The sequence below is a fragment of the Pyrgilauda ruficollis genome, unplaced genomic scaffold (genome assembly GCF_017590135.1).
Source record: "Pyrgilauda ruficollis isolate IOZ18807 unplaced genomic scaffold, ASM1759013v1 scaffold198, whole genome shotgun sequence".
Lineage (NCBI taxonomy): Eukaryota > Metazoa > Chordata > Aves > Passeriformes > Passeridae > Pyrgilauda > Pyrgilauda ruficollis.
This window is the reverse complement of record NW_024518984.1, coordinates 221,921-510,278: the sequence shown is the minus strand read 5'-3', so window position 1 is coordinate 510,278 and position 288,358 is coordinate 221,921. Positions and strand designations below refer to the sequence as shown.

At 34.7% G+C, this 288,358-nt stretch overlaps 1 protein-coding gene across 2 annotated transcripts; it reads left to right on the top strand.

The window, feature by feature from the left end:
- The first annotated feature begins 51,023 nt into the window (after positions 1-51,023).
- KLHL1 (kelch like family member 1) lies at positions 51,024-227,563 on the top strand. 2 transcript variants are annotated; one of them, XM_041466097.1, is made up of 11 exons: positions 51,024-51,511; positions 106,878-107,060; positions 115,326-115,462; positions 130,576-130,772; positions 166,316-166,528; positions 183,925-184,111; positions 196,269-196,493; positions 208,864-209,026; positions 221,974-222,186; positions 226,335-226,506; positions 227,464-227,563. In XM_041466097.1, the coding sequence occupies exons 1-11, from the start codon at positions 51,024-51,026 to the stop codon at positions 227,521-227,523; spliced, it is 2,238 nt and encodes a 745-aa protein (XP_041322031.1). In that variant the 3' UTR covers positions 227,524-227,563. The 2 variants fall into 2 exon arrangements, with proteins under 2 accessions (XP_041322031.1, XP_041322032.1); XM_041466098.1 differs by lacking the exon at positions 106,878-107,060.
- Positions 227,564-288,358: the final 60,795 nt, after the last annotated feature.

Here is a 288,358-nt window from a genome sequence, read left to right as displayed (position 1 = left end):
GTGTGTGTCTCATACTTTCTAGTTAAAGTTGGCTGGAACTGAATCGGTATTTACAGTTGCTTATATACAATATTCTTATTTTGACAAGTTTTCTTTAGACAATGTTTAAGCAGCAATAGCAAATAGGAAGTACAGATTGCAGCAGGGAAAGACACTCTTCTGGTTTCTCAAGTTTCCTGTAGTTAAATACATGCCAAAAGGCTGCTCACAGTACTACTGCTGTCTTATAGGAATACTGATATAATCCTACCTTTGATAAGATTACTAACAGGTTACTTTTCCACAAGGCAGAAAACTTTTCTTTTAGTAATATGTTTTTAATAAGTTGGAAACATGAACTTGTGCACCAGATATGTGGAACGTACTCCTACTTCTTAATAAGTTTTACAACCTAATTTAGAAAATAGTCAATGTAACTTAAAAATAAGAATTCTAGTCATCTTCATTCTATTGATGTAATTTTTTTCTACCATGCTGTTATTTTTTTATATTAAACTCATTTTTACCAATAGAAATATATTTCCACAACACCTATGGAAAATACCTATGTTTACTCAATATTGCAGTGTGAGTACATTGTTTATGCCAACATGGTCCCAAACATATCTGACAGCTAGACAACAGAGGTTAGCAACAGTGAATGGGAATAACTTCTGAAGATTTTCAGTAGACTTCCCAGGAAGGGCTTGCTTTCTGCCACTGCAAATTTTCCCAGAGATATTGTCTGGTAAACAGTTGCATCAAAAGAGTATTTTTGCACAAACCTTGGGGCAAATTCTGTCTCAGATTTAGTAGTGAATGCAAAGAGGGTAAAAGTGCTGCTTCAAACCCCTCTGTGCACTTTCCGTACCAAGAGGGGGGTGACACCAGAAATAAGTTTTTGATCTCTCTTCAGAACACAAGGCACATCATCACCTCATTAATCTTTTTCTGGGACTCATAGCATCTAATGACTGAGAAGCTCTCTTGCTTGCTAAAGTGTGTTCAGCAAAAAAACCTTGTCGCATCAACAAATTTGAACACAACTACAATGGAGTCAATTCCAGTGCTGGCAGGGCAATACTCTACCCCAGTAGTAGCATGTCATTGACTGTGTAAAAATATTTGTGTACAAAGTACACAACAGAGAAAAATATAATTGGGAAGAACTGCACACTGTTCTAGAAAAAGCCTCCTGGAACAGTCTTAAAGACATCATTTGCTGGTATAAGTTTTACTAGTTGGGTTTTTTTCAAATTGTGTATAAGATAAAATATTATTACACCTCTATGTTTTCTTAATATAATTGTACAAATTGTCTTTTTAAATATATGTGGTATAGCACACTATGAAAGTAATTAGCTATAAATAGAAATTAAAATATTTATAACTATTTAGAATAAAGTAAGCCTAAGGTGATATAAGAAGAAGAAAACAGCAGTTTTCTTCTTCTGGTGAAAAAAAAAATGAGGAAATTGTAGAGTATAGACATTTTATTTTACTTCCTGAAAAAATGAGTAGGTTTGCCAGGGCCAGTGGTTTTCATTAGGAAGGAAGAGATTCCCTTTGGAAAAAAAAAAAAACCCTTGAAGTTTACTTTAATGTTGTGACACTTAGTTTCACCAATCATGAACAGAAATTCTCATCACTTGATATGGATATCGCTAATACATTTAGACTCAATGTTCTTAAAGGTCTTTTCCAAACAAAGTGATTCCATAATTCTCTTAAGTTGCACATCCTGCTCTATTGAGATATGTCACCAGACTACGCTAAGACAAATTTTTGGAACTGCTAATTAAAATTCTACAACCACAGAGAAGCTGAGAAGGAAAGATAGATCACTACAGTTACCTTGTGGCATGCCAATACTTATTTTGATCACAATGTTTTTAGTTTTTAAATCCATGACATCACAAGCATTAATTAAATATCTTTCATGCAGGAAGGAAGATATTGTTCTTCTCATTATACTGATGGGTAAGCTGAAATACAAAGCAGTTAATTCAAAGTGAAAAAACAATAAAATCAATAGCAAAACTCACCAGTTTTGTTTACTACCCTAAATCCTTATTATCCCAAAATACAATAACAGTGTAAAAACCTCTTGGCTACTTAATCTTTTCTTATACCTACATGGTAGGGTAAGGGATAGATGATCCCAAACAATGTTAATCAACAACAAAGCATTCTTGACATCATGTTCAGGTTTTTCATAGAAAACTCTTCACCTGATAAAGTTATTCCATTGCAATAGTTTGGGAAGTATCTTGAAAGACTGGGTGTTTGGTTTTAAACCATCTTGATGATTCAGGAATTCAGTAGCAATGAGAAAGTTTAAAATAAGATAGTGCTATGCTCTGATCTACATATATGACAGACATATTTCTACAACACAGAAGGTTGACCTAACACTTTACTACATGTGGGTGAAGTGGCATCCTGTTCCCCATAGGTTTTTCTGTTTATTTTTAACTGCTTTCCTACCAGACTAATGAGCTGAACTAGCTCAAAATGGAATCAGATAAGTGACAGAGCTTTAATTTTTTTTTTAATATTCTAAATGTTATGCATTCTTTTTGGCCATTTTAGTGAATAGATTTTCTGATATGTTCTTTCAAGAGGTTTTTCTGTTTATTTTTAACTGCTTTCCTACCAGACTAATGAGCTGAACTAGCTCAAAATGGAATCAGATAAGTGACAGAGCTTTCAAACAAACAAACAAAAAAAAAAAAAAAAAAAAAAAAAAAAACAAAACAAAAAAAAAAAAAGATGCAAAATGATGATTTGTAAGTGCATTTGAAAATATAAGTTTCTTGTACTTTTCATGGATACATGGCATTCTCTAGAATGATATTGCTCCAATGTAATTCTTTTTTAATATTCTAAATGTTATGCATTCTTTTTGGCCATTTTAGTGAATAGATTTTCTGATATGTTCTTTCAAGCTGAAATTTGTTCTAGTACATATAAGCACACTGGTAGGTAAAAGTAGACTATAAAAGATAACATTCAGGACGTATTTCCCTTGACTTTCCATTAAAGCAAGTGAAGAAAGCAGACGGGAGGGAGATCTTCAGATAACATGCTATGTGAATTGAAAAGAACCTGTCCTTATTTGAAGCAACTGAGAAACTCACACAATGAAATACAGTTCAGACACATGAAAGGGTCACATATTATGTCAAATCTATACTTTTAATATTTGAATAAAACAAGATTTCTTTAAGTACAATCATGTAGGCCTTGGACTCCAAATAACTTTCACTGTATGCACTAAAACATTTCCAGCCTGAGTACTGTTATTAAAATGCCGAGAATTTCTTAAAGAAACTCATTTGCTATTTTCCTTATTACATTATATAGCTTAGGACATAAACACTTGCATTCCCTGTTAAAGGAGAAAATTGGAAAAGCTAGCACCATGCTGCAGCACAGAGTTTAAATTAAACAATATATATGGATCGTGTGCCTCAGAGACCTCTATTACTTCTTCAGTGGGGTCAAACAAGTACAGACACTGTTGATAGTTAGAGTAACAAGAAACCAAATGCATTTCCAGCAAGTAAGGCAATAAAAGCATCTTTTATTAGCTATCTACAAATAATGTAAATTCCTATATATGACCCAGCAGACAGGGATATGCCAAGACCATAGAGTCATAGAATAATTCAAGCTAGAAGGGCCCTCTGCAGGTCACCTTGTCCATTTGCCTGCTCAAAGAAGGCATGGCTAGAACAGATAGCTCAGAATCCCATCAAGAGTTAGTTAAACATCTCCAAGGAAGGAGAGTCTGTAATCTCTGAGGATCCCTTTACCAGTGCCTGACCACCTTGACCCCCCAGCCTCAAAATCAAGCTTTTCAAAGCCTCTGAGTGACCATGGCCTTTCTGTGTTACAGTGATGGTTTAAAAGTTATCTTACACACAGTGGTCTCTACAAAACCAGAGAAGTCTCCAGTGATGCAGTGAGTGGAGGTGGCTTAATCCTGCATCACCTGTCTCTGCAGTGCTCCAATGCTGCTGCAGCACTTGGAGGCTCCAGGGAACTGCTATAGTTTAGGTTAAAGAGAGACTACTCCTGGGGAAGGCAAGTGCAGAACCACCGTTGTCCACACATTGATTGCTTTTGCTAAAAAAATTTAGAATATAAAAATGAAGCCAGATATTTGTAGTGGAGATTTTAAAAAAGAAACTCCACTTTGCAACCTTCTTTATAGCACAAAAAAAAAAAACCTAAGTTTTGGAACTAGCTTAATTTTTACATTTATGCAGTGCCTTAATGCCAAAATACAAACACAGGCTTTATAAATACAATATGTAAAATATAAATATCTAATTATGTTGAATATTTGTATGGTACTTCTCATTCTCTAGATTTTCTCTTTTGCCTTTATACATATAAAGAAGTAAAACTTTATTAAAATGAACCAAAGTCCAATCACTTCTGCTAAGGATGTGAGTTCATGGGCACTCATTTCCATGTGGGCATCATGAAAATCTCAATAGTTATCATAGCCCTTTCTCTTCTGGTATACATTTCACCAGAAACATACAGACACTGATCATGCAAGGACTGAGGGCCTTGGAAAGGCTTCAAGAGACTTCACTCCCTTGTGCCTACAGCAAACTTGTTGCATCAAAAAGAGCTTTTCACCAGCTGATAACAGCCAATCTTTGTATGGCTTCACATAGCAGCCTTTTTCCTCTTGGGCCTGGGCTGACAAGAAAGTTCACTGATTCTGATAACTCAGCTCCTAGCACAAGGATTTGAACGTGGTTCTCTTTCCTGCTTACTCCTGAGGCTGAATGATGTATCATTCCAATCCCAAGCCCTCCTCTTCACAAGAGAGCCTGGTGTACAAGCTACAATGCTGAGAGAAAGGAGCATCACCTTCTGCAGTGGAAGGTGCCATCTCCTGGTGACCACCTGCCAGGTATATGCAGAACTTCCTACCTCATCTGCAAATCTCTATTTCATCTCTGCAGAGAGAGAAAAAAAAAAAAAAAAAAAAAGAAAAAAATTTAAAAAAAAAAAAAAAAAAAAAAAAAAAAAGATGCAAAATGATGATTTGTAAGTGCATTTGAAAACATAAGTTTCTTGTACTTTTCATGGATACATGGCATTCTCTAGAATGATATTGCTCCAATGTAATTTTTTTTTTAATATTCTAAATGTTATGCATTCTTTTTGGCCATTTTAGTGAAATTTGTAAGTGCATTTGAAAACATAAGTTTTTTGTACTTTTCATAAATACATGGCATTCTCTAGAATGATATTGCTCCAATGTAATTTTTTTTTTAATATTCTAAATGTTATGCATTCTTTTTGGCCATTTTAGTGAATAGATTTTCTGATATGTTCTTTCAAGCTGAAATTTGTTCTAGTACATATAAGTACACTGGTAGGTAAAAGTAGACTATAAAAGATAACATTCAGGACGTATTTCCCTTGACTTTCCATTAAAGCAAGGGAAGAAAGCAGACGGGAGGGAGATCTTCAGATAACATGCTATGTGAATTGAAAAGAACCTGTCCTTATTTGAAGCAACTGAGAAACTCACACAATGAAATACAGTTCAGACACATGAAAGGGTCACATATTATGTCAAATCTATACTTTTAATATTTGAATAAAACAAGATTTCTTTAAGTACAATCATGTACTTATATACTTAAATAAAGGTAAATTTGCAGAAGCAATGGAACTGGGTCTGTTTTATAAACACAATGTTTTCTAATTAAACTAAGGATTCAGGAAGGCAACCTTGAAATGAAAAGGAATTGGGAACATACAAATACCAAGACTGGCAGTTCATTAGCTTTAACAGTCTCTTTACGATAAGATTTATTTTTAACTTCTGCTTGTAGTGGGTCTGAAGCCATTAGGAATGCTGCAATAAAAAAATAAAATAAAAAAAAAAACCAAAAAACAAAAAAACCCACAAAAAAACCCCAAAAAACCAAAAACAAAAAAAAAAAAAACCAAAACCCAAAACAACTTTCTCAAAAAGCTTTGAGAAACCAGAGAAAATATGATTTATAGGGGTTAAGTAGTCCTTTAAAAGTTGTTTCTGGGAAAATAGATAAAAATACCTCTAATGACTGTGGAGTATATTACAAAACTGCAATGAAGCATGTAAGGGGCAAGAGCCTGTACTAAAAATACTGCGCTGGGTTCATCTGTTGAAAGCATTCCAGAATGGTCTAAACGATGATTCATATGTTATGGGAGAAAAAAAAAAATAAGAAAACTCTAGGTAAAAATATTTTGAACATAGATATGTCCATTCCAATATGGTATAAAGTCTTTAATTTTGTTACTAATACTATTTAATATCTTATTAAATGTTTTACAATAGAGAGTGAGAGTATCCACACTAACCATACAATTTTGATGGATCTCTTTTACTTTATACAGCAGCAGATATGGTTTAACACTCCTTCACAATTTAGTCTCCCAAACTGAATGCATGTGGCAGATTTAACTTAACTGCTCAGTCCACCAGAATCTTTAATTATCTTTAAAAATGCTTTGCCATATCTCGTTATCTGGACATGTCTCCCTATCTCCACTTTGAGCTCCTTGATCTTTCATCTGCAGAATGAGATCCAATTTAGCCTAGCAAGGATATAGCCTTTCAAAACCACATATTTTATATTCTGTGTTCTTACAAATATATTTATACTGCAGGGAACAGTTTGGAAGATCTTAGTCTTTTTGTTTCTCAGATATGTTGCTGTGTAAAATAGTTCTTATTTTAATTTTTTCCTGCTAAAATATAGGATCTGTGCTTAAATTATTGTGATGCTAACTCATTATCATGTATTCTGTAGTCTTACAGAGTATGCAGCAAACTTTTCTCTTCTTCCAAGGATATTTTAGTATTTTTATCAGAAATGTTGAAGGTCTGAATTTAGTTGCAAAGGCCACTGATTCACAGATTGTAAAATTGTTAAGTCTAGTAACAGTAGGAAAAGTGTGTTGTTGCTGTGTGTGTAAATGTCATGTCAGCTGCTGTTGGGATAAAAAGCATGAACATAACCAAAGATATCTGCATGGGTATAAAAGAAAATAATAAGAAGACATTTGTTGTGATTTCTGCACTAGAGAACAAGAATAAGTATGAAGTGCTAATTTCGTTGGCTAAAACAGTATCATTCTTGGGCCGGTTCTCTTCAACATCTTTTTAACAACCCAGGCACAGGACTTGAAAGAATATTAACTAAGTTTGCCAAAGACACTAAATTGGGAGGAGCTGTCAACTAACTCCCTTGGGGGCAGAGAGGCCCTGCAGAGAGGTCTTGACAAATAAGAGAGCTGGGCAACCACCAACCACATAGAGTTGAACAAGGACAAGTGCTGGATTCAGCACCTGGGACAGGGCAATCCTTGTGCGTATGGACTAGGGAGCAAGAGGCTGGAGAGAAGCAGTGCCCTGGCAGCCAGGAGGGCCAACCCTGTCCTGGGGGGCATCAGGCACAGCATCACCAGCCAGGCAAGGGAGGGGATTGTCCTGCTCTGCTCTGCTCTGCTCTGCTCTGCTCTGCTCTGCTCTGCTCTGCTCTGCTCTGGGGCAGCCTCACCTCGAGTTCTGGGGGCAGTTTCACGTGCCATAACAAAAAAAGACATTAAGGTCTTTGAAAGTATTCAAATGAGGTCTACAAGGAAAGGACTCAAGGAAATGGCTTGCAGCTGAGTCAGGGGAGGTTTAGGTCAGATATCAAGAAAAAGTTTTTTATCCAGAGGGTGGCTGGGCACTGCAAGACTCTCTCCAGGTTGTGGTCACAGCATCATGCCTGTCTGAGTTCAGGAAGCTTTTGGACATTGCTCTCAGGCATATGGTGTGATTCTCAAGGATGGTCCCATGCAGGGCTGGGAGTTGGACTTGATGATCCTGATGGGCCCCATCCAATTCAGCTGATTCTATGACTCTATTGTTCTGTTCTGGCCACTCGAGGCATATTGCTTGGTCTCAGCAGATTTTGATCTTCTAATGTTGGTAAGAATTTGTCACTAGTGATATTCTGTAGCATGTACTGGGTAATGATATTTATCACATAAGACAAAGTGCCTTTTCTCAACAGAAATTTGAACACACATCCTATAATCCTAAAAAAATCTTCTCCTTGAAACAACACTGTCTTTCCAGTATTCTTTCCAGATCTTAAGGAGACAGAAGGCAAAAGAAGGGGACATATTACAATGAAGCATTGTCAATTTTCCGGTTCTTTAACAGTATATTTGTACTTCCACTGTTCTTTTCTACAAAATCATGGTTTTGTATAGCATGAAATTTTCTAGCAAGACACATTTTTTGCAACTGAGCCCATCAGTCTTTGTGAAAATATATTTTATAAAAGCACAGAACATATGAATAGGCAGTGACAAGTGAGGGAAAAAAAAGAGAAGCAGTTCTGTGATACTAAGGTGAGAAAAGAAGGAGGAGGAGGTGCTGCAGTTGACAGAGCAGAGAATGCCCTGCAGCCCCTGGAGAAGCAGGTTGTCTCCCTGCAGTCCCTGGAGAACCGTGGAGGAACACATACCTACACTGCAGCCCATGGAGGGCTCCATGCCACAGCAGGTGGATGTGCCTTGAAGGTAGCTGCAGCTTGTGAAGGCAGGACTGGAAAGCCATCATTGACTTCTTCTTTAGTGGAAGAGTATGTGCAAATATCAAACAGCTGCTAACTCTAATTATTCTCTTTCCAGATATTGTCATAAGTAAGTAAGAAGACAATATAAGAATTAGAAGTCTAAATACTTTAGCTTGAGGCTCCCATTCTCTCTGTTCCCCATTTAAAATTTGGTTTTATATGAAATAAAATTCAATATAAAGTTCTTACAGCTTGATGTTCAGGCTTTATAGAAAATAGGGAATGAAAATAACTCTTGTCACTGTAATTATTTTTATAGAACTAAAAAAATAGAATTACTGTTTTCGAAGGACTTATGGAAATCAGTTGTAGGGGTGGTGAGACTGAAGAGTATAATTAATCTGAAAAGAGAATATCATTGAGGTACCTCAGTTGTGTACAAATTTTTTTACTAGGAACTCTAGACCTTTAAACAGGCTTAGGATACAATAGTTATCTCTGAGAGTAGTTTAGTATATATAGTACATTCATCTTTGAATAGCTCTATCTGTTTTGTAGTTATGACTTACATTTTAAATTTTATTTGAAAAGAAATATTTGTGATTCAGATAATTTACAATTCTGAAGCATTTCAGTTGTTGACAGTTTTTGCTGACTCCTGAGGGCAGGGAAATAGTCTTTGTACCAATACTGAAATAAATTAGCTGGAAAAAATATTTGTTCTCATTATTTTCTGTCCATTCTAACAAGCACAGCAGCAAAACCACTGCTATGAGTCTGAGTTGCCCTGCCACTCATGGATGACAAACTTGTAGTGGCTAGTATTTTATTTGCACACCTTTCTGATGCTGGTTGTTAACTGTTGTGCAGAAGGACCTGTAACCTATTTTCACAGGAGTACACTCCTGAATTGCTTCACTTGTCTCTGAAACAGAGAACTAAGCTGGCACTCAGTTTCTGAGATCTTGCTGTGCTAGCCCCAAAACTAATTTCCTTAAAATACGTTTTACTTTAAACCAAAGCACTTCATTACTTTATGATGTAATCCATTGTTCTTAATGTTCAGGGCATTGTTTTATAACCAAAATAATATATTCTAGTAAGCAAGTATAACATCTGTCTTAAGTAGTATACATCACTTGGCTTTGTTTCATGGATCATAACATCTGCAGGGAATGTCATTTGCAAGAAATATATGGGGTGGGGTACCTGATCACAGGTTTAGGAGTCTTTCTTAAATTATTTTGCACTTAAATTTAGCTCTTATAATTTCAAGTGTGTCTTTATTAAAGCAATCAACTATTTATTACCTGACCCACAATGAAGAACAATAAACAGTGGCTGACCATCACACAAAAATTCTAATAAGAATAATGGTCTGAGACCCCAGTGTAGCACAGGGCGTCTGTAATCAAGCCAGAGTCCTCCAGACATCTTCTCAGCCTGGAGAAGAGCAGACTCTGGGTATCTGGTACAGATACTGGTACTCTCCAGTACCTGATGACAGCCTTCTAGAAGGAGGGAGATAAGTCACACAAGGGCATGTGGTGATATGAAAAGTGTCAGTGGCTTTAAAACCTGAAGAGTATATATTTTGTTTGGATACCGGGAATAAATTCCTTGCCAGGAGGGTTGTGAGACACTGGAACTTGTTGTGGGTGACCCATTTCTGGAAGTCTTCAAGGCCAGGTTGAATGGGTCTTTGAGCTTAGTGTGGTCTAGTGGAAGGTGTCCCTGCCAATGAAATGGGGGGTGGATTTAGGTGAATTTTAAGGTCCCTTCCAACCCAAACAATTCTATTTTTCTATGATAATATTCATACTGTGCAGTAGCAGTAAGCAGTTTAAGATAGAAATAACAGACAGTATTGATTCTGAGAAACCACCATCCAATGAGTTTTACTGTTTTGGTCTCACATATATGTTCAATTTAGCATTATTATTTCTAGTAACAGTCTTGGCACTTAAATATCATACATACAAGAGTTTTATAATTTTTAAGATTTCTGTCATGTGGGAATTTCTTTTTCTTTCTCTTTCTTTCTTTCTTTCTTTCTTCCTTTCTTTCTTTCTTTCTTTCTTCCTTTCTTTCTTTCTTTCTTTCTTCCTTTCTTTCTTTCTTTCTTTCTTCCTTTCTTTCTTTCTTTCTTTCTTCCTTTCTTTCTTTCTTTCTTTCTTCCTTTCTTTCTTTCTTTCTTTCTTCCTTTCTTTCTTTCTTTCTTTCTTTCCTTCCTTCCTTCCTTCCTTCTTCTCAACTTTGATGTTAATTTGCAAACTGTGAAGTAGTTACAGTAAATTACTCTTCCCTAAATATCGTTTTGAAACATAAAAATGGATAAATAACAAAATCGTGTGAAGACAGAGCATTTAAAAGTGATTTTAAAGTGAGAATTAGAGTTACATATTGAAAATTCAAAATTACAAAATTGAAATCAGTACAGGCAAGAGCTCATTTTAGCGTTAATTTAAGTAGTGACTACGAGCACATATACTTAAATAACCTTCTCCAGATTTTTCTATTTCTTCTTTTCTTTTAGAATAGGAAGAACTTATGCTACAGACTGCAGAGGCACTAAGTAGTGACTAAAGGAACTTGCCTATCAATTGTTTAAAGGTAGGTGGTTTTCCCACCATCCTTCTTCCCTTCTCCTTTGGAAAATCTAAAATGTTTTCATCAGAAACAGTAAAGCTGTCTATCAGAATATCCAATACATCCTATGAATCATGTAGAATAAATATTGTTCTCAATAATATCCTTATTTTGCCCTTTTAAAACTTGACTTTTGGTGGGAAAATTTAGTAATTTAATCTTGGATATTTAGACTCAGTGAAAATTAAATTCTCCACTTTCCAAAAGTAAAGTGTTAGGAACTGATGGTTAGGATTGCTTCTTCAGCAATGTTTTAAAAGTTATTGCTAAAATATAATAGTGAAATTTGGAGTGTAGGAAAAGTCTACTAAGCAAATTAAACAAATTAAAAGAAACTAACCTGATTTGTACAATAAGGTACAGAGACATATACATATATATATATATATATATATATACGCATAAATAAATATGAGCATTTTATTCTGTAACAAAATAATCTTGCACAATTTAAGTTTCTTAAAGCCGTAGAAATAAATACAAATAATATTTTTAATTACAACTCATACAACAGCAGAAAGTGCTGTTACTTACTTAGAACAGAAAATCATATTAGAAACAATATTCAGGCCAAGATATTTTCAGAACAATATGGTTTCAAATAGACTTGGATATTTTCTATTCCTTAAATTGCCAAGAACTACCTTTGCATTGTGGAAGATAAGTGAAAAAATGGCAGCTGAATAAAATTTTTCATTTGGTAGTTTGTTTGTGAGTTTGAGTTTTAAGGTTTTGGGTTTTTTTGTTTGTGGTTTTGGGTTTTTTTTTTCCTTTGTTTTATTTTGTTTCTAACACAAGATATATTTATTACTTATAATGTTAATTAACTTTATCAGGACATATATAGGTTTTGATTTGGAAAGTATATAAAATTTACAACAGTTTTTTATAGAAGTTAGTGTCTAGAATGCAACATGAAACAACTTTTCAGATGTGACCAAGTAATTGTACACCGTTGTTTCTAGATACTTGGGACTAACTATATATTTGCAGCAGAATTATTTACATTGCTTGGTGAATGTGGCACTTTTTTCCAAAATATTTTGACTTTTCTGAAGAATACTGGAAACCAAAATCTGTGACAATCAGTATCAGATCATTACAAATTAATTCACCAGGAGAAAAGACTAGATGGTAGATGAGAAGATGCATTTTTTTCAAGTCTAGATGCTAATAGTAGTGTAACTGCCCTTCATGCAAGATGGTAGAAATAAACATGTTGATCTTAAAAGTCTAATGAGAAGCTCTATTTGATAAATTATGAGTGTGTTCTGGGATTTTGGAAATAATACAAAATTGTCTTTGATCAACGGTGGGAGAAATAGTGGAGAAGTATAACAGGAAGACTCTTTTGTTTAGTGGGTTTGTCTTCTATAGACAGGACCATAAATGCTTTATAATATTGTACAAATGACAGAGCAGCCAAATGAACTATTTCTGGAAATTTTTCCCAATGTTCCAAAAAAGAGAAGCTTATGCAAATATTAGAAAAAAAATCCAAAAAATATTAAATTATAGATTGTAAAGGCTATTAAAAATGAAAAAATTGCTGATGGGAAGCTAATAGGTGGCTAAACGTGTTCACAGGGTACATGTCTCTGATGAAATACTCTACCTACAAGCCATTAATTTTTTATATCATAATCTTATCCTCTTTCATATTTTAAATGTGAATGAAAAACATAATTATAGACTCTATATGTATATCTCAGATTCATCTTACATATAAAGCAAATTTTTTTCACTGGTTTTCTTTAAATTCTGCTGACTGCATTGTGCATTTATTTGCATGATTTTTTTGCTTATTTCTGCTGTCAATACTGGGCAATTCATTCCATCTACAAAGAGTATGATTTCTCTCACCTAAGCAAATGTATTTAATCTTTAGGATACCTTTATATTAATTGGCAGAAAAGTAATTGATTTATTCCACCTAACATTGATTCTTTTGGTAAAGGTCACCTTGAGAAAACTTTTTTTCTGCTAGGATTCAACTCAAGGATTGGAATAATTGAGAAGACTGGTAGGCACTGGAGCATGGAGAGCCCTTCAGCCTCTGTGGATATATACTACAGAATAAAATTATCAACTCTCTAAACTTTATTGACTGCACTGAGCAGAATTCTGACTAGAATCTCTTTCACACATAGATACCCCTTTTCAAGACACATGGTAAGATGAATCTCACCTCCTGTTCTGTGCAGGTATTTGTATTTCTATTGACTGTTTAGGATACCTAGATGAATTTCAGATGTCTAAAGTTAGGTGAGACAAAGCCCACTCTCAATGTCTAGAAATCTCTCCCTATAAACTGCAAAACACACGATGATGGATTTCTGTAAAATTTGCCAAACAATGACTACAGCATTAACTGTGTGCAAAATACCTGCACACAGATATTTTCAAGATGTTCACAAGGCATTCTTCACATAGGAAGATTTTAAGACACATCTTTTGTCTCTACAGTGAATAAAACTGACAAAATACATTAGTTTTTTGAATTTTACTCTTCCTGTTACAATTATTTCACTTCACATGTCTTAATTAAAAATCATCCGATTCAGAGAAAGATTGCTAAAGCCAGATAGGTAAGAAAATCAGAAATTGGTTATTCAGAGTGTGAGTAGGAAGATAGGGAAAGATTTAAAAGAGTAAGGAAACTAAACAGAAGCAGTGACAATGAGAGACATCCTGCAAGTTTCCTGCAGAGATTATGTATTATTTAATCAGTGACAAAATTATGAGAACCTGCACATTTGATGTCTCTCCACGGGAGCACAATAGCCATTGTGAATGCTCATAATTGCCAAAGTAACATGGCAAAGAGAAGGAAGTACACAGAATAATAGAACTGAGTAATAAGACTTTTTCAATAATTGAAATTCAGGTGGTAAATTATTCAAATAACCATTTTTATACTGTAAAACAGCAGATATAGACTGTCTGGTAAACTGCATATATGTATCACCTGTACTCAGAAAATGATTCTCAGAAAACTACAGGTTCTAGTTTTGATCAAAAGTTTCTGAATGTCACATAAGAAAGTATAAAAATGCAAATCAGAACATTTGGGTAAAGTACCAGGATGCAGAGATCAAGAAATTTGTCAAGGCTGAAAAAGCACAGCTGAATCCTTACAGGCTCAGCCTATGCTAACAAATCATTAGGAATCAGAGTTTTGTCTATTACTGAGGGCAACTCTGTGGAAAAATCTGCATTCATACTATTAAACTATTAAATTCCTTTATGCTGCAGGACATCATGAATACATCCACAGTGCCTTTTGGGGTCATCCACAGTCCTAAGAAATGTTTTAGGAGACTGTGAATGGCACAAGATTTTCAGTGACCATTCCAGCAGACTAACACAATATGAAATAGTGTCCAGGAGCATTTCCAGGAGCTTTATTTAATAATATAGATGGGACCAAAAGCTCCACTATTGATTTTACTTTTCAGCTCTTTACTTGAAGCTTAGGCAGCTTGCACAACTGTGCATCCAATAAACCTCTCTAGCTGGACATTCCATGATTTCTCAGTCTGATGCCCTTGAATATTAAGTGTGTATATCTTGCTCTCATTAATAACTTTCCTTCTGGCATGCTGCTTCTCTGTACACTCGGGTATACTAATTGGAAACCACTTCCTATCTGTTACACTGGTTCATAATCCCAGGCTTACTCGTGAGGTGTGAAGACTAAGGTATGGCTCAAGAAGGCGTCATTAGAAATGCCTGGTAGTCCACTATATGATTTTCATTTGAAGTTGCTTAGCAACCTTCCTCTGGTATCAGTCCCTGTGTACAGATTGGCAAAAGGCTCTACAAAGGAAAAACAGATAATCAAAGAATGGGAGAGAAAGAAAAATCAGCACATAAAGGGATCCATTTATTATTTTTGTGAATTTTTCATGCCTTTTCATTTGTTCACTGATTATTAATAGAAGAGCAAAGATGCCACTGAGGTCTGGGCATCTCTGCAGTTTATGATGCCAGGAATGAATGAAGTTAAAAAAAAAATAAGAGAGAGAGAGAGAGAGAGAGAAAAGTATTTGTGACATGACAGTTGTAGACTGAAGGATCTAAATGCAAAAATCCATCCACTCTTCCCTCAAACTTCCTGGTGAGCTATTTAGTTATTACTTCATGCTTTTTAGAAAGGAAATTTTTGAGAGATAATAATGGGCTCATTTTAAATGCTGTCCAGTTGTTATTTTTTTCTCACTGGTACAAGTTCCATAAATGAAGAGCTGTGGAGCTCTGGAAAATGGAATTGCTCTACAACACAGACTCAGGTATTTACCATAGGCTGGAAATTAAAGACACCTTTCACTTTTTAAAATTTGAATTATTATATCAAAGGCTGAATTTGTGGAAAATCTTGCATGGATTTCCTTCAAGCATATGTAACTGGATAGAGATACTGTATTGTGCCATAGAATATTATCAAAATAATCTCCTTATGCTGATGTATACTTAAACATCTGGAGTCTAACAACAGAACCAATAAAAGTAACTTACCCAAGACAGTGTAAAATCAGCTGCTTCCAAATAAATATGTAATGTTGTACTTCTCTTTGACTGCCTTTTGATAAAGGCTATGTGGAGTTCCCCTATGCATTCAATGAGTCTTAATGCTTTGAAGTACAGTTTTTTACAAGCATGGGAATGGATCCTTGAATGAACAGTTATAAAGCACAGAGAGCTCCCATCCAGCTTCAAACACTTCCCTCTCAGTTGGTGAGTCCCACAGTTCTTATCTCAGATATCCTTTCAGTGTACTCACTAATAGTGTAAGGAAATTTAATTTGAAACTTTCTCCTTTTTTATATTGTACAAGATAGAATTTGGCAACTAAAGGCAGTGATCAGAATAAGACACAATACTCTTCAACTGTCAGACTCCAAAAATTTAGACTAATGGTGCAGAAAGGTTTATAAGCAGGAGGATATATCTACAGAAATATTAAATCTCTCCTAAAACCTTTTTTTTTTTTTTTATTATTCCTTAGGTATTCTACATGTTGGAGGGATATAGACTCAATTACTAATAGCTACTGAAAGAAAAGGAATAAATTGGAATTTATGTCAGTGACAGTTTGGTTTCTTAGCTGTGTTTCTGAGCTCAGACTTCTCTGTCTATTTAAATAAACCTATAACTTGTGTTACTATATATTTTGACTGGTTTTGCTGCAAGAGAAAGTGAACTCACGTAAACTCAGGCTGATAATGAAAGACTCATGGTGTTGACCACCTGAAGCAAACATTTCCTGCTTAGGCTAGATGAATAAGTGCTGGTTTCTTGTGGCTTGTAGGCAGGCATCCACAATGCTGTGCATCTGGGACCTTGGTCCTTATCACTGATTATCCATGGAACTTGAGCAGTTTACCTGGTCAGATGTATGCTGACACCACTATAGGAAAGATCAGGCATTGCTGTCAGGTCTGTGAAGAGATTGTGTCCTTGTAGAAATCTGTCAGTACTGAATTCTTCCAATATGTGCTCTCAGTGAAGGCATCTATTGCATGCAGTACTTCTGACTCCCATCTTCTTATCCTGTATACAATGTGATGACAGTGAAGAAAGAAAGTGAACTCACGTAAACTTGGGCTGATAATGAAAGACTCATGGTGTTGACCACCTGAAGCAAACATTTCCTGCTTAGGCTAGATGAATAAGTGCTGGTTTCTTGTGGCTTGTAGGCAGGCATCCACAATGCTGTGCATCTGGGACCTTGGTCCTTATCACTGATTATCCATGGAACTTGAGCAGTTTACCTGGTCAGATGTATGCTGACACCACTATAGGAAAGATCAGGCATTGCTGTCAGGTCTGTGAAGAGATTGTGTCCTTGTAGAAATCTGTCAGTACTGAATTCTTCCAATATGTGCTCTCAGTGAAGGCATCTATTGCATGCAGTACTTCTGACTCCCATCTTCTTATCCTGTATACAATGTGATGACAGTGAAGAAAGAGGAAACTGTGTCTGTTTATCTTCCCAGGCCCACTCAGAACATCCTTGATCTGTTTTCCTTTGACAATCCCATCTATTCTTAGTTAGCCCCTCTCCTCCAGTCAGAGTCTTATATCATAGGTCTTCTTCCACCTTACAGGACAAAGCATGAAAACACTACCATCCTGCATGCTACTCAGTGACAGAGCAATTTTTAGCTGCCAGCATCTGTGGACTCTTATAGCAAGAAGTTAAGCATGTAAATCATCAACCACACTGTACATATAACAACTGCAATATTTATTGGCTGAACATATGTGATGTCTGAATGACCCAGCTAATTGGTTTTGGCTGTGACAGATGGGAACCGTGGTGTCCAGGTGTGCTGGGTTTTGCAAACTTTCTGCTTCTGTAAGACTAGAAGCTGTGACTTTTCTCTCAGAATTGTCTTAGAGAGAAACAGATTTTTGTCCATGAAAATTGAATCTTCTACTTTCTAGATAGTTAATCTGGGGTTAGGGATAAGATGTCTTGCTAGCAGAAAAGAAAAAATAAACCTCCAATGTTTGTGGTTTTTGAAAAGCTGGGTACTAGTGGATTTGAAGAAGCAGCAACACTGAGCAGAAATATGAAGGAAATTAGTAGGAGGAGAAGGTTTTAGTGCAATGCCCTGCAGCACTTTTCCTTCATGTTCCTTCATGACCCCTGTCAACTTGATCAAGCCGAGTCACCTGAACCACTCTAGCTGAAGGCTGTCTACCCATAACACCTTCCATTCTGTAAATAGGGAAGAGGGAAGTAGGATGTCTGCCTTTAGGCAGCTATCTCATGATTAAATGCAATTTTGAAAAAGCACTAGCCTATTTTTAGGCAACTGGATCACCTCCCAACAGAAACTAATGTGGAAGTAGGAGTGGTCATTGTGAGCCAAAGGATCACCTTGCAGTCTCTCCCAAATCTCCTACAACGAATATGAGAAGAGTACTTTACAGGATCACAAAAATATTGTTGATGTACTATGGAACCTTGGAGGAAAAGAATCCTGGGGAAAAAATAACAGGGAAAAGAATCATTATGAGTTTAACAATTGGCAACTGAGAGGAACTATGAAGTCTCTGAGTCCTACTTAGATATTGCATGTAAGAAATGTTAGAAGGTGGTGTCAATTAATGCATTATAGATGCAGTACAGCCATCACATCTCTTATTATCACATTTTCATTTGCTGCATCTGGCTAGAGTCTGGAACACTGACATTTAAAACTAATCTTTTGGGAGAAGTGCTTCGTAGTCTAAAATTAAAATTGTGCGTATGTTTCAGGAGTTCAGTTGAGAAGCAAGATATTGTCTAGCATCTAAATATGTAATTAAACAAAGACTCCTTAATTATACTATGCTCATTAACTCATACCTATAATAAATGCCCATCTTTAAATATTTATATGATTGAATTCATGTTGCTGAATAATGTACTTTGAATGATTTCTGCTTAAAATAAAATCATTATTGTGCATATTGCCATTGTAGATCTGGAGAGGTGGTAATAACTCAATGGATTGCAGGGCTTAGGGGTCTTTTTTAAAGATGGGCAACTACAAATTATATTAGTGTAATTTTATGTCAAGATTTACATTAATGAGGATGACTGAGAATGCCCTGCAATAGGGAACCAGGAGATTTATTTGAGGGGACTGTTCTCAATAGAATGTTACTTCAGCTTTTGGTCAAAGCAAGCCTTGTCATTGCAGACCTGCAAGCCTCAAGGCAGGTAGGTGTTCCTCCTGTCTTGTTTTTCAGTATATCCAATCTTGCTTTCAGCTACATTAAGGAGATATATTCAGTTATATATATGATATATTCAGATTATAGCAGTTAAGCTGTTATCATTCTGCTATTCTCATGACCACAGCATCAGCAGAAGACTTCATTTGCTAGTTTCTCTCTTGTTTGTGAAAGGTGTAAAATATAATATGCAAGTTAGACTCAAATTTGTTCTTCACCTATAATTGCTGTATAACAGGGTATGAGTTCTGAGCTTTTGTGCACACCCAATGCACTTAAGTCATTAGTTCTTGGTGTGGTCCAGAAATTCCCTGTGAAGCTATCTGCATAGCTGAGATAATGGACTGACCAGAGAGAAGTTCATTACCGAAATCTTAGTCATCTTCCCAAAAAGCCATTGACTAATTTGCAGAGGACCTCTCCAGGTCAGAATTTCAAACTGTCCCTAAGATTTGCCCAGGTGAAATATGCTGTCTGTACCAGTGTGTACATGCAAAATATTGACTAACACCTTGGGTGAAAAACCTGACCTTTTCAGAAACTCCAAATGGTTCCTGCGCAGAAGTGACCAACCTTTTAAGAGTAAATAAGACCCCTGTAAACGTTACTGTTGTGTAGCACAGATACAGAAATGGTCATGTGAAAATCTCTTGTGTGCAATGAGGATAAGCAGGAGATGTTTCACATGTGATTAAAGGATTGGATTGTACACATCCTGGTCATGTGGTCATTTAGGTCAGGGAGCAGCAAAGAGCAGGGCTGCTCCCTGAGCTGAGCTGGAGCCCTGGGTGACCCTGGCAGAGGCTGTGGGCAGTCATGGCCAGAGCCAGTCCCATAGCACCTGATCTAGGCAAGCAGAGCAGGAGTGGAGGCATTGCTGGAGAATGCAGGTGAGGCTGCTGGGTCAACTAATGCACAGTGACTGACCATCTTGTTTGAAATTCCCCATGTTACTCAATGCAAGGATCTCAATATTCGGTCTGGTTTATTTATTTTTTCTTTTTTCACTTTCTTCCTTTTTCTTTTGTTTCTTTCTTTCCCCCCCTCTTTTTTTCCCCTTTTTCTTCTTACTCCTTTTCTGTGCAATACTTAAGCACTGCTGAAAAAGTGTTCTCATTTTATTTCTCTGACACCATTATTTTTTATATTTGTATTTACTGATTATGTTTTATAGTGAACATTCAATTGTTTTTCCTGGTTTTTACCATTCTTTCTGAGAATGAGGGACTTACTCTTCTTAGCTTTCTATTTTATTTTTTACTTGACAATTTTCCTCTCTCATATGATTTAAAAAATGAAATCATTTTTAATTAAGCTCTGTAAAGTATTAAGTATGCAAATAAAGTATCTCATGGATGTATGACACATGAGATACAGTTATTTCAACTTTTGAAACATAAATTATTGGTAATATAATTAATGATATCCATAATTCATATTAATTAATACACAGAGATGAGCTTGTTACAGTCAATATTTTACAGTAAGACTCCAATAATAAATATAAATATAAATATAAATTATCTAGGGTTACTAGTGTGTTGTATTATTAAGCCTGTTATAAAGTTGTGCAAATAAAGCCCACATAGAATTAGAAAACTGAATAGTAATCATGTAGCACAGCCAAATTTCCTCCCAAACTTTTCCAGCAAAGTTGTATGCAGGCATCAAATACTAGAATGTATATTGCCATCCTAGTCTATTGATTAATTTTTTTAATCTCCTTTAATTTATTCCATGGAGTAAGAATAGAATTGAACTTCTGAAATAATAACTTGAACTAACAGAAACTCTGTGTTTGTTATGATGTAACCCTACCCTTCATGAGAAATTTCATATTTTTATCTCTCTAATTAGCAGACTTGTTTCACCATTGAGATAAAAAATACAAAGAAAATACAAAGCTAAACTTAATTTTTTCTGTTTTGAGTTGCTTTGGTGTGTTTTTGGTTTTTTCATTGTGCTTTAGATTTTTTGAGTTATTGATTTCCACTATATCTTGGTCTTTTCTTTCTGAAAAAAATCCATAAAACTTTTATCAGCAATAAATTTTTACTTTCAGTTGTCTTAAGGTATCTAAGTGCAGGTCTGTACTTAGAATCATAGAATTCTTTAGGCGAAAAAGCTCTTTAAGATCAAAGTCTGACCACTTACCGTACTGCCAAGTCCACCACTAAATCATGTCCCTAAGCACCACAGCTACACATCTTTTACATACCACCAGGACTGGTGACTCAACCAATTCCCTGGGCATCCAGTTTCAATGCTTGACAATATGTTTGGTGAAGAAATATTTTCTTATATTCAATTTGAATTTCTCCCAATCCAACTTGAGGTAATTTAATCTTGTTACCTTTTGTTATTTGGGAGAAAAGACAGATACCCACCTCACCAGATTCTCCTTTTAGATAGCTGTAGAGGGCAACAAGGTGTCCCCTGTTTTTCCTCTTCTCCAAGTGAAACAACTGAAATTCTTTTAGATGTTCCTCACCTCGCTCCAGCGAGAAGGACAACTTCACCAGCTCTGCTGTCCTTCTCCAGATGTGCTTTGGCACCTCAATGCCTTTCTTGTAGTGAGAGGTTCTCACAGACAGAGTGATAAACTTCACTCATAAGAGCAAAGCTGCAATATACTTTATTAATACAAAACAGTGAGTTGAACAAGTTTAAAAGTAAATGAGACAGAAGTTTAACAAGATTTGATGAAAAGTACACTTGATTAATACATAGGGTCAGATAAAACTACCAGCAAGACCCTTTAATTAAGTAAAGAAGTTTTGAAGAAACCTTTTGTTTTTTAAATTCCTTCTCAGAGAGTGATCTAGATATGGCTGGATTCAGTCCTAGTCCTTAACTTGTTCAATGGCTTATGTCTAAAGGATTAGATGTGCAAAATCATTCCTTTATGAAACTCAGCTAAGATTTCAATGTTTAGTGTGCTATTAATCTCTTACCAAGGATCTGTTGTGTCAAGGAATCTCTCAGCCTCACAGAGCAACTTTGAGAGCCATCCCTACTAAAAGTTAGATCCTGGTGTGCAGCCCATTGTTGTGCAGGAAAGCTCAGTGGGTCCTGAGCTGCCCACTACTTATAGAGTAATTTTTGATGTATAGTGATACCTGCCTACCAACAAGAGGTCTGGGTCACTGTGTCCATGGTAGACATGCCTACCATGTTGCCATTGTCACTTGTCCAAAGTGACCAGGTTGGTCAGGTTGCCATTCATAATGCCATGATGCCTTAGTGTGATCAACTGGCTGTCCTGTATGTGCCATATGAAGGCACTCAAGATGACCTTTTTACACTAAGTGCCAATATAAAATAGGCCATTTTTTGTCTCACCAAATCTGCTATCTGAAAGTTCAAATTTAGATGTTAACTTTATTCATAATCATTCCGTGCCCATTTGTTCTTGCATCAACATTTATCCCCTAACTTTAATAACCCTTATTTTTATGCTCTACTTTTTAGTACCAACTTTTCCAGCTTCATTTTTTCAATTTTAAGTGCTGTAACTGCTACTCCTTAGCATAACTTTTATAGTCTCCTGTCAAGTCATGTGTCTCTGGGCACAAGTATATATCAGGAAGAAGACTGGCTTGAAAGCAACCCTGCATAAAGGGATCTGGGGGGCCAATTAACAGCAGGCTCATCAGGAGCCAGCAGTGTGCCCTGCCAGCCAAGATGACAAAATGCATCCTGGGGTGCATCATGCAAAGCATAGCCAGTCAGCCAAAAGAGGCGATTATCCATCATCCTGTATTCAGCATTGCTGCGGCTTCATTCTGGGGTGCTCTGTGCAGTTCTGGGCCACACAGAGTTAAGGTAGTCCAATGCATCCAGAGGAGCTGGAAGGAATTTCTTCTGAGGAGCAGCTGAGGACTTTGTTTGTATAGTTCAGAGAAAAGGAGGAGGCTGAGGGGTGACCTCATTGCTCTGTACGGCTTTGTGAGGAGAGGGAGAGAGAGGTGCTGGGCTGTTCTCCTTGGTATTTAGTGATAGGAAGCATTTCTTTACCAAGAAGTGGTCAAACACTGGGACAGGCTTCCTAGAGAGGTGGTTGATGCCCCAAGCGTGTCAGCATTTAAGAAGCACTTGAACGATGCCCTTAATAACTTTTGGTCAGTAGTAGTAGTCAGGGAGTTGGGCTGGGATGACTGTTGAAGAGACCTTTCAACTGAAATAAGATATTCTGTTCTATTCTCCTTTCTAAACCTTTGTGTAATAATTGTGATCTACTGGGAGTAGCAGGGTATTTTTTACACTTTCCCTTCATTTTTACCATATCTGTATTAATTTGGCAGAGTACAGTCATGGTCAGGGAAGTAATATTCTACTGATTAGCTTTCAGTTAATCTAGTAGAAACTCACTCTGTAAGTTCCTATACACATGACCCCACTAAATTTTGTCCCATTTATATTCCTGTATTCTGGAAGTCCATCTCATTATTTCCTCACATAATATTCAGGTCTTGTTATGTATTAATGATGTCTCCAAAGAAAGAGCTCAAAAAAGACAGAAGCATTGACTGATATTTTTTCTATTTTATTAATATGAAACAATAGAGAAATAATAAATGTTAGTAAATATAAAACTAAAAGTCTAACATTATTAGAAATAGTATTTTCCCTAAATGTAACTTTATTCTCTTTTCAATTCCTGCACTGTGTCTCCCAGTGTTACATCTATTACACAGCACTTCTAAGAAGCATATGGCTTCCACTCATTTCTTTCACTATTCTGCCTGAGGATACAGAACTATGACCCTAAGTCACTTCCTCCACTAATTTTACAATTATGAGCTACAGAGCATGAGTTAAAAAGTCACATTTGAACTAATCTCTGTTCTTATTCATGCAGACTTGGAAGTTTACGCGGGATAGATTCAGTGTAATCCTTCTTAATGGATTTGATAAATACAAGATGAAGCAGAGAGTCCCTTGAAGAAAAACCCTGCTAGTATAAACAGACTACAGGGTGTTTAAAGAACACAGTATCCTGACTGCTGCCTTGACATCCATTCCAGTAACCTTTTTATGGGGTAAAGCAGCAGCCCATGATAGTGTCTGATACGGAATAGCTGAGAGCTGGCAAATAACGTGTTTTGCAGGCAGACTCTTTTAATACATAACTGATAAAGAAGAAACATCCTTCTCTACTGTTATTCAGCCTGGGGCCTGTGTTAAAAAATTATTTCAGAAAAGTCAAGATACTAAATGCTTACTAAATGTTTACCAAGATACCAAATGGATGAGTGGGAATCCATTTGTTGCTATTCATCACTTTTCTAATTTTCAAAAGCATTTTATGAGCGTTGGTAGTCACATCCTTAGCACTTGCTGAAATAAACTTAAAATGTCAAGAATGCTCTAGAATTGGAGTTCTTACTGGAGTAAAATGACCCTTATGAAGGTATTAATTTTATTTTTGCAAATCTTATAGAACACTTCACCAAATACTCATAAGAACTTAAAATTAATATGAATTCTCTTTAACAAAATATTTTTGTGAAATATTGATAAATTTTTTGTACTGTTTTTGAGTAAAGCTGGCAAATGCATTTACATTATTTCAAATATTAATGCATAAAACAAAAGATGCGGTTCTTCTATAATACATGATTAATTTTTTAAAATAAAAATAAATAATGTAGTTATCATGGGTTTATGTATAATTACATTTTTAAATATCAAAATAATGATCTATTTTCTAGGAAAATACTTTAGATAGGGTATGTTGGTTTTCCATCTTATTCTGTTACCACTGAAGTAAAATGAAAGTTCTGTAAAACATTATGTGGCATAAAAGAACTCACAAAATCAAGTACTTCATTTACACAGGACACTAGTAAATTAAAGAAGACATATAACTTTTTTTTTTCCTGGGTTACACTGGCATGCCTTTAGCTATGGACTAGTGTCAAAAGAAATATTAATCAACTTCCCTGTAATAACTCATATTAAAATACTGCAGTTGGACAGGATATGTTAATTATTTTGCCTTTTGTTATTCTAAGAGTAATTTTGAATGCCATTTTGAGATGTATTTTAAATATCTGTATTGAAGTGAAAGAAATTTGCAATTTGTTGATATGATTTATTAGATTTTTTTCTTTGCATTCTACTTTCCAGTCAGATTTCTAAATCTGAAGGGACAGAATTACACACTAAGAATAGGGCTGCTCAAAAAAATCCCTTTCAAATAATGACCAAATTATTGAATCTACACATCTATGTGTTTTGTTTTGGTTTGGGCTGTGTTTTTTCTTCCTTTCGGGAGTTACATGACAGCGATGGAGGTGCTGATACCTACATGCTATCTGGTAATAAAAAGCCATAGTGTCAACAGAGCTATGGAATCTAATCTCCTGAACTTCATTGTTTGAGATGACATTGCCAGATAAAAAGTATTCTCATCTCAGACACATGTGCACTTCTAAAAGTTACATAACGTTGCTGTCTCAAGGGGCAGACCGGGAGGAAGGTCAGATGGGTCAAAGCAGCAGTCACAGTTGTGTGGCGCGTGACCAGGGAGCTGGGCTGTGGGCTCCTGTGGCTGTCACCTTCGTGCCTTTCTCTGCAGTCCTATCAATCCTGTGTTGGGCCCTCTCCTCGAATCTCACCCCAGGAATCTCTCTTTCACCAATATCTGTGTTTCTGCCTGTCTCCACCAGCACCCTGCACAGCCTCCACACATCTCTCTGCAAGCACCCAGTTATGGTTGTGTTCGAGGGTGCCAGGATGAGGGAAGAGACAAGAATCTTGACCCCATGTTTCAGAATGCTGATTTATTATATTATGATATATATTATATTAAAAATGCTATGCTAAAACTATACTAAAAAGAATAGAGAGAAAAGATCCATCAGAAGGCTAGAAAGGACAAATAACAAAAGCTGGTGACTCTCGGAGAGTCCAAGCCAGCTGACTGTGTTTGGCCATTAATTAGAAACAACCAACATGCACCAATCACAGATGCACCTGTTGCATTCCACAGCAGCAGATAGTTATTGTTTACATTTCTTCCCTGAGGCTCCTCAGTTTCTCAGGAGAAAAATCCTGCCAAAAGGATTTTTCAAAAAATATCATAGCTACACCCAGTCCCACCTGTCTTTCTCCACAAGAGTCTGTCCCCATGTTCTCCCCAGCTGCCTCTCCGTAGCACGTTGCCTCATCTACCTCTTCACATACATTTCCCAAAGTGTTCCACCCCAGGGTGTCTCCTGTGTCTCCCTCTTTCCTAAATAAAGGTGAGCCAGAGCACACGGGGCTCCCCTGCCTGGCTGCAGTTTGGGGTGCAATGGGATATTTACAACAGCATCAGCTGAACTCTCAGGATCTCCTCCCTTCAAAGCACCTGGCAGCTCCCAGCTACCCAAACCTGCCACTTAATGTCAGATCTTACTCTCTTTTTTCCTTCCATCCTCACTTCTTTCAGAGCTCAGTCTCACACTTTGCTTCTAAGATTTAAGACTTTCTTAGTGGATGATGATTTTCATTGTTTCTACTCTATGTGAAATATTGACCTTTTCCTTGTAGAAGGCAGGTTTACAGTTTTTATTCACTTGTAAACTAGTTACTTCCTGATCTGAAAAGGACTGTAGTTTTTTTTTCTCTTTTTCTTCCAAACACATAACTTTCCTTAGAGCAAGCAATTTTCACCTTTTCAGTCAGTCTAAAAAGGTGCTTTAGAGCAAAGTATTAGCAGCCAGAGCTAAAGTCAGGACAGAAGGTTCTATACTGTTAAGGTTACTAGTATCACTATTTTGCAAATCTTTGAGAGAGATGTTTCGGCTGTTTTTCAAGGATAAGATGGAGCTGGACAAACACAGTGCTAAATGACATTTTTTAACTTTCCAAACATATTTGATGGTTTTTGTACAGATATATCTTATAAGTAAGACATTAAAAAAAGGAAAAGGGAAAAATTATGAGGATTTTATTGGAGCAAACTACTAAATAGATTCTTTATGTAAGGTTTCTGTTTTAGTATACATAATCACCTTTCTTATGCATTTCTTGCTTATAATTTTGTGAACATCAAACTTAAAGAAAATGAAAATAAAGCAAGCAGGATGTGAAATTCTCAAAAGTGCCCTTTCTTGCTCTTAATGGTTGGTTTTGTTTTATCATGATACCTGTCTTTCTTTATTTTTTGATGTTTGGCTTAGGGAAGCTGTAAATGGCTGACAGGTTCTTTTTATATTTATTTAGATTCCAGCTGGGACTTTATGTATTAATTATCTTGAGGCCATGATAGTGAAAAAAACCATGAAATATAAAATGCTTTCTTAGCATAGGAGGCCACCTTCTACAGAGATTATGTATAAAGTCAATTAAACAGTCAACAAATATTCTGCACCTGACAAAAATTTCAAGAAACCCTTACTGTCAGATGCAGCTTCATATGCATTGTATAAAGATGTCTATCTATTAAAGAAAAATTGAAGTGTTCTGTGTGAAGCAGTTTTACAGTGCTTTTCTCTCTCAGTGCTTCCTGTCTTTCTGACTTACCTCTTTCCTGGAGAGTCTTAAGACACATGAGCACATGGACTTTTCTTCATCTTTGTGCAAAACCCTTATTATTTATATCTTGAGGATTTAAACTATGAGTTGAAGATGTTAATTTTACATTTCCAGAAGCTCACCAGCCTTAAAGAAAAGAGATTTGACAAATCCTCCCTACAGAATGACTGTGACATTCTAGTTCTGGGGTTTTACTCTAAGTGAAAAAGGCAGGAAGACATCTAATTTTTAATTAGTTCTCCCCATTTGGGAGATCATCTGATTTTACTGGCAGAATTAGCAAGTGAAATCACTCAAGAGCTGCCATGTAAATGTCCCCTACCCCTGGGGACTCGGTATATTAAATGAGTACAGTGTTAACCTGGAAACATTATTATTGATTTTAAATGAGAGCAGCTCTTAAATTTGGCCAAAAACATTAAGTTGAAATAATTATTTTGATTCTGTTTTTGATCACTGACAATGAAAACTAGACATGTATATCCATTTTATGCAGAAAAGAGGAAAATGTCTGTCCCCCTCCTGCATTTTGTTAACTATAATAGATAAATGAAATTAATTCCAGACAAATTTCAGTGTTTTCTTACACAATGTTTTAACCATTTCACAAAGAACAACTTGAAGGACATATCAGAGAATAAAAAAGGCCTTAAATCTTTTCCTCCTTGATATTTATTTTTTAACTTTTTTTGCTACCTTATACATGGCATGAAATTTTGCTGAAAGAATTTAGAAAAAATATTCTGAGGTTTTGTTAATTGGTTTATTTTTCAAGCACCATTTAATTATTCAAATTAAACTGTATTTCTATGGCAAATTTTCAACACTCGATTTAATTACAAATGAAGACCATTTCTGGAGTATCAGTATGGAAGCTCATTTACTGCAAAATTTACAATGCTTATGTAAATTCTAAATGACTGCACCCTGGAGCCATACAGACAGCTGTCACATATTTAAAGCTCAGACCTCCAAAAGTTCTTGAATAAGGACCCCAGCTTTACTAGCCTGAATAGTCCTACAGAACTGTCATTCTTATCACTCATCCTTTTACTACTTGAGAACAAACAATGCCTAGAGATGAGCAGAGATTTGAGTAACTATGCTTCTCAGTCACTATTTCATAAATTTTACTGCTAATGCAAAAGGCTTCCTTAAAAAGAATCAAGCATTTCTAGATAAATATTAAGACTGAAAACAAGTTAATGTAAAAATTCACCACTAATGATACAGTCTTTTAATATTTTATATGTATATACATATATATATACTCACGTATGCATATGGATTCATACATAATCATAGGCTCATAGGACCCCTTAGGTTAGAAATTGCCTTTAAGATCATTGAGTCCAGTAAATTGTAGCAAGCATATCTGATAGAATCACAAAAGAAACTACACTCAAGCATAACACAATACTGCAGCTTTCCTAATTCTCTTCTATCTTTTACTCCAAAGATGACACTCCTTAAATAAGGATACATTCTTACACTTTAAAACATAAATTACTGTAAAAAGACAGGCAAAAAGAGGTCTTAACTTCACAAAACCACTCTAAGTCAATGGGGAATACAGCTTCTAAAATCAGATAAGTGGTATGCAAATCTAGCACAATAATGCAGAGGACTAATTTTAAATGTAAGTACTCTAAAAGGATAAATAAAAGCCGTGGCAAAAAAAATGTATGTATTACATTTATTATCATAAATGAAAATACAGGAAGTACAACAACTCTTCATGAAACTTTGCAGTCTTTAGAATTACAGAGAACTAGATACTTGCACCAAGGAGAAGTTTATCCAGTTTTTGACAGCCTCAGAGATACATTCCTTCCTTAGTCACTAATTATTTTTAGAAATCATGTATAAGAGGAATGAGGTTGAAATAATGACTATTAAATACAAAGAAAAGAAAATAATTTTTATTTAATGCAAATTTTAAGATGACATTTTTCAAAAAACAGATTCAGCTAGAAACTGAATCATTTCTTAGACAGCTTTATTGCATATAGTCCTACAAAATTTAGGGAAGTGTTCCAAGATTTATTGTAATAGATTTTGGTCTTACATACAACTAATACATTATTAACACCATTAATATTAATAAAGGAAAAAAAAAAAAAGAGGCAATTCTATCAAGAAAATATGTTGGTATTTTCAGTAATATCTGCATCTGCTCTCAATGATTAAAATCAATTGTCATTATATACAACACTATACCTACAAATGGAAATTTGTTTTTAAGAACTATCAAGGAGGATACGAGAACTCATTAAGAGTTGGAAGACTTTTCTTAAACAGAAGCAGAGTACTTGAAAATGCTTATAAATCAACATAACTACGTACAGCCTGCAAAAATATATTAGTAAAAGAGAAAGGGATTCAATTCTATAGTGCTCTTGATCTTGCAGTCATTTCCAGCTGTAGAATACTGATGTAAATCATCACCATTTTAATATTTCTAAGGTAAGTATGTATGTATGTATACTCAAAACCAAACTCACTGGAATCTGTGAATTTAAATTTCTGGAACTTTCTATTATTTTTTTCTATTGTTGGAAAACTGAGTAAAAAAGCAGCTCCTTTATCAAATTTTCAGATAATTCTGACTTGCAAATAAGGTCCAAAATGTCAATATTTAGATGGCTCATAATAAATGTATACTTTCTGCATATTTCACTGAAAACATAGTCCCTTTTACTGCTTTTGTCAGAGATTAAAAAAGAAACCACTTTGGCAACTAGTTTGCCAATAAGCTTCACTGAATAATATTCAGTATATAATGTTGGAATATATAAAGAAGTGATTTATTTATATAAAGAACCATTTATTTATATATATATGTCCTGAGAATATTAATTCCAGTAATGAGAGAATCTGCCTGATTTATAGGCCAGTCAATATGCTTGTTTACAGAATAAAGGAATCATTAGAAGTAATGACTTTCTCTTAATTTTCTCATAATTTCAAACTTTTCTTGTCTTTTTCTGTTATGATTTCTCTTTTCTACCTGTCAAATCCATATTTTTGGTTTGGGCAAAGCCAAATTTATAAATCCTAAATTAAGACTGCAAAGCATCCCATTGTGTCATGCCTGTAATCAGTTTTCAGGGGAAGCATTTGTTTCAGGTTGCATCTATCAGTTACTTATGTAGTTACTACTTTAGAAAGGTCTCCAGAAAACAGCTATTTTCCAGCCTGGATACACGGATCGATGCATCAGCTTGTAATAGTCAAATCTGTATGCCAGCATGACTTCTAGGACAGTACACTATAGCTAATTTCCACAGCAGATTTTGGGAAGCATAACTGAAGTGTGTTCTCTGTCAGAAGATGTGAATGGATGAGAAGATAACAAGAGACTCATCTCTGCCACTGCAATGCAGAGAAAATATATCTACGTAATTAAAATTATCTAACTATAATCTAATGTGGATGTTTGTTTATCAGGATTAATTGTAACACACAAATGCTATTTATGGTTACAACTACACAATTAAGGACAACATAGTATAAAATTCAAATAACATACGGCATTTGCAGAACCAGCAGTGCCACCAGAAAAAACATACCAGTTGTCATATTTTATTAATCTTATGATAAATTATTGCTGCATTGTAATAAAATGAGCAAGACAGTCAGCCAACATCATTATCAGAGCTCCTGTTTTCTTTGAATCTCTTGTAACTTAGCAATCCAATTTATGAATATTACATTGTTTTATTGAATGTGAATTACTGTGGGGATAGTGGGCTTGAGTTATTCTCCAGTAATATTGTTCCAATATAGTGATGATTTATGCTAGGTATTAATTTTGTCATGTTTCATATTGCATCTATTTATGTGTAGTTCTTGGCAAGAATAACTAGCCCAATATTCCTTAGGTAATGAGCTATTAAGTTCAACAAGTGAACTTACAGTGCCCTTTGAAATATAGCATTCACATTTAGCTCTCATTCATGTCAGAGGTTAATAATTTCACAATTTAATAACTTCCATCTATCAAATATAATCAATATTATTTTGTTTCATATGTTTTAATGAATGTAAAGTTATCTTGGTAGCTATCATTTATCAGTAGAATTCAAAATTTAAAATAAATATTCTTTTCAGTATCCAATACATTTTTAAGAATTAAAATACCACTGAAAAGGAAATGCATTGTGGAAAGATAGCCCTAATTATTTTCATTACAGAAGCTGGAGATATAATCCAACAGCAGATAAAGAATCTTAAATTCATTTTGTGTTGCAGTGCTGACCACTCTTTGGATAAATAATCATTAAAATAATGTAGAATCTTATATTACTGATTCTTCTCAGCAACAACAAAATTCAAGAACCTTAAATCTGTCAGGGTCATGTACACACCTTGTAAGCACTCATCTTGCATATAGGGGCACCAGATAAAAGACATTTTGTCCCAGAATATCTTCAGTATTACTATGCAGACACAGCTAAATAAACTATCAACCTATTTTGATTTCAGAACTCAACAACAGGTCAAGTAGACAGTCCAATTACTTCACTGAGAAAAAAATCATTTGGTTCAAATAGAAAACTAACAGTTGCAAGAACAATTTCTAGTAAATTCTTGGAGATCTGGATGTAAAAAAAGAGATTAATTACAGGTGAAATACTGAGCATATTACAACCAAGAAGAAATTAAGTAGAATTTTAAACTTTGAGGACTGTTCTACATGTTTTCCTTGTTCTCAGGTAATAGAAAAATATCGGCCACAATTCAATTCTCTCCATTCAAAAGTTACAATGTCTAATCTGCTTATTAAATGGCAAGTAATTTCAAATTACATAATGGTGTGTACCTAAATCTATTTAATTGACATAAGGTGTCAGCTCTTACAGCAGAATCCTTTCTGGATAGGGTTCTGTAAAGGATTTATCTGAAATCAAAAGGATTGTGGGAGAAGCTATGGCACATGCATAAATAAACGAGAACAAAACAGGTCACATAAAAAAATCCCATGAATTTTTAGCAAAACCACATCATATTTTGTCTAAAACTGCATTAATATCTGGATTGCAAAGTAAACCTGTCTAATTAAATACATTTTCACGTGCATGCAGAGAACTACACCTTTATAACTCTTATACCAAACAAATTAAGATGCTGTGAAGGACAGAATTAATTTATATGTGGATAGATAAGATCATTCAGTAGATTATGTATGCTTGCCTCTTTTTATCAAGACAAAGAAGTATTTAAAATCTCTCTTTTCAAATTGCATATTTATTCCACAACATCTATTGACTGGAGGACAGGGCATATGACAAACAAACAAACCCAAACAAAACCAAACCCACCAGCAAAAAGTATGTTTAAAACTGAATCTACATCTACTATATCCAAATAAACTTCTGTTGAAAGGGAAACAAAACTCTTCTTGATGTGCTCTGTGTCTTCAGAAGAAGGACTGTTAATCACATATGGAGCATACAGCCCCCCTGGGGACAGGTATTGTCTGAAGGGTAATGGCACTGAACAGATACTTCTCACTACTGGCTAACTATTGGCTCTTCATTAAGCACTCCAGTCAGTCTCAAATATGTAAATTTGTTTAGGAAGCTAATAGTCCACCAAAATTGATTGGGATTTCAGTCTACAATGAACATATCTGCAAATAGACTTAAAAATGAGGAACCAAAATAATATGCTGCAGTGTCTAAATTCCTTTCCAAATTTAAATTGATTTCACACAACACACTGTTTGTTTCTTTCTATTAATGGAGTATGCTAATCATACTGGAAACATGTTTGTTATAGCAATACTTTGTAAATAATATTTTTTACTGTTTCCAAATTAGCAATTCATAAACAAAGTATATTGAGAGTAATTACATGAAACAGTTTTAGAACTACAAGAGAAGAGAATTTGCTTTTAACATAATTGAACTAGTTTTTGTCATGAAATTGGATTGATATATTTTGGAGTACGCAGCTATAATTGCTTCTGCAAAAGTAAGCAAACAAACAGAAATCAAACCAAATAATCAAGCAAAAATCATTCCTTATCTGCCCAAGTGGTCTGGTGAAAGTGAGAGGAGATGCCTAACAAATGTGACTTATCTAGATGGGAGCAAGAAAAGGGATTTGAGCTCTTAGAAAACTCAGAAAGCAGTCTTGAGTTTTCTGGTCTATACAGCTCTGGATAAATTATATTTGAGGATCATAATGGGAGATGTTTGTATGACAGAAAAATGTATTATTTTTATTATATCTTGTGTTATTAATTCAAATTTCTATACAAGCAGAGTGTATTTGGACAGCTCAAACAAGAATTGAAAAAAAAAACCCAAACCATAATTCTGTGCTTTTTTTTTATGATTCTGAGTTATCTCATATGCCAGGCTAACATATTGCAAACCACCATTCTCATTTTTCAATGAAAATGAAATCCTGAAAAATACGTCCAAAACTTTCTGCATAGATTTTTAAATGTAAATGAAACCATACAAATTACATTCAAATAGAAAGAAGAAAGAGTCTATAGATCTTTATCAGTGAACTCATGCCCAACTCTAACAGAAGACATATGTTTTATGACAGGTTTCTTCTGTCATGTCTTCTGACACAGTTTCTCCCAGTTCCTTCCACCATATTGCCAAAATACTATTGCCAAAAAGAGCATGAAGATCAAAAAGCCTTTAGAACAACAGAAGGAACACAGCAATTGCCAAATTAAGTGCAGGAGAAGGGTTTATTTTCTTATTTTTTTATTTTGTTTTGGTTTTAATTTCCCTTCTTAACCATTTTTATCTCATCATTTATATGGCCATTTCTGTAGCATCACTTTTCAGTCATAGAGGACTTTTAATTCTCAATCTCACTTGGCCAAAACTATTCCATACATGATGCACTGCAGGGCACATTACCAAGTTAGACTTTTGTCCACACAGGTAGCTTTCTATCAAGGAGGAATAATATGACATGGAAGTCTAATGAGGTTAGTCTGTGCTTCAATCATTTCTGTTGGACACTTAACTTCATTGAATTTGAGTTTTTTGACCAGTTATTCTTTCTAGCATCTACATAAATCCAAATAAACAGTTTATTAAATTACAAGTAAGAAAGTACTGACAAGAGAATGTAGTGGCTGTGGTGCCATCCAACTTTGAAGCACATCTGAGACTCAGACATCATATTTCTGTTTGTCCATATAGTACACTTGGTTAAAAGCTACCACAGCATTTAAGAATTTCTGCAAACACAATGCACAGGCAAATCAGAGACTTCTACAGGGTTTAAATACACCATAGCAAAAAATACCTAAAACAGTATGTGAAAAAATTCCTAACAAATAGGCACTAGTAAATGAAATATGTCAAATATAAAAAAAAAATAGTGTCAGTAGAGGATGTGTCTTTAGGTGCCTCACGCAGCTGTAATTTGAAGGAGGGAAGGAAGAGGACAGAGGGACTGTGTTATATCTGTCATGTCACTTTGAATGGCATAGCAACTGACGGCGCCAAATCTTAACATTGACTGTAACACAAAGCACAGATTTAACTTTCAAAACCACGTGATATCTTAGCACAATAGATTTTTAGTGTGTGCAGTCTGGAACTCATTTGCAACTTGCATGACCTTACGCTTACTCTATCCTATGTTCTTACCAATTTCTGTCTTCTGGCCACAGAATTATCATTTTAAAACTGCCTTAGAACCTAAACTACATTTGAAAAAGGATCTGAAGACAGTACAGGGGAACTAGAGATTATAAACTTTGCATTTTCTGTTAGCAGTGAACCCAAAACCACTTTAATTGCTAGAAATACTCAGAGAAGGGTCAAGTTCCAGACAATATGTGTACAGAAAACCAGATTCACTGATGGTCTATTTCCACACTAGGAAAATATATAAATATCTTGTGGAGTTTAATGTACAAAATCGTAATAACTAATAGGTATGTTTCAGCTAAATTTTCTTCCATAAATAAGTAATAAAACGCAATACATATCTAAAATACAGATAATAATTTTAAGTTTTCGAACTAAAACTCCAGCAATTGGTGATAATTTTCTTTATAGCTAAAATGAAGAGCAGTAAAGGAATAATCAATACCTCTGAAAGCAGAATTGACTTTGAGTGCATTTTTTAATTAACTTCTTAAATCACAGTTTGCTTCTAACAACATTTTAACATAATGAAATATCATATTGTGTTTGCAGTGTTCACAAATGTAGACTATTTTTTTAATTAGCTAAAATCTTTCATTCTCATACTTGGTGACAAATCTTGACACAGAAAACATAAATACAATGGACTGCAAAATTATCAGCCACAGCTTTATAACTTTTTTTTCCGTGTTGAAACTTTGTAGGGATCATTTGCACTAAAAGTCTAGAAGCGAATTTTATTTTTCCTAATAAGAGATGTTAAAGTATGTTTTTACAGTATGGATAATTTCAGTGAGAAAATGATGTCAAAGTTGATAAAAAAAACAAGCAACAAGTAAAACATTATGTAAAATGATGATGTATAAATATGATAATAACATAGAAGTAACATTTTATGGAAGGCTTGAATGTTTGAGAAAAAGAATCAAAGCCAGATGGTTCTAATAGTTACCTGACATCTCTTAATGCCAAATACTTTTAGTGGTGTTACTGGAAAAGTTAACTGGCGACAGGTATGTTAGGAAGAGTGGCACAAAAGTGATGGACATTTATCTCTATCTGTGCCATGAAAATTTGTATTTCTATCATTGGAATTTTAGACCCCTTAGTTGCCTGTGTTAATAGTATAGTAAGAAATCTGTACCTAAGTGTCCATAGACATGAAGATTTGCCTTAAACAGCGGTGAACTTACATAAAGGGTGGAATCTTGTTAGGGCTGCAAGCCCATGACTATGCTGCTGGCTCTAACCATGCCCTGAGATAAAGTTAACTGAGCTGGACAAGGCACAGCATAGGAAATGGCTGGATGTGACAGATAACAGTATGAGAAGCTGAAATAAATTACAGAGAGTACCATGAGGCATGGCATGGGGTGCAGAGGTGGTTAAGGCAGAATTACCCAAGAAATGGCCAAACTTCACAGCTAATTGGAGGGACAACTTGGGACCTTCAGGATGGCAGTTTCTCACTGGCAAGCAGTGACAAGGTAACCACGTCAGCAATGACCTACACTGAGTCTGAGGCAACACAAGGAATGGGCACAGAAATAAACAACTGGGATAAGGATGCAGCAAAACAGGGATCAATAGGGAAGAAGTAACTGAGGCCAATTAGGAGGAGATTGGGGCACAGAAAAGGAGGTGGCAAAAAGAGTCAAGATAAAGGAAAAGAAGTAATACAGTATGTTAATGTTGAAATTTGTGCTGCCTGGGTGTACCTTCTGGGCAGTCCTTCACTTGATCATCGCAGCCTAAACCAGGACTGAAAACAAAACCTATTCCTCTGAGCACAACACTGGAGTCAGCCCTGCAGGAAAGACACCTTAGAGGAGCACACCTGGAAAACCAAACCAACAGTGTCTCCATGTGAGTTTTTGTCCTGACAGCATCCAAATCTGTCCATCACTTCTAACAAGAAGAAAATTTTTACACAAATATTTCCACACAGAACCTGCAATTCATATTTTGGATCTTTCAGATGCAGATATAATTTGAAATAAGAATACTGGATCCACTGGAAATATGATATCAACATTTAATTATCTGGAGAGGTCAAAGCAATACTTTTCTTAATTTTAATTTTTTTTTACTTGCTGGTATTCATAGTTTAGGATTCATCCAAGCACAATTAACAAGTTGTGCTTTCGATAGTACCAGAATGCTTCTTTTTTGACTTACAAGAAGATGGAGATGGGAAAAAATCAAAAGGTAGACAACAGAGACTGTGCACACATATGGCATAGATTAAACTGCTAGGAAAACTTTGCCTGAGACCTGAAACACTTGGTTTCCTGTACCTGTGGAAGAACTTGAATTAGTATCTTGAATTTGTTATGATTAATGGCACCTACTCACCTTACTATTTGACAATGCATGCACACACATATACAACATTGTTGGACTGCAACTCTCTTAAATGGTGTCAGCAAAAAAGCTATAAAACTTAGGTACATGAAACACACACTAGAGAGAAGAAACAAAATTCTTTTCAGAAGTATTTGTTAAATTCCTTATTCAGTTTGCTTTTTTTTTTTTTTTCATGGAGCCTTTATGATCAAAAGGATGACTTTAATTATTTACTGCCTACTTTTAACAAAATACAGAATAAACTACAAAAAAATATAATTTACTGAGCTGAGAATCAAGTGCTACATGTTACAGAATCCATTGCTTCAAGAAGACTAAATATGCATTACCTTTATTATGAAGTAAATTTCAACAGAACCTAACCTTCTACTCATCCATCTCTAAATCTTATACTTTCTTTGCAAAATTATTTTTTCATAATTTTTTATTAAACTAAAATATTTTTACTTCATTTATATTAGATTTATGGCTCTTGCTCCACAAAAGGAGCAACACATGATGAACTCCGAGCAGGAAAAACATGAACTTTCAGAAGGAAGCAGCAGAAGTCTATGGCAGTAATGATAATTTCTTTTCTTGATTACAAACAATTAAATATGGATCTAAAGAAATGAAAGCTCTCATCTCACCTTCTATCGATTAATCCTTCCTTTGTAACATTATGAATTCCAATAAGGATTTTGTTTTATAGCACTTCAGTGTATTCAATAAAAAAGCAAGCTTATCAAACCATGAAGTATTTAAAATTTCATACAGTACAGGCCAGATTAAAAAAGGGTTACTAGGTGACCAAATTAGGGGATGCTATTTAATTATTTTAAGAGATGAAGAAGGAAGAGTTTATATGCAGGCAGATTTAAAAAAGCAAGCCCAGTATTATCTGGAATGGTTTCAGTTTTAACTATGCAGGCAAAGCCCTCACTTATCTGTCCATTATTGGTTTCTTTTTCCAAGTTAGCATGAGTCACATTCATTAAAATTGTCATACTTCAGCAACTCTGACATTCAGAGACAGTTTTCAAATGTGTCTTTGAAACAGTCCCTTCTGTTGTTAAGATGCCATGGAAGTTACAGCCTCAACAGCACTTTACACTCAACTGATGGAGACATGGATAAGCATAGGAATGTGGCAGTGACTTTGGAACTCAGAAGCAGGCAATGCTTCACAAATTAATTCTTCTCCTTGCAGAAGTACCTTGTGAAACACTCCAGCTTATATTTCTGGAAAAAAAAAATGAATTTATGTGGAAAAAACCAGAAATCAATCAAAAAAGACATGGGCTTAAATGCAAACAATGACTTTTCATTTCTTTCAGCATATTCCATCAAATTTTGTGCTTTGCATTTGTATTCTTAAATAAATATCCTAGACAGTTTATGACCCAATTTAAAAAATATGCTGCACCGTTAAGTCTACTGCAATTTGGTCAAAAACTTATGGTGGGATTTTCAGCTCTGAAACTCTTTCATGAAGATGCCTAACTCATATCCATCTAGATCTACCTCAAATCCTGGAGACAACACTTTCAGTTAAATCCTTTTCTTAGCTGTTATTTTATATTTTTATTGTCTCTAGGTTTCCTGATCATCAGGATTCTTCATATTTTCAACCATTTGATATCTTTATATATACTGTAGATGTAACTAAGATGGTAATTTAACCTTAAAACTTACTGGATCTATACACCTAATACAGCGGCAGTACTAAGGCTTACAAAATTTCTTTTCTGTCTCTTCAGTGCTTTGCTTATCAATTGTACTGAGATGGAAAACATGAGGCAAATGCAACATAGTATTACTTCCCATACAGTTTAAGTTAATAAAAATTGATGCTATATTGGGATATTTTCCAAGAATTATTTACTGTCAAATGTTAATGAATACTAATTTAAATTTAATCAGGACAGGATTTCACATAAATTTCCAATTAAAAGGAATGTGTTCTTCTATTGCCAAGAGATAAGTGGTGTTCAACAAAGTTTAAAATAGATCTAAAATTCAATTTTTATTTTGATACACACTTTACTAAATACTTATCAAGAGGTATGAAAGCTAGTTTATTTGAGAATGGCATATAATCCACTTAACAAAGAGATTTAATTAATAATTAAATGTTAGTTGCTTTGTGAATCAGGTATCAGTGAGCAGCTATTATTAAAGGTACAAAGGCAAATATTCACTAATATAAAAAAGCATATTTAACATTGAGAAATTTATTTCAATTTTTTTTTGAAGATGAGTTATTCCTCAAAAAATAAATAAAGTATACCAGTATAAAAATCTGAAGACAAATTTCAGATAACTATTGAACCTGAAATCCACATGGAACCATAGAATGGTTTTGGTTGGAATGGATGCTGATCTTTTCCCCTCTGCCATGGGTGGGGAACACTTCATTACAGCAGGTTGCTCAGAGTTCCATCTACATTTCCAAGAATAGAGCATTCACAACATCTCTGGCCAATCTGCTGTAGTGCTTTGCCACCCTTACAGAAAAAAAAAAAATTAATATCTAATTAAACCTTCCTAATTTCAGTTTGAGCCCATTCCCTCCCTGTCTTGTCACTCCATGCTCTTGCAAAAAGTGTCTCTCCATCTTTCTTGTAGGCTCATTTCTGGTACTGGAAGACCACAATTAGGTCACCCCGAATTCTTCTATTTTCCAGGCTGAACAAACTCTCAGCCCTTCCTTGTATGAGAATGCTCAATCCCTCTAATCATCTTGGCTCTTCTCTTGCATCCAGAGGTGGCTCTCTGGATTCGCTCTGATGGGTCAAAGTCTTTCTGTACTGGGGACTGCGGAGCAGGATGCAGCACTCCAGGTGGGGTCTCACTAGAGAGGAGTAGAAGGCTCTTGACTTGCTTTTGATGCAGCTCAGGGAATCTATAGCTTTCTGATCTAAGTGTATATTGCTGGTTCATTTCTCATCTACAACCACCACCACCCCCAGGTCCTTCTCAGCAGGGCTGCTCTCCATCAGTTCACCCCAGCCCTCTCTGATACTGGGGATTCACCTGACCCAGCTGCAGCAGCTTGCACTTGATCTTGAACCTTATGACATTTCCATAGGCCCGCTTGTCAAGCTTGTCCTGGTTCCTCTGGATGGCATTCCCTCCTTCAGCACCCCTCAGCTTAGCATCATCTGCAAATTTGCTGAGGGTGAACCTGATCTCACTGTCCACGTCAGTGATGAAAGTATTAAACAACACTGGTTCCAGTAGGGATTCTTGAGGGACACCACTCAGCTCTGATGTCCACAGGGACTCCGAGTCATTGACCATTTCTGTTTGGATGCAACTTTACAACTGACTCCTCATTCATCTAACAGTCCACTAAACAAATCCATCTCTCTCCAATTTAGACAAGTGAATGATTTTCACTTCTGTTTGTCTGCAATGCTTTACTGATGAATTACTTCTGGCTCCTTTTTGCAAATCTGTCACTAGTCATCTTCAAAACTAATTTGTCATTAAAATGGCTACGTTTCAGCAGCCTTTCTCCATTTGGTCACTGGGCTACTTATAACTTCCCTGTCTTCAGTAAGTTCACAGTAGCCAAGATAGCCATGGCAAGGGAGGGAATACATACTGTCAGTTTATCAGAAGCAAAAAGATAAGCAAGAAAGAGCTGAGTCATTATTATAGGGGCACCAAATATTGATGCTGGGAAGGATGAAGTGTCTACACTTTTGCTTTTGTCTGCTTTCATTAAGGAAATGGGGATTCATTAGGGATTAATGGACATCACACTAAGACAAAATAAGGAAAAAAAGTTACTTAGATACAGGTCAGATGAAATTTCGTCAAGTTGGTGAACTTTTCTGCAGGAGATTTAGAAAATTGGCTAACGAAAGAGAAGAAATGATCTTCCAAAATATTAGAAAAGAGCAAAACCAATATATTTTTTTTAAAGGAAGGAAAATTTCCCTGGCAAAGTGTGTCCCATTGAGGAAGAATATGTTAGCATAAAAATATGGAATATCAAAAGGTGTTTACTGTCAACATGTACATTATGCCCTAACAAATTCATTCAGCCAGATACCTCATCTCATTAGTATGTTTGAAATATTAGGGTATTTCAGACAGTGCCTTGTGCTATTTTCTTAAATGGCCTAGAAAATTACAGTAAAGAAAAGTCTGCCGCAAGGTAAGAATATAAATGGCTGGAAAAATGTACTTGGCTGCTATTCATTGCATGCAGTAGTACAAGAAAAAAGGCCATGCATGTTTATGTTATATGTATTTGTCTTTCCTTAACAACTATTTAATACATTTATCATTTTATAACAGAAAATAGAGTACATTATTCAATTTGCAGACTTCAGACTGGACTGGGCTTTGGAGACCATACTAAAACTCAAAGAGACTTGAGAAACTGAAGTTGTTTGTCTTCCAAAACAACTGCAAACTGAATGTTTGCTGACAATACTGCATTTTTTGCTTAAAATAATAGGAAAGATAGCCATTGCTCTCACTTAAAAACTACATCCTGATAGTCAAACTGAACATATGAATATTTGAGCAAATAAGAAAATTGCCCAAAAGTTTACCATAATGATTCTATTAATTGGTATTTTCTTCAGTCCCCTTCTTTAGATTACCAGAAATAATAAGCCTTCTCATTTTAGGTAGTAGTGCTTTGTACTGCCCATATAACTTCTACTGGACTAGTAACACATGTTCCGATGATCGCAGCATCCTAATTAGTGACTTTTGTTAATTATGCCTTCTTATTTGTTATATGCTGTAGCAATCAAACTGTCAAGCTCAGGTTAGAACAAAAAACCAAAAAATATTTCAGTCCTTATTTACACACTTGCAGCTACAAGCAAAGTTGTGTCTGGATTTTACATTTAAATTTAATTTATATGTAATCTTATGGAACTGCTAAAACCTACTGGAATAAAATGAAAAAAAAATATTGACTTTGCATTAAAAGCATATTTTTAAAAACCAGAAAAATATCTGTCAGTTATAATTCACTCAAACTTGAGGAGAAATTTGAGGGGAGAAGGGGAGAAAAGAAGGAGAGTCAGAGAGAGATGAAGTAGAAAGACATCATCACCACACAGATTTTTGTGGCATCCTGCTGGTCCTTCTTCACCCCGGTCTTCTGTGGTGGGGTCATTCTTCTGTACAAAAACATTTCTCTACAAGTGCAAGTCCCAGGTATCCACAGGGCAGAGATGCCATTCCCACAACCTGGGTTGGCATGTGTATCCCTCCCCACAGTTTGCGACCATATGATTTTTTTTTTTTTGTCTGGATAAGTCTTATCTCAAGTTCCTATAGTCTGCACACTCTGGTGTGCTGCTTGCAAGTCTTCACCTTTGTTAGACGTGGAATTAAGGCCTTCCTGTTTTGCCACTTGCGCTTATCTCAAGTTCCTGATATGGTGGCTTATCTTACGGGAACGTTCCTCTTTAACAGTATTTTGAGAAATGCAACTGCATTCTTTAAGTTCTCACAACATTTTACCTCTAAAAAAATCTGTGAGCAAGGGATTAAATATGTGGCATAGTTTGTCAGGTAAAATCAGAGAAAATGCAGTAGGAAAACAATTCTGCAAACAGAAATAATTATAATTATGCGAAACTTCAGATATATACTAATGTAAAAAAAATTTTAGAGTGTCCATAACCATAGAATCAAGTCTTTATGTTTTTGTACTATGAACCTAAAGCCAGGAAATTTCAAGCAATTTTTCATCTTAAATTGTAATGTTAACAGTTATTACTCTAAGTGTCATGACATTTGGATGGAAAACTATCAAGTTGTTCAAACAATTACAATACTCTAATCTGAACCAAATAGCATTTTCTTCCAAGGGAAAAAGCCCCAACAGTATACACTTTGGGACACTCAGTTCAAATGAAAGTGTGAATAGGCAGATTAAAAAAAAAACATTCTCAAATATTTGATTTTTTAATTTGGTCAGACACTGAATGTAAACAATCAAAAGATCATTTGTACACATAATCATAGACAAAGCCCCATCTTTCCTTTTCAAAAGGAAGGACAGGAGAAGTGACAAGGGCTTATTTTATTGCCTTATATTCAGTGCTGAAGAATTCTTTTGAAGAAATTCTATATTTCTGAAAAAAAACCCCTGTAACTTCTTGCTTACTCCTTTTTAATGCATTATTTGATTGTGATAGGAGATGTGAAAGAATGAAATGCATTGTAAATAAAGATTTCCTTGTCATTAAAGTTACTTTAAAATTAAAATGGCAGTCAGAGATCCCCCAAGAGCATAAATACATGTGCATTTTCTTGTAAGGATTCCTAGAAAGAGCATGAAGTCAGAAGTTGTCCAGACATCCACCATTCCTTGAAAACAACAGAAAAAATCTCTAACTAAGCAATATAAAACTCTAAACTGCTCTTACTCGTGTGACAACAAGGCACTTGATACGAGCAACAAATATCTTGACTTCAACTAGAAAGTTTAATATCATGGAGAAAAAGCCAGTAGCTGCCTAATCTGGAAATATACAATTTTTCAGAGTCTGGGAATCTGTCTACTGAGACTAGAAAATACAGGAAGCATAAGATGCTAAAAGTTTGATGCAAAATAGTAAGTCAAGTGAAGGAATATACCTCTGTGAGGGGTCTTACATACTATGAGAGATGGGGAAAAGAGGGAAATGCTTCTCCTGTTAGTGTGTGTATGTTGTATTTTCCTATAAAACAACAAAGAAAATCATAAGTCAGACTTATTAAAAAACCTCCAAAGTTTCATTTAAAACAAGCTGTTCACAGAGGATCCTTACAAAATATATCATAAAAGGTTTTCAATGGCAAAATTACCCTAAAATAATTTTTTTTTAACTTCAAAAGAACCTGTGAGCTGAAATATAAGCATTGTAAGGTCCTGTGTAGAACAGTAAACAAAATGTCCCTGAGCCTGTTCTCTGTTCCGTTTAGCCACTGGACCCAGGCCAAATGGCATGGCACCATTTACCTCCATATGGCTAAATGCTCTTTTCCTCCAAAATGCTGGCTGTATTCAAAATGCCCACTGAGTATGTTCCCTGAATTATGCTAGCTTCTGAATGAGGTTGAAAGATGCTAGTTTGTACAACCAAAAACCATTTTAAGGCTGTGATGCCTTATCAGTATTGACCATCTTATGCCAGTTACATTGGCTCTATTTAATTTAATTAAGTCCAATATAATTTACTACTACATGTGTAGTTGCAAAATTTTAGCAGTTTCCTTTTTATAGAGACTATTCTGCAAACCATCAGTGTCTCTATTACTGTGATTTGCCAACATATATTTGAAAGTTTTCAACTCAGATTAAAAATAAACATTGAATAAAAGATCAGCAGGAAACTGCATATTTTTTTAACAGAACGTGAAAGCAAACCGATTCTAAGAAGATTCTGAATCATAGAAAAATGACAGCAACTATTATTGAAGAAAAAACACCCTATTTTCTTTGCATCACCACAGATTGATGTCATTCATAAAAACACCACTAGAAGTGTTAGTTTTAGATCAAAACAAAACAACATAGCGATTTTTGTAAGATATTCTAGCACTTAAAATATATAGTAATAGTGTCTACGTGAATCACCAAGTGGTATGGATGACTGGCCTCCAAATGCCTAAGCATATCAGGTGGAGTACGGCAAAGGAGCAGAAAGGTGTGAGCTCTGCCTAACCTGTAGTAGATGGAGTTCAGCTGTTTCTCTTGGCCATAACTTAGGAGAGAAGGCATGGCATTTTCTTCAAATAAGGGTGATTTATAGGCAACTTGGGAACTGTGGGTAAAAACTATGTATTTCACATGAGAACTGACAACTGTTACACCCAGAGGACTTGTGGGAAATGATTTAGGAATTTAAGAAGCTTAATATTCTTTAACTTCCCTACTTTTTGAAAATAATTAGTCATAACTTCATTTTCTCCAGCCTTAGTTTACTTGTGAATCTTTACCCACAACAAATCCTGCAGCACTTAAGTGAAATTCTCTGACCATTTAAAAACTGCTTTAGGGTGTTTTTATACAACTGCTTGTGATCCTGGTGAAATGGATTAAGAAATTGCTGTCCCTCAAGCTTATATAAGATAAGCAACTGTTCTCCTCGGCTCCTGCAATGCTGAATAAAATGTTCAAGTCACCACTAGGGGTAATTCATATATCATTTTTTAATCTGGCATTACTAAGGAGACACTCATCAACAACTGTGGAGAAGAAATATTTTAAAAACCTGAAATAAATGCAGTTGGTCATGTCACCACACTTTCAGAAACCTAGCCTGTGCTGTGCTAGCTCACTTTTAATTTTGAGAAATCACACCATTGAACTGTTTAACTTATTGAAGGCAAAATAATTCTCAAAAGTTCAATCTCAGTTGAAAACTCACTACAAAAAACTCCATACATAAGTACTGACAAGTGAATCAGCTCTGGTTTGCTTTTTGTCTGGTTTTGTTATTCCTTTATGCCGTTAGAAAACAATCATAGTAAATAAGTGTAGGCATATCTACAGTATTTTAAATATGATTTTGCATACTATTATGGGAGGAAAATCACCTCAACAACTTGGCTCAGAGGAATACCACAGCATTATGTGTATACATTATAAACAATATAAGAGTTTAATTTCTCCCAACTACCATCTATTCCCAAGGTTTCTCAGTTTACTTACCAAAATAGATTCAGAATATATCTACATATCATAAAACTTGTTCAAAGGCTTTGTACACACCAAAAGTTTAAATAATAATTCTAAAGCATTACTTATTTGCTTGAATCACTTAGCATACTGACATTTTCTGCACTGAGTTTTGATCTCTCAATGAATCTCCCAACCCATCAATTTCTTTCTGCACTTTCTTTAGCTTGAGTATTCTATAGTTCTGTTTCACAGCATCATTTTAACACTCTCTAGCTTTGGAATGTATAATTAGCCACCCACAAAATAAGCATCTTTATAGCTGAAGTGCATGTTCATTCATGAGTTTGAGAGCTCCCACATTAAAGTGAGAACTGTTGTAAAACTATTCATTCTAGTATCATCCTTACCCAAGGCACAGTTTTCTCTTCCTCTTTTTTTTTTTTTTTTTTTTTTTTTTTTTTTTTTTTTTTCTGTGCTTATTCTCATCAAAATATAGTGTCTTCTGGATTAACTTATTGACAGCATAAAATTCAGTAACAAAATTACGCCTTATCCTTATAGTTTGTCGAGAGGAATATCCCTTCTCTTACTGGTAACTTTCCCAGTACACATAAGCTCATCACTCTTAGACTCACTTGCTGTATCTTTTGACTTTATGGAATGCAGAGACTCACATAGACTAAGACTACTCTTAACCCTAAGGGGTTTCTTTGCATGATGTTTCCTCTGTTGCTTGTTTTATCAATCAATAACCAACTAAAACTCAACTTCAGTCCTAATCCGCCAGTTCTCCCTGGGGTACAACATGCAAATAGCTCCACATAAATCATCTGCCTAAAAATAAACAGTACTCCAAACCTTTGCAATGGAAAGAAGGAAAAAAGAGGGTTTAATAAAATCTTACTCATTTGGATACCTACTTCAAGCTTTTTTTCTTTGCAAGTGCTTTTGACTACTTGAAAGATTTATTAGAAGGATATATATCCCTAGGCCATTTTTCCTATAAAACATTAGCATGAGACTTCCTTAGGGACATGACTATGTGAATTTATTTCATTTGAAGAGCATTAGAAAGGCAAAAACACAAAGAGAAAGTGTCAGGAATCTGACTCATAACAGGAACATAAAGATTAACCACTTTCATCTGTTTGCCTGACTAATAGATAAAGAAAAAGCCTTTAATACTTTCAAGCAAAGTCTGTAAAGTTATTCAAGATTTGAGTGGCAATGAATAATCCAGGGAAACTACATCGGGGGTGGAAGTTGAGAAATGCTGCTTAATAAACAAAAATACAATGTGATACACAAGTGTGCAACCAATAGACAGGAAAGTTTACCTGTGATCATTATTATTTTGGCTATACTTCATGGAACACATAAGACACCGATGGAAGGCTGCAAGACATCAAAATGTTTCCTTTTGACAACCTAAAAACACAAGTGCAATTTCATAGTTCTAATCATATGTCTATGTCAATCCCAAATCAGTAGACTAAGACATATTTGACTAGTAAGCTAATTATTTTAGTGTAATTCCTATGAGTAAGGTCCCCAGAACTCGAGTAGGAGAACTAATTTTTCTTCTTCTGGATGGAGAAGCAACCCTTGACAAATTACAGAGTTAAGTTAATATTTTTATGTACCAGAAGTTTCAACTGTAACTCAAAAGCATTTTGTTTTTCTTTCATGTGATAATCCAGAATATGTTCTTTGCCTCCCCAGCATATGTCAAAAAGCATTCACTGGGAAATATGAAGATAAGATTCTGTGAAAACCTAACAAAACCAACCTGTTTAATTCTTCTACTTCATGCTCAGGAAACCAATTTATTAATTAACTATAAATACTGACAATGACTGCTTCTTCAATATAGCTTTCTTGGGGGGGTAGCTCTTCTTTACTGTATATTGACAAAATAATTGTGATCGTGATATGAACTAAGATAATCAAGACAGTTTTCCAGATTTCATTTTATAATACTTAAGTGTTCACACATCTTCATGCAGGAAAAAAAGCTGGCATGCATGCCAAATTAATGCATCTCTTACTGCAAAAAATTATTTATGTACTAAAATATGAAAGGATCAAGTAATGTTAAGTATTCAGTGCTTATACATGATATATTGAAGAACCGAGATTTTAGTTATTAAAAAAAATCCAAGATTTTATTTCAGTTATGGAGATAACTGAAATAAAAACATATGAATAACAAATAACCTAAAGTATTTTCTACCTTTTTTTCTTATAATTGCTTGATAGCTTGTACTGCATGGACAGGTGATAAAAAACTCAAAATCACTTCCTTGGGTTGCACTATAATATATATATTCATTGAGTGACCTCTGAAGTATGTTTAGAAAATATACTTTTTTTGAATGTACTTTCTTTTTTTTTTATCTATTTAGGTGAAGTAAAGATAGAATATCTAACTTATCAATGGTTCACATCAAATTAGCCATTTAAATATTAATGCAGATTTAAAAATTACTAAGATTTATAACATGGCAAGAAATAATGCAGTCCTCCTCAAATCAGAGTATCTGAATAGGCCTAATCAGTTAAGAGGTATTAAACACAGAAGAGATCGCATTCTGTCTATCTATATATTAATTGATTAAATCTATTTTATATGAAGATACCCCCATCTTTTAGAGCATGTAACTAGACACTAAGTAGCCAGTATTCACTATAGATGATTTCATGTATTTCATCATAACACATGCATTTCTACACTCTCAGAAATTACTGAAGTTTCATCTGTCCTATTCTAGATGAAGATTTCTAGGCATTTCTTCCTGCGGCTCTCCTAAGCAGTACATACTTAGAACAGTTCCTGGATAAAAGTGAATTGTGTCTTCTGTTTGATTTAGAATGGTTTTTGTCTCTTTTATCAGTGAATACTGAGAAAAAAGTTGAGGCACCAGGGAGTTTTCAGTCCAACTGTTGTGGTATAAATCAATATTTAAAATGCACAGTGGCAATTTTTCTTCCTTTGAAAGTAGGACTTGGTGCCCTGAATTCTTGTACTGTTAAATCCAAGACTTTATCAGTGTTAAACACAAACCCTAATATTGTTTTTTATCCAGAAGCACTACTCCACTGACAAATTCAACAAAACAGTAATATACTTCAGTCATGAAGTAAATATAACAGTAATAAAATTTTTAATTCATGTTTGACTTTATGTGCTTCCCTGGAGGAATTTTCAAGCTATAATACTTTATGAATGAGGAGTTAAAACATTCTAGCTTGAGGGAAATAAGTCCTTCAACCTTATTTATTGGTTTCACAGAGTTAGAACAACAAACTTTTAAGAGCTCATGGGTGCATGGGTAAAGCTGGCCAATGCAAAAATTCCTCGTTGAAAATACAATCTGTTTCATCATTTTCCTGGGGATAAATCTTCTTCTAAAACATTACTTAGTAAGGCACAGGTGAATTGCAGGTATTCTGCGTATCATCTTATTGCCACCAACTTCTCATGCGTGGGGTTTACGAGCCAGGTGACGATATGCAATTTCGCTGCCATATCCCTCTCCTACATTTCACCGTAAAGCTTTTAATTCTGTAATTATGCCCCCGATGCAGTGTACGCTGTGACACCCCTCCCAAGTGGGCAGATGTTCCTAAGCAGATCTCTTATGTTGTGAAAGGAACCTCCCTTGGGTTTAGCACTGTCAGGCTGCATTAAGAGCAGGTATGAAAGGTAAGAAGCAGATGTGTTGTGCTATTTCTGTTTGACACTGTACCTCCAGCCAATGTTTTCTACTGGTACAGCAACACTGAGCCAACAGGCTAATGAATGGAGCCTGCAGAATACATTGTTAACCTGCAACCTCATCCAGTCTGCATGCAGACTATTAAGTCAGTACTCCTATTATTCACATTTTTGTGTTTACTGCTGCTGATACATTTGTTGTTGTACTTTATTTTGCTTCCAGTAATATACAGCTGTCTCAGAACCAAAATACCAAGGTGAGTAGACCTGCACTGGAGAGAGAAGAGGAGGAGGCTGTGAGGGCAGTGAGTGACCTGCCGACTTACTTGCACGACGAAGCTTGAAGCATCTTTTTTTCCCCTCTGTCTCTTCACACTGACGGCCCCAGAGCACATCTGCGTCACATGCAAGGGAGGGGGCGGCTTGGTGAGAGGCGCCGAGATAGACAAAAAATTGTATACTGAGGACCTTGACAGCCTCACGGGCGGGATTTTTTTTCCCCCTCCTACGTACAGTGCATATAAAGGAGCCCCGATTTCTTTCTGTGCCAGCTCTCAGGCTTTGCCATCCCAGATAACGGCAGGCATGGGACTCCCCAGAGAAACGGGATGGGAAGGCGGGAGGTGGAGAGAGGCTTCCAGGTGACTTTTTCCTCTCTGCCTGCACTCGGTCACGGAGCTCTAAGAGACTGAGGAGGTGCCACCTGCCCCCCGCTGTGGCTGCTGCCGCCGCCGCTCCTCTCCGGGCTGTACCTCGCTCCCCCGTTAATCAGATTAGCGCGTCGTAGCAGCCTCCCTCGCAAGTGTCCGTCTCCCCTGAGAGATGTATCTCAATTCTGCCTCTCTCTCCTCCCCTTTCCACTGATCACCGTGCAGTTCTCGTCAGCTCTGGGCATCTCTCCCTCTCTCTTTCTCCCTTTCCTGCTGGGTGTCTCTACCTCCTCTTGGCTCTGTGCATCGCTCCATCCATCCTCCCTCTCTCTCCGCACTGGTGTGTGCGCGCATCTCTCTCCGCCCGGCGGCTGCCACCCCTCGCCCTACAAGCCCAGCGCTGCCCGGAGGAGCCGCCGCCGCCGCTGCCGGAGCGGGGCCGCCCCGCGCTGCCGCCGCCGCCGCCGCCACCGCCCGGCCCTGCCTGGCCGCCGCGAGTCCCGCCTCAGCCCGCGCCCGTCCCCCGCCCGCCGCGGCACCATGTCCGGCTCCGGCAGGAAAGACTTCGACGTGAAGCACATCCTGCGCCTCCGCTGGAAACTGTTCAGCCACCCCTCGCCGGCGGGCGGCCCGGCGGGGGGAGGCTGCCTGCCGCCCGACAGCAGCTTCGAGCACTGGGGACCGAGCCAGAGCCGCCTGCTGAAGAGCCAGGAGAGAGGCAACGGCGTCTTCTGGAAGAAATCCGCCTCCTCCGCCTCCTCCTCGGCGGCCACCACGGCCAGCCCGCCCAACGGGACGCTGCTGCCCGCCAGCGGCCGGCCGGCCACGGGGCACGGCCCGGGACCGCCGCCGCCCCGCACCGTCTTCTACGTGGAGTCCCTGGAGGAGGTGGAGGAGGAGGCGGTGCCCGGCGGGATGGAGGTGGCCCGCGAGCCCGAGAAGCCCCTGGCGCCGGCGGAGCGGGAGGAGGCGCCGGGGGGCTGCGCCGATGGAGGCAGCCGGGCAACAGGTGACGGAGGCGGGCACAGGTAGGAGAGCGCGGCCGCTCCGGCGCCACCTGCGCGGCGGGCACGGCCGGGTCCGGGGAGTCACCGCGGGGCTTTGCAGCCCCGGGGGGCAGTGGCGGGGCGGGGGCTCAGCCGGGCCGGTGTGCTGGCGTTGTTGCTGGAGGGTGAGTGTCTGGGCGCGGGACCGTTCCTACAGTTTGAACTGGCAGGTTTTGGAGGCGCTGGGAAGGGCGGCTGGAGAGCTGCCGAGAGTCCCGGGAGAGGCCAGCCTCATGGTTAAGGTGCCGTGGACCAGGGATGCTGCCCTTGGCCTGCCCCCGGCCTTGCCCCTGCTCCTGGACTGCGGCTGCCCCTGACCTGTCCCTATCCCTCTCCTGTCCCTGTCCGCCCCTGGGCTGCCCCTGCCCGTGGGGCTAGCCCAAGAACAGGTTCCTCTCAAAGCCGGCGCTCCGCGCTGGGGATCGTCGCTACCCAACTTTCCCAGAAGTTTATTAAAACGCTAGCAGGAGGTGGTGTTGTTCTGGGTACTGGGATGACAGGTGAAAGCTCGAAAGTAAAAGCGTCCACTTTCCTGAAATTCGGTGTTATAGCCTACCTCAGAGAAAAATAAGACTCTTATAAGAGTTTTATGAGTCATCAACCGAGTGACAAATGAGAAGATGTAAGAACAAGAAATACACATCCAGATTCTTGTGTTTCATACATATGCGTTAAATTGAATTGCTTTTCATTCCCATTCCCTGCCCTCCTCATGTCCAGCTGAAACAGAAACTAAAATAATTTGAAGAAGGAAATGTAGCTAACAGAGATCTTTCAGAAAAACTCTGATACAGATAGTACTAGGGGTAAAATGCCTCATTACTTTAACTCTGCTTGCTCCTGCCTCCCCACAGTTAAGATGACTTCATTTTCATTTCCCTTGTCTTTTTTTTTTTTTTTTGTCCTATGAAGAGAAATGTACTGTTCTGTTTCTAAACATGAAAAGAAATAAAAGAAATTGTTTGGTTTGTTAGTTTTTTTCATATTGAAAGTTAAACATATAGTATTAAATATTTTATGACATGAAGGAACAGCACTGTGCATATGTTTGAATTAGTGCAGCTGTAGATAAACATATGGATGTGTAACTTTGATTATGTTATGCCTTTTCAGAGAGCCCTAAAGCATATATTCTCTCCTTGAATCTCTTATTGTTTTGCCAGTTAGCATAGTTGATTTCATAGGAGCTACATAATTTAAACACGTGGAATAGCTGCTAAGTGAGTTAGGGTACATTTGTAAAGCGAAAGCAATACTGAAGTGTTTATGAACACTGGAAGTTGTTCTGAGCAACAAGAGGGTGTCCTAGGATTCAATTCAAATTGTTATCAGATACACTACAAAGACAGGTAATACACCAACCCTAAAATTATATCTTCAAGGTTTTTGAAGAGGGAATGGGAAGGATAAAAACCATTACAAATATAGTTTCATTCTATGGACTTTTCATTAAGGTGTGTCACTGATCTGAAATTCTGTAGAGATCTGCATACTAACAGAAACTTACTGAGTGGCACCACTTGATTTGTACAAAGGAGTTGACTTGATAGAATGTATGTGACATTATGTGATTCTGTGACATTATGTATCTGGTTACTGCTCTTACTGCTCTTGATTTTCATAATCCATTTATTTCATGCTCTTCATTCATTGTTATTGAAACAGCACATCTACTCATCAGTAGCTCATAATCCTGTTGAAGAAATATGCTCAAATCTGTTCAGATTTAAAATAACTGCTTCAGGAGATGTGATTTCATTATTAGTGAAAATGCCAGCTTTTGAAGTGTGAAAATGTTTAAGATAGTTTTAGAGTCTAAGACTTGACTTTCTGTTTCTTATCAAAGAACCTCTAATTTACCTCTATGAACTTTGTATGTTATGTCAAGAGGTGGTCAAGTGCTGCAAAACGACAATTCTGTGCTTGAAAGTTCTATGATCCAACAATCTTCTGATGCCCTGGAAAGTTATGTTTCCCTTATTCTGTAGACATAAGTTTTTTATAAATGTTTCTTTCTGCTATTGACATATATGTAGAAGTGAAAATTGCTTTTTGTTTTTTATTTTTAGTGCCTACTTTGTATCATTGTATCTCCAAAAGAGTGATGGTTGGATTCTTGTTTGGGGTTTTTGTTTGTTTGTTTCTTTTTATTAATTTTTTCCCAGTTGGCCTTCTCAGCTTGGTATGTGAATTTTGTACTGGTATCCTTTTTCAGCTCAACCAGATTTGTTTTTCACTGGAGTTTTAGTTACTGTTTCTACATCTAAGCTAAACACAAAGCTGGAGGATCTTAAATTCTTGGGTTTAATGTTCTTTAGATATTGTGGGATTTATTTATTGAGAGATTATGGTTGTGTAATAATAAATACATTCTACTTCACTAATTTGGGTCTTTTGCATGTTTCTGAAGAACATCCTCTCATGTCAATTGCACAGTTTTTCTGTGCAAAAGTAAGGTATAAATGTGGATAGTCCTACTGTCATTAAGGAGACTGAAGGATTAGATAGGGCATGTTATAAAGTACTTACCTAATTGTTCTACTTTCCGTATTGTATCTGTAAAAAAAAAAAAAGGTTTACAGTTAACAATTAGTGTTAGAACATGGTCTGATTGCTTGAAATTGCTTGGAAACATGCATATCAAGTTGGTTTAGAGCTGGCATGACAAAATTGTCAGTAGATGCAGTGAGTATTTAAAGATTCTTTTTTTTGATCTTCATTTTCTAATACAAAACTGTTAGGAAAAAAAAAAATCTATAATACAAATTTATAATTAAGATTTACAAATCAGTCTCAAAAGGCTTGGAAAATGCCAGTGCAAAGATTTGTGATACATCTGTCAGAGCCTCGAAATTTATAATGGAGAATTTACATGCTCACGATGGCTCTTTTCAGATGGCTTGTTAATCAACCCCCAACATGAATGGGGTTCACTTAATAGGCAAAGAGTTAGTATTTTAACCCCTCCTTCCTGAGTGGGTGGTAGCATGTTTTGCTTGCCTCACACTGTTCAAATCCTATGAAGATGTAATTCCTCATGAGCCCTTGGCACTGTTCACCACTACACTCAGTATGTTCCTCACAAACTAGTAACAGGTTTATTTTTACAACAGCCCTATTTTACAGTGGAGGGGCAAGCCAGAAAGAGAGATAAAAGAAAAAAAAAAAGATTTATTTCAGTGCATATAGCACTTTTCTCCCACTACTTTCTCTGTTCTCAGTTGCACCCATAAATGATGAGCCCATCTGCAAACCAGTCCCAGACTCCTCTGGTTGTGTGTGAGAGGAGTGGAGAACACAGGATTCAATTAACATTTGCTTTAAGAGATGGTTCCAAGAAGAATATGCCAGATATGCCTAACCCATGTAAAGCAAGCACTGACAATGCAGAAGTCTTTCATAAAACATACAAGAATTTGAAAATATGAAATTTCTGAAAGAAGATGGCAAATCTTCCCACCATTAGATGCTTTCTAATAGTGTACCATAAAGAAAGAAACAAAAGGACTGAATACTGTGCCTTCCTCACACAACAGAGTTTCATGCCCGAATGTTGAGTTACTAGAAAAGTAATGAGGAATGCATTTTACTGTGTTTCTGTTGAGTTTTGTCAATGGGAAGTAAAAAAATTCAGTAATTATGGGAATCCAAAAGGTTAATAAGTGAGAGAATGATTTTCTAATTCAAACATCAACTGAGAAATTTAGTTTGCAAGTCTCTGTGGTCAAAACTGTTTATTTAAATTAAATCACTGTGATCAGTGTAGAATCAGAAACATAAAAATGTGCATGGTTAAACTATATGATCAAAGCTTTTGTATAAGCATTTCTTTTGTATTTTTCTGCTCTGAGCCCACAAATCCTGCATTTTGATGCTTTTGCCCATTAGTCTCCACTTCCAAGTCTTCCTTTTCTCCTAGCAACCGACAACCTTGTGGTTTGCATGCTGCTGTAGAATGTTATGAATTTGAAACCTATCAAGATGAGCAACATTCTCAATGCAGCTTTCTAATTTAATGAGAAAATATTTTGTCCATTTTAGAAAATGTGGATAAAACTGTCATAAAAATTTGCTACTTGACTACTTCATGTACTACTGTAAGTTTATCTAGTCTTTGGGGAGGATTCTGGTCCCTGGTTTCTAAGTAAATGGAGCTCCCTGTTTACAGCTTTCATCTTGGCACCTGAACTTACAAGAGGAGAAGAATCAAGATGCCTTTCTCTGTCTTAGTCTACCCTGTGAGCTCTCATAACTTCAAGTATTTTAACAGCTGATCATGTGGCCTTTCTCAGGTGCTATCCATATTTGAACCATAGCTTCCTTCTCCTGTGATAACCAGATTCTAAAATTTGATCCTAAAGAACTCAAATTAATAGCTGCTTATGTTTTTATATTACCTCATGTCGACTGCTTTGTTATGAAGGTAATTTAATGCTTGGGGTGGAATATAGACCACACAATTTTGCATTTCTAGGTTATGGAATCAGAAGAGGATAATCAATTTGTTTTTGTCATGAGGCAGTATTTCAACTTTATTATGAAACTTCTAAAAATGGTTATATAACTTGTAGGCTTTTATATTTATGCCTTTAACTTCACAACAAAAGAATCAGGGTTCCTACACAGCACAGGCCACAGACCTTTCTCCTCCAAAGCTCTTATTCATTCTCAGAGGATCTATGCTCCGTGCATGGGATGCAGAAACATCAGGTGATAAAAATAGTGCAAGATCACATAGAATTAGATAAGTTATAAAGAGAATCTAGGTCTAGAATTTCGTAACTTTAAAAACTGTCTTTGGTACTTGTAGAACAGCATTTCTAAAGCTTGGGTGTTTGTTTTGGTTTGGTTTTTAAAAGATAAAAGAAGAACACATAAGTCACTTCATGTACTGTCACTTCTTTTGTCCGTCACTTGAATGCAGAACTGAAACTTGAGGATTCACTGTGTATCCCATTGCCACTTGAAGTGATAGAATAACTGACATCAAAAGAAATTTCTTAATTTTTACATTGGTAATTACAATGATGATTGTGTACTTTCTCTGCAGAAAGATTGAGGATTTCAACAGCAGAAGATATTGCAAGTCTTTAGAGTCTTCTGCTGCATTTGGAATTCTAGTGACAAGCAGATTCATATATCTTTTTTCTTGGTGCTCCGGAACTTACTGTCTTTTGTTACATCTGCTTTTTTTTTTTTTTTTTTTTTTTTTTTTTTTTTTTTTTTTTTCTGCTTTCCATGGTCTCAAAGGATTCCCAACTACCTTTTTCAAATCTGAGGTTCCTTACCTAGAAATCATTACTTGGTTTTACCAACTTCTCTTACCATCTGCCTCACTGATTTACTTACCAGGTTACTTTCTGTCCAGTCTTGCCTGTACCTTGTCCTGGATGCTTCCAAAAATAAAGTCAGATTTCCTCTAGTTCATTAACATCTTCCTGGACCTCTCATTCTTTTCTTTCTCCCTAACTATCTTGTATTCTTTGAATATAAGCATCATTTGAACCTTCCCTTATCTCCTTAGTCATTTTTCAAGAAAATCCTAATAGAATTCCCATTCCTATGTTTTTACCTCAGCTTCCTGTTTTACTTTGTTCTCTGATTTTTTTATCACCAGCTGCCAAGCTGATGGTAGTATTTGCTGTGTTTAATGGGTCAGCAAGACACTTCAGTTTGAGTAACTCATTCAGTCCATGATGGGGATTTATCTTATCTCATCTCATCTCATCTCATCTCATCTCATCTCATCTTTATCTTAGATGCACGTTTTTGAATAAAGTGAATTGTCTTTCAGATGTCCCTATTTCTCTTCACTGAGTGTAACAATAGTCTGAAGTGGCTTATTCAGGTTCAAATGTTTGATTTAAATGTTTAATGTTCAATTAAATTTGGTAAAAAGAACACCATTTGAAGTCTGCATTGCAAATTCAAACTGTTCTAAAAAGATAGAATAAATGGATACAATTAATTGAACCAATTGTATTTTCACAGTGTTAGTAAAAAGCATATCACTCACCTCAATAAAAGTGTGGATGCTGCTAGAAAACATGAGCCCATTAAACACACTAGGAAGCAATGGAGTTGGCTATTTTTTTGGTTGTTGTTATCCATGTACTTTCAACATTGACAAAACCAACCATTCTTTTTTCTCTCTGGACTAAGTTGCACTGTTTTGCAGGAATATTTAAAAAAAACACAACTTTAAGATCTGGCAGTGAAAATATCAGTTGCACAGGGAGTGACTGAATCAGTGAAATACCTCTAAAACTATGGACCTCTTAAGGGTAACATCAAAGAACATTACAAAAGGGAAATGCTTTCTAACCTTTTCATAGTCAAAGTAAAAGAAAGAACAGAGTATAGCCATCTTGAAAATCCAATTGATGGTGAATCATTATAGATAAGTCTGCAGAAATACTGTTGGCTTGAATACAATTTTTTTTCCCTTGATAAAACCATTTCTGGAATAAAAGTAGTAGGGACAGATATAAGTCTATATATGCTTGAATAAATACTATCATCTGCATTTCTCTCTTAATAGAAACATAATATTGACATATATTAAAAGTGCATATATGTATGTAATTTATATAGTTCTTAATAAATAAATTAGAATTTATTCCTATATGATTTTTTTTGAACAGTGAAGTTCATTTAAATATTCTACATGGAAAAAAGTTAGAGCATATTGTTGGAATCTGTTAAATTCATAAGAATGCTGCTGATACATATAGATAAACATACTCTTAACGCATAATCATTGCTTTCTAGCAGCTACTTCTTATCCTTGTGACACATTTTTTTATACCCTGTTGGAAGCAGTTTAAGAATTTGCTCTTTTTATATCTCAAGCTTGCATTTTTTAGGTGAAAATTGCTCCTTAAATGTTATGCTCTGAGGTTTTGGCAGAATTTCTTAGCATACAAATTTCCTGGTGTTGTTAGAACAATTTTTTAGAATATAGAATAGATAATCTAAAGTAAACTATTTACACTAGGGAAAGAACTAGATGTTATTAAAAGTTTCAGAAAGGGAATTTATCGTGTAAAAAGTTGAGAACTGCTGCAACTTGTTCAGGAAGACAAGTAACTGTGTAATCATCCCTAATAATACTAAAAAAAAAAAAAAAAAAACCCAAATCCTCAAACCTCAACTTTACCAAAAATTTAATTTCATCAGTATCTAAAATTTCTGACTTTTATTTCAAAAAGTCGTAACTTACCAATAATTTAAGATGAGCATAGGTCCAAAATACTAAAATATTTGTACTTTTTAGTAAGAGTTTAAGTAAAGGTTATATTTTGGTTTAGATGGTTTTCCATTAGTAATTTAAATATTTTATTTCTAAATCTTTGAATATATTACTTTTAACTGTATGTACTGTATATACTGTATATACAATTATTATACTGCATTTACAGTTATTTAACTGTATATAGAGTATATACAGTATATATACTGTATATACTACTTATACCAGGTTGAAACATTATCATCATTTGCACTGTAAAAAAGTCTTTTGAGTGAAAACATTTTTTTGCAAATTAAAAGAAAGTAACTTTCTCCAAAATTCATGTTAAAATCTAGCTAGAAGTTTCAATACATGCTCCAAGTTTATGTCATATTGTTCTTTCCATATCTTCTATTTCCAGCTGAAGTCTTGAATATTTGTACTGGCTATGCTGAGCATTACTGTTAGTTTTAGGCCAGTATTACAGTTCTGTAGTCCTAATGATATATATTCAAGGCATCAGAGGTGATTGTCATGAGTAGCCTGGTTTTCCAAACCACATTTGTAATCATATCTCCTATTTCTTCACTCTTCAGTCTTTTATTGCATATCTCCCTGCCACATTTTGGCTGTCACACAGACCTTTCCTACCAATTAGGGTCCTGAATCCATTCCTTCACTTAGGCACATCTTATCTCATTTTCCATTTTCACTACTTTATGTGGAATTTCATCTGTTCTACTTGACTCATGAAAAATATTGACTTTAATTAATGAGATAAAATGGAAGATAAATGATGGTTATTTAATTCTCAGAAACGAGCCAACAAAAAAACACGGAGAGAATTAAGACTTCAATGGTTCAAGACTTAAGAGACTTAAGTTCAAGACTTAAGGTTCAGTGTGGTGTGTATTCCAAAGTTTGGACTTCAGTTTATTATATTAAAATGGAAAGTTAGAAATAAAACATGTAAGATTATGTAAAATTGAAAATAAGAGGTTTTACATTTTAGTGTTTGCCATTATCTCAAAATGTATTTGAGAGATTGAAATGTCTTGTTCAAAACTTAAAAATTATTTCTTGAACCGAATCCAACAATCCTTATCACATGGGATTAACTTTATGAATTTAATAAGGCAATGATTTTCTTATTCTTTAATAAGTAGCTGGGTGCAATTCATGGAACATATCATCTGCAGCTAGTTTTTTTTTAACTGTATCAGTCAAGTTTTCTGTTTGACTGTGTTTCATCAACATTAAAATATTCAACCTTTTGTAACATTTGTATTTTCCTGTCATCTGTTTTCATCCTTTCTCCCACTCTTACCATATGGAAAAAACAGCACTGTTTTGACCTTGGTGTCTTTTTGCTGCTATGTAGATTTGCTTTGTGCAAAACTCATGAAGGAAAACAAAACCAAATCAAATAAAAAATCACAAAAGATCCATGACTCTGAATGGGTATAATCACCTGCAGCATCTTTGCCAAATGTCGTCCTAGGACGGAATCCTATTTTGCCTCCTAATTCTTTCTAGAGATTTTTCAGTGGTTTAAGTGATCCATACCTAAAAATAGTGTTAAATTATGTAAGGAGAAAAAAGTACAGGATGCATACCTCATGACAAATTCTGTTGTGCTATGTGATTTTGTTTGAAACTACAGTTTCTGAGATTATATTATATTCTAGCAATAAATAAATAGAGTAGAAATATAAATAAATAGAACATATTCCCTGGGAATAGGTTCTTTCGGATTGTAGAAGTTGTTTTACCTTCAGCAAGCATGGAGAAAACATTATAAAAACCACTGCAACTGTATTTGCAGGAATATATGGCACTTCAGATACTCAACCTTTAGTTCTTGGATGGACTTCTGATTGCCTAGAGAGAATTCTAATGAAAGATATAACTTCTTTTCATGTTCTAGACAAGTCAGGTGCATCACCTGTCCAAGCTTTCAGGCCGATCTGGTTCACCTTTTTTTTTTTTTTTTTCATATTTCTTGTTATTACTCTATTTATAAATTGGAATATGTAATATTAGTGTACCTCCATCCACTACTAATTTCCACATGCATTGCTATATTTTTATTCATGCAGTCAAATGAAAATAGTTTATGAATGTCCAAAAGATTAAATTTATAAAATTATTTCTGTTATAGAGTTTTGTAATGCTAATCATCATGTTGAATGCAAACCTTCTGTGTGTAATGTCTGGTGGGTCTATTTATGCTCTATTTATTTATTGAATTATTTTCTGTCAGTTGTTTCATCAAATTTTTCCTATTAACTTATCCATAAAGATAACCACTTCTTATATCAATTATCAGAAGTTCAGAACAAAAAACTCCCCTTCAAAGCAGCAATAGTAAGAGTAACTGCAAAGTAAATGAGACATCAAATGAGGGAAGGAAAGAGGAGAAAAAGGGAAGAGAGAAAGTAAACAATATAAAATAAACAACTCCATATTTTCAGTTAGTAGGAACAGTTTTTTAAACTATTTTTAGTCTTCTAATGATTAACATAAGGACTTCAAAATTCTGTCACATCTCAGAAGTTGTTTTTTTAATAGCAAAAGCTTCAGTTAATAATTGTTTGTTAATCAACAATGCCTTCACGAACATATTTGATGATAATTAATCCTCCTGAGTTAAGTTTTTTGTGTATCTTGACTCTGGTATTTTAATTTAGGAGATTAATGACTTTTGTTTGAAAAATAATAGTCTTTGAGAGGATAGAAATTTAGATAAAAGTGAATGCTTCTGTACACTGTTCATTGGAGATGTAAATAGAATTTATAAAATTGCTATAAAAGGGATTGAAGAGGAAAGCCTTGGCATGCAAAATTAGGAACAGTAGTTGTATCTGTAGGAATTCAGATGTTTCTTTTGCACCCAGTACTTTCATTCTAGTCAATAAGGACTAAATAATGAAGTAAAGCATATGCTTTTTAAAAATAAAAATGAAAATATTCTTAAATTATTCACCCGTATGTTATAGGAGAGAATTAAAATACATGGAATAATCTCAAAAGGACTAAAAGACCTCTGAAAAAATGAATATGGAATAGTGCAACTTGCTATCCTGTCACAAAAATAATCAGCAGTGATGTGAAGTAGGATCAAATGTCTAGATAGCATTCTGCAGAAGTGTTGCACTTAGTACAAAGCAAGTAAAATATGAATGATGTATTCCATACTGCCGCTAAAATTTAATCATAAGCTTAGATGAACAGACACATAGCCTGTGAGAAAAGGAATTTCTTTCCTCTGATCTGTTTGGGTAGAGCCTTAGCTCTACTGTATTGTACAGAACAATCAAGAAATGCATGGATTGTTTGAAGAAATTCCAGGTAAAAAAAAGTTATTATCATTTTAGAAAACATGTTGTACCAAGAAAATATTATCACAGGAAAGAAATGTTACTGTATTTTTTAAATACCAAACAGGTTTACTGTTGGTAGTGTGTACTCTTTAATATCTTGGATTATAAGATTATAATAAACGGGACAAACTTCTGTCAATCATGACATGTTTAGACATGACAATCTTTTTGCCTTGAAGAAAGAAGCACATTCAATAATTTCCCACAAACTGTCAGTAAGTATCTTTCTTTGAAAAGGTTGCCTGCAGATACTGACACAGATAAAAAAAAATCTAACCTTTTGTATGAGGACTCAAAGTTTTTTATCATTCACTTTTTACAACAGTCATTGAATATATCTTTTAGAATTTAAGTACATCCTCTCTTTAAGTTTTATGACTTCATCTGACTTGCTGTTCTGCTGGAGTACTGTGGTGTGCCAGATCTCATGACTATACATAACCAAAATCAGTACCCTTCATTTAGACATTTAGCATAATGCACAGACTAATATCTTAAAAATCTTAGTGTTTAAAGAAATTCCACTTATTGAAAGTAAATGCCAGTACTATTATTTGTAAGGGGTTTGTTTTGTTTATTTGTTTTCTGGGGTTTTTGGTTTGTTGTTTTTTAAGAACACTGAAGCAAAAATAAATTAATTGCATGGACAAATTTATAAACTGAAACTAGCCTTTTTGAGTCTGAGACCTTAAAGGCAATATCCTAAATCTCCATTAAGTAAATGTTACAGTAAAATAAATTTATCCACAGTACTCATAAAAAAGAAGCTTAAGTACATAATGAAAACTTGTGTATTTAGTTCATCAAACTATAACTCTTTTAATTATGTGAAATTTAGTGTGTTCCTTTTTGTGCACAAGCTTTGTTGTTATCCCCCCTAACTATCCCACTCTATGTCATATTTCTCATTACATTATCTTAAAAATATTACGGAAAATCTAATGAGGTTAATTGCTTCCAGACAGTGAATTAGATACAAAATAAAAACTTAAAGCAATTTTGTATGGTAATGGCTAGTGCCATCTCTCTCACCACCATGAAAGTTGAAAGGTTGATTTTTCTTCAGGTGGCACTGTTTTCATGACAGGCTTCAAACATTGCTAAAACTGAGAGTTGAAATAAAATCTTCTTATGTGTAAGACTCTTCATCCTCTCATCGTAAAAGAGTCTACATCATTAAATGTGTAATGCATAAAATGAAACATGGTTGTCTAATCAGGGAGATTTCTGACTGAAGTGTCCCATTTCCTTTGTAATGGTGAGTGGAAATGTAGCAAAAAAGAGGCAGTGAGTAATTAGGAAAGGAAAAATTGTGAGCTATCTTACGAACTCTAATGTAAGAGGCTTACTTCAGAGGGAGAAGTTAATTGGAAGGTTTCTTTCTAAATTTTTGTCATTAAGAAATGATACAGATGTTTCTTAAATCTTTGGTCTGCTGTTGCAATCAATTCCTTTGTGCATGACAAAAAAAACAGTTTGAAAAGATCAGTGAAAAAAAGAAGATACAAAAGCCTAAAAAAATTTTGAGATTAATAAATCTCAAACTAAATTTGGAAACTATCATTTTTTTCTTTTTTTTTTTTTTTCCCCCTGCAATCTAAGTGTTCTTTTACAACAGAGATGTGTCTAGGCATATGTTATTTTGCAAGGTGAAGTCAAATAACATCTCTTTTCAGGGGATTGTTTTTCTCTCTTGGCTTTTTGTGTAGTCTAAACAGAGCCACCCATGACTATTGTACTGTAAGAAAAGCTCAATATACTGCAGGATCTTTACTTAGCTTGACTTTTTATGTTAGCATATGAAAACAGAAGTTGAAAAAAACCAACCCAATCCAACAGATGGTTTGTGCATTCTGCTACAAGCAGATGATAGATTCTCTCTCTAGTGTATGCATTGTCTGCTAAAAGTTTTCAAGGAAGTATGATTATGGCCTAAATTGCTCAGAAAAATGTCAGTGTCTTATTTTTTAAATTTATGTTAAATGGTGAGGAGTCTGCATATTTCAACATATGTACAGTTGTATGCTTCTGTCATATACAGAATATAGATATTTGGTATCTAGATATAGTCGGACAAACCAGAAAAATGCTAATTTCTGAAAGTATTGCTGCGTGTCTTTGCAAATGTCATGTTTTGACTGTCTGTTGCAAACTTTGCTGTCAGGGCCACAACACTGTAATGAAACTTGTCTCTCTGTATGTTTGAGTATATTGAAATAACATGTAGATGGGTCTCACTTTCCTCACTGATTTGTATTGATTTTTTAATATATATTTTTCATTATTTAGTCCAAAAATTTGTGGAGAATACACAGGTAGTAATATTGGCTTTTTTTATCTTTTGAGAAAAAATCCACTACACTGGAGGAGAGTGTGATGGAACACAGAAAAATACAATTCCCTTTTGTGTGCAGGTGAAATTTAATTGATCTAAAACTCCTTACCATTACCATAAAAGGCAATCTTTCTGTTAGAAAACAAAATCTAGCATCATATCAGAGTAAGCAGCAGTTGTAATTACTCTCTTTCCACTTTTGCAAAGGTTTTTCTCTTCAGGAACAGAGCTTTGTCTAAAAATGTCTAAAAATACACCAAACACAAACTTTATGTCATGTAAAATAGACAATTTTAAGAATATCAAAATTCTGATATCAAAAATCTGATATAATTTAAAGATAAATTATCTATCAAAACCAGATATTGGTTTTATATATGACTATTCATGTAAATATGTTACATGCCTTGTCTTTGCTCTGTAGTATTTCAGAAAATCTTGTAGGTTTATGTGGTTTTTTTGCCATAACCTTTGTTTTCCAATCCCTGATTTCCTTTAACTCATGCTAATTCATATAAGAATGTCTGATGAGTCCACATAGCAAATGATTACACTAAATTAGTCCATGTAGCAAATTTCTTCAGGCTTGTTTGAAAATTAATGGAAACCGAAATGTGTTGAAAGTTAGAAAAAATAATCCTTGCGTGTAAAGTTTGATCATTCTATTCTAATTTAATTCGACTGAATGGAAGCGTCAGTTGAAAAAGATCTGATCCTTCTTTTCTGTACACAAAGCAGGGATTAACATGAATTTTCCATGAAAACATTTTTGTGATAAAATACTGTTTTATAAAAAATAGGGGGAAGGTATTGTTCCACTGCTACCATTTATTGATTAAAATTAATAATGAAGATTTTCAGAATTACTGAAACTTCCTATATGGCATATGGAAAAAACCCAGTCTCATTAAAAAAAAAAAAAAAAAAAAAAAAAAAAAAAGTTTTTTTCACAGATCATAATTAGATAGTTAAAAAGCCTAAAGAGTATGACAAGAACTGATACTAAATTATTCAAATTATATATTTGATTGAGCTGAAGAGGACTTTTTATTGTGTAATTTTTGCATTCTGGTTCATGAAATCATCAAGGTTCTGATTGCATTGTTAGAATTATGGAAAATTATTTGTCTCAAAATCTCATCAGATGGTTCAAGAGATGATTTCAAATTTAATGGAAGAAGAAGGAAAATATATTTTATTATTAATTCTCAGATCACAGACCATGTTTTTGGGAGTTTTGCCACCACATGAGTGGTTTCAAATTGAATACATTTTCTGAGCACATAAGTTCTTCCCTGTGAACAGTTCTCTGCCTTAAGTAAACTTCTGGGTTTTAGAGTCTCCTATGTTTATGTAGACTTGCTATATGATTGAGAACAGATAAAGATTTCAATAACAATAATAAGTTTTAGATGGATGAACTTCACAGTATTCCATGCCTTTTGAAGAAAATATGCTAAATAGTCTAATATGCTAAATTAGTCTTATATTAAAGTTTATCATGTACTATATTTCAGTCTGATTTTCCATTACTGCTGATAGCTACTCAGTAAGATGTAGTGTCAAAAGGAAATGAGCCATAGCGATTTTATAGATAGGAAATAATATATTTGCTAAAAGCAAATAATAGGGGCAAAAAAAAGTAGTATTATTCTTCTGCTAAACCTTTTGTCACACGCTATGTATTGTCCCTGCTTTATGACCTTTTCAAATGGCATTTCATTTTAAATCTCCACATTGCATTAGAAGCTAATTTCTGAGATGAAAGCAACATCACTTAGGTTTTATAATTAGAAAATTTAGGACAAATGGCACACAAACCAAAGGAACTAGATTTTTAGTAAACCTCCTCTGACTTCCATAACTTTTCTTACTGTTACTATTGTGTATTGGATTACTAGGTCAAAAAAAAATTTAACAACTTTTCCGAAATGTCTTTGCTAAAACTGCAGGCAGTAAGCTTTGGTAAACCTCTTTCAGCCTTGTTTTTCAGGTGATACATTAGTTTCTTCGATTTAATTTTACTCATCTAATAGAAAGACACCTAGTTCCATAATCATCTAGTCAATATAATGTACTTTGTATTTGAATATAGCTTGTCTTAAAAAAGATGTGCATATACTGCGTGTGATGAGTCCTCTGTGTGATGAGAGGGAGGCAGGATCACAGTTCTTGAGTGAGGTCATTATTGAGGTAGAGTATTTAAATGCATTTTAGCTATGTATATTTAGATTACACATTTTGGTGTATCTGTCTGTATTCTATGGTAAGTGGAGAAAAATACATACTTTAAGCCACGGTTCAGCTGATATACATCAGATGTCTACAGTAGTATGGACTGGACTGTGCTTAAAAGTGCTTAGATTTCTGTACTACCCATTCTAAGTTTCCAAAAGATTGTCCATGAATAGAATAATGAAGTATAAACTGGGGCAAGGCAGAATCTGAATTTTACTCTTCTAATGAGCTTAAATTTCTGGGAAGGCAGCCCAAGCCTGATCATCTTCACCGAAAATGATAAAAAGAATGAATTAAAAGAGAATAAATACTCATTTAAAGGTAAAAATGAATAGTTTTTAGCTGCTCTCTTTCATATAGAGATGGAGTTACTTCAAATTACATCTAATATTCTATAAAAGAAGACATTAGGATAAAATAGTAGTAACTTAGTAACTCAGCAGGTTCTAAAAGAGATGCAAAACAAAAATTGCACAGTGCTGCTAAAGAAAATTATATAAACTACTTTATAATGAAAATTTTACAAATTAGAAAAACAAATGCAAAATAAAAATTTCAGAAGTTACTCTTGGAATTGAAAGTGTTAATTTCAGTCCAAGGCACATATTTTTAACATTACTGAACCACCTGCTGAAGCATCTATTTGAATTATTTTCAAATTTGCTTAAGAGCTGCATATAAGAATTTCATATAGAGATACTGTTGAGAGATACTGGATGAACATTTCTGAATTCAAACAGAATTTATTCAGATTGAGGCTCAACTTTCCCAAGCCCCTTAGCTATTGACGGAGCTACTGGTATCGGCTAAATTATTTTTGATGCCTGGTGACTAGTAGTTCCTGATCAAATTTTGAGATTAGCCAAGACAAACTCATTGAAAGTTTTGAAAGAAAGTTTCTAACAATTTCATTTTATTGGATCTCAATGGTTATATTCCTTCTTCTTTTTTTCTGTTAGGAATTGACCAAAAATAAATACCCCATGAGAAAGGAATATCAGAAAAGCATATCCATAAAGCAGCAATGCAATAAAATCTGTATTTTTTACTTTCTGGTAGATACACTTGCTGTCTTTTAAACAGAAATTATCACAAGCTCAACTCTTGTCTTAATATTTCATAACCTTAAACCTTATAAAACTTTAACTCTGATATAAAATTTTAATAGATAGCAGAAGATGCTGAATAAGAATGTTTTGAAAGGGGTTCTTTAGCACAAAGAAAAAAGTACTGAAGTAATTGTGAATATTTCATGTTGTCAGAACTAGCTTCAATGTCAACCTTCATTTTTTTGAGAAAAAAATTCCACCAAAACGTTAGTTATAACCTTTGGAAAAGGTTACTTTAGTCATACCAAGCAGGGAAGCATATGAAATGTTTGCAAGCCTTTGTGTTTTTTTATGTGTGTGTTTCTGATGTCAATTAAAAATATCATCACTTAGGCAATAGTGCACTTTGAAATAAACATTGGCAAAAGATTTATCCTTCAGAAAGTATATTAAAGGAAAACAAATAAGGGGGAAATGATTCGCATGTATTTCAGATTGAAGTCTGCAAGCCCCATTTTATTGTGGGAGTTAGATAGTAACATTTGAATTTTCAGTTCTGACTGACTATACCGTTTTGCTGGGCTTCATTGGTTCCTCTAAACTTATAAACAGAAGTAATGAATGACAACAACAGAATTTAAGGAAGTCCACCTAAAGAATCATACCCGAGATCAAGAGTATTTGATCACAGCTGGATGGGGTAGTCCATTTATGCCAAGTTCTTACGGCCACAAGTAGGTTGCTTAAAGCTATATGTGGTGGCACTATATTAATAAATTATTGGCTAACTAATATGATTGATGGGTATCCAGTGTTTTTGTGTTTCCTATCTTCAACTCAGATATAGCTTCAAGGACTGAAATTGGGGACATTTTGTTTTGAGCTGTCATTTCTTTGCTTCCTGTCCATGCCCCAGTTGCTCTGTAGTTTACAGCACTGTCAAATATGGGTCACCTTATCACTGACTATACAAGTTGTGACAAGCATTAATGTGAAGGAGAGTTTTATTCAGAATAAAGGAAACAGCTTCTCAAATAATCTTTTCTTCTTCTTTTCTCTCCCCCTTTTTTTCTCTTTTCTTCTCATTCCTCAGCATTGAGCTGTATTGCTGTCATAGCCCTGTAAAAATAATACTTTGTAAACTGCAAACATAATAAAATTGCTGGTCATGACAAATGACTCAAGTCAGTCTTTCCTATTAAGTCCATGTAATGGCTGCAGTATGTACTGTGCTGTACTGAGGAATTGGAGTAAAGCCTCTGCAGGAACTAACCTACCAATTTTTAACCAGAAGTAAATCAGACAACAATGAATTGTTTTCTTCTTTAAGAGTATTCATAAAGTCTCCACTGTGCATTTTCTGTGGAGGCAAAAGTTTCCCAGATTTCTGGAACTTTGTGCAGCTTCTGTGTACTAGTTTTGCTTTTATCAGGTTTTGTTTCTAACTTCATTGCATGCAAATTTCCATGGGGACTTTGAGAAAGTTTGGTTCAGTAAAATGATTTAAAATTGACCCTTCATTTTACGTCTGGAAAGTGTGGACTTTAGAGACATTACCAATAACTGACAAGCATAAGACGCTGACCAAGGTGCCTGTGCCCTATCATCTTAAATGTATGGTATCTGATTCAAGTCGTGGTTATAAGAAATATTCCTTTTAAATAATATGACGGTGGTGGTACATTATGCATTCTAGATTACATATAGACACATGGACAACTAGATGAATTTTCCATTCCCACAGAATAAAGATAGTGAAAATCTCTCAAAATGAAACTGTGCATTTATTTCAAAGTATTAAGAAAAGAATGGTCTTTATTATGAGAATGCTAAAACAGGAGTAAAATTAAGTTACTGTCATATTACCTTTTTGAGAAGTTAAAGACAAAAACTCACTGCCAGATCAAAGATTCCAACATCTGACTTAGTAAGTGGCTGATAAGCATATATTAACACAAGGAAAGAGGATCAAATGGTATTCTATATTTATTAAGAAAATAAAATTATCGACAATGAATCCAGAGTTATTGTCTAAGTGGTAATAGCCAGTTTTTAGCCAGTCCAGAGTTATTGTCTAAGTGGTAATAGCCAGTTTTTAGCCAGTCATTTAGAGCCTCTTGTTTCCAATATGTGGTGATTGTTCCCCAGTCTCCTTGATTCTGCAGTTATCAACACTGAATTTAATCTACTTTTGTTGTTGTTCAAATTTATTACTCAGTCATTTAGAAGCATGAGATCTTTCTTATGCCTCTATGATCAGGTTAGATTTGATTATCTTTAATGATTTAAATAAAATATTTGGTATACTCATTTTTTCTGGGTAAACAATTAACAACAAACCCAGCACACAGATTGTTCAGGGATGTTTCTGTGGAGATCTCTTCAGTATGATAAATGACCATTCATTTCAATTCTTCTCAATTCCAATCTTTTAGCTGATAATTAATTCATTAAAGATCTCCTTCTTTCTTTAAAACAAGATAGGTTCTTTCAAGGGTGCTGAGGGGAGGACTTAACCAAAGTTTTATTGAAAAAAAAGAATATATTGTTCATATCATAGTCATATAATTGCTGATCCCTTTACATACTAAAACTTGTAAGCTCAGGGTTTCTTCCTTGTAACCCAGTTTGAAACTGTAACTTAGGTATTCATGTGCATATGAATCATGATTCTTATTTTATTTTTATACAAATTTCTTTGTAATAGAGCTAAGACAATGACTAGATGTTTTCTTACAGTTGATGTCCCACTAATAGGTTCTGCCCATTATTCTGATACCAAAGGTGGTTTAAGAAATGGCTTAAACCACAGCAGATTGCTGTGTATTTCACAGAAGATTTGTGGATAAATAGTGAATTGTACAGACAATTTATTCTTTTCTATTTAAAAAATCCTTTTCTTTAGCAATTTAATTTTGGGACTGCTTGTCAAATTTTGTTTCCAGTAAAAAGAAGACATCTGGTCAGAGAACCTACATGTGTCGCTCTGTGACTGAACTCTATTGTAAATAGCAAATTAGAAAAGATACATGAAAAAAAAAAAAAACTGAATGAAGCATAGGGCTTTTCATATTTTTAAAACCTTGAAAATTGCATCTTTTTATGCAGCTTCCTTGCAGGTATGATTCACTCTTTCAGTGTGTGATGCTGCAATATTTCTGCTATCCATTTCTTGTTCTTTGCTAGAACTATCATCTTCATTTCAAGAGAGTCTCAAAAAAACAAAAAAAAAGTAACAGGCATCTAAGAATATGAAACTAAAAGATTGTTCAATTTTAGAGCTGTCATTCTGTCAAGCTTTTTGAAAAATGTATCAAAAATATGAGTTCATTATAACAGAAAAATAGAATGGGAAGGAATAATTTATTTCCTCTTTTTTTTCCTTTCATTTCTATCATTTTTCAATATACAAGGCAAAGTTAGACATATGATAAAGACTTAATTTTTAGTAATAGTTAATCCAAAGATTAATTTTTGTAGAAATGCATAATTATGAAATTAATTATATTTAATGTGTGTTATCAGATGTTTAGTAATGATGTTTAAAGCTCAGCAAAGAGCCTTCTGGCTTTGTTAGTACAAGGAGATAATGTGACATCTCACACATAGATCATTTGATGCTCAGTGAAGCTCATTTGAGCTACTTAAGTTTCACCATTTATTTGGGAAAAGGATTAGCTTCCTCATTACATTTCTCATATATAACAAAGCGTCTAAGGGAAGGAAGACAGAAGGAAAACAGGAGTAATTTAAATGTTTTTTAAATGTCCTCAGCATTTGGTTATTCTCCGCATGAAAGGTCTACTGAAGTATACTGTCGCCTAAGACAAAAGTCAAAGTTCCGAAGATAGTCCAAGCCCAGGACATACATCAGAACATCAGCATGCCTCTTCCTGACTAGGTTGGATGTCTGAACTCTCTGGGTTCTGGGATTTTTGGTTGGTTGGTTTTTATTTATTTAACTTCTAAGTTACTCTGCAGAAAGTAATCTGCTTTAATGCTGGAATTCTGATAAATACTACTATATAATCACATTACCTCTTGAGTATTCTGGAAGCTTCTGATAGTATAGAAAAATAGTATGAGAAAGACTTTCTCCACTTTGAAGAAATCAGTTCAAGTAGTTTGATTATTAAACTTTCCATGTTGATGTTTGTGCAGTACTGTAACTGATAAATAAAGAACTTGAAATATGATGGTGAATTATGCTGCTACTGAATTCTGTGCCCAAAATTTTTCTGTGAAAATTTTAGGCAAATAGAAGTCAAAAATAATTCTTCAATAAAATGCAGACACCTACATTGTAATTTTATTTCCTTTTTAAGGAAAGTTTGAGCATATCTCTGAATCACTTGTGAAAGATTGTCTGTATTCTTTAAAGGGTTTTTAAAAAATTATTTGTGCTGACTAAAGGATTATAAAGGTCTTCATAAACTTAAGAGGCTAGATTAAAAGCATAATTAGGGAGTTACGTAATCACACTTCACTTCCTGCTCACTTTTAAATGCACCTACTAGGAAAATTCAAAGTTACAGCAGACAGCTAACAGGAAGCACGGACAAATCTCTTTAACATAAATATTTTTTTGGGTTAGTCATATACAGATATGTGTGCATATATATACACGCATACATATGTGTCTATATGATCAAAATATACCTCTTTGTTTAGTGGCAACTCTGTATGGGAAATAGGCTTGGATGTTGTTAACAGTAACCATTCACTTCTGCACATTAATGATCATTCCTCCCCCACCACAGAGGGCTGAAAGACTGGGGAAGAGGAGATTCAATAACCCCATCCTGTCCTGTAGAGAATACCAGGAAGTTTCATCATATCCGTGATGCATTACGAAAAAAACAAATCAGTTTTGGTAAAAAAAAATATTTTCTAATAATTTACAGTACTATTGTACTATGCAGTACAATAGTACTGTAAATTATTTCTATAATTGATAAAAAGACTATGACATTCAATGCAAAAATTCCCATAAACCTCATAGAGTTTTGAATGAAGAATTCATCTCTAGAAAGCATTACTTACTTCAAAATTGAGCATGTGTTGTTATTTCAAAATAAATTCAATGTGCTAAAATTTTATTTTAAGAATAAGACATATATATATACAGAATATTAGAAAATATGGGGTTATTTGTTGTTATGCAGTACTTGATATCAATATGTTTTACTGAATATATTAAAATCCTTTAAAATATTTATATAATTATGAATTTATGACCTTTTTAATAATTGTGATTTAAATTAAATAGTAAAATATTTGGAAATAATGCCAATTGTTTTGACTCTCAGAAAGATACTATTTTATTAATTTATGCCAGCCCTGCAATGCTATTAAAAGAACCATCTTGACTTCAATCTAAGAAACATTATGTTACCTCTATGATAGTTCAAGTTTTAAAATTTTTCTTAATTATGTTATTGATTCTGTATTAACTGGATAAATTTAAATAAGAATGTATTTGCTTTCCTTAATGAGATCTTTCATGAACAGTATCTTCATTACACTTGCTCTTCAATACATAGGAAAAAACTAGCACTGAAGAATCTGTGATACGTTCTAAGATTCTTACAAAACAGAGATAGTGTTTTCATTCTCAAAAATTTTATTTGCAACTTTTGACTACTGAACCAAACAGAATTGAAAAAGCCAAGCTAATTCCTTCATAGAAGCTTTACACAACAGTAGAATTAAAAAGGGGAACAAATAATTGGGAGTTTAACTTTTTAAATAGCTACTAATGTTCAGAATGCTCTGTAAACAAAAGCAGAATAAGGAGTCACCAGAAAGGTCTCATAAATATATGAGTTGGAGCCCTTATTCTATAAAGTAGGTACAGCTGTTTAAAGTTATCCGTATTGTCAATAAGTAAGGTAAAATGTGTGTGTATTCAAGGACCAAAAGCATTGTCGATTTTCTTTATACTACTAAATAGGGAAGTGAGAGCAAAAGATGTTTCCCTCCTATGTATCTCCCCACTGTGTTCACAAAAGAGCACATAATGGCCCTTAGCCTTGTCTAAGCCTGGCTTTAGGCATCTAGTTGAGGAATAAAAGTTAGGAGTACAAGAACTTGCCATAATGGGACTAGAAAAAAGAAAAGTATTTCCAGGTAATCTAGCACATTTTCAGTCCATTACAGCAGCTAACTCAGCGTGATAAGTGGAACCTCTCCCCATTATCACCTTCAGCTTTGTGACTCCTTCAAAGGGAGGCAAGAGAAGAATTAGGGAACATATGGTAGTGCTGTAAAAGGTATGGAATCTGTCTTTATGGAGGTCAGGGGAGACTGAGAAGGTGCCCCCAGCAGACACCTCCTAGTCTATTCACTCTAAGCAATTGCTCTCAGGTCAGTATTAGGCCATGAAATGTGGTTTCCTACTTGAAGGGAATGTGCAGTAGTGGCATACTTCCATTGAGTCCAATATTTTTCCAGAAAATTAGATTTGCTGTGGTATTAAATTTGTTGTATTCTTCTCTTGCTGTCTTTCCTATGTTCTACCTTCACATGAGCCTGTGACATGAACATTAAAGGAAGATGCAAGTAGAATTCAATATCAGGCTGATGAAGTGACATTTAGAAAGAGCTTTGTTTTTATTACAGACAAAAAACCAAATAGGTATAGATTTTTACATTCTAATTTAAGACCATAAATCTCCTGCCCTTTAATGAGACTGTTACTGTCACTGATTGTTGCAATTTCAAATACCATTTTGAAAAATGTTTTTAGAAACTCAGAAACAATCATGTATTTTTCTACTAATTAAACTGAACAAATTTGGTGTGTCAGCCACATTTAATTGAGAGTGTTCTGCATGCGTGTGGGTTCAATACTGCAAAGCTGTCATCCATTAAGTTGCTTTTTCTTAGCATATTACCAGGATAAACTGAGTCAGTGTGCCTAACACAAACAGGAATATAAATATAAAAGAAAATTGATGGCCTCGTGCACAAGCATAAGTAAAGCATTCCAAGGAACAACACTCTAAAAAGGCACTCTTTGGAGATGTACTGAAATGTTGCAATGGTTATTGTTTAACAATAGACTGGCAAAAAAAAGTATTTCTAACTTGAACAGCAGGCCTGCGAACACTTAAATGTTACTGAGTTAATAAATCTACAGTAAATCTAAGCTGCCACATATTGGAAATCCTTGAATTAGGGCTGTCCATTAATGTCTTAAAATTTTCTATGCATAGATTGAAGTGAATGAACTCTCCCTTCCCTTTTCCTGTTTTCTTTGCCTTAAGGATTGTTGATCAGTCTGTCAATCAACAAGTATTGCAGATATCCCCTCAGAATAAAATTTGTAGCTATGCTTGTTACCCTTAAGCATTAAGCTAGAATTGCACACAGTTGTACTCAGGCAGCTAAATGTCAACATGTCAGTCAGGCATTGATCCATCTAAGTCTCTTCAAACATCTCTGCTAAGACACTTCTGAAATAGCATTGCTAAGATTTCATTGAAGAGAATAAAGCACTTCAATTTTTTATCATTATTCTTTTCTTTCATGTGATTTTTTAGAGCAAGAGAGTGTACTTTGTGATTCTGATACAGAGAATATACTTTAGAAATACTCATTTGTTTATCACTCCCATGAAGTGATGCATGGGAAATCATAATATTGTCATGTGCTTGTTATACAAGACAGCTGATGGTTTGTGTGCCACCGTCTCCCAGCTATATACAAATAACTGCTGAGGATGACAGTTGTGGTACTCCCACTTAGCAGCTTTGGTGGGACCCTCTCAGCTTCAACAGAATGTCTTAAAGAACATTCATGACGTGTGAGCAATTAGGAGAATATTTGTCCTTTGGCTACCCTATCTGGCTTTTTGAGCCCTAAGCAGTGTCCATACTTAATGAAATCAGGAATTCCTTTTTGCAGACTTTACACAAATCCAGAGCTCAGAGCTTATATTTCATTATTTATAATTCCTGTTGCATAGCTGGATGCAGGTACTCATCAACAGAAATGCTGTTGGGTTTTTCTAATTTTATTAAATCTATTACTAAGAATGAGCAGTAGCAATGTAACTATTATACTCAAGAAATATTAAAAAATATATGTTTTGGTTTGCATTTAATGGTCAAAACAATGCCTGCTCCAGTTCCTTCTTTGTGCAAATTTAAATCTTTTTACTGTCTTTTCAGGAACAGTAAAATTTTACTTGCAACTTCTGACCACCGAACCAAACAGAATTGGAAAAGCCAGTCATTTTATTTTACTTCAGTTCCTGTGATGCAGACATTTGAATGTGGTCAAGCAATGAAGCACACATTGTTAAAAGAAAAGCCAGATAATGCATTCAGAGACCTCATAATATCCTTGCTGAAGGAAATGTCAGTAAATGTCTAGATGAATACTGCTCTAAGCTCCACTAACAGCTAAGTTCCGTTTCCCCTGTGCAGATATCTAGTGCCATTTTACATGCCTTAAGATATCTGAGATATGTTCCATGGGGTTGACAGCTACTACACTGGATCTAGAGGAGACCATTCTTTATGTGATGCCATCTGAAGACCAGACAAGACATGTGAGAGCATCTTAGATTTCTTCAAGATGCCGAAATATGGGCAGCTGTACTGATGCAGCATAAAGAGTGCCACAGTAACACCTCTGTGCTCAAGGCATAAGGACTTTTGTCAGTAACAAATAATAATATTAAATACACAGGTTTATCTTGTGTTTACTTGGAGAACAAATGTGCTGCAGGAAAGATAATTTCATGATCACACATGTAACATTACACATTTTACTAATTTCTCCACTTTAAAACAACATAACAGGGTGATAATTAACATAACAAAATACTCATTTCTTACTTAATATACACATACAGCATCCTTTTTTTCTAATATTAAAAAAACAAACAAACAGAAGACCCCCAACGTATCAAAGAGGAGATAGACTGTACCGTAATTTGGTTTTGACTATTGTAATTTCTTTTCTGGAAAAAAACCCCCCACAGTATGAGCCATATCATACTGTGATTTATGATGACATAGCTGAACTACAGTATTGAAAAAACAATGTTCTGATAGAGGAATAAAAATTGTCAATTGTGATCATGAAAAGAAAAAACTTCCTGGAAATATTTAAGATTCATATAGCACTTCTGTTTCCATTTATTTTTTAGTAAAAAAAATATATTCTAAAACAGAGAGCAGACACATTATATAATTTTTACTGTGTTTCTTTACATGTTCTAAGTTCTTCACTTAAATTGGTCCCTCCATCCTGAAGTTATTCATGCTATATATTCACTTCAGATGCCTTGAAATTTCAAATTTAGGGAACAATTTTTGAAGATTATTTCACTTTCAAGAGGCACTCTACTACCAAGGTTTGTTTAATGATATAATCATTGACTATGTTGCTTGAAAAAAATACTGTCTCTTCAGGATGTGGAAGCAGAAAAAAAAGATGGATTTATAACAAATCAAGAAGGGATCATTGCATAGGCTTAAGACACATGGAGCACTTACACAGAATTTCACTAAGGTACCTTTATTTTCAATAAATAAATAAATACTTATAAGATTGTGATCAAGAGATAAAACCTATCCTCCTATCACCTGTATTTGAATAAATCATGTCTAACCAATCTCATTGTTAGATTGACTTTCTCAATTAATTAAAACCCAGGAAAGATTTTGGCACTTAAGCTAACTGATAAATGAACTATTGATATATGATGTAGGTGTAATCTGCCTCTGGTAAGTGTTCAACTGCTTAAAAATCAATCACAGTATAGTTATTAAAGACTTCTTGTTATCTAAAAGGACATTTATTACATTTATGTTCAGAATCTGGTTTCATCCATTATTCTAATATCTTGAATAATAAAATAAAAATTAATACAATCTGAAGGTGAAAGACAAAAGAGATTTAAAAAATATTTCAAATATAAAAGTCTGATCTCCCATTGATTTTAAACCATTTGGAAGGAAAAAGGAAAAAAAAAAGGAGAAATCTAGATTCTGAAACACAAGTCTCACACACACAAGCAAATTACCCATGGGTACTGTTTTACTAATCACAGATGTGTACATCCCACAACAAATTCAAGGTAATTTACTATTAACATATTTCTCTTGCAACAGTGATAAGCTATTCCACGTTTCTAGTGTCTGTGGCTAAGAGCTGAAATTTTGGTCAGCTGATATGTACTGTCTTTTGAGAACATGTTTAGCCTGAGATATAAGCACTGAAAGCGATTATTACAGATATCTCTAAATCTCATTCACTAAGCAGTTTTGAGTTTTGAGAATTATCCAGATATCTTTTAGCAATTTTCTAGGTTTGCAGATAGTTAATTTTTTTTTTAATTTTTAATTTTAATATTTAAATCACTTTTATTTTAGCTTTTTGCCCACTATATCAGAATCATTGTCCACTATATCAGAATCATATATCTTCCCAGTACAGTTTATATAATGAGCATTTCTCTTGTCTCTTGCTCGGCCAAATGATGAGCATTTGTACTGTTCAGCAGAACCCTTCTGACTCCTCATGAGAGGAGTGCACTCTCATGTAATTTACAGAGTGCACCAGGAAGACCAGGAACGAGAAGGTGACCTCTGCCACCCATGTTCTGAATTTATCGGGCTATTTACTGTGCAGTTGAACTAATCTGCCTTGTGTTCCTAAGTGACATGTGTGCACAAATGCTGTCTGGATACCAGTGCTGAGAGACACAAAGTCCTCAGCCTTCCCCAGCAAGCTGATGCCAGGTCTCCTAAGCAACCTGCTATGACTTGTTTACTCTTCCCGTGCCTCCCATTAGCCTTCACGACCTGCTGTCCAAGGACACTGTGAGTGGTGTACCTCTGAAGTGGCACCTCCTGGTGCACAGCTAATGTGCTTGTGCATCTCCTGAGTAATCTCAGGTCAATTTAGAATTGTTCTGCTTACTGACAATATCATTGTACAAAGAAATGCACTGCAGCAGTACTGCATGTGAGAAAATAAGGAAACAAGATTGGCAAAACAAATTAGTATCTTTTGAGACCACCATAGCAGTCTCCCGTGGCTGTGTGTCTTTTCTCATCTCTATATCCCAAGTCACACTACATGCCAGTTCAGTAATTTGGTGCTGTGAACATTTTGCAAGAACTTATCCACAGGTGTCAGAGTCACAGCTGTCATTATTTTTATGAGCCATTGTCCCTTCTGATAAGTCAGCATCTGTCCTGCAGGCTCACCTTTCTCTCTGCCTGACTGTCTGCTTCTAAGGATTGCAAGTAGCCACTCTGTTGTCTTCTTCAGTAGCTCTAGGTTTCTACATGCACTTGCCATTTATTGCAGGAAAAGAAGCAATACCTCACCTTACTGAGCAGGAGGACCTCAGGCACTGGAATCAGCTGGAAAGGAAGGAAGTGGTAGAAAAATATGTGGTATCATTATTGTCAAGCTAAGATACTTCCACATCGAAGCTCAAGAAAAGAAGATTAATTCTCCCTCAGAACTTGTGAATCATAAGACTGTCCTCTCTTCCAATTCAGGGTGTAGTTCTGCACATATGCCTGTGTGTATATGTCCATGCAAAGAAAATTTGTGCAGTGCAACTGCAGTGCAGACCATCTTGGCAAAAGTTGCTGTCTACATCTGGATGAGGTCTGCACTGTTATGAATTTTTTATAAAGAAGGAAAAAGGAAATCTGGAATTAGATGGGTTTTGTTTCTGTTCTTTAGGAATTCAGAGCACTCTGACAAAGCTATTTACCACACAGTGAAAAACTTCTGCTGCAATTGTGACAGTAAAAAAATTCCTCTGCTTATCTACTCTCTCATTCCATACAGACAGTGATGATAGGACTTATTTTTCAAGAGTAAACAATTTTTGTACTTACCTTTTCATATTTATTTTTATTTTTCAGCTTTATTAGAGCATTCTTACCTTTTTTTTTTATTTTATGCAGATTTCTGAAATCTTTGCAAGAAGCAATCCTTTAATAAGCATATAGGTTTCTACTGTTTAAGATACAGCTAGATAGCAAAGTAAACAATCAATCTGCAGATCATCTGTTTTCTCAGTTCAGCATATTTTTCCAGGAATCAGCATGATTCCTGCCATAACAGTACTTGATGAACCACTACTTCAAAGCCCTTCTATTTGTTGTTATTTTGGCCACTGGTAAGTAGGCTATTGCAGCTAATGCTTAACTGTGGCCAAATCTATCAGAAGGAAATGACAGTCCATGTAGTTTTATGTAGTCAGCAATGAATTTCACAGAAGTTTAAAGGTCTGTTTTTTTCTGCAAAAAATCAATTGCAGCTAAGCAGTCCTGTATTTTTGCTGTTGCTGTTGTTAGATTTATGCTGAATGATTGCCACAAGTTTAGAATGCACATGCTAACCAGAAACTGTTTCATGTAACATAAATGCAGTTTTGTTTTAAAAGAGATTATAATTTTATAGCTAGCTCATATTAACAAATGTAGATAGTAATAAGTAATTTATGTTACTGCTTGTCCTCATCAAACTCATTACTGCAGAGTCTTTCATCCCTCTCCCTAATAAAAAATATGAAAAATTCTCCCAAAAGGCCATCTTCATATCTATTCCCTTTCCAACCCCCACAACTGAAATTTTCATATAGAAAAGTAATGAGAACAATCTCACAGGACATGAAGTAAACAAGCTCTGGAAAACAAGCTCCAGCTTTCAGTTGCCATTCTATTAAAAGTAGTCATTTCTCATGATCAGAGCATAATTGAAGTGCATGGAGTTCCCTGTGAAAAAGCAGGGGGGAGTAGAATGGGAAGAAAAAACTTTACAGAATATTTTTGTAGAACTTCCTTTTAATTCAAACAGAAAACCAGTGGGTTGCCTTAAAATTTTCACCTTCCTTAACTTCAAGACTGGGTCTTCACAAACGGTTTTGCTGCAAAAGTGTAGCTCATCTTTTTAGGAGAAGGGAGGTCAGGGACTGATGCCTGGGGAAGGGGAGCAGTGAGCAGAGGGTGACCACAACATGGATGCTGATGGGGTACAGCTCCAAGGCATCTGAACACAACAGACAGAGGCCAGGGCCTGTCACTGGGTCTTGTCACTGCTAACCCCAACACAGCAAACAAGGAGCCACAGCCAGGGTGCTTCAGAGGGATCAATCTATAAGGAGACAAAGCCAGAGAAAGACCTGGAGACAAAGCTACAGTATAGAGAGCAATAGAGTTTTACTTTTAAAATTATTCCATTTTCTCTTTCATTATTTTAAATATCAACTACATTCCTGCATGCCTACAAAATCATCAATAACTCAGAAAACTTGAATCGAGCCTCTATGACCACCAGTCTCTGTAGACATTAGAAGGAAGAGTGCTGCCTTCCAGTTTTTATTTCCCCATGGAAACAGTCTTAAGGTGCTTGTGGGTCCTTCAATTTAGATCTAGTTCGAGATCTTAGAAATATGCAGTCAAGACTACGGACGTATAAAAGAGGTTAAATATATCCATGAAAAATTCTGAGCAAGACTAAGAAACAAAGAAAACAATATTTTAAATATTAGGAAGAAATGTACTTTGCTTACATCAAAACCTGGTAGGCAGGGCATACTGAAAATACAGCAATCATATGCCTGATGTGGTGCATTTGTAAGTTTTCTTTCATTGAAATGCTATATGATCTGGTTTTAATTTATGAAATGTTAATATTGAACTATTAAGAGTATATAATAGATAGCAGACATACTAGCAATATGCTTATAAAAAGTGAAACTCTTGATCAAATCCTTGAATTAATCTTTATAAAAAACCCAAACAGAATGTTGTATCATATGTTGTCGATGTCTAAGGAAAAGTTTGTTTCTTCTAGTAGTTCAAAAGGGCAGCTACGTATATTACAGACAAACTAGTCCCATTTTAATCCTAAGAAAATATTAGAGAACTTGATATGTATGCACTATGAATTAAGTAGTTCAAAACAAAAGAGCTTCATGAAAGATAAGTTTTACCAACTCAATTAATTATCTTTCTTCAAAAGAAGAAATGGATACAGTTTTGTAACGCACTAATAATACATTTTGACACCTGTAAAGTTTTATGTTAGTCTTTCATAAGATTCTAATTTAAAAGAAAATAGTTTGGTATGGGAGTTTTTTATAAATGAGGTGTGACTTGGATTGAGTTCATTAATTTTTTCTGCTCTAGACTTTATGCTCTCAACATGCATAAATATATAATTATTTTAAAGATAATATATAAATTCACTGATGAAATCTGCAGATGATTCTGAAATTATAGAATCTTACATAATAATTACAAATTAATATGGTCAGCATCCATGCTAGTAATGGAATAATGCAAAGGGAATATTTTGAATACAAGCTATTTCAAGGTACCAATGTATATCTGCTAAGAATATGAAAATATATTCCTATGATAGGAAATAGCATCCTGGATGATAAAAATAATGCAAAGAGAGGATCAACAAATTTTGAATGCACAAAGAAAAAAAGATTAAGTAAAAAAATTTATGGCAACGATAATGGCATCACAAGAGGTACACATGCTATGCTGGTATACATTTTGAGGAGAGCATGGGTCCAAAAACCAAACAAAACAAAGGAAAAACTTTAGGAAAAAATAAAAAAGGAAGAATGATCTGATAATTTTGCTTTAGAGAAAATTAATAAGCAGGGTAATATTTTCTTGACTGTAAGAGAGGATTTACAAAGAATTTCATCATGGCAAGTATTTGTACACAGGAAAGCATTTCTTGTGTACCCTAGTTTTTGTAAAGCAAAAGCATCACCATGTGATTTCTGACTTTCCGGATTTCAGAACTGGTGCTTGAGTTGTCTTGTAAATCCTGAATCCTTTCTGAGCAAGCAAAATAAGTAGGAATATTACTCATTTGATGCATGTGTGTATTTCTACTGAACTCAATTGAGTTCTCATGTGTTTTTGCAGATGGCTGTGGGGAGTTCAGTACTAAGCTAAACTCCTTTCTGCATCATGTAATGTGTTCCCATCTGTATGGCTTCCTTCATCTTCATGTATGCTGGGGCTCTTGCTGTCTATTGCTCTCAGGCATGTTGGTAAATATGCATTTCAGGACAGCTTACTGTACCTTTGACTTAGTAAAATGTTTCTTCCAGGGATATTAGTAACAGTTTGGACTCTAGAAAACATTCAAGGAGACATAATCAAGGAGGCTGGTCTGAATCAGTTTGGAAACCCCTGAAAAATGTGCACAATAAATAAAGAAGCTGTGGATTAATATATATTTTGAGATAATAGTATTTTTTTCCATTTATTCTTTTCTTTGCATATTGTGGCAACAATTCAGTTGTTTTGGTTTTGTGTTTCTAATGCCAACAGATTCCATGTATGTTGAAAGGAAATAGTATCTATAATCTAATAAAATTTATTAAGTGTGAAAAGAGCACATGTTTTTTTTTTACCCCTCCAACTCACCCTGCCTCATATTTGCCCTGTCACTGTTGAGCTACGGTCTTTTTTAGATGAAACCAGGAATTTCTTATGTAGAATCCCTTAAATAATATAATTACGCTGACTTGTAGAAGTATGGGCTCTGAGTTTTATTAATATAATCCAGTTCTACTTTGTCTCCAGAGAAACAATGGAATGTGGAAAGGGACAGAAGAAAAAATAGAGTACAATTTATACTTATCTCTGATTCTCATTACACCCTAACCGAGAGACCGTTTTTCTAATGAAAAGCATGTGTGTCAAGCCACTGTAAAGAGTTTTACTTCAGTGATTCTAGAAAAATATTTAGCTAGGCTTTTTTTTTTCTTACTTGGTTATCATTAACTTAGTGAAATACAAGATTTAAATGAAAAGAAAGGATGGTTTTGTTGTTGAAACATTGTAATAATGTACAGGAGATTTAGGTTTAGGTTTAGGCTTTACTTCAAGTCTTCTATGTAATTTTGCGGACAAGTCAATCTCAAAGCTTCCACATGAAGATATGATATAAAGATATAATAAAATATAAAGATATATATATAATTATATAAAAGATATTATGTAAAATATGATATATACAATATATGATATAAAGGTATAATAAGATATAAAGATATAATATAAAGATATCCTCATATTTCTTTTTATTAGGCTTGAAGGGTAGTATTCTAATAACATGTGATATTAAGCTCCTTGAAAATAGGGGTTTTTTTGCCAAATATTGCAAAAGATATAATTCTACAACATTGTAAACTCTTTATGTTTTGGTAAGCTGCCCGATAACTTTAAAAAAAGAAGGCAAAAAAGATTACTGTAAAAGGATAGTTGTTTAAGAGTTAGAAGAAATCTGATAGATCATTCTTTTCATATCTGAGGATTTTCTTAGGATACAGCTATGAATGCTGATGTGTAGACACATTTAGGCATTCTTGTCTCTTCTACAACTGATCTGTTAAAAGTTGTTTTAAATACAGGGAGAACCTGAATCTATAGGATCATAGGATCATAGAATTGTGGAATGGTTTGGGATGGAAGGGACCGTAAAGATCCTTTAGTTCCAACCCCCCTGCCATAAGCAGGGACACCTTCCACGTTCTGCGTTGCTCAGAGCCACATTCAACCTGGCCTGGGACATTTCTAGAGGTGAATGGAATGGTAGCATTGTGATTTGTATGCACTATCAGTGAAAATGTTAATGATTCTGATAAAAGACTTAACACTGAGGATATTAAGCAATTGTGCAGCCAAAGGCATCTTCTCACCATAAAGTTATGTTTAAATTACAATTGATAATCTTTTAAATATTTGATTTTTTATTATTCTTTCCAACATGTATTCTTTTCATCATTCTTTCCAACATATAAACAAATCAGCAAACTAAAATCTTCAAATATGACAGAATAAATGTGGTACAAGTGAAGTGTGGTACAAAATGAAGTCTGTGGTTAAATATAACTGAAGGATATATTGGCATAATTTTTAACTGTTGTACCTTGACCTGCTTTTTGGCTGTGTATTACATGCATTTGTGTAATTAATGTTTGCCCAAACAAAACAAAGAAAGAAAAGAAAAAAACTGATGACACATAAACTGCTTCTTTACTCATACTGGAGAAAAAAAAGAGAGCAATAAGAGATCCACCAAAAGGATCTCTCTACTGGAAGGATATTGGCAGTGGGGCAGATTCTTGAGGAATAAAGTAATGTACTTGGATTAAGATCAATGCTTGCAAGTGTAGACTATTTAAAACTCCTGTTTATCATCTAAATTTTTATTTCTTTTGTTGAGGGATTGTCTTTAAAAAAAAGGTATTTTTGGTTCATGGTTTTGGTTTACAAAACTGATTTTTAATCTAAGAAGATGCATTTCAAGCAATGGAGAACACTGCTCAAACCTCATTTTCTCCAAAGAGCAGTGTTTCTTGATCTGAATAAGAGTGCTTCATAAAGGCATAAAATCAGACATGCATAAAGAATATGAAGAGAAGAGATACAGTTATTTTAAGCCATGTCATTCAATATTTATGCCAAAACATAATTGTCTATTTAGAGTATTCCCTTATGTATTAAAACAGAACTTTCAATTAGTTGCATTCTGTCAAGAAATCTTAAGGTTTTGAAATGGTTAATTCTAAGCAGGTAATGTGAAGTGGTTTTAAAGAAAGGGAAAAAATGAGGTGATTCAGTTGAGCTGAAAAGTGAATACTAAAGACATATCTATGGAAGGACAGGTAGCTTTGAAGAAAAATAATTGGAAAAAAGTGATTATGATTAGAAGGATTAAAGTATATTTAAATATGTGCAGTATATTAAATAATAATTGTGTCTTTCTAACATTTGTAAAAGGAGTTGGATTAATTGTTTCTGTCAAAGATGTGTTTGCTATTGACAAGATGGTACAGAACAGCTTAAAGAGCTTTCAGAGATTAATTATGAATGCCAGTTTGACTCCTTCACAATAGATATCTTATGAATATATATAAAATGCATGAGGTAAGGAAAAATCTTTTAAAAACACATTAAAAGCTGGGGGGGAATAACTCAGTCAATTGATGGCTAGGTCATTATTTCTACAAAGCTTAAAAGTAGTGTGGGGAGGCTGGGGAAAGCACACTGTTTCTGGTCCTTAATCTTGAAATTAAGCATCCCAAAATTACATGTTATTGTAATTAATTTTTTTTTTCCTCAGCCAACGTTTAACTTGACATTATATGCATTAAAATCTCAAGATGAATTACAAAGGCAGAGTTGTGAAACTGCACCGTAGTAAGAATTTCATGTTTAAGAAGCAGAATTTGTGGTGACTCAATTTCAAGTGACTATGGTTTGGAAATGTATAGTGAGCAAAGTAGTGTGAAGTGCACTGAAATAGGCTTTTGGCTTTTTGTCCATGTATCAAGTGGGAGAACTATGATTGTGCAACAGTATAATATCATTCCACAGAAGAAGAGATGCTGTTGCATTTTTGTTCAGAGAGATGTAATATCACTTATGCATAATACTGTATTTCAAGATTAAGAACATAGCAAGTTCCTAAATGAAATTCCTTCTATATGATCTTCTCTAGAGCCATAAATAACATGTTTCAGTTACATGATGTAACATAATCATTGTCAGTGGTCTATGTTGTCTGGAGAGGGCTTCCAATAACAGAATAGTGTCTAATCACATGAACAAGAAGCTTTCCTGGGCTGGCACCTACAGAACTCGGGGTTCTGGCCTACATCTCCCACTGTCTGAGGAGATTCCTCTTACCCTGAGCCATTACCGACTGTTACTTTTAACAGGTGGACTGAATGATGTTAAAGGTCTTTTCCAACATAAGTGATTCTATGATTAGTAAGTCCAGAGTGGGTATGTGTCTCCTCATCTCTTTTTTTGTATTTATGCTAGTCTGGAGTCATGAGGGAGTCTCTCTTATGCTCTATGACTGTCTTTTCCAATCCTACAGCATAAGGAAATTCAATCTTGTTTCTTTTGCTGGTATTCCATGCTGGCTCAGTTAGGTGCTCCAACCTCTGGTTAACTTAACTGTTATGAAACAAGCAAGTTTTTCTGTCTTCCACAATTCTACCTGTAATTAGTTATTAGTTTAATTTCTGGAAGTAATAGGCATGCTGTTAGACATCTCATTACATCTATGAGTGTAATGAACTACAATTTAGGCTTAAATCCTTTGGATTTTGTTCACCCTGCAGCAGATTTTACCTGGCATTATTTTATTATCAGCTTAGCCCTCTTTGGTCAATCAAGGATGAACTGATGCAAGGTTACAGTATCTGCTATCTTGGTTCTTAAAATCTGCTAGATCTCTGGTTTTGCAGGTCAATCAGCCAGCACACATTTGCAAAATTTATAGAAGAGGCAGGTCACTGCTGAGGCAGTATTTCCAGAAGCAAAGAGAAAGGGCAAATTTGTGTTTGTTTCAGCCATTGACAGGGCATGGCAACAAACAGCTGTTAAGTTCACTAGGGGTCATTTCCTATAACATGTTTCATCTGTGAATTAGTATCCTTTTTAGGCAGCATAATAGAGCTTGATAGGAAGGCTATATTGGCTCTGGTTTTGTGTCTCTTAGGTTTAAAGGGTTTAAAACTCTAAAGTATAATAATTTGAAGTTAGTAATTTATCATTGAGAGCTGGATTTGAATTAAGGTGCAAAGGTCACTTTAAAACATAATATAAATTTGCTCTTCTGTTTCATTTGGTTCCAAGAGTAGAATAGTTGATGGTTAGGTATGTAAGGATGAGTACTATACCATGATTAATGTGTATGTGTATGTTATCAAAACATTGTTAGGACAATAAGAACCTTTTAATGATAGGCAGGTTTGGGGTTTATTTTTAATTGGGAAGGATAAAGATGGCATTTCAGTTGAGTTATTTTTAACTGCCTTTTTTTTTTCTTTAACAACAGTAGCTTGTATTTCCAATTAAATTTTTATTATAAGAGCTACCAGCATTTAAATGCATATCCATTTCATCTGACAGTAGAAATTTTTGGTGTATAATTGTTTTTTCATGCCAAAACCTTTAAATGGATTAAGTAACTGTATCATCCTTTTAAAATCAAGTAAAATCTTTTTCCAGTGATACAAAGTAAATTCATTTTAAAAGTAAAATTTACTTCATAATAGTTTAAAACTTTGTGTATCCCTGAAGTTGTCCTACTAGATTTGCAGCTGTGACACATAGCAATTTTTCTTGTGTGTTGATACTATAGTTATGCAAAAATCTGTTATCATTCTACCCATTTTAAATTATTTCACAAATCTGGATGTAAAGTACACATGTGCTATTGAGTAAGCACTGACAGTGAAAAGTGCATATTGGACTGTTAAGGAAAACCTTGCTAAGCAGATTAGTGTTACAAGCTCTGAGGAGTTAGGAGTCCTTCCTTTCCCTTTGCTAATAACTAGCATTCTCTTTTCCCCTTTCCTTCTTGGAGAGGCTCTGTGGGGGAGGAATCACAGCGTGCTTGTAACGATATGTGAACATTCAAGTCTATGGCTATTTTTACCTAAATACATTAAGTCTTTTAATATGATTTAAATACTTTGATTTTTAAATGTTATTTTCCATACCTTATTTATATTATTGTTCTTTAAATTGGCTCCTTGGTTTAATGTACTTAAGCTAGTTGCTTGTGGGCTTTGAAGCTAGTTTGTCTGTAGCCCAGAATAATCTGCTGGTATGTTTGAACACACAGGCTTTCAAGAATACACAACATGACAATTGAGACAAATCCTTTTTCTTCCTGTAGAAAATCCTCCAAGAACTTTCAAAATATAATCCATCCCACTGCCAAAATACTAAAACCTGTTGCTTCTCACCTCAAGCAGTGATGGAACAGAAAGAAGAAATCTACTCAATGATCCTAAGTGTCTTTTCCAACCTAATTAATTTTATGACTCTATATTTTAACTATTGCACGGCACAGTTTCTGATATGTTTTGTTCACTAATATTTGTGCAGCTATTGAAATTTATTACATTTGATTGCCTATATTACATTATTTACAGAAAATACAGCATTTTGCTAAGCTACAAACATGATCTGGTTAATTCTGGCATTTATTGCTTCATTTTTTATTGGCCAGGATTTTTTCAAATACCACTTCATGTGTTGATGACACAGTTTCTCCAATACTAAAATGCAGTTAATAATGATGGCATTTTTAAGAACAATGACATTAAATGTGCAGACTTTGTCTAGATAATATTTGAGTTTAATAGAAATATTAGGTTGGTAAGAGTAAATTAGTATGAAGGGTCATATAAAGTCATAATGTGCTATATTACTGTTAATCTTTCAATCTATTTTCATTTTGAATGTAAAAACATTAAAGCAGTTAGTTGCTTGCATATTTATGTCTTTCCTAAATGTATCACCTTGTAAGAAACTAATTTTTTTTTTCATTTTTCAGAATTAGGTGAGCAAAAATCTCTGGTTGAGAATAGTTTGACATAAAATCCAATTGAGATAATGGAGCCATGAGTTCAGTAACTGAACTTGGCTGAACTGATGTACTGTGCATTACTGGTGTCTTCTGGGAACTAATGTCTTAACCATACAATCCTTGAGACCCATAATACCATCTTGAACTGGAATTTAATAGGCAGATGATGCAGCTTTCAATGCAGTCAGGTCACAATGCATCCTTGGTAGTTTATTGGGTTTTTTTTTCCTTTCAAAGCATTGTTAATAATAACTAATTACAGCTATCCAAGCTAGAGGAAGTCAAAAAGCCATGCTCTGTTCTGATAGCTAGGGTCATAATTATTGTGCAAAAAGCATGTGAAATAGATGAACTTCACAGTGAACCACTTGAAACTTCACAGATGATCACTGACCTTGTTGAATTCCTCCTACATGTGTAGCTCACTAATACTGCTAGCAGCACTTGATACAATTATGCTTTCACTCCTTTTAAGTTGCACTGATTATTTTATTTTAGTTTTGTTAAACTAAAAGGTAAATGTGATATGGCAAAACTCTTCATGGGTGAATGTGTCTGTGTGGATGTATGTTTGTTCATATACACATGCATGCACATATGTACATATAAATATGAAAACTCACACATACAAAATGTATTATGCACAAAAATATATAAATATATAAATGCATAATAGATTAAAGTCAAAGGAAAACCCAAAAGAGAAAATGTTCTGGCACATCGGATCCCTGAATGGTCTGTTCCCTCTCTCCATTCAGTAGTTTTTCTGGAGTGTGGAAAATGAAAGGTAAAAGGCTAGGTTTTTACTTTTCTTTTAAGAAAATGTACCCTCCAGTTTCTGTGTCTCAAGATACCACTGAAGGACTGTAAGAAAAGGGTTAATGCTGTATTTGTATGTCTTGTCCTCTACTGCTTGAGGAACCTTATATGGTACTCATGTGAGGAAATCTTGCTTAGCCTGAGGATTACTGCATTTTTACCTGAGGGAGAAGCACTCTTGTGGTCGTTTTTCCACTAATTGCTGTTGACATATTTTTTCCATAACTTTTTAATGTGTCTTACATTAAAACACTTTGAATTGGTAAATAAAGTCAAGGTTTTTTGTGGTGTGAGAGAAAGAATGAGGGGGCTATGCCAGCAAGCAGAGTGGCCTTTGACCATGGTATATCCAGGTGCCAGAAACTGAGGAGTTGGTGTGTCTGAATTTGGTTCCCAGAGACATCCAGAAGCTGCATTGTGCATAACTTCCTTCTCTTGGGTTTTGTTATGCTCTCTTTTATTTTAATTACTATGTTATAATTATTATTATTGCTATTATAATTATTATTGTTATTATTATTAATTTTAATAATTATTTGGAATTATGACTATAATAATTATAAACTGTTCTTATCTCAACGCGCATGTTTTACCTTCTTCAGATCCTCCTCCCCATTCCACTGGGGAGCAGGGTGTGGTGGGGAGTGAGGTCAAGGTGACGCAGCAGTGTGCATTCCAGCATTTAGAATTTCTATTAGAACCAAAGTGTTTTCAGAGATTGCAGTTGTATCCTAAATGTAACAACACAGTATTGGAATTGATAAGCACTTAAATGAAAGCATTTTGGTATTAAGGTATATTTGTGATGTGTGATTTGTAACACAAGAACATGGAATGGATACACCTTTGAGTTCAGTGTTAGTTTAAACATATTTTGCATTTCAGCAACTGTCCAGGAGGTTTTCCACAGAATTAGGAGTTATGTCATGTATAATCAACTTACTAAATAAACTAATGTGTTAAATGATTTTCTAAATATTTTTATAATCTGAGATGCTTGCAAAATTATGTAATAAACTGATTTTTCTTAATTTCTATTATAACTGGGTTTTAAATCATCAGAAAAGATACTGCCAAGGAAGAAAAAAGAATAAATAAAATGCAAACCAATAACCTTTTACTGTCTTTTATTGTAAATAGAATGATATTGTGCATGAAATTTTAAAATTATGTAATTGTGCTAGCCATGCACATATGTCATTTATTAATAAATTTGCATTAAATTAGACCCATAATGATAAAGTCATCATTAATTGCTTAAGGAAGGTGAGCATGCTATTTTGAAAGCAAGAAAAGTGATAAGGAAATGTCATTTCAAGAATTTTTTTACAGAGGCAGCATTTAACTGCAAGCATAATGATTGGAAATTAGGCTTTTTGAGTGTTTAGGTGTTCTGGTGATGTTTTAGGGATAACATTGTTCCATACATGCACAAGTAGAATAATCTTGAATAAGCACAGTTTTGGAAGAAAACTCACAGAGTTGGTTTATTTGTTCTGTTTTGTGGGTTTTTTCCCCCCAGCACTGCATGTACCTTTGAAATAACTTCTGCTGATGCCTTGTCAGCGGTGGTGTTTTAAATCAGAAAGGTCTGTCCAAAAAGAATGACTAGTATTTTACAATCTGTCGCAATTTCATGTTATGATTGAGAGATTTCATATCATTATAGGATGAATGAATCGCTCTTTTTGACAGTGAGAAAAAAAGATCATGTCAAGCACACTGGAAAAGTTTCAATGAAATATGAATCTTGGAAATCTGTGCCTGCCAATAGCATAATACGTCCTTGACAGATGCCCAAATACAAGAACTGAGAAGGCCAAAAATTAGCGGGCTTGCACACATCAATATTTTATATTGAATTCTCCATCACAGCAAGTCTTGGCAGGCATCAAAATCATTAGCAGGTGTATTTCATTAATAAGAGCCAGTCTCATACACAATTTTGCCTAATTTCATTATACATGGTATGCAATGATTGCAATTATCCAACAAACATTTATTAGTAACTGTTATATTATGACCACACAGTCTACAGAGAAGATATATTGGTTTGTTGTTCTGTTTAATAGTAACACTTGTTTTAGTTTCTGGCTATTAAAATGCGATGATAATGAATATTAAGATTGTCAAAATAATTTGGAAATAAAGAAATTGTACTCCACAATAACATGTATAAAAAATACAAGTGTGCTGCTTTAGTCTTTCATTAGTGAGAAGTTAAAGGTCCTCTCTACTAAAAAAAAATACCAAAAAAAGCCCTGTGTCTAATTGGGAATTTACTGATGTGGAGTAAATTTTCTTTGCTTTAAACTGGAACTGTCAGTATCTTTTTTGATAAACCATGAAAAAATGCATAATCAAGCAATTATTGTTAATGTAATTATAGTTAACATTGCTTCCTGTTAAAAGAAAATATTGCATGGTGTAAAGTGGTAGACAATTTATCCTTGCTTCAGAATAAGAAGATTGGCAGAAACCTTTGTGTTTTTTTTTACAGCGCTCCTAATGAAACGTGGGTCATGCTTACAGGGATTGATTTGTCTGCTAAGTTTATGAATGCAAGTTGCTCAGGTACAGGAAGAAAGCTGTCAGCAAAGCTCTCATAGCCTATAAGTCTCTCTGGCCAAGAGACTGAGCTATAATGTTGCCAAGTTGTCACATTCTGCCCTTAAGAATGTGTACGATAGTTTGATATGTTCCACTTATAAAACATTTTCATACAAGTTGGGGTTTTAAGTGACAATTAAATGAAGTGAATTCCACAATTAGGGCTGTTTAACTATACATTTTGTAAACTACTCATCCAAGGCATCAGTTTCAATGGTGAAAAATTGTCATATCTATGATCATTCTTAGAGGTAGGCTAGTAATTACAGCATTAATGCCTTCCCTTTTGTCTTACAGCTGCCAAAAATATGGCAACATTCAGTCATGACTGGAAATGGCTTTTCAGCAAAATAATCTCAAGCAAATAAATAGATATGGCAGCAGATAATGCTTCCTATAGCTAATGAATATTAGCTGTTGAATTGAATAAATAATGAACCTAGCAGGGCAGTGCAGAGGACTAGGCAGTCTGTACAAATCATAGAGCTATTTAAAATGTTTCAGATGCAATCAATTACTTACAATTACTTGGGCGTTTTGGTCTGGTTCTTTAATTTTCTTTTTTAAATTGTATTTAATTTTTTTTAAGTAAGGGCAGGATTTCCTGTTAATTGATTTGTTCCCTCCCCCTCAGACTTCTGATATGGAGGAATACTCTGGTAGCAAGAATTTTGGCACACAGCAACAAACCCTAAGGAGATAAACCCACCATGTCCTTTTTGCTGACATGATATTGCCCTAGAGCTATTCAAATTTGAGGACAGAAGTGAACAGTCCCAATAACCTTACAGACAAAAAGGTTTCTCAGAGATACCCTATGCTAGCATATTCATTTGGGTTCTATGTGAAACATGGTGAGGTCAGACATTAAATAAGACTAGTTTTGTTGCACCAATGTGAATTAATTGTAATAAATTCACTATTATTATTCTAGTATGTCTGTAGCTTGACTGGATTTAAAGTGGTTAAAGAAGAATGTTAGTTGAGCCTCTATATTGTTGTTCTATATATTACTGGATTTGATTTGTTGAAAAAGCAATTTTTTTTTAATCTATATACATTTGTGCAACAACAGCTTTTCACTTTTTGGATATTTTGATTTGTTTTAATTTTTTTAATTTGTTTTGATTTCATTTAATTTAAAATGTTGAAAGTTACTAGAAAGCGCAGGTGAAGACTGTGAATATATATATATATGCACATAATTTCTATTTGAATTTATGCAGTGAAAAAACCCAACATTTTAAGTACGAATCTAAAAGACTGTGGTACCCACTTGGTTACATTCTTCATGATCTTTGGTTGTTTAATCCCAGAGGGATATTGGTAGTAGCTTGCTCAAGTCTGAGGCATAAGAAGCATGCTCTTTGCAGTAGGCAGGACTTTCTATATCTTCTGAGTCGTATGAAGGAACATCACTAAATATCTTCTTAGAGCTTTTTTTGTCTAAGTACTATTACTTTTATCTAAATAGGCTTTAAAATGTCAATTATTACTGAATTTGGGTAATGTCTAGATCCTTTCTAGTATTAAAAAAAAAAGTTTGCATTTATTTATATATTTATTTTAAAGACACTCAGATGTGTCCTATTATGTTTGGATTTCATCCAAAGAATGACAAATCAGTGAAAATCTATCTTTCTTTCAAATCTTGGGTACAGACATAAGCAGTGTTACAGACATTTTTAAAGTAGGTTGATTAGAAGTACTTTCTGTTCTCTGTTTTTATATTAATCTTCTCATTTCTGAATATTAGATTGCTCAAGAAAGACTAATAAGTTATAATATTCAAATGTACTGTTACATTTTGTAATATTTTAATATTTATAACATTATAATAGTTTTATAAGAGTATTATCAATGCAATGTATTTTAATACTTAGTACTGTGATGAAGAGAATATTCATGAGTTATAATTCTAAGATATTTTTGCACAGTTTCAGATACTATTTTTTTAATAAGTTGTATGACTATAGAACTAAAGTCATATTCTACAATTAGTGGTAATTTTTAAGTGTGTTTCCAGAGATATTGGATCTGATGGATATCACATTAATTATGTTGAATGAAAATCCCATAATAAAACCATTTGAGTTATTAAAGAATTATCTCAGAAGTTTCAGAAATTATTCCAAATTTGACTTTGTCACTCATATCTTGATGCTGTTTGATAGCTTTATAAAGGCAGCAGGAGTTCTTAAAGATGTAATATTTTTAATTATTTTCTTAATGAATGGTATGAACTTTAATTTTTGTCTTTTCAAGTATACTTGAGCTAGAATTTTATTTTATCCCAAAGCTAAAGATATAAGTATTAAAAAACCTATCAGTCACAGGTCTTAAGTACTATTTGAATAGTACCATAATTCACAGCTACTCTATTCTACATAGACAAAGTTTGATTCAGATAGTCAGGGAATGGAAGGCTCTGCAAATTAGTCCATGTGCATTGAAATTAGCTTGACATTTGAAAGCACATATTCAGAAAGCGAAAGTGAGTACATGCAAGAAAAAAACAAGTAGTCTTGAGACTTGACTAGGCAGGCACTTTTTGAGATGCAAACAGTCACAGTACAAATTAGCTTGGTTTATAATGAGCCTGTTTAAAATAAATCTTATTTTAGTCACTAATTCCTAATTTTGAAATGGTGTGGGGTTCACTAAAGCTAGTTGGGAGTGAATGCTAAGAATTCTGTAGACCTGAGAAATTAGGGGATTACATATTTTGTAATACAAGTCAGTATTTTTAAAACACTTAAATTCATGAATATTCCATATGGATTAAAGGAAAAACATAGCCAAATAATCATTGCTATCTATCATGCTTTAAAGCTGTCCTGAGACAGATGTGACAGAAGATTCACAACAGATGTGAATGGATTTTATCTCTATGTATATGACCTGCAGTTTGTTTCTCTTGTTCTCTATCTAAGTATAAAGTGGGAAAGAAAAAGAAAGAGAATGGCCTCAGAACAATTGTTGTGATGTAATAGCCTAAGCACAAAATGGGAGCCATACACAGCAATCAGTGTTGTTACAAAATACTCCTGGACACTCCTTTTCACTTACACCAGTGTGGCATTGTATAGAATGTAGGTAGAATTGTAGTTATTCCGAAATCTAGGCATTCCTTTTGTCATCACTGGAGCTCAACTTACAAAGGAGACTGTTGCTGCAATGTTGAGTACTGAAAGATCTAAGGATGAGTACTGTTATGAAAAAAGATTCTTGGGTTCCTTAAATGTTTAATGCAAAAGGCTAAGTGCCACAAAATGGAGATCCATAAAAGCCATCACACTTAGAGTCCTCATAAACTAGCTAATTTAGGGCAGGTGAAAAAAAAAAAGAAAATATATACCTTTCTTTATGTCTTGCTTTTTTCTCATGTGTATGGCTGGAAGTACCTCCATCTGTGTCAGACTAGCAGGCAGGACTGTCTCATATCTGTATCTTTCTAAAAATAGGAGAAAAAAAATGCAAAATTCCTGATCACTTAGGTCTGGCTTCTTTATGCTATTTGCAATTAATTCTGTGGTCAGAGCATAATGATCTGCTCTTGATTCCTTGTCTAGGGAAAGGTCTTACTTTGGGTTTTACAGACCGATCTGTGAAGGAGAAAGTAAAAGTATTTCAGCAACTTCATCCTTCAAGAAAAATTAAGCAAAAGGCAGAGGGGTACAAAGAAATACCTTTGCTTTAATGGAAAAAAAAATCAGAATTCTATGTTTTGTTTTTAAATCAGAATTCTAAGTTTTGTTTTTATGTTTGTGTCACACTTTGGAATTTAAAAAAAAAAATAAACCACAATTAGTAATGTGGAAAAAAATAACACTGGAGGTTTGTTTTTTTTTTCAGTTATGTGAGGTAATCATTAATTATGCCACTGGCTGCTCTATAGCTGTCTGTAACTGTATATAATATTGAGGCTTTGACTTGGAGGTTTCATGCCTACAAGTTTGCAAATTAAGGGCAGTATTTAATGTGGATGTATGTGTACTTACCTTTTTATTTGGTTCAGTCTAGCATATCACTCTTATTGCCTGATTTCGGCCTCTTTAGATTGTAATTTTATAAATACTGTGGTAGACAAAACCAGTATTAATGGTTAGGTGTTTGTGCTACCATGCATGCATATGAAAAATTCATTAGACCTTTTTCATATTGATCATAGGGTGAAGAACACAACTTGGGTTTGTGCTGGGTTAATGAGTGGTAGCTATTATGAAATATGTAGAATTTAATTGTTTGCGATTTAAATTCACAGTGTTGTAGTGATCCTGCAATGTAGAAACTGAAACCATCAAATTCGTCCTAGACAGGATTCACCAAATTGTCAATTTTAATTGCTGTTTTCAGGATTAGCAAAAAAATGTACTGACACTTCAAAACAGCAGGGCAAAATCACCTACAATTTATTTCTATATTTCAGACATATCTTTCTCACTGATTTACTGGTGCTGTGAAATTTGTGAGTCACCAAAAGATATATGACACTTGATGGATCTGTAACAAATAGCAGGAAGAGATTGCATGCTGCTTTCCACTGAATGCTGCAAGCTCTATAAAAGCTTGTCTTGCAACAGGACATGGGCTGAATCATTCACAAAGTTTACTGAAGGGCAGAGTGTGCACGCATGTGTGTTGTGATCTCCCACCTCACCGAGTGCAGTACTTAACTGAACTAGAATTTTAATCTGGGAATTTTAAAGATTCAGCCTCCAGTGGTCTTTGACGTGATTTCCATCATGTGTGATGTCATAATGTGTTTTAAGCTCTGACATGCTACCTATGCTCTGGAATATCAGCACATAATATAGTAGCACAATGAAATTTTATTGAAATGTATCCTAAGCTCAATATTCATAAAATACTTGTTTATCCTTTCTTGAATGTCATTGCCATCACTCACATATATAACTTCTGTTTATATAAAGTCCCTATGTCACAAATTAAATTTTGGAAGAAAATGTCTCCTAATAAAAAAGAGATCTGCATGCTTGTATGTATTTGTGCCCTCTCTGAATGAGTAACTGTGTCAGCTAATTTACTTAGTTTATCCTTATTGATATGGCCTTTCATCATGACTAGATAGTTAACACATGACACAAGCATCTCTCTTAGGCATAATGCAGGCCATCCATTCAGAAAATAGGGCACTGTTGCAGAAGGAACCAAAAGCAACTCTGTTTTAGGTGTTTCACTAGTAAATCCAGCACTGCTCATTTATAATCTGAAGTTGGATTATTCTGAGTAGCATGGAATAGAAGAGAGCTTCTATGTCAATGGCACTGGCACTGATTTTATGAAGTTTTAAAGTGGCAGTTCTTGGAGAATTACACACTACTGATAGCAGATGCTAATGGAATTATAGCCAGAGATGCCTGAAAGATATGGGAGTTTTCCTCCATAGCATAGTAGAAAACTCTCCTGTGCATAGTGTTGGCTTCATCAGTTTCTGAATGTGCAATCTTTAAATGTTTGTAAGTATATGCATAAATGCTGGGTGGTGATACTTAAATGATATAGAATAACTACTTTGTTGAGTTATGTTTGACCACTTAGGTAAACCACAAAGGCTCAGTGCAGTTTGTCATCTGGAATAGGATGTATTAACAACTGGGCATCAAGGAAACTGAGTCTGTACTTTGTGAGAGTGTGAAGCCTGTGTTTTTGCTAGCACTGCTCAGCTGATAGTGCACAGTGGTACACAATACATTTCCATTAATTTATTGAGCTATTAAGAAAGGAAAAGGAATTTTTCTCATTTTCACTGTGGCACCAACTGCTTAGTTTTCTTCCTCTGCTTGTCAGGCATTTAACTGCTCAGGGCAGTAATATTAACCTCCTGTACAAGTCTTTACCCTTTGTCTCAGACTTCCCAGATGATAATTCCCACTGGGAGGACTTCCACTTCTGTAGGGAATTTGAGGTTAGGTTAAATTAAGTTGTGAATTTCTGAGTCCTAATAATTCTTTTCATTTTACTTTCAGTGGGTAGAAATGGGGGATCATAAAATGCTAGAAAATATTTAACCAGAGTGTTAAAAAAGTCTTATGGTGTCAGTCTGTCTTCATGATGGAACTGGTGTATCCCCATTGTATTAACAACTGGGTAATTAAAATATGAATGGACCAAAAATGCATTGTGGCTACTTGATGCCTGTGATGGATGCAGAACACTTTCCTGTTTTATATATTTATTTGCTATATAAGCATAAGAGGCTTGGAAGACAATAAATCAAAGATCAACTTTTGGTTGTTTTTTTTTTGGTTTTTTTTTGTTTTTTTTTTTTTTTTTTGTTTTTTTTTGTTTTTTTTTTTTTTAATGAGAAGCAAACGGTCTCACAAATATAAGGGATTTCATTTTTGCAGTCATGCAGTTTTATTTATTTATTATTTCAACTCAGAGTCAAAATCTTCATTAACTGAATATGGTGAATGAGGGCAATGGTTTTGATGGGATTAGGGAAGAGTGGAGAAAGAATGCCTGTATAAAGGTAGAAACCTTACTTCTAAAAGAAGCTTATTCCTGGTCTAAAGCAAAGTTGTTTCCTTTCAGCAGGAATTTTGTCTACTGCTATGATAGTAAAAGGAAAGAGGGAAGGAAAGCAGAGCAGCTGGGTGGTACTCTGATGAGGCAGGCTCACTTGAGTCATGACCTAGAAATAGAGAAATATTACTGTCAGCAACATAAGAAAAGGTGGTTGGGCTTCTTGATTGTACTCCAATAGCGTATGTATTTAAAAATTGTGGTTTCCTGTGTAGTTTGTTCTGTATTGTGTTTTCAGAAAGAACAATTTGCCTCCTTTCAGGAAGCAACTTGCCTTTTTACTAAACTTGCATTTTACTAAAAGCATGCTCTGGGGAATTTTGCATAGCACGAGCAAACAGTTGCTGAAAACTTTTTCAACTGGAAGGATTATATAAAATGGATATTTTCTCAGTAATGGCACCATTTCTGTCTGGGCTATCTTTCATTTTCCCTCTCAGAATACATAAATTGGAAAGGAAATGTTCCCATTAGTAGTACAGACCTGTAAATTTTCAATAGTGTAGGTTTATATGCACCTAGTATCTGTTTGGAGGACTTTATACTTGTAGGCTCTTTGTTTCCTGTATTCTCCATGATTCAAAAAATAAATTCCTACAGCAAGATCCAATATAATAGAAAATTCTGTCAGCAATGTGAAGGTGTAAAATATATCAGTATGTGTCCCAGTCATTAAAATGTGACTGTGGGTAGCTAAGACAACTCTGTTCAAGTTAATCATCGGTTTTCCAGGAACAGCTGGAACAAACTTCTCCCTCTATTTGGGCATGCAAAGCTGAAAAAGAAGTGGATACAGCATTAGCTGTGTGTGGGAGAGAGCAGTTCAACCAGCATCTTTTTCTGTTGGATAGCAAGATTATTTACAGGCAGAATAGGTTGAAGATATGAGGTGAAGGGCAGAAGGTGTGATTTGTCAAGGAAGTGTGATGGCTGCTAACTTGTGACAGAGGTTTCTAGTGGTACCATTATTACCGTAGCTGTTAGGTGCCTGGCACAACCAGTATGATGAACCTTAAAAAATCAGCTTTTCTTCAACAGCTTTCTCTGGACTTTAGGAAGTGCTTGGAACTTGAAATAGAGTTTATAAAATTATCATCTTTGTGTTGAAATGAGTTTCAGAAAGGGTGAGAATGATTTTAGGTATGAATTTTCTGCTGTGCTACACTACAGTAAATTGTTGTATTTTTTCATGGTGAGAGAAACACTATGAGATCTTAGTTACATTTTAAAGACACTGTAAGAAGCAATGAGTAGATTTGAAAAAGTATTAAAAAAATAAAATATTCCTTTGATTGGTGGATATTGTGCAGAACAGAAGAAAACAGAACAAAATATTCAGTGTCTTAAATCCTATCAGGCAACTATGCTGTCAGTCAGGAAAAAAAAAAACAACCAACCTTTTAGTTTAGTTTTTATTTGTATTAATCACCTTTTAGTCGTGATTTAGAGATTTTGGATTTTCAGGGAAAAAATAAAAAGTGAGAACATGTGAGAGAAACAGCCCTGGAGATGCCAAGGTCAGTGCAGGCGTGGGAGGATGTGCTCCAGGCACTGGAGTTGAGATTCCCCCGAAGCCTGTGGTGCAGTCCATGGAGGTTCATGATGCAGCAGAGATACACCTGCTGCTGATGGAGGACCTCAGGCCAGAGCAGGTGGATGCCTGAAGGAGACTGACTCTGTGGGATGCCTGCTGGAGCAAGGCTCCTGGCAGGACCTGTGGACTCATGGAGAGAGGCACCCACACTGGAGCAGATTTCCTGATGGGACTTGTGACCCTAGGGGTCCTATGCTGAAAGTTCTCAAAGGACTGCACCCTATGGAAGGGACCCACGCTGGATCAGGTCACGAGTGTGACATTATCCCTCTCTACAACTTCCTGAAAGGTGGTTGTAGCCAGGTGGGGGTTGGTCTCTTTCTCCAGGCAGCAACTGGCAGATGGAGAGGACACAAAAAAAAAAGGCAAAAATAAGACATTTTAAAAATAACTGAAATCTAAAAAAAACCCAGTATTTCAGGAGGCTATGGAATTTTATGTGTTGGTTTATCACCACTGGCAATAGAAAGGTCAATGCTTGTAGCTTAGGTTAGGTCATTATCTGATGAAGGATCACAGATAAGAAAAAATCTGACTTAGAGTGTTTTGAACTGATTTTCCCTTTCCCTGGAGACATTTCTCCATGAAATTCACCACCATAAGTCCATCCCACAGGCAGCGGTTCTTCAAGAGTTGCTGCAAGCAGGTCCCTATCCCACAGGCTGCAGTCCTTGTGGCATAGGCTGCTCCAGCGTTGGTCCCCCAGAAGGTCACAAATCCTATGAAGGAAGATCTTCTCCAGCATGGGCTCATCTGTCCACAGGCGTGCAGGTCCCTGGCAATGCCACAGGGTTCCCACAAGTTCACAGCCTCCTCTCAGGCATCCACTTGCTGTGGTGTGGGGCTCCTCCATGGGCAACAGGTGGATCTCTGCATCCCTGTGATCCTCCTTGGGCTGCAGGGGCGCAGCTGCCTCGTCATGGTCTGCACCTCAGGCTGCAGGGGACTCAGCTCCAGAGCCTGGAGCACATTCTCCCCCATCTTCTCCACTGACTGCAGGTGTTACTACTGTTTCTGATTTGCCCAGCCTTGGCCAGCAGCACATCCATCTTAAAGTTGCCTGGAATTGGCTTTGCTGGGCATGGAAGAAATTCTAGCAGCTTCTCACAGAAGCCATCCCTCTACCCCACCCTCACCCACACTAACAAAACCCAGTACAGCTCCCAAACTAGGGAAGTATTTCTTCTCCATAGAAGCAGTTTGGTGTGGTACAGTAGACCCTTCTCATTGTCCACTCCATGCTTCTGAAGAGCTCCTCAAACAATTCGTCCAGGATCACACAATAAACTGATAGCTAATATTTTGTTTCTTGTATCTGGTAATACTCTTAAGATGCACAGAAATACACAATAGGGGATTCAGCTGTACTTTTGCTGGGCACACAGATCTCCTATGACTGTATTTTGCCTTATGGTGTTCAATGAATGAGTTACAAGTATCTTGATTCACAAATTGCCTTTAGAAGGAGACACCATTGTAAAGTATACATCATGGAGGTTTATCTATAGAACGAGTTTATAATATGCACTGGATTTTTTTTTTTTTTTTTTTTTTTGTAGAAAAGGGATCTCTGAGACGGCACCAATACATCTCTGAGTGAATCTGGTAAAATTAAAAAGTCCTATTTGATATTCTGATTATTTTTTTACCTGGCACTTCTGCTTGCTGAAACTCTGGGCAGAGCCTGTAGTTGCAGATATGATTGCTGCTGGCAGCAGAATGAAAAGCATAGCTTTTGTTCACAAACGGAACTTTAGCCTTGCTGTTGCAGTAAGAAATCTTAAAGTCTTTATAAAACCCCCTCTTGCCTTTTTGCAAGTAATCACTAATGAGAGCCAGGCCTTCTGACAGTCCATCTTAGATGGTGCAATTCCACAGGCTATTGATTTTTAAGCATTCAATAAGTAATTTTTAGAGAAAGAATTGTGTGAAGTTTTTTTTTTACTCTTACATATGGAATACTTCTTCTGGTTTTGCAAGTTATAAATAGCAAAGCAATGTTTCTTTCATTGAAGAACTGGATATATTTTGTTTCTTGACTATATATTTTGGATATGTACCCAATAATATACACTAAATTAAACTGAACAGGTTCTGGATGAGTTTGCACAATCAATCCTGCATAAGTGAAAATGGAAAAAAATGTTAAATACAACAGGATTTAATATTCCAGTGTTGATGAAATTATATGACATTTTCTGGTTAAAGAGTTCTTTATTTGGGGTAAGGGCCTTCAGTGGAATGAAGAAAAAAGTATTCAAATAGAGTATTTAAAATACATAAGTACTCAGTAAAGTTTTCTGTTATACACAGCGATATGAATCTGTTGTTTTCTGCACCTCTATGAATATAATTTCCAGAAGGGAAGCATTTATAAATCTAAGTCTTTGTTTATGCAGAGGAATGTGGTATAATTTCAAGTCATGTAAATTCTCTATTTCAAAGTACTTCTTGTTATTATTTTGTTTAGGATATGGTTTAACTACTGGTTTTACTAATTACTTAACAAGAAAGGTATTGGTTGCTAAATCTGTCTGTGAAGTCCCTTTTTCACTGGCATTTTCTCTTTAAATCCTTGACAATATTACTTTAGTTTAAAGGTTTTCATTTCTCTGTTCTTCAAATCAGTGTTTTTTCTTGTAGAAGAGGACCATTTTGGAGTCGGATGGTTTAGATTCTCTATTTTTTTTTTCATTTTTGTTTACATTGTTTTAATATCTGAGATGGCTCAAAGACTGGATTTTTCTCTGCACCTGCAGGCTCTTTAATAATTTATCTTTTAAGAGCAGGATGCTGTTCTTAGCACTAAAAATAGTCTGTACAAATTTGCTAAAGTGTATTTTTTCCTTTTTTGTTTTTTATTTTTTTTAATTATTATGCAATATGCACTCTGCTTTGCCATTTCATAAAAAAAAAAACCTTTTAAGATTATTGGTTATTTGCAATGTTGATAATTTTTGTGAACCTTTTAGCATTCTCATGCTGCAGTCACCCTTCAGTAGCATTGCTATAATCTTGGGAAAGGTTTGATTTCCTTATTTCTGTGCTATTAACTAAGTCATTTAAAGTGTTTTAGGCTGTACAACTCCCAAATGTTTGAAATTTCCACACTGAGTTTAGGCTTTGCACTTACCAGCTGAGGAAGATTATTGAAAAAGTCCACCTGGAGTCTGTCCAGTTCACTGATTACAGGCTTTTGAGGTACACAAACGCTAAAAAGGGTTTTGAAAGACTTAGGAAATTTTCAGTCAAAATTGTGTTTGAGTTGCAGCTGAAAGCAATCACAAAGCCTCTCACTCCATTTGTGGTTTGATTTGCTTGCACCTAAACAAGAGCAATATATGCAAAGAGAAAATGTGATTTTCTTATTGCTATTTGGCTCTGAGTAACTAGGTATGCCTTTCACAAACTGGTAATTGGTAATAAATGGTATTTGCTTTAACTAATTCCGACTTTAACAAGTTGCTATCTGAATTTAAAGCATTGATTATGCACACAGAGCATTTGTAATGAAACAGAGATAGCTCCTGAATAGGAGTAGCAGACTTTTTATCTGGGCTTTCTTAGAAAATAAATAAAAGATTAACTTATTGTCTTCTACCAAGCTTATTGCTTGCTATTTTTCATGATAATATTTAAAATATGCTTTGGTTGTTGGTTGCTTGCTTTTGAGCAGTCATTTATTGACTTGCTAAGTGACAGATACACTGAGTTAGTGGGTAGAAAGTGTTGCTTATAAATGGCTAGCAGGAAACAGCAAAATTTGTGGCAAACACTGCCTAGCAATTCAAGAACAAAATAGACTAAGCTTATTACAGTGCAATCTTACTTCACAGGACCAGCATAAATTCAGTCAGGATAGTTCTCTTTTTCTGACCTGGAAAAGACAGCATTTTGAATAGCCAAAAAAGATTCAGGACTAATATCCTATCTGTTAAAATTTAAGCTGACTTAAACCTACCTTCTGAACTAACAAACAGTATGAACCCATTAAAATCTGCTCATTCCTGTTACTTTCCTTTCTCAGACCTGCTGTTGTCAGTTCTAAATTTCTCAGAGGAGAGGAAGAAACATGTCTGTTTAAACATATCAACCTCATTTATTAGGCATTACTTTATTTCTTGTAAATTACTTGACATTCTAATTCTCCGGCAATAAAACTAAAGAAATCTGTGTATGGCTACAAATGTAAAATGGAAAATAAAAAAAAGAAGAACTGAAATATCTGCCCTCTGCCCATTCTAGTGAGCTTAGCTCTGTCAATAGAGTTTTGTGGGAAAGCATCTGTTGATCAACCGAAGATGTGAAAATAAACTTGGATTTGTGATCAACATGGTTGATCCAGAACAAATAAGCAAATTATGTCACTCACAGAATGCATGTGTTTGTTTTATCCTGGAGGAAATATCTGGCATTAAGTACTTGACAATATAACAATATTACCTGTAACAGAATTAAGCAAATGTTTCTTTCTAAATCACCATTTTTTAACTACTTCTGTTGGGGAATCACATTTAATAACATTTTGCCAGTTCAGTTTCCTATAGACAGTCTCATGCACATTAAAACCTTTGAAGCAAAAAAATAACAATATCAATTAATTTAAACCAACTGATAATTTTTCACTGTCCAACTTAATGTTACAAAAGTGAATTTACTTATTTTAAATGAAGTTTAAGTAAAATGAAGTTACTTAATTTTAAATAATAACTCATTCTGTTAAGACCTGTACATGGCACAGAATAGGTGGTGAGGGGAGTGAGATACAGAAGTACCTGTGTTGGCTACCTGTGAAATTATCTGCATGTCACCTTCAATCATGCAGGATTCCAGCTACATTAAAGGAGTGCTGTGAAGCCTAGTGATTCCTGTGACAGAAAATGGACCAGCCCTTCTTCCTTAAACCTGCTGAGCCCTGGACAGTGTCTGTAGGAGACTATGTGGAATGCTTTTGTACAAAACATAATTCAAAAGAAAATCACTGGACTAGCATGTCTCAAGGATTTGGGGGGTTTTTATTATTTTTATTTTATAACTGCATTTCATTCTGATTTTCAAGAATTATTATGTTTATGTACTTTTCATTGGTTTTTTCCACCACCAGGAGTGTTGACTGCATTTTCTTACACATCTTTTGATGTAATTTTTTGAATGTAATACCTACTGAATTCAAACCTGGAGTAAGGAAACTGTTGTATTATTACTGTAAATAAATAAAAAACAAACAAAAAACAAACAAAAAAAAACACAAAAAAAAAACCCAACAAAACATTTCTTATGTCTTATATGCTCCTTAATATTTATATTCCAATAGAATATATAAAATGAGATTTGTTTGAATTGATTTATAATACTGTTTCATATGCTGGACTATGATATGTTGTCTATTGCTCTTCTATTGATTATGTAAACTCTTTTGTATATATTTATTTAAGAAAAAAATTAGCTTCATTTGTGAAATATTTCATTTTCAGCACTACAAGTTATATATATAATCTTAAGGCTTTCATTTGAATCCATCTCATTACATATTTGTAAAAGAAGAGGGTATCTTCTGTGTTGAGAACTGTTTAAAAATTCTAACATAGTTTCCTGTTTTCCTCAAGGACTAGTGCTTCCTGACACTTTGATTTTCCACTGCAACACTTAACTGAGTAACTTCAAACTAGTAATAGATGGCTATATAATGCAAAACAGAACAAAACATTTTTGTCCTGTTTATTTTTTCCCCTTTTAAATATAGACATAATTATCTTTGCTGGCTAAATTCAGTTTTTATTAATAAGTATTTTGGATAATAAGTAGGTGTGTAATTTTTCATTGTGAAAATAATCAGAATGCATTACAGATTAAGTCAATTAGAGTTTTATTTTTCTTTCCCAAGGGGTGCAAAATGAATGTGATTTTGAGAAAGTAAACTAGAGTATGTGCTTAGAATCAGTGAAAGATAGGATTACTTTCTCCATTTGTCTCCCAATGCAGTAAGGTTTTTCTATCTTGTACTTACAGTGATGAGAACGGGGAAAGGTTGCATTGATTTACATGTATCAGATTCTAGAAGCTGTGATGGAGTCAACACTTGGTCACATCTTACCAACCTGGAGTTTCTCTTGTTCTTTACAGACTGTCAGGAGCCAGCCACCCCTTGCCACCCCACTGTGACATGGATTCGTGTAGCTCCGAGGAATTCTACCAGGCTGTTCACCACGCAGAGCAAACCTTCAGGAAAATGGAGAGCTACTTGAAGCAGCAGCAGCTCTGTGATGTTATCCTGATTGCTGGGGATCGCAAGATACCTGCACACAGGTAGGATGTAGGCATAAGACATAGAAATTAAAAAAGTTAATGTAGTTTTGGGTATGTGTATTTCTTAGAACAGTGTTTCCTGTTGGCCCTTATGATTCTTTCCTCTTTCTTTAAACACAAGTGTAAGTGGCTGGAAAAGGTGGGTTTGAAGGTTGGGGCTTTGAAGGTAAGGGTTTTTTGTACAGATTTTAAAAGTTCAAGTAGCACTCAACTAGAAAACTGATGGTGAGTGTGTCTAACAATTCTCCCTGCTGTGATGTTATTCTTATGTGAAGAGAATGTGAATTTCTGAAATGGGGTGCTGTATAGCTGCACTGAACAGCATAATTTCTAGCTTAAGATCCTGATCCTGTGATAAGTCTGTTGTACAGAGTCTCTCAGACACTTATAGTAGAATACAGAATACTTTCTTCCTATGACCTATGCCATTCAATGACCTAAACATTTCTTATTTACTTTTAATTATTGGGATAAAAATTATAGTACATTTTAATTTCTAAAATTCTGTAAGATTGTCTGATATTAAAGCAGCTGGTATTTATGAAACTATGGTTTCATAAATAATTGGTTTTGGTTTTGGATAAAACCGATTGGTTTTGGACAAAAATTAAACTTATAATAGTTATTCTTCATTGAGATTTTGGTCTCAGAAATAGGTTTTCATTTAATGCATGAAAATAAAAATATGATCCTAGAGTTTAGATTAAAATACAGAGAATAATTCAGAATTTCCAGGTGAGCAAGTATTTTTGCATCTGAACTCTGCATAAGGCTGCCAACCAAGGGTAATCTATTCCCTGCTTGTGTCCTGATTTCTCTAAATTCAGAGCAGGATTATGGCTCCGAAGCAGGAAGTGAGAAAAACAGCCAGTTCATTTCTGAACTCATAAATTAACTTCCTGGTGCAGAGGAGTACTCTAGGGGCATCTTGGCAACTTGGACCTTACAAAGTTCCTTTTGCCCTGAGTGAATATGGACACATATTCACTTCTGTTAAACTAAGAAGCTGGACAGTCTATATTCCAACTCCTATAACAGTAAGTAAAAGAAAAAAAACCCAAAAACTTGCAATATACAAGACTGCAGAGCCAAAGTTATTTTCCAAATGCTAAGAAGTAAAACCAGACAGAATCTTCATTAATATAGTTAAATCATGGGGATTTTAAAATTAGTTTATTTAATTTCCCCTATTATTTTTAATAGAGCTGTTCATGTTTGGATGCATACCTTTTAGTAGTAAATTTAATTTCACATTTGTCATTTCAATTCTACAGTATATATAAATCCTTCCTGAGCTGAAAACATGCCCTAATAAGAAGACTAACCATGAAATAATACCCATAATCCTATTTAAATTTTCTAATAAACCTTTGGACACCTTTACATGTAATTTTCTACTTCTCTGTGGTCTGCAGTCAAAATTCCAAATCTCAAATAACTGCAAAAGTTTTGATAGTGTTTATTCTATGTTTGTTTAGACAGGTGTGTCTGGACAAGCACAGTGAGTTGCTTATTTTACTGTAGTCATTACAATCCTAGAAATTACAGATTCAAATTGCCCTGCTCAAAGCAGGGTCGACTGCAAGGTTAGACCATTAAGGCCATACACAGTTAATTTTTAAATATCATCTCTTGTGGACATTCCTCTCTTGTTGGCCTGTTCCAGTTTTTATCATCATTGTTTGTAGTGATGCAGGATGTGTCATCCAGGCAAATTTGCTCCATGATCTTGGTGAGGCAAATAAGTCTGTAGGTACCTACGTCCTTCTTCTTAGGGATTTACATGGAAATTGACTTTTCCAGTCTTTAGAAACTTCCTGCAATTATCATGATCCATTACAGATAGGAGAGAGTGGCCCTTGAGTAACATTGCAGAGCTTCCTTCAGTGTTACACCTTAAACTTGTCCTCGAAACACACCATAATATATATTTAAAAAAAAAAAAAAAGACTGAGACAAATAAAGCTTTTTTGAGCAGTGCACAAAATCTTTCAAAAGTTTTACATTTGCTTCCAAAGTACTTACAGAAACCCTTCTTTACTATCAAATCCCTTGCTGTCTTCATCTGTACATGATCTTTGGGCCTCTCTAATTCAGTTTTTTTTTTTTTATGTTTCTATATTTCTCCCACATCATTCATCTCTGCTTTCATTTTCCATGTACTCCTGTTGTGCATTTGGGAAGCAAATATTGTTCAGAACTATAGTGGCATGATCAGAGTAAACGAAAATTTTTAATCAAGCAATAATCACATGGGTCAACATAAAATTAAGAATATGGGTTATCCGTCACTGATTTGGTTGTTTTGAGTGAAAGCAATTTACATTAATTGCACTGGTTTTAGATAACTGCGCTAGAAATGCTGTATTCTACAGCTGCTGAAGACACATCAAAAATCCTGGGAAGAAAAGAGCTAAAGTGACTGCAAATGATAGATGGACCTTAATATTTGTGCTGGAGAGTTCATTAAAACTTTCATCTAAGACTGCATAAATATTAGAGCATCTCTAAACTCAGATGGTATTTTAAGACATTTTGAATATTAATGCTGCACAAAACAAGATAGGAACTCTATGCTGAAGGGAAACAAAAAAAAAAAAGAACAAATGTGATATAAGGCTAAAATACACTTGCCCCTATCCAATTAAAACACTCCCATATAACAGAGACTGGATTCAATAACACAGAAAATTCAATAGAATCAGAAAATGCAAAGAAGATGTAGAAGGGGAGTTACATCCTCAGCTTATATTTCTGACTTCCATTGCACTTGTTGAGAAGCCAAGAAATCTACTTTTGTTGTTGTTATAATATAGTCACATATAGTTGAGTGCATAATGAGAAATACAAGTTTTTGTTTACTGTTTTCTCTTAATATAAAAAAAAAAGAAAAGTTTTTTTTTTTTTTCTTTCCAATACTCAAGAAAAGGATCATGGGGAACTCCTACCATGGCAGAAAAGGTAGTACAGAACTATTGGAAAATTACCAATAACATATGAAACAAAGAAATACTTTAGTAAGGTTACCCAAATCTTTTTACTAGTATTTGAATGACAAAAATGAAGATAAATTTAATAAAACTCCTTCAACAAAAGGCAATTAGCATTGTCTGTTTCAGTGCCCTGGGTGGTAACAACTTTTTCAAGCAATTTTGAGTTCTAGTGTAGACAGGCAAAGTTAAAAAAATAGTATTAGTAAAATGAGGAAAAATTAATGGAGAAAGTTTAGCTGGAAGGCAAGATGAAAGAATAAAGATCCAGGCAGAAAAGAAAGGAGAACCAGGCAGAGAAAGAAGGAAAGTCTAGAAGAAGGGAGTGAAAGAAGAAAAGTGGGTAAAAAACACAGAGTAAAAGCAGTACAGCACCCCTATGTTATTCCCAGATATCTGTAAGGTTTGATGAACTTCCCATAAAAAAACATTGCATCTAAAAGAGTTGTTTAACACAACCCATTGTCCGTGAGTTTAAAAACAATTCATTCAAGTAATGTGGTTGGGAAAGAACAACAACAGCAAAAATTCCTGCTATCAGAAGCAGCAAGGCAATTTAGATAAGCTTTTAATATTAACCTTGATTGATGATATTGATATGGGGGTTTGCGTTGCTGGCAAGTTGAATGAGTGTTAGCAGTGCCCTGGCAGCAAAGGGCCAACCATGCCCTGGGAAGGACCAGGCACAACATCACCAATCCATCAAGGAGTGATTGCCTCTCTCTGCTCTGTGCTGGTACAGCCTCACCTTGAGTATTGTGTGCAGTTTTGAGAGCCACAATATAAGGACACCACACTGTTGGAGCATGTCCAGAGGAGGACATCCAAGTTGGTGAAAGGTTTTGAAGGAAAAATGGACAAGGAGAGCAGCTGAGGTCACTGGGCTTGTTCATCCTACAGAAAAGAAGGCTGAGGGATGACCTCATCACAGTCTACAGCTTTCTCAAGGGGAGCAGTAGAGGGGGAGGTGGTGATCTCATCTGTCTGGTGACCAGTGACAGGACCCAAGGAAATGGAATGAAGTCAGGGGAAGTTCAGATTGGATATTAAAAAAAGGTTCTTCAGCAGAAGGGTGGTAAGTCGCTCCAACAGGCTTCCCAGGAAAGTGGTAATAGTTCAAGGAGCATCTGATCATGCACTTAATCACATGGTTTATTTTTGTTTTAGGAGCCATAAGAGTCCTTTTCCAGCTAGAGATATTTTATTACTGTATTAAACCAGAATACTAATGCTATTACTTTATGGACTGGAAAAAGGTGCAGTAACTGAAATGGACTTAGAAGGATGAAAGAACGTATCTTTTACTTTAAAACCATTCTCACTTGTCCTATCACTACATGACCATATAAAGAGTCCCTCATCATCTTTCTCAAAGGCTTCTTCAGGTACTGGAAGGCAGCAATTAAGTCATCCCAAAGTCTTCTCTTTTCTAGGCTGAAAAAGCCAAATACCCTCAATCTTTTCCTATGGGAGAGGTGCTCCATCCCCTAATCATTTTGGTGGCCACCATTTTGGTGACTCACTCTAAGAGGATGATGTCTTTCCTGTGCTGTGAATTATAGCACTATTCATTGAATGTGAGATTTTATTCCTTTCAGAACTCAGAGCTTAAAATTGCAGCTTTTTAAAAAAAATAATACTTATGAATACATATATATGATTCTATAGAGATATATATATATGTATATGCATACTTTCACAATGCCATCTGTCAAAAGGTAAATGAAAATTAAAATTTAGTGTGGAAAAATTCTAAATATTACATTTTTTCCCTAGAATCTTTGTAAATGAAAGCTGTCTGTATGCAGTACTCCAGGTGGGGTCTCACCAAAGCAGAGTAGAGGGGCAGAATCCCCTCCCTCACCCTACTGGTCACCACTGTTTTGATGCAGCCCAGAACATATTTGGCTTTCTGTGCTGTGAGTGCACATTCCAGCCTGTCATCCAGAAGCATCACCAAGACAGTCTCAGCAGGACTGTTCTCTAGCTATTCATCCCTCAACCTGGATTGATACTGGGGGTTGCCCTAACCCAGGTGCAGCACCTTGCACTTGGTCTAGTTAAACGTCATGAGATTCTCATGGACCCAGTTCCTGAGAATATTCAGGTCCTATGTGTATTAGCATAATATTCGTGGAGAAAAAATAGTGTCTTGCCTATGATTTTTTAGTCTAAATAACGTCTGATATTCTACTCAGCTGGCAGTAAAACATTGTAAGAGTTTTCTTAAAGATTTTAAGTGATCAAGATTTGTTTGCTTCTTTTAATTAATAAACTCACTATCAGTGTTGAGGCAATTCTCTATCAAAAGTGTATATGAAAACAGTTGTGAAAGTAGCAAAGAAATATTCTATAATAAACTAAAATAAAATCTGATATCCTTTGAAGAAAGGTCACAACCCTAATCAGTAATATTGGCTACTTATAAAAGAAACCAGAAATTGATCAGTCTGAAATTAGTTGTAGAGAGAAAGAAGTCCTTTAATCTGAAGAAAATCTTTCTGGGTTCACAAACTCATTTTAAGCCATGAGTTACCTGCTATGAGTCTCATGGATGAAAGAGTTTATTATGTATTCTCACTACCAGATCCAAAGTTGAAAAGGTGACATCCTCAGCCACCTGACCTTTCTTGATTAATAAGTCAACATACCTTTAAACCAAGATTTAGGGCTGTTTGGAGTCTTCTGAACTACAAAAAGCAGCAGATCATTACAAATTAATTGATCTCTTTGATTTCTCACTTTTGATCTTCCATCTCAACCCTGGAATACAATAAAGATTTACAAAAGGTGTCACCTTTCAGAGTTAAGTGTAATTAGCAAGTTCCTCTCTCTTCAGTTCAACTTGCAGAGCACTTCCCAAGGTAAAAGTTAGTGTCTTGAAACTTAGTCTTTTGGTTATAGTAAGGTGATGAAATAGCTGATTCAGTATTTCTGTTAACTATTGATTAGTTAACATAAGACACTTAAAAAAATAATCCTGGTTTTTTTTATCACTATGTTCAAAAGCTTGTCTTGCTTCTGTAGGTGAGCTGCTACATCACAGAACCTTTCTGCTCATTTAAGCCATCTTCTTTGATAGGTGGTATGAACCAGTAGGGATAAACCTCTAAGAAAAATGGGTAATGCTGAGGACCTTACATCTGTCTTATTTATTTTTCTTTTTTTTCCCCACTTTACACTGGCTTTTGGATGTTCCTGTAGTCTGAATGCTCCTTTGCAGCTGAAATCCATTAGATAACATCTTTGATTTTCCTCACACAAACTGTGGAAAATAACATATTTTTATACAAGTTTGTGAAAGAGATTTAATCTTTCTGTTATTTATTTTCTGCCCTCCCTCTGTTGTTTTTTGTTTGCTTTATATTTGACCATATATATGCAGTAAGATTATATAATAAGTAACTGCTGAACATAAATAATGTGAATTTAAAATACAAGATATTACTGTTTGAAAATATTTCCACTGGTCATTAACTGGTGTATTAAAATTCCTGTTCATTCATTTGTCCTTTTTTTTTTTTTTTTTTTTTGATGCAGCCAAGGGTTTTGGCTTTGCTTTTGGCAAGTGATCAAATTGAATATCCATAGCTGAATTTAAATGATGGCTAGTAAATCTGAAGCAACAGCTAATGCAAAATGAAATTAAATTAAATCTCCATGAATGAAACGCTCTCAAATGAAAATCTCCATCACATACCTAAATTACATCTCTGCTATCTGTGAGAATTTTGATCTCATAGAAAATCATCATGTTTTTCCTTTCTGTGATTTTTTGGATGCTTTTATTAAAGCATCTATGAAGAATAAAGTCACTTATTTATAAGTGGTCAGAAAAAGTACTAGAAGAAGATGTACAAATATAATAATATATAAATAAGCAAACATAGAAGTAAATGTTCCTCAATGATGAAAAAATACTAAATTAGGAGTTTCTCATGGCAGCACCAAAGTCTATTTCTAAGTTCATCTTTTTGTCATCATCCATTGATGTTTAGTCATTACATAAATATAAATGTGAACTGTTTATGAATTAGGATGTTGACTGCTAAAATTCATCATTGCTGGAGTTGAGCACAACATGAAAAGTGATAAAAGTACTATACCTGTTTAGTCATTTCCCATCTTTAGAGGCAAAGATTATATATATATGTCGTCAATCTCCCCTACTTGCTGGTAAAATATAGCAGCTTAAAGCACTGTAAAATTATGAAGCCAATTCAAGCTGTCATATTTTACTTAGCTATTGGGGTGAGATAAGAGTGCAAAAGCAACCAATTACCATGGTGGCTGATAAGACTTAACGTGTTTATCTTCACTATATTTTTAGTAATAATTTGCCCTGAACAAACTAGCTAAGAATATACAAAAGGTTAATTGTTTTTCTCTTGGTTTCCATGTTCTCCAGTTGTAATTGTAGTGTCTTTTATTAATATGTTTGTATGTCATGTTTTCAAATTAATCCAGAAATGTGGCCATCATTATGAAAGCACATGGTACACTATTTATATCTGTACCACATTTCTATCTCACGATCATCTGTGAATATTGAGTCCTAACAAGATCAAAATTTCACTGTAGATGGTATTTGGAAGAATGCCTTAACTTAAAGCCCCAGTAATTACAGTCATACCTGATACTGCTGTGGTATTGATTTATCTCTATCAGATCCCTAAACAGCAAGCTATGAACATTTTGTAGGTATTTTCAAAATATATTCAAAATATTTCCTTGGACATGTTTATTAACAAAAACATTATATTACACAGTGATTTTATTACCTATTTTTAGTGAGTAGCATGTTAAGCTACCAACAGTTTAGTAGATTATATTTAGTAAAAATATAGATTGTCTAATGTCACATTCTATTATTAAAGTTTATAACAGAGAAGAAGCTTTAGGGGCAAAGAAGAGTACCTCTGGATTATGAAATTCCTGTCATTATTAAGTTGATGATTTGGTACTGAGAGATTATCTTGTTAACAGTTGGGACGTCAGCATGATTGGAAGATTATCACAAAGACTGAGTGATAATTTCCATGTCTATTTTATAGTCATATGCTAAACTAACACTTGATTCATATCAGAGGAGGCAAAATCAAATTAGAATTAAATGTCATTCTGTGTTTTGCTGCCAATGTGCATTAATAATATATTCCTCCTAATAATTTTTAATTATTGTGAAAATAATTTTAAAGAAGTTTATAAATATGTGATATTTCTAATACATATATCCAAGCAAATTACACCAGTTTCTTGCTTTCTTTTTTTGCAGACTTGTCCTCAGTTCTGTCTCTGACTACTTTGCTGCCATGTTTACAAGTGATGTTTGTGAAGCCAAGCAAGAAGAGATCAAAATGGAAGGCATAGACCCCAATGCGCTGTGGGACCTTGTTCAGTTTGCATATACAGGTATCGTGGTGCATACATTATAGACTTCCTATAGAGGCAGATGTGGATATTTTTGTTTGCTACATTCCAGTTAATTGTATTTTTTATTTAAATATTTTTCTTTTTAATCTTAATCATCCAAAATGTTTATTTACAATTTCTAGGGATGAATTCAGATTGTTCTCTCATCTCCAAACTGTTTAATATTTCAGACTTGTCAAGTTCATTGGGACAGTCAAGAAAAGGATATATTTTTCTTGGTCTTCAAATAGTTAAAAAGAATGTCTCATACCCACATGATTCAAATTACATAGGATCACTGAAGAAACAGTTGTGTTTTTTGAAGAATAATCCTATGTTGCTGTCTGAATCAAATCTCAGTTTAAATAATTGCATAAATCTTTAAACATTTGAGAGAATAAAAAATTGAAGTTTAAATAAGAAAATGTTTTAAAAGGTTTTATTATGAGCCTGATGTTTTCACTTTAATTTCCTTTCATATGCTGGTACTCTGTTTTGAAGTGTGAACTTATGAATAACTCGCAATTCACAGTTAATAACTCAAAGCTCTCTTCTGAATAGTTTTTACATTTTAATACATTATAGATTTAGGATTTATCCTTCTTAAGCAACTTGTTACGCACATTGTAACTGGAGTGCATTAATCTGACAGAAAGAATGCTAATGTTACAAAATAAAGTAATTAAAAGAGTGGAACTGCCTATACGATTTACCTCGAATCACATAAGTATAAAATATATACTCTTTTCTATATGTTTCCTGAAAGACTTCCTTATATTGTTTAAATTAACCATATTTTATAATGATGATTCTATCATATATTTGATTTAGATTCAATTTTAAATCGATGCCCCAAACCCTGCAGTTTTAATCTGCTCTAAATACACATATAATAATTTAATCACAAATTCCTGTTTGCTTTGATGTATTTAATCAGGATATGTTCTGGGTTTTTTATGGCATAATAGCTGTACCATCTTAATAGAAAACAGAAGCAGCAAATAAGCATAACTTAAGCTAAAAATACTCTTTTTGAGAATAATGTTTGAGAAATAAATGTTTTAGGAATGTAAGACCATGATTTAGATAGTACTCTACATATTAAAAGGGTAATACCTACTCCCTCCAGCTGTGGCTTTGCCACTCAGGAATGTGCATCATCTGGAGGGTTTCAAGCTAGGGATCCTTAAAATGAAATAGTTCACATAAGAAGGATACAATCTGATTCCTTGGTGAATGAATGGCACAGGAATACCGGGGCAAAATCAAGAATACCTTGGCACAGAACAGCAAAAAGACTGCGGGTAATGTTAAATCATTTTGTAGGAGGAAGGTTAAAGATAGAGGAGGTAAGAGAAGAGACAGTGTTGTTCCCCTGGAAAGAAAACTGTGGAAATACTAAAGTACTGTATTGTACTTTTGTCTCAGTATTCATTAAAATATCACCCGGAAAGATACAAAAGAGTTGTTATTGACAGCAAGAGATAGCATGTAAGTGTAGATTAAGGAAAGAAGGAGATTCAGAAGGATGGGGGGGGTGGGGGTGTGGGGGTGGGAAACCATTTTCAAGATGAATAAAGCTATGTAAGAACTTTATGGTTATCTCTGAGAACTTTGGAGACTGAATGAAGCAATGAAAAAGTAGAAGAAGCAAACTTCTGCTTACCAAAAACGTTTAAAATTTTCAGCTCCTTTATGCTCCTTGATTCTCTATGCCATGTGATGTACTCTGTTCATTATATGAGATGTAAAATTCAAAAGTTTCTTTTTGCTGTAAGGCAAATAAGGGCCAGACTTCACAAATGGATGAAAAGAGAGCTCCACAGCTAGTATAATTTGCATGTTTTCTAATTTGCCTCATATGACTTTGCATCTGTAATATTAATTCATTTACACAGTCACACAGTCCAAACTGCCACAGAAATGGCAACATTATGTACTATTATAACATCACCTGGAAGCATTAGAAACCTAAGCTGATAACCAAGATCTCTAATATCTTTCACTTGAAATGGTAACACACCATTATTCTTTTTTAATAACTCATTTTGGAGACCAAATAAGACTTTAAAATGCCTTAAGTTTACACAAATACTTAAAGACCATAGAAGAGTGATGAGGGTCGGGAAATGTGAGAAAATTTTACATGCTGAAAGATTAAATATATTGGATGCCATAGATCATTATGGGTTTTATTACTCTGTCTTGCATTTCTCTTCCATCAGGTTCTTTATCCTGATTTATTCTTATTTATCCTCATTTATTCTTAGCTTGTGTCCTTATCTCCTGGAGTTCATTTGGGATTATTTCTTTCTCTATTCCTTTTCTGTGCATCACATATCTTAGCAGACACCTAAATTTCCTAGCTACAATTATGCTAATAAATTAAACAATGCTGGGGAAGGTCTGTAGGCACTGGAACACAATTGTCTCTATTGATCCTGGAAGTTTTAGCCAAATCCAAATAGCAGTTTCTCTAACAAATGGTGGGTATACCTTGGATACACAGCTCATCATTAATGTGGCTAACCTTGCACAGAGGGTAAGGGCATTAAAAAGTGCTCTGGGGGATTCAGTGATAACTCACATGATTCAGTGATAACTCACACTAGAAAATAGTCCCAAACTGATTCCGTTTATTGAAATTAAATACAATCTAGGATACTCAGTTTATCACTCCGTTTTCCCTTGACCTTCTAGAGCAAAACCTTAATTTTTTTCCCCATTTTGTTTCCATCATCTCAGCTGATTTATCTAGATTCACAGTTTCTTATCTCCTTTCTTGCACTCTGGTTCCTTTTTTACTACCAGTCTAGCTCATGTCCCTTTTCCCTTTGAGTCAGTTAACTTTCCTTATGCTGCATGGATGTGGATGGACAAGTGGAAATTTAAGAAAATAGCCACTGTTTGGATATCCAAGAGCACAAAGGCCAACAGAAATTCCCTTTCAGACTTTTGATCGCTAATCTGGAGCATACATCTGTCTAGACTTAGGCAGAAATCTGGAGAATCTGGCTGCCAGATTCTAATTACTGATTGCACAATGTGTGAAAAAGTTTTCAGCAACTCATGTCTGTGACCACTTTAGCTCTTTATTGTTTTACCTCAGGAATAGAAAACAATTTTGACAAATGGGCAGTTATTTACTCCTATTTTCTTTTTCCTGTCACTAACTTCTTAACTCAAAGAGCTTAAAAAAAAATCACCTGTAGTTGCTGCTTGTTACAGAGAAGATTTTCCCTGGGGACAGCTGAACAAATCAAAAAAATACAGCTGAACATGGACTTGTTTGCAAAAATGTAGAAGCTAAGAGTATTACAGTGCAAATATGTTCAGATGTGATTTAAAAGGCGGAACAATTTCCACATCTTATTATCTATAATTCAGTCAAGTTTATATACTTTTTTATAATCTAGTGAAATTATAGCATTTTTACCTGTGAATCATACATATTAAGGAGGAGGTTAAGAAGGATAAAATATATGTGTCTATCTAAAGCAATATTATAGGTGAAGATATCATAAACTGATGCCACACCCTCCACAAAAATAATCTAATATGGTTGCAAAATATCAGAATTAAAGTTCATCAAAGGGGAAATTTTGTACAGCAGACACATAAGGAAAAATATTCTGGGGGTGCATCAGGCACAGCATCACCAGCTGAGCATGAGAGGGGATTGTCCTGCTCTGCTCTGCACTGGGGTGGCCTCATCTAGGGTCCTGTGTGTGGTTTTGGGCACCACAATATTAAGAAAGACATTAAATTATTAGAGAGTGTCCAAAGGGGGGCCACAAGATTTGTGAAGGGGCTTGAGTAGCAGCTGAGTTCACTTGGTCTGTTCAGCCCTCAGAAGACTGAGGGAAGACCACATTGCAATCTACAATTTCCTCATGAGAGGAAGAGGAGGGGCAGGCACTGATTTCTTCTCTGTGGTGACCAGCACAGAACCCAAAGGAACGGCCCACAGCTGTCTCAGGGGACATTCAGGCTGCATATTAGAAAAAAAATAATTCTTCACTCAGAGGAGATTGGGCACTGGAAGAGGCTCCCCAGGGAAGTGGCCGCAGCATCGAGAGTGACAGAGTTCAAGAAGCATTTGGACAGTGCTCTCAGGCACATAGTGTGACTCTTGGGGTTGGTCTTGTGTAGGGCTTAGATCAGTGATCCCTGAGGGTCCCTTCCAACTCAGCTTATTCTGTGATTCTGTATGCAAATAGATTTCTAATTGGTGAGGTGGAATTACATGGTGACCAGCAGAGCATTAAGTCTTGTACAGCCTTGATTGGAGCAGCTCCTGAGTGAAGGCACCTGCCAATCTAAGAGTAGTAACTGGAAGACAGAAAATTAGACAACCAAATGTGTTGATTTAAAGATAATAAAGGGTGTTGAAATTTCTGTGAAGATTCAGTGTGAATAATTATGTAATTCTAAAGTTGTGTGATCGATGTACCTGTAAAACAGAATTTCATAAAAGGTGAAAAAATTGACATGTGTTAAAATATGTACTATAAACTCTGTGTTAGGTCAGTCTTGGGGTTGTTTTGGAAGTGTTTGGGGATTTAATATATATATTTAACTTATATTTTTTGTAAACAAATTAATAATGTAGTGACTTCATATTGTTTTATCTGAAATATGCACAAAGTTTTCTAATGATATAGCTACATTATAATGTAATTACAACTTGTATAATTCAAATTATGTAGATGATGTGAATTTATTAGAAAAATACTCCATCAAAATTATATGCTTCTTCTTCTATACATACACTCCCAAGGATAAATCAAAACAGCTTTACCACAGTTTTTTTGTAAAGGGTATATTTGACCAGTAAAAAATATGGGACTTCATTAGTCTACCCACACTTTGCTGCATTTTTTTTTTTGTTTATTCAAACAGACAAAGTATGTTTTGTCTGTGATATAGTAGAACTGTAACTTAATAGGAAACAAAATTTCCTCTTTTGCATATCTGCCCCCTGTGAGCCAACTGAGCAAATCAGAAGCCAACACTTAGGTGCAATGGCTATGCAGAAAGTATGTTTCATTTTTCAAGCAGAAAGATGATTGATAGCAAAAAAATCTATGATTGAGATCTTAGTGCCCTGGGATAGATGGATATGTAATCTTTGATATTTTAAGAATTCAATATAAGCAGTTATATAACAGATGAGTGTTTCTGCACCTTATTTTCTTAGGTAGTGCTTCTTTCTTGATCTTAAAACTTGAGTTTTCATTATTTTCAATTTTGCTTCAATAGTTCAGAGAAGGCTGAAACTACAGATTGATATTCTGTTGTTTTTCTCCTATTGGTGACTGTGGGAGCTCTCCTTTGAAGATACAAAAGAGCTGTGAAGTTACTATAGATTTCCTGTATCAGGAAATCTAATTAGCTTCAGGATATCTAATTAACATACATTCCCGACAGTGATCAGAAGAGTAGGTTGGTGCTTTCATACTGTTAATGAAACTGGAAAAGTAAAATCCATTTAAGCAATAGAAAAGTAAAAATCGTTGATTTATTTATCCATCTCTGAAAAAAAAATAGAGATTTCATACATGGAGGAGGTTCAAGCCCTGCTATATAGCTTTTAATTAAACTTTATTTGGGAGATGCTTTAATTAAAGTACTGTCAAGTGCCTTTGTCAGTGTTATAGCTAATAACACACACAGGGCAGACAGCAGGGATGCAGCAAGTAGGAACGTGCCTTTAAGCACAAGACCCTTTGGTTCTTGCACCACAGAAACTATATTAATTAAATATCTCAAGGAGATTTCTTTCTTGGTTTTCTTGGTTTGGGGACTTCTTTTTTTTTAATTGGTGAAAGTCATTTCTTTACGTGAACAAACATTGAAGACAACTCAGCATACTTTGGCTTGTGCCAATTATTAGTGTCAGAGTGCAGGGGTTATCACAGCCACCGGATTATGCTACAACACGCTGTTTGAATGTGACTGCCATTGTTTGGGGGATGACAGTGTTTGGAGTAAAACTGAGGCCATTTCATTCCCCTTTGCCTCAGTGCTAGAGGGAATTCCCAGACAAGCTTAACTCAATGGATACATCGTAAGGTATTTTATTAAAAGCTTGTGCTCAGGCAAATAATGCCTGGAATTTAGGTAATGGTGGCATTTTTTAGTGTTTCAGGCTACTCCTCTCTAGTATATATTGATTACATTGAGAAGTGGAGCTACCCTGATATTATAAAGATCATTGCCTCTACTTCTCTGACACGTTGAGTTTGTTCAAGAATTGTTTGTTCTGTAGTATCATGTTAGAGATCCCTGTGAAGGTGGACCATGTCTAAGTAGCACTTTTTGAAGGAGACTATTACCTACTGCTGTCTCACTACATTTTCTCTGCCATGTATTTGATGGTTGACTTTGCAGTTGCAGAGAATAGGCCCTTAAATTTCCATTAATTTCAGATGGGAGATCATTTGTTTCAGGAACACTGGGATGAGTGATAAAAGGACAAATTAAGGTAAGTGAATTGATCTGAAAGATTTTGTCAGCTGTTGTGTAATGGAGAGTACAGAAAAATGGTCATATATCATACTAGGTGCTCATAGACCTTGAATAAACTTAACTTCTGGATATGGAGGACCTCCTGTGAACTCTTTTCTAGAAGCAGATACTTGTCATGATACATGTCATACTTTTCAGGAGTAAATAAAGAGAGTGTTGCAAAGAGAGTTATCCAAAGAAGCCTTCTTTATCAGGGCTGCTCCAGGTTAGGAAGTAGGAAGTGGTAGTGATGGCACAATCTGTAGAGCCATAATTCAGATTATCTGTCCATGGATGTTCCACATTGACTACACTTCAAAGTTCATATGTACCTTTTCTCCAGTTACATTTCAAATTGACATTTTGATATATAGTGTTCCTCATAAGATTCTTATTTATGCACCTGCATTAAATTCTCAACTATACTGCCCATGTGTACAATGCAAGAATCTTTCAAAATTCCTCAATGTAACTATAGGATCAGACTGTTATCTTCTGTCCTCTGTGAATGTCAGCCCACTTGCATAAAAATACCTTCCTTCAGCAAATATTTTTCTGATCCTAAAACAAACAGTGGGCTTTCATATAATTCAGGTCTGTAGGAAAGAACTTCAGAGACCCATTTATCGTAAAGAACTTCAGAGATTGACTGCCTCCTTTTTTTTTTTTTTTAAGCCCATCTCTGAGGATCTTGTTTCCATCTGCAGCAGATATTTTCCATTCCTGTCACTGAAACATAAAGTTCTTGCTCTTTCCTGCAGCTCTACACTACGCTCCAATGAATTGTTATTCTTTCTTTTACCCAGGACACTTCATTAAGGAACAGAATTGGCAATTATGTACCAGGAACCAGCTGTTGTCTCATTCTTTTGGCAAAGTATATGAGAATCGCTTAGGAAAGAGCTCTGAATTGGATATCCATAAATTTTGAGTATTCAGAATGATCTAGAATATTATGGAGAGATAGTGGCTGTGTTTCCTTGTACTGTGATGCAATCTGCTATTCTGGAGAAGTCAATAAAAATAAATTCAGGCAGACACAGGGAAGCAATGAGTATGGAGGGGAAGAGCAGATAACTGGGTACACTGCAGGGTGCATTTTTAAAGCTGTCCCTTGCTAGGCTCAAAGCTTTCATTTCCAAAGAGAGATTAGAACAAGTACTAAACATTAATACAGGACATGGCTGGAAAGTGAGTGTTCCTTTGAATGGAGTATCATCCCTCTGCGTTGCCATCTGGGACATGCCAGTCTGTTGCTTAACTGGCATCAGTGAAGTGATTAGACAGGCTGCTGCCTCTTTAATATGCTTCTTTCTGGAGCTCCTACACTGGAGATGTGTACCCATATCCACTCTCTTGAGCTCAGCTGCCTGGCTGTGTATCTCCTGTTCCAAAACAAAAGCAAAAGAATAATGAAAATTGCAATGGTAGTTTGTGAAAGAGGTCTTCACCTTTCAGGTGTTTACTCCTGCTCCTGCACTGTAAAACACCTTCATTGCCTTTATGTTCTGTGCCCATCTGACAGCAGCTGTGATGAAATGTACCCTCAGAACAGGATGTGACTCGAGTACTCGCTTCTCCCACCAGTGCAATCCAGCCCAAAGAAAAGTAGATTTCATTAGGCTGTAGGGTGGACTCATAAGCAAAAATCTTTTCTTGGCAATTGATGCCTCCATTTCTGTAATTTTTTGTTCTCTAAGCATGGATTTGGACTGCTCTGTGCTGTAGCACAAGCTGCCAAATCATTGCCTGAGAAGTTAAGAAGCTTATCTGGCAGAGGTGAGTGCTCCTGCTTCTGAGCTAGCTTCAGGTGTGGAGAATAAAATACTGCTCCTTCAAACCTGAAAGCTGAGCTCCTTTGTCCTTGAGACATTTTTTTCCTTTTTTCTTTAATTTTTTTTTTCCTGCCAGAGGCCAAATCTTGACTGTGTTCAGTCTAATAGAAAGGTTGTATCTCTCCAAGAGGTACTCAATATTTGGAACAAGTCTTGTGGAATGAAACTTCCTTGCCTTCTCAAGCTGAAGTTTGCTTTTGTTTACAAACATAAATTTCTGGAGTGCCTTTTGATGTGTTCAGCATGATGAGCAGAACATACAGTCTGGAAGCAAACATAAGTACTGAAGTCCATTGACTAAAGCAAGAAAAGAGAAACTGAGGCCTTATAGATGAAATGAGATTTTTGAAATAATTCTTGTCTTGTTTTCCCAGCTTATTTTGTGAATGAGTGCAAGATTTGTGTTGTTTGGAATTTAATTAGTAAGTGCTGTTTATATTTATGTATTTTTTGAGGTAACTTTTATCTTGGCTTTTTCTTTCTTTGTTTTAAGCTGTGAGTTTTTATACCTCTATTTTTATACATAATTCCAAATGCACTGCCTGTATATTAGCTGAATTATTGGTGACAAAATTGCTAGCATAATGGTAATCTGTGCAAGTACAAACCAGTAATATTTAGCATATAATCTCAAGAATGATATCCATATTTTAACAATTTTTCTATAACTAATGGAAAAACATATTTTCTATCTCAGAGTGCTAACATATCTTTCTTCACAATTGATTAAAAGTTTTTATTAGGATGAGGCTCACAGCTGAAATGATTTGCTGCTTTTAGTCCAGTTATTTTTATATACATCTTACAGGTGACTAAGTTTAAGTGTATAAAATGAGCTAAAGCATGTGAATGGTATAAGAGAGACATTTTAATGTCTCTCTCTAAAAAGCTGATGTGTATAAGTCAGTGGACAAATTTTCTTTAAAACTTGACTTTCAGTTATACAACAGAGGTGTATTAGTTTGCAGCTTGGAGGTTTGTTTTTTTTTAGAGCAGGAGATGAAAAGGTAACATGTTGTGGATTATTTAGGTTAATATAGTTTTCTGATCTTTAGCCAGACATTTGTGAGAAGTTTCCTGCTCAGGGGGATTTTAATTGTTAATAGCATTTCCTTATCACTCTGCAATGGTGTAATTTTCCATGCTATTTTAAAAAAGGGGACTGGCAGTACTGACAGTCATGTGATTAGGCCTGTTTAGTCCACTTATTTAAAAGATGCCATTACAGTGCAAATAATTTTATAGTATTTTAAAAGACTGAATCCAGTTAATTTATAAGAATTCTGATATTACTGTGATGGCGTTTTTTTCATTTTTTACAAGCTGCATGTTTATGTCTCTGCATATTTATGGAATTATTTTATACATAATAATACTTAAATAAAGGGAGCCTACAAGAGAGGTGGAGTGGGAATATATACAAGAGCACATAGAGACAGAACCAAGGCTTCAAACTGAAGTACGGTAGGTTTCAATTGGATAATAGGAAGAAATTGTTTACTGTGAGGGTGTTGTGGTACTGCAGCAGGTTGCCTGGAGAAGCTGGAGATGCCCCACCCTGGAAGTGTTCAAGGCCAGGCTGGATGGAGGAAACCTGGTCTAGTGGGACGTGTCCCTGCCCATGGCAGGATGGCTGGAAGTAGATGACTGCCAGGTGAATGAGAGATGGAACTTCAAAGGAGGGGTGCAAAAAATCATCCAAGCAAGAAGCCAAAGCCTGAGCAAAAAGAAGCCGAAGTTGGAGTTGAAGTCATTGAAGTCATTTATTAAAGCTGCAGTATTGTTCTCACAGTGCAGTTCTATACTTTTACAGCTCCAGGCAGCCACAGCTTTTAGCAAAAATTTCCCACTAGCTGCAGATAGCCTATTGTTCACATTACTTGGCAGCCTTACAAAACTACGTAATTTCAAAGACCTTGATAGTTACATATACAGTTATTTTCCCAGTTATTTTTCATATCTATGGTCTCTTTTCCCAGGGTCTGTATCCCACCAAAGCCAAAACAACCCATTCCATAAGCTCCACTATGCTCTCTGTTCTGTCCCCTATTTGTTCTCCCATAGATGATCTTTACAGTCCCTTCCAACCCAAATCATTCTGTGATTCTAAATAAACACAACCATAGAATGGCTTCTTCCTCAAGTACAACTGATGAATGTGGTCTGCAGCAAATAATTAATAGAAAATAAAACACAGTTTGATCAGAAGAAACCTCTGCTGAGTGAATATATTGCATCCTGTTTTCTTTTCCAAAAGTATCTTCACCTTTATAATAAGTATGGAAGACAATACAACGTAGAATCTGTCTTTTAAGGCATAGGTCAAACTGGAGACCAAAAGATGTTTTGCTACACAGAAGATAGTTTTTATAGCGTTCTTCATTGACTGGTGCTTGTGGATAGACATAAGAGGTGATTTTACACACTATGTCACTACCAGAAATTGACCATAACAGAGAGAATTGATCATCAGAATTGAACCCAAGGAGTTTTTTATCACCTGAAACCTGATGGCTCTAATGAGTCCAGTGCAGTGTTTGGCAGCAGAGTAACTGAATTCATATCAACAAATATGAATATCAGCAGTTGTCTCAGTAAGTCAAATGAAGAGCTCCTTTTGTAGCTGAAATCAAGAAATAGCCATTCAGGGAGAGATTCATCCCATTCTGCAGTACATGACTGAAACAGAGCAGGTGAAAACTGCTCTAAGGCTTCCTATTTCTCTCCATGAACTGTAAAAGGAGGTCTTGGGTGATTAGGTCAGGTGGTTACCTCAGAGTACCTAAGATTTGGAATGATTAAGATAAGCAGTGGCAAAAAGGTTTATTACAGCGGTGTGAGGCATAGCACCTTTTTAACAAGCTTTTTCAATTCTTCAATTGAATTAGATGCTTTTTCAAGAAACCAGTTTCTTATTGTAGTCAATTAATCTACCATGCATAACATGAATAAATATTATCTTGATACCATTTACTGCCTTTAAAAAAAAAAATTAGACCCCCTAAAACTGATTAGTCTCCAGAAATAATTTCATTCAGCAACATTTCAAAACTGCAACACAACTGATCAAGACACATGAAATAGTAAGATTAAAAAGATAAATACCTGATTTCAAGGAATTAGTTTTAGCCTTTGTTTCTAATTCCTAGACACTTCCCATGATTTCCCTTGGACACACAATACTCTTAAGAATGTTGAGGAATCTTGCTGTGAATGGGTAAGTGTGTAATTACAAAAGAGGAAAAAAAACTACTATGAACATGATGTAAAATGATATTATGCTGTGTTACAAATTTAGGTAAAAATTCATTGCTTATACATAGAGTGAATGATCTGTACCTACTGAGTTGTCCCACCACAGGTCCGATCTGTTGGTCAATACATGTGGGAGGCTGTTCCTGTGACACAAACTGACCTTATTTAACAGCATACAAAGGTGGGCAAAGGTGCAGTGGTTCCCTGCAAACAAAAATAGTTCTAAAGTATAGTCACTAGTGTAGCAGAGAGAATAAAAAAAGAAAAAAAAAAAAACAAAAAAAACCCCAAAAAACAAAGAGAAGAACCCAAAACCAACAATGACAAAAAAACCAAAACCAAAAACCTAAACAAACAAAACCCCAGATACCAACTCCAAGACGTAACTGTCCATGAACTTGGGAAAAGTTTTAGCAACAGAACAAGTATATCAGAAAATGCTTATATTATCTCTGCTTCACATTTGGTAATGAGGTAATAAAATTTATGTAGTCGTTATGAGAATGCATGCTAAAGGCAGGCATTTTAATTTCTGCATAAGCAATGCACATAATTTTTTTTCTCAAATACAGCTATAATTTAGAATAACAATTAGAATTCATTAAAGCTCTTCTGATTGTTTTTTCCCCATATTTTTTCGTCTTAATTAATGTAATACAAAAGGAAATTTTAAGCTCTAGTTAATTTGTTTTTCTCAGACTAAGGCACTTGTGCAAGCTTTTATTGCATAAAACTGTGAGGGGGAGGTGAATTGAAGTAGCAGTAATATTAATGCCCCTTGAATATCCCATCAAACATTTTTAAATAGGTGCTTGGATCTTCTAATTGCCAATGTGAAACTGTCTGAAGATTTCATATTTTGTGTACAGAGCCCCTTAACAGCTTTCTTTTTTTCATACTCTGACCATGATAAACATTTGATATCCCAGAGGAATTTGAATAAAAATGTCATAGCACTCTTCTGAAAAAGGGAATACAGACTTTGTGAACAAATTTATTAAGCTGTCTTGATGTTTAAAAAAGAAGATAATTAAGATTTGGAAGACAGTTGGATTAAAACCTATCTATCATTGAAGCTAAAAGAATGAACAATAAACTCTTTAACTCATACTGAGTGTATTTTTCTAGCTTTTATCATAGATATATTAAGTAGTAAATTAGTATTTCTGAATATAGTTTAAAAAAGTCAAGCTATAATATATTCATATGCCTAGATATGCCAGAAGTGGTTGTATGTTTACTTCCTCTATTAAAATGTAAAGCAGAAATGTGTTCATGCTCTTCTATAAAAGTGTGAAGCATCTTCTTCAAAATGTCCATGTTAGTTACATAAAAAATAGATGATTCATAAAACAGATAATATTTTTTATTGTTTTAAACTTAGTTTCATCCTACTATTTCCCAATTAATACTGTACCAGGACTATGTGGTTTCAACTGATTCCTTTGGGTTCTTCTCCTAAGGGTAGCTACCTTTAGCGATAAAAAGGCCAAACCATGAGAGTGTGACCTTTCCTCATAAAATTAGGATATCAAAAGTATTCTTTCTACACTTACATTGCTTTGCAAATGCTACCTGGAACAGTTTTGTAGGGCCAGAGACTTTTTTGAGCTCATTGTTGAAAAATAAATAGCATATAAGAAAAGGAGATTTAGAATTTTTTTGGTGGTTTTTTTTGTTGTTGTTGTTGTTGTTGTGTTTTTGTTTGTTTGTTTGTTTGTTTTGTTTGGGTTTTTTAATTTTTTTGCTTTGTTTTGTTTTGTTTTTGGTTGTTTTTGTTTCCATTTCTCAGTTCATCCAATTTTCAAAGGTGTTTTGCACATTTTTATTTTTTTTACTTCTGTTACCAGGATGTTCAGTTTTAACCTGAAAACAACTATCTTTTGAATGCTTCCACTTTACACCCTGGAACTGTCTTCCAGAATTGTGTGTTGAGCCAGCCATTACCTGCAGGCATGCAGCAAATGTGGGAGTGTCATTGATGAATACATGGGTCAGCCAAGAATCTGCTTCTGCGTGTGCCTTCTGACCACACTGCATAAAGATAGGGTGTACAGAAATTGTGAGAAAAGGTTAGATAATATAAAGAAAAACTCAAGTGACATCAATAAAAGAATAAAAATAAGGAGAGGAAACCCACTGAAATTAGGCTGTGCGCTTGATGTGATGCTCTGACCTTTGCAAAAGGATGTATTATAACTAAATCTGGTAAAGTATAACTTCACAGTTTCCCTGTTATATTAAAAGCTTCAGATATAGTGAAAGGAGAAAAGTTCAGATGTGCAGTGTTAATGTTACTGTATTTTGGGTTTGGTACTGCAATATAAAGCGTCTTTTCATTTCAATGGCATGCTGTTATGAAATTGAGGATTTTAGAACTCCTTAGTGCCATGCAATAGATTAGGATTTTTAGATTTTTTTTTTATTTTATGTGACAACAAATACAAAGATTGTATGCGGAAAACAGTGAGTTTATCTAGGTGTTGAACTATAATACTTTTAAGAGAAAGATCAATATGCACTTAATCCTCTTAGAGATGGAAATTACTTTTCTGAGCACAACACAATAAAATCAAAAGTATTTCTTGGCAATTTGTATTAAATTTGCACATTTCATTTTCCTATTTGGTTTTTTTTTAGTTCTCCAAAACATCCTTGTAATCTTTAGTTTGAAGATTTTTAAGTTACTAATGTAAGAGATTTATAAGATTCTAATATAAAAATAAATTTTAATATTATGGTTGTGGGGAGCATTATAACAAGAATTACATATTTCAGCATAAAATAAATTCTTTTTAAAGTTTATTTTATTCTATTTTACCTTTTATATATTAAAAAGTGTGTCAGTTGGCAAGGTAAAGATAATGGCTTGTGAAATTACAGAATTAAGTGCCATGTAAGTATTATTTAATGGTTCTTTTCCCCAATATAAATTATTTTAGAGGAACTATGTGTTATGAGAAGCCTGCCAGATGTTACTCAGAGAACATTAATCCTGAAGTCACATTACAAATAAGCAACACAATGTTTGAAGACTGTTAAGCCTTGTATTGAAGATGTATTTATGAGTTTATTCATACTATGTTAGACAGTTATTTCATTATTTTCAAGGAAGTAAATGGCTGTGAGGTTTGCTCTGTGCCACTGAAGATAACACAAGTTTTATCACACATTTCAATGAGAAAAAAAAAAGAAACCCCACAAAAAAAACCCATCCACAGCCTGGTTGATGTCGAGATATTCCAAGTCTTCTCTTCCATTTGATACAGTACAGTCTCTCTTTTTATGCCTGTTATATAGTTGAATTAATAGTATTTTAAAAATAAATATTTCTAATACTGTAATTTCCAGGTCACTGGGGTGTTCAGTCAGGGAGATTAATCTTTCTTTTCTTCGCTTTTTCTGTAGAGTTATTTATATAGAGCTACAATTATTTATAAAAACATCTTTCGATACTGTATATTTTTCAAATACTAATAAGTTTGTGTTTGTTATCAATACTTTTTTTTTTAGGCTGCCTGGAATTAAAAGAAGATACCATTGAAAACCTCCTGGCAGCTGCCTGCCTTCTCCAGCTCCCCCAAGTAGTAGAGGTTTGCTGCCATTTTCTAATGAAGCTTTTGCACCCATCCAACTGTTTGGGAATACGAGCATTTGCTGATGCGCAAGGGTGCACAGAGCTTATGAAGGTGGCTCACAACTACACCATGGTAAGGCAGTTTTGGAATATCTAAATTCGAGTCTTGTGAATCCTATATATCCTCTACAAGTAAAAATACCGTGTTAGGATTTGGATTGAAACTATTCTGCATTATATTTGGTATTTCTATGGAACTTTATTTCATAAGTGGAAACCATTGAAGTGGTGATTTCCTAAGAACTTCAGTGAAGTTATGACAATTGGTCTTCTGTGATGGATACACTGTTTGCTGGGTCAAAACGGTATATAATTTATTTAGATGCATGATCTCATGCAGGTGATAATAGTAAAGTGTATGTAAATCGTTATAATTATCTTTAATCTTTAAACTTTAGTTTAGCTTTAAGAAGCTTTGTAATTGTCATTGTTCTGCATGGGAACACTATGAAGGGAAGTTGTGTTGGGTAGTTAGTTTGGGGTTTTTTGTCAAGAATTTTAGTCATCCTTTTAGTCATCTGTGAAGTAGATTAAGACAGGAAGTTCTAGAAATAAGAAATTTTTATCTGGTAATATTTAATATTTTTCTAGTTTCATCTGACAGAACAGGTATGGAATTAATGTCAAAATTTAACCAGAATTAATGAAGCAGAAATATACTACTTATTCAGAAATTAAATCATATTGATTTTTCATAGTTTGACAAAATTAAAAACATCTGGCTCATGAAATTAATCTTACATAAAGAGTAGATTATATATAATTTATGAGAAATAATGGTCCCTTTAGATCTCTACTGAAATTATTATTGAAGTAATAGAGCACATTTCAATGAATCTCTTTCTCTTGTTCATCATTTTTGTCCATATTTTATTTACTCTTTTCTATAACTAATAACACATTACAATTCACAGGTTTAACTGTGTTTTTTACCACTACAGTTCAGGTAGTTATACCCATGTTACATTTCTGTAGCAAGTTCTGTGATTTCTCTGTATTACACACCCAAGCTAGTCAGGTAAATCTTGGTCTGTCAGTAGAGATAAATAAGCTGTAAGAGCAGAATTCATATGATCTTCTTTTGAATGAAATTGTATTAGGACTGAGCAGATGTGTTTTGAAAAAATCCAACTTTTTATCAATATATTTCTTAGATTTACGTATTACTTTTATATTTTCAGCCTGTTTTGTTGTATGAACATGAGAAAAATAGTGAAAAACATTGATTTCAAAAATTTTTAAAACTGTTTATGATTCTTTAAAAGAACTTATTGAAATATTTTTGGGTGAATGAAATTGCTCATCATAGTACATTTGAAGACTTGTGACTAATACATATCTAATGTATCACAATGTTCACAAAGATCTGTGCCATGTCTCAGATATTTGGTATATAATTTATTATTCTTTTAATGCTGAGATCTAAAATCTGAATTATGTGTAATGGGAAAATCACCAAAAAATGGAAGATCATAAAGGAATTCAGTTGTAATTAATAAGCAAGCTCTGATTTATCTTCAAGGGCATTTGCAAGCATGAACAAGTCATGCTTTCTCTTTGCAAGAAAAACAGATAATCACCATGAAAGGACAATATTGTTTTCTGACCCAGTGAAAATATAACCCTAAAAGATAAGCTTCATAGTGTGTGATATTTTCACAGGCTTTGTGTTACTTCTTTTAGGTGTGAGTAGCTCACATCTATTTGCCTTACGTTTTTGTGTTAATGTGTGTAGAAGACCAGTTGTGAGTGGGGAAGGAGTTCCTTATTGCCTATCTTCAGTACAGCACTTTCAGTCAAAGAGAATTTACATAAGAGAAAAGTGATTAGTTCTTCTACATGGGTACAAAATCAGGAAAAAACTTACACAGTTCAAGGAAGATACCCTGAGTGTGATAGAGGAACACTGGAGACCTGGGAATATGAAGAAAGGGGAGGAATGTGAGAAGCACAGCAAAGAGCAGATGCATAGTCTCTGAGGGGACAGAAAGCATTATTTTTTCCTTCAGACTTCAGGACAGTAGTATGGACTGTGATGAGGGCAAACATAAGGTAGGGAAAGAGGGAGTTTCTTAATAAACTCCTCCAGTCTTGTGCAGAGGACTTGAGGGGAAGCGCTGTCTAAAAAACTGATGGAAAATTCACTGTTTCCTTAAAAAAATAGTACTCTTGCTTTCCAGAGAACTTCAAGGTCCTTTCTTTAAAATTTTTCAAGAGTTCAAATTGGTGTATCTCAAATTCTTGATATGTGAATCTTCTTCCATCGTGTTATTGCAAAAGTTTGTTATGAATAGGAAGTAAAAGCACTCCCTTAACTCTGGAAACTTGTGCAGTTTTTTGCTTGAGATAAAAACCTCAAAGAAACAATAGTTCCATACTGGTGTAGGAATGGGGAGGAAGAAAAAGTTTTTCAAATAATCTTGCAAAAATAGATTTATAGGCATGGCTTATATGATTGTGTAATAATTTTGAGATATGACAAGTTAATTCTAATCTTTGAATAGTTTTCTTCTTAGCTAATTACATAGTTGAAATTAAATATTCATTTATTCATTTGAAAAAAGCAAGTAATAAAACAACAGCTCTCTGCTTGCATTATACCTGGCAAATATTATACAGCTTTTCTCCACCAATTACTTTCAAGTAGAAAGTCACAACTGTCTTCACAATAGCATTCTAATGAAAACCAATATATTTTCAAGAAATATTTTGCTTCATTGAGTCTCCATAAATGTTTTAGTCTTCATTTTTCAAAGAAATCTGCTTGCCTAGTCTCAGACTTGATATAAGTTCTAAATTACACTGTTGTTATATAAGTCACTTTGTGATTTCATGTAACATGTTATGAGGGCAAGATATTTGAGCTCATAAACTTCTTTATAATGAAGAAGAAAAAGCTCCTGAAGAGCAGACCAATTAATTTAAGAATCCTGTTGACAGGAGATATATAATTTCAGGCACGTTTACTCTCACACTGAATAACTTCTATTTCCCTAACCATGAAATCTGTGGAAACAAAGAATACCAATTTTTATTTGCATAGTGCTTGCAGGTATGCCCTATATACTGTAAATAAAATTTGTTAACTATAAAGTTAACATAAAATTTGTTAACTATAAAGTTAAATATACCTTTCCATGAGCAGAGGTATAATATTCCTAGTGTTTACCGGGATATTTAGTCATAAGTGTCAAATATCAGATTATTATTTTGAAATGCAAAATCTAAGCAAGGAAGAGCAAATGTGTTCATTGTACAGGGGAGAATGTGAGGAAATGAAGATAAGAAAAGCAGTGAAGGAAAACCAGATAACATTTGAAAAATCCTAGAAATTACATTTGCCATATAGCAAAATATGAGATTGGTGGAAGAAAAGAGGAAGGTAAATTTTGTAAAATTTAGTGAACTATGAACATGTGAGATTTCTGTGTTTGTGTTCCCTGTACTATTTAGAAATGGAACTTGGATGGCAACATTTTAAATGAAAGCTTTACAAGGAAGAAGTTAATAAGAGAAAAAATGTAAATTGTCATTGGTTTCTTTTTTAGGCACATCAGATTTAATGTAGTTTGTTTTATTTCTGAGGTATGAAGTTGCCCTACCAGTGTTTTATGGTGAGATATTTTATTTTTTTAAATTATTTTTAATGGATCTGCTAATTTAAATGGCAGCACAAATATCCATGTCTCTTGATTTACGACTTCTGTACTTCTTAATTGCAGTCTGGGTTGTTACTAGCTTGTCACTTTCTGAAAGCTTTCAATCTGCAGAACCATATGTCTGATAAGTTTAAATTCCTAGTTTATTGCCAGAGTTAAGTTAGATGATTGTAGAATGAAATGCATGTGTGATATCTTTAAAAAATATATATAAAAGCAGCAAAATGAAACATATTAATAAGCTGAAGCAAATGATTTCTTCAAGCAAGCATTTTTAGTGACAGTTCTTTATTCTAGTTATAAGGGGCTTCATATATAGGGAAGCTAACCTCTAAAGTCTGCAATTTTTCAGCTTGTCATAGTTGTCAGTAATTTCAGTCATTCTATATGGACTTATCTGTCTCTTTAGAAAACAGAGTTAAGTGTAATTTGAAATTGTGATGGCCACCTCGTTGGGATGCAATTATTTTTAGAGTAGAAGATGTTTTCAAATATGCTCTAATTTGAACCATTGTGTGTTTATTGGTGAAGGTTTGTAATAGACCATACTAGATTAATAGACTCTGTGGCTTTAATGTGCCATTAGCCCTTACAACAACTACTTTGGTGATTTGGTAAATATTGAAAGAGGAAAAGTATATCATATTTTTCCTTAAAAAGGTAATTGCAGTTTGGTTTTAAAGCCTGGAAAATTATTTTTAAAAATTATTTTTAAAAATACTCATACTTGGTATGGTTTTGAATACAAATGCTTTCTTTCTCCCAGTAAAGGCCATGGTTCTGCTTGTGTTACAAGGTGAGGGTAATGTTTAGAAATTGAGAGTGTTACCTTCCAAGATATAGTACCAGATTCTTCATCTTATTGTCATGCCATTTTACTTAAACCTGATTGCTTCAAACAGAAAATTGAAATACCTCATAGATATAGCTATTTAATCTCTCAGTGCTTCACCTCTTAGGAACCTTCATTTAAACCTCAGTGATCATTTTGCATCTTGAAACTGCAGTTTGAGAGTTGAAATGATAGAGTTTCTTCCCTGTTTTTATTTCACCATATTTCAAAATGAATTGCTAAACATAAACTTGTAAAATCTTCAAATTACTTTGATGCACTGAGCAGAAGAAAGGCCATAAGTAAAAATTCCTTGACCAGAAGAACATGAATGAATCAAGTGATTGATGTGTCTGTAACCCACTCATAATGTTAGCAATATAAAGGACCCTAACATATGTTACAGTTCCAAGCCTGGGAGATGAAGAATGTTTGCAAGTGCCTTTGAATGAAGTGGTAAGAGGTGTTTAGTTTCTCAGAGATGCAGTTCTGTGCTTTGCACTGCAAGGGTCATTAGTCCCAGCACAACAAAACATTATTCAATCTTAATTACAAGCACGTAAGTATCTCAGTGACATGTGCTGACTCTATATGGGCTCTTTAATTTACTGAGACTTCTGATTGTACTGCAGATGGAGAAGCCATTTCATTTAGTTGAAGTGTATGCCTTATGCAAATTTTTAATGGTCTTTTATGGCGAAGAGCTTCAGTGATCATTTTATTAGTTATGTTTATTATCTAGGTTACAAAATTTCACAACAGGTTAAAACCTGTTGGGCTGGAGTGGGGGAGGAGTGATATGTAAAACCTTTCCTTTCCATTTACAACAGTTTATCCTGAAGCATATTGAAATATTGTAACATTACTCCATATTCAAATTAAGAAATATTATTGATATATTGCTAAAAGGTCACAACAGTCATTAATGAGTTGTGGTTGTACATTCAGACATCAGGGGTTTATTTCCGTGTTAGTTTTAGTAAAGCTTTAACTAAAGTCAGATAACAAGTGAAGCAAGAAAACTCTTTAGTATTGCAATTTAAATATAACAGTACTTTAGTCATGGTAAGGAGTAGTATTCCTCAATTTAGTGTTCCCACTAAATCACTCCAAACCATGCACTGCTCACTCCCTCCCCCTTTTCTCTCCCCCTCCCCCTGCAGCAGGACTGGAGAGGAGAACTGAAGGCACAAAAGGTAAAGATCATAGGTTGAGATAAGAACAATTTACAGGAAACAGCAATGAGATAGGAAAAGGAACAGTAGCAGCAACAATAGTATACAAATGACAAAGTGTACAAGAAGAAGGCAAATGATTCACATGTTCACCATGGGGAAACCCCACAGCAATACTCAACTTCTCCATCTACCACACTAGCTGACCTGGAAGGTCAGCTTTTCCCTAGTCCCTGGAAAATGATATGAGTCCCTGGAAAATGATAACCTCCAGGTCCTTTCTACCCCTCCTCTTGGCTGCTGCAATTTATGACCACTCATCCCCAAGCCTGCAGTGTTGCATGGGGTTGTTGTGACCCAAGTGCAGGACATGCACTTTGCCATGTTGAGCCTCACACCACTGGCCTTGGCCCATCAATCCAGCCTTTCTGATCCCTCTACAGAGCTTTTCTACCCTTCAGCAGATGACACTCCTGCCCAACATTTTGTTTCCTGCAAACTTACTCAGGATGCACTTGATTTCCTCATCCAGATCACCAATAAAGGTATTAAAAAGGCCTGGTCCCAAAAGTGAGAAGCATCATGAAGTTCAGCAAAGGGAAGTGCCAAGTCCTGCAATCTAGGGACAAATAACCCCATGTACTGCTACAGGCTGGGTAGCAACTGTCTAGGAAACAGCTCTGCAGAAAAGTAAATCAAGTTGAGAGTAAACCAGCAATGTACCCGTTCTGCAAGAAGGCCATCAGCATCCTGAGGTGTATCAGTGAGAGTGAGAAAGTTGGAGAAGGTGATCCTTCCCTGTTTGGCACCCATGAGACCAAATACTAAGTGTTGTGTCTCATTTTTTATTCCTCAGTAGGAGAGAGACATGGATATAATGGAGTTAGTCTAGGGGAGATCACCATGCTGATTGGATGCTGGAAGTCTGAGGAAGCTGGGCTTGTTGAACCTGGTCTACTGAGGGAGGCCTTTCTACTCTCTGCTCTGCATGACTGGGGGGATACAGACAAGGGTCCAGGCTGTTGTTGAGGGTGCAGATTAATAGGCAACAGAAATAAATTAGGATATAGATAATCCTAACTGGATATTAAAATTATTGTTTTAGAACATTGGGAGTAATTAAATACTGGGAAAGTAACAATCACTGGAATTCTGGGATCTGTTCTTGAAGGTATTAAAGATATGACTGAAAATGTTGCTAAGTAACATGGTCTAGTTAAGACATGTACTGAGCTGGGACTGTGACTACATGAGGTCACTTTGAAGCAAAACTATTCTGTAAGGCTATTAAATATATTTTCTATATGTTTTTAGTGGTAGATCTGAGCTATGTATCTAGGGATGACATGAAGCAAAAGTTCAGATTTTTTTTTTTTTTTAATTTTACTTCTCAAGCAATGTGCAACAGATGGGTTTCCCGGAGCTAGCATTTAATTGACTTTATTAGCAGTAAGCTACTGGTAGCATGTTAGCAACAAGTTAACAGTAACACACTGATATTTTAAAACGTTCTGCAATTTTCTGTTTCTTATGCTCAGAGTACTAGCTTGGAGTAAAAAGATTAATTATATCTCTATTTAAAATGCCTCCTTGATCTACATAGAATGCTAATTTTAAAGGAAACAGGTCCCTTCACTTGACTAGGTAAATTCTGATTTTTCAAGCTGTTATTCTGATACTCTTTTTAAAGGTTGGTTTTTTATAATATCCTTTCTCTCTCTACCATCCCTTGGACAAGAAGAATTAAGTTGAAAATACTCCAAAGACACAAGAATAATTGAAATAAATAATATTACCAGAGATACAAAAATGAAAAACATTTTGTATTTACAATCCAGTATCAATTATGCCTGACTGATATTTTTTGAGGTTCAGAATTTTCTCTATTTTGCCCCTTTAAAGCCATACTAATGATACACAAAAATGAACAATTGCAGCAGTGCAAACACAAGCAAGAATGACAGAATCCTTGCCACTTTAAATTGAACCACAAAATTTGATCTTTTATTTCTCTTGATAGGATGACTTTCTCAAAATATTTCAGTAGCTTTTTTCTATATAAACTATTATTGCTATTATTATGACTCCTACTCTCCATTTCTTTTTTCTTTTATTTTTTTGAGAAGAAATTGTACTTTATAGATCACCTTTCATACTTTCAGTATTTTTAAGATTCTTGTTTGAAAGCAATAATCAGCACTTAGCGCAGTGTGCTGCTTTCATTTTAAGTTCTCCTTAGTACAGCTGTGACATAGCACGTTACAGTTGCGCTCCATCAAGACACAGTTGGAGAAGAGGAAGGTAAGAGCATTTCAAGAACTAGCATATGGACAGCAAGATAATTAATGGAAAATAGAAAAGACAACTGCTGGTAGAAAAATACTGTGAAGTCTACAGGAAAATAGTTAAGGAAATAGTCTATAGTGCTTTAATCACAATTTGATGGCTTCACAATCACCAGGAACTTCAATTTTGTTGCCGAGATGCCGTATTTAAAAGGTTAGTATGGCAGAATTCTGTATTATTGCTAGAGGGATGGTCTGAAAAGCAGTGTTCTCAGCTAAATAACATTTTTACATTATACACAAGTATCAACTGTTCCTATAGCTTTAATTTGTTTTTCAAGTTTATTGTAGTTCCAGAAAACTGAATATTCAGCAGCAATGTTAATATCCCATTGAACTAATACCTTCTAGGCTTTAGGCATATATTTGCATACTAAGGGTACTCTGGTAGGTCTCTTCTTCTTCATATGATAATTGTCTGTGAGGTCAGCAGATCTACAACTCAATCTCTCAAGTGAAGAATATATCAATTTATAAATCCTGCTTTTTCTGGCTGAACTGTAGGCAGCAATAAACTACTGCTCTTTGAGGTATCTCGGTGCAAGCAGGCTTAACCTAACAAGCATTGGTGAGTACCTAAAATCAGCGTGAATCTGTTTCAATATGTACAGAACTGCAAACATCAAACTGAAAAAGCACTTTAAAGACAGTGAATCTTGGAGCATTTTCATGCCATTCATGGAAAAAAATGAAGGTGAAAAACAAGGTAGCTCAATTTTGTAGCTGTAAATTCAAACCTTTGAGTCTGCATAGGAGTGTAAAATCAAATACCTGGCACTTTTGCATGTCTTTGATAAAGCATGTGTCCCAGTACTAGGGATAAGCATTCTTTCTTTGTTTTCATGAAAGTATTGAAGGGTGGGTAAACAAAAGCCCTACTTAAGTTCTTAGACTGTGTGTGTAGAAAGTTGGTTGATGTCCAAATTCTCTGAAAATGCAGTATGTATTGAATTTCCAGTTCAGGGGTACCAAGAAAGCATGACATAAGGTTTAAGTGCATTTTCTCTCTGCTATTCCCAACACTTTAACATTGAGAAGTGGTTCTTTAGGGTAGAAAGAAGATTCACTGTTGCTTTCTGTGGGCATCTCAGACAACTAAGAATATAATCTAACTGGAATATGTAGCTGGTGGGAGGTGAAAAAGAGTTAACATTGGACAGGGTGATTGAGCTTGTACTAGTATGGGGAACTCTGGTAGGAAAAACAGAAGAAGGAAAGATACAGGAATGAGACATGATTGAAAAGAGAGTCTTAGTCTTTGGACTATGGTTAAAGCAAACAGAACAGTATATGACCAGTAGAAATTTTACTCTGTAGAAACTCCATCACCAAGATTCTTTTCCCTGTTCATTGCTCTGCTTTCTGAGATCATCAGTAGCTTTTATTGTTAAAATGGCTTGAAAATATTCCGTCTGATCTTATCTGACAATAATGTGTTCAGTACAATGCAGGGCAGACATCTAATTTCTCTGTTGACTAAGAAAAAATTTGCAGTCTTACAAAAATAAAGTCAAGGAAATCTCAAGAATAGTATGCTTTTGATACTTCCAGTACTGGTGGAAAAGAAAGATAACACTTCAGAGTAGAGGTTAGCCCTGGTCTTTCCTGAAGCAGTCTGGGAAACTCAGGCTTTACAGTGTTCTTTCAATGTACAGGACAGGAACCCTTCAATACAACAATGACTGATGTTAGAAAATCTTAACACAGAGATACTGAGAAAAAAAATCACCTGCAAGTATTTCTTCCTAGTCTGCAGGAAGGGGAACAAAAGAGTTTATGTTCTCACTTAACACCATTGATATTTAAAGAAAAAAAATCTAATTAATAGACAAGACTTTGGTCTTTCCACTTCATTGGCATGTTGCTCCATCCTGAGACTTTTTATATGCTGTTCCACAAAATATTTCATTTTGTTCACATTCAGAAAACTTATTGTTATTGCAAACTTTCAGAAAATTTTTTCTGAAAATTTTTTCTGTTGTGGAAACATCACAACCTTGCCATAATAAAGACGTGGGTGACTGGACACAATGAGCTGTAGCTGACAGTACAATGACAATACAACTCACTCAACAGAGTATGATAAGCCTTGATACAGACTGTGGGTCAGCAAGCAAGAGAAAAGCAAAACCTGAAGCTGCCAGAAACTTATATCGTATCATCATGAACTGATTTTATTTGTGGCCTGTGTGACACCTCAGTGTCAGTAACAGGGATTGGGACCAGAAGGGAAGGGGAAAGGGCATATTGTTAATGCAGGCATCCAACACTGAGCTGCAGAAATTACTGCATTTCCCCAGGCTTCACTGTGTCAATTCACATTTAGGGCCAGCTTTGGTAACTGGAACTGTATGTGGGCTATATGTGTGGGAGTGTAAAGTTTTTCCTGACACAGCTTACCCGCTGCTTTGGTTCAATTATTAAATAGAACTTTGCAGCATCACACTGTCTGGTGCTCTTTCTCCCTGCCCCCTCCTCCTTGACAGCTGTTCGTGGTGAATTTTCTGCTTGGCACCAAGAAATAACAGATAATCTCATAATGATTAGAAAATATTCTTACCAGAATTTTTTTTTTTTAATGGAAACATATAACTTAAAAACTATTACATTTTTGTAACTCATTTAGACTTAGAGGTTTTAAAGGCATTTTAATACATGATAGCTACAAAATACCCTATCTATATCTATATCTATATCTATATCTATATCTATATCTATATCTAATCTATATCTATATCTATCTATATAATATTTGAAACTGAATATTTATCTACTTTTATCTAAAAATAAAAAAGTGCAATTGAATCTTTATAGAAAAGCTCATCAACCACTTTGGATCTGCTTTTTTTCTTGCAACCTGTTCTGAAAAAGAAACAACAAAACTATACAGCAACAATAAGTTGTGGTTTTTATATGGCCAACATGTAAAATGCAGGAGGCTAGGCCTGGAAATATAGCTGTACATAATGAATTACATAATTTCATTTTTTGCTTCTCCCTGTCTTTCACAATGTCATTCATTTCTTTCAGTTTCCCTGTGTTCTTCTCCTCTCCTTCCTTCCTTCCTTCCTTCCTTCCTTCCTCTCTCTCCCCCTCCTTACACCTTCCCTATGTGCCTTTCCTCTCCTCCCTCTTTCTCTTCCTGCTTTCCTGCCTTCTTGTCCTCTCTGCTTGCTGCTTGCTTTCCTTCCTTCTTTCCTTCCTCCTTCCCTCCTTTTTGATTTCCATACTTTACTCTCTTTCCATCCATGATAGGTTCCACCTCTTGGTCACATAAAGTAGACACACCCTTAATACTTGTCAGTAGTAATTCTGTTCCACACAGAGAATACATAATGAAACCTTTGAAATTAAGCTGGAAAGGCACTAAATATTGAAACATCCAAAAGGATTACTGGAAATGACAATATATGTTAGCTTCACTGTTCAGGTATGCTGTTCATTCATAAGTATATATACATATATGATATAAATATGTAATTCTGTACGTATATAACACATAAACTATACTAATGTACTTATGGTTGTCAGGTTCAATGTAATGCAATTTTAATTATGAAGGCCTTGATGCTGTGTACGCACTTCTCAGCAAAAACATCCCTGTGTTATTAATGTTGCTTTCAGTATAAATGCAAAAATCATAAAAATGTTTCCCAAATTTTCTGAAAATGTAACCAATGATGAAATGGAATGAAAGCAGTAATTATTGTTGCAAATGTTAAAATTTTCTAGGGAATGGGAAGCTTCTATCAATTCAACATTCCCCTAGGTAGAGAAGACTTTTTTCCATTAACAGTTATAGCTGATCCTCACTCCCATGAGGATTTGGAATCTGGAGATTCTTTTTCTTTTTTCATGATCAGGCTTGTCTTACTACTTTGTGATCCCCCTTGTATGTAACCCCACTTTTGTGACATCCAGTGTACTTGCAGCGTAGCAGCGAAGAGCAACTGTTCTATAGGATAAGATGAATGGCTCAAAAATTAAAGGAAAGAAGGGAAGAAAGATGGGAAGAAGAAAAAAACCTCTTTGTTTGAGTGATTCCTTTAAATAACTTCTAATCTTTTGGAATTGCAGTTCCAAAAGCCTGTCTGAAGATGAGTGCTTCTGAATTACTTCAAAAATTAAAACATGCTTCAAAAGAAGATGAATCAGTTACTTCTTAGAAGGAAATAGCCTTACTTGATTTTGAGATCATTATCACATCTAGCATTTTAAAAAGTATTTTGAGTAGTAAAAAATAATGTAATTTAAACAGACATAATTTCATTAGAGTCATTAAAGCTAATGCTTGTTTATACCAGCTGGCAAACAAATATACTTCTAGAATCACCCTATTAAGACGGTTGCAACTTTTTTTAAGGGTATTGCATAATCCTTCATTACTCTCCTTATATTGTTTCTTTGCTTTCAACCCCTGGAATTATTTGTTCAAAATGATGTCACATTAACATGTTAATGTTAGCCTGTTTAGCCAGTGTGTTTTACAGGGTTGAGCATATAATAATATGGTATAATCTGAGTGTCCTCCATAAGGGAAACACAGCTGAGAGCAGGGTGTAGAGAATTGTGTAAATATTTCTTGGGGTGTTTCTGTGGGATGAAAAAGTTGGAAAATCTATCACTTAATAATGATGTTCTTAAAAAAAAAACCAACAAAAAAACTCAAAAGGATATTCTGTACGGCTGAAGTGCCCATAAAAAAAGACTGACAGTTGATTGAAGGTTAAATATAATTACTTCAGTAATTACTCAAAAATATTCAAGCCACTGAAGATTAGACTTAATATCAAGTATCTGTGTTTCATTCTCCCCTAAGCCATTGTTTTAGAACACTAGAATTTTCAATTTCAATTTGAATTCATAGTTACTGAACTCTCCTTACATGTTATAGGCTAGACTGAAAATTTTAGTGCTCAACAGAAATTGTATGTCATGACAGTTGGGTATTTAAATTATTTTTTTCAAAGAGTTCATGTTTGTTTTCAATATTTCTATTTCATTCTTAGAACTCCCCCTGGTGGATTATGTAAAACATAAACAGATAGACTCTAAAGAATCTGTCTCTAGAGGCTAATTTTACAATTTTCAGTACTAAGAATATTTCAGTTACCATTTTATAAATATATGTATTATTTATCTTGACAGTAGCTATACATATTACTTAACTCAATATTAATTCTCAGAGAATCTCTGAGGATTTTTTGCTTGTCTATAATGTGGGTGTCCTCAAGCATAAAAAGGAGAGTTTATTTTTAAAAAAAAACAAACCCAAACAAAACCCAGTTCTAATGAATTGAACAGTCTAACATCTGTCAAAGATAAAATGATTGTCAGGGCATTCATGAGAAATACCAGCCATGGAGAATTGCCTGGGCTGGTTATTTAACACTAACATTATTTTTAATGTGCCCACAAGTGAATTAGTTACATATCCTAGGGAAAAAATGATAAAGGGTCTGAATTTGAAAGTATATCCTAAGTAAGAAGGACCAAGAGAGGATTGCTAGAGCACAGGAAACTGTAAGGGACAAGAAATATCATACTGATATGTAATTACCTATGTACTCAGGTTAAGAGAGAGCAGCTAACTGGAAAAGTCTTTCTTTAATGTGTGAAACTGGATTTTATACAGATAACAACAAGTTGATTATTGTGAATATCTTCCATTCATTCATGGTTCATTCATTAAAGGAAGAAAGTGAAAAGTATTAATAGTAAATGGAGTGGCAGGCAGGTAAATAATAGGAATTAGCACTTTTCAAAGAAATTCTGATAAATTGAAAGTGTAAGAATATTAAAATAGTGAAAAGTGTCTGTTGGAGACCTGTAGAAGTAGACTTTTAAATAAATGCTAAGCTGTAGAAGTGAGAGATTTTGAGAAGTGAGAGAAGAGGGATTGTCATTATGGAAGATTTAAAGATGTAAAAAATGTAGCATGTGAGTATTTGTAATAAAAGTAGGGGCCAGTAATTTCTGCAGATAGTTGCCGGGTTCCTTTACCAAATAATTACTAAGCCAAAGCAAATTCATGATCTCATGACCTCATGGTTTGAGAGCATAATTGAAACATTGGTTCTCAAAGATAAAATTGATTCATGTGATGACTTTACATAAAAATAAGGATAACCAAAAAATCAGTAGCACTTAACAGTCTTGATTAAAAAAGTAAAAAATTATTATAATTAATTAGTCAACTTGACCAAATAGTTATTAAAAACCAAGATAGTGAGGAGATCTAGATCTTTAAAATCAAAGGTATAATATAAAATTGGTATAAAACTACTTAGATTTTGCATTACCAGAAAGAGGGGAAATGCTTGCACATGGGATTCTAACCAAATAAATAATTTCCTCAAACAAAACCCCACAAAAACAACTTAAAAATGAACTAAGAAAATATAAGTAATGAAAAAATAAGAGCAGAAAAAGTAGAAATCACTAAATACCGGCATAGAGTAGAAAGTGCCAAGAGCAGATTTTAACTATTTCTTTTCAAGAAATGCAAGAAAAAAAATGGGATTTTAATTGCTAAATCAAGAAAATAACAATGTAATTACAGTGAGATGGTACGTGTATCTACCACTAATTGTTTAAATGTCATGAAATGTAACAGAAACATGAATTTGCTTATAATAATTACACTAATTTCCCACATGTAGACCAGAGCAGGATGTGCTTCAATAAAAATTGAAGTTCCTGAAAGGAAATTTACCACAATAAAAATGAAGGTAAAATTTGGAGTTCAAAATATATTCTAGTGATATATGTATATATATGTGTCTATGTACATACATATATTTCCACATATCCTTATATAGATATATATATGCAAATATCATATATAAAAATATGTATATATGTATATGTGTGTGTGTGTGTGTATTTATATATGTGGACTAGATAAAGAGCTCCCTTCTGTGTCGGTCTGGTGCTGTGGGGAAAAAAAAAAAATCTAATCTCTGGATGCAGTGGTGGTTTTTGGATTTTTTTTTGTATAATTCTCATATCACCACTTTTAAATAGCGCTTGACATTTGGAGGGTGTGAAGAGGGGAGACACATAGGATTATAGGACAAGAGAAAATGTCTTGTAATAAATATCTTAGAGTGCTCAGGCTGTTTCAGCTTATTAAAAAGAAAAGAAGACAGGGTTCTTGATGACAGTGTATCTCCACAGGGAGAAACTAGTGAGAACTAAAGAGCTCTTTAATCTAGTTGAGAAATCTTAGTAAGAGCCAATTCAGTTTAGATGGATTGGAAATAAAGTACTTTTCCATCAACAAAATTGCTTAAACACTGGAACAAACTGGGATAACTGCAGAGAAAAGCATTGAATTCTCCATCTTTAGGTATTTCCATCTCAAGATTGAATATGTTTGAATAAAATTGAGACAAAGCTGAAATTATTCTTAGTCACAGAGTAGTTGGTGGACTTTATATGCAGAATATATTTGATTAACTAATTTCCTGCCTTTAATTCTAAATATCTGTGTCATGCTAATCTATTTTTTTTTCATTGTTAGAGACTGATATTTCCTGCTAAAAATGTGCAACAGAGGAGCAGGCTGCCATTTTGTTAAGTCATGAATACTGAAAACTGAGTGAAGGGGAATTGTGTGGGACAAAGGCCAAGTTCTCTTTAACTGGTTGCTCAGCAGGGGGAACATTTTAGAAGTTTAGAATGTAATTTAATTTTGCTAAGCAAGGAATCCACAGAGAAGATAGGAAATTCCTGAGCTCAGGAGGAAGTTAAAGTTTAGAAGCAGTGGATTTTTTTTTCAGGGCATTCCAGAATATTCTGAGTTGGAAGGGACCCACAAGAATCATTAAGTCCAACTCTCGTCCCTTTAAAACACCATTCCCAAGAGTCACACCATGTCCCTGGGAGCATTGTCCAAAGGCTCTTGAACTCTGCCAGGCTGGTGCTTCCCTGGGCAGCTGTTCCAGTACCTAATCACCCTCTGGAGGAAGAGCCTTTTCCTGAAATCCAACCTAAACTCCTCCGACACAGCTTCAAACCATTCCCTGCGTCCTGTCATTGGTCACCACAGAGAAGAAACTTCTTGCAAGAGATAAACAGAATTTGTTGCTGCACAGAAATGTATTGTAGTTCAGTCAACAGGAGTAATAGTTGGTTGCAGTGTGCTCACTAAGGGAAAGATGGGAGGAATTTACTTCAGTTCTCCAGTGATTCTGGAGCCTATCTTCATATCTAACTATTCTTCTGAAACCTTCATGGTCAAGTGTCATGAGAGCATGACATGCACATATAACTCATGTACTCTTAAGTTAACTTAAATAGACTAAATATCATACTTAGTTTGAAAAATACTTTAACATATGGAATAAAAAAACCTGAACAGAAATATGTGAATTCATGTAAATTCCCATAGGGATGCTGGCTATCCAGGGAATGATTTATATAAGTGAAATGTCAGTATTTCTGATACTGGAGGTATGAGCTACTTACATGTTGCACATTAGCAAGTATCGAAGTTTAAATTCAGATGATTAGTAGTTTTCATGAGATGCAATACTTCCAACTGCTGCCATTATATCCCAGTGATAATAATGAAGATTTTCCTTTCCATTTAAGAAAGAATAGCAAGATTTGTTTATAGTAAAATATTTCTAGGGAGAATTTATAAAAGACAGTGCATCCAGGTGATTTGCTCTAAGAATACCTAAAGCTTCCTTTTCTTCTTGTGTACTTGGGAATTTATCTTTCCATCTGAAAATATAGAGACAGGTTAAATGTGTACAATATGCAGCATCATTTAAACAGAACTTCAATCCTTTTACAGAATTCAGATGGTAAATTTGGATTATTATTAAACTAGTAGAAACAATGATGATTCTTTTTTTGTGTGTTTTGCTTCTATTAATGTCCTTAAACTCTTGCATCTGGAGCTGAAAAGCACTGTAGAAAATGAGACAACATTAGACCACCAAAATGTCCCAATACTTCTAATATGTTTAAATAAATGACATGGCATTAAAAAATGCATACAGCCCACATCTAATTTTCAGTTTTCCTTGCAAACGTAATTGTCAGTAATGAATAGCCTTATCCCAATTAAAAAAATATTAATTCATCCATGAATTCATACTTACACCAGTGCACACTTATTATTCACCTTTTAAAATTCACACTATAAATGAAAAGCCAGAGTTAGCTTGCATGACTTGGTCATGTTAATCTTGGTTGCCTGGTCTAAGCTTGTTTTCCAGGCCTCTTCTGTCATCAGTGGAGAAATAGAAGGTTCTCCAAAGGATATTTAAATGTCATCTGTTTTCAATCTCAGTAACAATAGCTACTTAAAGATCGAATATTAAACAATTCTTTGTAATGATTATATAAAATGTGGCTTCCACATCCTCATTTATGGAGACGAATGAGAACCACTTGTTCCTTTCAAAGAATAATTCTCTTGCTCATCATCCATTCAACTCCTGCATCCAGATCAGGGATATGTGACCAGTCAGCAGCAAGATGTAGCCTCATTGCTACAACTATTCAAATTTCACTGTTTAGATTATTTTGTAAATTTAGAAATCCTAAACATCAAAGACAGGCTCCTGAATTGTGTTCTAGAAACCAGATACTTAAGAAATTGTCAAAGTATTTAAATTATTTTTGTTGCTTTCAGATTTCAGTGGAAAAGGTCATTCTTTCAAAGAAAGACATTAAATTCTAGTGGTGTGTACAGTTCCACATAAACAAGGATAGTTACTCTGTTTTCATTAGTTGAGTAAGCAGTGATTTCTTATTTGCTATAGTGATTTAATATTTATTCAGTACATTTATTTGTTTTGTTAGGGAACAGGTTGTAATTTCATTCATCCATTCCTTTCATAATAGGAAAACTATCATGGATTGATTTAAGAAAAGTGAGGTATAAACATTGTAATGTATAATGTATATTCTTCATTGATTAAGCTTAGAATAAAAATTATGTTTTTAATTTCCATTTAATTTCCATTATATATCCCTTATATATCTTTATGCAACACACTCTTGTTAATAAGAATAAAAGAAACATAAAATAATTGCACATTTTTCAGATTTGTTTTATTCTAGGCATTGGCTAACATTTGTATTTATTTAGCCTATATCCTTTTTTTCAGTATGAGAAATGTTATATGCTTTATAATTATGCAAACTTTATCTGACAGGTTTCTAGCCTGCTGAGATTAGAGGTGCCTAGGTTGGGAAAGCTTTAAGAAGGAGCCTTACAGGTTTATTTAGCTACTGAATGCAAGAGACAAAACAATGTTTGTTAGTTCATATTAATGTAGATTTAATAGATAAATGTAAACAAGAATTTATTTCCTAGTGTTTCGTAACTTTCTTTCTTATCTTTTCGATTGTGACTATTCTGGGTGGTGCTGCTTTAATGTGATGGCAGTAAAAACATTTTATTTTTACTTTGCCCGGTGTTTAATATTCATTTCTGAATTGACACTAAATGAAATTTTAATTTAATCAGATATGTGGAGTATTCTGTGTAAGATTAAGGGTGGTTATTTGTAAGTAAAGGAATGCTGTTCAATTTTTTTTTTTAATTTAACTAATTATTTATGTTATGAAAACAATCTTGCAGTCTTGTAACAAAGCTTATGTGTCCTCTGAAATATTTTATCATAATTAGAGTCAATAATGAAAAAAGACTCTTAAGTTCTACCAACTTATTCTATGACTACATCTTAATTAAATTATTAATTATAAAAACTACTTTTTGGAAGGTCACAAAATTTCTTTTTATTATTTTTTTTTTATTTTAACTCAGCAATTAGTTAATTAGGCTTGTATATTTTGATAAATTAATCATGAAAATGTCTACGAAACTCATCTTTCTGAACCTTCTCTCATCAGCACATTTCCATCAATGTCTATTATATTTCTTTTTTTTTACATCTGGATTAGAAATCCATAGTCTTCTCTGCTGGCAGTGAGTTACCTAGACAAGGTTGCTCAAGAAATTAATCTGATATGATTTATAAAATAGATCCTACTGAAAAGACATTATATTAAAAATAACAATATTTTTCACCTATTTTCATTATATTATTTTGAGGTCCTGTCAATTCTGAGATGTTATTTTAAGCTTATTATTTAAATGGATCTTTCTAAATGCAAAGTTTGACAGGCATACTGTACCCTTTGGCATAAATACTGCTATTCTTGTGTACTGATAATTAGTAGAATTGCAGAGAATCTTTTCTATTTGTAAAACTAAGCTGCATCTGGGTTTTTCATGTATCACTTCCTATTGCAATTAAGGAGTTGAATTGTGATTTCTGTTTATGCTAATTAAATATTTTTTAAAAAGAAATTATGTAAATTGGCAAAATGTGTTTAAATCTACAGTTTCACAAAACCAATTTTGCCGGTGGCACTGGTAGTTCAGTATAGCCTTCTGCAAAGTCTTAAATAGATCTAGATCTGTCAGATTTTGTTGTTGTTGTTGTAAGAGCAATGTATTGTACTTAACAGTAATATAATTTTTAGAAGGTGAAGTGCTGTACACTACTAACATTAACTAAAGAAACATCCCTCCCTTCAAACCCTTTCAGCAGGGTTATATCTAGCCGGTGTAGCTGCTGTTTGCAGTAGGGTTAAACAAAATACAGTAAAGCCTGAGGATGCTGCTATCACAGCCAGGCAGGAAAGGAAATTGCTTTTCCTCAAAATATAAAGGTTAATGAGAATTAATAGTTTCACTTCTGTTTCATTAAAGACTTTCCTAAAGGTAGTATAGTCTAATTCCCTTCTTCTGTATCCTACACTAAACTAGGTTTTTAAGACTTTAGTTGAAAGTTAAAAGCTGTTTCTCAGACATATATCTTTTTCATTTTCTTAAACTTCCAGTATGTGCCAAGAAGGTGCCGATACTTCATCTCCCCAAATATTTAATTTATACAGAAGGCCTCTTAGTCGCCATGCAGTAATATTATAGTTTGCTGTGGATAAATTCATGCTGAGTCAAAGCTGTTTTCTTTTATTGTATCTCAGATGCCTTATGTTGTTTATTGTTGGCTTTGCTGTTGTTTGGAGGGGTGGGGAAAGTTTGTCCTTTTTTTGCTTTCATGTAGGGTGCTTTGTATTTTCTGGAATGCTCCTAAAGGTTAATTAGTGTTCCTGCTTCACATGTAAAACATACCAGAATATTTTGGATTTATCTTGGTTTATTCTTACTTGAAGTATTTTCCCCTAAGATTTTATTTTAAAATAGTTATTATACTAGTCTTTGGATTGCTCACTGGAGAGCAACACACAGAGTCTACAGACCATCTGAATGACATGCAGATAAAGTCAACATTATCAGTTTTTAACATGTGGACTCTCTACTGAAGTTATTGAAATATTCTCTGCTGATGAAGCTGTGTGCTGCATCTGTATGAAGACCAAGCATATACTCAGTTGCAGTAGCCAGAGGATTGAAAGAAATTATTACTCCCCTCTACTCATGATGCCAAAATGGAATGCATTTTCCAGCTGGTGGCATTTCAATTGATGAGCAAATTGAACCAGCTATGAAGCTGAAATGGGAAGCACACGATATATGAAGAGAGCCTGAGAGGGCATTCATGAAGAAAGCTGAGACATGGTATTTTCAGCACCCTATCAGGGGTTATGGTATAAAATCATTCTTTTCTTGAAGGGGCACAATGAGGGAATATTGGGCACTGGTCCTAAGTTGTAGTTTCCAAGTGAAAAACACGTCTTTAAAGGGAGAGTAGTACTCATTGTAGCCACTTTCTCTGAGAGGCTGTGGAATCTCTGTGCTTGGAAATATTCCAAGCTATACTCAACAAGGCTATGAGCATCCTGTTTCATCAGTCAACCTGATGCATTTAAGTCTGAATTTGCTGTATGCCATTGCTGTGCAAAATCAAGGGAAAATGTAATATTCACACAACACTCAGATGTACTTATTTGTGGCGTTATGCAATTTTCAATTTTCAGCAGAAATTTCATGAGATTAGAGCTATGATTCAGATCAGATTCAAAAGCCTGTAGTGGAATGTCTTATACAAGTGTATGTTTATACATCCATATGTATGTGCATTTGTATATCTATTTATATATTTGGGGCATTGCTGATCAAGTCCCAATTATGAAAACCACCATTTAATCGATAATGCCCATAATTATGGACATGCCACTCATGTAATTGAAATGAAGATAATTTAAAAGAAATGTGGTAATTCTTGTAAATTATTACTAAATAATAGCCTCTAGACAGGTAACATTATAAACTAAGCACATTCAGCAGACAAATTTGTGGCCAGAGCAACAAAAACTGTATCTGTGGCTCAAAAAACCAAAACTATCAGCCTAGGAGTGTAACTGCAATTCCTATTGTGTCCTCTAATGGGCTTACTATGGAGTTAATAATTAGCGTTTCACACAGAAATTATGCTACATATTTAGAAAATAACAACTTGTACATGCAATCTCTTCGCATAAGGGAAAACTGTCAAAACTGTGGAAATCATTGGCTGTTATGAAATGTCTCCTTCTACTTGGAATTGGAGCTGTGACAAGATTGTATCCAAACCCAATCAATTTTCCATCAGTCTTGTGCTTTTCATAAGACTGAACACACTGATTGTTTTGACTCTGAAGACATGAGCCATGTCTGACACACAGAGCAAGAATTAAAAGTATTGCTAAACTTCTCTGCTACTCTTCTGAGGATCTGTATTTTAGAGTCATCCAAACTTTTTCCGTAAACCAGTTTAATTCAGCTGTAAAACCTATACAGAGTTCAGAGTATTATGGTTGTATGATGCTTGGCATAGGTTTAGACAAAATCTGAGCAGTTGTGAAATTCCTGGAGGAATAAATAAACTTTATGTTATTTAGGATTTGATAACAATTTTAGAAATATATTATCTTAAGAATTTATTCAGAAGTATACCTGATAGTTTAGCTATTTGCAGTGCATCTTAGAAATGTATTGCTATGGCTTCCTCATGAAAGTTATCAGAATGTATATCCAGAAAGGATTTTTAAATACTTGCATTTTTCTCATTACAAATTTTATACATATCAGCATAGATTATTGAATACTGTAGAATAAATTCCTGAATTAAAATCCACCCTTTTTTTTAACATTTTGGTAGCTAAATTGCATTTGAATAACATATGTTCTAAACATATGTTCTTATATCTTAAGATTCTTAATCTGTTATATTCATCAGGACATGCTGAGATATGCTGCAACTGCCTTATTTATTGTATACTTGGTAAAAACCTCTTCCTTTCAAGAAGTGAAATCTGGAATATATTTTGGAAATGCATTACATAATTCAGTACCTCTTATTAAAGAGTTTTTTAAGGTACCTGCTGGAGAAAGTGGATATGTATGAAAATACAGATACTTTGATTCATTTTCATTCAGAATGTTGCTGTACAATGAAGCAGAACTGCAGAATAGTATCTACTGCTGTCTGGTTTTATGTTTAACTAAACATAAGAGAGAGGCAAGACCTTCCAGAGTTTATCAACACTTCCAAGTTTTCAGTAAAATTCAGAGTTAGCTGAAAATTTACTTATTTTAAATAAGGTTGTATTTCCTTTGCAGTATCTTTCTTAGTAAGAAGAAAAAAACTTACTGGAGAGGCTTTAAGAGACATTTAAGACACAAGTGACCTTGAAAGAGAGAACAGGATATTATTTCCCTCAAGTCAAGAATAGAGATTTCATCAAATCTATTTCAGCCACAGGTTGAAAAGTAAAACAACAACAAAAAAAGGAATATTTGCCATTTATGGGCATGTGCTTAAATTGTATATTTGGCTGCAAGGGATTCTATGAAGGCAAAACCTAAATAGATTTGAAGAGAACATCCCAAAGATCTTCTAAGCATCCCACACAGGAAATCACTAAAATCACAATTTTTCAGACTCCATGATACATGGAGAAGATAGAATATTCACCATTTAAACTCCTTCTAATAATTTCCAAAAATACATTTGGTCACTGGTCACAAATGTATCTCTTGCTTTAACCTGTGCAGCCCTTTTTATGTACCATGAGCATTTAAACACTGTGTATCACCTAAATACCTGAATTCTGTGCAAGACTTTTATCAGGTATCAATAAGTTTATCTTAATAAATACAATTTTAAATATAATGGATAGCTTCTAAAGCAACAGAAGATCCACTACTAAAAAGTTAACAAATCCTTATGTAATTTCAAATCTTCATTTTAAAGAATGTTTCTCTTCCTATTCTGCTGTGTTAGGTAGCATGATTTCAGTGTAAATATCATGTAATCGTTTCTGTTTATTTCCAGAAAAAAAAAGTATATATATATTTGTGTCGGGTCCTGCACTTGGGTCACAACAATCTCATTCAGCACTACCGTCTTGAGGAAGAGTGGCTGGAAAGCTGCTCAGCAGAAAAGAACCTGGGCCTGCTGGTCAACAGCCAGCTGAACATGATCCAGTGTCTGCCCAGGTGCCAGAGAAGGCCAGTGACATCCTGGCCTGTATCAGTGTGGCCAGCAGGAGCAGGGCAGGGATTGCCCCACTGTACTTGGTGAGGCCCCACTTTAAATGCCATGTTCAGTTTTGGGCCCCTCACTACAAGGAGGACACTGAGGACCTGAGGCATGTCCAGAGAAGGAGCTGGTAAAGGGTCTGGAGCACAAGTCTTATGAGTAGGGTCTGAGAGATCTGGGGTCCCTGGAATAAAGGAGGCTCAGGGATACCTTATCACACTCTACAGCTCACCTGAAAAGAGGCTGCTGTGAGAAAGGGATCAATCTCTTTCCAAAGTAACAAGTGTCAGGACAAGAGGAAGTGGCCTCAAGTTGCATGAGGGGAGGTTTACATCAAGTATTGGGAAAACGTTCTTCACTGAAAGAGTGCTCAAGCATTGAAATAAGCTACCCAGGTAAGTGGTAGAATCATCAGCCCTGAAAGTGTTCAAAAGGTATGTGGATATGGCTCTTGGGGATTTGGTTTAGTGGTGAACACAATGGTGCTGGAATGGATTCAATAATTTTAGAGGACTTTTCCAAGAGGACTCAATAATTTTAGATTCTGTATTTCTATGAACTTGAACACAGGATAATGAAAAAAACTCCTAAAAAATCAACAGCAATCCACAGCTATAAAGTTCTCTTTGCCTCCTTCCCTTTCCAAATAAAGAACTTACACTAAGAAATTAATGCATGTTACAGTTAGTTGACAGCATGAGATTATTTGATGTTAACTCTTGGAAAAAGTGAAACATAATGTCTGTTCCCTCCAAATTCGTAATTTTCAAAGCAGCAATAAAACAAGAATAACTGTCAGTATAATCAATATTATGTGCAGGATGACAGATGTTTTACAGTTTCATTTCAGTCTGAAATTTGTCTTTTGGGATTTACACAGTAGATTAATATATTTTCAGCATTAATTTAATAGTTTTTTAAAGTGTTTTATCAAGCAACCTAATGTGACAAGTTTTCAGCAGCCTTATATCTTGGCAATCACTTAAATACTGTGTTTGTTTTACATTATATACCATTATTTTAATAATGGTATATAATGGTCAGATGTCTTCGTGTGAATCATTCTATTTTGTGAAATATTGTGGAGTACAAACATTTTACTCATCTATCTTAATTGAATTTGTATCATGATACTGATTCTTGAGCGTTATCCTGGATTTAATAATGTGCTTGAAGGTTGTAAGTGCTGTCAGAAAATGATTACCATATGAGTTTCTTCAAATGTACTTATAGTGTGAAAATCTTTGGAAGTCCCCTTTCAGTTGAAAGGTGGTTCTTTCCTAGAATCACATTTGTGTTTTGATGTTGATCTAATTTGAAATATATTCTCTTTTTCCATACTAAAATTCTCAGGAATGCTTCAGTTTATGCTGGATGCTAGTTGAAAAGGTGAATCAGAGTTCAACAATGGAAAAGACAGCATATCAGGGAATTATTCAGACACATAACTGAGGCCTTTCCTGAACTTTTGTCTTTTCCCTGCAATTGGCTTTTTGTTTCCTAGAATGCTCTTGGCTGGTATATACATTTTCAATACGGTGATTTATTATAAATTAATCAGAAATGCTAATATTTTCATATGTCTCTGATATGATATTTTAAATATTTGTTTTTAAATGGTTAAAATGGTTATTTGGTTAAAGTGACTACTGTATAAGAAATACTAGCATAAACTACCATTTGTAAATATTTCACTCCTCAAACAAAATTTTAACTGAAACATTCTCCAGAAACCGTGTACATGACATGACCCAAAACACATAAGATTTGAGATGCATAGTGAAGATAAAAGAAACAGTATTGTTTCAAATCTTTATGGTGTGGAGAGTCATAGAGAAATGCATTTTTTCCTCTATGATCTTGCAATTATCCATGAATGCTTTTTGATTTTAATGGCTGCCTGTTTTAAATTCAAATCTGAAGAACAAAATAAAAAAAAAAAAAAAAAAAAAAAATCACTCCAGTGTTCTGACTAAATTCAAATCTGAAGAACAGAATACAAAAAAAAAAAAAAATTCACTCCAGTGTTCTGAATGATGTTCCAATTACCTTTTAAAATACTATCACAATTACAGTATTTATTAATATTTTATTAAAGTAGAGGCTTTTTTTATGTACATGATCTTGCATATGCCTTCAACCCTTGCTTTGTGCTGTATTCCATCACATAGCAAGGCTAAGTAGGGTCAGAATAGGTCAATGGATGATTATGAGATTACAAGTATATTTTTAGGTGCTACCACAAAGAAGAGTGCTAATGATTAAGTATCTTGTTTTCACTCCTGAACGTTACAACAGTTACAGGACTGTGAATGAATTGTAAAAGCAAGGCCATAACCACTCAGCCCCTTGGAGTTACTAAAGACCCAAGAGATTATTTTGAGGCTTTTAAGTTTTGGTGCTAATGGGCTCATTAATCAGACTGAGAAATTCATAATAAGAACCAGAATGTATGAGTAGAAGACAGACAAGTTCAAATGGGGTGTTAGACATACATTTTAATGTTCAGAATGATTGCTTCTGAAAGCTACTGTGAAAATGGCAAATTATCCATCTCCACATGTCTTTGAGTTGATGCCTTTATAGGAAGAAATCTTCAGTGAATCAGATGTTATTAGGCTCAGCAGAAGGGTAACTGGGTTGAAACAAAAACTGAAAGGATTCTAAGGCAGCTTCCTGCTTTGAGATACTGTTTAACACAAAGCTGAAAGGAATTGCTGATACACTAGAGAGCTGTGCAGCCCTTCAGAAGGACCTGGACAGCTTGGAGAGAGAACTGTGTGAAATTCATCAAGGGCAGAACAGGGTCCTGTGCCTGTACATTAATAACCCTGTGCACCAGTACAGGCTGGGGGCTGACCTGCTGGAAAGCAGCTCTTAGGCCATGAGAAGGACCTGGGGATCCTGATGGACAACAAGCTGTCCATGAGCAGGAAGTGAGCTCTTGTGGCCAAGAAGGCAAACAGAATCCTGGGATGCATGAGGAAGAGCATTGCCAGCAGGTCAAGGGAAGTGATGTTTGCCCTCTACTCAGCCCTGTGGTGAAGCCACACCTGGAGTGCTGTTTCCAGTTCTGGGCTTCTCATTACAAGAGAGACATGGAGCTCCAGGAGCAAGTCCAGCGGAGGGCTCTGAAGATGATGAACATCATTCCTATTATGAGGAAAGGTGGAGGGAGTTGGGCCTGTTCAGCTTTGGGGAAGAGACAGCTGAGAGAGGACCTCATCAATGTATATAAATATGATAAGGGAGAGTCAATTAAATGGTGTCAAACAATAGGACAAGAGGCAATGGACAGAAACTGATTAGCAAAAAGTTCCCCAAATATGAGAAAGAACTTCCTTACTGTGCAGGTGACCACACATTTGAGCAGGTTGTCCAGAGAGCTTGTGGAGTCTCCCTCATTGGAGATATTTAAAAACCATATGGGCACAATCCTGTGCAATGTGCTCTAGGATAACCCTGCTTGAGCAGGAAGGTTGGACTGGGTGACCTTTCCAACCTTCGCTTTTGTAAACTGTATCCTATGTTATTACACTGACTCTAACAGACATGTTCCCATCCTTTCCACTGGAAATCAGAGCTGAATGCTTTAACAGCAGGGAATACTTTTTTTTTTTTTCTGATTTCCAGATTTATTTTAATTTAATTTGATTAAATTAAATTAATTTACAGATTTAATTTACATGAGTTTCCTGTTAGACTTGTTACCCTCTGTTTTCCTTGTTTCCCTCTTCTGTGCCTGTCATCAGTATAAACAAGATAGGGGCTCTATTAGGACATAAATGTGCTCACCTTTACATAAATCAACATTATCATAAATCAACATGTTATCAACCTTATTCTCATACTGAGTGCAAAAAGCAGCACTGCATCAGCTAAGAAAATGAGCTCCATCACAGCCAAAAGCAGTACAGTAGGAAAGAACAAAATGTTGTGCTAGGAGGATGAGAAACTGAGATTGTCATGGTGACTACTTTCCTGTAGTGTTATAATTTAAACCCAGAAAATTGGCATTCTGTTATCTACATGAGAAGGGTTGCATTCCTGCTGTGGAAACAGCACAATTTAAACAGCTGGGGCAGCTCATATTTTCCATACTTGGGAAGTGGTAGGGGTAAATCTTAGACAAGTAACAGCAAAACCAGACAATCACCAGAGTTAGTACCAGTATGTACCCAGACTATACAATACTGCACTATTGTGACAATTTGCACTGTGATTCTGTATTTTTGCTGCTTGCAGCCTTTTAAATCCAAAGTGCCTCTGGATGATTCAGAGTACTGATCTCTTCTGCTATTTACTTGAAATTGTGCTGTGAACCTTTCCAATGACAAATAAATCAATCTGGGCCAATTCAAGTCAGACAACAGAATCACAGAATATGTTAAGTTGAAAGGGGGTCTCAGGGGTCATTTAGTACAACTGCACAGGACAGTCAGCAAGAGTCACACCATGTACCTAAGAGCTTCTTGAACTCTGTCAGGTTTAGTGTTTTCACCACTGTCCTGGGGAGCCTGTTCCACTGCCCAAACACCATCTGGGTGGAGAACCTTTTCCTACTCTCCAACCTAAACGTCCCCTGATGCAGGCTGTTCCTTCGGGTCCTGTCACTGGCGCCACGTCAATGCCAGCCCCTCCTCTTCTGCTCATGGAGAAGTTGTAACTGCAGTGATGTCTCCTCTTAGTCTCCTCCAAGCTGAACAGACCAAGTGACCTCAGCCAGGCCTCATACAGCCTTTCCCTCAATCACCATCCTTATTATCCTCCTCTGGATGCTCTGTAACAGCTTAATATCTTATATTGTGGTGCCCAAAACTGTCCTCAGCACTTGAGGTGAGACCACCCCAGTGCAGTGCAGAGTGGGACAGTCTGCTCCCTTGCCTGGCAAGTGAGGCTGTGTCCAGTGCCCCCCAGGGTTGGCCCTCCTGGCTGCCAGGGCACTGCTGACATTCAACTTGCCATTGACCAAGACCCCCAGGTCCTTTCTATGACACTGCTCTCCATCATCTAATTCCCCGGTCTGTTTGCACATCCAGAGTTATCCCATCCCAGGTACAGGCCCTTTCTCTTGTTGAATTTCATGCAATTGGTGATTGCGCAGTCCTCTGATTGGTCAAGGTCTCTCTGCAAGGCCTTCTCTGCCTTTGAGGGAATCAACAGATCCTCCCAATTTTGTATCCTCTGTGAATTTGCTTAGTGTCCCTTCCAGTCCAGTGTCCAAGTTATTTCTGAAGAAGTAGAAGAGCACAAGGCCTAAGATGGAGCCATGTGAACTCCTACTAGAAACAGATTATCAGTCTGATGTCAAAGATGGCATCTTTTCAAGTTAGCTCCCCTAGGACCTGTTCCATGAAGTTCTCATTCACGCATTTTAGGAACCTTCTTGGCTGGGTTATACCAGCTGTGTGATGCACTCAGTTAATTGTGGCAAGTTGAAGTCTAGGGTAGCTGGCTTGGAAATGTCCCTTAAGTTCTCAAAGGATAATCCATCAGCATCGTCATCCTGGCGAGGAGGTCAGTAATAGACTCCTATGGTGACATCAGAAGTATCTGTTTGCCCCTTGATTCTCCCCTGGAGGCTTTCAACTGTGCTGTTGCCAAGTGTGAGCTTCATGCATTCTAACCCTTCTATTACATACAGTGTCACCCTTCTGTCTCTTCTGCCCTGCCTTTCACTCCTGAAGAGCCTGGAACCATCCAACAGGGCACTCCAGTCACAGTACTCATCCCAACAGGTTTCACTTATGATAGATGTCAAATCCCTGGGACTGGGCCAAAGGTGTCAGTAGACCCATCAGATGTCAATAGACCAAGTGTTGAGTAGATCATCCCATCATCTGGGAGCTGCAACCCCCAGATTTTTCTGCTTGCACCAACCTCAGAGCTATGCATTGACCTGGTGGATCTGCCTCTTGCTATCAGTATTTTTTGGGTCCCCAAGCTGTGCTTCCTCATTCTACTAACTTTATTTTGGAAAGATAAACAAGCAATAGTAAAAACCACCAAAAAAGGGAAAGAATTAAAAAAAAAAAAAAAAGAAAAAGAAAGAAAGCTGAAGTAATTAATTATGAATTGGTTCACAGGCTGCTGAGTTTTGGTTTTCCTAGATACCATGGTAAGAAGAAAATGTTATCCATACATTGATAACTAATGCCAAGAAGTTCCAGGGTTTGTAGGATGCAGGACCTTCCAGGACAGTGTTGGAAGATTTTTTAAGTCAGGGGGAGCAAAATGTGTACATGTCCTCATCCATATAGCAAATTGTGCCTGTTTTGTGTACAGGTTTAAGCTTCTTGAATCTTCTTGGATGTGAAAAAGGCTATATACACAGTGTGAGACAAGATCTTTCCCCAATACAGGAGAAAAATGTTAATCATTCTGACATAGCTTGAAATTTTCAGACAGTTTATCATAATAAACCATCATATCAGCAAATGTCTATGAGCAACTGGTTTTGAGCTATCCTTAGAGTGTGAAATCCCAGAATGCCACATCATATTCGGAATAAATTAGACTATAATATGGCTAATTCTGCAGCCTCATATCCTGAACTCTATTATTTTTTTAATGAAATCATAAGATGCAAGTAAAAAAAATATTTTTTTTTAGATTGTGAAAGTCTAACTTAGTTATCTAGAAGCCTCATACTAAGATTTCAGTATGCTGTATGAGATTGTACCCATAGACACAGTCTCTTCTATCCTTAACCTGCTGTCTCCTCTCCCCAAAAATCAGCACTTGCTTATCTCTCTTCCCCTGGCAAAGTTGAAAGAGGAGGATACACAGATACATAGGATCTCTTTCCACAGTCCTTTGAACGCCCCAGCCTTAATACCCCTTTTGTAATGATGATACCAGGCTGGCATGTGGTGCTGGAAGAAACATAGCTTTTTGGATTGCACAGGTCAGATGGAGCTCACTCTCAGATAAAGTCTGAGATTTTGTTAGAGATTCAGGATCACAGGTTCAGTTTTCCAGATGGAATCTGGGATTTGCCTGGGGAACCAGACCACAAGCGTGTTAATAAATACTGGTCTTTGTCTAATGGGAGTTCATAATGGGCTGAAAAGTCCATTCTCCTTAGGGAAGAAGTTACACAGTATTGTAAAGGGGGTGTAGTCTTATATGATACACAGCTGATACAGGAAATGGAGCATAAAAACAAGAGGTGTGAATTCAGGGTAGCACAGCAGCAATAATTCCATACTGAAATAGCTTGGGAATTGGCTAAAATCAAAATTTTCTTTCATGTCTTATCACTTCAGAAAGTATACTGCCAATATGATTTAATATGAAGGTCAAATGCACTATTTATTCATTTATTTAAACATTCTCATGAAAACTTAAGCTCTACTAAAAGTAGTATGAACTTAAAATATCATAGACATTAGTTATGTACTAAGTGAAAGCCTAGTATATGGATATCTATTTTTTGACATTGTTTTATGTGATTTTCATTTTTTAATTGTTAAGGTCACAGCATCCAAATCACCAAAATATAAAACATTTTAAATAAGACCTCTACATCCAAAACCAAGACATCTGCTAAGCATTTTACTTCCTTGGTTCGGAATAGCTCTCTTAGAACATGACATTCTTTGTCAACATAAGAAATTATTTAATATTTTTCAGGTTCTTCATTATAACTGATACATGCTGATTAGTAAAATCAATGACATAACCATCAATGAAAACTAGCTTTTGCAAGATAATTTGATTCCATGCGGAATAATAATCATTACAAGTTAGGAATTTTTAAAAATCTAATTTAATTGTGTTGGTGACATTATTATAAAGATATATGGTATTAAATTCCATTTGGTAATAGTTTAATTTTATTAGAGACTTTGTGTTCCTCTGATGCACAATCTATTAGATACTTGGACAATTGCTTATCTACCTTTAAACATAGATATGTTTTGTTTACATGGCTCTACTGTTCTAATACTTCATGCTTATTTAATGCTAACCTTGTGTACTGCTGAAAAGGTTTAAAAGTGAAACAGCTCTACCGCTGAAATGCTATAACCCCACAGCAATGGTTACTGCATGGTCATTTTTAGAAAGTGGAAGGGCAATCAAGTGACACAGCTTTGTCCAAGGGAGTTCAGAGACTGTCATACTTTATACTGTAAGTTACATTTTCTGAATTAAAAGAAAAAATCTACTACTCCACTTAATTAAAACATGGAAAGTCTACGTGAATGATGCATGCAGAGCAGATCCAGTGCATCTTATGAGACTTACGAGATGGTGAAGACCGATATGCAAAGCCTCTTAGAGTCAAAAATTACTGGTTGTGGAGACTTATACAACTCTGTCACATAATCTTCAGTATGCTGAAAGGTTCAGTACCCTTGTTCCCATAATAAAGGTTGTGCCCATGAGGACCTAGGCATTCCTGAAAGGACTTCACTAGAACAGGATGAGTGGAAATGGCCTCCACTTGTGTCAAGGGAAAATGCCATTTGATATTAGGAAAAATTTCTTTACTGAAAGGGTGATCATAGTGTGGAATCACCATTCCTGGAAGTATTCAAAAAATATTTAGATTTGGTACCTGACACATGGTTTAGTGGTGAAGATGCCAGTGTTAGATTAATGGTTGAACTGGATGATCGTGTCTTTTCCTGCTGTAATGAATCTGTGATTCTGTAACTGTGTGCCTCAATTCCTACCTTGCATCTTAAACTCAGGAGAATTTAAAATTTATTTAATGTATCCTGAAAAGATGTCACAGATATCTGTTGTATCTTTTTCCTTAAAGTGCAAAAAGAAGACTAGTCACATTAAAAAAAAAAAAGGGAAAAAAGTGGATATTTTTTCCACTATTAACATATGAGAAATTATTTAATTATTTCTGTTATGGTAGAACAGCTAGCCATTGAAATATGCTTTGCTGCTCCAGATGAAATGAACCTCAAGGAGTTAAAACATTATCTGGAAAGATTTAACATTAATTAGTCAGCTCAGGAAGTGCTAATAAGTTGAAGGAGAGTTTTTACCTCTGAAGATCAAAAACCTGGATTTTATATATAAATCAGAATTATATATATTGCATTTATATTCTATACAAGGATATATATGGTATATTTATAATATATATATAACATAATATATAGTTATTACTTTCTGCAATACTCATGCCCAAGTAACATGAAATTTATGTAAACCCACATGTTTAGAAAAAGAGATTTGAGCCTATATGTTTTGTCTGAAAACTTTGTTTGATTCTACAATCAGTACAGAGGCTGGAATAAGTTCTCTTTAAGTATGTATGCAAATGAAAAACAATTTAAGATGACCAAAAAAACCCTTAATCAAATCTAAAATTATTGTTCTGAAGTCAAAACTCCTGCTTGGAATGTTATTCTTAATAAATCAAGTTCTGTGGATTCATGAAACGTGTTGCACCATCACAATGCTACTCTATAGTATTAGGCCTTTGGATTAATATGCTATTGCAAAGTTCGATGTTAGTTCCTATTAAGAGGTAGAATTATTTCTTTTTTTCATAATGGGATTTAATGTCAGTTGAACCAGGCTTAATTAAACTTTGTCTTATAAATCATTTAATTGAGAAGTGCAATGAAATCTTGTGAGTCTTATGACTTTTTAATTAAAATTAATTAAGCCAATTTATGGTTAAGTGCTTCCCTACAAACTAGCTCCCTTACATTTCCAAGCTATTCTAAAATGTTCTAGGCGCACAATTTAAACTTTATCAAGAGATAATGGTTTAAAACCTCATTCCAGAAAAATCTACATTTTTAGGGACCTATTGACATTTATTGTAGCAATTTTCAAAAGAACTGAGTCATGTTTTGATGCAATTATCATTTATGTTAAGGTAGCTTAACAGTATGGTTAATATAGGTCATGACCACATATACATGTTTGATTTTCTGTTGTGTCAGCATCCTATATATGTTGAGTTAAAAAGTAGCACATTGAAACTTAAGTTGTACATATCAAACCATTCATATTTATAATAATAAGCAAAATTTTCAACTTTGTCAAATTTATTCTATCTGCACTTACGCATTTTGTCTGTAATTACATTACACATTTCAAGGAACTTCTGTCTCATGATTTTGTCATGTCTATGTCTGCAGTATTCATCTCTGCTGCCTTATATAAAATAATATGCAGTTAATTTTTAATAAATATATTTAAACAGTACATTTCAAAAAGTATGAATTTGGAGAATTAAAATAAGAGTTTCCTTCTATTGAATAAGTCAGGGAAGGACAGCATGTGACACACAACAGCCAGAGTATAATTCTATTGTTGTAAGTGTTGCACATTATTTTCTTGTATTTGTTATAATGTCTTCTATTTCAGTTTTGATGACCAGTCAGTCTTTCCCCTGGTTCAGACAAAATCAAGCAATTATAGGCAGCCTTGATTGGATTTTCATGTGCTAAAAACTGAATTTAGAGAGTTATCCACTTCTCTCAGTTTTGATATTCTTACATTTAAGTCCTTGACTGATGTGTTGTCATTCTTTCCCACTTCTCCTCTTAAAAATTCTATCCAAAACAGCATAACAAAATTAATTATTATTTTTCATAAATTAGATGTTGCAACTTACCATTCCCAATATTGCTTTTAACATTTTCCGTTTACATTAAAATTTAGTTCCTTTTTTTTCTTTTTACCTCCAGTCTTCAATTACTTCACTTTCTGTCTATAAATCGAGAATATGAAAATACATTTACAATTCCTCCACAGAGATAAAACACCCTAAAAGAAATAGTTGGAGAAAAATATCTGTAGAATTGTGATTCTACAGTGTCCTGTTGATGTAGAGTAGGTAGTTCAGGGAGTGCTTAATTCAGTCCTTAGTTTTCAGACATGTAAATGCAACATTTTTTTTGAGGTTGTTTGTTGGTTTTTTGATTTTTTTTTTGTTTTGTTTTGTTTTTGTTTGTTTGTTTGTTTTGTCTTGTTTATATGTTTTATTAGTTTATAGGGTTTTTTAATGGTTTTTCAGTTATTCCTATTTTTATTTGTCCTGGTTCTGTCCAGGACAAGGTTAATTTTTTTTGCAGTAGCCAGGAGTGGGGTATAACTAGGACACAGAGGTTAGTCTGTAAAACCTTATGGCATTGCTGGGAGTGGGGGAGAAAGGTCTCTTCCAAGGGGAATGCCTTCTTTCTGGTCAAGTAAATACAACACAGGGATCCACCTGGTGTTGTGTCTTGGGGATGGGGGGAGTGTGTGTGAGAGCTGTGGTTCTGTGTGAATAATTTTCCTTTCTTGTCTCTGTCATTAGTGTAGTTGCTGTCACTCTTTGTTTCCTTGCCTCATTGCTGTTTCTTGTAAATTGTTCCTATATCAGCCAGTGAGCTTTACCTTTTGAGCCTCCAATTTTCCTCTCCAGCCCACTGCAGAGTGGAAGCGTGAGGGGAAAAGCAGGAAAGCAAGAGAGTGTCAGTAGTTTGGAGAGTCTCAGAGGGGGCACTGAACTGGGGATTATTGTTCCTAAACCGCAACAGTACAATAGTTTTCAATACTGTGAGATCTTAATTGCTGTAAACTATTTGCATGACAGCTGGATATTAAAAATCTGTTCTGAACAATGTAAAAAAAAAATCCTTAATTAATGATGTTGATTGTCCCCTCAGCCTTGTCATATATGTGGATGGAAATCTAGATATTTGTAATATAACTATATGACTGACAAGTTATTTCAGGAATAGTGAAAGAAAGACAGTGAAAATATCCAGGAAAATGTATTATGAGCATGTAAAGACTTACAATATATTTAATGTGCTCAATTACAACTGAGTTTATAAAAATTTCAAACAATAGCCTTTATTAATACTGACAATTTTTAATTATGATGTTATCATATAATCCTCATATTGTTTTCAAAATATATTTATACGTGAACTGCAACTATAGCTGTTGAACTCTAATAATTTGTGTTTTGTTTTTCTCATGAGCTGCAAGGATATGGCAGAGCATACCCATATCTGGGTATGACAGATACTGACTAATTCTATGCCTTATTAGCTTTAACATGCTTTTTAATTTTCTTGCAGTATTACTGAATCTGAAATACTTTTTTCTTCTCAGGAGAATATAATGGAAGTTATAAGAAATCAAGAATTTTTACTTCTACCTGCCGAAGAACTCCATAAACTTCTTGCCAGTGATGATGTGAATGTTCCTGATGAAGAGACCATTTTCCATGCCTTAATGATGTGGGTGAAATATGATATGCAGAGGCGATGCAATGACCTAAGTATGCTGCTTGCTTATATCAGATTACCACTCCTTCCACCTCAGGTATTTTTAAAATTATGTAATCATCAGCATCATAACAACAAGAACATCATTGTTATTGTGTCCTTGTGAAAACTCTCTCAGTTTATAAACTGCAACTTCTGAATACTCTGTGTGTTTAAAAACGAACCTGTTGAGCATCAGAAAAAATTAGTGGTATCCTTTTACCCAGGATGATCTCAATAAACTTGAGGATTGGACTAACATATTCACAAGAAGGGCAGAATTCTGAAACTGAAAAGGAGTAACTGCACATTTCATAACATGCTAAGAAAAAACAGGCAGAATAATAAATATTCTCAGAAAAAACAATAGAATGTAAACAGAACAAACAAACCAACAACAAAAAACCCCCAAACACATGGGATTTATACAGATACCAGGCTGAGGATGAGTCAACAGTGTGAATTAAGAAAACTGTATTGTTTTACAACACAAAAAATTCTCTCACCAGGAAATATGAAGTTATTATTCCCATAATGCCTGGTGCTGCTAAGACTGCACCTACAAAATTGTTTCCAGTTTTGTAATCCATTATTTGAAAGGCATAGGCACAAATTGGAGAGGATTCAGGGGTGGGCTACCAAGATGGTATGTCTAGAAAGGAGAGGCAAAAGTGGACTTGTTCAAACTAGTGAAAAGAAGGCTAAGCAATGACCTAGTAGCAACTTAAGACCTGAAGATAAGATCATGGAACCACATTCCTAGGAACACCACAAAATGTAAGAAGAAACAAACACTCTTAATTTGTGGCATGGACAGTGCAGGTTGGACATTGGCTTGGGGAGGAATTACTTGGAATGCAATGAACAAATGCAGCCGTTTTTTTTAAAGGTCAAGTGTGCTTCTTCATTGCAAGTTTTCCTGAATTAGCCAGACCAGGTCACTAAATCCAGTGTTGGCAGAAGCCCTGATTTGAGTGAGCAGACCTAGTTGACCACTGGTGGTCATTTGGATCTCTCTCCTATGAATGTTTCTATCAATCTGTGATTCAGGCAGCTAAGTAGCAATTCTTTTCCATAATTCCATACACTCAATCATTCTCCTTTCAGTTAGTGTAATGGGCCTGGCTGGAGCGGAGTGAACTGTCTTCATGACTGCTGATAATGTGCTGTGCTTTGCACTATTGATAAAACAGAAGGTGAGAGTAACCCTTCCTGTTAATAGATCCTTTGGGGCAGATCAGAGTGAAACAAGGCTGAATGACTGATGTTTTTAAAAACATACACATGTAGGCTTTATTGGTGAACAATCTGGTTGCACAGAAAAACAGGTATATAACTAGTTACAAAAAGAATAAAAATAACACTTAAGAAAATATTTAAGGAAGAGAAGGAAGGCATAAGATTTAGAAAGACCTTACCACCCATAGGCCTCAAGACAAGACTTGTTTGGGGCAATTTTGATGTCTGTGGAAGTGATGGTCACTATCTTGGTCGAAGTGACAGTTTCAGACTCCATCACCAGGTGATGGAGGAAATCCCAGTGAAATCCACAGTGCAGGAAAGCTATTTGGTTTATATCCATTCAGGTAGGAAAGCCCAGGTATCTCCTTTGGAGTGGGGAATTTCAACTGGATGATGTAATGTGGATCATGGGAGCTTCTGGAGTCTTTGACACCTTCTAAGATACAGCTGCTTATTTCATCAATGAATTTGAGTCCCTTGAGACCCATTATGGCCCATCAGCAGAGACTGATATTTTCAGGCTATGTGTGAATGCCCCAGTACTTCCCTGAAGGGCAGTTATCACAGCTGAGTCACTTGAGTAAGGACAAAGACAGAGTAGTGTGCCTCTCAGGATTTCCCTCTGACCTCAGCTGGTTCAACACCAGCTGTAGCCTGAGGTGTCAGGTGTGCTCTCCCACTGCACCTGGGTGGCTACTTTGCACATCAGCAGCTTGTCCCTGATTGTTTGAGCCATCAGCATTCCAATGGCTCTTCCAGTGTCACTTCTGGGGTGCCCCCTTTATCTCATTTCAAGTTCTCCTCACAGTCCAAATTCTGGTTAATAGGCTTATTTAGGGAGACATGGATTTTGATGGTTGCAGATGAAAAGCTGGATCTTTGCAGTTTTCTACAGTGGGCAAAAGTCCTCTGATGATTTTAGCAGTGTTTAAGCCATTACCCATTTCAGTCTTTACATGTTTTGGCTGTTGCTGAGCTGCATTTATGTAGCAAGGAGGTAGATGACTAGGGCACTGGGTGCATGAAAAGAAAAAGGTTTAAAAACTTTTTTAAAGGTTTTTAAAAAAGCTTTTTTTAAAAAAGGTTTTTAAAGCTTTTAAAAAAAATTTAGGAAGAAATGTTTTATAGTGATATACAGGCAATTCTCCTGAACTTTCTGTTCTATTTAATCTGAAAATTAAGTCTTATACACTGGTGCTGGTCTGTAATTGAGAACTGCATCATAAATATGTCAACAATAATGCTAAAAAAGCAAGGTCTTTTTCAAATTAGAATTAAGATATAACAGAATTTCAGCAAAAAATTATTGAGAACTGAAAGTGAAATTTTACTTTTTATTACCAAAAGGGTACTTTTTTCCTGCTGTGGTTTGTACTTAAATATGTATCAACTAAAACCCTCTGTCATTTTCATTGCACTGAAAATTAACTGAAGATTTCTCTGGAAAGAAGCCAGGTCAAAATTAGCAGCTCATCATTGGACCTTTGAAAAAAAAAAAAAAAAGTAAAAAATCTACATTCCTTACTTTTAAATTAACTTAAAAAGAAGAAGTAAAACACTACAGAAGTTATTGACAGACTGGAAAGATTGTACTGAGATCCACTTAAAATTAAGGTTTAATTTTATAGTCTGAGTTTCCATGATACCTCATTTCACTCTCAAGGTGCAGTAATTATATTGGCAATGTAGTCAGACTTAAGTAGTACAATATTAAACTATGTAATTCATAATCCAGTAAATAAATTTAGGAGAAGGCAAGCCAATATTAACTTGTTAAAAGGAAACTATCATGAAGCTGAAAATTAAATAATAGAACCTGCAATGTTGCCACAGAAACTTTTTTGCTTCTTTGATTTTCCTGAAACCATCTTCTAAACTAAAACGGTTCATATTTCTTCATTCAAGTCAAAAAAGAAAGACTGGTGGCTTGGCCAACATAAGAATTTATTTCACGTTATAATAGGTAATAATATAGGTAATAGGTAATATTATAATAAGAATACTTAATAATATAATGAAAACACTTTTTAATAGTGTTTCTATTGAAAACATACAAAAAACATCATTTATGCTCATTTTTGTTCTTAAGGGATTTGAAGAGAGTGAAAATGTGGTGGCATCCTTAAACCTTGTTAATGCTGAAGTTTTTTAGATCATTTATTTGAATTGTTAATTTACAAGCTTATCAAACATTTTCCCTGTGACTTTTGATAGCATTCTTTACAGAGAGTAAGTTAACAAAGAAGTTAAGAAACAAGTAAAAACTGTATTTAAGAGGACCTTTTTTCAGTTATTCAAAAAGTATAAGAAGCTACTTTTGTGGCTGAATGGTGCCACTGTTGTCCTCAATTTTCAATTTTTGAAGGCAGTTTAAATAAAACCGTTTTAATTAAAAAAAAAAACCCAAGAAAATTAGTACATGTAAAACAATACAGAAACACTACAGATAATTTATATACAGGGGTGTGTACATGTGTGTCTGTGTTTGTATTTTTTTACGTGATGTGATAAACATATACGTAATCACAATCAAAAGAAAGAATGCCTAAGGTTGAAACGGACTTCTCAATAACCTGTGGTCCAACACTTCTGCTCAAGCAGAGATAACCTAGAGCCATTTATACAGGACTCTGTGTAAACAGTTTTAAATAATTCCAAGGATTCTGCCAGTGCTTAGTTCCCTAACAGTATTAAAGCGTTTCCTGATGTTCAGAGGAAACCTCCTGTGTTTCAGTTTGTGCCCATTGACTCTAGTGCTCTGGGCACCACTGAAAATAGCCTGGATCTCTCCTTTATGCACCTTCTCTTCAGGTATTTATGAACATTAGTAAGATTTCCCAAAGGCTAAGGCTCCTCTTTTCTGGGATAAGCTGATCCACCTCTCTCCACCTTCCCTTATAGGGGAGGTGCTCCGGTCCCTTCATCATCTTTGTGAGCCTTCATTGTATTCCCTACAGTATGCTCATGTCTCTCTTGTACTGAGGAGTCTAGAATTGGACACAGCTCTCCTGGTTTGACCTCTCCAGTGCTGACTCTAGGAGAAGAACCACTCTCCTTGACTTACTGACAATACTTTGTGTAATGCAGCTCCAGGTATCACCTGCCTTCTGAGGCGAGGGCACAGTGCTGGCTCCTGTTCTACCAAGTTGCTTTCCAGCTGGGTGCCCCACAGCATCTATTAGTGCATGACTGTACATTACACATACACATATGCGTGGACATACAAATATACATAGGAATTTATTTCATTCCTTTATAGTAGAATGTAGTTAGGAACCCTTTTCTTAGAAGTGGGAACCTACAGTTGTGGAAAGATGTATCCAATAAAGTACAATTAGAATAGTTGAAGGTGTTCTTACCTAGTTCCCTGATGACATGTGATATAGTGATTGCCATTCCCACCCCTCAGGGAGCAAAACAGTTCATCTGAATCCTCACTAATTGTGTATAGACAAAAGTCTAACCTTGTCTGCAGCTGAAGCTGAAACATTAACTGGCCATGAAGGCAAATGGCACAGAAGAGATTATATCTACGTCACTGAATTCTCCTTTTCTTTCTCTCCACCTTTCCCAAAAGACAATAATTTATTCTATGTTTGTATCTCCTGTTCCCTGATTCAAGCTGTACTGTGAAACATTCCATGCAATGCAGCAGCATAGTTGAGCCTCTGCCTGTTTTGATTACTAATGATGTAATCACGTTTACTAAGATGAAAAGTCAGTATACAGTGTAATGTATCTGTTAATGTTGACACTACAGCATGAGCCAAGAATGTGTGCACTTCTGTTGGGCAAAACATCATTTTTATGGTGTGAGAAGTTGATAATGATACCTGGGCTGCTGAAGAAATTTGCAAGCAAGAGAAGTTAACACGATACTGAGTACCTAGAATAGAAAGACAGTAAAGATGAGGATGTTTAGTGTTTTTAAGTGAAGATGTGCATGATGAAAACAGCACAAATATTTCCTTATAGAAATGCTTAAGTTAAAACTAATTTGTATTCCACTGGTGTGCTGGGTTTATAAAGGCTGTTATTTGCATTTGCCTATAACAGTAGATCACTGGTTTAACGAGGAAAGTTAAAAAAATAGCATAAAGCAGAGATATTACTGTCTTTTCCTCTATAACACTTTTAATAATACCACTTTCAGAGGCTTGCAAATCACATCAGTAGGATAATGCATAGTCTTTGACTATTAAATACATTGTGGCTCAGATCCAGTGAGTCTGTTATAGGCATCTAAATTAGATTTCTTGCCCAGGAGCAGAAACAATTCAGTCCTTATAAAATGAAGTACTTAAATACTGTGTAAGCCACTGGACAGGAAGTGAACAGATCCACATGGGTTCTCTTATTTCTACAGAGATGCTGTAGGTAAACTGTAGGAAATACTGAGCCTCGAAATCCCCTTAGAATTCATACATTACATCTGACTACATGATCTTAAAAATGTTTATGAATTTTCATGTAATAATTGAGTAGAAACCCTTGAAATCTTATCTTAGATAACTGACATGATTATGTAAACCTGTAAATTCCTTCCACAACTCACCTAACATTTGACAAAGTATTTCTTTGTGCTACTAAAAAACCCCAATTAACCAGGCAGTTGTCAGACAGGTTCATTAAGTTTTGACCTTTTCAACATATATTGAGCTAGAGGAAACAACTGAAGGTTCCTTTGCTTCGCAAAAATGAAGGGTATCTTTCTATGTCAGTCAATCTTTAAATTTGTCTTTGAGAGCAGTGTGATTGATAATATGAAATGAGAAGCTTCCTCAGTTCTCTAACTGTCTGCAGTGTCACTAAATAAGTGCAGCTGATAAGAACTCACACCTGAATAGAGTTCTGGGCTTTTAAGGTTGGCTCCTATCTACTGGTCTGGGGTAAATATTAAGGGTGAGTGTAAGTTCTGTCAGCCTCCGCAATATTTTGCGAATTCCTTCAATTATTTCTAAATAATTGCATACCAGGAGATTATAACTTGAATCTGAAAGGTATGATTCAGGTATGATAAGTCTGAAGGTATGATTCAGTTTCTTGTTCACTTATCTGTGCAGGCTTCTCCACATCATCTAGATTCCTAACCTCTCGGTATAGGCAATGAAGATCTGGTGCAATTCCCAATACACAGGAGCAAACCTGTGTGCTGATTTGAGAAGTTCCATGGATTATCATGTTGCCTGGGTCCAAGCAATTTTTCTAGAAACATTCCCTTCTAAATCCAGTACTATATTTACTGGCTCTGTGTGGATTCTTAGACATCCTGTGGCACCTCAAATGGTGCTAAATGCTTGGTTTTGTGCAAGTAGCTTAAACCAAGTAAACCAAGCAGTATTTTTAAAGAAATGTTTATGTTACTTTCAAGAAAAGATAAATTAATTACTTTAAAAATTAATAACTTCCCAGTCCAGAAAAAATAAATTTCTGGCAAGCTTCTAGGATGATTTCCATATTCCTCTCTTAAGTTATCAATGCAATAAAAATTTGGGCTTGAAATTTCAGTTGCCTATGTGACAATTAGTTGAGTATAGCCAGTAGAAACAAAATAAGCTGTTATTTCTTTATTTTTCTTATATAGATAATACAGTAAAGCTAGCTTTTTAACTTTTTTATAGCAGCTTCTCTGGCAGCAGATGTAGCTTGTCAGCTGATACTTTACCTGAGCAAAGATATGATGCTTCAATGTAGTGTGCATGATGCAGTCCAAAGGAGTTTTTTTTGCCTTTCAGGTAGTTCTAAAATTGTCCGAAAGTCCTGTCAATATGGCTGGGATTTTTTTGTGTAGATAAATGACATGTGAACATTTGTAAATAGTGAAAATGATAACTGCTTAACACAGTTATGTGTGACCTTCATTTCCAAATACATTTTATTATCAGTAAAGTTTAGTAAATACTGGTAAATATCAGTAAAGTTTCAGCTGTCACAAGGTGCTGTTCAAATAAAAGCATGTGACAACATAATTCTATAATACTATTTCTTTATCCAACACACAGGCAACTTACCTGACTTTTTATTCAGTTTCTCATGATATACTGACCACATGGTTCACTAATAAATATTTTGGGGTAAATTTATTTAATGGAAGACTGGATTTCCACTAATTAAATCACATTTTCACATGGTCATAAAATACAAACTTGGCCACTTAAATTTATTCTGTGTTGTGAAATATTTAGAACAGTTTTATAAAGTATGTTTCATACATATCCCCACTAGAATGTATAGACTGTGTCCATATAAAAACACATATTTTTGAATAAAACAGATTATATTAACTAAATAATCAATTTTTAGAAGCTCTGGTCGTATAAATAAGAGGATATCTTTCCTTGTCCTTTGAAGTATCAAATGTAAATGACTTACATTCATAGTACAGTTAGATTCACATAAGCTGATGTCTTCTGTTTTGAGAAGATACGTTTTGCCTGTTGCTTATGTTTTTTACAAGATCATATGATTTGTAGTCATTTTTTGGCAAGTTTATATCTTTTTCTCGCTTACTGACTGTCAGATTGACAATCATATTGTTGTGCGTTACCCCTGGCTGGATGCCACTCTGCCCTCCCCTCCAAAACTGGACAGGGGAGAGGAAGGACTATGCAAGACTCATGAATTGAGAGAAGTTTTGCTGCTAGCTGTTGATGTTCCATAAACCATGCCTCCAGAGGTCATGCAAATATAACTTATTGAACATAATTAGGACAAAGATCGCTGCTTTCAGCAATTGTTAACAACAGGTAGTTTTAGAAGCAAAAACCATTATTGCTGTTGATGTCATTGGAATTTGTCACTCTTAAGTAAAAAAGGAAGGAAAAAGGGAGGGCTAAGAAATGGCTTGGGCTTAGCCTCCGTAATGTTAAGTCCCTGTTTTTTGTAGTGTAGTGCTCTTTTCTGCTTTCTTCCTTGTCCTTTAGATTGATTTAACATAATAGACAAGCACAAAATAAGACAAGTTTTCTTTTCTAGCTTTTTTTAGTTGAGTCATCAACATTTCAGAGATTGTGAATGTCTTAAAAGAATTCTTCCTAAATTCTTAAATAATTCTTCCTATTCAACATTTGTAACATTTAAACATTAAATATACTGTCTGGAAAAGGTGCCTAAATACAGTCCCCCTTCTGTGATGTTTTCTTATCTGTCTTTTTTGCCTACTTCTAAGACTGAAGATCATATTTGAATCAGGAAGACATTATTTATGGAGAAAAATGCTTCTTTTATGTTTCATTTCTTTGTACTTATTCTCATATTAGAATTTTATAAAAATTACATCAATTCTGGCAGACTATAGCTTACTGCAGTTAAGAGGTAACTACAGTAAAAAAATAAAAAGCCAGTAATTTTCAAATATGTGCTGTTAGTTGTTATTGACTGAATAATGTTTGTATTCCATTTGTTAGCATCTGTTGTGCTTTTACCTAATCTCCTATTTATCACTTTTAGAAGAAAAAAAAATAAAGAATTCAATTCAGAAGAACGTCAAATAAAGACATCTGTCTTCAAACAAAAGGAGACCAGTCAACATTTTAAAAGGTCAAAGGTCAACCTTTTTGTTGCTTCTAGTGTTGGAGTATTTTTTATATTTTCTCTTATTTTAAATATGATTGGGGTTTTATTAAGTTTTGTTTCACTTTCTTTTGAATGCAGTTTGACCTTTTGACTGCAATTTGACATTTTCTTATTTCTTATGTAGTATTTTAATACTATGGCAAAATATACATAGCTCCTGGAATTATGAATTCAATTTTTTCACAATGAGTAGAGAAGAAAATGTGAAAGGTAGTCTACAAGACATTAATCTTACCTAACTTTATCTAGAAACTTAATATTTACTTTAAGAAGCAATTTATCTTGAAATAAATATACTTTTCTTCATTTTCTGGAGAATAAGCATACCATGGTGAAGTAAAATGTAGATCTGGGCATCAGCAGAATTGTGTAATAAGCTTGCGTCTTAGATTTTGGCCTTCTTATTTCAACCTCTCTGTAAAATACATATATTGATAAAATTGTCATGAAAAGTTGTTACTGGAGGAAGAAGCTGGGGTGGGAGGGTTTATAACAATTTCTCTTTTCCTAAACTGAATAAAATTTGAATCCATAATACATCTGGTTGATAAATTAATTGGTCAAATTAGTACCAGTTTCAAAGAGAGACCTGTTTGTATAAGGAGTTCAACAAAAGTCAATACGTGTGTCAAAAAAGTGTGCATATTTATAAATTAAAATTTTAACAGTGTCATAAAAGATAACATGGGTTTACTTATAGAAAATAATACTGAAGAATATAATAAATGAGTTTGTTAAATCATGAGCTTTGGAGAAGAGTTAATGTTGTGAAAGTGATTTCAATACCACAGTTTAATTACTTGCCACAGATGCTACCAATGAATGTTCCAATTCCATTATGTAGTTTATTTGAGAGGAAGGGGGGGAAAAATGAGTTTCTTTATTTCTGTATCAAATGTATAGCCTCTGGGAATGTGTCTGTACATGGTTGACTGTTTCTCTAGTAAATTTTTTAGGGTAATCTAATGGTAAGTTAAGGAAAACAAACTTCAACTATGCTATATTCATATTTTTGGTTTGGATTTTGTACCCTGATGTGGGGGAGGAATAGAGAGAACTTGGCTGTAACTGAAGGGTAGAAAGCCAGTTTAAAATTTCTTCTGAATATGAAATAATATTTAATGTGTTGGGAAAAAGGAATTACAAATCAAATGAATATGGAACACATTTCCTGTGACTGTGGTCATCGAAAATGCAAGCTTAGCAGATGTTAGAATTTGGATTTCAAACAGAAAACACAATTCGATTTTTTTCCCAAAATTCCAGTCAGAGACTAATCCTTACTGCTGCTATATGACGGATCTCTCTGCAGTATATTAGCACCTGCATGCATACAGAGATCAGACTTGCAGTCAGACTAATGAAAGTCTGTCGTGTCTAAGCAGTAAATCCTGATGTAGATTATTTGTAGTATAAATTATTAGCCACATTTTTCTAGGAAGAACTGGTCTTTCTTAAAGATCCTTAGTCTGCTGCATCTTATTGCTGAGGAGAAAATAATCTTTGTCTGAGAATACAGAAATCGAAGGGATTTAGTATAGTCTTTCTTCCTGAGCTTGTTGAGCAGCTGGCTTGACTAACACATCATGAATAATTTAGTCCATAAGCAACACAAATATTGAATTTCATATACTGAATATTTGTTGTACTAAAGAAAAAAGCCTGGAAATCTCTGCGCTAAAAAAAACTTTACTGAAATCATTAATTAAACATGAATAAGAAGAACTTAAAAGAGATCCAGAATGTTCAATGAGCTGAAAAAAGATGGTAGAAAACAAAATGAGATGTGCTAAATTTGAGGTATAATTAATTGCAGATATTTTCCATTATTCTATTTCTAAGATAAAATATTGGAATGATTGTTTTAAAAGCTAGCAAAACCTCAAATAATAAATTAGAAATAAACTTTTTTTAAAAGAAATTCAATATAAGGCTTCTGATTACGAGTCAAGTGAGTAAAGCAGATGGTTATCTTGGATTTAGCTCAATACATTCAATTCCTAGCAAAACCCAAAGGTCGTTTAATAATATTGCAAAGGTTCATATGGATCAAATGAATTTAGTAATGGAGTTGAAACTTCAGGTGCATACAGGATCAGTTTAAGGCCTTGTGTTCTCTATGTTTAGAAGTCCCCAAAAAAGTTTACAACTTCTGAAGTTTTTTCATTGTTTAAAACTTAAATGGGAGCCTGAGGGAATGTTTAAGTGTTTTCATTTTCTTTATATAAAATCTATTTGCAAATCAGGATCTGTATAATAAATGACATTATTGATAATACCTCAGAATGCAAAAATTGGCAGAAAATTCTATGACTGCAGTGCATTTTATTTCAAGATACAGTAATTTAAAAGAAAGAGTTAAGTGATATATATCTTTGCAGTAAATTCACAATTATACAATTCTTGATGTTGTACCTTCTGTTATGGAAAGCTAAGGGGTTGTTTTGTGTAAAAAAACTGTCCAAATTTTTTAATTAATCCATAATTTTTTATTTTTTAATAATGACTATTCAAAATGTTAGTTTTAATTTTAAAACTTTTTTTTTTTGTTCTTTGAGTATAATTCTTAAACATGATAATAATGTTAATGTTTAATAAATAGTCCCAAATATTTTCTCACATAAACAGTGCAAACGTGCTGCTCTTCTTACTCCTGTTCTCTTAGGATTTTTTCATGGATACTTAATTTAGTATGTGTAAAAATAAGATTTGCTGTATATTTTTCCTTTTTGAAAGTATTGCTGATGACTGAAATATCTTGCTGATTTTACTTTCCTTTACCTTTTTTTTTTTTTTTTTTACTTTATTTTTTTTTACTAGTTAATAATCTTACTACTGGACATCACTTAAATTTCTAATGTAAGCATGTAAATTAATACCTTGCATTGTCAAGACAGCCATAATGATCTCATATTAAAATCTGTTCTTTTCAAGAATAAATGTTAAGCAGAATATTTAGTTAATATTGAAATAGCAAAAATTAAAGTGATATTGAAAGAAGCAAACCATACTTTAATTCTGTTCCCCAGTACCTGTGATTAATTTTCATAACCTTATCCCCGCCAAGACCAGCAAATTGGTAAGAAAATACTCTGTAAATTTTCAACTGAAATTTTCAACTGAATTTACTTAGTTCACTATTATGCCTACCCCATAAGTTGAATGGTTTTAATGAAGAAGTTTAAATACACTAAACAATAATCTTTATACCAAGAGAAGTGCTATCCAACAGATGTAGCTCAGAGTTTATTCCTTTTGTAAAAAAAGAAGTAGCATTTCTTGAGGGACTTTTTTTTTCTTTCATATTTTCTGTGAAACATAAATAGCCTGACTGATTTTTCTTAAAATGGGTATATTTATATAAAGCTTTAATCAGAATAGCAATTAATTAAGTGGAAATTTGCAGCTGCAATAATGTTACAGGCATTTCCTTCAACTATCTTATAGTCAGAAAATATAAAATATCAAGAAATTTATTCCTTTCACCACATTAATCAATAGAAATGCTTGTATTCATATGGTAATATTTTGATGTAGAAATCATGACCTCTACCAGCTTTAGACAGATAAAAATTCTTCAAATTGGAGCTTTGTCCATAGAAACCCAGCATTTCCTAACGTCTGGAGCAGCTTGAGCATGGTAAGAATTTGAAAGTATACTGACAACTGTTTTTGTAGAAAGTTTCAAAGCAGTATTTTTATTCTTTCCAGAAACTCATATAAACCCTTTATTTGCTTTTCATTTTAATCTGTACAAAGAACAATCATGACCTTACAATTCAGAAGTCTATTCTTTCCTAGCAGCAGCATTACTGTGATCATCAATAACCAGCTGTAACAAATCTGTACATGGAAGAAGACTCATAAAAGGACAATGATGGCTAATCAAACTTCTCTCTTGAAAAACATTCAAAATGCAAACTTTAGGTCATTAATTCTTCAGATTTTTTGTTCATATGGTAATGAGATTCTCTGACTCAAGGTTGTCAAGTGACTTGGGATATATTTTGGATCAAGGAAGAGACTTGTGGACTTTTTAAAAATGAAATGTGCCATGAAAATCCACATTTCATTTATTCACAATGCATTTAAAGGACTTTTAACTTTTTGTTCTTCTGTTATAATTATTAATACTATTAAGATAATTCTAATCCTCTGTTCTGTGTGACATTGGCAAGTAAGTTTCTAAGGGCAAAGAACTCTTTAGGGCTTTTCAGAGGGAGAATGCATCTAGATACTGGGATAGTTTTTAGAGAACTGGAAGCAAACCTCATAATGCATAATTTGGAATGATGCTGTCCCAATTTTGGAAACATCTATCTCTTAGATTACAGATTAAAACTTTTGCATGTGCTTAGTATTTAATTTTGACACTCAGGGAGTACTTTCTCACTTTGTTCACTTTTATAGGTCTGATATATGTCCTGGAGGAAATACCCATGGTTTTTTTTTCATTTTAGTGGTAGGAATCAAATGGTGTTTCATCATCTCCCCTTTTGGACAATTACTGTGTCTGAGGCACGTATCAAGGTGGAAACTGAGGTTACTTCATCCTGACTGAGTGAATATTGCCACACCTTGCACTTTTCACAAGATAGAAAGCTCTATCTAAATAACCAGAGCGTGTTCTCTGCATCTTCAGAACTAAAAGGTGACTATGGAATCTTTGGTGAGGCAGCTCTTTGCTTCTTCCATTGCCTTGTAGTCTCTCCCAAGAGTAGAGTAAAGGAAAAAAAGTAGTCTTTTTCTTTCCAGGTAGGTGGAAACTGTTTCCCTAATAGTGGCTGAATTTCATCCTAGATGACACAGGGTAGAAAGGGACCAGTTCCATCTCTCAGATGATCGTTTATGTAGAATACGTGTGACTTTGCTTAAGGTCATTCAAATCAAGTATTCAGATGCCCACAATCGTAGCCACAAATCACTGGGGTAACAGGGAGGCTGGGAGAGATCTGCCAGGAAGCAACAAATGCAGAGCTGCTCATCAAGGAAGGAAGGAAGGAGGGCACTGAGGGTAAGAGCAAGGCAGGCAGCAATCCGTGCGGTCCTGTGGTGCCCCCATGGTCGGTCACTGAACCAGTACCCAACTACTCCTTTTTTCTCATTAGACTTGACTTTCCTTTTGGCAGTACTTGAGTGCTTTATGCTCCAGATCTCAAACTGAATGTGCTTCACTGGGTTGAAACATGCCCGCTCTCTGCGGCATGGGGTGGAAGTCATTTGGAAGTGCATCTAAGAAAGGACATTTTGGGGCTTTTAACTGGGAATAATGAGAAACATGATGGCACAAAGTGACAAAAAATTCTCAGGATATTGCTAGTCTGATAAGTTCTAGTAATGGTAAAGTTAACTATGCTGGCACTGATATTGTAGTCATTTGAGAAGATACAGCTCTGTGAATTTCCACATTACAAAGCCCAGCAATATTCAGTTAGTATTAGATACAATTGTCTCTTAATGAATTATGTGATAGACAGGGAAGAGCAAGCTGAACATAATATGGTTTCCAGGGAAACATCCTTATTAACTGAATTTCCTGATCAAGTGCATCCTGATTTAATAAAAATATATTGATTGTTGTGACATAAGACATAATCAGGAAAGATAAATATGGAGTAGAAAAACTTTGAAGCAGATTACTGAAATTTAGACAACATGAAACAGCTTTATATAACTTCTGATTTCTAAATAGTAGCTTAATTTTTTTGTTTGTTTTTTTTTTTGTTTTTTTGTTTTTTTTTTTTTTTGTTATTCACAACTTCTAGCCTTTAGGAGATACAGAAATAGAGTGTTTTTCACAAGTTAGCCTATGTTCTAAAAAATTTGATAGGAGGAATGATTAATTTTTTTTAAGGGATATGAACAAACGTTTCTGTCCACTTTTAAATTTTTATTTGCATCTTTTCTGGGTTTTTTCTGTTTTTTATTCATTTTTAAGGTGAATTTCTAACTTGAAAGAAAAAGAGATTCAGCTTTTATTTGTGGTTGGTGAATTAAGTCTCAGAATTTTGGGACAAAATGGTGTTCACAGATTATTTCTTCTTTATTTGAAACACCTGGAAACTCAGTTGAAAGATTTCAAAGATAAATATTTGCTTTAAGAGCCTAAGCATTTCTGGGTAAAGGAGTAATGGTCTAAAAAGAGATCACCGATATTATTGTTGGACTTTGATCCTTACTGATATAATAAGCTTGCCATAAAAACCTTTGTCATCAATTTCATTAATTCCATTAAGCATTAGAAAGTCTATGTAACTTAATATTACCTCAAATTTGTGCAGAGAAAACTGGTAATTTGATTTCTTAGCTCTCTTGTGCCTGTATTCTATTTAGTTAATGTTGACAGAGTACTCTGTTTGGTTCTGTAGTCCTAAATGTGTGTTAAATCATTTTGTAATCATCCTGCCTAAGATCTGGACATGATTTGTCTTCAGATGTTTGATTTTCTACTCTACTGAACAGTGTGCTGAGCACTGTAAAGGAAAAAAAAAATCACAAAAAAGAATATATGAAAAATCTTAAGGTTATGAGATAAAAAATAATCTAGTATTATGAAATAGGCCTATCACCCCTGTTTATAAGCATACATTCAATATTCATGTTTAGTAATATTAATTGAATAATGACCAGAACAGGCAGACACAAATACACAGAAACCTTTATCATAGAATCATATAGAGTGGTTTGGGTTGTCAGGACCCTTGAAGATCATCTCGTTCCAGCCTCCCTACCAAGGGCAGGTACACCTTCCATTAGATCAGGTGGTTCAAAGCCCTATTCAGCCTGGCCTTGAACACCTCTGCGGGGACCCTAAGAGGCATCCCCTGAGTTAGGGAGACACAAACCACTCCCTCCCAGCTCCTGCATTTTTACACCTCCAGGGGTGTGGCATCCACAATTTCTCTGGTCAACTTGTTCCAGTGCCTCATCACCCTCAGAGCAAAAAAAATTTCTTCTTATATCTAATTTAAACCTACTCTCTTAATGTGAAACCATTCCCCCTAATTGTATCACTGCATGCTTCATAAATATTCTTGCCCCATTATTCCTGTAAATTCACTTGAGGTACTGGAAGGCTGCAATTAGGTCACTCCAAAGCCTTCTCTTTTCCAGGCTGAACAATGCCAATTCTCTCAGTCCTTCCTCATAGGAGAGCTGTTTCATCCATCTAATCATCTTGTTGACTGTCCCCTGGACTCTCTCCAACAGGTCCATGTCCCACCTGTGCTGGGATGCAGGGTTCCCGGTGGGCTCTCAGCAGAGCAGAGGGGCAGAATCCCCTCCCTGTCCCTGCTGCCCACGCTGCTTTGGCTGCAGCTCAGGACACGTTTGGTTTCTGGGCTGTGAGTGCCCATGGCTGGGTCATGTCCAGCCCCTCACCCACCAGCACTCCCAAGTCCTTCCCTTCTGGGCTGGTCTTGAGCTGTTTATCCTGCATTGATACTGGGGGCTAAAACTTTTATCTATTGCCTTTCTTTCAACCATCGACTCATTTCATGACTAATGCCTAAAATCAGAAGCAGACAACAGCTGTCTACGTGTGCCACCTGTTAATATTTCAGATGTCACAGAAAATGTGTTATCTGCCAAAGGCTGACAGATTGACAAAGGACATTCAAGCTTCTTCTGCAGCCATTGAAGTCCAGATGAAATAGCTGAGAGCTCTTAAAAGGAATCTAGCTTCCTCTCTTTAGGCAACTGTGAAAAAATTTGCACATGTTTGCATATATATATCTGTGGGAAGACATCCTCAGGCTCCTAAAATGAAATTCTTCTGCTTGCTGGCCTTTAGCTGCTTCTCTGAATATTATCTGATCTCCCAGATAGATGTTCTATGATATCTAGAAATTTACTGCACTGTAAAGATATGCTGTTGTATGCAATTAAATCTTGCTTTAATTTGGATGTCTTAGGTTGTCTGATATACCTCTATGGGTCTGGCAGACATGGCACAAAATCTGCATGAGCGTTGCACTCTTCTGGCCTGACAACAGTGAGATCACAGAATCAGAGAGTCATTCAGGTGGGAGCAGGCCTCAGGAGTTCTACAGTCCAACTCCTGCTCAGAGCTAGGTCAGTTGTGAGGTTAACCCAGATTACATAACACAATGGGATCTTGAAAAATTACATGGTAATTTACAACATCTCAAAAGCTGGTAGATATATAGGCAAGTGAATCAAACACGACATTTAAAACTTGCAGCCTTCTTCTTTGGAATCACAATAGAATATTCTTTTACCTGTATGAACAGAGAATTGTTGGTTTTCAGGTAGGAACATTGTTTTGGTTTGGTTTTAAAAATAAGGGATGTTCCTGCAAAGAGATACCTTCTGGGTTCTTTCAGTGTTGTGCTGGACAACACTTATTTAAAAATAAGTGAGCCTACAAGATAATATTTAGTTCTTATCAAAGCCTTTAGTAAAAGATTAGTAAGATTCTAGTCTTAAGGGCTGGTGAAACACTGGCTTTACAATCCTTTTAAAATCAACTATTTAATTTTCTTTCTGTGTTCCAAGAAAAAATGTTCTAGAATGAGGAAATATACTTGTGACATCCATTTGTACTTGTCTCTCGTTGCATGGTATAGCTTTTTTAGGAATTTATAGGATGTTTCATTTACTTATTGTCATTCACAGATATTGGCTGACCTGGAAAACCATGCACTTTTTAAGGATGACCTAGAATGCCAGAAGCTTATTCTGGAAGCCATGAAATATCATCTTTTACCAGAAAGAAGAACTCTTATGCAAAGTCCAAGAACTAAGCCTAGAAAATCTACAGTTGGAACACTTTACGCTGTTGGAGGAATGGATAACAACAAAGGTATTATGGATATTTTTTGCTTTATGAGTTATACTTCATATTTTCTTTTTCAGATAATGGTGAAATAACTTTCTATTCCAACATTGGTAGGAGGATGTCTAAATCAGTCAAGAAATGTTGCCAAGATTTTGGTCCAATGAAAATCTACTGATATTTATGGAAAAGCAAAATACAGTTAGAGAAAAGAAACTGAGTTTTGAGTTCATTCTTTGTTCAAAATTATTATAATTTTCAGAAAGAAATTTAAAAAAGAAACTGGAATGATAGTAATATACCTTAGTTATAGATTTCTAGAATTTTTCTTTTCCTTTCTGTCAAATACTTCTCTCAATTTTTTTAATCTTTGATAAAAAGCAGTTTGATATGCAGTGTATTTGATCCTTAAGTAATTGTTTGGAACATTAATGATGATTCATGGGTCTTCCAATGCATAAATTTTTGAGTCTTCTAGAGAAAAAAGATAACTAGCTTCAACTAGATTGCTTGTTTGTCAGCAGATAAAGGAAGGTAAAATTAGCCCCATTTTTCTATGAAGTAGGAAGAAGTGGAAAATTTATTAAAGCTTTTTGTTGTTATTTGTTTGGAATAAGAGTTATTATGATAGGTTGTGCTTACATTTCTGGTAAATTTAATCCACTGATTTCTTGAATGGAGTGAAACAAAATATTTGAGCTAAAAGCTAGCTATATTACAAGTTTATATACTCAAAAAGGCTTTATAATTTTTTGGTGATATCCCCAAACAATTCCACAGCATTTAATTTTTCATGTCCATATTCAGAGTGAAGACTCTACCTCCATAAACACTAGTTCTAATATAAAATAAACTGCACTTTTTAAAAGTATCATATAAAATTATATATTTAGTGTTTCACAACTCTTTGTCTAGGTGCTGTTATTGAAGTTTTTTCACTACATAGCTGTGGCAATATTGTTTGCAAAATTCCATGGCATGTTTTTTCCCATCAAGTTGTACCAGTGATTAGAGTGTATGACATCTGTTCCTGTGTGAAAATAAATGGGTGGCATCAAGAGAAATATGACAAGCAAGTCCAGACAGCTTCATGCTTTGGGAATGAAGCTGTGTCAGAGGAGGTTTAGATCAGATATCAGGAAAAGGTTTTTAACCCAAAGGGTGATTGGGCACTGAAAGAATCTCCCCAAGGAAGTGGTTACATCACAAAGTCTGTCTGAGTTCAAAAAGTGTTTGGAAAATGCTCTCAGGCACATGGTGTGACTCTTGGGGATATCCTGTGCTGGGCCAGGAATTAGACTTCATGGTCCTTGTGGGTTGCTTCCAACTCAGCTTACTTTGTGACTCTGTGACTGTGATTCTGTCCTTCAATCCCACTTTCTTGAGGCCCCCCATGGAGTATTGCATCCACCTCTGGGATCCCATAATGACACAGAGCTTCTGGCGAGTCTGGAGCGATCAGAGCACTGGAGCACCTTTCCTGTGAAGGCAGGCTGAGAGAGCTGGGACTGTTCAGCACAGAGGAAAAAAGGGCTCCAGGGAGACCTTATAATAATCCACCTTCCAATACCTAAAGGAGCCAACAAGAAAGCTGGAGACAGTTTTTCCAAGGGCATGTAGTCATAGGACAAGGGGCAATTACTTCCAAATAAGTGATCTGAACCGATGACCTCAGTTTAAAGTCATTTTAAACTGAGGTCATCGGTTCAGATCACTTATTTGGAAGCAATTGGTTACTGAGCATGGTGGTGAGACGCTGGCACATGTTGCCCAGAGAAGTTGTCCCGTGCCTGGAATTCTTGAAGGCCAGGCTGGATAAAGCTTTGAGAAATGTGGTCCAGTGAAAGGTATCCCATATCATGGCTCAGGGGTTGGAACTAGATGATCGTTTGGGTTTGAAGGTCCCTTCAATCCCAAACTGTTTAATGAGTCTATGACAATAAGAAATTGTTGATGAAAGAACCAATACATATATACATACATATATATATTCTTAAAGTAGCTGCAGATTATTTTTGTCCTTTTAACAGTAATAAACAATTGTGTAGCTAAATGTTAGTCATGGATGTGCACAGAACATTGTCTTTGGATGATAAAATACAAATTTCCTCTTATGACAAATTACAATAAACACAAACATTCAGGTAGGAAATGACCCAATAATAAACCCAATTTGGGTGCAGCTGTATTTGTTCTCATTTACTATTAATATGTGTTTCTCAATAAAAATACAGAAATATTTAGGATGACAGCACGAGGCAAAGCACCATTACCACATCAACACACAGCCTGTTTTGCAGATTTAGGTCAGGCAGACGCAGTTCATTTCTGTAGCAGCAGGAGAAAACAGAGCAACAGAGGTTCAGCCCTCTGTTGCTGCAATCTCTGACTGAAAACTAGCAGGACTTTTACACATTTACAGCAGATAAAAATTGCTTTGAGAATGGGCTGGTATAGCAGAGGAGCATCTGCATAGCAGGAGCCTGTGTTACAGCTGATGCAATATGTATTCCCAGCAGTTCAGGCTCTGCAGCTGTGCTGTCTCAGCTTGCATCTGTTCAGCTCATCCCTCTTGCGATCCTGCTGTCTTCTTGACTAGTTTTTATGCCCAGTAAGTCTTGTTTCCACACGTCCATTCAGGAGACCTGAGTGCTGTTTGCCTGCTTTCAAGAGTCACTAAGTTGATGAAGCGATCCTGGGCTGGGAGATGATGCTGATGCTTACTGTATTATTTCTCCTAAAGAATTAGTAATTTGTTTTTTTCCCCATAACTTTCTTCACTGAAATACTGATATAGATGGTTGAAATTCACAATGATGTATTTTTAATGCTTCCTGATGTTTGCTACTAAATGTGAAACCATTGCAAATAATTGGATGAGTTAGACAAATTAGCAATTTATTAACTAGCATATAAAACAGTGGCTAAGTGCAAATATTATGAAAGCATTTGAAGGTTATATGGCTCATCACATAAAAAAAGTAGCCTAGCATGCTAAGTTTGTTTTGAAGTGTCTTCTATAATTATCTTCATTTCCATAAAAATGAAGTGATAATTAAACTCCAGCAAACAGCAACTGGAATTTTGCCTGATGTGAGAAATTAATGCAGCTTAGTACTAAAAGGATAGAGAGGAAAGTATCAAACTTAGATGAATGTGTAATTTTAATTCCCTAGACAAACTAAAATAATTTAAATCTCTTTTTCCACACACCTTTGCTTATTTATTAATTTAATTTTAAAGGCACATATAAGAAACACATTTTCTCAGTATGTCTGCATTCCTGGAATGGGATGCATTAATAGATTGCAGGTATGTGCTGCTGACAATGTTCCATTCACTTTACCCATTAATATAATCACACTGAGTTCTCAAATTTGGATTAGCAATATTTAATCATGTAATAGTATACAGAAGTCCACAAATAGAGGAGGATGACTGAAATAAATGAGTAATTGAAGAAGTGGACATACAGGAATTTTTTGGGAATGATTAAGCTCTGACTTCCTGCAGCCATCCTGGAAACCCAAATATAGAGCAGAAGCCAAGTGGTAGAACATGATGTATGTGGTCTATGTTAGATGGTGCTATAGATTATGAGCAGGAAAATATGCAGCAAGTGGAGATTGGGATCAGTAATCAAGCAGTGCTGCAATTATATCAGAATGCTGATTAATTTCTCTTGAGGTGTTTTAGCCTGTCTCACTCTAGGTAGCAGTTAGAATAATAAGGGAAAAGGAGAATTTGCAGAAAAAGAAAATGAAGGTATTACAGTAACCATGATCCAAAACCACTGGTATATATTATTTTTGGAATAGCTCTAGACTAGTTCCTCAAAGTCCTAGATTAGTTATTTGTTTATTGAATCCTAGTCTAAAAGTAAATACAAGGGAAAAATAATGAAAAGTTGCATGAGCAGGAATCTCTTCCATAAAAAATGTGGTAGGTCATTTTAAAAAGTGATGGAATAGTCAATTTACTGAAGCACTGATATTATATATGTATTTTTCATTAATCTTATGACTAGATATAAAACCTGCTGCCAAAAGTACCCTGGTGGTAAACAGGTAATGTTCATCATTAAGCTGTATCAAAAGTTCTTTTATTGTTGTATAGATACCTTGTAGAAAGATCTCTTCTATTGCCACAGATATATTAAAAAAATTAACCTTTTGAAATATGAAATTGAGGCCTCCAGTCATTCTTCCTTATGCACCCATGTCACATATTTTTATTTTTCTTTAAAGTATTTTAAATCATTGCAATAATCCTCTTTGCTTCACAATTGTGTTTTATCAAATGTGGTTTATTGCATATATATATATATATTTATAAAAATATTTCACAGGAATGCCATCTAGTTACATGAAGTTACTCTTGTTCTAGTGAATTTTGGAGATGTCCTTGTTTTTCTGGACTTTCTTAGTTTTGATTTTGCTTTTTGTTTTGCTTCATTTTGTTTCTAGCAAGAACATTTCTCAAAGCAGATTTCATTTAAACTTTATTTTAAATTTATATTTTTTTCATTCTCATATAGGCATATTTTTTAAATGCTGAAAGAAATATTCAAAGACCTATTGTAGATACTCTAAAAAAGGGGCAAAAATAGGGAAAGAAGATCATGTTTCTCCTCTTAGGTAGTTCTTCCAGCTTCTTGAGATATGTCTGCGTTGTCTGTGACTGAAATCTGCCTTCTTCCTCTTCAGTTTAGTGGGAATTTGTTAAAAAATAAAAAAGAAAAATAATAAAAAAATAAAAAATAAGAAAGTTAAATCTATCAAGATTTTTATATGGCACTTGGCAAGTTGTAAAAATTGCTGCAAACCACTTTGTCTTCACATACATAAAACGTTTGACAGCATTCATTATCTATCTATTTGATGCACAAAACTATCTTGAATAAACATCTTATTTTCATCTTACCTGCATTTTCATTCTAAATATACAATGTACTGTAACTGTGTTTAATTTTCAGAATGTGGGTGCTTAAAGTGCTGTGTTTGTATAATACACAAACAACAAAATCTACTTATGAAGATAGAGTATTTTCCTTTAAAAGGCAGAAAAGACCCAAGTGTTTATTACTGAATATTTCTCCCTGATGTGCTTTTTGAAAAGTTTTATATAAATATGCATGCTTTGTAAGTGTACTTATGTATGTGCATATATCAGCCCTGGTCTGACTCCAGGAGCAGCCCCTGTCAAGCAGGAACATAAACAAACATGCTGTTGTTACCCATTGCATAAATAGATGTTCACAAAAGAACTGAGAAGTGAGAACTTGATGGTCCTTCTTGCAATCCTACTCTTTTTATTGATAACATCACATATATGTCATTACCACTCCTCTGTATGAGTTTCTTCTGCCTTTGGTGCTAATTTGTTTTCACCTGTGTTTTCCATGAGGACATTTGTTATCTTAAAGAATGTATTCATAGCCTTAAAATACCTCAGAAGGACAATAAGCCAAAATAAATTGTGACTCTGACATCCCAAGCAGCTGTCAGTATACCACTTCTTATTTAGACACCTTCAGTTTTTCTCTGATATCTTGCCTGCTCTATTTAAGTAGCAGTTTTATGTCAGTCAAACAACAGCAGTGTTTTCAAGTATCAGAAGTGAGTAATTTTGCTGAGATGGATGTGAAGGAGCAGTGAAGGGTACTGGAGTTGTTTGGGCTGCAGAAAAGGAGGCTCTGGAGAGACATATCACTCTGTACCACTACCTGAAAGGAGTTTGTGCAAGGTGGGAGTCTAGAGTGTCTTTTCCCTAGTAACAAGCAATACAACGTGAGAAAATTACACCAAATTTCACCAGTGGAGGCTTTGACTGGATATTAGGAAAAATTTTTCCAGTGAAAGAGTTGTCAAGCATTGGAACAGACTGCCTAGGGAAATGGTTGGGTCTCCATCCCTGGAAGTATTTGAAAGATATGTAGATGCAGCACAGAGGGGCAAGGTTTTGTAGTTGACTCAGCAGTGCTGGGATAAGGGTTGGCAATCTTTTCCAACCAAAATAAGTCTCTGATTTTGTGTTTGCTCAGTTCCATGTAAAATGTTTTGCTATTCTTTCTTATACTTTCTGTAATTAATTAAAAAAAAAAATTGACCCATTTAAAAGGTTTTATTTAGACATAAAAATGTGTGTTGGCATAATCCAGTGTTTTCCCAAACATTGTCTAGCTAGATATGGACGACATTGGAAACGGAAAACAATTTACCTTAAATCTAAAATGCACTAATAAATAAGTAACATTCCATTAGCTTTAGGTCAACATTGTGCCAATGACCTGTTTTCCTTTTTCATGCTTTCTGGAAGACTCAACAGGAAAATAATAATGGAATATATAAACAGAAAAAAACAACACAGAGAAGTATACTCTTGTTGGAGAAATCAAGATAGCATAGTAATGTCATCATGGTCGATTTTCATGAGAAAATTAGAATACCAGAGTAAGTGGCAGGCAGGCTCTGTAGAATGAATAAGTAAAATTTTCAGTGCCTGTATTGCAAATATGCATTGAAACTTACTTTTCCTTATATGTTCCTTAAACAGAAAAGATGGGAGGGGAAATCCACTACTTTTTAAAACAGAAAACCAGACAATGGATTTTGGGAGAATTAGTTATCTTTTACAGAAATTCATACTTTTTAATATAGCCCCAGAGTTCATTATTGAATATATGCTTGATAAACTAAACGAGAGTCTGATTTTTAGTTTGATTCACACAATAATAACCAGAAAAGAAAATGAACTGTTTCAAGAAGTATATATATCTTCTATTTAGCTAGCAACAAAACATTCTGGAGAGAGAAACTATAATTAATGAAACAGCAGGAAGTAACATCATGAAGTTCAATATGGGGAAGCACAAAGTCCTGTGTCTGTTCCTGATAAGAACAAGCGCTGGAACCAGTGTAATTTGAGGGCCACCCAGCTGGACAGCAGCTTGTCAGAAACGTGCCTGGGATCATTTGCCCCAATCATCTGCCTAACAATGGTTCAGATATTTGGGAACAGCAAAATTGCACATGCAGATTTGGTCCCTGGTAACACATCTAGAGAGTAGAAGAAGCTGTACAGAGCAGTCACCCTCTGCATTCACTGTCTGCTTCCTGGGAGCCCTGACATGGGAATTTTAAAGCACATGCTGCTATGAAAGAGGAAGATGTGAGGGGATTTTTTCCCCCCGCTTTCATTTGCTTTTGGTTTCTCTTTAAGGCACCAAGAAAGATTTGCCTCAATAGTTACTGCAGAGGTGAGAGATTTTCCCAGAGGATTTCCCCCGGCAGGTGGTACCATGAGAGGTCACTTTACATGCCTCACTACTAAGACAATGCTCTGTATCTCTTTGAGAATTTGGGTTACGTCAAGAATAAGGAAACAGTCTTTTTCTAGGTAGTTATCAGAAAAAAAAAAGATGGGCAAAATACCACTGTTTGAGGTTTAAGCCACCCTCTATCCCTTCTCTTTTCAGTCATCAAATTGCTTACATCTTCCTCACTCTGGTCAGATCTCACTGGAAATACTGGTCAGTCCTTTAAGAGCATCCCAGACAGGTGATGAAAGGACTGGAGCCTCTCTCCCATGAAGAAAGGCTGAGAGATTTGGGACTGCTCAGCCCAGAGAAGAGATGACCTCCAGAGGTCCCTTCCAGTCTCAACTGTTCTGTGACTCTGCAACATGTTAATGTAATTGTAGAGTAAAAGTAGAACCTGGCTAATTCCTTCACCAGAGGAATATGAAATACACTGGCTAATCACTAATGAGATAATTAAATGTATAAATCACACTAAAATTGTCTTCTCGTCCAGTTCTTATAAGTATTAGCATGATTACTTCCTTCTTTTCACTCTTATGATTTTCAATATGTTCCAAAACATTCAGTCTTATGGGCTAATTAGCAGTTTAAGTACTTTGATTTAGCAGAGCATTTCAGAATAGAAAAAAAAAAAAAAAAAAACCAAAAAAAAAACCAAAAAAACAAACCCACCATATTTTAACACCATCTGGTACTTTTTCAGTACTTATTTTATAACACTAAACTTCTGGCTCTTTTTTCAGTGTAATTATCTTCTGAAACTGCTGATTCATTTATAGTTTGAAACAAAAATAAGATCCTGAAACGACTTATTCTGAAGCCTCCATGGCTTCAAATGTGAGAGAAGAGCAAAAGTTATCACACAAAAGATAAACTTTATAATCCCACAAACTTCTTACCTTGTCAATCTGTTGCCCTGGAATTCACACCTGTGGGTACAAACTATGAGATTGTGCAGACAGCGCAAGAGGGTTGTGAATCATCGGTTTGTAAGGGGCATTGTTATCCCAAGAACAATGCTCTGCTCCTCCTAATTACTTCCCTGCAACTTAATCTTTTGTCTGACATTTCCAGTGCAGATACCTTATCACCTTAAAAAACCCCAAAAAAAAAACCCCAAAAAACCAAAACAAAAACCAAAAAATCCACACAAAACCCCACTTTTGTGTATGAGTTAGAGAAGAAACATGCCTGGCAGATGGATAAATTAGAGAGCTTCTGTAGTAAGAAATCTTAGCTTTTTCTATACACTCATTGCCTAAAATCACTGTTAAAAAGCTGTTAGTTTTGATACACTCAGAAATATCCAGATTTGTGGGGAAAACTTTTATTGGTTTTAGAGAATTCTGCTCATATAGTATAATTAAAAATTCCCAGAGGTTCTCTGATTTTTATTTCATATCACTATATGGAAAATCCTTCTGATATTTAAATACATGTTTTCACAAAAAAAAAAAAAAAAAAAAAAAAGAGAGATTCTTTTTGTGTATGTGTTATACATTTTTGGAGTGCTTAAAGAAATTTGTAGTAGTCTTATTATAGAGTAATGAACTGCTACCCTCTGCTACCATTTTCTGTATAGCTGTTTCTTTACCAAAATAATCTCCTTGGTATCTGCATCAGTAACCTCCTTAGGTCATGTTCGTTCCACTTGAGTCACCATCTTTTCAGTTCAAAATGTAATGTTGCAGATCACTAGATCAAGGTCATCATTTTGCGCCTACTCACAGCAGCATCTCTAAATCTTGAACAAAATGATAAGAGTACATGTCAGCAACAGCTTTAGTAATAGCAAAATCAGCAGAAAGTCTTACAGGGGAAAAAATGTAGAAATTTTTTGATGATAAATGTAGAACTCCTAGCCTTCTCCATGGGTTTAAATACTGAAGCATTCTACCAATAAGGGGAAAGAAGAGGTATTTTGTGTGGAAATGTTTACACCAAATACAAAAATAGTTGGACAAGGGGGATATGTTTGGGATTTTCATCTGCTTCTGAAGCAATTTTCACTTTGTTTATACGAAAAGCCCTGCATTTATACCTAGCTAAAATAAATACATTGCATTCATAGTCTCAGACAATCTTCATTACTTCATGTAGCCAATGTCAGCTTGTTCAGTTTCTAGGTATTTCTGTTTGACTTAAAATATTGGGTGGCAAATAATATTGCTATTCAAATATTATTTTTCATTCAATGACCTTGCTGTGTCATTAGTCTTTAGTCATCAACAATGCAAAAAAAGTGAGAATGTCAATCAGGTTTCTACAAAAATCTTGATTTATAAGTCATTAGCAAGGAACTGAAATATGCTTAATTTTAGAAATAGACAAAGTTTAAGAGCAGATAATTAGATGATCATTTGAAGGATTTCACCAAAACAGGTTCACAAATTCATGTGATTAAAAATGGCAACAAAAACAAAGAAATAGAATTTTGTATTTAATGCAATGGTGTACTGCTCTGTTGATAAAGGTGAAATTGTGACAGCTAGTACCTTAATGTTTCATCAGAAACATGGAGTGGTAGGATCATCTTCATCCCTGCTGCATGCACAGAGGAATTGTCAGCAGCAGTTGGACATTAATGCAAAATTAACCTGATCATCTATGGCATTTCATTTCTGAAGGTTTCTTTCTCTGTAGGTTTCTCATTACTTCATAGACTTTGATTAATCAGGGTTTATAATGCCCATATGCACAATACACAGAACTAATTTCATCCAATGCCCAGCTGGATCCTAAGTAGAATTTAAGTTAGGAAAGAAAAAAAAAAAGTTTAAATGTACCCAGAACATCAAGAAATATTATTATGTTCTTACCAGAAATTATTTGTGCTGCCACAGTCATGGAATAGTTTTTTAGTTTACTACACACTTTTCTTTATCATGCAAATAGCTATTAAATTAATTCTATTTCACCTCACTATGTCTTCTTCATATACTCTCTTCAGTGCTACATCTTGAAATTAGTCAGTTCTAGAGCTCTGTCCATCTGAGAAATAGGAGTCTGTGTGCGCCTAGAGGAATTGTCTGGGTGTGTAGCACTTTTATTGTAAAATCTTCAATATTATGTGTATTTGCTTTTCTTTCATCTTTACAGTTTCATACCTAGTATCTTAAAGACAATCTGGTAAGTAATTTATTTCCTCTTTATTAGACCACTCAAAAATCACTAGTGCTACATCAGTGAAGGAAAAAATAATAGAATAAATTGTAAAATATAATTTCATGTCCTTTTTAATATAATTCATATTTTTATTTGGATCTATGTGTGTGTTATTTATTCTGTGGTATTCCATCTGTTTTTGGTTTTTTTTGGAAAATATGTCTATCTCTGCATAATCAGCAGATATGCTTCGGATCAAAATGAATAATGATTTTTTCCTTTATTTATCTTATTCATATCTTCACATTAAACCTGTATCTCCAATTTCCATAAATATATATACCAGTCACTTCCCAATTGCTTCCTACCATCCTCATGTTCTTGGGAAATTGGATTTTCTGATTTTCTGAAACATGTAATCAGAATTACTCTGGTTTATTCATGGGGATTAGACAAAACTCCTTGTCTACAGATTTCTGACATTGCTAAGACATCCTTTCACAGCCCAGTACACACTGGGGCTGGCAGTATTAACCAACAGAGCTCATTTCTTTGCATTTGTACAGTTTGAATGTTGCTTCAGTTAGGAGTTGGCTCTGTTGACTGCCATCCACTAGTTATAGTAGAGAGGAGAGTCAAAATAGTTACTGTTATTTAAGAGGTCTTTTCTTGTCTGAATTGCAGTCTAGTATTATATTCATATTCTTGATAAAAATTATTTTATAGGACTGACACTATTTCCCTTTGTGTTGGTGATTTTTGTCCTTATTCTCATTCTCATTTTTATTGTTAGTATTCTATTATTCTATCATCCTCATCCTCATCCTCATTATCATTAGAAATTAGCAAGGCACTTTATTAGATAAATAGAATCTAAGCAGTCCAGAAACTCCTGGATTAGGTTCTCAGTTTATAATATAATAAAATATTGTGGCAACTCAGACTTAGCCAATATTAGAAAATTTGTAGCTGAGCATAATTCAGACTGTTATGCAAATACAATTTTCTGAAATCAGAAGGGGAAAACTTTTAAACTGTACTTTTTACCATTGACGTAAACAGCTTTACAGAATTCATGCGCCACAGGTCTAGCTTTTAACACAAATAGATCCAACATATAAAACATTACAACTTTATGAATATGCATCATAATATGCCCTGCACCACCTCCAAGAAACTGTATCAAATAAACTGTATATTTTGTTCTTTCAAACCCAATTACTAATGAATTTACAGCTGTTTATTTTAAACTAGGATCAAAAAGATGTCTCTCTAAATTGAATGCAAAATTTGGTTCATATATCTTGTGTCTTAATAAAACTGGAAGGGAATTTAATACATTCAGTTGTAGTGTACATTATTGCTCCTCTGCTACACTTATATACAAATTGAATTTAAATTATGTCTTTTTTAGTCCAGTTAACAAAACTATTGCTTTCATGATGTTTGTTTGAACTTGTTTCATTGCTTGTTGGTGCCACATAATGAATGAATCTTAACATAATTATTTTCCATGGAATTACAACATTTTATTATAATCTAAAGGGTTAGTTCCAAAGAGAAAGCTTCATAATTATGTTGATATTTTTGCTAGAATTTGTAGGATATTTAAATTTTGAAAGTGAAGCACTGTTAAGTGTATGTTAAAAATAAAGTGTTAAAATAATTTCAGATGAATTATTAGGTTATTCTCTTAAGCATTAATTTAAATGTATCTATAATTTTGATATTTGTAGTTCTGCTTTTATGTCTTATTAGGAGCTACAACTATTGAAAAGTATGATCTCAGAACAAACATATGGATTCAGGCTGGAGTAATGAATGGCAGGAGGCTTCAGTTTGGTGTTGCTGTCATTGATGACAAGCTGTTTGTCATTGGAGGCCGGGATGGTTTAAAGACATTAAACACTGTTGAATGTTACAATCCAAAGACCAAGGCTTGGACTGTGTTACCACCTATGTCAACACATAGACATGGCTTAGGTAAGAAAAAAGTATTTTTAAACATGCCACTTTTTTTTTTTTTTTGTTATGTAACTTTTAATGGAAAACTCAGTACTTTTAAGCTCTGGTAGCATTCCGACCAGTAACAATAACTGGGCTTTGCAACATGATAAAAAGAACTATCCTGCCTCCACAAGGTTTGCATCTTATTGGCATCCAGTGGTGGGTGGTCACCCCTCTGATTTATGTCGAGAAGAGGCTTCACCATCACCCACCCAAAAATTCACCTCCTCCCCCTTGGGAGGGTGCACCTTGTGGGGTGCAAACCTTGGTCTAGCAAAGCACCCTAACACCTCACAAATGGGCAAATGTTTGACCCATTAACCATTAACATCTCAGACTCTCACAGACACATGTGGGGATAAAAGTGTTAAAAGTGGGAGAATGGCAAGGAGGATGTATGGCAGATTTGCTCAAGTGTCCTTGCTGCCTGGAATGCCAAGGCTTGGAGAATGACACTGTGGGAACGCCATATATATGTTATGCCTGCTGCTCTATCTATCATCTATCTATCTATCTATCTATCTATCTATCTATCTATCTATCTATCTACCTATCTATCTGCAAAATTTCTGTGTAGAGATAACATAGGTGTTTAGAGAGGCTTATGGACATGTTTGAGCTCCCTGTTTTGGGACAGAGGTCATAAAAAGCCCAGAGGAGATCCCAGCACATTGGTAAACTATGCATGCATGGATGCTTAATAAATGGGTGCAAGCAGCAGCCCAGCCACCTGCTGGGATTGTATTCCTGCCTGTGTGTCTCTGCCTGGGTGTTGCTTTGGCATCCTCTGGTTAGGAAGGTAATAAATAGGAAACAAATTTACTCTTTGCATTTCAGCAGTGGTTTTGTGGTTATTCTGGCTGCCTGCCAGTGTTGACTCACGCAACACACGATGTTATCCTGTCCATTCCCCTGAACTGCAATCAGCAAGTCCTTTGTTGTACTATTGCAATATCTCACAAAATGACCTTGCTTTCCTGCCCTTCACTCGTGTCATTGGACACTTGCAATATGCGTATGTACTGTTGCTGTTAAACAAGTCTTAAAATAGAAAATAGCAATGGGAATCTATATCAGATGGCATCATGGCACTGAATATCTCACTGATTTAAAAGTGTTTCCTAAGTTTAAATTTAATTGTAAATTAGAAAATACGTGAGAAAATACACTAATTACATGCAAAAATACATAATGTCTTTTCTGCCAGTGCTCAAGAATTTTACAGAATCAGTGCTGTTTCCCAGGGTGGTAAACATGCAATGGCTTCAGCCATAACTACAGGAAAGTAGTAATACAACATTAGGGTATGCTAAACAGAGAAAATATTTGTCTCAGTGACAAAAGAGATGAATCTATGATTGAAAACCCTTGGTGATCAGTTAAAAAAATTAATTCTGGACTATAATTTTGCAGATGATTTTGGTCAACAGATTTAAAAAATACTATTGTAGCTTAAGTTGAGGAATGTTGAGATTATGACTGGAGAAAAACTGGTATACTTTCTATACTAGGAAAAAAGAAACAAACTAGGCATTTGACCATTTGAGGGGTTTTTTTTCCTTTACTATAAAATAATTTTTGAATTTTTATGTTGAAGTAATTCAGGCTTTTTCTAAACAACATGTAAAATGAGAAAAGAAGGCTAAATTGGGATGATTAAATGCAGTTGTTTGGGAGGTATTAGAAAGGTGTTCTTTATCTGCAATTATGTACTAATCACATTATTACCTGAGAAGTTTAATTGATAGAATTTAATTGCTTTTTTAATTTTAATTTTTTCTAATAACCCATAAAGTTATTTCATTAAATGCCTTTTGTAATGAAGGTTAATCTGAAGTAATACATCTTTTTTTTTTATTTGTTTTTTAAACTATGTTATGTTATATCCATGTAGTAATAGTGCTAGAGCAGTTTGAATTGGATTTTGTATACAGGATGGAAGCACCCATCCTTTACATGGATGGCTTTTTGTTGACTCAGCAAAAAAAATTGTCAGATGTACTCCATTGTAACTAAGGACACAACCAAATAACACAATTCACTTTCTCCTGTATTCATATAATCTTCAATAGAAGCATGTGTACAGAAGCTGATGCATGTAGAAATGAGGAAATAAAAGTTGACAGGCCTTGTGGTGAAAGTCCGTAGTGTAGGAAGTCATATGTTAGGCAGTTTCAAAGCTGCCAATTGAAAATGATTGAAAGCTCTTTTAATGGCACTGTTTGAAATAAGTGGTGCTAAAGTGCAAAAAATAAAGGGCAGACTGTGGGATCCAAAACTATTATTTAAAGTAATAGTGATTCTAATATCCCTGTTGAGTAGTCCATAAAACAGAATGGAGTATGAAAGAGCAATAAGACACCAGAAAGGTGGTGAAAGGCAAAAAGTGAAATACGGGAAAGGTGAAACCTGGCAAACAGGAAGACGAAATCAAAATCCGTATAGAAAAGGAAGAAGAGACTGAAAGGACAAAGATGTGAAAAATGTAAAACAGATTCTGCTTTATTAATTCAGCAGTTTTATGAAGCAACACTGTATCCACTTTTTCAATTTCTGTGCTGAACTTAATAGTCTACGTAGAAGAGGAGAGAGAAAGGAAATATGGAACCAATGCTAGACTAATTAGAATTTAGATATCAAATCCAGTGAAACTGTGATTTAAAAAAAACCAAAAAAAAAAACCAAAAAAAAAACAAAACAAAACAAGACCCCAAAAAGATAGAAAAAAATGGTATTTGGCTTGTCTTGACAAAAGAAATTATTTAAGTGCCACAGTGAGAAAATTAGGCTTCCAATATAATTAGGGGAGAATAGTAGTTTTTTCATGTAAATGTTCTAAATTATCCTTTCCATGAACTATGTAAAGTGTGTCTAAGCTTCCATTTTAGGTTTTTGGCTTTGAAAATATACTGATCTCACTATCCATAGTCAAACACCTCTTTGCAAGATGACCAGCATGGGAAGGAGGCTGACAGGTCATGGTATTACCTTGTAAAATCCTGTGCAGCTTAGAGTGGAGGCAAATTTTCCTCCTCCCCTCTTGGAAGAGAGAATCTTGCCAGCTGTAATCATCTGAGTGAAAATGCTATAAAAATATTAATAGCTGATGGGAAGGCCATAGATTTGTTTACATATTATATAGGCCTACTGTAGATAGAATTCACTCTACCCAGAGTGAATGGTCATAGAAGACTTAAAGAATTTCTAATGCTCTGTTTATACAGTGGATTAGGCTTCAACCTATTGTTCTGAAGAAACAAAATATGTAATGTAAATGCATTTTAAGGGACCTGAGGGTTATGACTGAAATTAGAGTGAAAACTTGCTTATAATGTGGTTGTCATGAAACTGGTATGTGCAGGAATGAATATCTAAAAGACTAAGTTCAAAACTCAGAAGTGGAAAGAGAATACATGTAGTTAGGGAGTAACAAGACAAAGTATCCCAGAATATCTCAGATATTGCTAACAAAATATCAAATTGCACTATGGGTTTACACAAAGGCCAAGTTCTATATTTCACTAAAAGGGAAATACACCCAATGTGCTTCTTAGACCCAGCTTGATTCTCAACTTTCACGCTTTCTGCTCTAGAGTCCAACTCATGAGTCAGAGGGAAAGAAAAAATTTTACTTGGGAAAAATACAGGAATTCCTCTGTACTTTTCAAGTAGAAATGGGAAATGCTAATAGAGGGAAAGATTGTGGGAAAACTGAATTATCAGTATTCTTACTACATAGTAAATCTCAGAAGTAAAATAGATGTATAAATATAAGTAATAAAAATAACACAAAAGTATAAAAATCTAGACATATAAATTACTTATTATCTGTCTGTATATTTTTTAACTCACTAAATTATAATTTAGGAAATATTTTATCTACCTTTAAAAGTATTCAAGTGTTGATTACTTCATTGATTCAAAATTAGTGAAATTCTTTAGAAGTAATGTTTGTATTTTCAAAAGGAATTAATATTTATCAAATAATTTTGAATTGTGTGAAAGCTTAGAGCATAAATACAACTGCACAGTTTTAGAGATCTAAGAATTTGTGTAGGATTCAGCAGCCTAAGTAGGTATATGTGCAATGGAGTAGAGCAATTGTGGTGGCATAATCTGATTTCCATGGGAATAAGAAGTGTAGCATGTTTAGAATTAAATTATTTGTGGCTTGGGAACAGTTCTTGCTTCTCAAGGTGCAACAAATACATTGAGTAGACTGGAAACTAAGAATCTGGTAATGCAAAAATAACTTAGATTCCAGTTGCACTGGCACTTTTAAAAAGAAAGCCAACGGTGTTTATGCCTGTATGTGTGTATGATTTGAGAGATGTCAAAAATATTGATTCTAGAAAAACTATTGAAGACACAAAATGAAACAAAAAAAATACAGTAAATTTTTATGAACAATTCTATTTAAATAAAGTTAGCATAGTAATGAAGTACATAATGTCTTAAAGGGCTAGCAGTAACAATGTAGCATCAATGGAACTGCTTACTTAAATTAAAGTTTAGTACTTTCTGGTGGAATTATTCCTTCATAAAGCAGTAAGTTGAACAAATATATTCTGTATAACATTTCTCTGTATAAATATTGACATGAAGAAGATATTTTTAATCCCATTGCTCTCCCTTGGTGAAGTAAATAATTTCTGACAATAAATTTGTAAAATTTCAATAATTTTTTAAAATAAGCCTGCAGCGCAATAACAGAAAAAGTATCTGATACTAGAAACTTTAATAGATCCATAATAGCAAAACTAGTATTGGATTGCACTGAAACAAGCGAAGGAGAAACACATAGGTAACACATATTTGATACTATAAATTTATAATGAAAAGTTCATTGCAATAAAATTATATATATTAAAGATGCATTTTACAAGATGAATGTGGAAAATAATTACCTCTAATTTATTTTATGCCAAATATTTTGTTAGGAAACAAAGCCTTTGAAGAATGAGTGCTACTAAGTGATTTTTTAAAACAGTTCCACCAGGAATATGCTGTAGGATTCATGAGTAGAGTAGATCACATACACAGCAAAGTACTAAAACTATTAACTGTACAGTCTGTCTTGAGTTTTACCTCTTTCATGAACCATAATATAACATAGATTATTGCTTACTCAACACCGAAAATCTGATGATGAATAATACCTCTTTTTAGGCTTGGTTTGAAAGATAATTTTGAAACCAGTGAGAGCTGAACCTTCATCTACCATTTAAAAAACTTTTGCTATGGCAGTTAAGCAATGGTGTTATTTTAGAAAGTGCTTAAGTCCCAATAAAAACATGTTTGTCTGTGGAGTTAAAGCCTGTCAGAAAGCATTTTTAAAGAGTATAAACCATTAAAATAGGCTAGGAATATAAATAAAAGCCTTAACACACCATCCATGGTAGCTGTAAAATAAACTATAAAAATATTGAAGGTAAAAGGGATCTTTGTTCTTTCTCTGCTATCTTGCATGATAGCTTCTTCTTTTTATGCATCACCATTCCTGGACTACTAAAGAGCCAAAAATGGCAAATTTACATCTTCGATAAACCAAAAAAAAAAAAAAAATGTAGGTATTTTTTCTAGGTTTGGATTTTTTTTTTAAATTTTACAACCTAATGAATACAGATTTTTTTGTATGTTTTCTGTATGTAAAAGAAACCACTCTGTGGAGATTAAGAAGTACAGAGGTGCAGAGGCAGATGCATGAGAATCTGAGATTCCATTCTGGATGTTAGGGCACATATGAACCTGGAGGCCAGAGACGAAAGGCAGGAAGAAAGAAATGTCAGTAAAATGAAGAGAATTGAATTAACATTGAAACCAACAGATTAGGTAATACCCTATTAATATGATAAAACTGTAATTATTTATGACTAATTAATTTCCCAATATTGTGGAACAACTATTTATAAATAAAAGAATTATTGAATGATATAATAATATATTTGCATAATGTTTGTTACAGTGCCAAACAGCTGGATAAAGGAAACTTTTCCAGATAGTAGTTTCTTAGAGCATGCAGACAACTGAAAATATTATAGCACTTCATGCGATCATATGTATGATACTGACCAAATTCTGCTGAGCTGGGCAGTGATAGTCCAGATTTCCAGAGCATGATACCATACAGTATCATTTTGATATCATTTTGATGCCATATCATATCATTTTGATCAGCTGTGGTCAGCTGAGAAAGATTCATGTCCTACAAAAGTTCAAGTTGAGATCCTATGGTAAATATCTTATTTTTCTGCAATGGTAAATCTTTCTGGGTACATCAGCACCTCGTGAAAGCAATGCTATAGTTAAGATGTGTGTTCTCCATCTTTATGTGGTGATTTCTATGCACAAAAAACCCCACAACCCAAAAAACACAACAAACAAAAATGCTAAAACCTATTGCCACCTAAGCATTGAGTGGAAGAGTTCCACATCAGACTGGCTTACCAGAGCACATCAATCTTCTGATATAGATGTATTTTTTACCCCAGAAGCAGCTGTTAAGAGATTAGTTTGAGAATTTTTCTTTTAAGTAATATTGACCAGTACTAAGTGTCTCTATGTAGTTAAATTGTAGTTATTTTTTCCATGTGAAATCTCAGGAAAAATGACGGCTTTCACTGTGGGTTGCAATAAGGGCTGAACGTTTTAAAGCATTTTCTCTGGAATATTGATTTGCATGTATATTAGATTTCTGCTTTGGATTTTTCTCCTAATCATGGGGAACATTAGAGGGATTTTTTTTTCTGAGTTATTAAGTATGTTTTCTTTGTACTTTGCACCTTTACTAAGTAGTAGATCGTGACCCAATTCACTAAAGAGTTACAAATAATAACAGCAACACTTATAATAATTTCTCAGTCATGTTCTCAGGATAATAGTGTGGCAGAATTGAGAACCTAGTGTCTTATCTACAAAACTGAATGCAAATAAAGGGTTGACAGGCAGATCTTTGCTTCTATAAATTTGCATTATATTAACAGGTTAGTGTAATATCTTCTGGCCCAAGAGGGCAGTGATATTGCTATAATTCTTTAAATCAACCTTGATACTTCTGAATTTACGTAGGAATAGGTACTTTCAACATTGAGTCACTGAAAATTCTCTAAGGAAGGTAAGTCAGGTCCAATTCTCCAATTAATGACACACTAAATTCCAAGACTGGCCTATGGCAGTCCTATATGCAGCATCTAAAGAATAGTATTTGTATTTCCCACCCAGTTAATATTATGGCTTTGAGAACTAAATACAAGATTTAATAATTTAATTCATGATGCATAATTGAAATCAAATTGGACTTTACTTTCTTTGATACCACTACTATGGAAGAAAACTGGTTTAAGACTTAAAGAGGGAAATAATAGAGTAAGGAAAAGCAGCAATATTAATTACAATTAAGACAAAAGTGTATAAATATGCTTCTGTGGGTATGGGTGAGAAAGGAGTTTGTTAAAAATGTGCTTATACCTGGACACTAAATAAATGCACAGCTTAAAAGGGTAGAATAAAGTCTGGATGTTATTTGATCAAGTTTTATACTTGGATAGCAGACTACTGATTTGTCTTCTCAGTTTCAATGTTGTGATACAGTGTATGTCTGTTATCTTCTTGAAAAGTAATGTCCTTATTTAAAATTGTTGGATACAAGCATATCCTTGCAAGTTTAAATTTCACGCTTGCAAATATCAAAATGCAGAGACTACAGTAAATCTAGCGCCACAGATATTTCTTTCTTTGACATTTTGTATCCAAATGTCACTATGAAGCTATATTTACAATTATTTTATTAAAAAAATTACACTTTTTAAAATTTTACTCTGTAAAATTAGGTCCATCAGGAAGATAAGGAACAGCAGAATTAAAAATATTCTAGGCAGTGCTCCTTTATTTTGTAACATTACAGAAAAGCAATTTAAAATCCCATTCCAGTCTTCAAGTATAAATAATTGGAACTGTACAGATTGAGCACCTAATTAGGCATAATAGGGTTTTTTGCTGCATAGCTTTGTGAAGGCAATCAAAAGGAAAATGCCTGCAACTACAAACTAGACAATTAATTTTTTTATCTCATTTAGTTTAGAAAGAATACTGTTTGCTTTTATAAATTCCTAGGTCAAAATGCTTAGAAGAATTATTTTCCAGGTACTTTTTTGTTCAGGAAAACATTAAGGTTTCTCTGCACTGTACTTACTGCACTTACCTACTCAAGATATTGCTGAAAACATATCTCCTCTTAAGAAAACAAGCTGCTTCTTAAAAGGCATATTTGTAGCTGGTTCAGCTCTGCAACTCTGTGAGAACTAGGAAAGCCAAATTATTCAGTGTCAAGTAAATGAAAGTAATCAGTCAAAGGATGGGTAGGACAAATCACTCCCTCAGTGCCAGAATTATTATTTTCTACAAATTAAAAAAGTAAGATCTGATTCCACCTGTTTTCAGTTTCTTTGTTCAGATAAAGAATATATTTTATTATTTAATGTAATTCTCTTACAGTAAAATACTCCCTTTCTGAATGTATTATTACATTTGTCAGAAAACAACAAAGCACTAGTATCATGTGGCAAATTAAATCCAAGAGGATTTTTTCTTTTCTCATGGCTTAAACTGGTTTTGCCAAATTGTTGAATATGACATACAGGAAGAAAAGGTATGAAGGCTTTCTCTCCTTTCTCTTCTCTTAGCAAATTCTCCTGAAAGAGCCAGCATTACTCTTCTGTGCAATTTGATAAATGACAAATATGAGTTCAAGTGTCAATTGGAAATAGTTATTTTCTCATTTAGAAACAGGAAAAGTCCATTCCTGTAGATATTTTTCAATGTCTACATTCTGAACGTAAATCTAGGTGGATGTTTATTATCTTGTGGACAGAGATGACAGAAAACAAAATTATGTACTCTGACATCAGTATTCTCTAGGATACATAATGAACATGAAAACCTGTCTCATGAAGTTGAAATGAACTCTGATCTTCTAACACACTGTTCAGTATCTTGACTACAAAAAGATGAAAAATCTTATCTCAAGAGACCAAGCAGAAATTGGCTGCACCATTTTAAAAAAATAAAAGGTGTATAGAGTTCAGTACCTTTGCTCTTTAAGGAGGAGGAATTCTACAGTGTGCTAATAGTATTGGAACTCTGACATTTCAACACAGACTACTTACAATGAATTTAATTTTTTTTCTATTAAAACAAATGACCTGGAACATTCAGAAAAGAGAATAGTCTTGCTTCATCAATTTTACTGGAAAATATTTTGCTTTGTGATCTTGGGGAATATGTCCCTTAAGATTTTGATTGTGTTGTTGCCATTTGCTGTTATCATGCACTGTTCAGTAATTTCAGTCAGAGAAGAGGTGTACTGCAATCCATCCTGTGTGATAAGGAGGCTACAAGAAATACCTCTGGGAATACCCTTTGGTCCATATGTGTGATATAAAAATCACATAGACATTCTCGCATGTAAGCTTAGAATGAATTCAAATGCTTGAATTCAATGCTTTAGTATTGAATTCTTCATATAAGACACAGTCTCTCTAATAAGAAATGTGTATTTATATACTTACTTATATAAGTGAGTATATAAGATGATTACATTATCATTACTACTCATTAGAATATTTTGAAACATATGATTCAAGCACTGCTAATGAAGAAAGAAAATACTTCTGTGTAGCTTAGAACATTGTCAACGTGCCTTCTTAGAAAACATAAGAATCAAATGCAGGGCTTCATAGATAAGTGGGTCTGAACACAGATAACAGAGATGCAACCCAGCAGATGCAGCAGTTTGTGCAGCAGCTTTCAAAAAAGGCTACCAGAAACTACTGAGGGCAGTATATTGGTTTCTGGAATGGGGAAAAATCAGAAGGAACTGTGCGTCTCACAGGGATCAATCTGAATTGCATAAACTCAGAAAAGTTCTGATGAGAAGAACAGAGAAGTCATTGAAGACTATTTTCTTTATAAACTGCAGTTACGTAATGTTACTTTTCTCTCTTTGTAACAAGAAATGCAGAAAGTAACATTATATTAATGCAATGAATTTATCAGTTTTCATTGTCATAAAAAAAAAAGAAAAAGTAAAAATCCATGAAAATGCAGGAAGAGTGGTATTTTGATTAAGGGGAAATCAAATTTCCTACAAAAAGTGAATTAAATAAGTGTAATGGCTTAATTTCCAGCAGGAAATAGATGAGAATAAAGCTCAACAATGAAGGACTGGAAAGAAAAAAAATTAAAAATTAAATTACTGAATAAGATAAACAGAGTAATTGAGGAAAACACTTTCTATCCTAGTGAAAGTGCAAATAGGTTATCTGAGGAAGTAAAAGCTGGAAATTTCAAAACTGATGAGATGTGTTTTTTATGCACATTATAGCTTCCTTGTGAAATTCACTGCATAACAATACAACACTGGTTATGTGTGAAGGTGACAGAGGGTTTGCGTGTTTGTCTAGACACCAATTATGTGTACATGTATGTGTATAAAAACTTTTACCCCTCTGAACTTCCTTTGAATATGATTCATTTTTTATCCCAAAAAAAGAACATGATTTTCTATTTAACTTTGCATTTACTGGAGAGTATATAAATGAAAAAGCTAAGGAGAACCATGTTTTTATAACAAATCATAGTAAATATTTTTTTTTACAATGTAAACATCTTTGTTCAGGACTTAAGAATATTTAAAAACATTAGATACTAGAGTAAACAAAAAACCACCCCCAAACTACATATGTTAGCATATAATCCCATAATTTTTATGTGACCACTGACACATCTTCCCACATATCATTACTGGTTGTGTTCTGAGATTAAATATTGAGCCATATGGATCATTACTTCAGTTTAATATCCACTTTAATATTCTGGAGAAATTATAACTGGAACATGTGATTGAGTAGAAAGTATTTCTAGGTAAAGCAATGAAAAAAATTGGAGAATGAGTTCTATAGAAAAAGAAAAGGTTCAACCTTCATTTGGAGGAAAATTTTTCTAAGGGTTAGTAGGGTTTTTGAATTATTTTCTTTTTTCAGTTAAAAAATATTGATGAACGAAAATCAACACCCAAAGTTCAGGAATACTTTTTGTGAACACTGAGATGAAACATATTCAAACTCATTGATAAATATAGTTTTAAAGTAATATAAGCTTTTAATGAATTACTTTTCTGAAATAGAACAAAATGTTCCTACAGAGAAAGTGGAGAATTCACTTTGTTTAAAATCAAAGATAGACTTTGCTGCAAGAGAAAAACAAAGCCATTCTCTGCAACTTTAATGATCTATTGTTTTCTGACTTTTTGATGAGTTCAAATCATGTGAAATGGAGTGAGGAAAAAAAAAGACATTGACATGGAAACAGGACTGGATTTAGCCTGAGATTTTTCAGAGCAATGTTCATTTGGGATCTTGGATTCATAGAATGGAATTACTGAGCTCACTGTCTTGTAACAAATGGTGCTTAGCTATAACTTATCTTCCAGAGCCTTCTAAGCTTAACTGAAGAGACTGTGAAATAGAGAATTCATCAATTCCTTTGACTGGGTGATTCAAACCGTTTACAGTTAAAAAATTGTTTCTTATGGAAATATGTTCAACTTCAGTTTTCACATATTACATTTAGTTTTTTTTTTTCTTTTCAGTAGATAAAAGAATGCTCATATATCCAACATTATTTTTCTGTGAAGGTGTGGGGCTATTTCCTTTTTTTTTTTTTTTTTTTTTTTGGTAGAATGAAACTGAGGAAGCAGTTTAAATTTCTCAGTCTAATTACTTGTTCAATCCTTCAAATGTGTTTTTTTATTCTGTACCAGTCCATCAGTCTTCCTGCTACTGAGGAATTGTTCATTTTCTTCTACGTGATTGACAAAAATGGTGCCAAAACAGACTTCAACCCCTCTAGAAGCAATTCCATTCAGTGAAATCCCCTTTAGGTTGACAATAATCAGAGATCTACCAGGTATCCAGTCCCTACTTTATTGTGTGCTTTACTGCTATTCTAAAGAGCTAATTCATGATTAGAATGTTATGAGAAACTAAAGGGAATACAGAAATCTAAGAGGATCACATCATTGGCAGGTTATTCTCTGAAGCAAACACTCTTCTCAAGAAATTAAATTAAGTTTGTTTGACATGGCCTGTTTTTCATAGAGCCATGTGGAGTGGCATTAATTTTATTCCTGTTTGTTGATTCTTAATTAATCAAATGTCAAATTGGTATTTCCATTTTCATTTTGAATATATAGTTCATTTGTTTGTCGTGTTTTAGTAAAATTTTTTAATTTTTACTACTGATAGAGGAAATATATTTTTATCTTCTCTCACTTTGTCCTTCATTTTAGGAGTTACCGTGCTTGAAGGGCCAATTTATGCAGTGGGAGGACATGATGGTTGGAGTTATTTGAACACAGTTGAGAGGTGGGACCCTCAAAGTCAGCAGTGGACATTTGTGGCAAGTATGTCAATTGCCAGAAGCACTGTTGGAGTAGCAGCATTAAATGGCAAGTGAGTAGGGTGTGCTTACACAATTGAAACACTTCTTTTGAAAACCAGTGAAGCTTAATTGTCATTGCTTTCCCTTATTTAGTTGCAGTGGCATTGAAATGTTCCAGAGTAGATCAAATGGTCAAAGCTGCTTTAATAGCTCTGTTCCTCTACAAGAAACTGGTTTCAATGGTTCACAAGCCATGCAGCAGACTAGCAACATCTAGAAAAAAAACCTGGAAAAATTGATCTGAAGTCATGAAGAGCAGCATATGGTCATGCATATCTATGCCAGTTTTGTTTCTTTTGCACAGCTGACCATATGTTTAATGCTTCCCAGTTAACAGATACTCAACTGAATTTTGCATGACTTATATCAAACACTTTTAAATTAAAAGAGATGTTATCTGTGTCTAAGAAAGGTAGGATGGATGCCACTGAAAACTGAAAAGCAGTGGTCTCACTGCAACAAGTAGAAATATGCCATTGATTTTTATTCTTTTTATCTGAGTACCCATCTTTAAAAAATATCCAATACACCAAGAACTGCGACTTGAAAACATACATAAGGACCTCTCAACTTCCCGGTGCTATTCTTGCTACATTGCTGTTCCACACAACTGACATTTCCAATATCCTGCATTCCTCAGGATATTGGAAATGGATTTCTCATTGAGAAACACAATTATGAGTTTAATATTCAGCAAAGGAAATAATATTTTAGTATGGAAGTTCTGAGGAGTTTTTTCTTGGTTATTCATTATGATTTCTTTCTTCAGCAGTGAATTAAATAGGTAAATGAATGAAATGCATTAGGTGCTTGTTGAAGTGAGAGTGCTACAAACTATTCTGCATGTGTATCTCTCACACTGTTTCAGGCACTTTAAATAAAATGGATACTGGATGCTAAATATTTCAAATGTGAGTTTCTTAAGAGACTTGAAAAAGTATAGCCACTTCTTTTGTGTTTTTATGTGAGAAACTGTTCCATTTGTGATCTTCCATTGCCCTATGTTTGGCTGAATTTGTTTTCCATTTAAATTAATTTTATGCAGAAAAATGAAAATTGTATTTTTCTATCGGCTTATGAGAAATAAATAAAAAGAATTAAAGCTTTCATATTCTGATCTCATCAGGATCTGAGTAAGGAGATTGATTTGTAAGTAACCTCTTAGTAGTTCCTGATGTATTAAAGTGTTATGGAAGCTAACTTGTGTAGACCATGCAAGTAAATTATCAATTATTTTGCTGCTCAAACGAATTGAAAACAATAGTATCTAAATTTGGCAAAACAGGGTGCGCAGAAATGAATGTTATTTCATTGAAATGCATTTTTAAATTTAAACTGAAATTCTTATATCAACATCTTTCCTAAAACATGAAAAGGATTATGTGCATCATAATCTACTTTGAAAAATATTTAATTATTGAAGCAATAAAATCCTACTGAATTTCTCAGAAATTCAGAAAAATAACTATCTGAAGTTTTGGAATTTTTTTTTAATTTTAAACTTAGTCCATTTGCCTGGATTCTTTTCTGTAATCATGCTGCCTTATTACATTTCTAAGTTGCAGTACTGTTTCACCCAGGAGGGCTAAGTGGAGTATCTTCCCCTCCCCACACAAAGGTCACCTGGTTGTTACCTCCAGATTTCCCAGAGTAATAGGATACAATAGTTATCTCTTCAATGAGGAACACAGGCAATATTAATTTCTTAAATGTCTTCTTAGTAGTAAGGAGAGCTAGAACAACTAATAAAAGACAGAGGTGTTTTTTGAGATAAAAGAAAGACACATGACAAATTTATTTTACCAGAATTTCAATGGAACAATTTATCTGGTGTTAATATGAAATAAATACTTAAGATGAAAAAAAGGTGTATTGTAGAGGGATTTGAAGAAGATAAGGACTGTATGCAATAACTAGGCTGTCACAGTTATCCCTGGAATTCTTTACAGATCTGTCCTGGTTTAAAAGAGTATAAGAGCAAGAGTAAGTTAGTTAAATTACCAGACCATTCAAAGTGGCACCAAAGGGAATAATATCATATGATTCATATTGGCCACATGAATACAGAAATATTTGGATGACCTTAAGAAACAACACAAATAGAATATTTAGTAGTTTATGTGTGAATTAACAAGCCTTGTGTTTGAAGAAAATTAATGCTAAGAAGCAAAAGAAGTGGTGAAAAAAGCTTTGTATGTTGTTAGCACAGAAAAAAAGAACAGAAGAAGAAATATGGGGGAAAAAAAGAAAGGCTACCAAAGAACATGCAAAGTTTTATTAATATTGGAAATATTTGTGTTAATGTGTGGAATTCTTGTCATCCATATTGAAGGAAGTTCAAGTGAAATTGCAAAGGCCATATAATGTGTACCATGACTGTCAAGAATGCGTGTCATACCAAAGAAAACCAACAAAACTGATACAGTACAGTTGCAAAGAAACAGAGGCACAAAATAGCTGCAATTCAGCTGGGAAAGTAGAGATGAAATAAAAGTAATACAAGGACAATAAGATCATGTCCACAAACCTCTCGTCAGGTTCTAAATGCCTGTTTATTGGTTCATATGAAGGGTAATGTTATGTGTTTTTTTGTAACACCAAAAACTGGAATATGAGAATTTTCCTTTTCAGTAATATTTTTGTTTTCCCAAGTCAACAATAGGTTCTGGGTACCACTAACAGTGTATGCTGAGGCATTGGAGATTCCATCTCCTTCATCTTCATGTGTTTCTCATAGTCAAAACAGTAACACAAAAGTCGAGTGTGTTATCTTACTATATATAAAATTATTTATTTTTAACTTGATGTTTTTATCAATATTCAACATATTTTGGTAGGTGTTGTAGGACTTGCCATGGCTGTAGAATTTCCTGGGATGAAATATGGTCAGTAATTCCTTCTGATATGGAAACAGCATCATCCTCTCTGCCTTGTTACTCTTAACAACCCTGTTGCAGAGAGTGGAAGAGAGAGTGCAAGAACTTCCTCAGATCAGCAATAGAAATGGGTGTTAAAATATTAAATGTGGGATGGAGATCTACAATTTGAAATAACTGGTAGAGGATGGTGCTTTTTACATGCAGATAGTGAGTCAAAAGTTGGGATGACTTATTTGAATCTTCTTTGGGGCTCAGATAAGTGGTGTGTAGCTAGTGTGCAAGTTATACTATATAAGACCAGCGTTCTATGGTTTTCAGCAGATATTGGTGAAGCAATAGAACTTTTCTGCAGTATGAGTTAGAAGCACCAAGGAACGAAAAGTGTGAAAAAGTCTATATTTGCCAGAAACTTTTTTTAAATTACCACTTAACTATTTCAAGCTTTTCTTAATTTCTTAATTTTAAACTCAAGAACAAAAAAAATCTAGTTGACATCTTCAATCCAATAAATACTAATTCTTTCATTAACTTAAAATGTAAATGCCTCCAAATTTATAGCTAATACTATAGTTATTTATTATCCTTCTATTAAAAAACTCTAATGCATGAACTGCTCATTCCCCAAGAACACTAAAGCTTTCCAATAATTTAATTTAATTTCAGAACATATTTTATATTAATGGTATAGCTCTAGGTGAAAATTTAGTTTACACATTTTCATCAGGAGTACATACTCTTCAAAGACATTCTCTGTATCATAGAGATTTATGTTATTCTAAACATTTTTGTGTCACTACCATAACTAGAATTTTTCTGTGTTGCTCTATTATATGTCCACAAAGACAACATTACAAAAAATATTCCTTAGTTTCTACTGGTATGTTTGAAATTATCAATAATTTTTGAAGAAACTATAGCTTTCATGACAGAAAGCCTGGCCCTTAAGTCTTGATCCCTTTAGCGAATATCAGTAAATCTGTGTTACAAAAGCATAAAATGTTCAGCTGTTGATAGGATCCACAGGCTGACTTTGAATGGTAGAACATCACAGCAGTGCCTGAAGTGCCAAAAATCATGACTTTGACACACACTGGCAAGCAGTTCAATCTCATGCTAACTTGTGGAGTCGAGGAAAAGGAGTCCTGCCCTTTATTGATTGCCACATCCTCAAATATGTGCTATAGTGAACTTGATATTTCCCCCTGCTGCTGTTGTTTTTGTTAAATATCACACAATGCTGTTGATATATGATAGATGACAAAAAGCGAGGAATTGTTTAATCTTAACTTTTAGAAATACAGCTGTCGGTATTCTTTTAAATAATATTTTTCTTTTATTTAAGGAAAAGTTTTGTACATATTTGTTGTCTCTGAAGGAAAGTAAAAGAACAAGGAGAAATGTTATAATAAAATATTATTCCCCACCAATATCCATCTGTCTGCTTACCATTTGCTGTCACAGGAAAAATAGGCTTGACTTGGAGAAAATTAATACAATTCATTAGTAATAAAAATAGATTCTGGCTAGTGAGAAGCAACCCCAAGTTTTAAAATGCCACCTTTCTTTCCCCCCCTTTCCTAGGCTCAGTTTATGTCTTGTATAACATTATAGTCCCACCCCTGACTGGGGGATGGGAAAGGGGGGTTGCGGTCAGACCTTATTTTTTTCTCTCTGCTGTTCCTTCCTCACACATTTCCCTTGCTCCATGGTGGGCGCTCCATGGGCTGCAGTCTTTTGGGAGATCACCTTCTACTGCAGTGTGGTGTCCTCCATAGGCTGCTGTGCCTGTGACTGGTGATTATCTTAAGCAGGAAAATGCAATGCTAATACTACAGGAAAAATGCATAAGCTGAGATATTTTCCTTTAGAGGAACAAACCCCTAAGCATAGATCCTCTTAATCAAATCCAACATCTTTAAAATTGGAGTTGTTTGGCAAGCCTCATCTCTCTCCATCAATTACGTTGAAAAAAAGTCCTTTTTCCTGTTTGCCTGATATTTTTTTCATAATATTGTTGAAAGACAGTCCAACATAAAAAAGCACTGTTTTTCTGGTTGTGTCCTTTAAGTAATTATTTAATATCAATTGGTAATGTCAAATTTTGTCTCTTACTTAACTGCAACAGATCAGATTCCACATTCTATTAATTCTGCTTAAGTACTGATAGAATATACTAATTGTTATTTTTAAAAAATGTATTTGTATATGCATATTTATTGTTTTTCCCTTTACACTCATGCAAATTAATTTGTTACATTTTCAATTTTACTAGTTAGGCAGAGAGACTTTAATAACTATGTAGCTTTGGGATTTTTTTAATAGTTATTTATCTATTTATATTCAGTTACATTCATTCAGTTCCACCACTTTTGCAATAATTGGATTCATTTAGTAATGGATTTTCATAAATTGGATTATTGTTTTGGCAGTGCTTTCCCAGCTATTCTCTGTTTCATTTTGAATGGGAAATGCAGAAAGCTACCCAACAAAGATGTTGGCATATGCACAATGGAATGTTTTGTTTTCAGGTCATTTAATGAGAAAAAATGGGAAGAAACTTGTGTTATTTAGATCAATATTATGTCTGCTGTAAATAGCAGTTACTTTAGTTCAATATGTCCCTTATAATTATTATGCACTATTACAAAGTAACTATCAGAAAGTTTAGCCTGATGAATCATAATTTTTAAGAAAAATAGCAAAATTCAAACCAAATTAGTGTGAACACAAGAAAGGTTCTCAAAATCATCTTATAGTTAGTCACTCACCAGGAATATAATTGCTTTGAACTGACCTTGGAGAGATAAAGGTTAACAATTCCACAAAGTCCTTAATAGTAGCTCAGTGTTTGGCATGAGAGAATTAGGAATGTATTACATTCATATAACCACCTACAAAACTTGATTGTATGGCTGATTACAGCCTCCTCCAGGAGTTCTGCTCCTTTGGCTTTCATGCATCATATAATAAACTATCTGTGGCACTTTCTCTTAGCAGAATCATTAAGGCTGATTACTAATTCAGTGCCCTGGTCTGATCTTTTGTGCTTTTGCACACAAATTCATATATCCTACATGGGGATCTCATGCAGCTCAGTGAATGTTTCATTTAATTTAAAGTGCATCATATTCTCTCTTTCTCAAGCAAGATTTAACTTGTTATTTTACATCCAGCCTGTAAAGAGAGAGACACTGTACAGGTCTGCTTTTCTCTCTGTGGGGCTAGGCTAGCTTAAAAATATACAAACTAGGTAAATACATGTCACTGTTAGAAGAGAAAAGTGAAATCATTAATCTTTACTGAAATCATGAGTCTTTAATGCAAAGCCACTGTATTTCCTACAGTCCAAGGCAGACGTATATGCAGCTAAGATGCCTTCCTCTTTAGAAACTAATTGATTGGTAGGAGACACAACAGATGATAAAAACATTGCTTATTTTCAGGGTGGGAACTTGATGAGCCTATTTTCTGTGGCTATACTGTGGCCAGGGTCCCAGATTCTTAGACCATATTTCTATTTTGAATGTTTACTGCACATCTACATCTTTTAGTGTGTATGTCCCCTCTATGCCCTTCTCTTCATCCATAACCCACAAAACAAAATTTTCAGACTAGCTGGCTGTTGACTGTTGTATAGCTGGAATGACTGTAATTTGTGATAAGGCCTGTCATTCAGGTTTTGTAATAGGAAATAATTTGTCTTTACTACATAATTCCTTTTTTTTTTTCCTTGTAAGTTTTGTAACGAATGATAAATTCTACATAGATTATGCATATGATCTAGTATGGTATGAATTAATTTGGACATGTATGGGTACTTCAGGCCAAACAGACGTAGTGAGTTAACTTTGTCCTAATACATGGCAGAAAAAGGCAGTAGTGTCACTCCATCTAATTTAAGCTTTTAAATGTACATATGCACCAGTCTAGACAGTGGGAAGCAGTGTGGATAATGCCTAGGAAAATTCATTGCCTATTTTTTCAAATGCACAGCTTCCACAATTAAGCACAGATTTTTTTAAAAAAACAGTGAGCTGTTTTCTCTCTTGTGGCCAAGACTGCAAAAGGTAGTAGCATCCTATATTTTTGATTATGACTAAAGTTTGGCTTTTCACTATTATCTTTAGTGGGAAATGAAGTATGGGAATCCAAACCTGTCTCACATGGTTCTTGGTGCCTACATGCTGGGGCAGGAAGGAAGCCCTTGTGCAGTGCAGTTGGAGCAGTCTAGAGATCCTCCCACACCAAATGTAGGCTTCAGCTTAGACTGCACACACAGACATGTGTCCACATATGCATTCCTGTGTGTTATCATCTGTATTCACATAATTCCTTATTTCCACATATGTGTAATCTGGAAGGATATTTAAATATACACATCTGACTGAAATTAAAGAACGTTAAATATTAATTTAATAGTCAACTAAATATCTTTATGGGCAACAGCCATTACAGCAGCTACCAAATATCTACTATACTCAGCAAAATAGAATACCAAGCCATCTCCACTCTTAACTTCCTATTTTTCCAATTTGAAACTTGATTAACTTTTTAATAACTAATATTTGGGTAACATGAAATTTCTTTTGACTCAGTAGACCAGCTTCAGATAAATCTTACATTATTGGTTGAATTTGTTGAACAGAGAAGGGTTTGTTCATGGTGAAGATCACAGGCTAAATGACCTAAGACTTTTTTGCAAGTCAGCCATATAATTGCAATGCATGGATAACTTTCATGCTTCAGCAAAGACTAGGGAACTGCTCGAAATTATTAAATATAGGAAGTATTAATATGCTTAGTTGTGTTTTTTAAGGCTGAAGTATCAATTCAAAATTTCATGCCAAACTAACAAGACAAGAAAGTATGACCAAAACTACTATATTTCCCATCAGTGCCATTTTTTTTCTCATAGCTTCTGTTGCTTGAAGTTTTCTTTGCTATTATGCCTTATTGGTGCTTCACTTATTCTTTTACAAATCCATTTGAACTAAGAAAAGTACCTTGATTGGCATACATAGCTGCTGTCGTGTAAGGAGAAAAGAAAATGTTTTGAACTGCATGCTTTCTGCCTACAATATTCTCACTAACTGCAAGCAAATCAGTGTATTAAATGTGGCATAGATATTTTGCATCCTGCCTAATTACAGCAGTGCTTTTTTTTGTCAAAAAAATTCATGCTGTCACAAGTCTGTTTTCATCTATATCGTTTACCTAACCAGACAGTGTCTCAAACTTGTCTTAGGAAATTATTAGCTATTATTAATGAATTTTGTGAAACTCTTTTGCAATGGGAAGAATAACAAACATACTTCAAAGATACTTCAAACATACTTCATAGTTCACCAGTTACCAGCCTTTGAATTTTTTGATTGAAAATTTTGTCTCTGTTCTTACTATATTTTACTCTAAATAAACTTTCACCTATAAATAGTTTTATAACTTAATTTTAATCCTGAGAAGTTATTTCAGGTTATTTTATGACAGTTATTATGCTGCTGCTGTTTTATAAATATGATGTTCGTTAACTTCTGGTTTAAATCAAACTCTTTTTTTTTCAGAAAAAACAATTATTCTGTATCCCACTATAGGGAAAATGAGACACATTGAAATTATTCTTCCTCAACTGTGGAAACTACAAAAAGGTGTAGATATTTTTAAATATTTTAGTCAAAATCATTAAATAAATGGATACTGAGACAAAAGAAATTGAACAACTGTATGGTCTAAAATTATTAAACTCACAAAGAAAATTAGTATCATAAACATTATCTCAGTCTAGCAGAAAGTAATTCTATGGATTCACTAAAAATTCTTATTTAATGACAGGTTCACTGTGTGTCTTAATAATACAGCTAATAAAGGGCCTCATGCCCAAGCTGTAGTAAATTATTAATTTACAAAGACTATTTTGCCTTACCTACTTTATTGCTTGATAAAGTCAAGAATGTTTTTCAACAGGTGGAATCTGCATTGAGTCAATAGTCTTGTACAGAGAATGTAGCCCATATAATTCTGATTACAATTAAAATTGCTTGAAACAAGTTCTTTCTATTAGGGAACTAAAGTTTCCAGTGTAGGAAGTAAAACATTTTCATAACAATATTGTCCATGAAAAGGGTGTTTTTCTCTCAATATTTTATGTCACAGTATCATAGAAGGCCTTGGCTTGGAAGGGACCCAAAAAGATAATCTAGTTCCATCTCCCCTTTCATTGGCAGAAACACCAGCCATTAGATCAAGTTCTCAGGGCCCCCATCTAACTTATTAGTAGTTACTACTAATTTAATTCCAGGAAATTACACTGTGACTATATATTTTTCCATTTTTGGGGGGTCAAATTCTACTTTTAATTTACTTCCCTACTGCATTACAAATACTTGAAATGGCCTTCCAAATTTACACACAGAAATAAGACTTCATTAACTCATTCCATTCACAAAATTATTGTATTTTCAGCTTTTGCCAGTGAACTACATTGGCTTAATCAAGGCAGCATGGATAAATATCTCTCTCTATATTCTGATTCCTAGGCCAGGTATGGACTGATTCAGAAATACAGTAGTCCAGCACTGATGAAAATTATTACTGTCCCTCAGTCCTACTAAGCAGATCTCTTTTGTGCCAGAGTAATTCTCTGCTGCTCTTTTAGACACACTGAAAGGCCAGAAAAGGGTACAAAAGGGCCTAAGCAAAAGACTGGATAAGGTCTTTGATATTCATAGTGAAAGAATTTTGAAAGGGAAAACCTCATTAAGAAATGCAGCAAGGGCATGATTCAACTGGTTTCACAAGCCATATCCACCTCACATCAAAGGCAGTCTGGTCTTTTGAGGTTGGCTTGTCAAACTGAATTTAAAACTGTCTTTCCTGAGTAGTTATCAAAGGTTTGTAATGACAGAACTGAGATAAATGCTTTTGATCCAGCTGGTCGTGATTTCTCCTAATGTTTCTTACTTTGAAACCTCTACCTCATTTTTCTAGCCAATTATACATACAGTTATATGTATACAAATGCTCAGGAATCCCTCTCCATCTTAGTAAAAGTGACAAAAGCCTGAAAAGACAGAAGAGGCTGAGCTTGGCCTAATTTGTTATCCATGCACAGTGTCTGAATCAGCTGAAATGTAGACTATTTAGGAATAGAAATCTATAATATCTCCACAGGCAGGACTTTGACTGTGGAGATAAAAGTGCTCAGTACTGGATGCTTTCTTTTCCTTGCTGGTCTTGCTCTCTAAGCAGGGATATATGATTACTATTTTTATAATAATTCTAGTCTTGATGGGATACACCATGAGGAGTAATTCAGCTAATTCAGAGAAATGCATTCAATTTTTCCTATAGAAATTGTATTACACGTTTTTGACAAGCTAGAGAAAGCTGAAAAAAATTTTTAATTTAAAGTCATCAAATAAAAGAAAACCATAAGCTCTAAAAAGAATGTAAAACTATTAAATAGCCTTAATTATAAATATTTCCAAATTTTCAGATAGCTGTACAGAATCCTGAATATTCAGTGCCTGTTGCAGAGCTGTTCCCCAGTCATTTTTGGGCCTTTGTGAACATGGATTTGGAAATTTGACTGAAGACTGGAAGCAAATTCTGACTGAATTGTTCAAACAGCCACGACCAGAGCTTTAAAGCAATTACTCAATTTCCAACTTTTCCTTATGTATTTTTATTTTACCCTTGGGAAAGTAAAAAAAAAAATTAGTATTGTTTCCTTAGAGAAAAAAAGATAGAAACACAACCAAACTCAAAAATGTTAGCTCCAAAATATGATTTTGAAAATGAATTTTGTTCTGAATAGCTGAGAGCATTTCAGCAACAGACTAGGTGGTCCCAATCACTTTATGAGGTACTTATGAACAGCATGTGCTGTCTTTTTACCAGCAACTCAAGAGTGCCTTCAGCTATATTTTGTTAGCTGTCTTAATTGGAATAGAGGAATGAGAAAGTATGTTTTACTTTCAGTGTGCAAATATCAGCTTATTGATTTATTTCAGTTGAAAGACAATGGAATAAATAAGAACTTTCTATGCCAGAAGAAATATCGAAGTGGTGGGGATTTTGATTAGGGGTACACAAGATTATTTGCACTGAAGTCTGCAGAAGTTTTGGTTCTTTGCATTTTTAAAATTGTGTTCAGTGTTTACGTGTCCAAATATCTGCTTAGAAAAAAATTTGACAATCTCAGAAATCTTAATCATGGTTTATGTTTTTGGGAATCAATTCACTTACCGACATATAGTTGTCTACTTACATTTAAATTGCTTCAGGGTGCCAGCAGTCATGTTTTTTTCTACTGGTTTTTGTACTATACTATTTTCCATATCTCTCAGCCTGGAAGGAAAGTCAACATAACTTAAATGTCACAAAAAATGTTTTATCACTGTCTGTGGATAGCTGAACCAAGTCACATCTTTGAAAATAAAGATAAGATCCTTGCAGACACCTATATGTAAATGTTTATATTTACATTTATATTACTGTAACTGTTTTTGCTAAAATTTAAATATTTTTAGTGCTGTTCTTTAGGCTCAGATGACTACTCTGAGTGTAACAGCAAGTTGGACACTGTAGACATCCACAGATTAACAGAATTGGATGCTTTAGTATTGATTTCATCTGTAGATATCTGATAATCATAAATAAAGTTAAATTTGTTAGGTCTGGATCCAAAGAAATAATTGTAAAAAGTGTATTTTTATAAAAGTGTATTAATATCTCTCACAGTGGAGTATGGATTCTCCTGGGTGTTTTAGTCAGAGTACAGGTATGGCTGTCAGGCACTACCAAAGTGTTCTCGGGCTTCAGTGACATATTTAGTGATTGTACAGCATTTCCTTATTCATCAGCATCCATACCAATGAAATGTAATGGCAAATGCACATTTAAATGGCTCTGAATTCATGGAGTGCTTAGGACAGTAAAAGCTTCCAAATGAGTAATTGCTTTACAGAGACAGCTTTCACATCTGAAATTGCTTAGTGGTTGGACTTTAAAATAGCCTGTGTTTCTATTAGTTAATCTCCAGGCACTATATAAAAGGCAACAGACTGCAAAAAGATTCATACAGAATGAATACAGCATGGTATTAGGGGGAAAGAACAATCAGAACTATTTCCTCCTGGGACCCATTATAAACAGCAGAACAAAACAAGTTTCTTGCCTACAGATGCTTACAAACATAAAATCATTTTTGTTAAACCACATTTTTATAAATTCAAGTTTAAAATACTCTTCAGAAGTTCTCCATGACTTTCCAACATAACTTTATCCTCATAAAACATTCTGATGAAGAAAAACAACACACCGTGCTTGGGGGTTATAATTTTCTTGCAAAGTAGACATGTTGCTGTTAGTGTGGGTAAGAATTATCTTCAGTGTAAGCAAGAACCTTGAAACTGATGTAGCAATTTTTAAAAATCCATGTTTAAAATGTAATGTGACACTCCTATCTGCAACACATTTCATATTTGATCTCTGCTGTATTCTAAGTGTAAAAGTCATGCTGGAAATGTGTTCCTATTGATAGATCTTTATGTAGAATTTGTTGAATATCAGATCCTGTTTTCCATATAGTTTGTGCTTCTTAATAATTTGATGCACAGCAAAAACACAGAGAAACTATAATAAATGGATTGCATATTTCTTCCTTGTCTGAATTACCAGTTATAAGTTTGCACTTCCACTCCTATCTCATAGATGGTGAGCTTAGGCAGCAACCCTGCTTACGTGATTTTCAACCTATAGAGACGAACCTGCATATAATTTGTGGTGCTCTTGACTGAATATGCAGTAATGAAAGAATGAAAATATTCATTAGCAGAAAGAAATATCTTCCTTCCTCTTCAGGTGGACAAAGTACTAAATAGCACGTGAGACTGGTAATAATATTGAAAACTGTGTTTTTTCACTGTATGAGATTCACATGATTTCAAATATTATGTATTTTCTTTTTTTTTTTTTTCTATTTTCTGATGTCAGATAAAAAAACAGATACTCATTGTTTTTACTTCTGCAATTCTGAGCTCTTGTTTTGTTAACCTTTTTATTTGTGTGGACTTTCTTAGGTTATATTCAGTTGGAGGTCGGGATGGAAGTTCATGTTTGAGCTCAATGGAATATTATGATCCTCACACAAATAAATGGAATATGTGTGCTCCTATGTGTAAGAGAAGAGGAGGTGTAGGAGTGGCTACCTGTGATGGCTTTCTTTATGCAGTTGGAGGTCATGATGCTCCTGCTTCTAATCACTGTTCTCGTCTGCTGGACTACGTGGAAAGGTATCAAATTATATATGCATGTTTTAAATACAAAATAATATCTGGTAGCATTATTTTCTTAGCTTAGTGATGGTAAATTTAAACAGATGTTCTTAATCCTAGAAATGTCTAATTAGTACTTACTTGAAAAATTCTATAAAGGTGTGTGAAAGGCAATCTCTTTGAAACTTATTGTAATCCCTTTTTATTCACAGTACTATCATATATTACCACAAACACAAAAAAACCCCACCCTTTACACATCCACTTAAGTAATTTTAAAACACTATTATTTGTGACACTGTGCATTGAAGTGTCACAAACCAAAAATTGTAGAGATAAAAATTTTTCCTTGAAAAAATTTTATAACACAAAATTGAATTGCGTTTAGAATATTTTCTAACTCCAAAAACATAGCTAAGCAAAGAAGAAATAAAGAATTGTCTAAGTGATGGATATTCACAGTACAATGAATTCCTTCCTTTATCAAAATTGTCACTTTCTAATGTGGTGATATAAGCCTAATACACTTTATTTACAGTACCGTGAATTTTGCAAGTAGATTTTCTACAAATCCAAGAATATCTAGTAGGGCAGTACAGCACAGATGAAGTGATTAAAGCACTCAATTTAAAGGTATTCTTCAAATTTTTCCTGAATGTTTTACTTTTTTTTTTTTCTGTTTCTCAATACTATAAAATAGAATAACGAAAATATTCACTCCAAATGTGTACAGATTACAAAAGTTAAAGTAGGTATATTTGAGTAATTGGTTTATCTTAACATATAAGGTGGGAAAGATTTATCCCATTATTTTTTTTCAGAAGGGTTTGATTAAATGTCAGTAATTTCTTCTGCTACATCGAACTTGGTATTCAATATTTAATTGAAAAATTATAAGTGAAAACTCCTTATGTTATCCATATGATTTTGCTCAGTCTTAGACTCATTGCCATCTTTGCTGTATGTAAGCAAAAATCATTGCCAAATTCTTCTCATCTGCAACAGAGGGACAGTTAATCAGGGAAATCCCATGATGCCTGTACTTACAGGGCCTATGCTTGTAGACCTTTATTTATAAGGAACAATAAAAAAGAATTTTCACTTAAATAAATTTATAATAAGACAACTAGTGGCAGTCCTGAGATATTTTCAACTGCTTCTGCTTACTGGTACTCAGAAGGGAGCTTATATTTAATTTTTCTTTCACTGAGAAGAAAACCCTTCTGGTGTTGATGACAAACCATACTCCATTGCATTTGTCTTTCTCAGGAGAGACTGCAAAAATGAGCTAAACCTATCACTATGCTGTTTTATGTACTTGTATTAGAGTGACAGTATATAGTATCCCTCACCTAGATATTTTTCCACTGGTAGCAAAAGGTGTGGATGATGTACTTCATCAATAGTTAGCTTTGAGGCTAAAAGTTCAGACTAACAAAAACTTGTAAGACTATAAACTTACTTTGAGTGGATGTGAATTAACTGGTGGACTCCACTGAAATGTGAAAAAACTCTCATGGCCCTCACAGTGATTGATTAGTTTATAAGATGGCTGGAATGCTATTTAGTGTGTCTGTTTTTTTTATTCCAAAATAATGCATCATTTCCAAAAAAGAAAAGCCCCTCAATATCTTAGGAAAGCAAAGAATAGTAAGTGATGAAGAAGTCTATTTACATCTCTCTAAAAGTTTTTCTGTCTGTAAATATTGAAGGCTTGTTTTTTAACTAAGTTTCTTCCTCTTCAGGAATGAGTCTGCTTCAGTCATTTTGTCATTCTGATGCAGACTGGTAGGATGTGCTTTATTCCAGTACCAATTTCTTCCTGGAAGACTGTCAAACCAGACATAATATTTTAAAATCTATTTTTGACATTATGCAAACATAGTGGAGCCAGCAGATATGAGTTTTCTTATGCTACTGCTAAAGTACTGCTCTATAGTAATTAGGTATTCCAGTTTACGTTCTTCTAAGGTTGATGCAATTTTAAAGGATTTCCTCTGCATTCGGGCATTCTCAAATAATAGTTACGTTTCACTCTTCTTCACAAGTTGGCAAAGTGCAATCTTCTATTCCTTTTTAAAGGCAAAACAACTACTTCATAATTATAAAATTTTCAAGATATTTTGGCAGATTTCATAAAGCAACTTTTCTTTTTCAAATGTTACTCAAAAATTGACAGATGCTAAAAACATAGTCATTTGACCTATAGTTTTTTCCCCCTTTGTCTCACTTTGGTTTCAAAATTGATTTCTTTCCACATTCAGGAGCTTTTATCATAACTCTATTCAGCCTGGGGCATACTTAGCTATTATAGAGATGACATATACAGTTGCTTTTTAGTAGCATAAAGGATGTAAGAAATCTCAGGTATTTTCCTGGAAGTTACAAAACCAACAAGTTCTTGTGCAGTTCTATTTTGTTGACAGAATTGAGTTATAAGGATTCATTTTATCCTTGCATACCAGTTTATTGGAAGAAGAAGAAGAAGAAGAAGAAAAAAAGGTCAAACGGTCAAATTATGATGTCAGTTGTATTGTTTTCCAGCTTTAACTTTTGCACCTCCTCACCTTGGCCCTTGTAATTTAAGACATGTGTATGGAGGAGTCTATTAAACATTTATTACCTTTAGGTAGGCAAAGATACAATGCACACTGGTGCATTTCACTGGATGGGAAATTGTTTCAGCTAGAGGCATATGATGCTGTTGTTGAAAACCCACACAGTCTTTGAAAAAAATCCATTAAAAATATTTTTTTTTGGCTTGTTACATGGTCATTTCCCTTCCACATATTCAAGCAGTATTTTGCAGTATTTTCCTCTAAAGTTAGGAAAGACGTTTATCGTATATCTAGATATTTGACATCTTATTTTCTGAGAAGTCCCCCAAATGCCAGGATTAGCAGCTAGCATGCAAGTAGATTGTTTTCTTAAAATGTATTTACCTCTCAAGAACAATACGAACAAGGTTACAGACAATTTTTTTATTGTCCAATTTAAAAGTTATATTTATGAACCAAAAGGCTGGTACAAGCAAAACACTGTAGCTTTGCTGTTTCAGTGCTTGTAGTAATATATATATATATATATATATATATATATATATGTATATATATATTTATATATGTATAATATTTCATTGTTCAAATATGTAGGACTTCAAACAGTATCCCTCCAAGTTGCTTATTGATAATATGGCTTATGACTTAAATACTTACACATCTAAGCAAATTAATAATGTCAGACTTTTTAAAAGATTTGTAGACCAAAACAGCTTATTTTCTCCACTGATCACATGATTCTATTACATAGTAGACTGTTTAAGGACAGATTAAATTAATGTTATTACACTGTAATACACTATTCTGTTTTAGTAATGTTTAACATCTAAAAATGAGGTATCTAGTGTAACCTAATACTCCAGACATTCTTGGTAACAAACTATCAAAAGATAATTAATTTCTGGTTTTTGCATGTCCAAAAGAGTTGCAGTGGAATGACTTCTGAAATCAAACTATTTTAATTTGTTAAGGAATATCTAAATGAAAACCTAGATTAAATATTTTATTTTTAAATTACCTTCATTATACGAAATGAATTTTACCCTCCATTTTAAAAATTCAGTTGTGATTATGTCTAAAAAACAGTATTGCTTTATCTATTTGAGCAAATTTAGGAGGAAACACTAATTCTAATGCAGTTAAGCATGAGAATACATAGGGAGATTTTTACTGTTGTATAGTATAATTTCAGAAATTAAAATATAGTGAAATTTAATTTTAGAAATAATATTTCTAATATTTTAGATGTGCTACAGGAAATGCCCGACTTTAAATGTATACATAGCATATAAAAAAAATTTTATACCTATCCATTCAGATATTGCTCATATATCTTTCTCAGATCTCTTTATGACACACTATCCTACAAACAGCTTAGTTTATTCTAGAATGTTAGCTGAGCAAAAGTTTCTAATCAACATGTAGAGGGTTGAATTGTGAACACAATAAATCTGTGTTTTCTTTTTGATAGGAAGAATTTTTTGGATAGGATATTAAAGGTTTGGTTTTCACCCCCCAGGAAAAAAAAGGACTATATTGAAGTGAAAATCAACATGGATTGATGCTTGTCTTCTCTCCACATACCCAATTTCATTTTTATTTGCTCAGGTATGACCCAAAAACTGATACATGGACAATGGTGGCTCCACTGAGTATGCCTCGAGATGCTGTTGGTGTTTGTCTCCTCGGTGACAAATTATATGCAGTAGGTGGCTATGATGGTCAATCATACCTGAACACTATGGAAGCATATGACCCTCAAACTAATGAGTGGACACAGGTAATTATAAAGTTTTTTTAATATATACACATGTGCACATACACACATGTACGTATGAATTAGCCATTAGCCAAGCTTTCTTTAAACCTAGTGCAGAAAGGTTCATATTTTGGAATCATGATCTTATCCTAAAATAAGTATTTAAAATAGGTGAGATGTATTCTACTCAAGAATGCCCATTTCTTTTTATGATTGCAAGGGGGAACTTCTGTTGACAAGCCTGAATGCAGACACAAATGCTTTAAAGTTGGTACAGGAGCCCATCTTTTTAAATCTACTATGAATTACTGAGAAGAGCATTTTTATGACATTCTGTAGGAGATATGAAATTAATTTGGGAATATTCTCTTTTTGCAAAACCACCAGTTCACGTTAAAAACTATTAATAAACATGATTATTAACGTAGGTAGTTTGGAGACATATACAATTACAGTATGTTGCTACATACATATAAGCTGACTCTACTGTGATAGTTTCAGCAAGATTCAGTCCCCTGAAGCTTTTAATCCTTGTGTTGTCTTGAATACTGTTTAAAATTGCCAAACATATTCTAAAGGATACTTGAACCTGTTTAGGAATACTGGAACAATTTCTGTATTAGTAGCTTTCACCTTGCCTCAAGGACTAGAGTGGAAGCATCAGCCACAGTCTACAGAATACAGAAACCCCTTGCACATCAATGGTTCACAAAAATGATGACAACTCTAAAATTAATTCCTGCTTTCTGTTCTCAACTTTCAAATGAAAGATGTCAGGTGTGAGCAAGCAATTTTAAATTACAATAGTAGCATAATGTGGATTTTTTTTTTTTTAGCAATTTATACTCCCATTAGTTTTGACCATTTTAAAATAATTTTGACACAGCACTTTGACAATGTATGCATGGCTTGTTCCTCTTTGGCAATCTTTTGCATGGTTTTTTCCTATTCAGTTAATTTGTGTCTGTTTTTCTGCAGATGGCTTCCTTAAATATTGGAAGGGCTGGTGCCTGTGTTGTAGTCATCAAACAACCATGACTTTGTCAGCACTGCTTAGGATTTTACTGACTGTGAAATGATTATTTTTCTATGAGACAAAGAGAATGATAACTTCACAAGAACAAGGATCTACACAGTGAATACACTGTTGATCACAAACTTGAAGAAGTTTGGAAGTGACAAAGATTAAGTATTTATGCCCTATAAAATCAGAAAACCGTTCACAGTCAGTGAACAAGAAAAAAGCCCCCAGAGTATTGTAGGCGTAAATATGTGAATGTAGAGTAGTGAGTTCAGGTATTGCTCTCATGAATGTGTCCTGAAGAACTGGATAATCATGGGAAGTCTACACAAAGAGTGGAAAGGAAAATGAGAACAGTTTTCATGGCTGCAAGAAAACTGCAGAAATATGAGCATATATTTAATGAATTTTAAACTGTGTTTTTTAAAAGAGAAAAGTGGATAGTAATATAATTTTTTTGCTGTTCAAGTCTTGTCTTCAAATGGGTTATGGTCTTCTCATTTAAATGAGCAGTTTGACCTTACTGAAAGGAAGAGGTCAAATGGTCTGAATATTCATAATGATTGAGCTGTGACTCTAAAGCAGGAAGAAACACAAAACTAAAAGTAGGCTTTTTTTCGTAACTTCAGGTTGTACCTCCTCACCTATGTTAATGCATCTTATAAATTATTTTATTGAGGGGGAAGCCTGTGTGTTTAATCAAGTAATATAAAGCAGTCCTGTGGCTGCACTGGGGTTTTGTTGCAAATATGGAAGTCAAAGAAACAGTGACCTAATTCTTTCTTAATCTTATATTCAATTTAAGCATGTGGGCTCTAACCTCATTGTTTAATGCATCTACTGCACGTTGGGAGCTCATGACAAGCTGGAAAATTGATCCCTTTATTTCACTGCATCATGTTAATGGATGAACCGTGACAGGAACAGTCTATAGAGACTCTTCTAACATTTCAAGAGGGAGAAAAATCCTACATTTTATTTCTTTCTGATTCTTGTAGGTACACAATTTTGCCTACTTAGAGCTGCAAATTTATGACTTTCCACTTATGACTGAGAATAACTGCAAGTCGGGAAATCAGAATAAATGCAAGTGGAGTAAGGAAAATTAGACCATTTGATCTAATATATTTCACATGGTAAATATACTAGTGTCATCTGTGCTTCACTTTAGGGTTGATAATTTCTGCCAGTAGTGATAGTCTGAGCTTTTGATTTGGCAGTAGATTTGGTGCTGATGCTTTCTGTCTGCTCAGCTGAATCAGTTAGAACCTAAGGCCACTACTGGAATACGAAATTCTGCTATTCAGGGATGCACAGCTTCTGGGAACAGTGCACCAAATATCCTTCTCTAAAGCCTGGCTGATCCTATAGGAAACATTTCATGGCCCAAAGCCAGAAACTTCACAATCCTCTGTCACTAGCAATTTTGAGAAGGAACTGGTTGCACTAAAATGAGTTCTCGTAGTGGAAATCTCTGCAATCATTTGAGATGAAAAAAATATGTAGAGTTTCCATCATTTGATTTGAAGATGTGCTTTCCTTCTAACTGCATCAGTATGCATGGAGGTCTTTGTTTACTGATGTAAGTTGAATTGCAATTCTGAAGCCTAAGTATATGGATTTAAATCTTTTAAATATTTCTCTGTCCTAATTTGGAATCAGCTGAAAACACTTCAACATTAATTTTCCACAGCCAGTTGCCTTTTGAATTGCAATTAGTCTTTCACAAACAAACATATGAATTTTTCTCCAACTACAACAAGCTGTTGAATAAAAAATGTCTCTAAAGATTTTGCTTCACATAAACACAAGTTTTGGAGACCAAATTAAGAAGATTCTAGAATTATAACTGTATTTAAATATAGATATTGTCATTCAGAACTCCTACAGACATAGCTAAAGAACTTAGAAATTGAATTTTAATTCTATTCCCAGAACTTTCTTTTTATTTCATTATATTAATATATAACAGAAATATTATTGCTCTACCTATACACAGATCTCAAAGTTGGATTATTCCTATTAATTTAATTCTGCGCCAGATTTGTTTTAAGTGCCTTGATCATTATTTTCTTCCATTTATCCTCATTTCATTTTTGATTCTCAATTGCCTTTTTTACTTTTTCAGTTTGCTTTTATTTTACCAAAATGATTCTCATGTGAATTTTTTCAGTCTATTCCTCTTCTCTTATTCTGAAACAATAAAATTAGTATTTGTTTTATTTTGATTATGTAAAATCTAGCCACAATAAGAACCAAAATTGGCTTTCATATTTATACAAGTGCTGCAAGTGTCTTCTAAAGAGAATTTGTGAAAAATTTTAATTTTTTTTCTTTACCATTATGTTTACTTTCACTAAAAATAATGATAGTTTTACCTTTTTCTCAAAGGGAATGTGTTTAAATCCAAGTACTATGTAATTGTAGTCTTGACTTCTGTGATTCATTAAGACCCATTTTTTATGTCTAAGAGTTAAAATCACTTCTGATGCACTAAATTGTGCTAAACAATGTTAAGTTTACTTATTAAAGAAAGCCGCTGTCTTTTCAAAAACAGGTGACCTTGTTCATCTAACATGATTTCTTTTCTCTCAGATAACCTCTTCAATGTCAAAGTATAGAAATCACAGTGAAATCAGAGCTGCAACAAGCTGAAATCAATGACTAAATTCCTTGAAATGTAGATATTTCCTAATATGTTGGAACCCTTGTATATCTACCCATAAAAATGTCAATTAATAGCTATTCTTTAGTGGAGCTCTTTAGTATTGACATTATGAGATCCAATTTTATAGAAAAATTTTGCATTGTTGTCAAAGTCAAAAGTAAGCTATGAATATTGTTTCATTGGCTTCAGTTACAATTGTTCAATAATTATTTTACTATATGTTCTTGTAAACAAAATACTGATATTGTTTAGAAACCATAAGTAAATTTTAAAAACTCCTTTTACATATAGAGCAGCCTTTTTATTCATATGAAAATTCCAATTATTAAGGCAATATTAGGATGCTTTCAGGGAGTTGCCTGCCTCATAATTTTACTCTGTTAAGCTAACATTAATTGATTTAAGGGAAACATTTTAGCATAGACAAAGAATCATTTCCTTGGATACCACTTTCTTCTACAGAAAACTGCCATCAATTGACCATTATTTTAAAATCACTTAAAATATATCTAGAAATAGATATTTATTATATCTATAATCTTATCTGTGTATATTATTCAGATACTTTCAATATGTTTAGAAGGCCCATATAATTTCCCTTAAATATGTTTATGTCTTAAACATTTTCTATTATTTCAATAAGAGTAACTCACGAAATAAATTTGAGTTATGCAAGTTATATGCAAGTTTTAATGGCTCAGACCCTGATGTCCATGAGCAAAAGCCAGAAATGCTGTGCATTGTGATTATGAATCAAATACACTTTTTCCACAAGGGAATTTACATTCTGGAAAACTTTCCTTATTATTTTGCCCACAATGAGCTGGGGAAAAGAAATGTGACCTATGACCTATGTTATCTATGAATTTGCATTAATTTTTCATGAGGAATAAATAGAGAAGGCATTTCCACAAAGGCTTCATGAAAGCTCTTGTAAATTTTATCAAACAGCAGTAATAGACTGGATCATTTAAATTCTTAAAATACTAAATTATTGGATTTTTGCATTTACTATACCAAGAAAATGTGCATACACTAGGTAATGCAGGCTCACTGGCAGCTCAGAATCTCAATATGTTAAAGTAACTCCAGATATATTTCTTTAAAAACAGATTATCCATGCAATATATCTGTTCTAACTTAAATGACAGTACATAAAACTTTCAGCAGAATAATTATTCTTCAGCATTATTTTAAATCCAGTGTAAAGCTGCTCAAATTGGCATAACCTTGCAATTCATTGCAAATTCCCTCATTATAGCTCTGCTTCATAGTTCATGGGGACTGAGTACACTTTGGGACAAAGAAACCACTGAAAATCATTATATCAGCATAAGCTTGATTTCCATATGCAGGACTACAGCTGTCAGACATTAAACCACAAAGAAAATTACTAGCACAGGTAAGAATTGCAGTGACAGGGAACAATACAGCTTCGAATCACTGGCTGTTCACAGCTTCACCTTGGGGAATCTTGCAGCTGCCAAATTTATCACCTGCAAAAACAGTCAAAGCTGAGGTATAAGCAACTTACACTTCTATCACCCCATACTTTCCCAGATTTCCCATGATGATTAAAAAATGCACAGAAATTAAAATAATGATGATAATAAATCCTCTCTTGCAGAAGTCTAGTACTGCTCAGAATTAGGTCTCTGAACCAGGCTCGTGTTCAATATTCTTCGCTTAGGTGGCCTATGTTTTGTGTTATGTCTGGTGACATCTTTAGTGAACTCTTTCTAATGTCCCCAACAAAAGTGTTGTAAGAGGACTGCCTTTGATGGCCTCCAGGAAGAAATGATGTTTCAAAGGTGAGAGGTTTCCATTAAATAGATGAGCATTCAATTTAGCACATAAGTGTCTGATACCATGTGAGATGCCCAAAATTATCTAAGTTGTCCACATTGGGTGGCACATATGACACAGATGAAGTTATGGAGTGGTAACAGGAGTTTTAATGGGCTGTAAAGTGTGCCAGATGATATTAGATACCTTTTTGTAAGCAGATAGAATCTATGATCCCTCATATATATATATTTATATATGCATATGCACCCAGTGACACTAGTTATTTGAAGTTATTGTCTAACTACCCACCTGTGTGATGGGACAGCCTGAATTTAAAAAAAATATTTTACTTCAGGCTGCTTAAGCTTGAAAATATTAACCTCGATTGTTCAATGAATGATACAAATAGTGAACATCAATGTGATATCCATTAATACTCATTAATGTTGGCAAGTAAGGGAAATGCTAACTTGTCGAGATTCTCTTTATATGGAAGATTATTTTTTTTGCATCACTTCCGTCAAAAATGTGTTCTGTAAGCAAATCAGGTGTAAACCACCCTTACTCAGCAGTTATTGAAAAAAATCACCAACATTAGTTGCTACTACCTAATGTAGACTTTTTGGGTGGCTTTTTTTTGTTTTCTTCTATTTAACAGTAAAATGTTTCTGGCTGTCATTTTGTAAAGGTTTGGGTGGCACATTTCAGTCACATAGTGGAAAATCTCACATATAGGCATAGTGTGAAAACAGACTATTTGGCTTAGGTTTTTGGGTGCTTTATTTTTCTTGTTTGTACATCTGTATATTTTCCAAGATATCAGTTAATTTTAAATGGTTATTTGTTCCACTTGAAAGGTAAAAGAGAAAGACTTGCTATAGCAGGCTGAATGGATAAATATCCGTGTTGTAATAAAGAGGGTTCTACTGCGTAAATGTCCACATCAGAGTTATACATCCAAAGGATTTTCTTATAGCCAGACTAGAAAAATCACTATTTCCAGGACATGATTCATCATGTTAATAGGTGAAATAAATCACACTTTAAAAATGTGTTTCTCTCCATTGACTGCAAATGTGCTTAAATTACTAGGTCAGACAGAATTACTTAAGCTGGATAAGATGCATCTCTACCCTTTAAGAAATGCCTGGAAGGAACTGGCCCAACAAACATTTATTTCCAATAAATGTGACAGGAATTTAATTTAGAATAGAAGTCCAAGACTCAAATATGCATTGAACAAAAAACAATTTCCCTGTTCTGAAATCAAAAACTCTTATGATATTCAGAAAGTGGATAATTTGGAGCTTTCTAATAACAGGCAAAGGAAGCAAAAGATATCTTTTATTAACCTAGAAGGAGAAAAAGTGTTCAGAAAATTACAGCTGCAGCTCCCGGTTACCTAAATTTTTAGATTTCCTATATTTGAGGGATAAGGGAACAATTCAATACAGTAACCTACAAGATATATCTATATAATTAGACTTCACAAACTTTCAGAACATGAAGTAGGATTATTTACAAACAGGATTGCTGCAATCAATGGGCATCATTATTCCAGGCCCTTGGTTGGGAAGAGAAAAACTGGAGAAAAGCAGATACCTCCCACCAGGTGGGTCATCTCAGCCAAATGCAGGCATACAGAAAAATCACCTGCTTGAAATGCATTGTTTTCCTCTTTGATTTATAAAGGTTCCAATGAGAATAACCAGATTTAGACACCTAAATTAATAGAAATACCAACAATGAAGTGTAGAAAAATGCCAATAGTGTTATCTATCTGAAATGAGACTTGCTTATAGACTTATCCACGTTAACATTTATCTCACAAGTAGTTTACATCCTACTACATATTCTTTGACAGCTCTATATATATAGACAATAAAGAGATATATTTTATGTGATCAAATTCAACTTCTGAAATAACATTCATTGTCAGCTAATGTACGTGAATTTCTTGTTTTTATGAAAGTTCACAGTTTTGCACAGTTCTGCACAAAGTGCAAAAGCACCAGATGAATTGTTCATTTCATTATAAACTGTGTATGTTTAGCACCTTCTAAAATCACAGACCATATTCTTTGCTCTTTAAAGTCAGATGCTTATTTTTTTATTCCATTTTTCAAAATTGTGGCTATATTTTACATAAAACATTTTTATGAAACATATGTTTATGTGTCTGAAACCTTGCAGAAAAATATATGTCAGGGTTCTGCTGGAATGAGATTAAAAACTGCACAAGTTTTATAAATGTATTTTCTATGTCACATACTTAACATATCTTTGGTTATGTTTAGTTGACTTTAGGAAACTAACTCAGAGTTCTTAAAAAATTTATAAAGAGAATGAAACCAAGATTTTGTTTTAAAGAAATTAAAGAATAAATTTTACTTGCTTGACTGCTATCATTCCCCTCTTCCCTCCTATAAAGCAACCAACAAAAAAAAACAACCAAACAAAAAAAACCAACCCAAAAACAACCCGAAAAGAAGAACCGTGGATAAGATCTAAGTCCTTTTTAATTTCAGGGTACATTCAGTAATTTATATTGTCATACATTATGGTTATTTGTAAAATTAGAATGAGAGGAAGAGCTGCAACCAAACTGACACAGAAATAACTGTTATGCACAGATTGCAGGTCATCATTAATTGGGGAAATAAAAACTAATTTTTCTAGAATGGTCTAGTAAACACCAAGTGTCAGCAGACTTATGCTAATGTATGGCTCATTCTATAAGTAAAATGCTTCTGCCTTCACCTTGCATACCAAAAGAGCTTGTATCAGATTATGGCTGCTTGCTTTGAGGAAGAGACTGGAAAATGAGGTCTGAGTCTTTAACACAAGAGGAACATTGTTAAACTAGGAATGATGTGGTTAACAGCATGTCACAAATATAAACTCTCCAGTGCTGTCATATGAGCATGCAACTGTTTGCAGATGTATTATAGGATTTTTTGCATCAAATGGATCCAGTCAGAAGTTTTGAAGCTTTAGTCAAAAACAAAATCAATATTGAAGAAATATGTTGGGATGACATATGAGTTCACTTAGTATGGAAAAGGAGTACAGAGCAAAATATGTGTACAGTGTTTTGGAATGTAAGACAATAAATACATTAAGAAAATGTATAAATATGGTTGTAAATACATTCAATTAAGCTGTCCTAAGTTTTGCAATATTTGCAGAGCAGTTTACTGAATGTTATGCTTTTACCATGGTTCCGTTATATCTTGGACATGTATGTATAGAATGCAAGTGAAGACAATAGAGCACAATGTTAAACTCTTAACTTTTGTTTGGCACAAATTGTTTCTAGGAAATTTGAATATTGAAAATGTCACTGTGCAAAAATAAACATGCCTGTTTTTACGTGTTGCAGAGGTGATTCTTTTAAGTGAATATGATAACACAATTAGGGGTTCAGCTTGAATATTTTAAACTTGCCCACACACAGTTTCACAGATGTAGATCCAAAGGGCAAGAATCTTAAGACTCTAATAAATATTGTTATTTGTTGTTTATCCTTTTCTTATTCAGACTATCAAGAATATAATGGGATGACAGATAACGTCATTAAAAAATCAGACTTTCAAGTTTTTTTGATCACCTTTTATTGGAAACAACAAATTAACTTATTTCCCTCAAAAAGAAAAAGAAATCTATGTGCAGAGCTGTGTGATTTAAGTAGAGTAAGATAATGAGCTGCAAGTGAGTCTTATATGCTGTTTAATATGATCAATAAGAAAAATTTTCAGTGGAAAGAAATGTACCTGTTCAAGCAAAACAGCTGTCTTGAGTCACGTGTGTTTGAAGAGTTTTCTTGAATCACGTGTATTTTAGTGTCCAAAATGTTAACCTGGGGTATAAAATAAATCTCTGTTATAAGACTTTGGAGTAATTAATATTTCTTCAATCTGCCTCCAGATTCCGGATTTGTTCTGAATTTATCTTAGAGTGAGATCCAGCTGCACTTTACTGTCTGGGTAGACATTTCAGATTGACTGAGATTCAATCAATTTGTTTTCCCAGTTTTCATGTGTCATTTGGGAGAATCATGTATTCTCTCTTCTTTATATCCATTCCCCCATTCTGTGAAACATGGATCGTATTGTATACTTAAAATGCACAGGATTTATGAGAAGATACACTAAAATATGTTGAAGAAGATATGAGAGGGATGCATGACAGATGATAGGTTGAAAATTCTGCCAAAGTTAAATTTGAATAGAGACTCCTGAAGCGTAAAGAATGCAAGTACTAGAATTTTCATTAAGTAATTTCAAACTCCTTGGAGAGACAAATACTTCAGACATGAATGCACCAATAAGCACGAATTTTGAATAACTGATATCAGGCTTTCTGTGGTGGACAGTTTAAATGCAGAAACTTTGCTGAGAATGTACTTCTCTTTAACATTTATCTTTAACCTATATTGGATGAGGGTTGAAGTGTCAAAATTCTTTTTTATAAGAGATGCTAGAAAATATTCATAAGACATGCTAGAAAAGAAATTCTTTTTGTGTTCAGCTGAGTTTAACTTTGGATACAATGAACCTTTGACACATAATTTACTTTTCTCATGGTCTCAAGATTTCTCCTGAGTAATATACAATCAAAAAATAGGTAATTACTTATGATTCAAATTAATGAAAAGGAGGTTTTCAAAAGCAATCATACATTCTACGTCATTAATTAATGAAACTTTTGATCTGCCAATAGAGTACATGGCCAAATCTGTCTGACCTGTTGACATAACTTTCCAAAAGAAATGCAGGGGTCTTGAGCCCTGACCACTGGATTTTAGATCATAAACAAGATAATATAGCAAGGTTCTTAGAATAAAAAAAATTCTCTAATAGGAGGAGGGGTTTTATTTATTAAACAGAGATATTGAATTATTTAATACTTTATGGTGCAAGATTCAGTTTTGAATCATCATATGAAAATGTCAGACCTGTGAAGAAATTACATCTATGCTTTCTTACTACTTACTCTTTTATGCATACTCTTTTTTACCCATGTTTCATCCTACTCTCAATTCCAGCTTTCTGTCCCATTCATATGATAATTTTCTTCCTTTCAATAAATGCTGCTGTTTTGTGTTTCCCTTCTTTTCCCAATTTTCTTCTTATTGTAGCCTTCTACCTAATCTCTGGGAACTTATTTTCTTACTGATTTTTATTGTTATTTTTATTGTTTTATTTTTATGGGTTGCAATATCTCCTATGTCACTTTTAGCTGGACCCCATAGATTTGTTCTCCCTCTCAGTACTTTTCCTTCAAATTCCTCTATTTTTCTATGTGTGTACATATACATAACCAAGAAGTCCTGCTTGCATTGTCTTGAAAAATTGTTATATTACAGCCATCCATCCTTTAAAATTCTTTCATTTTGTCCTACTACAAGCATTGGGAAATTATTTTTTTGAGGATGAATTATTAGCAATATTGGCCTACAAAAAATAAAATAATTGCTAATCATACAGTCATAAAGGCTTTGTTTTTCTTCATATCGTCCTTCATACTATAACTTTGTATACTCATGCTGCACAACACATTGCATAATTTGCTTGCCAGAATGTGTGTCATCGATGTAAAAACCAGCTGTTTTACTGTTCATTTTCCTCTGATAATTGTGTTCAATAAAACTGTGAGGAGTTGAACAGGGGGATTCAGATTCTACAAGGGATTCTTGTTAAGCACAGTGAAATTAAGAGCTAAAGCCACTAGCTGCAAAGAGAAGTCAGGAAAAATTGGTAGCCAACTAAGAGAAAATAATTATTTACAGGGTCAGAATTGGCAGGAAAAAATACATTTAGAGGAGTTAAGAAAAGAATGTAGAGAGAAAATAAAAAAATATGCTTAAGTAGGAGAAGACTAAACTTATGGAACTACCTTTTAACAAAAGTGCTTTGAAGTTAACTGAAAAATTGATTCATAAACTCCAAAGACATAAACCCTACATTACTCCTATATCAGATCACTTTATCACATTTTGGCCAGGTCCCAAATTGTCCTGAGAGGACTCTGCAACTTCAAAAAGTAAGTTTTGGAATTTTGGCAATAGGAGGTACCCAAAGCTGTTGCCATTCCTTGAAAATTGTAAATGTAAATGAAGATTCTCAATATTATAGCAGCTTTTCTAATAACATCCACATAGTTCTCTTGTCCTCTTTTTACAACAATATATTATGTCTACTGAGAAAAAAAGTGCAGAAATAAATCATGCTGGTATCTTGATCCACAATTTCCTTTGGGTCAAGGACTGTAAAAAGTGTTACTTTGTGAATTCATGGTGCTACACTCTCTCTGTACCTCATGTTTAACTTTTACACTTGCTATACTCATCAGCCTTGCAGCTGGTGCCCCAGCTATGATGAGGGCATTTCACAGAACACAATCTCCACATTGCTGCAAATGTGTCATTAGGCAGCAAAGAATGAGAGGTTCATTGAGCCAGAGAGAGCTTGAGCACCAGTGTGAGACTGAATATGACTTTCTAATCTATTAATCTGGGCATTCATCATACAAAATTTCTGGGGTTTAGCTCTGCATAAAATATTTCATAGATTACATTTTGTAGTTTATGATCCTTTAACATTAAAACGATATTAGGCAAAATAATCATTAATGAAATGTAGTCCTGGATCTTCCCGTTTTCAGAATTTCCTCTCATCTAATTTAGGTAGTTCTAATCACTTATATGCTGATTGGCTATGTACCCTGCTTAGATTAGTCCTGGATCTTCCCGTTTTCAGAATTTCCTCTCATCTAATTTAGGTATCTAATCACTTATATGCTGATTGGCTACGTACCCTGCTTAGATTAATTTAGATTCCTGATGCTGGGCAGTTTTAGCTACATGAGGTTATATTTACACTCTCTGTGCAGTTATTTTCCTGCTTTGCCTCTTAAAATTGCTTAGGGCAAATTGATGAAGATAAACCCAGATATTTGACTTCCAGGAGATTTACTAATGGAAGTTCTAAATAATTTTGACACACATCCCACAGACCTGCACTTCATCAGAGGAAGTTCACTTATAACCAATACATATTTTATAAATCTATTCTTAAAAAATTACATAGCCCCTCCCTTCTCCCCCTACAGTTTCACTGGGGATAGGAAGTTTAAAGTTCATGTAGTATTTGGTAGCCAGACAATTTCTTAAGTGGAGAAGCACAGCAAAAAAATGGCAGCTTAACAACAAGAAGTCCTACTATGAATCGAAAGGAATTTCCAGAATTTTAAAGGTCCAAAGAAATAAAACTGTGGGTAAATTTCTGAAGGCAAAGATGGTATCTTTGAAGCAATGGAAATAAATTTCTTTTGGACTTTATCCAAGCTAGAAGATAAGAAACTATTGTAGTGAGTATGCTTTTTTTGCACCAACCTACACTACTAGGATCAGGAAATTGGTAAATCTCTAAAACTAAGAAAATTTGTTTGAATTATAAAACCTGGTTAGCAGGTTAAAAAAAAATAGAAATCATTAATTTCTTTTTATCAGAATCTGTGGTGGCACTTGTCTATAATGGCAGCCTGTGACCTATAGTGAGTCAAAGAATTAAGCAGCTGTTGGGGTTATTTTTCATTTTTGTTGTGTTTTATATAACCTAACTACCTATGTTACCTACCTCTAACTACCTACCTCACTCAAGCAGGTTTTACTGGTGTTGGTTTTAAAATATAGAAAATTAGATTAATTCAGAACATTAAATAACACAAAATTGGTGTTTTTTTCTCCTCTGTCTCTTTTTTTATTTTTTCTTTTTGATGGTACTATATTGCAAGTCAAAGATATTCATCAAACAAGCAAACATGAAAGAGGCTGTCTGACCACAGGCAGAGTTCTTCAGAGTCTGAGAGATGCCTTCGTCTGATGCCTGGTACCATTACACCAAGATACATTTGGGGGATAAATTACAAAAACAAATACAAAACTCAGCCTGCCTGAAACTGCCTTTGAAGAGTTTGATGAATCCCATGGTTGTGTAACAAACACAATAGTGGTCACTAAAATGTCTCAAGATTGCCCTAGTATGACAGTAGAAAGATATCTAGAACTTCATTAAGTAACTTAGGCCTGTGTTGAACAAAGAGTTTATGCTAAACATCAAGGGGCTTTATGTGTCTCCAGTGTATACAGAAGAATCAAATGAAGGGCTTTCTGTTGTATCAGAAAGAAAAACACAAGTTACCTGGTGGAAGTTAATTGGGAAGACATCGTGACAGACTTCCAGTTGTTTTGAATGTTTTAAAAAGAACAAGAAAACCTTCCTGTAAGAACATAGGTTTATTTGCAAGATGCTTTCCCTAAGAATAGATAATTTATAAATGTTTATAATTTGTTTTAATTAAGACCATTTTCCACACTGTATTATATATATTGGCCTTTAATTTTGTCTTTTTACTAAGTTATTAGAACACTCAATTCAGGATTTGGTTTTACAGTCAAGCATAATTTTTTATCAGTTTCGAATGTAATAATCTTTAACCCATTTTCTTCTTTATCCCTGTTGTGATCTTGGTTTCATCCCATGATGGCTTAGTTTCTTTAATAAGATTTACAATATCATCTTAAAAAGTTGTGGAAATCAAGGTGCTCTTTATTCTAAAATGCCTTTCAAAGATTTCAAATTTATTTTTCCAGTGTGACTTCCTTTAAAATAATAGATATTGACTTTTCCTGATATCTTTAAGCTAATAATTTTATTCTTTACCACAATTTCCAACAGTCATAGTTGTGTAAAACTCAGACATAATTGCATGCAGATATTCATATGCCCCCAAATCTTATTAACTCCTGTGTTACTTTTCATATGTCTTTCCTAAAGGTAAATTAAAGCCAGCCTTATTATTTAACAACTTTGTATCTGGCTTCTTTTAACACTGTGCTGGAAATCTGAGTATTTTATTTTATTGATTAGCACTTGGTCTATTCTGGTGACACCTGTCTTTAATGAATAGTTCTATCTCAGTAAAGGAAAAATTCAAAGTGGCGAATTTCCAGAACTCCTCCATAAGAAATGTAAGCTACTGAAATAGCTCCTTTTTCTACAAATGTGAACTTTTTTCATAATTCTTGCATGTTCTTTTATATCCTTATTGTCTGTGCATATGCTAAATTCTTTTGTCCTTCTTCTGGATCTGAACTCGTTTCTATTAATAAGATTGAGGAAGTATTTTCTCAAATTTTCTTCTGGCCAGTTTCATTAAGGATTTATATTTGTCTCTTCTGTTTTCTTTGTTTCATCATATCTTTTGCCAATTGAAGATTTCTTTTACTTAGACACATATCTCCTTTTTTTTTCCCAACAATTTAAATTTTCGGAGTTGGTTTTTATAGGTGGCAAATATTTCCATTGAGGAGTCAACGCAGTTTCTTTAATAATATGTTTAATTTCACTTTGTTTAAAATGGTCATATTACACAACAGCTTCTCACTAATACATTACGAGGCCATTGCAAAGCCTTTTATGAAAATAATATTTTCTCCTTCTGCCGCAAAGGGCTGATGAATGCCAAGACTAATGCATGGTCCTTTATATGACCTATGAGACATCTAAGAAATGCCAACAGAAAATGGAGGAAAAGGTGATTTGTATATTCATTTCCTGAGATTTACTCAGTAGGATGTAAATTGTGAAGTCATATAATAGAGTCTTTATGTCTATGTTACTTTTTTTCTTTTTAACTGTGTGAAATTCTCCAGTAGCACTAGGAAGATACTGCTTGCTTCAAGTTGGTATGATAAACATTTGAAAGTATTGTATAGCATCAAGTATTTAATCTTTCACTTTTAAGCTTTACTTTCAGAAATGTAAAATGCATAATGTGAAACTTATGTGTCAATCTAATGACATTAATCCTTGCAATAAGAATTACCATTTCATAAGAAAATTTTCCGTAGCAAGTATGTTGCTTTGAAATTACAGGACATTGTAATGGTCACAACGGTTTCATAAACCCTTATATCAAAAAGCAGAAAGAATTTATTTAATTTAAGCAGCAATTATTAAAAATATGCCAACAATGTAAGACACATGGCTGAAGGCTTTTAAACCCTAATACAAGACAAATATTGTGGTATGACAACCTTTGCTATCAAAGTTAATAATGAATATTGAACAGGCTTCTGATGCATGAAATACACAATATATGAAATCTCATTTTAGTCAGTTGCCTTGAACTAAGAAAAGAAAAATGTAAATTGAGAAAGACAAGCTCACTACATATTCTGTGCATGAAAATGAGCTGGATGTGGTAAGTTTGATCATAATCTTTTCAATAAGTATGCTTACATAAAAACTCATAAGGCCATAAAGATGAGCTTGTATTTTTACAACTTCAAGACCAGTTTCTTAAAATGAATAATAAGATATCAGACAGGGATATATCTGGTGATACTACAACAGAGAAAAATTCAAATGTCTCACATTTTTGTTCAGAGGGTGTGTCTGGTAGATTAAAGAGAAGTCTTAGCATGAGAAGAGTTATTACATCTTGTTGTGGAAAGCATAGTAGATATAGGAAAATCAGAATTCTTTCTGCTTTGTGTTTCCTTAAGACTATCTGAGTCTTCCTTGCAAGTTTGTGTTAAGTGCAGAGAGTAAAGAAATCATTATAGAAGTGTAGAAGTGACATTGAGCTATCAGGAAATATGGTTATTTGAAATATGAAATAAATTCCTTTTTTTTAAAGACCGTTTAGATATGTCAGCCATGGGACACTGGTTTTTTTTATAGACCAAAAAAAGAAAGTTTAAGAAATAAATATAATAAAGTACTTTAAATGTAAATAAAATTTGCATTAGTATGTGTACTTGCCACTTATAAAATTCTATGATGAGACTGTTATTGAAAAAGAAAAATTACTGTACTAAAAAATTAAATGAAATTATTTTATTAAATGACTGTTTTTCTCTCTACTCCTTAAACACCCCTCAGCAGATCACCCCATTTCACAGTTCTCAGTCTTGTCCTCATGATTTCTCTTTTCCCCTCCTAGTTTTTTTGGTCTTCCATTTCTTCAGTCCCTCCTTAACACTGAAGGAAAAGTTACTGTATTCAAATTCCTTGTTACTTATATTCTCCTCTGAAACTCCATGTTCCACAATAATCCTCCCTTCTCTGCCCGTTCCATTCTATAAAGTCTCTTCAGCTATATTTTAGCTTATTAATGTTAAGGCATGGAGGGAAAGTATTCTTCAAAGCAAACGACTTTCTTAGGCTGAAAAGGAAGAAGTAATAAGAATATTTCATAGGATCTAGCCATACCTCAAGGCTGTCTGATTTTTTGCATAAGGTGAACTAATTTAGATAGGGAAAGAGAAATGACACTAGAAATTTCTCTTTCTCTTTACTATTCATAAGGAGAGTCTAATTAAATAGCTCAGAAACAGATGTGTGATGCATACAACTAAACTTTAGTGAGAGGGATACTGCATAAATGTCAATTTTTATCGTAAAAACAACACAGTGGCAATCTTTAATAATTAGATTTGTTAAATTTGACAGCAGATCTCTTGACTCAGAGCAGCTTCTGATTTCAGTCATTTACAGTAATGAAAACTGACAGTCATAAAATTAGTCTCTAGAAATGTTCATACAGTAAGATAATGACTACTGGAAATTTCTGTGAAGTGATTTTTAAACTCATTCCTCCATGATTTATACCCAGTATTCCTTGATATTTCTTCCTCTTCCAAGTAATGAATGGCTCATCTTCTCCACTTGGACAAGAAATGTTCCTGATGGAAAATTTTCCATAGCAACCAAGTGTATTATATGAGAATGGAGTATTTAAAATAATAGACATATAGCTTAAAAATAAAACTAGAATATAGTATAATTACCTTTCCAAAACAGGAACATTGGCTTGTATCTCTGTTACAGAAAGGAGGGAAAAGTTCCTTTTTCTTGTTGCAAGACAGACATTAAAAGTCAGACTCCATTACATGGAAAATCTGAATTCATAGAGACATTCATGCAAGGAACAAAGCTATACGTGCAAGGAACAAAGCTGAATCCCATTGGGAAGAAAGAGGAAGGAAATTATTATGTCTAGGATTTTCAAATGTAATCTTAAAAGATGCAGATGCATGAGATCCACATAGGTTCTGAAGAATCATGAAACCCTGTTTTACTCAAGGAAGAAGACACTGATTGGAAACTGAAAATTTTCAGTTTGATAGTTTTGGCCCTCTTTGAAATTTTTGTTTAGACTGTGGTTACCCCAGCTTGAGTTTTCACTTGGAGAATTAAGATGGCAACCAGTGGGAGAGTATTTAAAGCAAGGCTACTCATCCTTAATAGCGAAATGAGAATGTTTTTATGTGTAAACTGTTTGAAAAGCAGAGACAAAACTTCTATAATGGTACTGCAATAGTCTCAGGCATTCTCCCCGTTGCTGTAATATCATGGAGGCACATAAGACTAGAATCCTGAAAGTTTTGTGCAACATAATAAAGGAGCCTCTCCTGGATATTTCTTCAGTAAGACCTTGAGATATTGGTCAGATGACCACTCTCTGAAAATCCTGAAAAGTCAGAACAAATATGAACAAATATTATTTGGTATTGTTTTTGGTTTGCTAACATTGCCGAAGCAACTTCTGAGAGCAAAATGTTAAAATAAGTAAAGAAGTAATTTGTTTGCAGAATTCAAACATAGATCACAGAAATCATTTTCTAAGAGGAATGTAGGGGTTGGTAAGAAAAAAAGCATATATATATTTATATATATATATATGTATATATATATACTTTCAACCAATTCCAAGTATTTTGGATTTGATAAATAGCTATATCTTGGTGAGATGAGACTCACTTTTATTTTATAGATTCAGAAAATATTTATGTGCAATTTTTATATATGTTCATTTGTTTTGTATAGAAGTACTCTTTATCCACATATATAAATACAAACATGGATGATACTCATTCCATAAGTTGCTGGATAAAATTTGAACAGATGTATCTGTACTTCCAGGGTAGTCTTACATGACTACTTACCTCACTTTTGGGGGTGACCATGCACTAACACACACCATGTGATAAGTCTGAAAATAAAACTGCTGATTAATTTGACATGACACCTAATCTTACAAGATCTAGCAACAGAAATTCATAAGTATTTTTAAAAGGATCGACTGTGTCTTTTCTTACATAAAATTTCTTACACAAATTTTATCAAGTTGCAGTCAAAGTTTGTGTCCTAGGAATTTTTTAAGGAAAATTTTCATTTTTGTTGTCTTTAATCTCAGAAACAAATGAACATAATTTGCTGGAAGATATTCTATGATCATCCATAAGCACTACATCTCCCTTTTCTGGAAAAATCATTTAATTTCATTCCATGATCTAAGGCTTCATCTAAAGATTGATTTTTTCTTCTTGGACTTTGGTTTGGTAAATAAACTGATGGATTAGTATGTACTATGAAAAAGACTACATATTTACAGTGGTATATTGATTTGGAATTCCTTTAATCCAAATATATCAGGTAACTACCTTGTTCAGCAGGTACTTAATACCTGGCCATATTTTCCTAACAACACACATTCAATCTTTTGGGTTCACATACACATAACATACAGTTGTTTGATTAACTCGACAACAGCAGTGTAAATTTCAGAATTTCTGAACTCCTAATTAATAAGATAATTTTTTTAAATAATTTGGCTGGGGGGAGGTTGTTGTTTTTTTTCCTGTCTGACATCCTGAGGTAAGAGGTTTCATCTATATCACACATTGTCTGAAGATTAATGAACTCAGGAAACGCACACAAAGAAAAAGGAAAATTTGCTCATGTCGGGTAGGAATTCTATAATTCTCTGTGACTCAGAGAAAAGTAAATTGTAGTACTTACACTGAAGTGTGTGTACAAGTCTTTCAAAAGTTGTACTGAAATAAGGCAACTGCCAGAGTAATATACTTCTCAACATTAATACCTTCTTCAGTTATGATTTTGTTAATTTTGTGAATTTTTCTGTCACTTCCGTATGTATTATTCTTAGTAAGTGCTCAGAAGGAATTGCATAGGAGGATATCTCACAAATATATATTTTTGAAATAAATTATAGTGAAACAAATGCAATCTCAATAGAAGGACTGCTTGCAGCTCTGTCCTCATCTCCCTTCATTTGCTGCTACATAAATTTTCTTAAATTTACATTGTATTACCTTTGTCCTTCATCTCTGCAGAGGAGCACATTCTCCGTTAATAAGAAGTAAAAATTGAACACAGTCCCCGTGAGTTCCTGATTGTCCTGGGCATAGCCCTACATATAAATGTGGATTTAATACTGCTGCAGTTCACTGAACATCCAAAAAGATAAATGTTCCCCACACAGACTGCTGTGATGACTTTGACATTGCTGGACATATATTTCCACAGGAGTGACATTCACTGAGGAGACAAAAGAAGGATTAAACATTATAATTGTACTTTGACAAGAACATATGACTTCTGGGATGGATTAATAATCCTGTGGAGGATTTTACTACTATGTCTGACAATACTGCGTCATGAACTTTTATTCTGGGTGCCTTTTTTTCCTTTGCAGAAAAATGATGCATGAAGTGCTCTGAGGAAACCTTTATCTTTATTCCAAGCAAAATATACTGCAAATTTATGAAAGGTTATCCAGACCTTTCCACTGCTAGCAGAATTTGGTCATCTCATCTGCCCTTACAGCAGGTTAGAGATTTTTACTTTTTATCCTGAGTGACCTCTTCTTCTGCCTATTAATCTCAGATAACTGAAATTTAGTTGGATTTTTTTTCCTGCCGTATAAGTCTGAAATCCATATAGACTCCATTTAGATGATTGGCCAAACTATATATAAGCAGAGTTTTTCTGGTCATAATTATCATTTTTCTTCTGAACCTTTGCAGATGGCCAGACTCATCTTCCAGAACAGTAACACTGCCTTCAGTGGTCTCTGAATCAGAGTGATTTCAATGGGATCCTTATTTACACAAACATTTCAATGAGTGATTTCAATGGGATCCTTATTTACACAAACATTTGAAACAGAACTGACTAGGTCCTTTCTTAGAGAATATTACCAGAGTAACAAAATTACCAGAAAGGCTTTAAAACAAAATTAGCAAATCCACTTCAAAAGCCACTTCAACAGCCACTTCAACTCACACCCTGCCCAAAACCCAACCCAACCAACAAAAAACAAACAAACAAACAAACAAAAACCCCAAAAAAAACAAAACCAAAAAAACCAACCAAACAAACAAAAAAATCAAAACCCACAAAAAACCAAGCAAGGAAACAAACAAACAAACAAAAATAGAAAAAAAACCCCCACAAAATAAAAAAATCAAACCCAAACAAAAAACCCAATGAAACAAAAATCAAACAACACCCCTCGTCCCCACCAAAAACAAAAAAAACCCAACATAAATGAAAAGAAACCAAACAAACCCAGAGCAGAAAGTATGATTTGCATTTCATTATATTACAGAAAGTCGAATCACTGTTTTCAGACAACCTTTCCAACTCTAGGGTTAAGGTTAGTCTCTTGGCAGTTCCATCAATGAAAACTGACTCTACGCAGTTCCACCTGGTTCCTTTGAAACCACCTTCTGTTTGTTGTGAGTTCTAGTCCAAAGCACCGCCGTCTGCTCTCTTCCTCCTAACTCCTAATGTCTTAGTCTGTGCATAAGGGGCAAACTCGTTGTCCTATGCTAAACTATCACCATTTCTCCTTTCAGTACCCCAGGAAACACCTTTTCCCAAAGCATGCCAAAAGAGATATAGAAGTTCATTGAGTTTCCCGGAGCAGCTGGGGGCTCCACCTGACCTTCTAATTCTTTTCTTTAAGGAACACATCACAAGAAGAGTAAATAAAGATATTAGCTGTCATATTGATACTGCAACATGTTGGTCTCTCAAAAAAAGGTGCAGAGTAAACAAGGTAGTTATCTACAAAACTCTGGTTTTGCTTTTTACCAGGGCCTGTAGTGACAGGACAAGGGGAAATGGTTTTAAACTAAAGAAGATTTATATTGGACAAAAGTAAGAATCTATTATAAAGGTGGTGAGTCGCTGGAAGAGCTCACTCAGAGAAGGTGTGAATGCCCCATCCCTGGCAAGATTTAAGATCAGGTAGGATGAGACTTTGTGAAAGATTTAGTGAAAGATGTCCCTGACCATGGCAGAGGGGTTAGGACTGGATGATCTTTATGGTCCCTTCCAAACCAAGCCATTCTATGGTTCCATGATTCCATGATTGTTTGTCTCTGACTCATGTTGGGAATGAATTATTTATGCTGAGTTACAAACAGAATTATGAATAATTATTTGCATAATTGTCTCATTTTATGTTCCTATAATTTTGTGGCTGATGCTTATTCAGAAAAAGATATTTCAATAGATTTTGAGATGTTAGTGGTTCTTCTTCATAGCATTATAAGAATTAAAAAACCTTTTTAAAGAATCTTGAAAATTTTAATGATTACCTGAGTAAGAATTTCTTGTGTTTCTGGAAATACAGCTTTTCTGTCATTATTAAAGTTATTCAAACTCCTATTAATCAAACACACACACCAAAATATCATCCCAGAATGAAGTTTGGTTAGTCTCAGGATTTCCCAATAGACAGTGCATCAAAGCTTTCAGACACAACAACTGGAAAAGAAACCTCTCAACACAGAGCAATACTCCCACACCCATGCTTCAGGTCTGTTTGAAGGAGATACTTTGAGAGTCATGCACTGAAAGAAAAAGATCATTTCAGTTGTGCAACTTCAAAGTTTCTCTAATATAAATCAGATCTTCACAAATACTAAATTCCCAAAAGACAGAAAATGCCTTTTGGCAGGGAAAATTTATGTCCACTTTGAGAGAGGGAAGTAAAAATATTAAAGTTTTACTTGTTAAGCAGCAATATGACGGTAGTGACCCCATGTACAGACTGACACTATACTAAGAATAAATAATTTATTTAAATCAAAGCAGTATTCATGCCAGATGGGATTTTTTTCTTTGTTTGTTGTCATTGTTGTTGTTGTTGTGTTTTAATCAGAAAATTTGATTAAATGATAAATGTATTTGTGTCAGCACTCTCCACCACTCAGACCACAATGACATTTTTGTAGGTAATTTTATTAGTATGTGATTATGTGCATGAATGAGGCACATTGTTATCTAGCAATCCTATATTGTTAAAATTCAGGACAATTTCGAACATGTTCAAAATCCACTTACAACATTAAAAAATTGCTGCAGAATTCAATATATTATTAATCATTCATATTTTAATGTCTGTGGGGATTTGAGGAAATAGAGAATCCAGTAGGATGCCAGACCTGTTTTTTGAAGCAAAGATGGAAGAGGTTGAGAACCATACACCCACATTTTGTCCATGCTTCAAAGGGAGCAACTGAATTGAAAAGAAATCAGGTATTTTCTTAAGGTGATACTAGGATATAAATCATCAGCAGTGTCCCAAAACACACAAGGCAAACAGAATCCTGGGCTGCATAAGTAGAAGCATTATCAGCAAGGGTGAGTGAGGTGATCCCTGTGCAATAGTGAGACACATCTGGTGCACCGGGTCCGGGTCCGGGCTCCCCAGCGCAAGGGAGACACGGACATATTGGAGCAGATCTAGTGAAGGGACACCAAGATCATTAAAGGACTGGAGCATTTGACACCTGAGAAGAGGCTGAGCAAGCTGAGACTGTTTCTCCTGGGGAAGGGAAGGTTCAGGACGTCTTATCAATATGCATGAATAGTTAGTGGGAGAGTTTAAAGGAGAGTTTAAAGAAGGCAGAGCGAAGATCAGTGGTGCCCTGCAACATGAAAAGAAACAAGGGGCATACATTGAAATATAAGATACCACTCAAATATTAAAAAAAAGCAAACAAAAAACAAATTAGTGAAAGGATGGTCAAGCATTGGAACAGGTAGGCCAGAGAAGTTGTGTGTGTCCTCAAGTTTTCATGGGTAATATTTTGTTGCCTAACTGATTTATATTCTCTCTTTCTTTGTCCAGATATGCAGCAAGCCCCTCCAGACACTTCTTAATTGATTTTCCTTAGCATAATGACCTTTTCTGGTAGAGTCTTTCATGTCTGAATTCTTATCAATCCCAGGTAAAACTGCTGAAAGTCATAGCATTGGTTCATTCACTTAATCACAAATGTGCTGAAAAAACAGTGCTCATCTTCTATCAAATCTCACCCACACTGAGTGGAAACTCACTAATTAAAACTTTCTGCAGCTCATTTGCCATTCTGTAAAAATGGGAATAATGCTATTACAAGACAATAAATGAGTGTAGTTAATATACATTAATAGATTCTAGTCACATGGTGATGACCGAAAAATTCTGAACAAAATTTGCCATTTATTTTTAGAGCAATTTCTATGCACAATTTGGACTGGAAAATTTATTTGAAATTATGTTAAACATTAATCAGTTTGACCAAAAAGAAAAAACCAAAAAACCAATGGTTCAGTTTCATGTCCATGCTAAGCTTTCATGTCCTCTGATTCTCTTAAGAATTGTCTGAAGAAAGATGAAGAAATAAACTAAGTAAGACTGTATTTTAATGCAGAAGCGTGACCCTAAAACAGTGAATTAAAATTTCACAAGCTTAACGTGTGACATTAAATTTGGTATTTCAAGTCTATTAAGCTCTTGACCCTATGAAGTAACTTAATATTTGTTTAAGATGTTTCTAAAATATTTATACAATCTTCAACAAACTTATTTTCCTATAAAGTTACTTTGGGTATTTTCTAAAAATTTCAAAATGGGAGAGGGTTTCTATTTCTGGATTTATTATCTGGATTTCTTTTCTTTTTAATCTCTTGTTTCCTTAGAGTTGGGTTTTTTGCTTTGTTTTGGGTTTTTTTGGATAGTGATTTATGTTTTTTGTTTACTTGGGTTCTTCCCTAAAATATACATTGTGTTTGTCCCAGGATAGTTATTGGCTAATCTATAAATCTTCTTTGCATCTGCAGTAAACTGGAAATGCACATAAGCAGGTTATAACTAAAAATTAAGTTTTATTTTCTCAAATATTTCAAATTTCATAAAATAACTGGGAAAAACTAAATAGTAATACTTTAAATAAGTAAATATTTAATGGCTTTGGAACTAAAAATTTAATAACTTTGGAAATCTAGTGTTTAAATGCACTCTTTTAACTATTTTACCAAATATTTTACTATTTTAAAAATCTTTTTTTACCTTTGCTAGAATTCATTTCCATGGCTACATACGTGTTCTCAGGATTTTACCTTCATTTCAAAATAAAATTCTTACTTTTCAAAAAAGCAATAATAATAGATGTTAGTATTATTGTTCATGAATTACAAAGAATAGCCATAGAAATTGTCACTATATCTTACTTATATATGTATAGAGATGCAGGTATCTTCCCTGCCCCACCCTCAAAAAAAATAAAAGAAAAAAAATGCATAGCGCAGCTTTAGAAATGCTTATCAAAATGTAAAGCTCCAATGTTTTTTCATTTGTTGTATGCAAGTCATCAGTTTTTCAGAGAAATCCAGTTCCACATGCAGCAAAGGCTGAGGATAGAGGAAATTTACTCTGCTAGCCATATCAAAGCCTGATGTGAAAGGAGGTGCTGTTGCGTTTCATATTTGTGAGCAGTCATTTGCAGCTTGGGATTGTGTCATGTCAGGGAGTTATCTATGACTTCTAAAGGTCCAGTGAACGTTACTGAGAAATGCAGATGCACCAGAGGCAGGCTTAAATTCGGCAAGGCCTGAGTTGTTACTGTTTTTTTTTATGGATTTGTAAAATAAGATTACCCTGAAGTAAAGAGTCTGGCATATTTCTAATATGTATAGTCTCTCTGGACTTTTTTCATTTTATCCCATTTCCACATACTTATTGATATAATTTTTAATTAAGTATCTCTAAGACAATGACATCCATAAAGCTCAGTAGGTTTCACTGTCATAAGTGAAAGTTTTCTTCTTAATCTCCTCCTCAAAATTTATATCTAAAAGTAGTAGTTGAACAATCTTAACAAGATATATTGTAATCCAAGTCTCAGAAGGCTAGTCTTTTATTTCTTATATCATTTAAGCTTACTATATCTAGGCAAAAAATCTGTAAAATATTATCATTAAATAAAATTGTGTCCATTTCACAGCATTGTTTTCCAATATTTTTATTTATATGTATTTCATAAGGTAATATCTTTCCAAGCTAGTATCTTTTCTTCCTAGCACTTAACTAAAACAGAATATAACATCTTATCCTATATATCCTGTAATATTATTTTAAATTCACTAGTTGAATCCTATTGTTTTGGCATATATGTGGTTCAGTTTACATGTTGCAAGTGACCTGTAGTAAAGCTGATAAACCACACACACCAGCAAGGCAAAGCTGCTGAGAAAATCATTATTGGCTCCAACAGCAATTATCAGAAATAGTGGCTACCAAAAGAATGGTGAAGATACCAAGTCAAAGAGTCTGCCATATGAAGATTTTTCATTTTAAACTAGGTTATGATACAAACAGCATAGAGACAAAGAATGTTAAGCAGCACAGTTTAGGCAGTCAAAAGTGCAGCATCCCCTAGCAACTAAGACTGAGAATACTGCTCTGCAGAGTCCAGGCTAAACAAGAATAGCATTTCCATATAGTCTTAGGACACTAACAATGTCAACCATTGTCTTGCACCAAAAATTATTACTGTTATGTTTCTTGGCATACCAGCTTGTTTCGAGTGCAACAATGAAAGTTATAAGGCCATAAGCCTACCGATGTGGTGAATAAGCAGCTGCTATCATTAGTCACAATCTTTTTCTTACCTTGGGAATATTGTGTTTGATTCTACCTCAACTCTAAATACTATTTGAGAGGTTTATTGTTCTAGCTGATTGCTTTCATGCTGAAAAAAATTCTCTCCAATGAGAAAGTATTCAGCACAACAAAGTGCTACCTTCGGTAAAAAATAATTTATTTAATTAATAAATATCAGAGTTTTGAAATCCACTACTTTGTAACTTGGTAGATACTAGGGACTAGATCTTAAATGAGAAACTACTATTAATGTGCATCTTTAGTAGGCCTTGAGATACTTATCTTTTAAATCAAATAAATTTTAAAATCTCCTTCATAGTTTTATCAGTTATGGCCCATTATACTGACTGCCATAAACTGTTGTCATAACTAAAGATCTGTCTTCACTGATAGAAGATTATCTGAAACAGCTGCAATTTCAAAACTAAATAAATAGTTGCTAAAATAGAGACCCAGTGACATAAAGGACATTTGCAGTATATAGAAACAGCTTCTATTTTCAATCATATATGTAAATATCTAATAGGGATAAAAACTGCTCTTTCCTGGTATTCTTTAATGGAAAGCCCTATAATTTAAGATAAATGCCCTGCTGGCAATATTTAATCTAATTCAACCCAGAACACCATTAACGTTCTTCACAGCAAAAGCAGTTCCCTAGTTTATGGATGACTTGGTGGCCACCAGGGCCTCTAGGGCTTTTTCTACCAAGCTGCTTTCCTGGCTGGTGGCCTCCAACATATATTGGTTGTTCATCCACAGGTGGAAGACTTTGGATTTCTCCCTAAAACACTGTCATGAAACATAATCTGTATTTCTCACTATTTATATGCAAATAATGCCACAGAAATTAAAAATGTTGGGAAGCATATGAACTGAAAATAAAAATTAATTAAAAAAGAAATGAGAACATTAAATGTTTAGTGCAGCATAGAATAACTATAGTGAAACATTTTTTGGAAAAAAATGCAAAACATGAAAGATTTCTCTGGGATGAGACCTATACTTGATGTAGTATTAGTGATGAACAAACTGCCAAATACTTGCAAGTGGATTCATGTAGCTTTTGCGATAGAAATGTGTGTGACAAAAAGTTCTCTTCAGTTTCTAATATTATGACCTATTTTTTATTTTAAAAATTTCTGTTTATATCCTAAAGTAAACACTTCTGGACTGAAACGGAGTTATATAAGAACACAAATTGCACTATAAGTACATCTATATCTCTGTAAGTATATCTATAAAGACAGGATTTTAATAATGCAAAGGAAATTTACATAGGATGTTCCTTCACTAATTTTTTCAGCTATTTTCCCCTTTGTATTTTCTTTTATTAAAGTGAACACTCTTCCACAACTCTTCACCTTGAAACATGTTAGCCCAAAACTAAACAAAAATACTAACCCTTGTGATTGATATTCCATTCCTTCAGCAACCTCAGTTAATTAAAACTTCATTCTTAGCTCAACTTGCATTTAAATTCACCTTGCAAACATAGCCAGGTTACACTTTATTTTGTATTGCATAAAAGGCTGTGGATTTACTATACGAAACTAAACTGACAATCTTTTATTCTAGTCTGTGCCAAATAGAAATATTTTAGACTGCACAATGATATGATAATTAATATGGGAGAATATGATTTTTCCCCAGCAATTTAGGGATTATTAGAGGTTAAAATTTAACAGACTGAAAGTGAAATACATTTTTTTTCTATATTTGAATTTACTATTTGTGTTTCTTATTCCAAGAACATGCAGTTTTGTGAAATTGTGCTGCATTATTTTGTTGAAAAAAATCAGTTCAGGGAGGATAACAGTTGCACTAGAGAGGGGGAGGCTTAGTTGAAGAGTTATCAAATCCAAATAGAAGACAATATAAGCTGCAAAAGAGTCGAGCTATGTTCATACGCTTGCCTCAGGCAATCCAAATGTTCAGTTAACTTTTACTCCTTATTTGCCACAGAAAGGGACTATAAAATCTAGGGAAAAAAAAAGTCTTTGATCATACTTTATTCCTATGGAACCTTGCTGTATCTAAAATAGAATGATCTCTACTATTTTTGATGGGAAGAGTGCTCTGTGGAAAGCATCAGGTCTGTTCAAACCCCCTGAAGTGAAATTTTCATATACAGTTCTTTTGAAGGCACATCTCCATTGGAAATGCCAATCCTCCATGGCACAGCTAAGATTTAACTAACATTTTGTTTAAGTAGTTGGCTTTAATATGCTTCAGCTGCTTCTGGAGGGGGCGGGGCAAAGCATGCTTTTATTAAAAATGTGTATTTTGAAGTGATCTTCCTGAGTCTTGGGAGGAGTTAGAACCCACTTATCCCCAAGCAGAGATCTGTTACATTGAATGAAGTACAGAGCAGATAGGGAAAAGAAAACCACCTGCACCAAAAACCTTTTTTTTTTTTTGACAAACCCACTCAAAATAAAAGCAAAAAGTAGGAAAAGTTGCATGATTTCAAGTTTGTAACAAATAGACATGGATTATTTGTGTAGTCAACCTTACTGTGATTTTCCCCGTCACGTTTACAGAGCAGGCAGAGAAGGAGTGCAAGTGTACAGTGTGCATTTAACCTTTTCTGCTACCCATTCTGCCAGTGAGACCGATCATTATAACAGGCAGCAAGGGAAACAGAAAGGGGAGGGAAAAGGGTATGAAAAGTAAAGATAACATTGTCAAAGGCAGCATGATGCATAACTGTTAAATGAAAACATGCTCTGTAAGTGAGATTTTGAAAGATTGAAATGTGATAAAATTGCATATTGCCACAAACAAGGACTCTAGAGCCCAAGATCCTCTGGTAACTTTGCATACAAACCAGGCTGTAGCTGACTAGCTCAGAGAATATGCTCAAATTTCACCATCTGAAGCAATGCTGATGTAAGAGTATGTCATAACCAAGACTGAAGTGTAATAGTGTGACCAAGAGGATTTCTACTGAGATACTTGTGTCTGCATGAGATCCCTTTAGCAGCTGACAGGCCTGGCTATGTTTATGGCCCTGGCTACTTAGAGAACAAGTGGAATTAGGAGTCATTTGAGGAACTTTTCTGAGAACAAATTATTGTTCCTGTATTTGAGTTTGATCTCTCTCTAACATCGATAAATGAGCAGCTGTCTCCTTGTTACACCATGAGCATGAACTGATGTCACCTGTTAGCTGGCATAGATGCACAATATGTACTAATACATACTAATTGTCTTGAAACTGAGGTGTCTGTGGTATCTGAGAAGCCAGAGCTGCACAGAGAGCAGGGGTAGGAGGGCTGGTTGCTGGAGGGCCAGACCAGAGGTCGCAGCCAGACTTGATGGCACCCATGCTGCCCCGTGTATGTGCCTCAGGGGATGGTGAGATCTGACCAGGCAGCAAGTAAGAGCAAGATCAGACCCATTCTGTTGCTCACCCTTATGTCAGTGAAGTTCAAGTGTAATGTGCTACCAGTAAAGGCACCACAATTTATCAGTCCATGGGCTGAGATGTGTGCTAGCACACATATGGGTCCTGCAGTCTACCAGATTCCGTTTGACATTAAGAATTTGCACAAACATTACTCTCTGCATCTCCATGATTAGGCCAGTGAGTCAGAAGTGATGCCAAACTATAGTAAGCAATCCACAGCTACTGCAACCCAGAGAGACAAGCAGGGAATTTAGATACTATGCAGAAAAGATTTAAGTAGAGTGAAAGAACCATGAATTAAAGATAAAAATGCGAGTTTTGAGTTTTCCTTCAACAGATGAACACACTTAAATCCCAAACTGTAACAGTGCTAATGAAATCTTGTGACAAAGCACTCTAATTAAATACACAATGTAGAAAATGTAAATGTTGACATGGTAATTTGTCATTTACAGTGATAAAATATGGAAGTGCAATATGTAGAAATGTATTATGGAAAATCAAATTTTCCTGTGAAAATAATGTAATTAATTGCCATCAAAATTTTCATATTTTCAGTGTTTTAGTAGGATCATATGTCAAGATTTTTACATTATTCTTCAGGTTTTCAAGTGTAGAAGTTATTTTAGAGTAGGCTCACTAGTGATAAACCATAAGCCAAATGTATTAACTATTTTGCTTTGTTACTAAGGTAGATAATATTAGCCTCCTTTAATAGATGAATTTGAAAACAAAATTTATTGCTATTTATTGTTTCTGTCAAGCATGATTAATTCTCTCACACAAATAATTAGTTATTTCTGTATCTGTAGATGTGTCACATGCAGAATGCACTCAGATAAATTTAATTCAGTATTCTCTATATTTCAAGAAGTCTCTCAAATTAAGATAGCAGAATATTTTAACAGACAAAATCCACCTGTGCTAAAATGTATTTGGGAGTAGAATGTCTTAGCATTACAATATTCCTCCTAAATTACAGAAGAGCTGTTGTTGATGCTGGCACCTGGGTTATGAGGTAAAATGGCAAATCCACGTGAAGTATATATATGGTCAAATTTCAATTGTATATGTGCAAATTTTATCTTACTTATTGTAAAAGATGTTTCTTATTTCCAAATAAAAGAATGCAATAAAAAAGTTATAGTTAGAAGCACAGAACATTAATAGTATTGATATTAAATAAAATGTCAGAAAAATAAAAAAATTGAATAAAATAAAATAAAATAAGTTTTCTTCATAATCAGGTGCTCAAAATCTTAGCAACTTCATCAAACATTCCTTAGTTTCTAGGCAATGCCTACCAAAACTCTGCAAGTACACTTTTTCATCACTAGCATTAGCTAGTTTATATCAAGAGTCTTTTGTCTAAAATTTATTTATTTTGCTTACTAAGTTGTTTGCTTGCTTCTAAGAGCACACTTTCATAGTATACTTCATGTTTTGGAGTGACAAATGTCGTAAGATCAGGCTTGCTCAGCAAATGAAGAAAAATCTTGCATTTCAGTTTCCTTCAAATTCACTCCTTTGTACTTTGAGAGGGGAAATTACAAGCTTAGAGTAATTTAAGGATTTGAGGTATATATCTTGTAATACCACAAACCTGTAGAATGTGAGTAGTTGAATACAGATGCTAGCTATTTCACAGCTCAGTTTTTAATATCATGAGGTTAAGTGCTAAATTTCCAAAGCAATGCAAGGGGGTTTATTGGTATTACTACTGGATTTGAAAGCAAGTCAAAGGTTTAAACCCTATGTACTCTTCTGCTAAAAAAAAAAAAAAAAACAACAAAAAAACAAAAAAAAAAAAAAAACCCAAAAAAAAAAAAATAAAAAAAAAAACCCACCCAAACTGTAAAATTCTGAACAAAGAACAGGATTTGTATGTAGCAAATTTTAAATTTTAACCTTGAAAGAATATAGAACAATCCTGTCATCTTATGCTTGTGTTATTTTAGCAGTATATCTTGTTTCATCTGTTCACCATAATATGAGCTGAAGAGAGCTGGCAGGCCTTTAAGAACATTATTCTTGCAGTGAAAGAGCTCTAAATTCCCACATGTAAGAAGCTGGAAAAGGAAAGCCGCAGACCTGCTGAAAGCAGGAGAAATGGCTGAATAAGAACCTCTTAGTTAAACTAAGGTGTTAGAATGAATTAGACAGGGACATTTGTTCTGGGAAGAATATAGGGACATTTCCCAGATTGGTAGGGATGGGATTAAGAAGGCTAAAGTGTAGCTTGACAAGGGATGCAAAGAATAATAAGTGCTTCTAAAGATACATTGGTCAGAAATAGAAAATTAAAGAAAATATACTTCCCCTGGTAAATAAGACAGAACAACAAGTAACAACCAACATAGATATAGCTGGGACTTTTTTTTTTCCTCAATTTTCTATGTTAGTTTCTTTTCCCATACCTCTAAAGTCCCTGAACCTCAAGGCAAGGATAGTGGGAATGAAGTCTCTCCCACCATAAAGTGAAGATCGTGTTCAAGACCACCTGAGGAACTTAAGCATACAGAAGTCCATGGGAACCAATGAGATGCGTCCCAGGGTCCTGAGGGAATTGGCTCATGCAGTTGTTAATTCACTGTCTGTCATATTTGAAAAGTTGTGGCAGTAAGGCAAAGTCGCCAGTAACTGGAAGAAAAGGGAATAGTACACCCAATGTCAAAAAGGGTAAAACAGAGGCCCCTTGAAACTATTGACAAGACAACCTCCCCTCTGTACCCAGCAGGATCACAGTACAGATCTTGCTGGAAGATATGTCAAAACATATGGAAGACAAGGAGATGATTAGAGACAGGTGACATGGCATCACAAAGGGCAATTTGTGCCTGAATCATCCAGTGCCCTTCTATGATGGAGTGACTGTATCTGTGCAGAAGGAAGAATTACAGATATTTTCTATCTGGACTTCTGAGAAGTGTCCAGTGCCAGACTGAGTGGGGTTTTGAGCAACCTGGCCTAGCTGAAGGTATACCTGCCTATGGCAGGGAGACTGGAACTAAATTGTCTCTATGGTCCTTTCCAACCCAAATAACTTTACTATTCTATAAATAATAATAATAATAATAATAATAATAATAATAATAATAATGAAACTTAACATTACAATATAAATGATTTTTTGTCATCAGTCATAGGGGGGAAAATCCATGAAGGTTATATCAATGGATATTTAGAAATGGAGGCACTTTTTTTATTTTCTTTTTTTGGCACCATAGTTTTAATCATTATAAGAAGGTAGGTTCCCTTTTGTAAAAGAAATTTCTTTGCCCCAGGCTTCCCAAAGCAGACTCTCAGACCTCTGATTCCAGAAAAAAAGAATTAATAATTTTGTGGTACAGAAATAGGAACAGCTTGAACTGGGTGTCTCCAGAGAGGGGCTCAGAACAAAGAAATTCCTGGACCTTTATAATCTTACAGTCTGTACTAGTGATCCTCACAGACTCTTCATGCACCTTACATGCAATTCTTGATGAAGTGGTGAGTTTTGGCCTGTGGTCTTCTTTATGCCTTAGTGAATTGTATCGCTGTCTTGTGGCAGATCATTATCCATTTCTTATCTGGACAGGTTATGCTTCTGATCACAACCATGGCTTCCTTATCTCCCCATTTACACTACCTTCAGGACCACTTTTTTATAACCGCTCAAGGTAAGTTAGAGGGAGCTGGGAGCTTCCTGCCTAAGACTTCAACTACTTAATCATCTTGTGCCAAATTTACTCAGCTAAAAGAATGCAGTTGAAAGAATGAAGTTAGCTAAAATGATTTTATAACATCTCTGTGTGTACACTTCCTTTGGGAGATAAGGGATGCTCTGTTTTTAAATGCATCTCTGCTGGCATCATCACCTTCGTGATGGATCTGTTGCTGAGAAATCACCCATACTTGCACACTCGAGGTGTGATTCCTGCAGTATCACCCTCAGTGATGCACCCTCCAGTGCCACTCCACTCAGCAGAGAGCAGCTGCTCAAACTGCCCTATATCTGCTTTGTCCTGCATGGGGAGGGCTGGGGCACTGCAGGGTGATTTCCAACACTGCCAAGACAGGCCTGACTGCTGCTGCTTCCCTTACAATGTCTCTGAACTCTGATTTTTCTTCAAGTTTCCTCTGTTTGACAAGTCACTTGGTAATTCAATGCTTGCTGTTTAAACCAGTGGATTGGTCATCTTTCTTTTTCATGTGCAAAAGCTTGTCTTTGGCAGGCATCCTCATGAGAGTTTTGGTTGTGCCATTCACTCCCCATTTTTTTACTCTCATTTCTACCTTAACAGCTTTGCCAATCATGGGCTGCATGAGCTTCCCTAGAAATTCTGTCCTGTACTGAAGTAATACCTATAAGATTTTATTTTAAAAAGTATTGTTCAGACTTGTTAAAAAGTCATTTAACATTTTAGAAAGTTTTTTCCATAAGATCACCACCATATGGATAGGCTTAATATGAAGAAGCATTTTTTAGTAGCAATATTTCAGTAATGTTTGTAAGAAGTTTGAGAAATGATTTAAACCTAGAATATGAGCAAAGGTTTTAATTCTCTAATTTTCACTGAAAGTTGAATATGCACAGAAAAAGATAAAAACCACCTTTAATAAAGAAAATAACATCTGTAGAAGTTGTACTTCATACAGACAATTCCTGATATCTGAAAAAGTAAATTTAAAAATTTTGTGTTTCGCTTCTCCCAGATGATTCATCAGCTAGTCCCTCCAAGAAATCTTTTCCACTGATCATGAGTTTTTATGGTATTATATGAAGGATAGCTTAATATTTTGGGTAACTCTGAGACTATTAATCAATTTATTTCTGAGTTTCAGGACTAATTCTGAAACATGTATTCAAACCACTGAAAAAGTGAAAATGTGTTGGTTGCCTCCCAGTGCTGGGAAAGGATGTGATCATACTTTACTCTAGTCTTTGCCAGGATAAAGTTAATATCTTCATAAAACACTCGAGTGACAAACCTGTAATGAAAGTGTTGCCATTTCTTATCCCACAATTTTGTTCCAGGAAAGGAAAAGCACCCAGAAATCCTGTATATTTCAATTCAATAAAATACATTTAATTATAGTTTGATACTATATTTTTTTTAGATGGTGTTTCCTACTGAGGAAACAGTTTCCTCTTTCTCCAGCAAAAAGCTAATTTACAGAAGCTGTAGGGCTTTAGCCAGCATCACTAAATGAAAAATCACCTGCATTACCCTCTCTCCAAAATATTTTCTGACTCTCCGTGGAATATACCCATGCAACAGACATCTGTACTTTCAGTCCAAATTAATACCTCTTCTCATTCAGGTCTCTTTTACTCACACTTTTTGCCTAAGTGGTAACTGTTGCAAAACTGTTTTACACAATGTAAGCATCTTTTTAGTGAAGTGTGACTAACAGAACATGACTCATGTGTTTAAAAGTTGGTAGAAAATATTTTTTCTTTCACACTGAGTTTAGAAGTTAGTGACTTCTACTGACTTTTATTAGAAATTATAAGGCTCATTCCATCTAATTTTAATCATCCAGTTGTAATATACTGACACCTCTGCTGCTAATTCTCTTTCACTCTATTAGCTACACAGGGAATTAAGAACTAATTTCCAAGTCTCAATCACATCTCAGTTACCTGTTTTAAGTACCCAAAACAGATAGTGTGAATAATGCCTTATCTGTTTCTGCTACCACTCAAAACATGAGCTATCCTAAGCTGACATTTACTACTCTCTTCTGTGCATTAAGAACAACACTGCTTTCAGAGACAGGGAGGAATTACTAAACTTTTATTTAGCTGGTGATTTCAGAATAGATTTCTCAAAATCTGGGATCCTGTGGGGTAATACTGTATGGTTGTATTGGTTTTCTGTGGCTTGGGTAGAGAGGGACTATGGAAGTGGCTTCTGTGAGATGTCCAACAGAGCTGGCTGCAAGATGGACCTGCTGCTGGGCAAGGACAAGCCCATCAGCACTGGTGGTAGCACCTCTAGGATAAAGTATTTAAGGGCTTTGGAAAAACTATGCAATTGCAGCAGAGAGAGAAATGAAAATATATGAGAGAAACAGCCTTGCAGGCACCAAGGTCAGTGAAGGAGAGGGAGGAGGTGCTCCAACACTGGAGCAGAGATGGCCCCGCAGCCCATGGTGAAGATCATGGTGAGGGAGGCTGTCCCCCTGCAGCCCGTGGAGGTCCATGGTGGAGCAGAGATCCATTTGCAGCCCATGGTGAACTACAGGCTGGAGAGACTTCCTGATGGAGGCTGTGACCCTGTGGGAAGCTTGCACTGGAACGGGCTCCTGACAGAATCTGTAGTCCCATGGACAGAGGAGTTCACACTGGATCAGGTTTTCTGGCAGGACTTGTGACCCTGTGGGGGACTCTCGCTTAAGCACTCTGTCCTCTAGGGCTGCACCTCATGGAAGGGACTCATCCTGAACAGTTTTTAAAGAAGTGTAGCTGACAGGAAGGACTCACATTGGAGAAGTTAATGGATGACACTCTTATGTGTGAGGGACTACACATTGGCAAAGGAGCAAGGAAAAGTGAAGAAAAGGAGTGAGGAGTCCTCCACCTGTAGAGGATGGAATGGTAGAGATGTATTATGAACTGACTGCAAGCACCATTTCTCACCCCCCTGCATCACTGGAAGGGAAGGGGTAGAGACAATAAGGAGTTAAGTTAAGTCTGGAGAGAAGGTAGGGATGAGGGGAAAGTATTTTTAATATTTTGCTTTATTCCTCATTATCCTACCCTGATTTAATTGGTAAGAAATTAAACTAATTTCCCCAAGTCAACTTCATTTTGCCTATGATATTAAATGGTGAGTGATCTCTCCCTATTGTTATCCTGAACCTTGAGCCTTTTGTTACATTTTTTCTCCCCCTATGCAGCTGAGAAGGGGACTGAGAGAGACTGACTGGAAGGCTGGCATCCATCCGAGGTGAATCCACCACAATGTGATATAATACTAGTACTGTATATAGATAATGGATATATATAATAATATAATATATAATATATAATATACAATATTATATATATAATATATAATATAATGTATATAATAATATATTATAATATATAATATAATATATTATATAATGTATAATATATAATATATTAGAGAGATATATATATAGATATAGATAATGTATTCAGATAACAAACAGAAATTAGTTACAGATTCTGTTTTTAAAGTACTAATCCCAAATAGATGATAATCCTTTTATTCGAAGAGAAATATCTTTCTCCTACTTAGCCCTCCATCTAGGTGCCAGTGAACAGGCCTTTACAAGTTACTATATGTGCTATCCATCCAAATAAATGGACTCTGATCATTGCCATCTCCCTGGTAAGCAAACAAGCACTGTTCTTTCTGCTTTATATTTGCTCTGTTAGTACATTGACAGAAAAGGGGAACATTTTAGGGAAATGTAATTTAGTCATGTATATTTTAGGTGAAAGTGGAACAAACCCTAGCATACTTTTGGATTGGAACAAGTAACACTCTGCCTGACAATTTCTGGGCACAGCTCAGGAGCTGATATGAGCCAAGATCATCTTCCATATTCAGTTTGGGTGTTGCCAATTTTTTTTTTCTGAGGTGAAGATGGATTAATAGAACAGATATGGGCTGTTGGCCCGAGTGCCAGAAAAAAATTCTGGGCATGTTTAACTTACTGACAGATGAAGTACTAATTTACATGGATTAAATCACCCTTTGGAGGTCTTCAACAGAAAATATGTCTCTCATAACAGCATTATAAAAGTATAGGTATAACATAGCTGAAGAATATGGTATCCTATGATTCTACAAATATCATAAAACCGAGTAGAGAGTTTTATAGTAAAAAGCAGAAAGATTGTCTGTAGAAAAGGGAGAGAAAATTTTGGCAAAAGGTCAAAGATAAGGAAGGCAGAAATAGTAAGAAGGTTAGTATATGTCACCTATAATTGAAAAATTTAGTTCAGGACTAGCCTGCATCTATAAAATAAACTTACTCATCAGAAATTGATAACTTACAATTGCAGAAATAATCAGAGCCTGAAGTTGCATTATACTCACAGGGAGTATAATGCTATGCCTCACTCAGGAATTCCAGAATGAGGAATTCTGAGAGAAGTAGCACTCTGCATCTTTAGGGCTGGAAAGAAACCTCTAAGATCATTGAGACAGATTTTTAACCTAGTGCTGCTATGTTCACCACTAAGTCATTTCACCAAGTTCCACATCCACATATTTTTTGGACACTTCCTGGGATAGTGATTCTACCAACCAGCCTTGATTGATTCTATCAATCCAGCCTGTCCAGATCCCTCTGCAGGACCTTCCTACCCTTCAGCAGAGCAACACTCCTAGCCTGTCCAGATCCCTCTGCAGGACCTTCCTACCCTTCAGCAGAGCCCACCCCACCCCACTTGGTGCTGTCTGCAAATTGACTGAGAGTACTCTTGATGCCCTCTTCAGGCTCTTGATAAAAATGCTAAACATGACTGGCCTTAATACTCAGCTCTGGGGAACACCACCGGTGACTGGTCACCAACTGGATGTATATCCAGTCACTACCACTCTGAGCCCAGCTGTCCATCCAATTTTTTACCCATTGAAGAGCACATCCGTCTACATCAGGTAAACCAGATTCTCCAGGAGCATGCTGTTGGAAGAAGTATCAAAGGTTTTACTAAAGTCTAGTTATGCACTAAACTCTTTAATATTAGTGAGTTAAAGGGATATTTATAGAGAATTTTCTTAGCAGAATGCTGTATATTTTTTCCTTGTTTTCAGATTATATATAAAGCACTATATAGAATCTAGACTTGGTCACAGAAATTTCATCAGGCAGTAATTTTCTGTATTTTTTCATTTTAGTGAATAAAATTTCTATATATACGTAATTTTAGGTCCAATAGTCTTTCAACATCTTCACAAATATCTTGTATGAAGAGCTCAAAGGCATATTCCATATGTTTGCCAATATCTGCCTGGGGACAGGCATTGGTCAGCAGGTGGTGACCAACTCCTTTGTGCATCACTTGTTCTTCTTGGCTTTTATTCCTCTCTCATTCCTTTTCATTACTATTTTTATTATTATTATTATTGTTGTTGTTGTTGTCATCATTACTGTTGCTGCTATTTTTTGTTAGTTTAGTTTCAATTATTAAGCTGTTCTTATCTCAACCCAAGAGTTTTACCTTTTTCCAGATTCTCCTCCCCCACCTGGGAGAGGGTGAGAAGTGAGCAAGTGGCTGATGGGTACTTAGTTGCCAGGTGGGGTTAAATCACAAAACATATATCCTTTTAATCCTTTGGAAATCATTTCTTTTTCCTTATCTAAAGAAAAAGATGAAGGCAAAATGTTCTCAGCTGTTCTGGACTGGAACAATTATGACCAAAAAGAGAAATGAAGAATGATATCAATATTCTGAAGTTGAATTCTAGCTCTTCCAGAATTCCATGTAACACATCTTTCCCCAAACAAAAGTAATTTTGCAGGAACAAGTTGAGAGATTGCTTTCTTAGAGGTACAACATTCTTATGAGAAATGCTGTGCATATGAAATGTAATGTCAAGTGTTATTTCAGCTGGCATCCTTAAACAGAAAAATTGAAGATGTTCAAAGATGACTGTGGACTCTATCTTCAAAAAAATAAGATGATCTACCCAGAGCAGCAGTGAAGCTTAGTAGTTCTTGCATACACAACGCTGTCAGAAGAAGTGGGTGTCAGCTGTTTTGTAAGTTTGATAGCTCAGAAGGATGATGACTTTTAGATCAACCAATTAGAAGTAAACTTGAACAGAAAATGGTTTTCCATGAACAGAGAACTTCTGCAATTAAAAAAAAATAGTAAAAAATTAGGCAGTCTTGAAGTATTTTGAAGCATCAGAAATAATAGACTCAGTGTTTAGACTCATGTTCAAATCATGGCTCTGAGTTAGGTAAACTGTGGATCTAAAGGTGGGTTTACCATATCATAATGGTACTGGTTACTGTGAGCTACTGGTTATTTCTGTTTCTCTACAGGACTGGTTTTAAACAGCAACAATGACATAGTTTAGTAATACTTTACCTGAAAAAGCTTAACTGCAGCTGATATGATTGTGAAAATCATCAGTGATTTAATTAGAATTTAAGAAACAATCCAACCAAAAAAAAAAAAAAACAAACAAACAGAAAAAACTCCAAAAAAAACCCCTAAAAAACCCCACAGAAAACACATTTCTTCCTTCCCTAATAATATCCTTTGAAATAAGTCTGTCACCTAAGTAATAAGTGTTAAAATTCACACAAATTAGCCACATTTTGAAGAAATCTACAATATTGTCGTATTTAAACTGCTATTTGTCAGTATGGCTATTTGTTGTCTATATATTGCTTCCATATATTTTTTTGGTCTGAAGTAACATAATACACAAGGATAACAAAAGTGCATTAAATATTGAGTCTTTTGGTTTATTTATATATATACCCAGTCCTCAGAAAAAAAGTTTCTTTGGGACATTTTTTTTTATATGGACTCTGTAAAAATTGATGAAAAATAGTATCTAGATTGTGAGTTATGATTATGCTATCTAATGTTTGAACTTTGACACTTGTACTAAACTATTTTGCATACAACTTGCTTAATTGCCTCTTTTTGTCTGATTTATCAGATTTTGTCCTAAGGAATATAAAATTAAGACAGTGCTACTTATCAAACATCTAATAAAATATGAATATTCTAATTGCATGTATGAGTGAATGAAGTGATTATTCACAGTAGGATGGCAATTATAATCAAACGCTGTTTTTTACTACACAAGGGAAAGGTCTTCATAATGTTAAGTATCAATTCAAATAGAAATAATGCTATATCAAATATATTATACTTCATGAACACTTGATTCTTCACCTTTGGAAGATAATAGAAAATTCAATTATACCTGGAGAACACTTACAGTGTATTAGCTTTGAATTTTTTCAACAGTCAAGAGGAAAAATTACTTGGATAAAGATGGGATTTCACTCATTTAAATGAAAAGCAAAAAAAAGAGAAAAGTTTTCTCAAAAGGGCAAAAAAAAGAACTACTAAAGAATCCTGTCCCTGATTAAAGAGACCTTGCATTTGCAGATTTGAAATAGATCACTAAACTTTAAAAAGTATCTAAAGTAATCACTTTTTGAGGACATGCAAGAAACATCTAAAGTTTTGGTGACACAGCAGGACTTCTTTAAAGACAAGCAGCTAGTAACCTGCAAGCTGTGGCCAGAGAGTTTTTTGTGCAATCCCCACAGGGTGTTCTCACCTTAGGAGGAACCACATTTCCCATTAGAGGTGGCAGGAAGGGCCAGGGTATGTGTGTGTGTGTGTGTGTGTGTGTGTGTGTGTGACTGCCAAGACCTGGCCATCGTTTGTCACTGTCACAAAGACTAAATAGAAAATTTATTGGAGTGAAACTACATGGCAAACTTTCTTGGAAAGAGAGTGGTGGCCAAGGTGACCTCCTCAGGACCCTTCAGTCCTCTTGTCCAACCCCCACTGATGAGAACACCACTGATATAGCCACTAAGAAAAAGCATTTGGAATGCTCATGTAAAATTGGTTTTCTTACAACTAAGATATTTAAAAGAATCAGTTTTAATATGTTCATCTATATGTCTAGAAAAAGGACAAATTTCTCATCTGTCAGCAATCTAGAAAATATTGTCTGACCTATATCCAACTCTCAGATAAAGAACGTGGTATTAATTTAATATCAGTGTGTTGTTTAACATGTTGATTCCTTTCTGTGAAGGTGTTACTGTTACCATTTCTCCATCTTTCGGACGAAAAAAATGTGTTCTACCCTGGCATTGCAGTAGAAATGGAAACATAGTGAAAACCAGAAAATTAATTTTTTCCAGAGGAAAAAACAACCAGAGATTAGGGTATGGAGGAGGTTGTGTAGGTTATGTAGTTTGTGCTGAAGCCATTGCATCATCTCTTCTGCCTCCTCAAACTGCCTCAAGTGAACATTTCTCTGGGAGTTTTAATAACAGATTTTTATGTCCCTTGGGTACACTAAGGCCTCAATTAACATACCATGCCAGGAGCTTCAGTGAATCCTCAGTCATGGAAAAACTTGAAAATGCTCTGAACTTCCAATGTGTTATGCCTCCAGATCTTTCACAAGGTTACAGGACATACAGGCTGCAGTTTAAAATTACTTTTGATAGACGATAATTTCGTCACTAGGGCCTTTCTGTCATGATCTGTGCTAAATTATCTTTGTCTTATTGGTTTGAAGAATTATCTGTAGTGTTTATTTAACTAGAGAGTTTCTGATTACCTTTTGTAAAAAGTTTTTTCTTCCTTCTATAAAAATATAATGATAAATCTTCTTGCAAGGCTACATCCACCCTAAAAACTCAAATATATTTGATTTGAAGAATGTAACATTAGGAAAAGATCACATTAAGATGAGAACATAGTAGTTTTCAGTTTTTCTCCTTGGCAGAGACAAATCATGCTAGAAAAATTCCTTTGTATTTTCATTCAGGATGCCTAATCTCCACCTTCGCAAAGTCTGCTGGAAGAAGCTCTTCCATGTGCACACATATTTTTCAGTCAGAAAAATAGGAATCAAAGAGGAAATTGTGCAAAGTGGAATTTTTCTGCAAAATATTGAGAAATTAAAATAAACTACTAAGTGTGCAGAGCATAGTGTGAAAAAACCATGTTTAAACCCACAAGGCCGAAGAAGCCAAAGAAGTAATGAAGAATCAGAGACATGGTATAAGCCATGTTAAATGAAATTAATGCACAAGGAACAAACTACAAAAAAGATATCTAATCTATTTAATTATTTCTTTTTTTAGCTGTTTTTCAATGAGACAAAAACTGTTAAACGGTCCCGAGACATGCCCCTTTCTTTTTAAGTAAAAAACACTTAGTGGAGCTATCTAGCTAAAAGAAAAAGAAAGTTATGTGTCTTTCTCATAGTGAAGGGTGCATACTATTTTTATAATTAAATAAAATTTAATTTTAAAGATAAAAATTTTTAGAATTCAATAATTAGGTTTCTTTTACTATGGTCTTTTCATCATTTAACATATCTCCTTTTTCCAGTCAGTAGTAAATATTTTCACAGTGAAATTCAAGCAAATATTTAAGCTTTTTGTGTGATTAGTCCCTAATCACACAGCGATTTGGATGAACATATCCTAAAATTCAGGGTGGAACTCTGCTTTTATACAGTGTTCACTGTAAGTAAGAAGACCTACTTCTTAGATGTTCTAACCATCTATCTGTTTTTCATCTATCTACATGGCAGGTGAATGGCATACGGGTCTTTAGCCTAACCTAAATCATCAGGTAAATTTTTCATCACCTGCTTATTTTCATGGACATTCAACATATTCTGTAAAAAGAAAGCCTTTCAGTGAAGATTTTGGGCCAAATGACTTCAATAATTCTTATTAGTGAAAAGAGAGATTAATAACCCTATAGCACAGATACAGCACTTACAAAAAGATACCTAACAGAAGGTGAACTTGCAGCCTTTTGAGGCATAAAGTAGAAGCAGAGGTCTGACTTTTTTTCTCTTTCTTTTCATTTTTTGATGACATGTTTTTCTAATTCGTCAACTTTTGTTAAACATAGCTATTTCTACATCTCTTGCAATGTGCGTTTTCCCAATAACTCCCAGAGTGTTAGGACTCTGGATCTTTAAGAAGGCTATAGTCCACACAGGCTACAATTTAAAATAACTTTAGATATACAATAACTTGAACAGCAGGGCCTTTCTACTCTGAATTGTGTTAAATTACTGTTGTCTTAATGGCTTCAAGAATTCTCTGTAAGACTTATTTCACTGAAGAGTTTCTGATTGTCTTTTTGCAAATTACTTTAGCCTCCTTCTATAAAGTGTTCAGGTAGCTGTCTTTTCCAGATGAATTTCCACAGTTCATGGCTTTAAAACAAATTCAGTCACTTCTTTCACTCATATCTTGTTAGGATATTACTAACCTATTTTGAAGTCTTTTGAGAAGCAGTGACAAATTGTCAAAAATACAGAAATGTCTCCAGTAGATTCAAACCTATGTACAATTTCATTGAAACAAATGGGAAAAATTATATATATTTTAACCTTAATGAATTATTAGTACAAAAAAACCCCAAAAAAACCTGAATAAAAAGAACATACTGCATACCCATACCAATCCAATTGTTTCTTCCAGAAGAAAACTAGCATTTACGTACTGCTTCTACTATGACATCTCATAAATGTTTCAGTTAGAACATTTAAGGCTTGAAACAGTGCTTCATATGGTAAAAAATTTGTAATTAAATCAATTTCTATTATAAAAATCCATTTCACTTGACCCTAAGTGTCTAACCTAGGTTACGAAAAAAGTAACAATCAAACAGGAAGGTAGGTTTTTGCATTAAATGCCATCAAAGACACCTGCCTCTTTTCTTTGACTACATTTGCAAGTTAAGCACTTTTTAAACAGACTAAAGATCTGTACTTAAATTATCCATTCATTAGTATTGCACCCTCTTTTTTGAGAAACTTTAAAGGATTTCCTAATCTATTTCTGTATTTCTATTTCCGTATAAAAGAATGGTTCAGGAATATATTCTCTTATATTTCGTATAAAAGAATTCAGGTAAGAATGAAAAAATCCTCAATTCTGTGTGACTTGGTAAGTTCCCTTTTTGCAGTTAAAATTGAAAATGTGACATTGACAGAAGATATTAACATTTACCAGTTTCTGTAAACAAACTGGAAAACTACCTGAGTCATATGCATCTCTGTAAAAGAATTTTCAGATCATATTCATAGCCAGTGGATAAACAAGCAGTGGGTCAAACTGCCAAATAAAACTCTTATATCTCTGCAAATTATGTGAGAACTCTCATTGTCATTAACAGAATAAAGAATTAAAATCCAAATAAGAATACTGTTCATGGCAACTTTATGTGAATTATCTGTGCTACAGTACAATATTTTATTAGGTGTCAGTGCCTTGTAATGTGCATTAGAGTAATCTGTTGCAGCACAATAATTCATCTAAAAAATCTGACTAAAATTGCACTCTTCAAAAAAAAATATTACTTCATGGTGATATTTTTACTTGTTTTAAAGTTTACTATAGCATTTTGGAATGGTTAGGCAAAGATTTACAATGTACAACTAACAATTTTTTAATACTGAAAATGTGTATATAGAAAACCTCTATTTTTTGTTTTTAAAAACTCTTAGAGATAAGTGTAAAAGGAGCTTGATCTTCCTATTTAATTAGTCTTTGAAGTTTGATTCTGAAATGTGACACGACTGACTTTCCATACTTCCTCTTCACTCATACCCAAAAATATTGCTAAACTATCAAGTCTGTATATATCAGCAAAAGTAATTAGTACACTTTAAGTCATCCATGTAAACACATGCACATGTAAGCAAGAAAGTAACTACTAAATCATTACATAGACGCTTATATTTATTTTGGTACGCAAAGTAGTGTGTACATGTGAGCTCTTTTCAGAAGATGCTAATCCATGTCAGGAGAGAATAAAATCAATAGAACAAATGTGCTATCACTGTTTCTAAAGAGGCATTTTAGAGAGTTGGGAAAAAATCCCACAAGAGAAAAAAGATTGTGGTTTGCCTGACTTAAAATTGAACAAAAGCTTACAGTTCTGATTTTTATCTAACAAGAATCTTGATGTATATCTTCACTTATAGAAATTTATAGTGAGCAAGTCCTAGCTATACAGGACTAAAAAATAAGGATTTTTTATTTATATCATTACAAAACCTACAAGATAAAAAAATATAATTAAAAGAATGCCTGCAAATTATTAACTTTAATTTTATTTATAGAGAATATTTTCCTCACAAAATAGGTTGTTTTCCAGAGAACTGCAGCCAATTTGTGTAACAGCTTTATAAAGTCTGTGTATATGGATCCCACATGCATCATAAATTCAATGACAACACAGTTCCTTTCTATATTCTTTACTTTTCTTCTTCTTACTGACACAGAAGAGGAAGAAAGGTAACTTTTAAAAGAACTATTTTGAAAACCCATTAAAAAAAAAAAATCAATGGTTCCCTCCATAAAAGTCATGCAGGCAAACAGAAGACTGGAATACTTTGTGAGTGACTGTACATCAGAAGGAAAAAAATCAATAGTTTCCGTAAAGAAGGTATCCTCAGGGACAGAAAGCTTCAAGGTATGAATAGAACAGTAGCTACAGAGCTTGAAATCTGCAGAAGTGATAATATATTTTCTAATCCGTGACCAAGAGTGGGTAAAAGAATACACTGTTTCAAAGTTTTAATGATCTGGGGTGAATATATTACACTATCTTTCCTGCTGAGATGCCTGAGCTCTACTTTACCTGTGGGATATGGTAGGAGACAAATCAAATAATTCAGAAAACCTCACAGCTTAGCCAGAAATGTTGGAATGATGTTTACCCTTACTTCTGTGTCCTCTAATGTTTGCTGAAATCTCAGATACTTACCTCAGGCAGCAGTTTGATATTTACTAGCAAATATTTTATTGGTAGGAAGAAAGAAAAAAAAAAAAAAAGAAAGGTAGTTTTTGTAAATCTGTTTGTGCATTACATTCACTTTGAAGTACAAAAAAATACCAAACCAACACAGGAATTCCAGGAGTTTGGGATTAAGTGTTTCCACTGGCTGATAAGGTCCTGACTCCACACCTTCTTTATCCATTTCTCTTTCCCTTATTCCAGATTCTAAGAGAGAAAAACTAGAATAGCAGTGTAATAGCATGCCCCAGATGACAATATCACATTCTGCTTACAAGAAATAAGGTGGGATAACTTAGACATATACTCGCTGTCAAATTTCATCATTGTAATTTTCTTTCTTCATGATGTCAATCCATCATCCATGTTGCATGCATGGTAGTTTTCTTCAAGACAAAACAAATAACAAAAATATGACTTTGAGGACATAGTTCACACCAAAAATTATTGTCTAAAATCAGTAAAAAGTTCAACCTGGTAGTGTAGGCACTTTTGTCTCTACAATATTACCCATGATTTCCTAGAAATACATTTAGAGAAGTCATTGAGAAAAGAAACAAATCAACTTGTATTAAGAAACTGCCCCAGGATACTAAATACATGATTTACCTCTCAAGTAAGAGTGCTGTGCAGAAGGAAGGCAAGGAAAAGCAAATGACTGGAGAAAATGAAGAAGAGAAGAAAGGGTAACAGACAGTCAGATGAAGACAGAAAGAAAAAAAGACAAGAAAGAAAGATTGAAATAAAAACAGATGGAGAGCAAGAATGATGGAAGGAAAGACAGGTGCACAGAAAGACAGGCAGATGAGCAGACAGAAATTAAGTAAGAAGGCAGCAAGGAAGGGAGAAAATGTATTACATTATTTTAGACGTTTTAAACTGAAGAAGTTGTGCCTTAGGGTTCCAGGAGTGCCACAGGGCTGAGAGGACTCAGGGCCAAATGTCCAGTAGTTTGGTCATCTGACTTTAGAGATTATGTGAGAAATATGTCTGAAAACCAGACTGCCAGACTGTGAGTGGAGTGTGTGCCCCTTGGGTTCACTTCATTTATCAGTACAGATAAATAGTGAATATTGCATAGGGGTACTAATTAATACCCCAAACAATTTGAAGATATTATTTCAACAAATAAAGAAAAGTTTACCTTAGAGATGTATAGATTGCCAGCCTTTATCCATAAAGCAGTGAAGACAGAAATGACAGTTTTTGAGGGGAAAAAGTTATCTGCCCTTCAGACGTGCATACCCCAGCTGAGTGAGACAATCTTCTGTCATCACATTTAAAATAAGCTGTGCTTCCGTTGAGTCTGTTAAATATAAACAGGCAATATCTGTTCAGCCTGATTCTTTTTCATGATCAAATGAAAAGCACTGAAGAAGATCCTTACATCTCTGAGAGGCTCCCTGCAGATCTGCAAATCCCAAGCAGGTGCAGGTGTCAAGCAAAATGGTTAAGAGCTTCAGAGCATTTTAAGTTTCAGCTTGGTTTTTTTCCTTCCATGAGTGCAAGTCAATTCATGCTGTCCATTTCACTATGGTGCTTAGGAAAAAAAACAAACACATGTGACACACTGCATATAAAATATCCTTGAATCTATGTATAATCTAAACATAGGTTAAGAAAATTCAGAAAGATCTCATGTTTGCACATTAAAGTTTGAATGACTCAGATTTGTCATGTATTTGACACTTTCTTTTCCAATTTTATTTGCATAAACTTACTGCTACAATGTAATGCTTTCATTTTATTGAGCATAGGCAATAAGTTCCAGTCCTTATCTAGAGTTCTTTTAGTCAAAATATGTATACAAAAGTTCCAGATAAGCAAATATTGATGCATACTTTCCAATCATTCTGCAGGTGGTCTTGGTGTTTTTTATGTGCTGTGCTAGTTTTGCAGGATTTATCTATAATAGTCAGGCTGATCTAAAATTATAAGCATTACAATTTTCACATTTATCAGTTTGAGGTATGGTTTTTCAGTTGGAGAGGAAATCTGATCATGTTTAAGCACTAAGTTTTCTGTCATGTCTTTCTAAGGTGCCTATTTCTCTATTTTCAAAATGCATTTGGCAATGTAGCTAGCACTGTAATTGATTAAGTGACTGCAAGGCATGCTGAATGTTTTTTATTCTTTGAAGAGAAGCCTTCAGAAGTTTTCCTGCTCTACATCTCCTGCTGTGCTGAATAATAATTTTACTTCACAAAGTGAAAGTGATAATGATGAATCTTGTAGAAATTCCCGATGGCTCTTTATTTAAGCAAACAGAAGGGGAAAAAAACCCTTTGGTTATTTAAAATTTTAATACAGTATTGCCAAAGGAAATGGTGCCATAATTAAAACACTAAATAATATCTAATCTTGTAATGTAGAAGTTTGCTAAATTTCACACAACATATTTAAAAAATAAAATATACTTTCATAATATACCATTGTGGGATTTTCTTGCTGAGTTTTCCCAACACAATTCAGCAATTTAATGTTGATTTCTGTAATCATAAGAATTAATCCCAGAAATGTAAATATTTTCAGACATAAATTATGAAATCTATCAATTAGTCTCAGGATGCTTTGATACCCTAGTTCTGTAAGGCGAAACTTAAAGATTGGAAAATTAAAGGAAAACACAACATAATAAAAATAGTCTAAATAATTTAATGGAAATTATATAAAATTTCATAGCATTTAAAGAAAATAACATTTCTTTATTTCTTAGTACTTGAATATTTCATAAAAGAAATTTAAAATATTCTGTGAGTTTCCATACCATCAGATAATGTGCATCTGGAGTCTTGTTCTCATTTCCCGGTCAGTTGCAGCGTATGCTTATTTACTCTTAAGCTGTTATTTTTAATGAAGAATCACATTATCTTTAAGACATAACACAACTGCAGATCTCAGAAAATTTTGTTCCCCAGGCACCTTCCATATAAACAAAATGGAAAAATTAGCCTCAAATTATTCCCTTTACTGTGAAGATTAGCAAACTATGTGCTCTTATAAAACACTACATGCCCTCAGATGTCATTTTAGGATATGTAATGTGCATTTTTTGGTATATTGTCCTAGTGAGATGTGATATAGCACTTAACTGAAAAAGTACTGAAGAAGTGATGATTGCTCCTGAGGGTACAGAGATTCTCTGGGAAAGTTCTTTGTAGTTGAATAAAACCAGTCCACCCTGATAGACCTTAACTGATGGCTGCAGACACAAGAAATTCTATTACTTTCTAGCTGGAGGACTAGGGATTTATCCAGCATGCATTTAGTTACAAAGACATGGATTGTCTTGTGAACTGTATGACTATATTTGAAAAAGATTCATACATTTTCTAGTAATTATTCAAAGGGCTACAAAACAGCAGCTGCTACTTTAGATCCAGCTTTTTCTTTACAGATACTGTTGAACAATCTGTAGAGCCATCAGAATTTACAAATGTGTGGGAAACAGATTCATTTTAAAGAATGCCAAAGCAGTACATTAAATGATACTATTAAATGATTCAATTGCTTTGGCAGCCTTGGGTGTCTTAGATCTCTCAGAAATATAGAAATACTGATAACTACTCGAACAATTTATGTTATTACTTGAGAAAGGATAAGCTTTTTTTTCACTGTGTCAACACAGCCAATTTTAATTCCAAAAAACCTGTAGTCTTAAATAACAAGGGAAGGGGGGGGGGGTAGGGAAACTAAACAACAAAACCCCAAACCACCACTAAACAGAAGACAGAAATAGATAGAACGGAATTCACCACCTTGCAGTATGATTTTGTGTAGTTTTGAAAGAATATTAAGTAAATTTCAAGATCAGAGGTAGGAAAATACAATTATGTGACACTATTAAACAATATACAAATGTGTTTTTAGATACAAAGTTATCAGATGATCATGTTGTTGTGCCTCATTTTATTTAATAGAGACATCCAGAAAATTACAGGTTTTTAGATGTCTTAATTTGCATTTTGGTCTTTAGCAACTTTCACAGTAATATTTTTTTGTTGTGATAGTATGGTGTACTATGGGTCCTTTCTTCAGTGAGCTTTTTAAGACTGTACATTCTAAAGGAAGTGAAAAAGACATTAAGTTTTCAAAAATAATTACAGTGAGAACACAGAGATACAGACCTATCACAAATTAGTAGAATATTTAATAATTGTTCTCTCTAAGAAATTATCTCCTACATATTTTTTCTCAGTCAAACAAGTAAAACATTAATTAATTCTATCAGAGTTTGGTTTTGTTATCATTATTTAGATAACTTGTGATGTCTCCTTTGTAATAATATTTCTGTTAAAGGTCTTGTAAAGAATTCAAAAGAAAAACATCCATGTTAAAAGCCAGTTTTTTATTAAAAAAAAGAAACACACACTGTTTTTTAAAAAAGTTCAAGTCCAACTCTCTTTTTCAATTTTGAAGAGATTTTTAAAGAATTATTAAAATTTATTAAAATTATTATTTCATTTGTAGAATGAGTTTTCCGTAAGAAACACATGAAATAGGAGCTATGTGAACTCAAGACAATTTTTTTTTCCAGGTGAAGGATAGTGACTCATAGCTTCTAAAAGTATTTTCAGTGACAAAAAAATATATCAGACTTTGTTTTATGTTTTCAGCATGAGAATAGCTTTGGTGGACATTTTAATAGGAGAGACTTATATTCCCCTTATTTTTGTGTCAGAAAGCAGCTCTCTTGTGCCCCTCATAAACCTCTTGTGTGCAATGTAATATATCTATATCAGTGGTGAATCTTACCTGGTAGAAATATGAAATGAGGTGTGTGTAAGACACATACCTAAAACTGTACAGAAGAAAAATTTTAGAGCATTCTGTTATTCATTTGTTCCTTCTGTGTTGTGATTTTCTTAGATCTGCAGCTGACCTTGCCACATAATATCAAAGAATTGTTTAGCTTGGAAAGGCCTTTAAGATCAAGTCAAACGATTGACCAAAACCATCACTAAAGCATGTCCGTCAGTGCCACATCCACAAGTCTTTTAAATACCTCCAGGGATGGTGACTCAGCCACTCAGCCACACATTCCTAGGTCCATAGCATCGAGTTTCTTGGGCTCTAGTGCAGGATCTTGCTCTTTGTCATGCTCAGCCTCATCTCATTTCCTCAACCCATAGATCCAACCTGTCCAGATCCCTCTGCAGAGTCTTTCTACCCTCCAGATAACAACGCCACCCAAATTTGTGTTGGGAAGCTTCATTCTGCCCCCATCCCTATCTTCCAGCTCAGAGGTTTCGGTGCCCAGTAAAAAACTGGTCTTGCTAGTAAAGGCTGAGGCAAAGAAGGCATAAAGAACTTCCCTCAGCCTTTCCCTCAGCCTTTGTCTCTTACCAAATTAATTCTTATCAGTTTTATGTAATATGTAAGTACATCCCTATACAGTGCAGAAGTATGGAAGGCAATTATTCTTTTCCCTAAGAAACCAACTTTATGAAAGCAACAAATGTTTGGTGTGACTATGCTGTACCATACTGCTAAAATAAATCCCAAATGAATACCAGGACGTACAGTATTTATAATAAGGGACTTTTGTTCTGCTCAATAGAAACTAATCTTTTTTTTAACCAGAAAATGAATGGCAACATTTTGTTTAGGCTTTATTGGATTCCACAATTGTTGTTATTGTTCAGGGTTAAGTGTTCTACTTTAATTGTTGTTTTCACAAGAAGCGTTTCCAAGTTGGTTTTCACCTTTGCTAGTCTTTATACTTTTTCATATCTTTTCGTACCTTCTGGATTCTATTCAAGGTAGAGGGTCAGAACTGCATACACTTTATTATGTACCAACATAGACATAGTAAAATATTTTATTTTCTTTTTTTACCTAGATAAAGTTGGGTTTTTTTCAGTCACAAAGCCCTCTTTAGAGCTCTTCAATGTATGTTCAAGAAAGCTGGATTATATTTTTTAACGTGAATTTTGTGGGAATTATATTCATAAGGCTTTGTCTCCATTTAATTTTCTGATAAATCCATAGTATAACAGCCTTCAGTAACTCTTTAGCCTTTGACAAAATATATAAATTTTATCTTTAGCAGTCCTTTTCTAGATCATTACTTATAAAATGCATATTTTTGCCAGATATGCCCATACTCAGCACCCAAACATCCTCATGGGATTCCATTGAATTTCTTTCAAAATGAAGCTTCCTTTCTACTCCTACAAATTTGTCTCCAGTCTTTTCAATAGTCATTGTAGAAAAATTTTGTATTTCACCCCATCATACCTTGTTCTCTTCAAGTTTTGTGGTAAGGGCTCTATCCAGCACGCTCACTAACTACTTCATGGAAATTTGGAATACAGAGGAGCAGCCTTCCATACTTTCTGTCATAGATATGAAGTGTGACTTAGGCTTGCTCAAGCTAAGATTCAGAATAAACTGATATATTGCATGATGTAGAGCTAAATTCATAAAGATTGATTCTGTTCTGATAGCAAGTTTTCTTCCACATCAGTCATACCAGCTCATTTTCTAGGCCACCATAGCACAAGAAATGCTGATCCATAAACCTCTTCTGTTCAGGATGTCTTATGATTAATTGATTTTGCTATCTACAATAAGCTGGAAAATATGTTGTTAAATCATTTTCCAAATCTTAAAAAAAAAAACAAACCACCAACAAAAACACTCATATCCACCTTCTCTAGGAAAGCAATAACATCTCAGGAACATGCCTACTCATGTTTACATTTTATGACTTTTTTTAATATCACACTATCTTCTGAAATATTTTTTGCTTGTTACAAAAAATTCTTAACAACTCAACAATTTAGACTACACAAAAGCATTATTTGAAAAAAACAATCAAAAACAACAACAAAACCCTACAGTAAACCACCAAAATTAAATACAAAATTTCTTTTTTAGTTTAAGAGCAGTATTACTTTGGTTAATGATCTGAAGGTTGCTCTACCAATGTTTGTGAGTCTTAAGCCCCTGTCCAGTTCTCTAGTAACCAAATGTAAATTGCTACAGAGCCTGGAGGGGCAGCCGTGTCCTGGAGAGCATCAGGCACAGCATCGCCAGCTGGGCAAAGGAGGGGATTGTCCCCTCTGCACTGGGGCAGCCTCACCTCCAGTGCTGGGGCAGTTTTGGCTTCCAGAATAAGACATTAAGCTATTAGAGAGCATCCAAGACAAAACAGAGATGGTGAAGGGCCTTGAGGGGAAGCCATATGAGGAGTGGCTGAGGTCTCTTGGTCTGTTCATCCTGGAGAACAGGAGACTGAGGGGGGACCTCAATGCAGTCTGCAACTTTCTCATGAGGGGAAGGGGCAGGCACTGATCTCTTCTCTCCGGTTACCAGCGACAGAATTTGAGGTAATGGCCTGAAGTTTTGTCAGGGGAGGTTTAGGTTGTATAGTAGGACAAAGTTCTTCACCCAGAGGGTGGCTGGAACAGGTTCCCAAGGGAACTGGTCACAGCACCAAGCCTGACAGAGTTCAAATATCTGGACAGTACTCTCAGACACATGGTGTGACTCTTGGGGATGGTGCTGTTCAGGGCCAGGAGTTGGACTTGATGATCCTTCTGGGTCCCTTCCAACTCAGGATATTCTGTGACTCTCTGATTTTGTATGATAACTTCCTTTTTTAAATTTCAGAAAATGATGGTTTTCCCCTAAATAGAGGCCTGAGAAACCTGATGTGACCTCACAGCTGACCTGCAGTTACCAGGAGGTTGGACCAGAAACTTCTTTAAGTCTCTTTTTGCCTGTTATCCTAAGGCTAATCTTCTGATACATGTTCCAGATTTATGAAAAAACACAGGAAGAGCACTTTTGTATCTGATCATTTGTTTTCTGCTTTCTCACTAAATTTCAGCTGCTTTCAATATAAATTCTTGTACTTATTACCTTATTTGATTTTTATAATCATACAGATTAAGTAGCAGTCTTCTCATCCTAAAGTAGATTACACAAATCTAAAATGACAAAGAGACATTCATTTAAATGTAGAATATGCACTGAAAATATTTTAACTCTATGAAGATGAATCCCCATCCAGAAAGATTTAATTTAGTCAGTTTACTTCATGTTTTGGAAGTTATCTATGCAATAAAAAATTTGAGCTCAGTTTTTGGCTGGAATGAACCAACAGTCATTTGTTGTTCTTGATGTATTGAAAGTTCTGAGGAACTTTTGCTGCTTTACTGAAATCTGAATCTTTCGTAAAAAAAAATAATAGTATATTATAAAGATTTTGTGAGAACTAAACCAGATACAGCTATTTTGATTTTATGACTTAGTATTATCTCCAAATCATAGAAATAGTTAATGTCTGCTTCATGATTTAGTAAAATGTATAAAAGGGCAAACAAAAATAAAGATTTATTTTGTAATTCTCCTTTAAACTGACAAATATCGAACACTTTGCTTCCAATGCAGGTATGACTGTCAAATAGTATACTTAACAGTGACTTCTATTAAACAAATGCATGATACAGCACTGTAAATTCATGTCTGCTGAGCCTTACAGAATGAATAGATTGATAAAAGCTATTTTCAGTCAAGTCCAAATACATAAATGAAAAAATGTGACTTCATAAGAAAAGCTGCCATTTCAAACAAAAATGATTGGCATCTTCATTATGAATAAAACACTCATTACAAGAAAAATTTCTGCTTAGAAATGAGAAGGAACATAATTTAAGTAACAGAATAATATAATTTAACTAGAAGAGAAGATGTATTATGTCAAATGGTTCATCAGTCTGGTGATTCATAATTACCCCTTGTCAAGTTTTCAATAGAGTTTTGCCTGATTTAGTTTTAAATGTTCAAGAGAAATAACGCACTTCATTTCCCACAGGAGACTCTATTGGCTGTGAAAGCTTATTTCAAGGAATTTTTTTCAAGTTCAGTTTAATACTCACTGTACTATAAATAACTGGGAGTTATTAACACTATTATTATTGCTGTTGATGCTATTGTTATTATAATCTTAAGTTTTACTCTCTTCTCACCCCATATTCTAAAATACTGTTTTCTCTTTTAACGCATAGGTACACATTACTTTGAAATAATGTCCCTGTATGTGAGCTCTCCAACTTCATGCACTTATCAGTATCTTTAGATCTGTCTCAACACAGTTGTTCAGAGGAAGAATACCTGCAAAAAAAAATACATTGAAAACTCTTTGTTATTATTCATTGCAAAGTGATTGCTATTTCTTTTAGGGTTTCATTTCTCATTAGCTTTTGCTTGTTACACAACATCAAATATTCTTACAGACCAAGAAAGCAGAGGATTTGTTAGATGAAAATTTGGTAAGTGAAAACCATGGTTTCAATGTAGAGAAAAAAAGAAAAGTGTTAGTAGGCAAGATATTCAGTAAGTAAGTGTGTGAGGACTGGTGGTGTGGGAATGGTCACTGGGTTCATAATCAATGAAACCACGACTTCGTGGAGTTATATAAACAGCTCTATTTTAGCTTTATTATTAGAATGATAGTAGCAGGCAACTATCTTCTGAAAGGTGCAGTGGCACCTGCTTGTCTCAGCATATGCCACAGCAAGTGTCACAGTTGAGATGACCACAATACACAGAGTATCACCACAAAATTTCAAAAAGCTTTCACCCATACAGGAAAACATCCTACCACACCAGAAGGCTTCAAACAGCTACCCTTCTTCTTTAGCCCAAACTTTTATCTCCTTTATCTTACATGCTTTACCCCTGCCTGCTCTCTGTTCCCTTTGGTGGTTGGTCAGCGCATCCGGGCACTCCGCATCTCGTTACCTTCAATGCTGCTCACCTGCCCTGCACAGCTGTAGCCCACTGGGGCTGAGGCTCAGAGCATCTGGGCACTGTGCATTTCATTGCTTTCAATATTGGTCACCTGCTTTTCTCAGCTGTGGCCCATTAGGGATGAGTCTTGTCTGCAGCCCCTCTCCCAATTACCACAAACTGTGTGCCTACACCTACTTGCTAATGTGATGTGTAAGAGGTGTGCTGCTTACCAGGGGCATGTTTCAGGGATTTCATTGAGAGAATACCAAGCTTCATACAGCCTTCCGATGATTGTTCATTTGTAAAGTTTCATGCAGGCACTAGAGATGCAGCCAGGAGCAGTATGAGCCTCATCAAGAAGGATTACAGTTACAGGAGTGGCAGTAAAGGACTAAGGAGCACAGGTAGTTTTTTGCATTCTATGAAAACAATTAAATAGCTTTTGATTGTTCTTTTACAATAACATTTCTGCTTTTTTTCTCCCAGGTCAAAGTGTTCCCAGATCCCTGTGAAAAGTACTCCTACATTTGTGTAATGTGCCAATTCAGTTGAGTTCCACATGAGAACTCAGATGTCTCTATGTACATATATCCTTGTGAAGCTTGAGTTTGTGCTGCATTTTATCTGTAATTAAAGATATTCTTTTATCATACATATTTTACTTTAGCTTTTTTTCCATTCTTTGCTTAAATTTTTTTAACCATTTATGGTTATATCCAGTCTGGTATTATTAAATCCTATTTTTATTTCCAGTAATTGCACATGATTTTCTTTCTCTCTTTTTCATACAGAATGATTATTATTCAATTCTATTACTTAATCCTCTCCACTCTACAATTCTTTTACCACAGAATACAACAATGGCTATAAAATCACTTCAACGAGAAACAGTAAACGAGCACTGTCTTGTGGCTGTTGCCGTAGGTCTAGAAATGGAAATGAAACCTGTGAATGTTAAAATGTCCTTTTGACAGGTTGTTACAAGCATCAGTAAGTGACCTGTCATTATGCTTAATAATTACAAGGTTTTGATTAATTCTTGATATTATGGAGTCTGAAGGAAACCAGAACAAACAAATTAAACCACACAAGGATGGTTTGGAGGACACAGTGGTGTTTGGGAAGGCCTTAGCTTTGTTTCCTGTTACAGTCTCTTTGCCTGGAGGACCAGAAATATGATATTTTGGTTTGTAAGCAAATACTCCTGTTAATAGGCTGTTATACAGCTAGAATCCTAATAAGCATGGAATGTTTGTGAAACAATATATTTTTCCCCCATACTGTCCAAAAGCGTACGCATATTTTCTCACTTGAACTGTCAATCCCTCCCATTACTTAGTCACCAGTTTCAGCAGTCAGAAAGTAGTGATATGTTTCATTTTTACACCAAACAACATTAAATGTCATGCCAATAAAAAATGCCTCTTTCTTACTTCAGCATGCAGACACATTCTCCCATTCTTATATTATAGGAAAGAAAACTGGGAGTTACCATAATGTGGCTCTGGAAGTCTTCATATTACAATCTACTATAACAACTGTGTAGGCTCATTTATCTTTCACTTATTTATGCTCATAATGAAGTTATCAAATTTTAATATTTTTACTAGATTGTTTATTGAGTCTAATTCATCTCACTTGAGCACTAAGAAATGTACATATTTGTTTTTAATTACAGGTAAAGACACATAAAAATTACCTGTGTGGTACAAGATATCCCTGAAAAACAAGTAATATTCCTGTATCCTAAACTGTACTTCACTCTTTAGACATTTGTATTTGCAATTGCTGTAAAAATCTTCAGAGAAATTTCCTTTTGGTAGGAAATAAATATATTGTTGATGTGATGGTATTTATAAAATAATAAAATAAGAGTATTATTATGTGACAGAATACTTTGGTAAACTGTAAAAGCAAACTGGTCTGACATAAAAGATGAAGTATAATACAAAAGTATTTCAGACATAAACTGCTGTATCTGCAGGGTGAAACAAGGAAGTAGACTGAATTGTTTATGCAGATAAGCAGAGATTGTGAAGTGCCCTGAGCTGTAATCATGTGGGATTTCAAATATCCTGATGCTGAAAACAAGGAAAACTGTGCAGCAGTTAAAACAGCAACAACAGCAAAAGCAACCAAAAAATGAAAACAACCCCCAAAAAAATTCAGAAAATCAAACAAAAAACCTCCCAAACATTTTCTGTCTCCAAATTATAAAATATGAATACCCAAGCATGATTCTTTTGACTGCTGACAATTCAACAGGCATTAACTGGAACACTGAGAAAGAGAATAACATGATAAATGAGGTAAAATCTTACACAGTTCATCTTATACAGCACCAGTGGTGACCCATCCCTTTGGGGAAGTAGGTTCTGGTTTTGTCAGGACACTATCCTCACACCTCTAATTTTTGCCTAAGGCTTACCAAGAAAAGCTTTTAGATGCTATATCAATACATCCCTGCAGTACAACACATTCTGTTGTCAGCTAGTATTAAATATTTTAACTGCTGTTCTGAGCAGCCTTAGGCCTCTGGACATCACTTTGTGCCTTTAGGGATCATTATCAAAAAACAGGGAATCAAGAAAATTATATTATTATCTCAGAAATTATGTATAAAACACAATTTCCATTTCTTTCTAGAAGAAAATACTTTAGGTTTCTTCTACATTTCAGTTATGGGTTGCGTCCTAGGTCTTAGGTCATGTAAGGTTGTGATTAATCTTGTGAGTAAAATAGCAGTATTATTTTAAATATAGCATGAAATATTTATTCACAAAAATAAACATAAGGCAAAGTGAAAGCAATAGGAATATTACAGTCAGACAACATTCTGAGTTGGAAGGGACCCACAAGGATCACCAAGCCCAGCTCTTAAGTGAATGGCCCATACAGGGGTCAAGCACCCAACCTTGGCACTTGTAGTACCATGCTATAACCAAGGTAAAGGTTGTTATCAAACTTCTTGGACAAGCACCACTGTTTTAAAGCTATGATAAGTAATTTGTCTTAGTTTGTATGTTAGGTATTGTAAAATTGTTGAGGATAACAGGCATCTATCATTCAAAGAATTTGGAAGATTATGAGAAAGTAATTGTGTATTGAAAATTTTAAGTTGCATCTGAAGAATTTTTAAGAGAAGCTTTGCAGAAAAAATGAAAGGGAATGCAATTATTCTGTAATATGTCCATAGATTTTCAGGAAAAATATATTTAATTACTGAGAGTATATTTGAATAATGAGAGTAATTCTCATTAAAATTATTTTTTAAATTGTTCTTATTGAACCAGAAAGTACCTGTTTCTTTAAGTTAGATATTAGCTTTAGGTTGTCTTTGTTTCTATTTTGGTGATGTTGCAATTCATACTATTAAACTCTTCAAACAATGCAAACTATGTCCTGAAACACTTTCTAACTGAGGCTGTCATCAAAAATCACTAGACTTATGTGAAGTATTTAATACTGTGTCAGGAAATAAAACAAACTTGTCAGATTTATAATGATACAAAACCAAATGATGACATTCAAAAACTAAACTGTTATTGAGCAGAGTTTTCATGATCATGAATGGAGATATGTGGAGATGTTTCATGCAAAAAATACAGAAAATCACTGAGGCGTCTCAGTGCAGCTGCCAACCACATGATAGGAAAGATATAGCTGACTGTTATAGTCAGGAGGCTGATTTCCTGATTTCCATAAACTATCTTAAAAAAAGAAAACATCTGACAACAAAGAAAACATCTGACACCTGGAGCCTAATGAGGTTTTATGTACCTTTAGGTTTCCTGCTTCTGAAATACTAATGAAATAAAACCAGAAGATAATTTAGATTGGTGAGGACCTCTGGAGCTCACCTGGTCCAAACCCTGTCAAACCAACTTTGAAGCTGGATCTAACTTCAAAGTTTGATGAACTTGCTTATTATCTTCTTTGACTGATTTTTTTAATATCTGAAGACAGATTGAACAAGCATAGTGTGACCCAGTTGTGGATTGTGGGGTTTTTTTCTGACAAATCATGAATTCCCTTATTGCAACTGGTATTTATTGTCTTATACCTTATAGCTGTACTTGCCCAAGAACAGTCTGGCTCCTTCCACGCTGTAAGACAGTATAGATATTTGAAGGCAACCATAAAATTATTCCTTAGTCTTCATTTATTATGATTCAAGAAGTCTAGCTCTTTCTTTCTTTCCTAATCTCTCATATTTAAGAATATGGTTGGTTACAATATCTACAGGGCAGTTCTCTGCCACATAGTTTCTGTTTTCATAAATGAAATCTCAAAGCAGCTGTAACTAGCTAGCAGCAACAGTGCTTGATATAGAAAAAATCAGAATCAAAATCCTATTTTTTTATCTGTCATTTAGAAAGCATAAGGATTTTTAAAATTGCACTAATTTGCACCTTTTTTGCAGCAGCAGCATCAGTGATATGCAACACTGCATTTCTGGATGGTGTATCAGGACCAGTTTTTTCAAACATCCCTGTTCCACAACCTGTGTGATTGTGCAAGGATGTACTGACATCTGGTGGACGTTTGACCAAACACTTCAATAAACCATTGCGACTGCATCATGCTCATTCAAAGAAAGTACTTGGAGTGGGTTTCATTGTATTAGTTCTGAGTGATCTTTCCGACAACACCTATAGGAGAAAGTAAAACCCCAGTAAAGAATTCAACGTCAAGATTTCTGTTTCTACCATGCTATTTGGGAAGAAAATATTTCCAAAGAAAGTCTAACTATTTTCTGGTTTTATTTGTATGCAAAGGTACCTTTTATATATACATATATATATACAGCAGCAGATCAAAACATTTGGACACATATGACTATATTCACATATGTCCATCTGGCAGTATGTGACAGAGTTTAGCCCATCTCTACTTCAGAAACCCCCACATTATAGCATTAGCTGGCTGCTAGTCCATTAGGCTGTGCTGAATGAGTACCTACCTGATCATAGAACAGATATTGTTCGAGAATAAATGAGTGTGCTGGTAGACAGCTGCTCAATAGGAACTATCAGTGTGCCCTGGAAGCCAGAAGGGAAGACTGCATCCTGGGATACACCAAAAACTCTGTAACCAGTTGGCCCATAGAGGTGATTATCCTGCGGTATTCAACATCAGTGCAGCCTCACTGGAGTGCTGTGTGCAGTTCTGAACCCCACAATTTAAGATGGATGTGAAGATGCTTGATTGTGCCCAGGGGAGGGCAACAAAACTGGGGAAAGACCTGGAAGGAATGTCCTGTGGAGAGTGGCTGAGGAATATCCTATGGGGTTCTCTAGAGGGGGAGGCTGAGGGGTGACCTCACAGCTCCTACAGCTCTTTACAGCTTCCTCAGGAGGTGGAGAGGAACCTGCTGATCTCCTTTTCCTGGTATCCAGTGCTAGAATGCATGAGAATGGTTCAAAGCTGTGCCAGGGAAGGAACACACTGGATATCAGGAAGTATTTCTTTGCTGAGAAGGTGGCCAAACTCTGTGACAGGCTTCCTAGAGAAGTAGTCAATACCCCAACAGTGTCAGTCTTTACAAGGCATTTGGACAACTCTCTTAAGAATGTACTTCAACTTTTAGTCAGCCCTGAACAGGTCAGGCAGCTGGACTATAGGATTGCTGTACATCCCTTCAACTCCTCTCCTCTCCTCTCCTCTCCTCTCCTCTCCTCTCCTCTCCTCTCCTCCACTCAGCTTGCAACAGATCAAACAGATAATCCACAAAGTGAACTCTTACAACTGTAATTTCATTTTGCATGCTCTTGGATGTCTGGTCTGCATGTGGAGGGGCTGTGTCTTTTCACACTCAAAAGTAATTTTTCTTTTTGTTCTTCCATTTATCACTGCTGGGTTTCGTGTTTTCTACCTCCATTGCTTCAAAGTTCTGACTTAATTTTC

What these genes read in the sequence shown, in the direction of transcription:
- KLHL1 (XM_041466097.1), top strand. Translation starts at nt 51,024, where the DNA reads ATGTCCGGCTCCGGCAGGAAAGACTTCGACGTGAAGCACATCCTGCGC. An exon ending in AGGAATGGATAACAACAAAG is followed by an intron (nt 184,112 to 196,268) that starts GTATTATGGATA and finishes ATGTCTTATTAG; the next exon opens with GAGCTACAACTATTGAAAAG. An exon ending in AACACATAGACATGGCTTAG is followed by an intron (nt 196,494 to 208,863) that starts GTAAGAAAAAAG and finishes CCTTCATTTTAG; the next exon opens with GAGTTACCGTGCTTGAAGGG.